At 53.8% G+C, this 203,842-nt stretch overlaps 1 long non-coding RNA gene across 1 annotated transcript; it reads left to right on the forward strand.

Moving 5' to 3' along the window:
• Nucleotides 1–11,673: 11,673 nt before the first annotated feature.
• Nucleotides 11,674–198,398, forward strand: LOC140406192 (uncharacterized). The gene is made up of 3 exons (XR_011939074.1): nt 11,674–11,796; nt 179,479–179,546; nt 198,304–198,398. It is a non-coding gene; the product is annotated as an uncharacterized lncRNA (long non-coding RNA).
• Nucleotides 198,399–203,842: the final 5,444 nt, after the last annotated feature.

Here is a 203,842-nt window from a genome sequence, read left to right on the forward strand (position 1 = left end):
CGTCTGCCCAGCCCCCCCTCGCCGTCTGCCCCCTCGCCCCCCTCGCCGTCTGCCCCGCCCCCCCTCGCCGTCTGCCCGCCCCCCTCGCCGTCTGCCCGCCCCCCTCGGCCGTCTGCCCGCCCCCCTCGCCGTCTGCCCGCCCCCCCTGGCCGTCTGCCCGCCCCCCTCGCCGTCTGCCCGCCCCCCTCGCCGTCTGCCCGCCCCCCTCGCCGTCTGCCCGCCCCCCTCGCCGTCTGCCCGCCCCCCTCGCCGTCTGCCCGCCCCCCTCGCCGTCTGCCCGCCCCCCTCGCCGTCTGCCCGCCCCCCTCGCCGTCTGCCCGCCCCCCTCGCCGTCTGCCCGCCCCCCTCGCCGTCTGCCCGCCCCCCTCGCCGTCTGCCCGCCCCCCTCGCCGTCTGCCCGCCCCCCTCGCCCGTCTGCCCGCCCCCCTCGCCGTCTGCCCGCCCCCCTCGCCGTCTGCCCGCCCCCCTCGCCGTCTGCCCGCCCCCCTCGCCGTCTGCCCGCCCCCCTCGCCGTCTGCCCGCCCCCCTCGCCGTCTGCCCGCCCCCTCGCCGTCTGCCCGCCCCCCTCGCCGTCTGCCCGCCCCCCCTCGCCGTCTGCCCGCCCCCCTCGCCGTCTGCCCGCCCCCCTCGCCGTCTGCCCGCCCCCCTCGCCGTCTGCCCGCCCCCCTCGCCGTCTGCCCGCCCCCCTCGCCGTCTGCCCGCCCCCCTCGCCGTCTGCCCGCCCCCCTCGCCGTCTGCCCGCCCCCTCGCCGTCTGCCCGCCCCCCTCGCCGTCTGCCCGCCCCCCTCGCCGTCTGCCCGCCCCCCTCGCCGTCTGCCCGCCCCCCTCGCCGTCTGCCCGCCCCCCTCGCCGTCTGCCCGCCCCCCTCGCCGTCTGCCCGCCCCCCTCGCCGTCTGCCCGCCCCCCTCGCCGTCTGCCCGCCCCCCTCGCCGTCTGCCCGCCCCCCTCGCCGTCTGCCCGCCCCCCTCGCCGTCTGCCCGCCCCCCTCGCCGTCTGCCCGCCCCCCTCGCCGTCTGCCCGCCCCCCCTCGCCGTCTGCCCGCCCCCCTCGCCGTCTGCCCGCCCCCCTCGCCGTCTGCCCGCCCCCTCGCCGTCTGCCCGCCCCCCTCGCCGTCTGCCCGCCCCCCTCGCCGTCTGCCCGCCCCCCTCGCCGTCTGCCCGCCCCCCTCGCCGTCTGCCCGCCCCCCTCGCCGTCTGCCCGCCCCCCTCGCCGTCTGCCCGCCCCCCTCGCCGTCTGCCCGCCCCCCTCGCCGTCTGCCCGCCCCCCTCGCCGTCTGCCCGCCCCCCTCGCCGTCTGCCCGCCCCCCTCGCCGTCTGCCCGCCCCCCTCGCCGTCTGCCCGCCCCCCTCGCCGTCTGCCCGCCCCCCTCGCCGTCTGCCCGCCCCCCTCGCCGTCTGCCCGCCCCCCTCGCCGTCTGCCCGCCCCCCTCGCCGTCTGCCCGCCCCCCTCGCCGTCTGCCCGCCCCCCTCGCCGTCTGCCCGCCCCCCTCGCCGTCTGCCCGCCCCCTCGCCGTCTGCCCGCCCCCCTCGCCGTCTGCCCGCCCCCCTCGCCGTCTGCCCGCCCCCCTCGCCGTCTGCCCGCCCCCTCGCCGTCTGCCCGCCCCCCTCGCCGTCTGCCCGCCCCCCTCGCCGTCTGCCCGCCCCCCTCGCCGTCTGCCCGCCCCCCTCGCCGTCTGCCCGCCCCCCTCGCCGTCTGCCCGCCCCCTCGCCGTCTGCCCGCCCCCCTCGCCGTCTGCCCGCCCCCCTCGCCGTCTGCCCGCCCCCTCGCCGTCTGCCCGCCCCCCTCGCCGTCTGCCCGCCCCCCTCGCCGTCTGCCCGCCCCCCTCGCCGTCTGCCCGCCCCCCTCGCCGTCTGCCCGCCCCCCTCGCCGTCTGCCCGCCCCCCCTCGCCGTCTGCCCGCCCCCCTCGCCGTCTGCCCGCCCCCCTCGCCGTCTGCCCGCCCCCCTCGCCGTCTGCCCGCCCCCCTCGCCGTCTGCCCGCCCCCCTCGCCGTCTGCCCGCCCCCCTCGCCGTCTGCCCGCCCCCCTCGCCGTCTGCCCGCCCCCCTCGCCGTCTGCCCGCCCCCCTCGCCGTCTGCCCGCCCCCCTCGCCGTCTGCCGCCCCCCCTCGCCGTCTGCCCGCCCCCCTCGCCGTCTGCCCGCCCCCCTCGCCGTCTGCCCGCCCCCCTCGCCGTCTGCCCGCCGGCCGCCCCTCGCCGTCTGCCCGCCCCCCTCGCCGTCTGCCCGCCCCCCTCGCCGTCTGCGCCTGCCGGCCCCCCTCGCCGTCTGCCCGCCCCCCTCGCCGTCTGCCCGCCCCCCTCGCCGTCTGCCCGCCCCCTCGCCGTCTGCCCGCCCCCTCGCCGTCTGCCCGCCCCCCTCGCCGTCTGCCCGCCCCCCTCGCCGTCTGCCCGCCCCCCTCGCCGTCTGCCCGCCCCCCTCGCCGTCTGCCCGCCCCCCTCGCCGTCTGCCCGCCCCCTCGCCGTCTGCCCGCCCCCCTCGCCGTCTGCCCGCCCCCCTCGCCGTCTGCCCGCCCCCCTCGCCGTCTGCCCGCCCCCCTCGCCGTCTGCCCGCCCCCCTCGCCGTCTGCCCGCCCCCCTCGCCGTCTGCCCGCCCCCCTCGCCGTCTGCCGCCCCCCTCGCCGTCTGCCCGCCCCCCTCGCCGTCTGCCCGCCCCCCTCGCCGTCTGCCCGCCCCCCTCGCCGTCTGCCCGCCCCCCTCGCCGTCTGCCCGCCCCCCTCGCCGTCTGCCCGCCCCCCTCGCCGTCTGCCCGCCCCCCTCGCCGTCTGCCCGCCCCCCTCGCCGTCTGCCCGCCCCCCTCGCCGTCTGCCCGCCCCCCTCGCCGTCTGCCCGGCCGCCCCCTCGCCGTCTGCCCGCCCCCCTCGCCGTCTGCCCGCCCCCCTCGCCGTCTGCCCGCCCCCCTCGCCGTCTGCCCGCCCCCCTCGCCGTCTGCCCGCCCCCCTCGCCGTCTGCCCGCCCCCCTCGCCGTCTGCCCGCCCCCCTCGCCGTCTGCCCGCCCCCCTCGCCGTCTGCCCGCCCCCCTCGCCGTCTGCCCGCCCCCCTCGCCGTCTGCCCGCCCCCTCGCCGTCTGCCCGCCCCCCTCGCCGTCTGCCCGCCCCCCTCGCCGTCTGCCCGCCCCCCTCGCCGTCTGCCCGCCCCCCTCGCCGTCTGCCCGCCCCCCTCGCCGTCTGCCCGCCCCCCTCGCCGTCTGCCCGCCCCCCTCGCCGTCTGCCCGCCCCCCTCGCCGTCTGCCCGCCCCCCTCGCCGTCTGCCCGCCCCCCTCGCCGTCTGCCCGCCCCCCTCGCCGTCTGCCCGCCCCCCTCGCCGTCTGCCCGCCCCCCTCGCCGTCTGCCCGCCCCCCTCGCCGTCTGCCCGCCCCCTCGCCGTCTGCCCGCCCCCCTCGCCGTCTGCCCGCCCCCCTCGCCGTCTGCCCGCCCCCCTCGCCGTCTGCCCGCCCCCTCGCCGTCTGCCCGCCCCCCTCGCCGTCTGCCCGCCCCCCTCGCCGTCTGCCCGCCCCCCTCGCCGTCTGCCCGCCCCCCTCGCCGTCTGCCCGCCCCCCTCGCCGTCTGCCCGCCCCCCTCGCCGTCTGCCCGCCCCCCTCGCCGTCTGCCCGCCCCCCTCGCCGTCTGCCCGCCCCCCTCGCCGTCTGCCCGCCCCCCTCGCCGTCTGCCCTCGCCCGCCCCCCTCGCCGTCTGCCCGCCCCCCTCGCCGTCTGCCCGCCCCCCTCGCCGTCTGCCCGCCCCCCTCGCCGTCTGCCCGCCCCCCTCGCCGTCTGCCCGCCCCCCTCGCCGTCTGCCCGCCCCCTCGCCGTCTGCCCGCCCCCCTCGCCGTCTGCCCGCCCCCCTCGCCGTCTGCCCGCCCCCCTCGCCGTCTGCCCGCCCCCCCTCGCCGTCTGCCCGCCCCCTCGCGTCTGCCGCCCCCTCGCCGTCTGCCCGCCCCCCTCGCCGTCTGCCGCCCCCCTCGCCGTCTGCCCCGCCCCCCTCGCCGTCTGCCCGCCCCCCTCGCCGTCTGCCCGCCCCCCTCGCCGTCTGCCCGCCCCCTCGCCGTCTGCCCGCCCCCCTCGCCGTCTGCCCGCCCCCCTCGCCGTCTGCCCGCCCCCCTCGCCGTCTGCCCGCCCCCCTCGCCGTCTGCCCGCCCCCCTCGCCGTCTGCCCGCCCCCCTCGCCGTCTGCCCGCCCCCCTCGCCGTCTGCCCGCCCCCCTCGCCGTCTGCCCGCCCCCCTCGCCGTCTGCCCGCCCCCTCGCCGTCTGCCCGCCCCCCTCGCCGTCTGCCCGCCCCCCTCGCCGTCTGCCCGCCCCCCCTCGCCGTCTGCCCGCCCCCTCGCCGTCTGCCCGCCCCCCTCGCCGTCTGCCCGCCCCCCTCGCCGTCTGCCCGCCCCCCTCGCCGTCTGCCCGCCCCCCTCGCCGTCTGCCCGCCCCCCTCGCCGTCTGCCCGCCCCCCTCGCCGTCTGCCCGCCCCCCTCGCCGTCTGCCCGCCCCCCTCGCCGTCTGCCCGCCCCCCTCGCCGTCTGCCCGCCCCCTCGCCGTCTGCCCGCCCCCCTCGCCGTCTGCCCGCCCCCCTCGCCGTCTGCCCGCCCCCCTCGCCGTCTGCCCGCCCCCCTCGCCGTCTGCCCGCCCCCCTCGCCGTCTGCCCGCCCCCCTCGCCGTCTGCCCGCCCCCCTCGCCGTCTGCCCGCCCCCCTCGCCGTCTGCCCGCCCCCCTCGCCGTCTGCCCGCCCCCCTCGCCGTCTGCCCGCCCCCCTCGCCGTCTGCCCGCCCCCCTCGCCGTCTGCCCGCCCCCCTCGCCGTCTGCCCGCCCCCCCTCGCCGTCTGCCCGCCCCCCTCGCCGTCTGCCCGCCCCCCTCGCCGTCTGCCCGCCCCCCTCGCCGTCTGCCCGCCCCCTCGCCGTCTGCCCGCCCCCCTCGCCGTCTGCCCGCCCCCCTCGCCGTCTGCCCGCCCCCCTCGCCGTCTGCCCGCCCCCCTCGCCGTCTGCCCGCCCCCCTCGCCGTCTGCCCGCCCCCCCTCGCCGTCTGCCCGCCCCCCTCGCCGTCTGCCCGCCCCCCTCGCCGTCTGCCCGCCCCCCTCAACGTCCCCCTCCGTCTGTCTGACTCCCTCAACGTCCCCCCTCCGTCTGTCTGACTCCCTCAACGTCCCCCCTCCGTCTGTCTGACTCCCTCGCCCTTTACCTGTCTGCCTGTCTCTTCGCTACCCCCCCTCCCCCGATTGACTTCTGCCAGATAAGGGTGTTACAGTTATGACCCATCTGCTTTCCTCGCTGTCTTGCTCACCAACCCTTTCTGCCCCTCCGCTCTCGATGTCTTGTAGAAGTGTGAACTTAGTCACTTGGGAATTTTCAACAGTGTTGCCTGGACATTTTGGGGTTGCATACGGATGATGTGATGTCGTTAACTTGGGGGCATGGGTCCAGACAGAGTGTCGACGAGCAGGCTGCTTTTACCAATGCTTTTGCACCGTTTAATGCAGGATGTAGGTACGACTGCATGGCAGTATGTGAGCGTGGTCATGAGTACTTTCTCAGCACCTGGTCAGGTTGAATGTGGCTACCCTAATGTGATGTGGGGCAGTGCGCAAAGTGATGTGCAGACATACTGGTATGGTCAACTATGCTGTTGGTTTCTGTCTGATGTAAGATAGGGTGGCACTATTTTAATGCTCAATTTTGGCTGTAATGTACTTGAATACACCACAGCAGAAAGTTACCAGAATAAGGCAGAAATCTCTATTCCAATCATGCAGCTCGCTTGAATATGGAGTCAATTCTATCGACCAATCAAAGCTGTTCTATTTCCTGCCAAGCTTTGGAACAGCCTTCACCCTCTGTATTTGTGGTTTGTCTTGATGCCCTGGCTGGATGGAGTAAGGGAGTGGCAGGTGGGTGGTGGTATGAGCTGGAATGCAAGGAACTGTGATGTGCCTGTGTCCGCCACTGGCTGTGTGGTGAAGTCCCGGACTTGTACTGGCAAATTCTGTTTTAATTTCCAGCTGCCACGCGGAGCAATGGATCCCTGGGTGTTTAAAAACATGCCAAATGTTTCAGATATGGGGGGGGGGGGGGGACAGATTGCGAATAAGATTGCATTTACGACGGCGACAATGAGAATTTTGTTCATCTGTGGAATTATCTTCGCCAAAGAGCAGTGGAGGCTGGGTCATTGGATTGGGATTGGTTCAAAGCGGAGTTAGATAGATTCTGATCGACAAGGGGGTCGTGGGTTATTGGGGTGACGGGGTCTGGGGCAGACAGGAAGGTGAAGTTGAGGTCACAATCCAAGCTGCCATGATTTTGTTGAAGGGTGGAGCAGGGTCAATGGGCTGAATGGCCTGCCCCTGCTCCGAAACCCATGTTCCAGTGGAGGAAACCTGCAGTGGCTTGTACGCACATCATCTTTAATCCGCCTATATACCTTCCTTCATGTTTCTTATTTGTTTATCCAAACCATCTCCTGTTGCAATCCGTAGAATCTGTACAGTGCAGAAGGCGGCCATTCAACCCATTGAGTCTGCAGCGACCCTACCGAGGCCCATAACCCCACCTAACCACATCTGTGGACTGCGGGAGGAAACCGGAGCACCCGGAGGAAACCCACGCAGTCACGGGGAGGATGTGCAAGCTCCACAGTCACCAGAGATATCGAACCCGGGTCCCTGGTGGTGAGGCAGCAGTGCTAAACACTGTGCCACCGTTACGCCCCTGTGGTCTGTGATCTTGTGATTAAAAAAAAAATAAAAAAATTATCAAAGCATTTACAATTTTATAACAACAAATACAAATTTAAACCTAATTCCGTAAATAACTCCCAACTAACAACCCCGAAGAAGTCGATTAACGGCTGCCACCTCCGGACGAACCCTAACATTGATCGCCTTGGGGCGAACCTGATTTTCTCAAGCCTGAGAAACCCGGCCATGTCGCTAACCCATACCCCCGATTTCGGGGGCTCCGAGGCCCTCCAGGTTAATAGGATCCATCTCCGGGCTACCAAGGAGGCAAAGGCCAAAACGTCAGCCTCTCTCGCCCCCTGGAGTCCCGGGTCTTCCGACACTCCAAAAATCGCCACCTCTGGACTCGGCGCCACCCTCGTTTTTAGAACCGCGGACATGACATCCGCAAATCCCTGCCAGAATCTCCTAAGTTTCAGACATGCCCAGAGCATGTGGACATGGTTTGCGGGCTCACCGCCCACACCTGTCCTCCACCCCAAAACTGCTCATCCGGGCCACCGTCATGTGTGCCCGATGGACCACCTTACATTGTATCAGGCCGAGCCTGGCACATGACGACGTGTTGACTCGACTCTATCCTCCCACAGTCCTGCCTCCAGTTCCTTACCCAACTCATATTCCCACTTGCGCTTCACCTTCCCTATCTGGGTTCCCTCCCACTCCATGAGCTCTTTATAAATTTCCGAGACCTTCCCTTCCCCCACTCCCGTTTTTGAAACTACCTTATCCTGTATCCCCTGGGGCGGTAGAAGGGTCGCAACCTGCCTTCGTACAAAGTCTCTCACCTGCAGATAGCGAAACCCATTCCCTCCTGGCAGTTCAAACTCCTCCTCCAGATCCTCCAAACACGGAAAGCTCCCATTGATAAACAGATCCCCCAGCCTCTCAATCCCTGCTCTCTGCCACCTCCGAAACCCCCCATCCAACCGCCCCGGCACAAACCGGCGATGCCACAGATTGGAGCCCACACCAATGCCCCCTCCACTCCCATATGCTTCCGCTACTGCCCCCAAACTCTCAGAGCCACCACCGGGCTTGTGCAGTACCAAGACGGCGAGCGCGGCAGAGGTGCCGTTACCAGTGCCTATAAGCTTGTGCCCCGACATGCCGCCTTCACCCGCTCCTACACCGACCCCTCCCCCACTACCCACTTCCTGATCTTGGCTATATTTGGCGGCCAGTAGTAATTCCTAAAGTTCGGTAGAAATCCCCCCCCCCCATCTCCGCCTCCACTCCAACAGCACCTTCCTTACCCGCAGGGTTTTGCCCGCCCATACAAACACAGAGATAACCGCATTAACATGCTTAAAAAAGGCCTTTGGGATAAAAGTAGAGAGACACTGAAAAACAAACCAAAATCTCAGGAGAACCGTCATCTTTACCGTCTGGAGGGCGGCACGTGCGCAGTGGTTAGCACTGAGACTACAGCGCCGAGGACCCGGGTTCGAATCCTGGCTCTGGGTCACTGTCCGTGTGGAGTTTGCACGTTCTCCCCGTGTCTGCGTGGGTTTCACCCCCACAACCCAAAGATGTGCAGGTTAGGTGGATTGACCACGCCAATAATTTGGTATACTAAAATTGAAAAAAAATCTTTATAGTCTACCCTCCCCGCCTGTGACAATGGGAGCATTTCCCACCTCTGAAAGTCCTCCTTCATTGCTCAACTAACCGGGCCAGATTTAATTTTGTATCTGCTCCCACCCCCGTGCCACCTGAATTCCCAAGTATCGAAAACTCTCTCCCACCACTTTAAACGGCAACTTCCCCACTCTCCTCTCCTGCCCCCTCGCCTGGATCACAAAGACCTCACCTTTACCCATGTTCAATTTATACCCCGAGAACTGGCCAATTTCCCCTAAGATCCGCATAATCTCTCCCATCCCCCGTAATGGGTCAGAAATGTACAGGAGTAGGTTTGTCCGCATATAACGAGACCCTGTATTCCACTCGCCCCCCGGACTAGCCCCTTCTAGTCCTTTGACGCGCTCAGTGCCATTGCCAATGGCTCTATAGCCAAGGCAAGTAACAGTGGGAGAGGGGACATCGCCGCCTTGTACCCCAGCTCAGTCTAAAATAATCCGAGCTCACTCGGTTCGTCCGCACTCTTGCCACCGGTGCCTGGTACAGCAACTGGACCCAGTCTACAAAGCCCTGCCCAAACGCAAACCGTCCCAGGACCTCCTACAAACACGTCCTCGCCACCCGGTCGAAGGCCTTCTCCGCATTCTTAGCGACCACTACCTCCACCTCCCTCCCCTTGGAGGGCATCATGATGTCATTCAAGAGCCTTCTGACGTTGGCCGTTAACTGCCTTCCTTTAAAAAATCCTGTGTGGTCCTCCCCTATTACCCCCGATGTGGCGATGCCGGCGTTGGACTGGGGTGAGCACAGTAAAAAGTCTTACAAACAGGTTTGTTTCGAAGCTCTAACTTTCGGAGCACTGCTCCTTCCTCAGGTGGATGTCTGCCTATTACCCCTGGAGCACAGTCCTCTATCCTCGAGGCCAAAACCTTGGCCAGCAACTTGGCGTCTACATTCAGTAAGATCTGTATGTTTTGCGTCCTTCTCCCGCTTCAGAATCAATTTGACATTGTTGGGGAAGAACACCCCGCTCCCGAGCCTCATTAAATGGCCTCGCCAGCAATGGACCCAGCACCCCAGAAAACATCTTATAAAATTCCATTGGGTATCCGTCCGGCCCCAGGGCCTTGCCCGACTGCATAGCCTCCAATCCCTCTACTACTTCAAGCCTGATCGGGGCTCCCAGCACCAACCCTTCTTCCACCTTCGGAAACTCCAAACCCTCCAAGAATTGCCTCATCCCCTCCGCCCCAGCTGGGGGCTCCGACTCATACAGCCGACTGTAAAATTCCATGAGCACTCAGTTCATCTCCACTGGGTCCAAGATCGTGTTTTCCCCCCTCTGCCCTTCACTCTTCCTATCTCCCTAGCTGTCTCCCATTTCCTGAGCTGGTGTGCTAACATCCTACTGGCCTTCTCCCCATATTCATACACCGTCCCTCTCTCCTTTCTCAACTGCCCTATCGCCTTCCCCGTGGATAGCAGACCAGACTCCATCTGCAGCTTTTGCTGCTCCTTCAACAATCCCGCCTCCGGCCCTTCCGAGTGCCTTCTATCCACCTGGAGAATCTCCCTAACCAGGCTGTCCACCTCTGCCGCTCCACCTTCTCCCGAGGAGCCCGTACCGAAATCACCCCCCCCCCCCGCCCCCGCCCCCCCCCCCCCCAACTACTGCCTGCAGTGCCTCCCATACCGTTGCCGCCGAAACCTCCCCGTGTCGTTTATCGCCGCATAGTTCTGCATGGCCTCCCTCAGTTGCGCACACACCTCCTCATCCGTTAACAGTCCCACAGGCACTGGCTCCCCTCCTTGCTCGCCCGTAAATCCACCCAGTGTGGGGCATGGTCCGATACAACAATCGCCGAATACTTTGTGTCTACCACCCCTGCCAGGAAAGCCCTATCCAAAATGTAAAAATCGATCCAGGAGTACATTTTGTGCAGATGGGAGAAAATAGAAAACTCCTTCGCTCTTAGTCGTCCAAGCTGGCACCCTCCCTGTCCTCGAACTCCACTGATCCAGCCTCGGATCTATGACCGTGTTAAAGTTGTGTGGTGTGTGTGTGGTGTGTACAACAGTGGGGAGAGGGGGCATCCGTGTGTGTGTGTGTCAACAACAGTGGGGAGTGGGGGCATCTTTGTCTCGTCCCCCGGTGCAGTCTAAAATAGTCCGACGTTGTCCTGTTCGTCTGCACACTTGCCACAGGAGCCTGATACAGCAACCTGACCCAGTCAATAAAGCCCCACCCGAATCCAAACCGTTCCAGTGCCTCCCACAGATAATCCCATTCTACCCGATCAAAAGCCTTTTCTGCATCCATTGCGACCACTACCTCCACCTCTCTACCTTCCGGGGGCATTATAATCACATTTAACAGCCGCCTTACATTGGCCACCAGCTGCCTGCCCTTAACAAACCCCGTCTGGTCCTCCCCAATAACGGCTGGAACACAGTCCTCAATCCTGGAGGCCAAGATTTTACCAGCAACTTCGCATCCACATTCAGCAGGGAGATCGGCCTGTAGGACCCACACAGCTCCAGGTTCTTGGCCTGCTTAAGCATCAGCAAAATCATTGCCTGTGACATCGTCGGGGGCACCACCCCTCTTTCCCTTGCCTCATTGAACATCCTCATCAACACCAGCCCCAATATCCCAGAGAACGTTTTATAAAACTCCACTGGGTACCCGTCCGGCCCCGGGGCTTTACCTGACTGCATGGCCTTCAAGCCCCTCCACTATCTCTTCCAACCCAATTGGGGCCCCCAGCCCTTCTACCCGCTCTCCTTCCACCTTTGGGAAATTCAGCCCCTCCAAGAAGTGCCTCATGCCCTCCGGCCCCGTAGGGGGTTCCGACCTGTACAGCCTGCTGTAAAAATCTCTAAACGCCTTATTCACCCCTGCTGAATCTCCGACCACGTTCCCATCTCCGTCATTTACTTTCCCTATCTCCCTAGCTGCCTCCCTCTTCCTAAGCTGCTGTGCAAGCAATCTGCTGGCCTTCTCCCCATGTTCATAAATCGCCCCCCCTTGCCTTTCTCAGCTGCTCCACTGCCCTCCCTGTGGTCAGCAAGCTAAACTCTGCCTGCAGCCTCCGACGTTCCCTCAGGAGCCCTTCCTCTGGGGCCTGCGCATGCCTCCTGTCGATCTGTAATATCTCCTTTACCAGTCGGTCCGTCTCTGCCCTGTCAACCTTCTCCCTATGAGCCCGGATCGAGATCAGCTCCCCCCTTACCACCGCCTTCAGTGCTTCCCAAACCACTGCTGCCAAAGTTTCCCTGTGTCATTGACCTGCAGGTAGCTCTGAATGCATTTCCTCAGCTGCTCGCACACCCCTTCATCCGCCAAAAGTCCCACATCCAACCTCCAGTGCAGGTGCTGATTACTGTCTTTACTAACCTGCAGGTCAACCCAGGGCGGAGCATGGTCTGAGATTGTTATCGCCGAGCGCCCTGTGTCCACACTCCAGCCAGCAAGGCCCTGCTCAAAATAAAGATATCAATCCGGGAGTACACTTTATGCACGTGTGAGTAGAAGGAGAACTCCTTCACCCTCGGCTACCCAAACCTCCACGGATATTTCCCCCCCCCCCCCCCCCCCAGCTCACACACACAAACTCCAACATCAAACAATCCTCACACAATTGCCCAATTGAAAAAGACCCAAGATCAAAACTAGCACACCTCCATCCCCCAACAATGCAAATGAAAACCTAAACTCACTCAGCTCTACTGCTGGTTCCAAGCAAAACGAGAAACTTTTTACAAAAACAGAGGAAACAGAAACACTAACGTTGCAGCCAAGTTCAAAAGTTCCCAGTCCTTCGTCAGCCCTTTCTTTATTGCAAAATCCAACGCTTCCTCAGGCGACTCAAAGTAAAAGTGCTGATCCTCATGCGTGACCCAGAGACGGGCTGGGTATAGCAGTCCAAACTTCACCTTTTTCTTGAAAAGGATCGCCCTGATCTGATTGAAGCCTGCTCTCCTCCAGGCCACCTCCACGCTCAGTCTTGGTAAACCCGCAGGATATTGTCCCACTTACAGCTCCGCGTCTGCTTGGCCCACTGCAGAATACGCTCCTTATCTGAGAACCTGTGGAATCTCACCACCATAGCCCTCGGGGGAGGGGCGGTGGGGTCTCCCATTCGCGGCTTGCTCGCGAGTGATCTGTGAGCCCTATCCACCTCCAAGGGCCGGGAGAACGCCCCATCCCCCAGCAGCTTCTCAAACATGCCTGCGATGTATGCCCCAGCGTCCGTTCCTTCGGACCCCTCCAGGAGAACAAGAACAAAGAAAAGTACAGCACAGGAACAGGCCCTTCGGCCCTCCAAGCGCGTGCCGACCATGCTGCCCGACTAAACTACAATTTTCTACACTTCCTGGGTCCGTATCCCTCTATTCCCATCCTATTCATGTATTTGTCAAGATGCCCCTTAAACGTCACTATCGTCCCTGCTTCCACCACCTCCTCTGGTAGCGAGTTCCAGGCACCCACTACCCTCTGTGTAAGAAACTTGCCTCGTACATCTACTCTAAACCTTGCCCCTCTCACCTTAAACCTATGCCCCCTAGTAATTGACCCCTCTACCCTGGGGAAAAGCCTCTGACTATCCACTCTGTCTATGCCCCTCATAATTTTGTAGACGTTTATCAGGTCGCCCCTCAACCTCCTTCGTTCCAGTGAGAACAAACCGAGTTTATTCAACCGCTCCTCATAGCTAATGCCCACCATACCAGGCAACATTCTGGTAAATCTGTTATGCATCCTCTAAAGCCTCCACATCCTTCTGGTAGTGTGGCAGCCAGAATTGAACACTATACTCCAAGTGTGGCCTAACTAAGGTTCTATACAGCTGCAACATGACTTGCCAATTCTTATACTCAATACCCCAGCCAATGAAGGCAAGCATGCCGTATGCCTTCTTGACTACCTTCTCCACCTGTGTTGCCCCTTTCAGTGACCTGTGGACCTGTACTCCTAGATCTCTCTGACTTTCAATACTCATGAGGGTTCTACCATTCACTGTATATTTCCTACCTGCATTAGACCTTCCAAAATGCATTATCTCACATTTGTCCGGATTAAACTCCAGCTACAATCTCTCCGCCCAAGTCTCCAAACAATCTAAATCCTGCTGTATCCTCTGACAGTCCTCATCACTATCCGCAATTCCACCAACCTTTGTGTCGTCTGCAAACTTACTAATCAGGCCAGTTACATTTTCCTCCAAATCATTTATATATACTACAAATAGCAAAGGTCCCAGCACTGATCCCTGCGGAACACCACTGGTCACAGCCCTCCAATTAGAAAAGCATCCTTCCATTGCTACTCTCTGCCTTCTATGACCTAGCCAGTTCTGTATCCACCTTGCCAGCTCACCCCTGATCCCGTGTGACTTCACCTTTTTCACGAGTCGACCATGAGGGACCTTGTCGAAGGCCTTACTGAAGTCCATATAGACAACATCCACTGCCCTACCTGCATCAATCATCTTAGGGACCTCCTCGAAAAACTCTATCAAGTTAGTGAGACACGACCTCCCCTTCACAAAACCATGCTGCCTCTCACAAATACGTCCATTTGCTTCCAAATAGGAGTAGATCCTGTCTCGAAGAATTCTCTCCAGTAATTTCCCTACCACTGACGTAAGGCTCACCGGCCTGTAGTTCCCTGGATTATTCTTGCTACCCTTCTTAAACAGAGGAACAACATTGGCTATTCTAGCAGCTCCTGCTCTTTATAAATCTCCGCTCCGACTCGGAGCTCCTGCTCTTTTTAAATCTCCGCTCCGACTCGCAGCACCCCCTCTTTTTAAATCTCCGCTCCGACTCTCAGCTCCCGCTCTTTTTAAATCTCCGCTCCGACTCTCCGCTCCCGCTCTTTTTAAATCTCCGCTCCGACTCGCAGCTCCTCTTTTTAAATCTCCGCTCCGACTCGCAGCTCCTGCGCTTTTTAAATCTCCGCTCCGACTCGCAGCTCCCACGCTTTTTAAATCTCCGCTCCGACTCGCAGCTCCCGCGCTTTTTAAATCTCCGCTCCGACTCGCAGCTCCCGCGCTTTTTAACTCCGCTCCGGCTCGCAGCTCACGCTCTTTTTAAATCTCCGCTCCGACTCACAGCTTCCGCTCTTTTTAAATCTCCGCTCCGACTCTCCGCTCCCGCTCTTTTAAAATCTCCGCTCCAACTCGCACCACCTGCGCTTTTTAAATCTCCGCTCCGACTCGCAGCTCCCGCTCTTTTTTTAATCTCTGCTCCCACTCGCAGCTCCCGCTCTTTTTAAATCTCCGCTCCGACTCTCAGCTCCCGATCTTTTTAAATCTCCGCTCCGACTCGCAGCTCCCTCTCTTTTTAAATCTCCGCTCCGACTCGCAGCTCCCGCGCTTTTTAAATCACTGCTCCGACTCGCAGCTCCCGCTCTTTATAAATCTCCGCTCCGACTCGCAGCTCCCGCGCTTTTTAAACCTCCGCTCCGACTCGCAGCTCCCGCTCTTTTTAAATCTGCGCTCCGATTCGCAGCTCCCGCTCTTTATAAATCTCCGCTCCGACTCTCTGCTCCCGCGCTTTTGAAATCTCCGCTCCGACTCGCAGCTCACGCTCTTTTTAAATCTCCGCACCGACTCTCTGCTACCGCGCTTTTTAAATCTCCGCTCCGACTCGCAGCTCCTGCGCTTTTTAAATCTCCGCTCCGACTCGCAGCTCCCACTCTTTTTAAATCTCCGCTCCGACTCTCAGCTCCCGCTCTTTTAAAATCTCCTACCCCGACTTGCAGCTCCCGCGCTTTTTAAATCTCCGCTCCGACTCGCCGCTCCCGCTCTTTTTAAATCTCCGCTCCGACTCTCCGCTCCCGCGCTTTTGAAATCTCCGCTCCGACTCGCAGCTCACGCTCTTTTTAAATCTCCGCTCCGACTCTCTGCTCCCGCGCTTTTTAAATCTCCGCTCCGACTCGCAGCTCCCGCGCTTTTTAAATCTGCGCTCCGACTCGCAGCTCCCGCTCTTTTTAAATCTCCGCTCCGACTCTCCACTCCTGCGCCTTTTAAATCTCTGCTCTGACTCGCAGCTCCTGCGCTTTTTAAATCTCAGCTCCGACTCTCAGCTCCCGCTCTTTTTAAATCTCCGCTCCGACTCGCAGCTCCTCCTCTTTTTAAATCTCCGCTCCGACTTGCAGCTCCTGATCTTTTTAAATCTCCGCTCCGACTCGCAGCTCCCGCTCTTTTTAAATCTCCGCTCCGACTCGCAGCTCCCGCGCTTTTTAAATCTCCGCTCCGACTCGCAGCTCCCACGTTTTTTAAATCTCCACTCCGACTCGCAGCTCCCGCTCTTTATAAATCTCCGCTCCGACTCTCAGCTCCCGCGCTTTTGAAATCTCCGCTCCGACTCGCAGCTCACGCTCTTTTTAAATCTCCGCTCCGACTCTCTGCTCCCGCGCTTTTTAAATCTCCGCTCCGACTCGCAGCTCCCGCTCTTTATAAATCTCCGCTCCGACTCGCAGCTCCCGCGCTTTTTAAACCTCCGCTCCGACTCGCAGCTGCCGCGCTTTTTAAATCTCCGCTCCGTCTCGCAGCTCCTGCTCTTTATAAATCTCCGCTCCGACTCGCAGCTCTCGCGCTTTTTAAATCTCCGCTCCGACTCGGAGCTCCCGCTCTTTTTAAATCTGCGCTCCGATTCGCAGCTCCCGCTCTTTATAAATCTCCGCTCCGACTCTCTGCTCCCGCGCTTTTGAAATCTCCGCTCCGACTCGCAGCTCACGCTCTTTTTAAATCTCCGCTCCGACTCTCTGCTACCGCGCTTTTTAAATCTCCGCTCCGACTCGCAGCTCCCGCGCTTTTTAAATCTGCGCTCCGACTCGCAGCTCCCGCTCTTTTTAAATCTCCGCTCCGACTCTCCACTCCTGCGCCTTTTAAATCTCTGCTCTGACTCGCAGCTCCTGCGCTTTTTAAATCTCAGCTCCGACTCTCAGCTCCCGCTCTTTTTAAATCTCCGCTCCGACTCGCAGCTCCTCCTCTTTTTAAATCTCCGCTCCGACTTGCAGCTCCTGATCTTTTTAAATCTCCGCTCCGACTCGCAGCTCCCGCTCTTTTTAAATCTCCGCTCCGACTCGCAGCTCCCGCGCTTTTTAAATCTCCGCTCCGACTCGCAGCTCCCACGCTTTTTAAATCTCCGTTCCGACTCGCAGCTCCCGCTCTTTATAAATCTCCGCTCCGACTCTCAGCTCCCGCGCTTTTGAAATCTCCGCTCCGACTCGCAGCTCACGCTCTTTTTAAATCTCCGCTCCGACTCGCAGCTCCCGCGCTTTTTAAATCTCCGCTCCGACTCGCAGCTCCCGCGCTTTTTAAACCTCCGCTCCGACTCGCAGCTGCCACGCTTTTTAAATCTCCGCTCCGTCTCGCAGCTCCCGCGCTTTTTAAATCTCTGCTCCGTCTCGCAGCTCCCGCTCTTTATAAATCTCCGCTCCGACTCGCAGCTCTCGCGCTTTTTAAATCTCCGCTCCGACTCGGAGCTCCCGCTCTTTTTAAATCACCGCTCCGACTGGCAGCTCCTGCGCTTTTTAAATCTCCGCTCCGATTGTCAGCTCCTGCATTTTTAAATCTCTGCTCCCACTCGCAGCACCTGCGCTTTTTAATTCTCCGCTCCGACTCGCAGCTCCCACTCTTTTTAAATCTCCGCTCCGACTCTCAGCTCCCGCTCTTTTAAAATCTCCTATCCCGACTTGCAGCTCCCGCGCTTTTTAAATCTCCGCTCCGACTCGCCGCTCCCGCTCTTTTTAAATCTCCGCTCCGACTCTCAGCTCCCGCGCTTTTGAAATCTCCGCTCCGACTCACAGCTCACGCTCTTTTTAAATCTCCGCTCCGACTCTCTGCTCCCGCGCTTTTTAAATCTCTGCTCTGACTCGCAGCTCCTGCGCTTTTTAAATCTCAGCTCCGACTCTCAGCTCCCGCTCTTTTTAAATCTCCGCTCCGACTCGCAGCTCCTCCTCTTTTTAAATCTCCGCTCCAACTTGCAGCTCCTGATCTTTTTAAATCTCCGCTCCGACTCGCAGCTCCCGCTCTTTTTAAATCTCCGCTCCGACTCGCAGCTCCCGCGCTTTTTAAATCTCCGCTCCGACTCGCAGCTCCCACGCTTTTTAAATCTCCACTCCGACTCGCAGCTCCCGCTCTTTATAAATCTCCGCTCCGACTCTCAGCTCCCGCGCTTTTGAAATCTCCGCTCCGACTCGCAGCTCACGCTCTTTTTAAATCTCCGCTCCGACTCTCTGCTCCCGCGCTTTTTAAATCTCCGCTCCGATTCTCAGCTCCCGCTCTTTTAAAATCTCCTATCCCGACTTGCAGCTCCCGCGCTTTTTAAATCTCCGCTCCGACTCGCCGCTCCCGCTCTTTTTAAATCTCCGCTCCGACTCTCAGCTCCCGCGCTTTTGAAATCTCCGCTCCGACTCACAGCTCACGCTCTTTTTAAATCTCCGCTCCGACTCTCTGCTCCCACGCTTTTTAAATCTCCACTCCGACTCGCAGCTCCCGCTCTTTATAAATCTCCGCTCCGACTCGCAGCTCCCGCGCTTTTTAAATCTCCGCTCCGACTCGCAGCTCACGCTCTTTTTTAATCTCCGCAACGACTCGCAGCTCCCGCTCTTTTTAAATCACAGCTCCGACTCGCAGCTCCCGCGCTTTTTAACTCCGCTCCGGCTCGCAGCTCCCGCTCTTTTTAAATCTCCGCTCCGACTCACAGCTTCCGCTCTTTTTAAATCTCCGCTCCGACTCTCCGCTCCCGCTCTTTTAAAATCTCCGCTCCAACTCGCACCACCTGCGCTTTTTAAATCTCCGCTCCGACTCGCAGCTCCCGCTCTTTTTTTAATCTCCGCTCCCACTCGCAGCTCCCGCTCTTTTTAAATCTCCGCTCCGACTCTCAGCTCCCGATCTTTTTAAATCTCCGCTCCGACTCGCAGCTCCCTCTCTTTTTAAATCTCCGCTCCGACTCGCAGCTCCCGCGCTTTTTAAATCACTGCTCCGACTCGCAGCTCCCGCTCTTTATAAATCTCCGCTCCGACTCGCAGCTCCCGCGCTTTTTAAACCTCCGCTCCGACTCGCAGCTCCCGCTCTTTTTAAATCTGCGCTCCGATTCGCAGCTCCCGCTCTTTATAAATCTCCGCTCCGACTCTCTGCTCCCGCGCTTTTGAAATCTCCGCTCCGACTCGCAGCTCACGCTCTTTTTAAATCTCCGCACCGACTCTCTGCTACCGCGCTTTTTAAATCTCCGCTCCGACTCGCAGCTCCTGCGCTTTTTAAATCTCCGCTCCGACTCGCAGCTCCCACTCTTTTTAAATCTCCGCTCCGACTCTCAGCTCCCGCTCTTTTAAAATCTCCTACCCCGACTTGCAGCTCCCGCGCTTTTTAAATCTCCGCTCCGACTCGCCGCTCCCGCTCTTTTTAAATCTCCGCTCCGACTCTCCGCTCCCGCGCTTTTGAAATCTCCGCTCCGACTCGCAGCTCACGCTCTTTTTAAATCTCCGCTCCGACTCTCTGCTCCCGCGCTTTTTAAATCTCCGCTCCGACTCGCAGCTCCCGCGCTTTTTAAATCTGCGCTCCGACTCGCAGCTCCCGCTCTTTTTAAATCTCCGCTCCGACTCTCCACTCCTGCGCCTTTTAAATCTCTGCTCTGACTCGCAGCTCCTGCGCTTTTTAAATCTCAGCTCCGACTCTCAGCTCCCGCTCTTTTTAAATCTCCGCTCCGACTCGCAGCTCCTCCTCTTTTTAAATCTCCGCTCCGACTTGTAGCTCCTGATCTTTTTAAATCTCCGCTCCGACTCGCAGCTCCCGCTCTTTTTAAATCTCCGCTCCGACTCGCAGCTCCCGCGCTTTTTAAATCTCCGCTCCGACTCGCAGCTCCCACGCTTTTTAAATCTCCACTCCGACTCGCAGCTCCCGCTCTTTATAAATCTCCGCTCCGACTCTCAGCTCCCGCGCTTTTGAAATCTCCGCTCCGACTCGCAGCTCACGCTCTTTTTAAATCTCCGCTCCGACTCTCTGCTCCCGCGCTTTTTAAATCTCCGCTCCGACTCGCAGCTCCCGCTCTTTATAAATCTCCGCTCCGACTCGCAGCTCCCGCGCTTTTTAAACCTCCGCTCCGACTCGCTGCTGCCGCGCTTTTTAAATCTCCGCTCCGTCTCGCAGCTCCTGCTCTTTATAAATCTCCGCTCCGACTCGCAGCTCTCGCGCTTTTTAAATCTCCGCTCCGACTCGGAGCTCCCGCTCTTTTTAAATCTGCGCTCCGATTCGCAGCTCCCGCTCTTTATAAATCTCCGCTCCGACTCTCTGCTCCCGCGCTTTTGAAATCTCCGTTCCGACTCGCAGCTCACGCTCTTTTTAAATCTCCGCACCGACTCTCTGCTACCGCGCTTTTTAAATCTCCGCTCCGACTCGCAGCTCCTGCGCTTTTTAAATCTCCGCTCCGACTGTCAGCTCCTGCATTTTTAAATCTCTGCTCCGACTTGCAGCACCTGCGCTTTTTAAATCTCCGCTCCGACTCTCAGCTCCCGCTCTTTTAAAATCTCCTATCCCGACTTGCAGCTCCCGCGCTTTTTAATTCTCCGCTCCGACTCGCCGCTCCCGCTCTTTTTAAATCTCCGCTCCGACTCTCAGCTCCCGCGCTTTTGAAATCTCCGCTCCGACTCGCAGCTCACGCTCTTTTTAAATCTCCGCTCCGACTCTCTGCTCCCGCGCTTTTTAAATCTCCGCTCCGACTCGCAGCTCCCGCGCTTTTTAAATCTGCGCTCCGACTCGCAGCTCCCGCTCTTTTTAAATCTCCGCTCCGACTCTCCACTCCTGCGCCTTTTAAATCTCTGCTCTGACTCGCAGCTCCTGCGCTTTTTAAATCTCAGCTCCGACTCTCAGCTCCCGCTCTTTTTAAATCTCCGCTCCGACTCGCAGCTCCTCCTCTTTTTAAATCTCCGCTCCGACTTGCAGCTCCTGATCTTTTTAAATCTCCGCTCCGACTCGCAGCTCCCGCTCTTTTTAAATCTCCGCTCCGACTCGCATCTCCCGCGCTTTTTAAATCTCCGCTCCGACTCGCAGCTCCCACGCTTTTTAAATCTCCGTTCCGACTCGCAGCTCCCGCTCTTTATAAATCTCCGCTCCGACTCTCAGCTCCCGCGCTTTTGAAATCTCCGCTCCGACTCGCAGCTCACGCTCTTTTTAAATCTCCGCTCCGACTCTCTGCTCCCGCGCTTTTTAAATCTCCGCTCCGACTCGCAGCTCCCGCGCTTTTTAAACCTCCGCTCCGACTCGCAGCTGCCACGCTTTTTAAATCTCCGCTCCGTCTCGCAGCTCCCGCGCTTTTTAAATCTCTGCTCCGTCTCGCAGCTCCCGCTCTTTATAAATCTCCGCTCCGACTCGCAGCTCTCGCGCTTTTTAAATCTCCGCTCCGACTCGGAGCTCCCGCTCTTTTTAAATCACCGCTCCGACTGGCAGCTCCTGCGCTTTTTAAATCTCCGCTCCGATTGTCAGCTCCTGCATTTTTAAATCTCTGCTCCCACTCGCAGCACCTGCGCTTTTTAATTCTCCGCTCCGACTCGCAGCTCCCACTCTTTTTAAATCTCCGCTCCGACTCTCAGCTCCCGCTCTTTTAAAATCTCCTATCTCGACTTGCAGCTCCCGCGCTTTTTAAATCTCCGCTCCGACTCGCAGCTCCCGCTCTCTTTAATATCTCCGCTCCTTTTAATATCTCCGCTCCGACTCGCAGCTCCCACTCTTTTTAAATCTCCGCTCCGACTCTCAGCTCCCGCTCTTTTAAAATCTCCTATCCCGACTTGCAGCTCCCGCGCTTTTTAAATCTCCGCTCCGACTCGCCGCTCCCGCTCTTTTTAAATCTCCGCTCCGACTCTCAGCTCCCGCGCTTTTGAAATCTCCGCTCCGACTCACAGCTCACGCTCTTTTTAAATCTCCGCTCCGACTCTCTGCTCCCGCGCTTTTTAAATCTCCGCTCCGACTCGCAGCTCCCGCGCTTTTTAAATCTGCGCTCCGACTCGCAGCTCCCGCTCTTTTTAAATCTCCGCTCCGACTCTCCACTCCTGCGCCTTTTAAATCTCTGCTCTGACTCGCAGCTCCTGCGCTTTTTAAATCTCAGCTCCGACTCTCAGCTCCCGCTCTTTTTAAATCTCCGCTCCGACTCGCAGCTCCTCCTCTTTTTAAATCTCCGCTCCGACTTGCAGCTCCTGATCTTTTTAAATCTCCGCTCCGACTCGCAGCTCCCGCTCTTTTTAAATCTCCGCTCCGACTCGCAGCTCCCGCGCTTTTTAAATCTCCGCTCCGACTCGCAGCTCCCACGCTTTTTAAATCTCCACTCCGACTCGCAGCTCCCGCTCTTTATAAATCTCCGCTCCGACTCTCAGCTCCCGCGCTTTTGAAATCTCCGCTCCGACTCGCAGCTCACGCTCTTTTTAAATCTCCGCTCCGACTCTCTGCTCCCGCGCTTTTTAAATCTCCGCTCCGACTCGCAGCTCCCGCTCTTTATAAATCTCCGCTCCGACTCGCAGCTCCCGCGCTTTTTAAACCTCCGCTCCGACTCGCAGCTGCCGCGCTTTTTAAATCTCCGCTCCGTCTCGCAGCTCCTGCTCTTTATAAATCTCCGCTCCGACTCGCAGCTCTCGCGCTTTTTAAATCTCCGCTCCGACTCGGAGCTCCCGCTCTTTTTAAATCTGCGCTCCGATTCGCAGCTCCCGCTCTTTATAAATCTCCGCTCCGACTCTCTGCTCCCGCGCTTTTGAAATCTCCGCTCCGACTCGCAGTTCACGCTCTTGTTAAATCTCCGCACCGACTCTGCTACCGCGCTTTTTAAATCTCCGCTCCGACTCGCAGCTCCTGCGCTTTTTAAATCTCCGCTCCGACTGTCAGCTCCTGCATTTTTAAATCTCTGCTCCGACTTGCAGCACCTGCGCTTTTTAAATCTCCGCTCTGACTCGCAGCTCCCGCTCTTTTTAAATCTCCGCACCGACTCTCAGCTCCCGCTCTTTTAAAATCTCCTATCCCGACTTGCAGCTCCCGCGCTTTTTAAATCTCCGCTCCGACTCGCCGCTCCCGCTCTTTTTAAATCTCCGCTCCGACTCTCAGCTCCCGCGCTTTTGAAATCTCCGCTCCGACTCGCAGCTCACGCTCTTTTTAAATCTCCGCTCCGACTCTCTGCTCCCGCGCTTTTTAAATCTCCGCTCCGACTCGCAGCTCCCGCGCTTTTTAAATCTGCGCTCCGACTCGCAGCTCCCGCTCTTTTTAAATCTCTGCTCTGACTCGCAGCTCCTGCGCTTTCAAAATCTCAGCTCCGACTCTCAGCTCCCGCTCTTTTTAAATCTCCGCTCCGACTCGCAGCTCCTCCTCTTTTTAAATCTCCGCTCCGACTTGCAGCTCCTGATCTTTTTAAATCTCCGCTCCGACTCGCAGCTCCCGCTCTTTTTAAATCTCCGCTCCGACTCGCAGCTCCCACGCTTTTTAAATCTCCACTCCGACTCGCAGCTCCCGCTCTTTATAAATCTCCGCTCCGACTCTCAGCTCCCGCGCTTTTGAAATCTCCGCTCCGACTCGCAGCTCACGCTCTTTTTAAATCTCCGCTCCGACTCTCTGCTCCCGCGCTTTTTAAATCTCCGCTCCGACTCGCAGCTCCCGCGCTTTTTAAACCTCCGCTCCGACTCGCAGCTCCCGCTCTTTATAAATCTCCGCTCCGACTCGCAGCTCTCGCGCTTTTTAAATCTCCGCTCCGACTCGGAGCTCCCGCTCTTTTTAAATCACCGCTCCGACTGGCAGCTCCTGCGCTTTTTAAATCTCCGCTCCGATTGTCAGCTCCTGCATTTTTAAATCTCTGCTCCCACTCGCAGCACCTGCGCTTTTTAATTCTCCGCTCCGACTCGCAGCTCCCACTCTTTTTAAATCTCCGCTCCGACTCTCAGCTCCCGCTCTTTTAAAATCTCCTATCTCGACTTGCAGCTCCCGCGCTTTTTAAATCTCCGCTCCGACTCGCAGCTCCCGCTCTCTTTAATATCTCCGCTCCTTTTAATATCTCCGCTCCGACTCGCAGCTCCCGCTCTTTATAAATCTCCGCTCCGACTCTCAGCTCCCGCGCTTTTGAAATCTCCGCTCCGACTCGCAGCTCCCGCGCTTCTTAAATCTCCGCTCCGACTCGCAGCTCCCGCTCTTTTTAAATCTCCGCTCCGACTCTCCACTCCTGCGCCTTTTAAATCTCCGCTCCGACTCGCAGCTCCTGCGCTTTTAAAATCTCAGCTCCGACTCTCAGTTCCCGCTCTTTTTAAATCTCTGCTCCGACTCTCAGCTCCCGCTCTTTTTAAATCTCCGCTCCGACTCGCAGCTCCTCCTCTTTTTAAATCTCCGCTCCGACTTGCAGCTCCTGCTCTTTTTAAATCTCCGCTCCGACTCGCAGCTCCCGCGCTTTTTAAATCTCCGCTCCGACTCGCAGCTCCCACGCTTTTTAAATCTCCCCTCCGACTCGCAGCTCACGCTCTTTATAAATCTCCCCTCCGACTCGCAGCTCCCGCGCTTTTTAAATCTCCGCTCCGACACGCAGCTCACGCTCTTTTTTAGTCTCCGCAACGAATCTCGCAGCTCCCGCTCTTTTTAAATCACAGCTCCGACTCGCACCTCCTGCGCTTTTTAAATCTCCGCTCCGACTCGCAGCTCCCGCTCTTTTTTTAATCTCCGCTCCCACTCGCAGCTCCCGCTCTTTTTAAATCTCCGCTCCGACTCTCAGCTCCCGCTCTTTTTAAATCTCCGCTCCGACTTGCAGCTCCTGCTCTTTTTAAATCTCCGCTCCGACTCGCAGCTCCCGCTCTTTTTCAATCTCCGCTCCGACTCGCAGCTCCCGCGCTTTTTAAATCTCCGCTCCGACTCGCAGCTCCCACGCTTTTTAAATCTCCGCTCCGACTCGCAGCTCCCACGCTTTTTAAATCTCCGTTCCGACTCGCAGCTCCCGCTCTTTATAAATCTCCGCTCCGACTCTCAGCTCCCGCGCTTTTGAAATCTCCGCTCCGACTCGCAGCTCACGCTCTTTTTAAATCTCCGCTCCGACTCTCTGCTCCCGCGCTTTTTAAATCTCCGCTCCGACTCGCAGCTCCCGCGCTTTTTAAACCTCCGCTCCGACTCGCAGCTGCCACGCTTTTTAAATCTCCGCTCCGTCTCGCAGCTCCCGCGCTTTTTAAATCTCTGCTCCGTCTCGCAGCTCCCGCTCTTTATAAATCTCCGCTCCGACTCGCAGCTCTCGCGCTTTTTAAATCTCCGCTCCGACTCGGAGCTCCCGCTCTTTTTAAATCACCGCTCCGACTGGCAGCTCCTGCGCTTTTTAAATCTCCGCTCCGATTGTCAGCTCCTGCATTTTTAAATCTCTGCTCCCACTCGCAGCACCTGCGCTTTTTAATTCTCCGCTCCGACTCGCAGCTCCCACTCTTTTTAAATCTCCGCTCCGACTCTCAGCTCCCGCTCTTTTAAAATCTCCTATCTCGACTTGCAGCTCCCGCGCTTTTTAAATCTCCGCTCCGACTCGCAGCTCCCGCTCTCTTTAATATCTCCGCTCCTTTTAATATCTCCGCTCCGACTCGCAGCTCCCACTCTTTTTAAATCTCCGCTCCGACTCTCAGCTCCCGCTCTTTTAAAATCTCCTATCCCGACTTGCAGCTCCCGCGCTTTTTAAATCTCCGCTCCGACTCGCCGCTCCCGCTCTTTTTAAATCTCCGCTCCGACTCTCAGCTCCCGCGCTTTTGAAATCTCCGCTCCGACTCACAGCTCACGCTCTTTTTAAATCTCCGCTCCGACTCTCTGCTCCCGCGCTTTTTAAATCTCCGCTCCGACTCGCAGCTCCCGCGCTTTTTAAATCTGCGCTCCGACTCGCAGCTCCCGCTCTTTTTAAATCTCCGCTCCGACTCTCCACTCCTGCGCCTTTTAAATCTCTGCTCTGACTCGCAGCTCCTGCGCTTTTTAAATCTCAGCTCCGACTCTCAGCTCCCGCTCTTTTTAAATCTCCGCTCCGACTCGCAGCTCCTCCTCTTTTTAAATCTCCGCTCCGACTTGCAGCTCCTGATCTTTTTAAATCTCCGCTCCGACTCGCAGCTCCCGCTCTTTTTAAATCTCCGCTCCGACTCGCAGCTCCCGCGCTTTTTAAATCTCCGCTCCGACTCGCAGCTCCCACGCTTTTTAAATCTCCACTCCGACTCGCAGCTCCCGCTCTTTATAAATCTCCGCTCCGACTCTCAGCTCCCGCGCTTTTGAAATCTCCGCTCCGACTCGCAGCTCACGCTCTTTTTAAATCTCCGCTCCGACTCTCTGCTCCCGCGCTTTTTAAATCTCCGCTCCGACTCGCAGCTCCCGCTCTTTATAAATCTCCGCTCCGACTCGCAGCTCCCGCGCTTTTTAAACCTCCGCTCCGACTCGCAGCTGCCGCGCTTTTTAAATCTCCGCTCCGTCTCGCAGCTCCTGCTCTTTATAAATCTCCGCTCCGACTCGCAGCTCTCGCGCTTTTTAAATCTCCGCTCCGACTCGGAGCTCCCGCTCTTTTTAAATCTGCGCTCCGATTCGCAGCTCCCGCTCTTTATAAATCTCCGCTCCGACTCTCTGCTCCCGCGCTTTTGAAATCTCCGCTCCGACTCGCAGTTCACGCTCTTGTTAAATCTCCGCACCGACTCTGCTACCGCGCTTTTTAAATCTCCGCTCCGACTCGCAGCTCCTGCGCTTTTTAAATCTCCGCTCCGACTGTCAGCTCCTGCATTTTTAAATCTCTGCTCCGACTTGCAGCACCTGCGCTTTTTAAATCTCCGCTCTGACTCGCAGCTCCCGCTCTTTTTAAATCTCCGCACCGACTCTCAGCTCCCGCTCTTTTAAAATCTCCTATCCCGACTTGCAGCTCCCGCGCTTTTTAAATCTCCGCTCCGACTCGCCGCTCCCGCTCTTTTTAAATCTCCGCTCCGACTCTCAGCTCCCGCGCTTTTGAAATCTCCGCTCCGACTCGCAGCTCACGCTCTTTTTAAATCTCCGCTCCGACTCTCTGCTCCCGCGCTTTTTAAATCTCCGCTCCGACTCGCAGCTCCCGCGCTTTTTAAATCTGCGCTCCGACTCGCAGCTCCCGCTCTTTTGAAATCTCCGCTCCGACTCGCAGCTCACGCTCTTTTTAAATCTCCGCTCCGACTCTCTGCTCCCGCGCTTTTTAAATCTCCGCTCCGACTCGCAGCTCCCGCTCTTTATAAATCTCCGCTCCGACTCGCAGCTCCCGCGCTTTTTAAACCTCCGCTCCGACTCGCTGCTGCCGCGCTTTTTAAATCTCCGCTCCGTCTCGCAGCTCCTGCTCTTTATAAATCTCCGCTCCGACTCGCAGCTCTCGCGCTTTTTAAATCTCCGCTCCGACTCGGAGCTCCCGCTCTTTTTAAATCTGCGCTCCGATTCGCAGCTCCCGCTCTTTATAAATCTCCGCTCCGACTCTCTGCTCCCGCGCTTTTGAAATCTCCGTTCCGACTCGCAGCTCACGCTCTTTTTAAATCTCCGCACCGACTCTCTGCTACCGCGCTTTTTAAATCTCCGCTCCGACTCGCAGCTCCTGCGCTTTTTAAATCTCCGCTCCGACTGTCAGCTCCTGCATTTTTAAATCTCTGCTCCGACTTGCAGCACCTGCGCTTTTTAAATCTCCGCTCCGACTCTCAGCTCCCGCTCTTTTAAAATCTCCTATCCCGACTTGCAGCTCCCGCGCTTTTTAATTCTCCGCTCCGACTCGCCGCTCCCGCTCTTTTTAAATCTCCGCTCCGACTCTCAGCTCCCGCGCTTTTGAAATCTCCGCTCCGACTCGCAGCTCACGCTCTTTTTAAATCTCCGCTCCGACTCTCTGCTCCCGCGCTTTTTAAATCTCCGCTCCGACTCGCAGCTCCCGCGCTTTTTAAATCTGCGCTCCGACTCGCAGCTCCCGCTCTTTTTAAATCTCCGCTCCGACTCTCCACTCCTGCGCCTTTTAAATCTCTGCTCTGACTCGCAGCTCCTGCGCTTTTTAAATCTCAGCTCCGACTCTCAGCTCCCGCTCTTTTTAAATCTCCGCTCCGACTTGCAGCTCCTGCTCTTTTTAAATCTCCGCTCCGACTCGCAGCTCCCGCTCTTTTTCAATCTCCGCTCCGACTCGCAGCTCCCGCGCTTTTTAAATCTCCGCTCCGACTCGCAGCTCCCACGCTTTTTAAATCTCCCCTCCGACTCGCAGCTCCCGCGCTTTTTAAATCTCCGCTCCGACTCGCAGCTCCCACGCTTTTTAAATCTCCGTTCCGACTCGCAGCTCCCGCTCTTTATAAATCTCCGCTCCGACTCTCAGCTCCCGCGCTTTTGAAATCTCCGCTCCGACTCGCAGCTCACGCTCTTTTTAAATCTCCGCTCCGACTCTCTGCTCCCGCGCTTTTTAAATCTCCGCTCCGACTCGCAGCTCCCGCGCTTTTTAAACCTCCGCTCCGACTCGCAGCTGCCACGCTTTTTAAATCTCCGCTCCGTCTCGCAGCTCCCGCGCTTTTTAAATCTCTGCTCCGTCTCGCAGCTCCCGCTCTTTATAAATCTCCGCTCCGACTCGCAGCTCTCGCGCTTTTTAAATCTCCGCTCCGACTCGGAGCTCCCGCTCTTTTTAAATCACCGCTCCGACTGGCAGCTCCTGCGCTTTTTAAATCTCCGCTCCGATTGTCAGCTCCTGCATTTTTAAATCTCTGCTCCCACTCGCAGCACCTGCGCTTTTTAATTCTCCGCTCCGACTCGCAGCTCCCACTCTTTTTAAATCTCCGCTCCGACTCTCAGCTCCCGCTCTTTTAAAATCTCCTATCTCGACTTGCAGCTCCCGCGCTTTTTAAATCTCCGCTCCGACTCGCAGCTCCCGCTCTCTTTAATATCTCCGCTCCTTTTAATATCTCCGCTCCGACTCGCAGCTCCCACTCTTTTTAAATCTCCGCTCCGACTCTCAGCTCCCGCTCTTTTAAAATCTCCTATCCCGACTTGCAGCTCCCGCGCTTTTTAAATCTCCGCTCCGACTCGCCGCTCCCGCTCTTTTTAAATCTCCGCTCCGACTCTCAGCTCCCGCGCTTTTGAAATCTCCGCTCCGACTCACAGCTCACGCTCTTTTTAAATCTCCGCTCCGACTCTCTGCTCCCGCGCTTTTTAAATCTCCGCTCCGACTCGCAGCTCCCGCGCTTTTTAAATCTGCGCTCCGACTCGCAGCTCCCGCTCTTTTTAAATCTCCGCTCCGACTCTCCACTCCTGCGCCTTTTAAATCTCTGCTCTGACTCGCAGCTCCTGCGCTTTTTAAATCTCAGCTCCGACTCTCAGCTCCCGCTCTTTTTAAATCTCCGCTCCGACTCGCAGCTCCTCCTCTTTTTAAATCTCCGCTCCGACTTGCAGCTCCTGATCTTTTTAAATCTCCGCTCCGACTCGCAGCTCCCGCTCTTTTTAAATCTCCGCTCCGACTCGCAGCTCCCGCGCTTTTTAAATCTCCGCTCCGACTCGCAGCTCCCACGCTTTTTAAATCTCCACTCCGACTCGCAGCTCCCGCTCTTTATAAATCTCCGCTCCGACTCTCAGCTCCCGCGCTTTTGAAATCTCCGCTCCGACTCGCAGCTCACGCTCTTTTTAAATCTCCGCTCCGACTCTCTGCTCCCGCGCTTTTTAAATCTCCGCTCCGACTCGCAGCTCCCGCTCTTTATAAATCTCCGCTCCGACTCGCAGCTCCCGCGCTTTTTAAACCTCCGCTCCGACTCGCAGCTGCCGCGCTTTTTAAATCTCCGCTCCGTCTCGCAGCTCCTGCTCTTTATAAATCTCCGCTCCGACTCGCAGCTCTCGCGCTTTTTAAATCTCCGCTCCGACTCGGAGCTCCCGCTCTTTTTAAATCTGCGCTCCGATTCGCAGCTCCCGCTCTTTATAAATCTCCGCTCCGACTCTCTGCTCCCGCGCTTTTGAAATCTCCGCTCCGACTCGCAGTTCACGCTCTTGTTAAATCTCCGCACCGACTCTGCTACCGCGCTTTTTAAATCTCCGCTCCGACTCGCAGCTCCTGCGCTTTTTAAATCTCCGCTCCGACTGTCAGCTCCTGCATTTTTAAATCTCTGCTCCGACTTGCAGCACCTGCGCTTTTTAAATCTCCGCTCTGACTCGCAGCTCCCGCTCTTTTTAAATCTCCGCACCGACTCTCAGCTCCCGCTCTTTTAAAATCTCCTATCCCGACTTGCAGCTCCCGCGCTTTTTAAATCTCCGCTCCGACTCGCCGCTCCCGCTCTTTTTAAATCTCCGCTCCGACTCTCAGCTCCCGCGCTTTTGAAATCTCCGCTCCGACTCGCAGCTCACGCTCTTTTTAAATCTCCGCTCCGACTCTCTGCTCCCGCGCTTTTTAAATCTCCGCTCCGACTCGCAGCTCCCGCGCTTTTTAAATCTGCGCTCCGACTCGCAGCTCCCGCTCTTTTTAAATCTCTGCTCTGACTCGCAGCTCCTGCGCTTTTAAAATCTCAGCTCCGACTCTCAGCTCCCGCTCTTTTTAAATCTCCGCTCCGACTCGCAGCTCCTCCTCTTTTTAAATCTCCGCTCCGACTTGCAGCTCCTGATCTTTTTAAATCTCCGCTCCGACTCGCAGCTCCCGCTCTTTTTAAATCTCCGCTCCGACTCGCAGCTCCCACGCTTTTTAAATCTCCACTCCGACTCGCAGCTCCCGCTCTTTATAAATCTCCGCTCCGACTCTCAGCTCCCGCCCTTTTGAAATCTCCGCTCCGACTCGCAGCTCACGCTCTTTTTAAATCTCCGCTCCGACTCTCTGCTCCCGCGCTTTTTAAATCTCCGCTCCGACTCGCAGCTCCCGCGCTTTTTCAATCTCCGCTCCGACTCGCAGCTCCCGCGCTTTTTAAATCTCCGCTCCGACTCGCAGCTCCCACGCTTTTTAAATCTCCCCTCCGACTCGCAGCTCCCGCTCTTTATAAATCTCCCCTCCGACTCGCAGCTCCCGCTCTTTATAATTCTCCCCTCCGACTCGCAGCTCCCGCGCTTTTAAATCTCCGCTCCGACTCGCAGCTCACGCTCTTTTTTAGTCTCCGCTCCCACTCGCAGCTCCCGCTCTTTTTAAATCTCCGCTCCGACTCTCAGCTCCCGCTCTTTTTAAATCTCCGCTCCGACTTGCAGCTCCCGCTCTTTTTAAATCTCCGCACCGACTTGCAGCTCCCGCTCTTTTTAAATCTCCGCTCCGACTTGCAGCTCCTCCTGTTTTTAAATCTCGGCTCCGACTCGCAGCTCCTGCTCTTCTTAAATCTCAGCTCCGACTCGCAGCTCCCTCTCTTTTTAAATCTCCGCTCCGACTCGCAGCTCCCGCTCATTTTAAATCTCCGCTCCCACTCGCAGCTCCCGCTCTTTTTAAATCTCCGCTCCGACTCGCAGCTCCTCTTTTTAAATCTCCGCTCCGACTGTCAGCTCCTGCGCTTTTTAAATCTCTGCTCCGACTCGCAGCTCCTGCGCTTTTTAAACCTCCGCTCCGACTCGCAGTTCCCACTCTTTTTAAATCTCCGTTCCGACTCTCAGCTCCCGCTCTTTTTAAATCTCCGCTCCGACTCGCAGCTCGCGCGCTTTTTAAATCTCCGCTCCGACTCGCAGCTCCCGTGCTTTTTAAATCTCAGCTCTGACTCTCCGCTCCCGCTCTTTTAAAATCTCCGCTCCAACTCGCACCTCCTGCGCTTTTTAAATCTCCGCTCCGACTCGCAGCTCCCGCTCTTTTTTTAATCTCCGCTCCCACTCGCAGCTCCCGCTCTTTTTAAATCTCCGCTCCGACTCTCAGCTCCCGCTCTTTTTAAATCTCCGCTCCGACTTGCAGCTCCTCCTCTTTTTAAATCTCGGCTCCGACTCGCAGCTCCTGCTCTTTTTAAACCTCAGCTCCGACTCGCAGCTCCCGCTCATTTTAAATCTCCGCTCCGACTCGCAGCTCCCGTGCTTTTTTAATTTCCGCTCCGACTCACAGCTCCCGCTCTTTTTAAATCTCCGCTCCGACTGTCAGCTCCTGCGCTTTTTAAATCTCTGCTCCGACTCGCAGCTCCTGCGCTTTTTAAATCTCCGCTCCGACTCGCAGCTCCCACTCTTTTTAAATCTCCGTTCCGACTCTCAGCTCCCGCTCTTTTTAAATCTCCGCTCCGACTCTCAGCTCCTCCTCGTTTTAAATCTCCGCTCCGACTCGCAGCTCCTGCACATTTTAAATCTCCGCTCCGACTCTCAGCTCCTCCTCTTTTTAAATCTCCGTTCCGACTTGCAGCTCCTGCTTTTTTTTAAATCTCCGCTCCGACTCGCAGCTCCCGCTCTTTTTAAATCTCCGCTCCGACTCGCAGCTCCTGCGCTTTTTAAATCTCCGCTGCGACTCGCAGCTCCCACGCTTTTTAAATCTCCGCTCCGACTCGTAGCTCCCGCTCTTTATAAATCTCCGCTCCGACTCGCAGCTCCCGCGCTTTTTAAATCTCCGCTCCGACTCGCAGCTCACGCTCTTTTTAAATCTCCGCTCCGACTCGCAGCTCCCGCTCTTTTTAAATCTCCGCTCCGACTCTCAGCTCCCGCTCTTTTTAAATCTCCGCTCCGACTCGCAGCTCCTCCTCTTTTCAAATCTCCGCTCCGACTCGCAGCTCCTGCTCTTTTTAAATCTACGCTCCGACTCGCAGCTCCTGCGCTTTTTAAATCTCCGCTCCAACTCGCAGCTCCCTCTCGTTTTAAATCTCCGCTCCGACTCGCAGCTCCCGCTCTTTTTAAATCTCCGCTCCGACTCGCAGCCAACGCTCTTTTTAAATCTCCGCTCCGACTCGCAGCTCCCGCGCTTTTTAAATCTCCGCTCCGTCTCGTAGCTCCCGCTCTTTTTAAATCTCCGCTCCGACTCTCAGCTCCTGCGCTTTTTAAATCTCTGCTCCGACTCGCAGCTCCGGCGCTTTTTAAATCTCCGCTCCGACTCGCAGCTCCCACGCTTTTTAAATCTCCGCTCTGACTCGCAGCTCCCGCTCTTTATAAATCTCCGCTCCGACTCGCAGCTCCCGCGCTTTTTAAATCTCCGCTCCGACTCGCAGCTCGCTCTTTTTAAATCTCCGCTCCGACTCGCAGCTCCCACTCTTTTTAAATCTCCGCTCCGACTCGCAGCTCCTGCTCTTTTTAAATCTACGCTCCGACTCGCAGCTCCTGCGCTTTTTAAATCTCCGCTCCAACTCGCAGCTCCCTCTCGTTTTAAATCTCCGCTCCGACTCGCAGCTCCCGCTCTTTTTAAATCTCCGCTCCGACTCGCAGCCAACGCTCTTTTTAAATCTCCGCTCCGACTCGCAGCTCCCGCGCTTTTTAAATCTCCGCTCCGTCTCGCAGCTCCCGCTCTTTTTAAATCTCCGCTCCGACTCTCAGCTCCTGCGCTTTTTAAATCTCTGCTCCGACTCGCAGCTCCGGCGCTTTTTAAATCTCCGCTCCGACTCGCAGCTCCCACGCTTTTTAAATCTCCGCTCTGACTCGCAGCTCCCGCTCTTTATAAATCTCCGCTCCGACTCGCAGCTCCCGCGCTTTTTAAATCTCTGCTCCGACTCGCAGCTCGCTCTTTTTAAATCTCCGCTCCGACTCGCAGCTCCCACTCTTTTTAAATCTCCGCTCCGACTCTCAGCTCCCGCTCTTTTTAAATCTCCGCTCCGACTCGCAGCTCCTGCGCTTTTTAAATCTCCGCTCCGAATCTCTGCTCCCGCGCTTTTTAATTCTCCGCTCCGACTCGCAGCTCCCGCTCTTTATAAATCTCCGCTCCGACTCTCAGCTCCTCCTCTTTTTAAATCTCCGCTCCGACTCGCAGCTCCTGCACATTTTAAATCTCCGCTCCGACTCGCAGGTCCTGCGCTTTTTAAATCTCCGCTCCAACTCGCAGCTCCCTCTCGTTTTAAATCTCCGCTCCGACTCGCAGCTCCTGCTCTTTTTAAATCTCCGCTCCGACTCGCAGCCAACGCTCTTTTTAAATCTCCGCTCCGACTCGCAGCTCCCGCGCTTTTTAACTCTCCGCTCCGACTCGCAGCCAACCCTCTTTTTAAATCTCCGCTCCGACTCGCAGCTCACGCGCTTTTGAAATCTCCGCTCCGACTCGCAGCTCACGCTCTTTTTAAATCTCCGCTCCGACTCTCTGCTCCCGCGCTTTTAAAATCTCCGCTCCGACTCGCAGCTCCCGCGCTTTTTAAACCTCCGCTCCGACTCGCAGCTGCCGCGCTTTTTAAATCTCCGCTCCGTCTCGCAGCTCCAGCTCTTTTTTTAATCTCCGCTCCCACTCGCAGCTCCCGCTCTTTTTAAATCTCCGCTCCGACTCTCAGCTCCCGCTCTTTTTAAATCTCCGCTCCGACTTGCAGCTCCTCCTCTTTTTAAATCTCGGCTCCGACTCGCAGCTCCTGCTCTTTTTAAACCTCAGCTCCGACTCGCAGCTCCCGCTCATTTTAAATCTCCGCTCCGACTCGCAGCTCCCGTGCTTTTTTAATTTCCGCTCCGACTCACAGCTCCCGCTCTTTTTAAATCTCCGCTCCGACTGTCAGCTCCTGCGCTTTTTAAATCTCTGCTCCGACTCGCAGCTCCTGCGCTTTTTAAATCTCCGCTCCGACTCGCAGCTCCCACTCTTTTTAAATCTCCATTCCGACTCTCAGCTCCCGCTCTTTTTAAATCTCCGCTCCGACTCTCAGCTCCTCCTCGTTTTAAATCTCCGCTCCGACTCGCAGCTCCTGCACATTTTAAATCTCCGCTCCGACTCTCAGCTCCTCCTCTTTTTAAATCTCCGTTCCGACTTGCAGCTCCTGCTTTTTTTAAATCTCCGCTCCGACTCGCAGCTCCCGCTCTTTTTAAATCTCCGCTCCGACTCGCAGCTCCTGCGCTTTTTAAATCTCCGCTGCGACTCGCAGCTCCCACGCTTTTTAAATCTCCGCTCCGACTCGTAGCTCCCGCTCTTTATAAATCTCCGCTCCGACTCGCAGCTCCCGCGCTTTTTAAATCTCCGCTCCGACTCGCAGCTCACGCTCTTTTTAAATCTCCACTCCGACTCGCAGCTCCCACTCTTTTTAAATCTCCGCTCCGACTCTCAGCTCCCGCTCTTTTTAAATCTCCGCTCCGACTCGCAGCTCCTCCTCTTTTAAAAATCTCCGCTCCGACTCGCAGCTCCTGCTCTTTTTAAATCTACGCTCCGACTCGCAGCTCCTGCGCTTTTTAAATCTCCGCTCCAACTCGCAGCTCCCTCTCGTTTTAAATCTCCGCTCCGACTCGCAGCTCCCGCTCTTTTTAAATCTCCGCTCCGACTCGCAGCCAACGCTCTTTTTAAATCTCCGCTCCGACTCGCAGCTCCCGCGCTTTTTAAATCTCCGCTCCGTCTCGCAGCTCCCGCTCTTTTTAAATCTCCGCTCCGACTCTCAGCTCCTGCGCTTTTTAAATCTCTGCTCCGACTTGCAGCTCCGGCGCTTTTTAATTCTCCGCTCCGACTCGCAGCTCCCACGCTTTTTAAATCTCCGCTCTGACTCGCAGCTCCCGCTCTTTATAAATCTCCGCTCCGACTCGCAGCTCCCGCGCTTTTTAAATCTCCGCTCCGACTCGCAGCTCGCTCTTTTTAAATCTCCGCTCCGACTCGCAGCTCCCACTCTTTTTAAATCTCCGCTCCGACTCTCAGCTCCCGCTCTTTTTAAATCTCCGCTCCGACTCGCAGCTCCTGCGCTTTTTAAATCTCCGCTCCGAATCTCTGCTCCCGCGCTTTTTAATTCTCCGCTCCGACTCGCAGCTCCCGCTCTTTATAAATCTCCGCTCCGACTCTCAGCTCCTCCTCTTTTTAAATCTCCGCTCCGACTCGCAGCTCCTGCACATTTTAAATCTCCGCTCCGACTCTCAGCTCCTCCTCTTTTTAAATCTCCGCTCCGACTCGCAGCTCCCGCTCTTTTTAAATCTCCGCTCCGACTCGCAGCTCCCGCTCTTTTTAAATCTCCGCTCCGACTCGCAGCTCACGCTCTTTTTAAATCTCCGCTCCGACTCGTAGCTCCCACTCTTTTTAAATCTCCGCTCCGACTCTCATCTCCCGCTCTTTTTAAATCTCCGCTCCGACTCGCAGCTCCTCCTCTTTTCAAATCTCCGCTCCGACTCGCAGCTCCTGCTCTTTTTAAATCTCCGCTCCGACTCGCAGGTCCTGCGCTTTTTAAATCTCCGCTCCAACTCGCAGCTCCCTCTCGTTTTAAATCTCCGCTCCGACTCGCAGCTCCTGCTCTTTTTAAATCTCCGCTCCGACTCGCAGCCAACGCTCTTTTTAAATCTCCGCTCCGACTCGCAGCTCACGCGCTTTTGAAATCTCCGCTGCGACTCGCAGCTCACGCTCTTTTTAAATCTCCGCTCCGACTCGCAGCTCCCGCGCTTTTTAAATCTCCGCTCCGACTCGCAGCTCCCGCGCTTTTTAAACCTCCGCTCCGACTCGCAGCTGCCGCGCTTTTTAAATCTCCGCTCCGTCTCGCAGCTCCAGCGCTTTTTAAATCTCCGCTCCGTCTCGCAGCTCCCGCTCTTTATAAATCTCCGCTCCGACTCGCAGCTCTCGCGCTTTTTAAATCTCCGCTCCGACTCGGAGCTCCCGCTCTTTTTAAATCACCGCTCCGACTGGCAGCTCCTGCGCTTTTTAAATCTCCGCTCCGATTGTCAGCTCCTGCATTTTTAAATCTCTGCTCCCACTCGCAGCACCTGCGCTTTTTAATTCTCCGCTCCGACTCGCAGCTCCCACTCTTTTTAAATCTCCGCTCCGACTCTCAGCTCCCGCTCTTTTAAAATCTCCTATCTCGACTTGCAGCTCCCGCGCTTTTTAAATCTCCGCTCCGACTCGCAGCTCCCGCTCTCTTTAATATCTCCGCTCCTTTTAATATCTCCGCTCCGACTCGCAGCTCCCGCTCTTTATAAATCTCCGCTCCGACTCTCAGCTCCCGCGCTTTTGAAATCTCCGCTCCGACTCGCAGCTCCCGCGCTTTTTAAATCTCCGCTCCGACTCGCAGCTCCCGCTCTTTTTAAATCTCCGCTCCGACTCTCCACTCCTGCGCCTTTTAAATCTCCGCTCCGACTCGCAGCTCCTGCGCTTTTTAAATCTCAGCTCCGACTCTCAGTTCCCGCTCTTTTTAAATCTCTGCTCCGACTCTCAGCTCCCGCTCTTTTTAAATCTCCGCTCCGACTCGCAGCTCCTCCTCTTTTTAAATCTCCGCTCCGACTTGCAGCTCCTGCTCTTTTTAAATCTCCGCTCCGACTCGCAGCTCCCGCTCTTTTTCAATCTCCGCTCCGACTCGCAGCTCCCGCGCTTTTTAAATCTCCGCTCCGACTCGCAGCTCCCACGCTTTTTAAATCTCCCCTCCGACTCGCAGCTCCCGCTCTTTATAAATCTCCCCTCCGACTCGCAGCTCCCGCGCTTTTTAAATCTCCGCTCCGACTCGCAGCTCACGCTCTTTTTTAGTCTCCGCAACGAATCTCGCAGCTCCCGCTCTTTTTAAATCACAGCTCCGACTCGCACCTCCTGCGCTTTTTAAATCTCCGCTCCGACTCGCAGCTCCCGCTCTTTTTTTAATCTCCGCTCCCACTCGCAGCTCCCGCTCTTTTTAAATCTCCGCTCCGACTCTCAGCTCCCGCTCTTTTTTAATCTCCGCTCCGACTTGCAGCTCCCACTCTTTTTAAATCTCCGCTCCGACTTGCAGCTCCCGCTCTTTTTAAATCTCCGCTCCGACTTGCAGCTCCTCCTGTTTTTAAATCTCGGCTCCGACTCGCAGCTCCTGCTCTTTTTAAATCTCCGCTCCGACTCGCAGCCAACCCTCTTTTTAAATCTCCGCTCCGACTCGCAGCTCACGCGCTTTTGAAATCTCCGCTGCGACTCGCAGCTCACGCTCTTTTGAAATCTCCGCTCCGACTCGCAGCCAACGCTCTTTTTAAATCTCCGCTCCGACTCGCAGCTCCCGCGCTTTTTAACTCTCCGCTCCGACTCGCAGCCAACCCTCTTTTTAAATCTCCGCTCCGACTCGCAGCTCACGCGCTTTTGAAATCTCCGCTGCGACTCGCAGCTCACGCTCTTTTTAAATCTCCGCTCCGACTCGCAGCTCCCGCGCTTTTTAAATCTCCGCTCCGACTCGCAGCTCCCGCGCTTTTTAAACCTCCGCTCCGACTCGCAGCTGCCGCGCTTTTTAAATCTCCGCTCCGTCTCGCAGCTCCCGCGCTTTTTAAATCTCTGCTCCGTCTCGCAGCTCCCTCTCTTTATAAATCTCCGCTCCGACTCGCAGCTCTCGCGCTTTTTAAATCTCCGCTCCGACTCGGAGCTCCCGCTCTTTTTAAATCACCGCTCCGACTGGCAGCTCCTGCGCTTTTTAAATCTCCGCTCCGATTGTCAGCTCCTGCATTTTTAAATCTCTGCTCCCACTCGCAGCACCTGCGCTTTTTAATTCTCCGCTCCGACTCGCAGCTCCCACTCTTTTTAAATCTCCGCTCCGACTCTCAGCTCCCGCTCTTTTAAAATCTCCTATCTCGACTTGCAGCTCCCGCGCTTTTTAAATCTCCGCTCCGACTCGCAGCTCCCGCTCTCTTTAATATCTCCGCTCCTTTTAATATCTCCGCTCCGACTCGCAGCTCCCGCTCTTTATAAATCTCCGCTCCGACTCTCAGCTCCCGCGCTTTTGAAATCTCCGCTCCGACTCGCAGCTCCCGCGCTTTTTAAATCTCCGCTCCGACTCGCAGCTCCCGCTCTTTTTAAATCTCCGCTCCGACTCTCCACTCCTGCGCCTTTTAAATCTCCGCTCCGACTCGCAGCTCCTGCGCTTTTGAAATCTCCGCTCCGACTCGCAGCTCCCGCGCTTTTTAAATCTCCGCTCCGACTCGCAGCTCCCGCTCTTTTTAAATCTCCGCTCCGACTCTCCACTCCTGCGCCTTTTAAATCTCCGCTCCGACTCGCAGCTCCTGCGCTTTTTAAATCTCAGCTCCGACTCTCAGTTCCCGCTCTTTTTAAATCTCTGCTCCGACTCTCAGCTCCCGCTCTTTTTAAATCTCCGCTCCGACTCGCAGCTCCTCCTCTTTTTAAATCTCCGCTCCGACTTGCAGCTCCTGCTCTTTTTAAATCTCCGCTCCGACTCGCAGCTCCCGCTCTTTTTCAATCTCCGCTCCGACTCGCAGCTCCCGCGCTTTTTAAATCTCCGCTCCGACTCGCAGCTCCCACGCTTTTTAAATCTCCCCTCCGACTCGCAGCTCCCGCTCTTTATAAATCTCCCCTCCGACTCGCAGCTCCCGCGCTTTTTAAATCTCCGCTCCGACTCGCAGCTCACGCTCTTTTTTAGTCTCCGCAACGAATCTCGCAGCTCCCGCTCTTTTTAAATCACAGCTCCGACTCGCACCTCCTGCGCTTTTTAAATCTCCGCTCCGACTCGCAGCTCCCGCTCTTTTTTTAATCTCCGCTCCCACTCGCAGCTCCCGCTCTTTTTAAATCTCCGCTCCGACTCTCAGCTCCCGCTCTTTTTTAATCTCCGCTCCGACTTGCAGCTCCCACTCTTTTTAAATCTCCGCTCCGACTTGCAGCTCCCGCTCTTTTTAAATCTCCGCTCCGACTTGCAGCTCCTCCTGTTTTTAAATCTCGGCTCCGACTCGCAGCTCCTGCTCTTTTTAAATCTCCGCTCCGACTCGCAGCCAACGCTCTTTTTAAATCTCCGCTCCGACTCGCAGCTCCCGCGCTTTTTAACTCTCCGCTCCGACTCGCAGCCAACCCTCTTTTTAAATCTCCGCTCCGACTCGCAGCTCACGCGCTTTTGAAATCTCCGCTGCGACTCGCAGCTCACGCTCTTTTTAAATCTCCGCTCCGACTCGCAGCTCCCGCGCTTTTTAAATCTCCGCTCCGACTCGCAGCTCCCGCGCTTTTTAAACCTCCGCTCCGACTCGCAGCTGCCGCGCTTTTTAAATCTCCGCTCCGTCTCGCAGCTCCCGCGCTTTTTAAATCTCTGCTCCGTCTCGCAGCTCCCTCTCTTTATAAATCTCCGCTCCGACTCGCAGCTCTCGCGCTTTTTAAATCTCCGCTCCGACTCGGAGCTCCCGCTCTTTTTAAATCACCGCTCCGACTGGCAGCTCCTGCGCTTTTTAAATCTCCGCTCCGATTGTCAGCTCCTGCATTTTTAAATCTCTGCTCCCACTCGCAGCACCTGCGCTTTTTAATTCTCCGCTCCGACTCGCAGCTCCCACTCTTTTTAAATCTCCGCTCCGACTCTCAGCTCCCGCTCTTTTAAAATCTCCTATCTCGACTTGCAGCTCCCGCGCTTTTTAAATCTCCGCTCCGACTCGCAGCTCCCGCTCTCTTTAATATCTCCGCTCCTTTTAATATCTCCGCTCCGACTCGCAGCTCCCGCTCTTTATAAATCTCCGCTCCGACTCTCAGCTCCCGCGCTTTTGAAATCTCCGCTCCGACTCGCAGCTCCCGCGCTTTTTAAATCTCCGCTCCGACTCGCAGCTCCCGCTCTTTTTAAATCTCCGCTCCGACTCTCCACTCCTGCGCCTTTTAAATCTCCGCTCCGACTCGCAGCTCCTGCGCTTTTTAAATCTCAGCTCCGACTCTCAGTTCCCGCTCTTTTTAAATCTCTGCTCCGACTCTCAGCTCCCGCTCTTTTTAAATCTCCGCTCCGACTCGCAGCTCCTCCTCTTTTTAAATCTCCGCTCCGACTTGCAGCTCCTGCTCTTTTTAAATCTCCGCTCCGACTCGCAGCTCCCGCTCTTTTTCAATCTCCGCTCCGACTCGCAGCTCCCGCGCTTTTTAAATCTCCGCTCCGACTCGCAGCTCCCACGCTTTTTAAATCTCCCCTCCGACTCGCAGCTCCCGCTCTTTATAAATCTCCCCTCCGACTCGCAGCTCCCGCGCTTTTTAAATCTCCGCTCCGACTCGCAGCTCACGCTCTTTTTTAGTCTCCGCAACGAATCTCGCAGCTCCCGCTCTTTTTAAATCACAGCTCCGACTCGCACCTCCTGCGCTTTTTAAATCTCCGCTCCGACTCGCAGCTCCCGCTCTTTTTTTAATCTCCGCTCCCGCTCTTTTTTAATCTCCGCTCCGACTCGCAGCTCCCACTCTTTTTAAATCTCCGCTCCGACTTGCAGCTCCCGCTCTTTTTAAATCTCCGCTCCGACTTGCAGCTCCTCCTGTTTTTAAATCTCGGCTCCGACTCGCAGCTCCTGCTCTTCTTAAATCTCAGCTCCGACTCGCAGCTCCCTCTCTTTTTAAATCTCCGCTCCGACTCGCAGCTCCCGCTCATTTTAAATCTCCGCTCCCACTCGCAGCTCCCGCTCTTTTTAAATCTCCGCTCCGACTCGCAGCTCCTCCTCTTTTTAAATCTCCGCTCCGACTGTCAGCTCCTGCGCTTTTTAAATCTCTGCTCCGACTCGCAGCTCCTGCGCTTTTTAAATCTCCGCTCCGACTCGCAGCTCCCACTCTTTTTAAATCTCCGTTCCGACTCTCAGCTCCCGCTCTTTTTAAATCTCCGCTCCGACTCGCAGCTCGCGCGCTTTTTAAATCTCCGCTCCGACTCGCAGCTCCCGTGCTTTTTAAATCTCAGCTCTGACTCTCCGCTCCCGCTCTTTTAAAATCTCCGCTCCAACTCGCACCTCCTGCGCTTTTTAAATCTCCGCTCCGACTCGCAGCTCCCGCTCTTTTTTTAATCTCCGCTCCCACTCGCAGCTCCCGCTCTTTTTAAATCTCCGCTCCGACTCTCAGCTCCCGCTCTTTTTAAATCTCCGCTCCGACTTGTAGCTCCTCCTCTTTTTAAATCTCGGCTCCGACTCGCAGCTCCTGCTCTTTTTAAACCTCAGCTCCGACTCGCAGCTCCCTCTCTTTTTAAATCTCCGCTCCGACTCGCAGCTCCCGCTCATTTTAAATCTCCGCTCCGACTCGCTGCTCCCGTGCTTTTTTAATTTCTGCTCCGACTGTCAGCTCCTGCGCTTTTTAAATCTCTGCTCCGACTCGCAGCTCCCACTCTTTTTAAATCTCCGTTCCGACTCTCAGCTCCCGCTCTTTTTAAATCTCCGCTCCGACTCTCAGCTCCTCCTCGTTTTGAATCTCCGCTCCGACTCGCAGCTCCTGCACATTTTAAATCTCCGCTCCGACTCTCAGCTCCTCCTCTTTTTAAATCTCCGTTCCGACTTGCAGCTCCTGCTTTTTTTAAATCTCCGCTCCGACTCGCAGCTCCCGCTCTTTTTAAATCTCCGCTCCGACTCGCAGCTCCTGCGCTTTTTAAATCTCCGCTGCGACTCGCAGCTCCCACGCTTTTTAAATCTCCGCTCCGACTCGTAGCTCCCGCTCTTTATAAATCTCCGCTCCGACTCGCAGCTCCCGCGCTTTTTAAATCTCCGCTCCGACTCGCAGCTCACGCTCTTTTTAAATCTCCGCTCCGACTCGCAGCTCCCACTCTTTTTAAATCTCCGCTCCGACTCTCAGCTCCCGCTCTTTTTAAATCTCCGCTCCGACTCGCAGCTCCTCCTCTTTTCAAATCTCCGCTCCGACTCGAAGCTCCTGCTCTTTTTAAATCTCCGCTCCGACTCGCAGCTCCTGCGCTTTTTAAATCTCCGCTCCAACTCGCAGCTCCCTCTCGTTTTAAATCTCCGCTCCGACTCGCAGCTCCCGCTCTTTTTAAATCTCCGCTCCGACTCGCAGCCAACGCTCTTTTTAAATCTCCGCTCCGACTCGCAGCTCCCGCGCTTTTTAAATCTCCGCTCCGTCTCGCAGCTCCCGCTCTTTTTAAATCTCCGCTCCGACTCTCAGCTCCTGCGCTTTTTAAATCTCTGCTCCGACTCGCAGCTCCGGCGCTTTTTAAATCTCCGCTCCGACTCGCAGCTCCCACGCTTTTTAAATCTCCGCTCTGACTCGCAGCTCCCTCTCTTTATAAATCTCCGCTCCGAGTCGCAGCTCCCGCGCTTTTTAAATCTCCGCTCCGACTCGCAGCTCGCTCTTTTTAAATCTCCGCTCCGACTCGCAGCTCCCACTCTTTTTAAATCTCCGCTCCGACTCTCAGCTCCCGCTCTTTTTAAATCTCCGCTCCGACTCGCAGCTCCTGCGCTTATTAAATCTCCGCTCCGAATCTCTGCTCCCGCGCTTTTTAATTCTCCGCTCCGACTCGCAGCTCCCGCTCTTTATAAATCTCCGCTCCGACTCTCAGCTCCTCCTCTTTTTAAATCTCCGCTCCGACTCGCAGCTCCTGCACATTTTAAATCTCCGCTCCGACTCTCAGCTCCTCTTCTTTTTATATCTCCGCTCCGACTCGCAGCTCCCGCGCTTTTTAAATCTCCGCTGCGACTCGCAGCTCCCACGCTTTTTAAATCTCCGCTCCGACTCGTAGCTCCTGCTCTTTATAAATCTCCGCTCCGACTCGCAGCTCCTGCTCTTTATAAATCTCCGCTCCGACTCGCAGCTCCCGCGCTTTTTAAATCTCTGCTCCGACTCGCAGCTCACGCACTTTTTAAATCTCCGCTCCGACTCGCAGCTCCCACTCTTTTTAAATCTCCGCTCCGACTCTCAGCTCCCGCTCTTTTTAAATCTCCGCTCCGACTTGCAGCTCCTCCTCTTTTCAAATCTCCGCTCCGACTCGCAGCTCCTGCTCTTTTTAAATCTCCGCTCCGACTCGCAGGTCCTGCGCTTTTTAAATCTCCGCTCCAACTCGCAGCTCCCTCTCGTTTTAAATCTCCGCTCCGACTCGCAGCTCCTGCTCTTTTTAAATCTCCGCTCCGACTCGCAGCCAACGCTCTTTTTAAATCTCCGCTCCGACTCGCAGCTCCCGCGCTTTTTAACTCTCCGCTCCGACTCGCAGCCAACCCTCTTTTTAAATCTCCGCTCCGACTCGCAGCTCCCGCGCTTTTTAAATCTCCGCTCCGACTCGCAGCTCCCGCTCTTTTTAAATCTCCGCTCCGACTCTCAGCTCCCGCTCTTTTTAAATCTCCGTTCCGACTCGCAGCTCCCGCGCTTTTTAAATCTCCGCTCCGACTCGCAGCTCCCGCTCTTTATAAATCTCCGCTCCGACTCGCAGCTCCTGCGCTTTTTAAATCTCCGTTCCGACTCGCAGCTCACGCTCTTTTTAAATCTCCGCTCCGACTCGCAGCTCCCGCTCTTTTTAAATCTCCGCTCCGAATCTCAGCTCCCGCTCTTTTTAAATCTCCGCTCCGACTCGCAGCTCGTCCTCTTTTTAAATCTCCGCTCCGACTCGCAGCTCCTGCTCTTTTTAAATCTCCGCTCCGACTCGCAGCTCCCGTGGTTTTTAAATTTCCGCTCCGACTCACAGCTCCCGCTCTTTCTAAATCTCCGCTCTGACTGTCAGCTCCTGCGTTTTTAAATCTCTGCTCCGACTCGCAGCTCCTGCGCTTTTTAAATCTCCGCTCCGACTCGCAGCTTCCACTCTTTTTAAATCTCCGCTCCGACTCTCAGCTCCCGCTCTTTTTAAATCTCCGCTCCGAATTGCAGCTCCCGCGCTTTTTAAATCTCCGCTCCGACTCGCAGCTCCCGCTCTTTTTAAATCTCCGCTCCGACTCGCAGCTCCCGCTCTTTATAAATCTCCGCTCCGACTCTCCGCTCCAGCGCTTTTTAAATCTCCGCTCCGACTCGCAGCTCCTGCTCGTTTTAAATCTCCGCTCCGACTCGCAGCTCCTGCGCCTTTTAAATCTCCGCTCCGACTCGCAGCTCCCGCGCTTTTTAAATCTCCGCTCCGACTCGCAGCTCCCACGCTTTTTAAATCCACGCTCCGACTCGTAGCTCCCGCGCTTTTTAAATCTCCTCTCCGACTCTCGGCTCCCGCGCTTTTTAAATCTCCGCTCCGACACACAGTTCCCGCTCTTTTTAAATCTCCGCTCCGTCTCTCAGCTCCTGCGCTTTTTAAATCTCCGCTCCGACTCTCAGCTCCCGCTGTTTTTCCGTCTCCGCTGCTCCTCACAGCTCCTCCTCTTTTTAAATCTCCGCTCCGACTCGCAGTCCTGCTCTTTTTAAATCTCAGCTCCGACTCGCAGCTCCCGCGCTTTTTAAATCTCTGCTCCGCCTCGCAGCTCCCACTCTTTTTAAATCTCCGCCCCGACTCGCAGCTCCTGCGCTTTTTAAATCTCCACTCCGACTCGCAGCTCCCACTCTTTTTAAATCTCCGCTCCGTCTCTCAGCTCCCGCTCTTGTTAAATCTCAGCTCCGACTCGCAGCTCCCGCGTTTTTAAATCTCCACTCCAACTCGCAGCTCCCCCGCTTTTTAAATCTCCGCTCCGACTCGCAGCTCCCGCGCTTTTTAAATCTCCGCTCCGACTCGCAGCTCCCGCCCTTTATAAATCTCCGATCCAACCCGCAGCTCCCGCGCTTTTTAAATCTCCGCTCCGACTCGCAGCCAACGCTCTTTTTAAATCTCCGCTCCGACTCTCAGCTCGCGCGCTTTTTAAATCTCCGCTCCGAATCTAAGCTCCCGCTCTTTTTAAATCTCCGCTCCGACTCGCAGCTCCCGCTGTTGTTAAATCTCCGCTCCGACTCGCAGCTCCCGCGCTTTTTAAATCTCTGCTCCGACTCGCAACTCCTGCTCTTTTTATATCTCCGCTCCGACTCGCAGCTCCTGCGCCTTTATAATCTCCGCTCCGACTCGCAGCTCCTGCGCTTTTTAAATCTCCGCTCCGACTCGCAGCTCCCACGCTTTTTAAATCTACGCTCCGACTCGTAGCTCCCGCTCTTTATAAATCTCCGCTCCATCTCGCAGCTCCCGCGCTTTTTAAATCTCCGTTCCGACTCGCAGCTCACGCTCTTTTTAAATCTCGGCTCTGACTCGCAGCTCCTGCTCTTTTTAAATCTCCACTCCAACTCGCAGCTCCCCCGCTTTTTAAATCTCCACTCCGACTCGCAGCTCCCGCGCTTTTTAAATCTCCGCTCCGACTCGCAGCTCCCGCCCTTTATATATCTCCGCTCCGACTCGCAGCTCCCGCCCTTTATAAATCTCCGCTCCGACTCGCAGCCAACGCTCTTTTTAAATCTCCGCTCCGACTCGCAGCTCCCGCGCTTTTTAAATCTCCGCTGCGACTCGCAGCTCCCACGCTTTTTAAATCTCCGCTCCGACTCGTAGCTCCCGCTCTTTATAAATCTCCGCTCCGACTCGCAGCTCCCGCGCTTTTTAAATCTCTGCTCCGACTCGCAGCTCACGCTCTTTTAAAATCTCCGCTCTGACTCGCAGCTCCCACTCTTTTTAAATCTCCGCTCCGACTCTCAGCTCCCGCTCTTTTTAAATCTCCGCTCCGACTCGCAGCTCCTCCTCTTTTCAAATCTCCGCTCCGACTCGCAGCTCCTGCTCTTTTTAAATCTCCGCTCCGACTCGCAGGTCCTGCGCTTTTTAAATCTCCGCTCCAACTCGCAGCTCCCTCTCGTTTTAAATCTCCGCTCCGACTCGCAGCTCCTGCTCTTTTTAAATCTCCGCTCCGACTCGCAGCCAACGCTCTTTTTAAATCTCCGCTCCGACTCGCAGCTCCCGCGCTTTTTAACTCTCCGCTCCGACTCGCAGCCAACCCTCTTTTTAAATCTCCGCTCCGACTCGCAGCTCACGCGCTTTTGAAATCTCCGCTCCGACTCGCAGCTCACGCTCTTTTTAAATCTCCGCTCCGACTCTCTGCTCCCGCGCTTTTTAAATCTCCGCTCCGACTCGCAGCTCCCGCGCTTTTTAAACCTCCGCTCCGACTCGCAGCTGCCGCGCTTTTTAAATCTCCGCTCCGTCTCGCAGCTCCCGCGCTTTTTAAATCTCTGCTCCGTCTCGCAGCTCCCGCTCTTTATAAATCTCCGCTCCGACTCGCAGCTCTCGCTCTTTTTAAATCTCCGCTCCGACTCGGAGCTCCCGCTCTTTTTAAATCACCGCTCCGACTGGCAGCTCCTGCGCTTTTTAAATCTCCGCTCCGATTGTCAGCGCCTGCATTTTTAAATCTCTGCTCCCACTCGCAGCACCTGCGCTTTTTAATTCTCCGCTCCGACTCGCAGCTCCCACTCTTTTTAAATCTCCGCTCCGACTCTCAGCTCCCGCTCTTTTAAAATCTCCTATTTCGACTTGCAGCTCCCGCGCTTTTTAAATCTCCGCTCCGACTCGCAGCTCCCGCTCTCTTTAATATCTCCGCTCCTTTTAATATCTCCGCTCCGACTCGCAGCTCCCGCGCTTTTGAAATCTCCGCTCCGACTCGCAGCTCCCGCGCTTTTTAAATCTCCGTTCCGACTCGCAGCTCCCGCTCTTTTTAAATCTCCGCTCCGACTCTCCACTCCTGCGCCTTTTAAATCTCCGCTCCGACTCGCAGCTCCTGCGCTTTTTAAATCTCAGCTCCGACTCTCAGTTCCCGCTCTTTTTAAATCTCTGCTCCGACTCTCAGCTCCCGCTCTTTTTAAATCTCCGCTCCGACTCGCAGCTCCTCCTCTTTTTAAATCTCCGCTCCGACTCGCAGCTCCCGCTCTTTTTCAATCTCCGCTCCGACTCGCAGCTCCCGCGCTTTTTAAATCTCCGCTCCGACTCGCAGCTCCCACGCTTTTTAAATCTCCCCTCCGACTCGCAGCTCCCGCTCTTTATAAATCTCCCCTCCGACTCGCAGCTCCCGCGCTTTTTAAATCTCCGCTCCGACTCGCAGCTCACGCTCTTTTTTAGTCTCCGCAACGAATCTCGCAGCTCCCGCTCTTTTTAAATCACAGCTCCGACTCGCACCTCCTGCGCTTTTTAAATCTCCGCTCCGACTCGCAGCTCCCGCTCTTTTTTTAATCTCCGCTCCCACTCGCAGCTCCCGCTCTTTTTAAATCTCCGCTCCGACTCTCAGCTCCCGCTCTTTTTAAATCTCCGCTCCGACTTGCAGCTCCCACTCTTTTTAAATCTCCGCTCCGACTTGCAGCTCCCGCTCTTTTTAAATCTCCGCTCCGACTTGCAGCTCCTCCTGTTTTTAAATCTCGGCTCCGACTCGCAGCTCCTGCTCTTCTTAAATCTCAGCTCCGACTCGCAGCTCCCTCTCTTTTTAAATCTCCGCTCCGACTCGCAGCTCCCGCTCATTTTAAATCTCCGCTCCCACTCGCAGCTCCCGCTCTTTTTAAATCTCCGCTCCGACTCGCAGCTCCTCCTCTTTTTAAATCTCCGCTCCGACTGTCAGCTCCTGCGCTTTTTAAATCTCTGCTCCGACTCGCAGCTCCTGCGCTTTTTAAATCTCCGCTCCGACTCGCAGCTCCCACTCTTTTTAAATCTCCGTTCCGACTCTCAGCTCCCGCTCTTTTTAAATCTCCGCTCCGACTCGCAGCTCGCGCGCTTTTTAAATCTCCGCTCCGACTCGCAGCTCCCGTGCTTTTTAAATCTCAGCTCTGACTCTCCGCTCCCGCTCTTTTAAAATCTCCGCTCCAACTCGCACCTCCTGCGCTTTTTAAATCTCCGCTCCGACTCGCAGCTCCCGCTCTTTTTTTAATCTCCGCTCCCACTCGCAGCTCCCGCTCTTTTTAAATCTCCGCTCCGACTCTCAGCTCCCGCTCTTTTTAAATCTCCGCTCCGACTTGCAGCTCCTCCTCTTTTTAAATCTCGGCTCCGACTCGCAGCTCCTGCTCTTTTTAAATCTTCGTTCCGACTCTCGGCTCCCGCTCTTTTTAAATCTCCGCTCCGACTCTCAGCTCCTCCTCGTTTTAAATCTCCGCTCCGACTCGCAGCTCCTGCACATTTTAAATCTCCGCTCCGACTCTCAGCTCCTCCTCTTTTTAAATCTCCGTTCCGACTTGCAGCTCCTGCTTTTTTTAAATCTCCGCTCCGACTCGCAGCTCCCGCTCTTTTTAAATCTCCGCTCCGACTCGCAGCTCCTGCGCTTTTTAAATCTCCGCTGCGACTCGCAGCTCCCACGCTTTTTAAATCTCCGCTCCGACTCGTAGCTCCCGCTCTTTATAAATCTCCGCTCCGACTCGCAGCTCCCGCGCTTTTTAAATCTCCGCTCCGACTCGCAGCTCACGCTCTTTTTAAATCTCCGCTCCGACTCGCAGCTCCCACTCTTTTTAAATCTCCGCTCCGACTCTCAGCTCCCGCTCTTTTTAAATCTCCGCTCCGACTCGCAGCTCCTCCTCTTTTCAAATCTCCGCTCCGACTCGAAGCTCCTGCTCTTTTTAAATCTCCGCTCCGACTCGCAGCTCCTGCGCTTTTTAAATCTCCGCTCCAACTCGCAGCTCCCTCTCTTTTTAAATCTTCGCTCCGACTCGCAGCTCCCGCTCTTTTTAAATCTCCGCTCCGACTCGCAGCCAACGCTCTTTTTAAATCTCCGCTCCGACTCGCAGCTCACGCTCTTTTTAAATCTCCGCTCCGACTCGCAGCTCCCGCTCTTTTCAAATCTCCACTCCAACTCGCAGCTTCCCCGCTTTTTAAATCTCCGCTCCGACTCGCAGCTCCCGCGCTTTTTAAATCTCCGCTCCGACTCGCAGCTCCCGCCCTTTATAAATCTCCGCTCCGACTCGCAGCTCCCGCCCTTTATAAATCTCCGCTCCGACTCGCAGCTCCCGCGCTTTTTAAATCTCCGCTCCGACTCGCAGCCAACGCTCTTTTTAAATCTCCGCTCCGACTCTCAGCTCCCGCGCTTTTTAAATCTCCGCTCCGAATCTAAGCTCCCGCTCTTTTTAAATCTCCGCTCCGACTCGCAGCTCCCGCTGTTGTTAAATCTCCGCTCCGACTCGCAGCTCCCGCGCTTTTTAAATCTCCGCTCCGACTCGCAGCTCCTGCTCTTTTTAAATCTCCGCTCCGACTCGCAGCTCCCACGCTTTTTAAATCTACACTCCGACTCGTAGTTCCCGCTCTTTATAAATCTCCGCTCCAACTCGCAGCTCCCGCGCTTTTTAAATCTCCGCTCCCACTCGCAGCTCACGCTCTTTTTAAATCTCTGCTCCGACTCACAGCTCCCGCGCTTTTTAAATCTCCGCTCCGACTCGCAGCTGCTCCTCTTTTTAAATCTCCGCTCTGACTCGCAGCTCCTGCTCTTTTTAAATCTCAGCTCCGACTCGCAGCTCCCGCGCTTTTTAAATCTCCGCTCCGACTCGCAACTCCCTCTTTTTAAATCTCCGCTCCGACTCTCAGCTCCCGCTCTTTTTAAATCTCCGCTCCGACTCGCAGCTCCTGCTCTTTTTAAATCTCCGCTCCGACTCGCAGCTCCCGCGCTTTATAAATCTCCGCTCCGACTGGCAGCTCACGCGCTTTTTAAATCTCCGCTCCGACTCGCAGCCAACGCTCTTTTTAAATCTCCGCTCCGACTCTCAGCTCCCGCGCTTTTTAAATCTCCATTCCGACTTGCAGCACCCGCTCTTTTTAAATCTCCGCTCCGACTCGCAGCTCCTGCGATTTTTAAATCTCCGCTCCAACTCTCAGCTCCTGCGCTTTTTAATTCTCCGCTCCGACTCTCAGCTCCTGCGCTTTTTAAATCTCCGCTCCGACTCGCAGCTCCCGCGCTTTTAAATCTCCGCTCCGACTCGCAGCACCCACTCTTTTTAAATCTCCGCTCCGACTCTCAGCTCCCGCTCTTTTTAAATCTCCGCTCCGACTCGCTGCTCCCGCGCTTTTTAAATCTCCGCTCCGACTCGCAACTCCCGCTCTTTTTAAATCTCCGCTCCGACTCGCAGCTCCCGCGCTTTTTCAATCTCCTCTCCGACTCGCAGCTCACGCTCTTTTTCAATCTCTGCTGCGACTCTCTGCTCCCGCTCTTTTTAAATCTCCGCTCCGACTCGCAGCTCCCGCGCTTTTTAAATCTCAGCTCCGACTCGCAGCTCCCGTGCTTTTTAAATCTCTGCTCCGACTCGCAGCCCCCGCGCTTTTTAAATCTCCGCTCCGACTCGCAGCTTCGCTCTTTTTAAATCTCCGCTCCGACTCGCAGCTCACGCGCTTTTTAAATCTCCGCTCCGACTCGCAGCTCCCGCTCTTTTTAAATCTCCGCTCCAACTCGCAGCTCCCGCGCTTTTTTAATCTCCGCTCCGACTCGCAGCTCCCACTCTTTTTAAATCTCCGCTCCGTCCCTCAGCTCCCGCTCTTTTTAAATCTCCGCTCCTCCTCGCAGCTCCTCCTCTTTTTAAATCTCCGCTCCGATTCGCAGCACCCTCTCTTTTCAAATCTCCGCTCCGACTCGCAGCTCCCGCTCTTTTTAAAGGTCCACTTCAACTCGCAGCTCCCCTGCTTTTTAAATCTCCGCTCCGACTCGCAGCTCCCGCGCTTTTTAAATCTCCGCTCCGACTCGCAGCTCCCGCCCTTTATAAATCTCCGCTCCGACTCGCAGCACCCGGGCTTTTTAAATCTCCGCTCCGACTCGCAGCTCCTGCTCTTTTTAAATCTCCGCTCCGACTCGCAGCTCCCGCTCTTTTTAAATCTCCACTCCAACTCGCAGCTCCCCCGCTTTTTAAATCTCCGCTCCGACTCGCAGCTCCCGCGCTTTTTAAATCTCCGCTCCGACTTGCAGCTCCCGCGCTTTTTAAATCTCCGCTCCGACTCGCAGCTCCCGCCCTTTATAAATCTCCGCTCCGACTCGCAGCTCCCGCCCTTTATAAATCTCCGCTCCGACTCGCAGCTCCCGCGCTTTTTAAATCTCCGCTCCGACTCGCAGCCAACGCTCTTTTTAAATCTCCGCTCCGACTCTCAGCTCCCGCGCTTTTTAAATCTCCACTCCGAATCTAAGCTCCCGCTCTTTTTAAATCTCCGCTCCGACTCGCAGCTCCCGCTGTTGTTAAATCTCCGCTCCGACTCGCAGCTCCCGCGCTTTTTAAATCTCCGCTCCGACTCGCAGCTCCTGCTCTTTTTAAATCTCCGCTCCGACTCGCAGCTCCTGCGCCTTTTAAATATCCGCTCCGACTCGCAGCTCCTGCGCTTTTTAAATCTCCGCTCCGACTCGCAGCTCCCACGCTTTTTAAATCTACACTCCGACTCGTAGTTCCCGCTCTTTATAAATCTCCGCTCCAACTCGCAGCTCCCGCTCTTTTTTAATCTCCGCTCCGACTCGCAGCTGCTCCTCTTTTTAAATCTCCGCTCTGACTCGCAGCCCCTGCTCTTTTTAAATCGCAGCTCCGACTCGCAGCTCCCGCGCTTTTTAAATCTCCGCTCCGACTCGCAGCTCCCTCTTTTTAAATCTCCGCTCCGACTCGCAGCTCCCGCTCTTTTTAAATCTCCGCTCCGACTCTCAGCTCCCGCTCTTTTTAAATCTCCGCTCCGACTCGCAGCTTCTCCTCCTTCTAAATCTCCGCTCCGACTCGCAGCTCCTGCTCTTTTTAAATCTCCGCTCCGACTCGCAGCTCCCGCGCTTTTTAAATCTCCGCTCCGACTCGCAGCTCCCGCGCTTTATAAATCTCCGCTCCGACTCGCAGCTCCCGCTCTTTATAAATCTCCGCTCCGACTGGCAGCTCACGCGTTTTTTAAATCTCCGCTCCGACTCGCAGCCAACGCTCTTTTTAAATCTCCGCTCCGACTCACAGCTCCTGCGCTTTTTAAATCTCCGCTCCGACTCGCAGCTCCTGCGCTTTTTAAATCTCCGCTCCGACTCTCAGCTCCCGCTCTTTTTAAATCTCCGCTCCGACTCGCAGCTCCTCCTCTTTTCAAACCTCCGCTCCGACTCGCAGCTCCTGCTCTTTTTAAATCTCCGCTCCGACTCGCAGCTCCTGCTCTTTTTAAATCTCCGCTCCGACTCGCAGCCCCCTCTCGTTTTAAATCTCCGCTCCGACTCGCAGCTCCCGCGCTTTTTAACTCTCCGCTCCGACTCGCAGCCAACCCTCTTTTTAAATCTCCGCTCCGACTCGCAGCTCCCGCGCTTTTTAAATCTCCGCTCCGACTCGCAGCTCCCGCTCTTTTTAAATCTCCGCTCCGACTCTCAGCTCCCGCTCTTTTTAAATCTCCGCTCCGACTCGCAGCTCCCGCGCTTTTTAAATCTCCGCTCCGACTCGCAGCTCCCGCTCTTTATAAATCCACGCTCCGACTCACAGCTCCTGCGCTTTTTAAATCTCCGTTCCGACTCACAGCTCACGCTCTTTTTAAATCTCCGCTCCGACTCGCAGCTCCCGCTCTTTTTAAATCTCCGCTCCGAATCTCAGCTCCCGCTCTTTTTAAATCTCCGCTCCGACTCGCAGCTCGTCCTCTTTTTAAATCTCCGCTCCGACTCGCAGCTCCTGCTCTTTTTAAATCTCCGCTCCGACTCGCAGCTCCCGTGGTTTTTAAATTTCCGCTCCGACTCACAGCTCCCGCTCTTTCTAAATCTCCGCTCTGACTGTCAGCTCCTGCGTTTTTAAATCTCTGCTCCGACTCGCAGCTCCTGCGCTTTTTAAATCTCCGCTCCGACTCGCAGCTCCCACTCTTTTTAAATCTCCGCTCCGACTCTCAGCTCCCGCTCTTTTTAAATCTCCGCTCCGACTTGAAGCTCCCGCGCTTTTTAAATCTCCGCTCCGACTCGCAGCTCCCGCTCTTATTAAATCTCCGCTCCGACTCGCAGCTCCCGTTCTTTATAAATCTCCGCTCCGACTCTCCGCTCCAGCGCTTTTTAAATCTCCGCTCCGACTCGCAGCTCCTGCTCGTTTTAAATCTCCGCTCCGACTCGCAGCTCCTGCGCCTTTTAAATCTCCGCTCCGACTCGCAGCTCCCGCGCTTTTTAAATCTCCGCTCCGACTCGCAGCTCCCACGCTTTTTAAATCTACGCTCCGACTCGTAGCTCCCGCGCTTTTTAAATCTCATCTCCGACTCTCGGCTCCCGCGCTTTTTAAATCTCCGCTCCGACACACAGTTCCCGCTCTTTTTAAATCTCCGCTCCGTCTCTCAGCTCCTGCGCTTTTTAAATCTCCGCTCCGACTCTCAGCTCCCGCTGTTTTTCCGTCTCCGCTGCTCCTCATAGCTCCTCCTCTTTTTAAATCTCCGCTCCGACTCTAGTCCTGCTCTTTTTAAATCTCAGCTCCGACTCGCAGCTCCCGCGCTTTTTAAATCTCTGCTCCGCCTCGCAGCTCCCACTCTTTTTAAATCTCCGCCCCGACTCGCAGCTCCTGCGCTTTTTAAATCTCCGCTCCGACTCGCAGCTCCCACTCTTTTTTAATCTCCGCTCCGTCTCTCAGCTCCCGCTCTTGTTAAATCTCAGCTCCAACTCGCAGCTCCCCCGCTTTTTAAATCTCCGCTCCGACTCGCAGCTCCCGCGCTTTTTAAATCTCCGCTCCGACTCGCAGCTCCCACGCTTTTTAAATCTCCGTTCCGACTCGCAGCTCACGCTCTTTTTAAATCTCTGCTCTGACTCGCAGCTCCTGCTCTTTTTAAATCTCCACTCCAACTCGCAGCTCCCCCGCTTTTTAAATCTCCACTCCGACTCGCAGCTCCCGCGCTTTTTAAATCTCCGCTCCGACTCGCAGCTCCCGCCCTTTATATATCTCCGCTCCGACTCGCAGCTCCCGCCCTTTATAAATCTCCGCTCCGACTCGCAGCCAACGCTCTTTTTAAATCTCGGCTCCGACTCTCAGCTCCCGCGCTTTTAAATCTCCGCTCCGAATCTAAGCTCCCGCTCTTTTTAAATCTCCGCTCCGACTCGCAGCTCCCGCTGTTGTTAAATCTCCGCTCCGACTCGCAGCTCCCGCGCTTTTTAAATCTCCGCTCCGACTCGCAGCTCCTGCTCTTTTTAAATCTCCGCTCCGACTCGCAGCTCCCACGATTTTTAAATCTACACTCCGACTCGTAGTTCCCGCTCTTTATAAATCTCTGCTCCAACTCGCAGCTCCCGCTCTTTTTAAATCTCCGCTCCCACTCGCAGCTCACGCTCTTTTTAAATCTCCGCTCCGACTCGCAGCTCCCGCTCTTTTTAAATCTCCACTCCAACTCGCAGCTCCCCCGCTTTTTAAATCTCCGCTCCGACTCGCAGCTCCCGCGCTTTTTAAATCTCCGCTCCGACTCGCAGCTCCCGCCCTTTATAAATCTCCGCTCCGACTCGCAGCTCCCGCCCTTTATAAATCTCCGCTCCGACTCGCAGCTCCCGCGCTTTTTAAATCTCCGCTCCGACTCGCAGCCAACGCTCTTTTTAAATCTCCGCTCCGACTCTCAGCTCCCGCGCTTTTTAAATCTCCGCTCCGAATCTAAGCTCCCGCTCTTTTTAAATCTCCGCTCCGACTCGCAGCTCCCGCTGTTGTTAAATCTCCGCTCCGACTCGCAGCTCCCGCGCTTTTTAAATCTCCGCTCCGACTCGCAGCTCCTGCTCTTTTTAAATCTCCGCTCCGACTCGCAGCTCCCACGCTTTTTAAATCTACACTCCGACTCGTAGTTCCCGCTCTTTATAAATCTCCGCTCCAACTCGCAGCTCCCGCGCTTTTTAAATCTCCGCTCCCACTCGCAGCTCACGCTCTTTTTAAATCTCTGCTCCGACTCACAGCTCCCGCGCTTTTTAAATCTCCGCTCCGACTCGCAGCTGCTCCTCTTTTTAAATCTCCGCTCCGAATCTAAGCTCCCGCTCTTTTTAAATCTCCGCTCCGACTCGCAGCTCCCGCTGTTGTTAAATCTCCGCTCCGACTCGCAGCTCCCGCGCTTTTTAAATCTCCGCTCCGACTCGCAGCTCCTGCTCTTTTTAAATCTCCGCTCCGACTCGCAGCCCCCACGCTTTTTAAATCTACACTCCGACTCGTAGTTCCCGCTCTTTATAAATCTCCGCTCCAACTCGCAGCTCCCGCGCTTTTTAAATCTCCGCTCCCACTCGCAGCTCACGCTCTTTTTAAATCTCTGCTCCGACTCACAGCTCCCGCGCTTTTTAAATCTCCGCTCCGACTCGCAGCTGCTCCTCTTTTTAAATCTCCGCTCTGACTCGCAGCTCCTGCTCTTTTTAAATCTCAGCTCCGACTCGCAGCTCCCGCGCTTTTTAAATCTCCGCTCCGGCTCGCAGCTCCCGCTCTTTATAAATCTCCGCTCCGACTGGCAGCTCACGCGCTTTTTAAATCTCCGCTCCGACTCGCAGCCAACGCTCTTTTTAAATCTCCGCTCCGACTCTCAGCTCCCGCGCTTTTTAAATCTCCATTCCGACTTGCAGCACCCGCTCTTTTTAAATCTCCGCTCCGACTCGCAGCTCCTGCGCTTTTTAAATCTCTGCTCCGACTCGCAGCCCCCGCGCTTTTTAAATCTCCGCTCCGACTCGCAGCTTCGCTCTTTTTAAATCTCCGCTCCGACTCGCAGCTCCCGCTCTTTTTTTTTTAAAATAATATTTTATTGAAAATTTTTGGTCAACCAACACAGTACATTGTGCATCCTTTACACAACATTGTAACAATACAGATAATAATGACCTTTTTTAAATTTAAACAAAAACAACAACAAATAAATAAATATTAAATAACAAAAAAAAAAAAACTCGCCCTAATTGGCAACTGCCTTGTCTCAGGCCACCCCCCCGCCCCCCCCCCCATCCCTCCCCCCCCCCCCCCCCCCCCCCCCAAGTCCTGGGCCGCTGCTGCTGCCTTCTTTGTTCTCCCCTATCTATCTTTCCGCAAGATATTCGACGAACGGTTGCCACCGCCTAGTAAACCCTTGAGCCGACCCCCTTAGGACGAACTTAATCCGCTCTAACTTTATGAACCCCGCCATATCATTTATCCAGGTCTCCACCCCCGGGGGCTTGGCTTCTTTCCGCATTAGCAATATTCTGCGCCGGGCTACTAGGGACGCAAAGGCCAAAACATCGGCCTCTTTCGCCTCCTGCACTCCCGGCTCTTGTGCAACCCCAAATATAGCCAACCCCCAGCTTGGTTCGACCCGGACTCCTACTACTTTCGAAAGCACCTTTGTCACCCCCATCCAAAACCCCTGTAGTGCCGGGCATGACCAAAACATATGGGTATGATTCGCTGGGCTTCTCGAGCACCTCGCACACCTATCCTCCACCCCAAAAAATTTACTGAGCCGTGTTCCAGTCATATGTGCCCTGTGTAATACCTTAAACTGAATCAGGCTTAGCCTGGCGCACGAGGACGACGAGTTTACCCTGTTTAGGGCATCTGCCCACATCCCCTCCTCAATCTCCTCCCCTAGCTCTTCTTCCCATTTCCCTTTTAGTTCGTCCATCATAGTCTCCCCTTCGTCTCTCATTTCCCTATATATATCCGACACCTTACCGTCCCCCACCCATTTCTTTGAGATGACTCTGTCCTGCACCTCTTGTGTCGGGAGCTGCGGGAATTCCCTCACCTGCTGCCTCGCAAAAGCCCTCAATTGCATGTACCTGAATGCATTCCCTTGGGGCAACCCATATTTCTCGGTCAGCGCTCCCAGACTCGCAAACTTCCCATCCACAAATAGATCTTTCAATTGCGTTATACCTGCTCTTTGCCACATTCCATATCCCCCATCCATTCCCCCCGGGTCGAACCTATGGTTGTTTCTTATCGGGGACCCCCCCCGTGCTCCGGTCTCTCCCCTATGTCGTCTCCACTGTCCCCAAATCTTCAGTGTAGCTACCACCACCGGACTCGTGGTATAGTTCCTTGGTGAGAACGGCAATGGGGCTGTCACCATAGCCTGCAGGCTGGTCCCCCTACAGGACGCCCTCTCTAATCTCTTCCACGCCGCTCCTTCCTCCTCTCCCATCCACTTACTCACCATTGAAATATTAGCGGCCCAATAATACTCACTTAGGCTCGGTAGTGCCAGCCCCCCCCTATCCCTACTACGCTGTAAGAATCCCTTCCTCACTCTCGGAGTCTTCCCGGCCCAAACAAAACCCATAATACTCTTTTCTATCCTTTTGAAAAAAGCCTTCGTGATCACCACCGGGAGACACTGAAACACAAAAAGGAATCTCGGGAGGACCACCATCTTAACTGCCTGCACCCTCCCTGCCATTGACAATGCTACCATGTCCCATCTCTTGAAATCTTCCTCCATCTGTTCCACCAACCGCGTCAAATTTAGCCTGTGCAATGTGCCCCAATTCTTAGCTATCTGGATCCCCAGGTAACGAAAGTCTCTTGTTACCTTCCTCAACGGTAGGTCTTCTATTTCTCTACTCTGCTCCCCTGGATGCACCACAAAGAGCTCACTCTTTCCCATATTCAATTTATACCCTGAAAAATCCCCAAACTCCCCAAGTATCCGCATTATTTCTGGCATCCCCTCCGCTGGATCCGCCACATATAGTAGCAGATCATCCGCATATAAAGATACCCGGTGTTCTTCTCCTCCCCTAAGTATTCCTCTCCATCCCTTGGAACCTCTCAGCGCTATCGCCAGGGCCTCAATCGCCAGTGCAAACAGTAATGGGGACAGAGGACATCCCTGCCTTGTCCCTCTATGGAGCCGAAAATATGCCGATCCCCGTCCATTCGTGACCACACTCGCCACTGGGGCCCTATACAACAGCTGCACCCATCTAACATACCCCTCTCCGAACCCAAATCTCCTCAACACCTCCCACAGATAATCCCACTCCACTCTATCAAATGCTTTCTCGGCGTCCATCGCCACTACTATCTCCGTTTCACCCTCTGGTGGGGCCATCATCATTACCCCTAACAACCTCCGTATGTTCGTGTTCAGCTGTCTCCCCTTCACAAACCCAGTTTGGTCCTCATGAACCACCCCCGGGACACATTCCTCTATTCTCATTGCCATTACCTTGGCCAAGACCTTGGCATCTACATTGAGGAGGGAGATTGGTCTGTAGGACCCGCATTGTAGCGGATCCTTTTCCTTCTTTAAAAGAAGCGATATCGTTGCTTCTGACATAGTCGGGGGCAGTTGTCCCCTTTCCTTTGCCTCGTTGAAGGTCCTCGTCAGTAGCGGGGCGAGCAAGTCCAAATATTTTCTGTAAAATTCAACTGGGAATCCGTCCGGTCCCGGGGCCTTTCCCGTCTGCATGTTTCTAATTCCTTTCACCACTTCTTCTACCGTGATCTGTGCTCCCAATCCCATCCTTTCCTGCTCTTCCACCTTGGGAATTTCCAGCCGATCCAAAAACTCCATCATTCTCTCCCTCCCATCCGGGGGTTGAGCTTCATACAATTTTTTATAAAATGTCTTAAACACTTCATTCACTCTCTCCGCTCCCCGCTCCGTCTCTCCATCTTCGTCTCTCACCCCCCCTATTTCCCTCGCTGCTCCCCTTTTCCTCAATTGGTGTGCCAGCAATCTGCTCACCTTCTCTCCATATTCATACTGTATACCCTGCGCCTTCCTCCATTGTGCCTCTGCAGTGCCTGTGGTCAGCAAGTCAAATTCCACATGCAGCCTTTGCCTTTCCCTATACAGTCCCTCCTCCGGTGCTTCCGCATACTGTCTGTCCACCCTCAAAAGTTCTTGCAACAACCGCTCCCGTTCCTTACTCTCCTGCTTCCCTTTATGTGTCCTTATTGATATCAGCTCCCCCCTAACCACCGCCTTCAACGCCTCCCAGACCACTCCCACCTGAACCTCCCCATTGTCATTGAGTTCCAAGTACTTTTCAATGCATCCCCTCACCCTTAAGCACACCCCCTCATCCGCCATTAGTCCCATATCCATTCTCCAGGGTGGACGCCCTCTTGTTTCCTCCCCTATCTCCAAGTCTACCCAGTGTGGGGCATGATCCGAAATGGCTATAGCCGTATATTCCGTTCCCCTCACCCTCGGGATCAATGCCCTACCCAACACAAAAAAGTCTATGCGTGAATAGACTTTATGGACATAGGAGAAAAACGAGAACTCCTTACTCCTAGGTCTACTGAATCTCCACGGGTCCACCCCTCCCATCTGCTCCATAAAATCCTTGAGCACCTTGGCTGCTGCCGGCCTCCTACCAGTCCTGGACTTCGACCTATCCAGCCTTGGTTCCAACACCGTGTTAAAGTCTCCCCCCATTATCAGCTTTCCGGTCTCTAGGTCTGGGATGCGTCCTAGCATTCGCCTCATAAAATTGGCATCGTCCCAATTCGGGGCATACACGTTTACCAACACCACCATCTCTCCCTGTAATTTGCCACTCACCATCACGTATCTGCCCCCGTTATCCGCCACTATAGTCTTTGCCTCGAACATTACCCGCTTCCCCACTAATATAGCCACCCCCCTGTTTTTCGCATCCAGCCCCGAATGGAACACCTGCCCTACCCATCCTTTGCGCAACCTAACCTGATCTATCAGTTTCAGGTGCGTTTCCTGTAACATGACCACATCTGCTTTAAGTTTCTTAAGGTGTGCGAGTACTCGTGCCCTCTTTATCGGCCCGTTAAGCCCCCTCACGTTCCACGTGATCAGCCGGGTTGGGGGGCTTCCCACCCCCCCCCCTTGCCGGCTAGCCATCATCTTTTTCCAGCTTCTCGCCCAGTTCCCACGCGGCTGTATTTCTCCCAGACGGTGCCCCCCCGCCCATCCTTTCCCGCACCCACTCCCCCCTTTCCCCAGCAGCAGCAACCCAGTAATTCCCCCCTCCCCCCCCCCCTCCCCCCCGCTAGACCCCCCGCTAGCGTAATTACTCCCCCCATGTTGCTCCCAGAAGTCAGCAAACTCTGGCTGACCTCGGCTTCCCCCCGTGATCACGGCTCGCCCCGTGCGGCGCCCCCTCCTTCCTGCTTCTCTATTCCCGCCATAATTATCATAGCGCGGGAACCAAGCCCGCGCCTCTCCCTCGGCCCCGCCTCCCATGGCCAACGCCCCATCTCCTCTCCCTCCCCACCTCCCCCCATCACCACCTGTGGGAGAAAGAAAAGTTACCATACCGCAGGATTAATCATACAATCCCTCTTCGCCCCCCCCCCCCCCCCCACTCGTCCCACCACTTTGTCCAAACGTTCATTTTCGTAGTCCAATCATTCCAATTTTTCTTCTACAATAAAAGTCCACGCTTCATCCGCCGTCTCAAAGTAGTGGTGCCTCCCTTGATATGTGACCCACAGTCTTGCCGGTTGCAGCATTCCAAACTTTATCTTTTTTTTGTGAAGTACCGCTTTGGCCCGATTAAAGCTCGCCCTCCTTCTCGCCACCTCCGCACTCCAATCTTGATAGACGCGGATCACCGCGTTCTCCCATTTACTACACCGAGTTTTCTTCGCCCATCTAAGGACCATTTCTCTATCCTTAAAACGGAGAAATCTCACCACTATGGCTCTGGGAGCTTCTCCTGCTCTCGGTCCTCGCACCATAACTCGGTATGTTCCCTCCACCTCCAACGGACCCGTCGGGGCCTCCACTCCCATTAACGAGTGCAGCATCGTGCTCACATATGCCCCGACGTCCGCCCCCTCCACACCTTCAGGAAGGCCAAGAATCCTCAAGTTGTTCCTCCTTGCGTTATTTTCCAGTGCCTCCAACCTCTCCACAGATCGTTTCTGGTGTGCCTCCTGTATCTCCGACTTCACCACCAGGCCCTGTATGTCGTTTTCATTCTCTGCTGCTTTCGCCTTCACGACCCGAAGCTCCTGCTCCTGGGTCTTTTGTTCCTCTTTCAGCCCTTCAATCGCCTGTAGTATCGGGGCCAACAACTCTTTCTTCATTTCCTTTTTTATCTCCTCCACGCAGCGTTTCAAAAACTCTTGTTGTTCAGGGCCCCATATGAAACTGCCACCTTCCGACGCCATCTTGGTTTCTGCTTGCCTTCCTTGCCGTTGTTCCAAAGGATCCGCTGCAATCCGGCCACTTTCCTCTCCTTTTTCCATCCGTGTCCAGGGGGAACACCCTTCTGGTTTACCGCACGGTGTTTTCAGCCGTTAAAATTGCCGTTGGGGCTCCTATCAAGAGCTCAAAAGTCCGTTTCACAGGGAGCTGCCGAAACGTGCGACTCAGCTGGTCATCGCCGCACCCGGAAGTCTGAGCTCCCGCTCTTTTTAAATCTCCGCTCCAACTCGCAGCTCCCGCGCTTTTTTAATATCCGCTCCGACTCGCAGCTCCCACTCTTTTTAAATCTCCGCTCCGTCCCTCAGCTCCCGCTCTTTTTAAATCTCCGCTCCTCCTCGCAGCTCCTCCTCTTTTTAAATCTCCGCTCCGACTCGCAGCTCCCGCTCTTTTTAAATGTCCACTTCAACTCGCAGCTCCCCTGCTTTTTAAATCTCCGCTCCGACTCGCAGCTCCCGCGCTTTTTAAATCTCCGCTCCGACTCGCAGCTCCCGCACTTTATAAATCTCCGCTCCGACTCGCAGCACCCGGGCTTTTTAAATCTCCGCTCCGACTCAAAGCTCCCGCTCTTTTTAAATCTCCGCTCCGACTCGCAGCTCCCGCTCTTTTTAAATCTCCGCTCCGACTCGCAGCTCCCGCGCTTTTTAAATCTCCGCTCCGACTCGCAGCTCCCGCTCTTTTTAAATCTCCGCTCCGACTCGCAGCTCCCGCTCTTTTTAAATCTCCGCTCCGACTCGCAGCTCCCGCGCTTTTTAAATCTCCGCTCCGACTCGCAGCTCCCGCGCTTTTTAAATCTCCGCTCCGACTCGCAGCTCCCGCGCTTTTTAAATCTCCGCTCCGACTCGCAGCTCCCGCCCTTTATAAATCTCCGCTCCGACTCGCAGCTCCCGCCCTTTATAAATCTCCGCTCCGACTCGCAGCTCCCGCGCTGTTTAAATCTCCGCTCCGACTCGCAGCCAACGCTCTTTTTAAATCTCCGCTCCGACTCTCAGCTCCCGCGCTTTTTAAATCTCCACTCCGACTCGCAGCTCCCGCTGTTGTTAAATCTCCGCTCCGACTCGCAGCTCCCGCGCTTTTAAAATCTCCGCTCCGACTCGCAGCTCCTGCGCCTTTTAAATATCCGCTCCGACTCGCAGCTCCCGCGCTTTTTAAATCTCCGCTCCGACTCGCAGCTCCCACGCTTTTTAAATCTACACTCCGACTCGTAGTTCCCGCTCTTTATAAATCTCCGCTCCAACTCGCAGCTCCCGCGCTTTTTAAATCTTCGCTCCCACTCGCAGCTCACGCTCTTTTTAAATCTCTGCTCCGACTCACAGCTCCCGCTCTTTTTAAATCTCCGCTCCGACTCTCTGCTCCCGCTCTTTTTTAATCTCCGCTCCGACTCGCAGCTGCTCCTCTTTTTAAATCTCCGCTCTGACTCGCAGCCCCTGCTCTTTTTAAATCGCAGCTCCGACTCGCAGCTCCCGCGCTTTTTAAATCTCCGCTCCGACTCGCAGCTCCCTCTTTTTAAATCTCCGCTCCGACTCGCAGCTCCCGCTCTTTTTAAATCTCCGCTCCGACTCTCAGCTCCCGCTCTTTTTAAATCTCCGCTCCGACTCGCAGCTCCCGCTCTTTGTAAATCTCCTCCCCGACTCTCAGCTCCTGCGCTTTTTAAATCTCCGCTCCGACTCGCAGCTCCCGCGCTTTTTAAATCTCCGCTCCGACTCGCAGCACCCACTCTTTTTAAATCTCCGCTCCGACTCGCAGCTCCCGCTCTTTTTAAATCTCCGCTCCGACTCTCAGCTCCCGCTCTTTTTAAATCTCCGCTCCGACTCGCTGCTCCCGCGCTTTTTAAATCTCCGCTCCGACTCGCAGCTCCCGCTCTTTTTAAATCTCCGCTCCGACTCGCAGCTCCCGCGCTTTTTCAATCTCCTCTCCGACTCGCAGCTCACGCTCTTTTTCAATCTCCGCTGCGACTCTCAGCTCCCGCGCTTTTTAAATCTCCGCTCCGACCCGCAGCTCCCGCTCTTTTTAAATCTCCGCTCCGACTCGCAGCTCCCGCGCTTTTTAAATCTCAGCTCCGACTCGCAGCTCCCGCGCTTTTTAAATCTCCGCTCCGACTCGCAGCTGACGCTCTTTTTAAATCTCCGCTGCGACTCTCAGCTCCCGCGCTTTTTAAATCTCCGCTCCGACTCGCAGCTCCCGCTCTTTTTAAATCTCCGCTCCGACTCGCAGCTCCCGCGCTTTTTAAATCTCCGCTCCGACTCGCAGCTCCCACTCTTTTTAAATCTCCGCTCCGTCCCTCAGCTCCCGCACTTTTTAAATCTCCGCTCCTCCTCGAAGCTCCTCTTTTTAAATCTCCGCTCCGACTCGCAGCTCCTGCTCTTTTTAAATCTCAGCGCCGACTCGCAGCTCCCGCGTTTTAAAATCTCCGCTCCGACTTGCAGCTCCCTCTCTTTTTAAATCTCCGCTCCGACTCGCAGCTCCCGCTCTTTTTAAATCTCCGCTTCGACTCGCAGCTCCCGGGCTTTTTAAATCTCCGCTCCGACTCGAAGCTCCCGCTCTTTTTAAATCTCCGCTCCGACTCGCAGCTGCCGCTCTTTTTAAATCTCCGCTCCGACTCGCAGCTCCCGCGCTTGTTAAATCTCCGCTCCGACTCGCAGCTCCTGCTCTTTTTAAATCTCCGCTCCGTCTCTCAGCTCCCGCTCTTTTTAAATCTCCGCTTCTCCTCGCAGCTCCTCTTTTTAAATCTCCGCTCCGACTCGCAGCTCCTGCTCTTTTTAAATCTCAGCTCCGACTCGCAGCTCCCGCGTTTTTAAATCTCCACTGCAACTCGCAGCTCCCCTGCTTTTTAAATCTACGCTCCGACTCGCAGCTCCTGCGCTTTTTAAATCTCCGCTCCGACTCGCAGCTCCCGCCCTTTATAACTCTCCGCTCCGACCCGCAGCTCCCGCGCTTTTTAAATCTCCGCTCCGAATCTAAGCTCCCGCTCTTTTTAAATCTCCGCTTCGACTCGCAGCTCCCGCTCTTTTTAAATCTCCGCTCCGACTCGCAGCTCCCGCTGTTGTTAAATCTCCGCTCCGACTCGCAGCTCGCGCCCTTTTTAAATCTCCGCTCCGACTCGCAGCTCCTGCTCTTTTTAAATCTCCGCTCCGACTCGCAGCTCCTGCGCCTTATAAATCTCCGCTCCGACTCGCAGCTCCCGCGCTTTTTAAATCTACGCTCCGACTCGTAGTTCCCGCTCTTTATAAATCTCCGCTCCAACTCGCAGCTCCCGCGCTTTTTAAATCTCCGCTCCCACTCGCAGCTCACGCTCTTTTTAAATCTCTGCTCCGACTCACAGCTCCCGCTCTTTTTAAATCTCCGCTCCGACTCTCAGCTCCCGCTCTTTTTTAATCTCCGCTCCGACTCGCAGCTGCTCCTGTTTTTAAATCTCCGCTCTGACTCGCAGCTCCTGCTCTTTTTAAATCTCAGCTCCGACTCGCAGCTCCCGTGCTTTTTAAATCTCCGCTCCGACTCTCAGCTCCCTCTTTTTAAATCTCCGCTCCGACTCGCAGCTCCCGCTCTTTTTAAATCTCCGCTCCGACTCGCAGCTCCCGCTCTTTTTAAATGTCCACTCCAACTCGCAGCTCCCCTGCTTTTTAAATCTCCGCTCCGACTCGCAGCTCCCGCGCTTTTTAAATCTCCGCTCCGACTCGCAGCTCCCGCCCTTTATAAATCTCCGCTCCGACTCGCAGCTCCCGGGCTTTTTAAATCTCCGCTCCGACTCAAAGCTCCCGCTCTTTTTAAATCTCCGCTCCGACTCGCAGCTCCCGCTCTTTTTAAATCTCCGCTCCGACTAGCAGCTCCCGCGCTTTTTAAATCTCCGCTCCGACTCGCAGCTCCTGCTCTTTTTAAATCTCCGCTCCGACTCGCAGCTCCTGCGCTTTTTAAATCTCCGCGCCGACTCCCAGCTCCCTCGCTTTTTAAATCTCCGCTCCGACGCGCAGCTCCTGCTCTTTTTAAATCTCAGCTCCGACTCGCAGCTCCCGCGCTTTTTAAATGTCCACTCAAACTCGCAGCTCCCCCGCTTTTTAAATCTCCGCTCCGACTCGCAGCTCCCGCGCTTTTTAAACCTCCGCTCCGAATCGCAGCTCCCGCTTTTTAAATCTCCACTCCGACTCGCAGCTCCCGCTCTTTTTACATCTCCTCTCCGACTCGCAGCTCCCGCGCTTTTTAAATCTCCGCTCCGACTCGCAGCTCCCGCGCTTTTTAAATCTCCGCTCCAACTCTCAGCTCCCGCTCTTTATAAATCTCCGCTCCGACTGGCAGCTCACGCGTTTTTTAAATCTCCGCTCCGACTCGCAGCCAACGCTCTTTTTAAATCTCCGCTCCGACTCTCAGCTCCCGCGCTTGTAAAATCTCCATTCCGACTTGCAGCACCCGCTCTTTTTAAATCTCCGCTCCGACTCACAGCTCCTGCGCTTTTTAAATCTCCGCTCCGACTCGCAGCTCCTGCGCTTTTTAAATCTCCGCTCCGACTCTCAGCTCCGGCGCTTTTTAAATCTCCGCTCCGACTCGCAGCTCCCGCTCTTTGTAAATCTCCTCCCCGACTCTCAGCTCCTGCGCTTTTTAAATCTCCGCTCCGACTCGCAGCTCCCGCTCTTTTTAAATCTCCGCTCCGACTCGCAGCTCCCGCTCTTTTTAAATCTCCGCTCCGACTCTCAGCTCCCGCTCTTTTTAAATCTCCGCTCCGACTCGCTGCTCCCGCGCTTTTTAAATCTCCGCTCCGACTCGCAGCTCCCGCTCTTTTTAAATCTCCGCTCCGACTCGCAGCTCCCGCGCTTTTTCAATCTCCTCTCCGACTCGCAGCTCACGCTCTTTTTCAATCTCCGCTGCGACTCTCAGCTCCCGCGCTTTTTAAATCTCCGCTCCGACCCGCAGCTCCCGCTCTTTTTAAATCTCCGCTCCGACTCGCAGCTCCCGCGCTTTTTAAATCTCAGCTCCGACTCGCAGCTCCCGCGCTTTTTAAATCTCCGCTCCGACTCGCAGCTGACGCTCTTTTTAAATCTCCGCTGCGACTCTCAGCTCCCGCGCTTTTTAAATCTCCGCTCCGACTCGCAGCTCCCGCTCTTTTTAAATCTCCGCTCCGACTCGCAGCTCCCGCGCTTTTTAAATCTCCGCTCCGACTCGCAGCTCCCACTCTTTTTAAATCTCCGCTCCGTCCCTCAGCTCCCGCACTTTTTAAATCTCCGCTCCTCCTCGAAGCTCCTCTTTTTAAATCTCCGCTCCGACTCGCAGCTCCTGCTCTTTTTAAATCTCAGCGCCGACTCGCAGCTCCCGCGTTTTAAAATCTCCGCTCCGACTTGCAGCTCCCTCTCTTTTTAAATCTCCGCTCCGACTCGCAGCTCCCGCTCTTTTTAAATCTCCGCTTCGACTCGCAGCTCCCGGGCTTTTTAAATCTCCGCTCCGACTCGAAGCTCCCGCTCTTTTTAAATCTCCGCTCCGACTCGCAGCTGCCGCTCTTTTTAAATCTCCGCTCCGACTCGCAGCTCCCGCGCTTGTTAAATCTCCGCTCCGACTCGCAGCTCCTGCTCTTTTTAAATCTCCGCTCCGTCTCTCAGCTCCCGCTCTTTTTAAATCTCCGCTTCTCCTCGCAGCTCCTCTTTTTAAATCTCCGCTCCGACTCGCAGCTCCTGCTCTTTTTAAATCTCAGCTCCGACTCGCAGCTCCCGCGTTTTTAAATCTCCACTGCAACTCGCAGCTCCCCTGCTTTTTAAATCTACGCTCCGACTCGCAGCTCCTGCGCTTTTTAAATCTCCGCTCCGACTCGCAGCTCCCGCCCTTTATAACTCTCCGCTCCGACCCGCAGCTCCCGCGCTTTTTAAATCTCCGCTCCGAATCTAAGCTCCCGCTCTTTTTAAATCTCCGCTTCGACTCGCAGCTCCCGCTCTTTTTAAATCTCCGCTCCGACTCGCAGCTCCCGCTGTTGTTAAATCTCCGCTCCGACTCGCAGCTCGCGCCCTTTTTAAATCTCCGCTCCGACTCGCAGCTCCTGCTCTTTTTAAATCTCCGCTCCGACTCGCAGCTCCTGCGCCTTATAAATCTCCGCTCCGACTCGCAGCTCCCGCGCTTTTTAAATCTACGCTCCGACTCGTAGTTCCCGCTCTTTATAAATCTCCGCTCCAACTCGCAGCTCCCGCGCTTTTTAAATCTCCGCTCCCACTCGCAGCTCACGCTCTTTTTAAATCTCTGCTCCGACTCACAGCTCCCGCTCTTTTTAAATCTCCGCTCCGACTCTCAGCTCCCGCTCTTTTTTAATCTCCGCTCCGACTCGCAGCTGCTCCTGTTTTTAAATCTCCGCTCTGACTCGCAGCTCCTGCTCTTTTTAAATCTCAGCTCCGACTCGCAGCTCCCGTGCTTTTTAAATCTCCGCTCCGACTCTCAGCTCCCTCTTTTTAAATCTCCGCTCCGACTCGCAGCTCCCGCTCTTTTTAAATCTCCGCTCCGACTCGCAGCTCCCGCTCTTTTTAAATGTCCACTCCAACTCGCAGCTCCCCTGCTTTTTAAATCTCCGCTCCGACTCGCAGCTCCCGCGCTTTTTAAATCTCCGCTCCGACTCGCAGCTCCCGCCCTTTATAAATCTCCGCTCCGACTCGCAGCTCCCGGGCTTTTTAAATCTCCGCTCCGACTCAAAGCTCCCGCTCTTTTTAAATCTCCGCTCCGACTCGCAGCTCCCGCTCTTTTTAAATCTCCGCTCCGACTAGCAGCTCCCGCGCTTTTTAAATCTCCGCTCCGACTCGCAGCTCCTGCTCTTTTTAAATCTCCGCTCCGACTCGCAGCTCCTGCGCTTTTTAAATCTCCGCGCCGACTCCCAGCTCCCTCGCTTTTTAAATCTCCGCTCCGACGCGCAGCTCCTGCTCTTTTTAAATCTCAGCTCCGACTCGCAGCTCCCGCGCTTTTTAAATGTCCACTCAAACTCGCAGCTCCCCCGCTTTTTAAATCTCCGCTCCGACTCGCAGCTCCCGCGCTTTTTAAACCTCCGCTCCGAATCGCAGCTCCCGCTTTTTAAATCTCCACTCCGACTCGCAGCTCCCGCTCTTTTTACATCTCCTCTCCGTCTCGCAGCTCCCGCTCTTTTTAAATCTCCGATCCGACTCGCAGCTCCTGCGCTTTTTAAATCTCTGCTCCGACTCGCTGCTCCCGCTCTTTTTAAATCTCGCTCCGACTCGCATTCCCGTGCTTTTTAAATCACCGCTCCGTCTTGCAGCTCCCGCTCTTTTTAAATCTCCGCTCTGACTCTCAGCTCCTGTGCTTTTTAAATCTCCGCTCCGACTTGCAGCTGCCACTCTTTTTAAATCTCCGCTCCGACTTGCAGCTCCCTCTCTATTTAAATCTCCGCTCCGATTCGCCGCTCCCGCTCTTTTTAAATGTCCACTCCAACTCGCAGCTCCCCTGCTTTTTAAATCTCCGCTCCGACTCGCAGCTCCCGCGCTTTTTAAATCTCCGCTCCGACTCGCAGCTCCGCGCTTTTTAAATCTCCGCTCCGACTCGCAGCTCCCGCCCTTTATAAATCTCCGCTCCGACTCGCAGCTCCCGCGCTTTTTAAATCTCCGCTCCGACTCTCATTCCCGCGCTTTTTAAATCTCCGCTCTGACTCTCAGCTCCTGTGCTTTTTAAATCTCCGCTCTGACTCGCAGCTCCCGCGCTTTTTAACTCTCCGCTCCGACTCGCAGCCAACCCTCTTTTTAAATCTCCGCTCCGACTCGCAGCTCCCGCGCTTTTTAAATCTCCGCTCCGACTCGCAGCTCCCGCTCTTTTTAAATCTCCGCTCCGACTCTCAGCTCCCGCTCTTTTTAAATCTCCGCTCCGACTCGCAGCTCCCGCGCTTTTTAAATCTCCGCTCCGGCTCGCAGCTCCCGTGCTTTTTAAATCTCCGCTCCGACTCGCAGCTCCCGCTCTTTATAAATCTCCGCTCCGACTCGCAGCTCCTGCGCTTTTTAAATCTCCGTTCCGACTCACAGCTCACGCTCTTTTTAAATCTCCGCTCCGACTCGCAGCTCCCGCTCTTTTTAAATCTCCGCTCCGAATCTCAGCTCCCGCTCTTTTTAAATCTCCGCTCCGACTCGCAGCTCGTCCTCTTTTTAAATCTCCGCTCCGACTCGCAGCTCCTGCTCTTTTTAAATCTCCGCTCCGACTCGCAGCTCCCGTGGTTTTTAAATTTCCACTCCGACTCACAGCTCCCGCTCTTTTTAAATCTCCGCTCTGACTGTCAGCTCCTGCGTTTTTAAATCTCTGCTCCGATTCGCAGCTCCTGCGCTTTTTAAATCTCCGCTCCGACTCGCAGCTCCCACTCTTTTTAAATCTCCGCTCCGACTCTCAGCTCCCGCTCTTTTTAAATCTCCGCTCCGACTTGCAGCTCCCGCGCTTTTTAAATCTCCGCTCCGACTCGCAGCTCCCGCTCTTTTTAAATCTCCGCTCCGACTCGCAGCTCCCGCTCTTTATAAATCTCCGCTCCGACTCTCCGCTCCAGCGCTTTTTAAATCTCCGCTCCGACTCGCAGCTCACGCTCTTTTTAAATCTCCGCTCCGAATCTCTGCTCCCGCGCTTTTTAATTCTCCGCTCCGACTCGCAGCTCCCGCTCTTTATAAATCTCCGCTCCGACTCTCCGCTCCAGCGCTTTTTAAATCACTGCTCCGACTCGCAGCTCTCGCTCTTTTTAAATCTCCGCTCCGACTCTCAGCTCCTCCTCGTTTTAAATCTCCGCTCCGACTCGCAGCTCCTGCACATTTTAAATCTCCGCTCCGACTCTCAGCTCCTCCTCTTTTTAAATCTCCGTTCCGACTTGCAGCTCCTGCTCTTTTTAAATCTCCGCTCCGACTCGCAGCTCCCGCTCTTTTTAAATCTCCGCTCCGACTCGCAGCTCCTGCGCTTTTTAAATCTCCGCTGCGACTCGCAGCTCCCACGCTTTTTAAATCTCCGCTCCGACTCGTAGCTCCCGCTCTTTATAAATCTCCGCTCCGACTCGCAGCTCCCGCGCTTTTTATATCTCCGCTCCGACTCGCAGCTCACGCTCTTTTTAAATCTCCGCTCCGACTCGCATCTCCCACTCTTTTTAAATCTCCGCTCCGACTCGCAGCTCCTCCTCTTTTCAAATCTCCGCTCCGACTCGCAGCTCCTGCTCTTTTTAAATCTCCGCTCCGACTCGCAGCTCCTGCTCTTTTTAAATCTCCGCTCCGACTCGCAGCTCCTGCGCTTTTTAAATCTCCGCTCCAACTCGCAGCTCCCTCTCGTTTTAAATCTCCGCTCCGACTCGCAGCTCCCGCTCTTTTTAAATTTCCGCTCCGACTCGCAGCCAACGCTCTTTTTAAATCTCCGCTCCGACTCGCAGCTCCCGTGCTTTTTAAATCTCCGCTCCGTCTCGCAGCTCCCGCTCTTTTTAAATCTCCGCTCCGACTCTCAGCTCCTGCGCTTTTTAAATCTCTGCTCCGACTCGCAGCTCCGCCGCTTTTTAAATCTCCGCTCCGACTCGCAGCTCCCACGCTTTTTAAATCTCCGCTCTGACTCGCAGCTCCCGCTCTTTATAAATCTCCGCTCCAACTCGCAGCTCCCGCGCTTTTTAAATCTCCGCTCCGACTCGCAGCTCGCTCTTTTTAAATCTCCGCTCCGACTCGCAGCTCCCACTCTTTTTAAATCTCCGCTCCGACTCTCAGCTCCCGCTCTTTTTAAATCTCCGCTCCGACTCGCAGCTCCTGCGCTTTTTAAATCTCCGCTCCGAATCTCTGCTCCCGCGCTTTTTAATTCTCCGCTCCGACTCGCAGCTCCCGCTCTTTATAAATCTCCGCTCCGACTCTCAGCTCCTCCTCTTTTTAAATCTCCGCTCCGACTCGCAGCTCCTGCACATTTTAAATCTCCGCTCCGACTCTCAGCTCCTCCTCTTTTTAAATCTCCGCTCCGACTCGCAGCTCCGGCTCTTTTTAAATCTCCGCTCCGACTCGCAGCTCCCGCGCTTTTTAAATCTCCGCTGCGACTCGCAGCTCCCACGCTTTTTAAATCTCCGCTCCGACTCGTAGCTCCCGCTCTTTATAAATCTCCGCTCCGACTCGCAGCTCCCGCGCTTTTTAAATCTCTGCTCCGACTCGCAGCTCACGCTCTTTTTAAATCTCCACTCCGACTCGCAGCTCCCACTCTTTTTAAATCTCCGCTCCGACTCGCAGCTCCTCCTCTTTTCAAATCTCCGCTCCGACTCGCAGCTCCTGCTCTTTTTAAATCTCCGCTCCGACTCGCAGGTCCTGCGCTTTTTAAATCTCCGCTCCAACTCGCAGCTCCCTCTCGTTTTAAATCTCCGCTCCGACTCGCAGCTCCTGCTCTTTTTAAATCTCCGCTCCGACTCGCAGCCAACGCTCTTTTTAAATCTCCGCTCCGACTCGCAGCTCCCGCGCTTTTTAACTCTCCGCTCCGACTCGCAGCTAACCCTCTTTTTAAATCTCCGCTCCGACTCGCAGCTCCCGCGCTTTTTAAATCTCCGCTCCGTCTCGCAGCTCCCGCTCTTTTTAAATCTCCGATCCGACTCGCAGCTCCCGCGCTTTTTAAATCTCCGCTCCGACTCTCAGCTCCCGATCTTTTTTAATCTCCGCTCCGACTCGCAGCTGCTCCTCTTTTTAAATCTCGGCTCTGACTCGCAGCTCCTGCTCTTTTTAAATCTCAGCTCCGACTCGCAGCTGCCGCGCTTTTTAAATCTTCGCTCCGACTCGCAGCACCCACTCTTTTTAAATCTCCGCTCTGACTGGCAGCTCCCGCGCTTTTTAAATTTCCGCTCCGACTCTCAGCTCCCGCGCTTTTTAAATCTCCGCTCCGACTTGCAGCGCCCGCTCTTTTTAAATCTCCGCTCCGACTCGCAGCTGCCGCGCTTTTTAAATCTTCGCTCCGACTCGCAGCACCCACTCTTTTTAAATCTCCGATCCGACTCTCAGCTCCCGCTCTTTTTAAATCTCCGCTCCGACTCTCAGCTCCTGCGCTTTTTAAATCTCCGCTCAGACTCGCAGCTGCAACTCGTTATAAATCTCCGCTCCGACTCGCAGCTCCCGCGCTTTTTAAATCTCCGCTCCGACTCGCAGCTCCCGCTCTTTTTAAATCTCCGCTCCGACTCTCGGCTCCTGCGCTTTTTAAATCTCCGCTCCGACTCGCAGCTCCTGTGCTTTTTAAATCTCCGCTCCGACTCGCAGCTCGCAATCTTTTTAAATCTCCGCTCCGACTCGCAGCTCCCGCTCTTTTTAAATCTCCGCTCCGACTCTCAGCTCCCGTTCTTTTTAAATCTCCGCTCCGACTCGCAGCTCCTCTTTTTAAATCTCAGCTCCGACTCGCAGCTCCCCTGCTTTTTAAATCTCCGCTCTGACTCGCAGCTCCTGCAGTTTTTAAATCTCCGCTCTGACTCTCAGCTCCCTCTCTGTTTAAATCTCCGCTCCGACTTGCATTTCCCGCTCTTTTTAAATCTCCACTCCGACTCTCAGCTCCCGCTCTTTTTAAATCTCCGCTCTGACTCTCAGCTCCCGCTCTTTTTAAATCTCCGCTCCGACTCGAAGCTCCTCCTCTTTTTAAATCTCAGCTCCGACTCGCAGCTCCCGCGCTTGTTAAATCTCCGCTCCGACTCGCAGCTCCCGCCCTTTTTAAATCTCCGCTCCGACTCGCAGCTCCCGCGCTATTTAAATCTTTGCTCCGACTCGCAGCTCCCGCTCTTTATAAATCTCAGCTCCGACTCGCAGCTCCTGCGATTTTTAAATCTCCGCTCCGACTCGCAGCTCCTGCGCTTTTTAAATCTCCGCTCCGGCTCTCAACTCCCGCGCTTTTTAAATCTCCGCTCCGACTCGCAGCTCCCGCTCTTTTTAAATCTCCGCTCCTACTCGCAGGTCCCGCTCTTTTTAAATCTCCGCTCCGACTTGCAGCTCCCGCGCTTTTTAAATCTCCTCTCCGACTCTCGGCTCCCACGCTTTTGAAATCTCCGCTCCGACTCACAGTTCCCCCTCTTTTTAAATCTCCGCTCCGTCTCTCAGCTCCTGCGCTTTTTAAATCTCTGCTCCGACTCGCAGCTCCCGCTCTTTTTAAATCTCCGCTCCGACTCGCAGCTCGTCCTCTTTTTAAATCTCCGCTCCGACTCGCAGCTCCTGCTCTTTTTAAATCTCCGCTCCGACTCGCAGCTCCCGTGGTTTTTAAATTTCCACTCCGACTCACAGCTCCCGCTCTTTTTAAATCTCCGCTCTGACTGTCAGCTCCTGCGTTTTTAAATCTCTGCTCCGATTCGCAGCTCCTGCGCTTTTTAAATCTCCGCTCCGACTCGCAGCTCCCACTCTTTTTAAATCTCCGCTCCGACTCTCAGCTCCCGCTCTTTTTAAATCTCCGCTCCGACTTGCAGCTCCCGCGCTTTTTAAATCTCCGCTCCGACTCGCAGCTCCCGCTCTTTTTAAATCTCCGCTCCGACTCGCAGCTCCCGCTCTTTATAAATCTCCGCTCCGACTCTCCGCTCCAGCGCTTTTTAAATCTCCGCTCCGACTCGCAGCTCACGCTCTTTTTAAATCTCCGCTCCGAATCTCTGCTCCCGCGCTTTTTAATTCTCCGCTCCGACTCGCAGCTCCCGCTCTTTATAAATCTCCGCTCCGACTCTCCGCTCCAGCGCTTTTTAAATCACTGCTCCGACTCGCAGCTCTCGCTCTTTTTAAATCTCCGCTCCTACTCTCAGCTCCTCCTCGTTTTAAATCTCCGCTCCGACTCGCAGCTCCTGCACATTTTAAATCTCCGCTCCGACTCTCAGCTCCTCCTCTTTTTAAATCTCCGTTCCGACTTGCAGCTCCTGCTCTTTTTAAATCTCCGCTGCGACTCGCAGCTCCCGCTCTTTTTAAATCTCCGCTCCGACTCGCAGCTCCTGCGCTTTTTAAATCTCCGCTGCGACTCGCAGCTCCCACGCTTTTTAAATCTCTGCTCCGACTCGTAGCTCCCGCTCTTTATAAATCTCCGCTCCGACTCGCAGCTCCCGCGCTTTTTAAATCTCCGCTCCGACTCGCAGCTCACGCTCTTTTTAAATCTCCGCTCCGACTCGCAGCTCCCACTCTTTTTAAATCTCCGCTCCGACTCTCAGCTCCCGCTCTTTTTAAATCTCCGCTCCGACTCGCAGCTCCCCCTCTTTTCAAATCTCCGCTCCGACTCGCAGCTCCTGCTCTTTTTAAATCTCCGCTCCGACTCGCAGCTCCTGCGCTTTTTAAATCTCCGCTCCAACTCGCAGCTCCCTCTCGTTTTAAATCTCCGCTCCGACTCGCAGCTCCCGCTCTTTTTAAATCTCCGCTCCGACTCGCAGCCAACGCTCTTTTTAAATCTCCGCTCCGACTCGCAGCTCCCGCGCTTTTTAAATTTCCGCTCCGTCTCGCAGCTCCCGCTCTTTTTAAATCTCCGCTCCGACTCTCAGCTGCTGCGCTTTTTAAATCTCTGCTCCGACTCGCAGCTCCGCCGCTTTTTAAATCTCCGCTCCGACTCGCAGCTCCCACGCTTTTTAAATCTCCGCTCTGACTCGCAGCTCCCGCTCTTTATAAATCTCCGCTCCGACTCGCAGCTCCCGTGCTTTTTAAATCTCCGCTCCGACTCGCAGCTCGCTCTTTTTAAATCTCCGCTCCGACTCGCCGCTCCCACTCTTTTTAAACCTCCGCTCCGACTCTCAGCTCCCGCTCTTTTTAAATCTCCGCTCCGACTCGCAGCTCCTGCGCTTTTTAAATCTCCGCTCTGAATCTCTGCTCCCGCGCTTTTTAATTCTCCGCTCCGACTCGCAGCTCCCGCTCTTCATAAATCTCCGCTCCGACTCTCAGCTCCTCCTCTTTTTAAATCTCCGCTCCGACTCGCAGCTCCTGCACATTTTAAATCTCCGCTCCGACTCTCAGCTCCTCCTCTTTTTAAATCTCCGCTCCGACTTGCAGCTCCTGCTCTTTTTAAATCTCCGCTCCGACTCGCAGCTCGCTCTTTTTAAATCTCCGCTCCGACTCGCAGCTCCCACTCTTTTTAAACCTCCGCTCCGACTCTCAGCTCCCGCTCTTTTTAAATCTCCGCTCCGACTCGCAGCTCCTGCGCTTTTTAAATCTCCGCTCTGAATCTCTGCTCCCGCGCTTTTTAATTCTCCGCTCCGACTCGCAGCTCCCGCTCTTCATAAATCTCCGCTCCGACTCTCAGCTCCTCCTCTTTTTAAATCTCCGCTCCGACTCGCAGCCAACGCTCTTTTTAAATCTCCGCTCCGACTCTCAGCTCCCGCGCTTGTAAAATCTCCATTCCGACTTGCAGCACCCGCTCTTTTTAAATCTCCGCTCCGACTCACAGCTCCTGCGCTTTTTAAATCTCCGCTCCGACTCGCAGCTCCTGCGCTTTTTAAATCTCCGCTCCGACTCTCAGCTCCGGCGCTTTTTAAATCTCCGCTCCGACTCGCAGCTCCCGCTCTTTGTAAATCTCCTCCCCGACTCTCAGCTCCTGCGCTTTTTAAATCTCCGCTCCGACTCGCAGCTCCCGCGCTTTTTAAATCTCCGCTCCGACTCGCAGCACCCACTCTTTTTAAATCTCCGCTCCGACTCGCAGCTCCCGCTCTTTTTAAATCTCCGCTCCGACTCTCAGCTCCCGCTCTTTTTAAATCTCCGCTCCGACTCGCTGCTCCCGCGCTTTTTAAATCTCCGCTCCGACTCGCAGCTCCCGCTCTTTTTAAATCTCCGCTCCGACTCGCAGCTCCCGCGCTTTTTCAATCTCCTCTCCGACTCGCAGCTCACGCTCTTTTTCAATCTCCGCTGCGACTCTCAGCTCCCGCGCTTTTTAAATCTCCGCTCCGACCCGCAGCTCCCGCTCTTTTTAAATCTCCGCTCCGACTCGCAGCTCCCGCGCTTTTTAAATCTCAGCTCCGACTCGCAGCTCCCGCGCTTTTTAAATCTCCGCTCCGACTCGCAGCTGACGCTCTTTTTAAATCTCCGCTGCGACTCTCAGCTCCCGCGCTTTTTAAATCTCCGCTCCGACTCGCAGCTCCCGCTCTTTTTAAATCTCCGCTCCGACTCGCAGCTCCCGCGCTTTTTAAATCTCTGCTCCGACTCGCAGCTCCCACTCTTTTTAAATCTCTGCTCCGTCCCTCAGCTCCCGCACTTTTTAAATCTCCGCTCCGACTCGCAGCTCCTGCTCTTTTTAAATCTCAGCGCCGACTCGCAGCTCCCGCGTTTTAAAATCTCCGCTCCGACTTGCAGCTCCCTCTCTTTTTAAATCTCCGCTCCGACTCGCAGCTCCCGCTCTTTTTAAATCTCCGCTTCGACTCGCAGCTCCCGGGCTTTTTAAATCTCCGCTCCGACTCGAAGCTCCCGCTCTTTTTAAATCTCCGCTCCGACTCGCAGCTGCCGCTCTTTTTAAATCTCCGCTCCGACTCGCAGCTCCCGCGCTTGTTAAATCTCCGCTCCGACTCGCAGCTCCTGCTCTTTTTAAATCTCCGCTCCGTCTCTCAGCTCCCGCTCTTTTTAAATCTCCGCTTCTCCTCGCAGCTCCTCTTTTTAAATCTCCGCTCCGACTCGCAGCTCCTGCTCTTTTTAAATCTCAGCTCCGACTCGCAGCTCCCGCGTTTTTAAATCTCCACTGCAACTCGCAGCTCCCCTGCTTTTTAAATCTACGCTCCGACTCGCAGCTCCCGCGCTTTTTAAATCTCCGCTCCGACTCGCAGCTCCCGCCCTTTATAACTCTCCGCTCCGACCCGCAGCTCCCGCGCTTTTTAAATCTCCGCTCCGAATCTAAGCTCCCGCTCTTTTTAAATCTCCGCTTCGACTCGCAGCTCCCGCTCTTTTTAAATCTCCGCTCCGACTCGCAGCTCCCGCTGTTGTTAAATCTCCGCTCCGACTCGCAGCTCGCGCCCTTTTTAAATCTCCGCTCTGACTCGCAGCTCCTGCTCTTTTTAAATCTCAGCTCCGACTCGCAGCTCCCGTGCTTTTTAAATCTCCGCTCCGACTCTCAGCTCCCTCTTTTTAAATCTCCGCTCCGACTCGCAGCTCCCGCTCTTTTTAAATCTCCGCTCCGACTCGCAGCTCCCGCGCTTTTTAAATCTCCGCTCCGACTCGCAGCTCCCGCCCTTTATAAATCTCCGCTCCGACTCGCAGCTCCCGGGCTTTTTAAATCTCCGCTCCGACTCAAAGCTCCCGCTCTTTTTAAATCTCCGCTCCGACTCGCAGCTCCCGCTCTTTTTAAATCTCCGCTCCGACTAGCAGCTCCCGCGCTTTTTAAATCTCCGCTCCGACTCGCAGCTCCTGCTCTTTTTAAATCTCCGCTCCGACTCGCAGCTGCTGCGCTTTTTAAATCTCCGCGCCGACTCCCAGCTCCCTCGCTTTTTAAATCTCCGCTCCGACGCGCAGCTCCTGCTCTTTTTAAATCTCAGCTCCGACTCGCAGCTCCCGCGCTTTTTAAATGTCCACTCCAACTCGCAGCTCCCCCGCTTTTTAAATCTCCGCTCCGACTCGCAGCTCCCGCGCTTTTTAAACCTCCGCTCCGAATCGCAGCTCCCGCTTTTTAAATCTCCACTCCGACTCGCAGCTCCCGCTCTTTTTACATCTCCTCTCCGTCTCGCAGCTCCCGCTCTTTTTAAATCTCCGATCCGACTCGCAGCTCCCGCGCTTTTTAAATCTCCGCTCCGACTCTCAGCTCCCGATCTTTTTTAATCTCCGCTCCGACTCGCAGCTGCTCCTCTTTTTAAATCTGCGCTCTGACTCGCAGCTCCGGCTCTTTTTAAATCTCAGCTCCGACTCGCAGCTGCCGCGCTTTTTAAATCTTCGCTCCGACTCGCAGCACCCACTCTTTTTAAATCTCCGCTCTGACTGGCAGCTCCCGCGCTTTTTAAATCTCCGCTCCGACTCTCAGCTCCCGCGCTTTTTAAATCTCCGCTCCGACTCGCAGGTCCTGCGCTTTTTAAATCTCTGCTCCGACTCGCAGCTCACGCTCTTTTTAAATCTCCACTCCGACTCGCAGCTCCCACTCTTTTTAAATCTCCGCTCCGACTCGCAGCTCCTCCTCTTTTCAAATCTCCGCTCCGACTCGCAGCTCCTGCTCTTTTTAAATCTCCGCTCCGACTCGCAGGTCCTGCGCTTTTTAAATCTCCGCTCCAATTCGCAGCTCCCTCTCGTTTTAAATCTCCGCTCCGACTTGCAGCTCCTGCTCTTTTTAAATCTCCGCTCCGACTCGCAGCCAACGCTCTTTTTAAATCTCCGCTCCGACTCGCAGCTCCCGCGCTTTTTAACTCTCCGCTCCGACTCGCAGCTCCTGCGCTTTTTAAATCTCCGCTCCGACTCGCAGCTCCCTCTTTTTAAATCTCCGCTCCGACTCGCAGCTCCCGCTCTTTTTAAATCTCCGCTCCGACTCTCAGCTCCCGCTCTTTTTAAATCTCCGCTCCGACTCGCAGCTCCTCCTCTTTTTAAATCTCCGCTCCGACTCGCAGCTCCTGCTCTTTTTAAATCTCCGCTCCGACTCGCAGCTCCCGCGCTTTTTAAATCTCCGCTCCGACTCGCAGCTCCCGCGCTTTTTAAATCTCCGCTCCAACTCTCAGCTCCCGCTCTTTATAAATCTCCGCTCCGACTGGCAGCTCACGCGTTTTTTAAATCTCCGCTCCGACTCGCAGCCAACGCTCTTTTTAAATCTCCGCTCCGACTCTCAGCTCCCGCGCTTGTAAAATCTCCATTCCGACTTGCAGCACCCGCTCTTTTTAAATCTCCGCTCCGACTCACAGCTCCTGCGCTTTTTAAATCTCCGCTCCGACTCGCAGCTCCTGCGCTTTTTAAATCTCCGCTCCGACTCTCAGCTCCGGCGCTTTTTAAATCTCCGCTCCGACTCGCAGCTCCCGCTCTTTGTAAATCTCCTCCCCGACTCTCAGCTCCTGCGCTTTTTAAATCTCCGCTCCGACTCGCAGCTCCCGCGCTTTTTAAATCTCCGCTCCGACTCGCAGCACCCACTCTTTTTAAATCTCCGCTCCGACTCGCAGCTCCCGCTCTTTTTAAATCTCCGCTCCGACTCTCAGCTCCCGCTCTTTTTAAATCTCCGCTCCGACTCGCTGCTCCCGCGCTTTTTAAATCTCCGCTCCGACTCGCAGCTCCCGCTCTTTTTAAATCTCCGCTCCGACTCGCAGCTCCCGCGCTTTTTCAATCTCCTCTCCGACTCGCAGCTCACGCTCTTTTTCAATCTCCGCTGCGACTCTCAGCTCCCGCGCTTTTTAAATCTCCGCTCCGACCCGCAGCTCCCGCTCTTTTTAAATCTCCGCTCCGACTCGCAGCTCCCGCGCTTTTTAAATCTCCGCTCCGACTCGCAGCTGACGCTCTTTTTAAATCTCCGCTGCGACTCTCAGCTCCCGCGCTTTTTAAATCTCCGCTCCGACTCGCAGCTCCCGCTCTTTTTAAATCTCCGCTCCGACTCGCAGCTCCCGCGCTTTTTAAATCTCCGCTCCGACTCGCAGCTCCCACTCTTTTTAAATCTCCGCTCCGTCCCTCAGCTCCCGCACTTTTTAAATCTCCGCTCCTCCTCGCAGCTCCTCTTTTTAAATCTCCGCTCCGACTCGCAGCTCCTGCTCTTTTTAAATCTCAGCGCCGACTCGCAGCTCCCGCGTTTTAAAATCTCCGCTCCGACTTGCAGCTCCCTCTCTTTTTAAATCTCCGCTCCGACTCGCAGCTCCCGCTCTTTTTAAATCTCCGCTTCGACTCGCAGCTCCCGGGCTTTTTAAATCTCCGCTCCGACTCGAAGCTCCCGCTCTTTTTAAATCTCCGCTCCGACTCGCAGCTGCCGCTCTTTTTAAATCTCCGCTCCGACTCGCAGCTCCCGCGCTTGTTAAATCTCCGCTCCGACTCGCAGCTCCTGCTCTTTTTAAATCTCCGCTCCGTCTCTCAGCTCCCGCTCTTTTTAAATCTCCGCTTCTCCTCGCAGCTCCTCTTTTTAAATCTCCGCTCCGACTCGCAGCTCCTGCTCTTTTTAAATCTCAGCTCCGACTCGCAGCTCCCGCGTTTTTAAATCTCCACTGCAACTCGCAGCTCCCCTGCTTTTTAAATCTACGCTCCGACTCGCAGCTCCCGCGCTTTTTAAATCTCCGCTCCGACTCGCAGCTCCCGCCCTTTATAACTCTCCGCTCCGACCCGCAGCTCCCGCGCTTTTTAAATCTCCGCTCCGAATCTAAGCTCCCGCTCTTTTTAAATCTCCGCTTCGACTCGCAGCTCCCGCTCTTTTTAAATCTCCGCTCCGACTCGCAGCTCCCGCTGTTGTTAAATCTCCGCTCCGACTCGCAGCTCGCGCCCTTTTTAAATCTCCGCTCCGACTCGCAGCTCCTGCTCTTTTTAAATCTCCGCTCCGACTCGCAGCTCCTGCGCCTTATAAATCTCCGCTCCGACTCGCAGCTCCCGCGCTTTTTAAATCTACGCTCCGACTCGTAGTTCCCGCTCTTTATAAATCTCCGCTCCAACTCGCAGCTCCCGCGCTTTTTAAATCTCCGCTCCCACTCGCAGCTCACGCTCTTTTTAAATCTCTGCTCCGACTCACAGCTCCCGCTCTTTTTAAATCTCCGCTCCGACTCTCAGCTCCCGCTCTTTTTTAATCTCCGCTCCGACTCGCAGCTGCTCCTGTTTTTAAATCTCCGCTCTGACTCGCAGCTCCTGCTCTTTTTAAATCTCAGCTCCGACTCGCAGCTCCCGTGCTTTTTAAATCTCCGCTCCGACTCTCAGCTCCCTCTTTTTAAATCTCCGCTCCGACTCGCAGCTCCCGCTCTTTTTAAATCTCCGCTCCGACTCGCAGCTCCCGCGCTTTTTAAATCTCCGCTCCGACTCGCAGCTCCCGCCCTTTATAAATCTCCGCTCCGACTCGCAGCTCCCGGGCTTTTTAAATCTCCGCTCCGACTCGAAGCTCCCGCTCTTTTTAAATCTCCGCTCCGACTCGCAGCTGCCGCTCTTTTTAAATCTCCGCTCCGACTCGCAGCTCCTGCTCTTTTTAAATCTCCGCTCCGACTCGCAGCTCCTGCTCTTTTTAAATCTCCGCTCCGACTCGCAGCTCCTGCGCTTTTTAAATCTCCGCGCCGACTCCCAGCTCCCTCGCTTTTTAAATCTCCGCTCCGACGCGCAGCTCCTGCTCTTTTTAAATCTCAGCTCCGACTCGCAGCTCCCGCGCTTTTTAAATGTCCACTCCAACTCGCAGCTCCCCCGCTTTTTAAATCTCCGCTCCGACTCGCAGCTCCCGCGCTTTTTAAACCTCCGCTCCGAATCGCAGCTCCCGCTTTTTAAATCTCCACTCCGACTCGCAGCTCCCGCTCTTTTTACATCTCCTCTCCGTCTCGCAGCTCCCGCTCTTTTTAAATCTCCGATCCGACTCGCAGCTCCTGCGCTTTTTAAATCTCTGCTCCGACTCGCTGCTCCCGCTCTTTTTAAATCTCGCTCCGACTCGCATTCCCGTGCTTTTTAAATCACCGCTCCGTCTTGCAGCTCCCGCTCTTTTTAAATCTCCGCTCTGACTCTCAGCTCCTGTGCTTTTTAAATCTCCGCTCCGACTTGCAGCTGCCACTCTTTTTAAATCTCCGCTCCGACTTTCAGCTCCCTCTCTATTTAAATCTCCGCTCCGATTCGCCGCTCCCGCTCTTTTTAAATGTCCACTCCAACTCGCAGCTCCCCTGCTTTTTAAATCTCCGCTCCGACTCGCAGCTCCCGCGCTTTTTAAATCTCCGCTCCGACTCGCATTCCCGTGCTTTTTAAATCTCCGCTCCGTCTTGCAGCTCCCGCTCTTTTTAAATCTCCGCTCTGACTCTCAGCTCCTGTGCTTTTTAAATCTCCGCTCCGACTCGCAGCTCCCCTGCTTTTTAAATCTCCGCTCCGACTCGCAGCTCCGTGCTTTTTAAATCTCCGCTCCGACTTGCAGCTCCGCGCTTTTTAAATCTCCGCTCCGACTCGCAGCTCCCGCCCTTTATAAATCTCCGCTCCGACTCTCAGCTCCCGCGCTTTTTAAATCTCCGCTCCGACTCTCAGCTCCCGCGCTTTTTAAATCTCCGCTCCGACTTGCAGCGCCCGCTCTTTTTAAATCTCCGCTCCGACTCGCAGCTGCCGCGCTTTTTAAATCTTCGCTCCGACTCGCAGCACCCACTCTTTTTAAATCTCCGATCCGACTCTCAGCTCCCGCTCTTTTTAAATCTCCGCTCCGACTCTCAGCTCCTGCGCTTTTTAAATCTCCGCTCAGACTCGCAGCTGCAACTCGTTATAAATCTCCGCTCCGACTCGCAGCTCCCGCGCTTTTTAAATCTCCGCTCCGACTCGCAGCTCCCGCTCTTTTTAAATCTCCGCTCCGACTCTTGGCTCCTGCGCTTTTTAAATCTCCGCTCCGACTCGCAGCTCCTGTGCTTTTTAAATCTCCGCTCCGACTCGCAGCTCGCAATCTTTTTAAATCTCCGCTCCGACTCGCAGCTCCCGCTCTTTTTAAATCTCCGCTCCGACTCTCAGCTCCCGTTCTTTTTAAATCTCCGCTCCGACTCGCAGCTCCTCTTTTTAAATCTCAGCTCCGACTCGCAGCTCCCCTGCTTTTTAAATCTCCGCTCTGACTCGCAGCTCCTGCAGTTTTTAAATCTCCGCTCTGACTCGCAGCTCCCTCTCTGTTTAAATCTCCGCTCCGACTTGCATTTCCCGCTCTTTTTAAATCTCCACTCCGACTCTCAGCTCCCGCTCTTTTTAAATCTCCGCTCCGACTCTCAGCTCCCGCTCTTTTTAAATCTCCGCTCCGACTCGAAGCTCCTCCTCTTTTTAAATCTCAGCTCCGACTCGCAGCTCCCGCGCTTGTTAAATCTCCGCTCCGACTCGCAGCTCCCGCCCTTTTTAAATCTCCGCTCCGACTCGCAGCTCCCGCGCTATTTAAATCTTTGCTCCGACTCGCAGCTCCCGCTCTTTATAAATCTCAGCTCCGACTCGCAGCTCCTGCGATTTTTAAATCTCCGCTCCGACTCGCAGCTCCTGCGCTTTTTAAATCTCCGCTCCGGCTCTCAACTCCCGCGCTTTTTAAATCTCCGCTCCGACTCGCAGCTCCCGCTCTTTTTAAATCTCCGCTCCTACTCGCAGGTCCCGCTCTTTTTAAATCTCCGCTCCGACTTGCAGCTCCCGCGCTTTTTAAATCTCTGCTCCGACTCGCAGCTCCCGCGCTTTTTAAATCTCCTCTCCGACTCTCGGCTCCCACGCTTTTGAAATCTCCGCTCCGACTCACAGTTCCCCCTCTTTTTAAATCTCCGCTCCGTCTCTCAGCTCCTGCGCTTTTTAAATCTCTGCTCCGACTCGCAGCTCCCGCTCTTTTTAAATCTCCGCTCCGACTCGCAGCTCGTCCTCTTTTTAAATCTCCGCTCCGACTCGCAGCTCCTGCTCTTTTTAAATCTCCGCTCCGACTCGCAGCTCCCGTGGTTTTTAAATTTCCACTCCGACTCACAGCTCCCGCTCTTTTTAAATCTCCGCTCTGACTGTCAGCTCCTGCGTTTTTAAATCTCTGCTCCGATTCGCAGCTCCTGCGCTTTTTAAATCTCCGCTCCGACTCGCAGCTCCCACTCTTTTTAAATCTCCGCTCCGACTCTCAGCTCCCGCTCTTTTTAAATCTCCGCTCCGACTTGCAGCTCCCGCGCTTTTTAAATCTCCGCTCCGACTCGCAGCTCCCGCTCTTTTTAAATCTCCGCTCCGACTCGCAGCTCCCGCTCTTTATAAATCTCCGCTCCGACTCTCCGCTCCAGCGCTTTTTAAATCTCCGCTCCGACTCGCAGCTCACGCTCTTTTTAAATCTCCGCTCCGAATCTCTGCTCCCGCGCTTTTTAATTCTCCGCTCCGACTCGCAGCTCCCGCTCTTTATAAATCTCCGCTCCGACTCTCCGCTCCAGCGCTTTTTAAATCACTGCTCCGACTCGCAGCTCTCGCTCTTTTTAAATCTCCGCTCCTACTCTCAGCTCCTCCTCGTTTTAAATTTCCGCTCCGACTCGCAGCTCCTGCACATTTTAAATCTCCGCTCCGACTCTCAGCTCCTCCTCTTTTTAAATCTCCGTTCCGACTTGCAGCTCCTGCTCTTTTTAAATCTCCGCTGCGACTCGCAGCTCCCGCTCTTTTTAAATCTCCGCTCCGACTCGCAGCTCCTGCGCTTTTTAAATCTCCGCTGCGACTCGCAGCTCCCACGCTTTTTAAATCTCCGCTCCGACTCGTAGCTCCCGCTCTTTATAAATCTCCGCTCCGACTCGCAGCTCCCGCGCTTTTTAAATCTCCGCTCCGACTCGCAGCTCACGCTCTTTTTAAATCTCCGCTCCGACTCGCAGCTCCCACTCTTTTTAAATCTCCGCTCCGACTCTCAGCTCCCGCTCTTTTTAAATCTCCGCTCCGACTCGCAGCTCCCCCTCTTTTCAAATCTCCGCTCCGACTCGCAGCTCCTGCTCTTTTTAAATCTCCGCTCCGACTCGCAGCTCCTGCGCTTTTTAAATCTCCGCTCCGACTCGCAGCTCCCTCTCGTTTTAAATCTCCGCTCCGACTCGCAGCTCCCGCTCTTTTTAAATCTCCGCTCCGACTCGCAGCCAACGCTCTTTTTAAATCTCCGCTCCGACTCGCAGCTCCCGCGCTTTTTAAATCTCCGCTCCGTCTCGCAGCTCCCGCTCTTTTTAAATCTCCGCTCCGACTCTCAGCTGCTGCGCTTTTTAAATCTCTGCTCCGACTCGCAGCTCCGCCGCTTTTTAAATCTCCGCTCCGACTCGCAGCTCCCACGCTTTTTAAATCTCCGCTCCGACTCGCAGCTCGCTCTTTTTAAATCTCCGCTCCGACTCGCAGCTCCCACTCTTTTTAAACCTCCGCTCCGACTCTCAGCTCCCGCTCTTTTTAAATCTCCGCTCCGACTCGCAGCTCCTGCGCTTTTTAAATCTCCGCTCTGAATCTCTGCTCCCGCGCTTTTTAATTCTCCGCTCCGACTCGCAGCTCCCGCTCTTCATAAATCTCCGCTCCGACTCTCAGCTCCTCCTCTTTTTAAATCTCCGCTCCGACTCGCAGCTCCTGCACATTTTAAATCTCCGCTCCGACTCTCAGCTCCTCCTCTTTTTAAATCTCCGCTCCGACTTGCAGCTCCTGCTCTTTTTAAATCTCCGCTCCGACTCGCAGCTCCCGCTCTTTTTAAATCTCCGCTCCGACTCGCAGCTCCCGCGCTTTTTAAATCTCCGCTGCGACTCGCAGCTCCCACGCTTTTTAAATCTCCGCTCCGACTCGTAGCTCCCGCTCTTTATAAATCTCCGCTCCGACTCGCAGCTCCCGCGCTTTTTAAATCTCTGCTCCGACTCGCAGCTCACGCTCTTTTTAAATCTCCGCTCCGACTCGCAGCTCCCACTCTTTTTAAATCTCCGCTCCGACTCTCAGCTCCCGCTCTTTTTAAATCTCCGCTCCGACTCGCAGCTCCTCCTCTTTTCAAATCTCCGCTCCGACTCGCAGCTCCTGCTCTTTTTAAATCTCCGCTCCAACTCGCAGCTCCCTCTCGTTTTAAATCTCCGCTCCGACTCGCAGCTCCTGCTCTTTTTAAATCTCCGCTCCGACTCGCAGCCAACGCTCTTTTTAAATCTCCGCTCCGACTCGCAGCTCCCGCGCTTTTTAAATCTCCGCTCCGTCTCGCAGCTCCCGCTCTTTTTAAATCTCCGATCCGACTCGCAGCTCCCGCGCTTTTTAAATCTCCGCTCCGACTCTCAGCTCCCGATCTTTTTTAATCTCCGCTCCGACTCGCAGCTGCTCCTCTTTTTAAATCTCCGCTCTGACTCGCAGCTCCTGCTCTTTTTAAATCTCAGCTCCGACTCGCAGCTGCCGCGCTTTTTAAATCTTCGCTCCGACTCGCAGCACCCACTCTTTTTAAATCTCCGCTCTGACTGGCAGCTCCCGCGCTTTTTAAATCTCCGCTCCGACTCTCAGCTCCCGCGCTTTTTAAATCTCCGCTCCGACTTGCAGCGCCCGCTCTTTTTAAATCTCCGCTGCGACTCGCAGCTCCTGCTCTTTTTAAATCTCCGCTCCGACTCGCAGCTCCTGCGCTTTTTAAATCTCCGCTCCGACTCGCAGCTCACGCTCTTGTTAAATCTCCGCTCCGACTCGCAGCTCCCACTCTTTTTAAATCTCCGCTCCGACTCTCAGCTCCCGCTCTTTTTAAATCTCCGCTCCGACTCGCAGCTCCTCCTCTTTTCAAATCTCCGCTCCGACTCGCAGCTCCTGCTCTTTTTAAATCTCCGCTCCGACTCGCAGGTCCTGCGCTTTTTAAATCTCCGCTCCAACTCGCAGCTCCCTCTCGTTTTAAATCTCCGCTCCGACTCGCAGCTCCTGCTCTTTTTAAATCTCCGCTCCGACTCGCAGCCAACGCTCTTTTTAAATCTCCGCTCCGACTCGCAGCTCCCGCGCTTTTTAACTCTCCGCTCCGACTCGCAGCCAACCCTCTTTTTAAATCTCCGCTCCGACTCGTAGCTCCCGCGCTTTTTAAATCTCCGCTCCGTCTCGCAGCTCCCGCTCTTTTTAAATCTCCGATCCGACTCGCAGCTCCCGCGCTTTTTAAATCTCCGCTCCGACTCTCAGCTCCCGATCTTTTTTAATCTCCGCTCCGACTCGCAGCTGCTCCTCTTTTTAAATCTGCGCTCTGACTCGCAGCTCCTGCTCTTTTTAAATCTCAGCTCCGACTCGCAGCTGCCGCGCTTTTTAAATCTTCGCTCCGACTCGCAGCACCCACTCTTTTTAAATCTCCGCTCTGACTGGCAGCTCCCGCGCTTTTTAAATCTCCGCTCCGACTCTCAGCTCCCGCGCTTTTTAAATCTCCGCTCCGACTCGCAGGTCCTGCGCTTTTTAAATCTCTGCTCCGACTCGCAGCTCACGCTCTTTTTAAATCTCCACTCCGACTCGCAGCTCCCACTCTTTTTAAATCTCCGCTCCGACTCGCAGCTCCTCCTCTTTTCAAATCTCCGCTCCGACTCGCAGCTCCTGCTCTTTTTAAATCTCCGCTCCGACTCGCAGGTCCTGCGCTTTTTAAATCTCCGCTCCAACTCGCAGCTCCCTCTCGTTTTAAATCTCCGCTCCGACTTGCAGCTCCTGCTCTTTTTAAATCTCCGCTCCGACTCGCAGCCAACGCTCTTTTTAAATCTCCGCTCCGACTCGCAGCTCCCGCGCTTTTTAACTCTCCGCTCCGACTCGCAGCCAACCCTCTTTTTAAATCTCCGCTCCGACTCGCAGCTCCCGCGCTTTTTAAATCTCCGCTCCGTCTCGCAGCTCCCGCTCTTTTTAAATCTCCGATCCGACTCGCAGCTCCCGCGCTTTTTAAATCTCCGCTCCGACTCTCAGCTCCCGATCTTTTTTAATCTCCGCTCCGACTCGCAGCTGCTCCTCTTTTTAAATCTCCGCTCTGACTCGCAGCTCCTGCTCTTTTTAAATCTCAGCTCCGACTCGCAGCTGCCGCGCTTTTTAAATCTTCGCTCCGACTCGCAGCACCCACTCTTTTTAAATCTCCGCTCTGACTGGCAGCTCCCGCGCTTTTTAAATCTCCGCTCCGACTCTCAGCTCCCGCGCTTTTTAAATCTCCGCTCCGACTTGCAGCGCCCGCTCTTTTTAAATCTCCGCTCCGACTCGCAGCTCCTGCTCTTTTTAAATCTCCGCTCCGACTCGCAGCTCCTGCGCTTTTTAAATCTCCGCTCCGACTCGCAGCTCCGGCGCTTTTTAAATCTCCGCTCCGACTCGCAGCTCCTGCTCTTTTTAAATCTCCGCTCCGACTCGCAGCTGCCGCGCTTTTTAAATCTTCGCTCCGACTCGCAGCACCCACTCTTTTTAAATCTCCGCTCCGACTCGCAGCTCCCTCTCTTTTTAAATCTACGATCCGACTCTCAGCTCCCGCTCTTTTTAAATCTCCGCTCCGACTCTCAGCTCCTGCGCTTTTTAAATCTCCGCTCAGACTCGCAGCTGCAACTCTTTATAAATCTCCGCTCCGACTCGCAGCTCCCGCTCTTTTTAAATCTCCGCTCCGACTCTCGGCTCCTGCGCTTTTTAAATCTCCGCTCCGACTCGCAGCTCCTGTGCTTGTTAAATCTCCGCTCCGACTCGCAGCTCGCGATCTTTTTAAATCTCCGCTCCGACTCGCAGCTCCCGCTCTTTTTAAATCTCCGCTCCGACTCTCAGCTCCCGTTCTTTTTAAATCTCCGCTCCGACTCGCAGCTCCTCTTTTTAAATCTCAGCTCCGACTCGCAGCTCCCCCGCTTTTTAAATCTCCGCTCTGACTCGCAGCTCCTGCAGTTTTTAAATCTCCGCTCTGACTCGCAGCTCCCTCTCTGTTTAAATCTCCGCTCCGACTCGCAGCTCACGCTCTTTTTAAATCTCCGCTCCGACTTGCATTTCCCGCTCTTTTTAAATCTCCACTCCGACTCTCAGCTCCCGCTCTTTTTAAATCTCCACTCCGACTCTCAGCTCCCGCTCTTTTTAAATCTCCGCTCCGACTCGAAGCTCCTCCTCTTTTTAAATCTCAGCTCCGACTCGCAGCTCCCGCGCTTGTTAAATCTCCGCTCCGACTCGCAGCTCCCGCCCTTTTTAAATCTCCGCTCCGACTCGCAGCTCCCGCGCTATTTAAATCTTTGCTCCGACTCGCAGCTCCCGCTCTTTATAAATCTCAGCTCCGACTCGCAGCTCCTGCGATTTTTAAATCTCCGCTCCGACTCGCAGCTCCTGCGCTTTTTAAATCTCCGCTCCGGCTCTCAACTCCCGCGCTTTTTAAATCTCCGCTCCGACTCGCAGCTCCCGCTCTTTTTAAATCTCCGCTCCTACTCGCAGGTCCCGCTCTTTTTAAATCTCCGCTCCGACTTGCAGCTCCCGCGCTTTTTAAATCTCCGCTCCGACTCGCAGCTCCCGCGCTTTTTAAATCTCCTCTCCGACTCTCGGCTCCCACGCTTTTGAAATCTCCGCTCCGACTCACAGTTCCCCCTCTTTTTAAATCTCCGCTCCGTCTCTCAGCTCCTGCGCTTTTTAAATCTCTGCTCCGACTCGCAGCTCCCGCTCTTTATAAATCTCCGCTCCGACTCGCAGCTCGTCCTCTTTTTAAATCTCCGCTCCGACTCGCAGCTCCTGCTCTTTTTAAATCTCCGCTCCGACTCGCAGCTCCCGTGGTTTTTAAATTTCCACTCCGACTCACAGCTCCCGCTCTTTTTAAATCTCCGCTCTGACTGTCAGCTCCTGCGTTTTTAAATCTCTGCTCCGATTCGCAGCTCCTGCGCTTTTTAAATCTCCGCTCCGACTCGCAGCTCCCACTCTTTTTAAATCTCCGCTCCGACTCTCAGCTCCCGCTCTTTTTAAATCTCCGCTCCGACTTGCAGCTCCCGCGCTTTTTAAATCTCCGCTCCGACTCGCAGCTCCCGCTCTTTTTAAATCTCCGCTCCGACTCGCAGCTCCCGCTCTTTATAAATCTCCGCTCCGACTCTCCGCTCCAGCGCTTTTTAAATCTCCGCTCCGACTCGCAGCTCACGCTCTTTTTAAATCTCCGCTCCGAATCTCTGCTCCCGCGCTTTTTAATTCTCCGCTCCGACTCGCAGCTCCCGCTCTTTATAAATCTCCGCTCCGACTCTCCGCTCCAGCGCTTTTTAAATCACTGCTCCGACTCGCAGCTCTCGCTCTTTTTAAATCTCCGCTCCTACTCTCAGCTCCTCCTCGTTTTAAATCTCCGCTCCGACTCGCAGCTCCTGCACATTTTAAATCTCCGCTCCGACTCTCAGCTCCTCCTCTTTTTAAATCTCCGTTCCGACTTGCAGCTCCTGCTCTTTTTAAATCTCCGCTGCGACTCGCAGCTCCCGCTCTTTTTAAATCTCCGCTCCGACTCGCAGCTCCTGCGCTTTTTAAATCTCCGCTGCGACTCGCAGCTCCCACGCTTTTTAAATCTCCGCTCCGACTCGTAGCTCCCGCTCTTTATAAATCTCCGCTCCGACTCGCAGCTCCCGCGCTTTTTAAATCTCCGCTCCGACTCGCAGCTCACGCTCTTTTTAAATCTCCGCTCCGACTCGCAGCTCCCACTCTTTTTAAATCTCCGCTCCGACTCTCAGCTCCCGCTCTTTTTAAATCTCCGCTCCGATTCGCAGCTCCTCCTCTTTTCAAATCTCCGCTCCGACTCGCAGCTCCTGCTCTTTTTAAATCTCCGCTCCGACTCGCAGCTCCTGCGCTTTTTAAATCTCCGCTCCAACTCGCAGCTCCCTCTCGTTTTAAGTCTCCGCTCCGACTCGCAGCTCCCGCTCTTTTTAAATCTCCGCTCCGACTAGCAGCCAACGCTCTTTTTAAATCTCCGCTCCGACTCGCAGCTCCCGCGCTTTTTAAATCTCCGCTCCGTCTCGCAGCTCCCGCTCTTTTTAAATCTCCGCTCCGACTCTCAGCTGCTGCGCTTTTTAAATCTCCGCTCTGACTCGCAGCTCCCGCTCTTTATAAATCTCCGCTCCAACTCGCAGCTCCCGCGCTTTTTAAATCTCCGCTCCGACTCGCAGCTCGCTCTTTTTAAATCTCCGCTCCGACTCGCAGCTCCCACTCTTTTTAAATCTCCGCTCCGACTCTCAGCTCCCGCTCTTTTTAAATCTCCGCTCCGACTCGCAGCTCCTGCGCTTTTTAAATCTCCGCTCCGAATCTCTGCTCCCGCGCTTTTTAATTCTCCGCTCCGACTCGCAGCTCCCGGTCTTCATAAATATCCGCTCCGACTCTCAGCTCCTCCTCTTTTTAAATCTCCGCTCCGACTCGCAGCTCCTGCACATTTTAAATCTCCGCTCCGACTCTCAGCTCCTCCTCTTTTTAAATCTCCGCTCCGACTTGCAGCTCCTGCTCTTTTTAAATCTCCGCTCCGACTCGCAGCTCCCGCTCTTTTTAAATCTCCGCTCCGACTCGCAGCTCCCGCGCTTTTTAAATCTCCGCTGCGACTCGCAGCTCCCACGCTTTTTAAATCTCCGCTCCGACTCGTAGCTCCCGCTCTTTATAAATCTCCGCTCCGACTCGCAGCTCCCGCGCTTTTTAAATCTCTGCTCCGACTCGCAGCTCACGCTCTTTTTAAATCTCCGCTCCGACTCGCAGCTCCCACTCTTTTTAAATCTCCGCTCCGACTCGCAGCTCCTCCTCTTTTCAAATCTCAGCTCCGACTCGCAGCTCCTGCTCTTTTTAAATCTCCGCTCCGACTCGCAGGTCCTGCGCTTTTTAAATCTCCGCTCCAACTCGCAGCCAACCCTCTTTTTAAATCTCCGCTCCGACTCGCAGCTCCCGCGCTTTTTAAATCTCCGCTCCGTCTCGCAGCTCCCGCGCTTTTTAAATCTCCGCTCCGACTCTCAGCTCCCGCGCTTTTTAAATCTCCGCTCCGACTTGCAGCGCCCGCTCTTTTAAAATCTCCGCTGCGACTCGCAGCTCCTGCTCTTTTTAAATCTCCGCTCCGACTCGCAGCTCCTGCGCTTTTTAAATCTCCGCTCCGACTCGCAGCTCACGCTCTTGTTAAATCTCCGCTCCGACTCGCAGCTCCCACTCTTTTTAAATCTCCGCTCCGACTCTCAGCTCCCGCTCTTTTTAAATCTCCGCTCCGACTCGCAGCTCCTCCTCTTTTCAAATCTCCGCTCCGACTCGCAGCTCCTGCTCTTTTTAAATCTCCGCTCCGACTCGCAGGTCCTGCGCTTTTTAAATCTCCGCTCCAACTCGCAGCTCCCTCTCGTTTTAAATCTCCGCTCCGACTCGCAGCTCCTGCTCTTTTTAAATCGCCGCTCCGACTCGCAGCCAACGCTCTTTTTAAATCTCCGCTCCGACTCGCAGCTCCCGCGCTTTTTAAATCTCCGCTCCGTCTCGCAGCTCCCGCTCTTTTTAAATCTCCGATCCGACTCGCAGCTCCCGCGCTTTTTAAATCTCCGCTCCGACTCTCAGCTCCCGATCTTTTTTAATCTCCGCTCCGACTCGCAGCTGCTCTTTTTAAATCTCCGCTCTGACTCGCAGCTCCTGCTCTTTTTAAATCTCAGCTCCGACTCGCAGCTGCCGCGCTTTTTAAATCTTCGCTCCGACTCGCAGCACCCACTCTTTTTAAATCTCCGCTCTGACTGGCAGCTCCCGCGCTTTTTAAATCTCCGCTCCGACTCTCAGCTCCCGCGCTTTTTAAATCTCCGCTCCGACTTGCAGCGCCCGCTCTTTTTAAATCTCCGCTGCGACTCGCAGCTCCTGCTCTTTTTAAATCTCCGCTCCGACTCGCAGCTCCTGCGCTTTTTAAATCTCCGCTCCGACTCGCAGCTCCGGCGCTTTTTAAATCTCCGCTCCGACTCGCAGCTCCTGCTCTTTTTAAATCTCCGCTCCGACTCGCAGCTGCCGCGCTTTTTAAATCTTCGCTCCGACTCGCAGCACCCACTCTTTTTAAATCTCCGCTCCGACTCGCAGCTCCCTCTCTTTTTAAATCTCCGATCCGACTCTCAGCTCCCGCTCTTTTTAAATCTCCGCTCCGACTCTCAGCTCCTGCGCTTTTTAAATCTCCGCTCCGACTCGCAGCTGCAACTCTTTATAAATCTCCGCTCCGACTCGCAGCTCCCGCGCTTTTTAAATCTCCGCTCCGACTCGCAGCTCCCGCTCTTTTTAAATCTCCGCTCCGACTCTCGGCTCCTGCGCTTTTTAAATCTCCGCTCCGACTCGCAGCTCCTGCGCTTTTTAAATCTCCGCTCCGACTCGCAGCTCCCGTTCTTTTTAAATCTCCGCTCCGACTCGCAGCTCCTCTTTTTAAATCTCCACTCCGACTCGCAGCTCCTGCTCTTTTTAGATCTCAGCTCCGACTCGCAGCTCCCCGCTTTTTAAATCTCAGCTCCGACTCGCAGCTCCCCCGCTTTTTAAATCTCCGCTCTGACTAGCAGCTCCTGCAGTTTTTAAATCTCCGCTCTGACTCGCAGCTCCCTCTCTGTTTAAATCTCCGCTCCGACTCGCAGCTCCCGCGCTTGTTAAATCTCTGCTCCGACTCGCAGCTCACGCTCTTTTTAAATCTCCGCTCCGACTTGCATTTCCCGCTCTTTTTAAATCTCCACTCCGACTCTCAGCTCCCGCTCTTTTTAAATCTCCACTCCGACTCTCAGCTCCCGCTCTTTTTAAATCTCCGCTCCGACTCGAAGCTCCTCCTCTTTTTAAATCTCAGCTCCGACTCGCAGCTCCCGTGCTTGTTAAATCTCCGCTCCGACTCGCAGCTCCCGCCCTTTTTAAATCTCCGCTCCGACTCGCAGCTCCCGCGCTATTTAAATCTTTGCACCGACTCGCAGCTCCCGCTCTTTATAAATCTCAGCTCCGACTCGTAGCTCCTGCGCTTTTTAAATCTCCGCTCCGACTCGCAGCTCCTGCGCTTTTTAAATCTCCGCTCCGACTCGCAGCTCCCGTTCTTTTTAAATCTCCGCTCCGACTCGCAGCTCCTCTTTTTAAATCTCCACTCCGACTCGCAGCTCCTGCTCTTTTTAGATCTCAGCTCCGACTCGCAGCTCCCCGCTTTTTAAATCTCAGATCCGACTCGCAGCTCCCCCGCTTTTTAAATCTCCGCTCTGACTAGAAGCTCCTGCAGTTTTTAAATCTCCGCTCTGACTCGCAGCTCCCTCTCTGTTTAAATCTCTGCTCCGACTCGCAGCTCACGCTCTTTTTAAATCTCCACTCCGACTCTCAGCTCCCGCTCTTTTTAAATCTCCACTCCGACTCTCAGCTCCCGCTCTTTTTAAATCTCCGCTCCGACTCGAAGCTCCTCCTCTTTTTAAATCTCAGCTCCGACTCGCAGCTCCCGCGCTTGTTAAATCTCCGCTCCGACTCGCAGCTCCCGCCCTTTTTAAATCTCCGCTCCGACTCGCAGCTCCCGCGCTATTTAAATCTTTGCTCCGACTCGCAGCTCCCGCTCTTTATAAATCTCAGCTCCGACTCGCAGCTCCTGCGATTTATAAATCTCCGCTCCGACTCGCAGCTCCTGCGCTTTTTAAATCTCCGCTCCGGCTCTCAACTCCCGCGCTTTTTAAATCTCCGCTCCGACTCGCAGCTCCCGCTCTTTTTAAATCTCCGCTCCTACTCGCAGGTCCCGCTCTTTTTAAATCTCCGCTCCTACTCGCAGGTCCCGCTCTTTTTAAATCTCCGCTCCGACTTGCAGCTCCCGCGCTTTTTAAATCTCCGCTCCGACTCGCAGCTCCCGTGCTTTTTAAATCTCCTCTCCGACTCTCGGCTCCCACGCTTTTGAAATCTCCGCTCCGACTCACAGTTCCCCCTCTTTTTAAATCTCCGCTCCGTCTCTCGGCTCCTGCGCTTTTTAAATCTCTGCTCCGACTTGCAGCTCCCGCTCTTTTTAAATCTCCGCTCCGACTCGCTGCTCCCGCGCTTTTTAAATCTCCGCTTCGACTCGCAGCTCCCACTCTTTTTAAATCTCCGCTCCGACTCGCAGCTCCCGCTCTTTTTAAATCTCCGCTCCGACTCTCAGCTCCTGCTCTTTTTACGTCTCCGCTGCTCCTCACAGATCCTCCTCTTTTTAAATCTCCGCTCCGACTCGCAGCTCCTGCTCTTTTTAAATCTCAGCTCCGACTCGCAGCTCCCGCGCTTTTTAAATCTCCGCTCCGTCTCTCGGCTGCCGCTCTTTTTAAATCTCCGCTTCTCCTCGCAGCTCCTGCTCTTTTTAAATCTCCGCTCCGACTCGCAGCTCCCGCTCTTTTTAAATCTCCACTCCAACTCGCAGCTCCCCCGCTTTTTAAATCTCCGCTCCGACTCGCAGCTCCCGCGCTTGTTAAATCTCTGCTCCGACTCGCAGCTCACGCTCTTTTTAAATCTCCGCTCCGACTTGCATTTCCCGCTCTTTTTAAATCTCCACTCCGACTCTCAGCTCCCGCTCTTTTTAAATCTCCACTCCGACTCTCAGCTCCCGCACTTTTTAAATCTCCGCTCCGACTCGAAGCTCCTCCCCTTTTTAAATCTCAGCTCCGACTCGCAGCTCCCGCGCTTGTTAAATCTCCGCTCCGACTCGCAGCTCCCGCCCTTTTACATCTCCGCTCCGACTCGCAGCTCCCGCGCTATTTAAATCTTTGCTCCGACTCGCAGCTCCCGCTCTTTATAAATCTCAGCTCCGACTCGCAGCTCCTGCGATATTTAAATCTCCGCTCCGACTCGCAGCTCCTGCGCTTTTTAAATCTCCGCTCCGGCTCTCAACTCCCGCGCTTTTTAAATCTCCGCTCCGACTCGCAGCTCCCGCTCTTTTTAAATCTCCGCTCCTACTCGCAGGTCCCGCTCTTTTTAAATCTCCGCTCCGACTTGCAGCTCCCGCGCTTTTTAAATCTCCGCTCCGACTCGCAGCTCCCGCGCTTTTTAAATCTCCTCTCCGACTCTCTGCTCCGACGCTTTTGAAATCTCCGCTCCGACTCACAGTTCCCCCTCTTTTTAAATCTCCGCTCCGTCTCTCAGCTCCTGCGCTTTTTAAATCTCTGCTCCGACTCGCAGCTCCCGCTCTTTTTAAATCTCCGCTCCGACTCGCTGCTCCCGCGCTTTTTAAATCTCCGCTTCGACTCGCAGCTCCCTCTCTTTTTAAATCTCCGCTCCGACTCGCAGCTCCCGCTCTTTTTAAATCTCCGCTCCGACTCTCAGCTCCCGCTCTTTTTACGTCTCCGCTGCTCCTCACAGATCCTCCTCTTTTTAAATCTCCGCTCCGACTCGCAGCTCCTGCTCTTTTTAAATCTCAGCTCCGACTCGCAGCTCCCGCGCTTTTTAAATCTCCGCTCCGCCTCGCAGCTCCCACTCTTTTTAAATCTCCGCCCCGACTTGCAGCTCCTGCGCTTTTTAAATCTCCGCTCCGACTCGCAGCTCCCGCTCTTTTTAAATCTCCGCTCCGTCTCTCGGCTGCCGCTCTTTTTAAATCTCCGCTTCTCCTCGCAGCTCCTTTTTAAATCTCCGCTCCGACTCGCAGCTCCTGCTCTTTTTAAATCTCAGCTCCGACTCGCAGCTCCTGCGTTTTTAAATCTCCGCTCCGTCTTGCAGCTCCCTCTCTTTTTAAATCTCCGCTCCGACTCGCAGCTCCCGCTCTTTTTAAATCTCCACTCCAACTCGCAGCTCCCCCGCTTTTTAAATCTCCGCTCCGACTCGCAGCTCCCGCGCTTGTTAAATCTCTGCTCCGACTCGCAGCTCACGCTCTTTTTAAATCTCCGCTCCGACTTGCATTTCCCGCTCTTTTTAAATCTCCACTCCGACTCTCAGCTCCCGCTCTTTTTAAATCTCCACTCCGACTCTCAGCTCCCGCTCTTTTTAAATCTCCGCTCCGACTCGAAGCTCCTCCTCTTTTTAAATCTCAGCTCCGACTCGCAGCTCCCGCGCTTGTTAAATCTCCGCTCCGACTCGCAGCGCCCGCCCTTTTACATCTCCGCTCCGACTCGCAGCTCCCGCGCTATTTAAATCTTTGCTCCGACTCGCAGCTCCCGCTCTTTATAAATCTCAGCTCCGACTCGCAGCTCCTGCGATTTTTAAATCTCCGCTCCGACTCGCAGCGCCTGCGCTTTTTAAATCTCCGCTCCGGCTCTCAACTCCCGCGCTTTTTAAATCTCCGCTCCGACTCGCAGCTCCCGCTCTTTTTAAATCTCCGCTCCTACTCGCAGGTCCCGCTCTTTTTAAATCTCCGCTCCGACTTGCAGCTCCCGCGCTTTTTAAATTTCCTCTCCGACTCTCGGCTCCCACGCTTTTGAAATCTCCGCTCCGACTCACAGTTCCCCCTCTTTTTAAATCTCCGCTCCGTCTCTCAGCTCCTGCGCTTTTTAAATCTCTGCTCCGACTCGCAGCTCCCGCTCTTTTTAAATCTCCGCTCCGACTCGCTGCTCCCGCGCTTTTTAAATCTCCGCTTCGACTCGCAGCTCCCACTCTTGTTAAATCTCCGCTCCGACTCGCAGCTCCCGCTCTTTTTAAATCTCCGCTCCGACTCTCAGCTCCCGCTCTTTTTACGTCTCCGCTGCTCCTCACAGATCCTCCTCTTTTTAAATCTCCGCTCCGACTCGCAGCTCCCGCGCTTTTTAAATCTCCGCTCCGCCTCGCAGCTCCCACTCTTTTTAAATCTCCGCCCCGACTCGCAGCTCCCGCTCTTTTTAAATCTCCGCTCCGTCTCTCGGCTGCCGCTCTTTTTAAATCTCCGCTTCTCCTCGCAGCTCCTTTTTAAATCTCCGCTCCGACTCGCAGCTCCTGCTCTTTTTAAATCTCAGCTCCGACTCGCAGCTCCTGCGTTTTTAAATCTCCGCTCCGTCTTGCAGCTCCCTCTCTTTTTAAATCTCCGCTCCGACTCGCAGCTCCCGCTCTTTTTAAATCTCCACTCCAACTCGCAGCTCCCCCGCTTTTTAAATCTCCGCTCCGACTCGCAGCTCCCGCGCTTTTTAAATCTCCGCTCCGACTCGCAGCTCCCGCCCTTCATAAATCTCCGCTCCGACTCGCAGCTCCCGCTCTTTTTAAATCTCCGCTCCTACTCGCAGGTCCCGCTCTTTTTAAATCTCCGCTCCGACTTTCAGCTCCCGCGCTTTTTAAATCTCCGCTCCGACTCGCAGCTCCCGTGCTTTTTAAATCTCCTCTCCGACTCTCGGCTCCCACGCTTTTGAAATCTCCGCTCCGACTCACAGTTCCCCCTCTTTTTAAATCTCCGCTCCGTCTCTCAGCTCCTGCGCTTTTTAAATCTCTGCTCCGACTCGCAGCTCCCGCTCTTTTTAAATCTCCGCTCCGACTCGCTGCTCCCGCGCTTTTTAAATCTCCGCTTCGACTCGTAGCTCCCACTCTTTTTAAATCTCCGCTCCGACTCGCAGCTCCCGCTCTTTTTAAATCTCCGCTCCGACTCTCAGCTCCCGCTCTTTTTACGTCTCCGCTGCTCCTCACAGATCCTCCTCTTTTTAAATCTCCGCTCCGACTCGCAGCTCCTGCTCTTTTTAAATCTCAGCTCCGACTCGCAGCTCCCGCGCTTTTTAAATCTCTGCTCCGCCTCGCAGCTCCCACTCTTTTTAAATCTCCGCCCCGACTTGCAGCTCCTGCGCTTTTTAAATCTCCGCTCCGACTCGCAGCTCCCGCTCTTTTTAAATCTCCGCTCCGTCTCTCGGCTGCCGCTCTTTTTAAATCTCCGCTTCTCCTCGCAGCTCCTTTTTAAATCTCCGCTCCGACTCACAGCTCCTGCTCTTTTTAAATCTCAGCTCCGACTCGCAGCTCCTGCGTTTTTAAATCTCCGCTCCGTCTTGCAGCTCCCTCTCTTTTTAAATCTCCGCTCCGACTCGCAGCTCCCGCTCTTATTAAATCTCCACTCCAACTCGCAGCTCCCCCGCTTTTTAAATCTCCACTCCGACTCTCAGCTCCCGCTCTTTTTAAATCTCCACTCCGACTCTCAGCTCCCGCTCTTTTTAAATCTCCGCTCCGACTCGAAGCTCCTCCTCTTTTTAAATCTCAGCTCCGACTCGCAGCTCCCGCGCTTGTTAAATCTCCGCTCCGACTCGCAGCTCCCGCCCTTTTACATCTCCGCTCCGACTCGCAGCTCCCGCGCTATTTAAATCTTTGCTCCGACTCGCAGCTCCCGCTCTTTATAAATCTCAGCTCCGACTCGCAGCTCCTGCGATTTTTAAATCTCCGCTCCGACTCGCAGCTCCTGCGCTTTTTAAATCTCCGCTCCAACTCGCAGCTCCCGCTCTTTTTAAATCTCCGCTCCTACTCACAGGTCCCGCTCTTTTTAAAACTCCGCTCCGACTTGCAGCTCCCGCGCTTTTTAAATCTCCGCTCCGACTCGCAGCTCCCGCGCTTTTTAAATCTCCGCTCCGACTCGCTGCTCCCGCGCTTTTTAAATCTCCGCTTCGACTCGCAGCTCCCACTCTTTTTAAATCTCCGCTCCGACTCGCAGCTCCCGCTCTTTTTAAATCTCCGCTCCGACTCTCAGCTCCCGCTCTTTTTACGTCTCCGCTGCTCCTCACAGATCCTCCTCTTTTTAATTCTCAGCTCCGACTCGCAGCTCCCGCGCTTTTTAAATCTCCGCTCCGCCTCGCAGCTCCCACTCTTTTTAAATCTGCGCCCCGACTTGCAGCTTCTGCGCTTTTTAAATCTCCGCTCCGACTCGCAGCTCCCGCTCTTTTTAAATCTCCGCTCCGTCTCTCGGCTGCCGCTCTTTTTAAATCTCCGCTTCTCCTCGCAGCTCCTTTTTAAATCTCCGCTCCGACTCGCAGCTCCTGCTCTTTTTAAATCTCAGCTCCGACTCGCAGCTCCTGCGTTTTTAAATCTCCGCTCCGTCTTGCAGCTCCCTCTCTTTTTAAATCTCCGCTCCGACTCGCAGCTCCCGCTCTTTTTAAATCTCCACTCCAACTCGCAGCTCCCCCGCTTTTTAAATCTCCGCTCCGACTCGCAGCTCCCGCGCTTTTTAAATCTCCGCTCCGACTCGCAGCTCCCGCCCTTCATAAATCTCCGCTCCGACTCGCAGCTCCCGCGCTTTTTAAATCTCCGCTCAGACTCGCAGCCAACGCTCTTTTTAAATCTCCGCTCCGACTCTCAGCTCCCGCGCTTTTTAAATCTCCGCTCCGAATCTAAGCTCCCGCTCTTTTTACATCTCCGCTCCGACTCGCAGCTCCCGCTGTTGTTAAATCTCCGCTCCGACTCGCAGCTCCCGCGCTTTTTAAATCTCCGCTCCGACTCGCAGCTCCTGCTCGTTTTAAATCTCTGCTCCGACTCGCAGCTCCTGCGCCTTTTAAATCTCCGCTCCGACTCGCAGCTCCCGCGCTTTTTAAATCTCCGCTCCGACTCGCAGCTCCCACGCTTTTTAAATCTACGCTCCGACTCGTAGCTCCCGCGCTTTTTAAATCTCCTCTCCGACTCTCGGCTCCCGCGCTTTTTAAATCTCCGCTCCGTCTCTCAGCTCCTGCGCTTTTTAAATCTCCGCTCCGACTCTCAGCTCCCGCTGTTTTTCCGTCTCCGCTGCTCCTCACAGCTCCTCCTCTTTTTAAATCTCCGCTCCGACTCGCAGCTCCTGCTCTTTTTAAATCTCAGCTCCGACTCGCAGCTCCCGCGCTTTTTAAATCTCCGCTCCGTCTCTCGGCTGCCGCTCTTTTTAAATCTCCGCTTCTCCTCGCAGCTCCTGCTCTTTTTAAATCTCAGCTCCGACTCGCAGCTCCTGCGTTTTTAAATCTCCGCTCCGTCTTGCAGCTCCCTCTCTTTTTAAATCTCCGCTCCGACTCGCAGCTCCCGCTCTTTTTAAATCTCCACTCCAACTCGCAGCTCCCCCGCTTTTTAAATCTCCGCTCCGACTCGCAGCTCCCGCGCTTGTTAAATCTCTGCTCCGACTCGCAGCTCACGCTCTTTTTAAATCTCCGCTCCGACTTGCATTTCCCGCTCTTTTTAAATCTCCACTCCGACTCTCAGCTCCCGCTCTTTTTAAATCTCCACTCCGACTCTCAGCTCCCGCACTTTTTAAATCTCCGCTCCGACTCGAAGCTCCTCCTCTTTTTAAATCTCAGCTCCGACTCGCAGCTCCCGCGCTTGTTAAATCTCCGCTCCGACTCGCAGCTCCCGCCCTTTTACATCTCCGCTCCGACTCGCAGCTCCCGCGCTATTTAAATCTTTGCTCCGACTCGCAGCTCCCGCTCTTTATAAATCTCAGCTCCGACTCGCAGCTCCTGCGATATTTAAATCTCCGCTCCGACTCGCAGCTCCTGCGCTTTTTAAATCTCCGCTCCGCCTCGCAGCTCCCGCTCTTTTTAAATCTCCGCTCCTACTCGCAGGTCCCGCTCTTTTTAAATCTCCGCTCCGACTTGCAGCTCCCGCGCTTTTTAAATCTCCGCTCCGACTCGCAGCTCCCGCGCTTTTAAAATCTCCTCTCCGACTCTCTGCTCCGACGCTTTTGAAATCTCCGCTCCGACTCACAGTTCCCCCTCTTTTTAAATCTCCGCTCCGTCTCTCAGCTCCTGCGCTTTTTAAATCTCTGCTCCGACTCGCAGCTCCCGCTCTTTTTAAATCTCCGCTCCGACTCGCTGCTCCCGCGCTTTTTAAATCTCCGCTTCGACTCGCAGCTCCCACTCTTTTTAAATCTCCGCTCCGACTCGCAGCTCCCGCTCTTTTTAAATCTCCGCTCCGACTCTCAGCTCCCGCTCTTTTTACGTCTCCGCTGCTCCTCACAGATCCTCCTCTTTTTAAATCTCCGCTCCGACTCGCAGCTCCTGCTCTTTTTAAATCTCAGCTCCGACTCGCAGCTCCCGCGCTTTTTAAATCTCCGCTCCGCCTCGCAGCTCCCACTCTTTTTAAATCTCCGCTCCGACTCGCAGCTCCCGCTCTTTTTAAATCTCCGCTCCGTCTCTCGGCTGCCGCTCTTTTTAAATCTCCGCTTCTCCTCGCAGCTCCTTTTTAAATCTCCGCTCCGACTCGCAGCTCCTGCTCTTTTTAAATCTCAGCTCCGACTCGCAGCTCCTGCGTTTTTAAATCTCCGCTCCGTCTTGCAGCTCCCTCTCTTTTTAAATCTCCGCTCCGACTCGCAGCTCCCGCTCTTTTTAAATCTCCACTCCAACTCGCAGCTCCCCCGCTTTTTAAATCTCCGCTCCGACTCGCAGCTCCCGCGCTTGTTAAATCTCTGCTCCGACTCGCAGCTCACGCTCTTTTTAAATCTCCGCTCCGACTTGCATTTCCCGCTCTTTTTAAATCTCCACTCCGACTCTCAGCTCCCGCTCTTTTTAAATCTCCACTCCGACTCTCAGCTCCCGCTCTTTTTAAATCTCCGCTCCGACTCGAAGCTCCTCCTCTTTTTAAATCTCAGCTCCGACTCGCAGCTCCCGCGCTTGTTAAATCTCCGCTCCGACTCGCAGCGCCCGCCCTTTTACATCTCCGCTCCGACTCGCAGCTCCCGCGCTATTTAAATCTTTGCTCCGACTCGCAGCTCCCGCTCTTTATAAATCTCAGCTCCGACTCGCAGCTCCTGCGATTTTTAAATCTCCGCTCCGACTCGCAGCTCCTGCGCTTTTTAAATCTCCGCTCCGGCTCTCAACTCCCGCGCTTTTTAAATCTCCGCTCCGACTCGCAGCTCCCGCTCTTTTTAAATCTCCGCTCCTACTCGCAGGTCCCGCTCTTTTTAAATCTCCGCTCCGACTTGCAGCTCCCGCGCTTTTTAAATCTCCTCTCCGACTCTCGGCTCCCACGCTTTTGAAATCTCCGCTCCGACTCACAGTTCCCCCTCTTTTTAAATCTCCGCTCCGTCTCTCAGCTCCTGCGCTTTTTAAATCTCTGCTCCGACTCGCAGCTCCCGCTCTTTTTAAATCTCCGCTCCGACTCGCTGCTCCCGCGCTTTTTAAATCTCCGCTTCGACTCGCAGCTCCCAGTCTTGTTAAATCTCCGCTCCGACTCGCAGCTCCCGCTCTTTTTAAATCTCCGCTCCGACTCTCAGCTCCCGCTCTTTTTACGTCTCCGCTGCTCCTCACAGATCCTCCTCTTTTTAAATCTCCGCTCCGACTCGCAGCTCCTGCTCTTTTTAAATCTCAGCTCCGACTCGCAGCTCCCGCGCTTTTTAAATCTCCGCTCCGCCTCGCAGCTCCCACTCTTTTTAAATCTCCGCCCCGACTCGCAGCTCCCGCTCTTTTTAAATCTCCGCTCCGTCTCTCGGCTGCCGCTCTTTTTAAATCTCCGCTTCTCCTCGCAGCTCCTTTTTAAATCTCCGCTCCGACTCGCAGCTCCTGCTCTTTTTAAATCTCAGCTCCGACTCGCAGCTCCTGCGTTTTTAAATCTCCGCTCCGTCTTGCAGCTCCCTCTCTTTTTAAATCTCCGCTCCGACTCGCAGCTCCCGCTCTTTTTAAATCTCCACTCCAACTCGCAGCTCCCCCGCTTTTTAAATCTCCGCTCCGACTCGCAGCTCCCGCGCTTTTTAAATCTCCGCTCCGACTCGCAGCTCCCGCCCTTCATAAATCTCCGCTCCGACTCGCAGCTCCCGCTCTTTTTAAATCTCCGCTCCTACTCGCAGGTCCCGCTCTTTTTAAATCTCCGCTCCGACTTGCAGCTCCCGCGCTTTTTAAATCTCCGCTCCGACTCGCAGCTCCCGTGCTTTTTAAATCTCCTCTCCGACTCTCGGCTCCCCCTCTTTTGAAATCTCCGCTCCGACTCTCAGCTCCCGCTCTTTTTACATCTCCGCTGCTCCTCACAGATCCTCCTCTTTTTAAATCTCCGCTCCGACTCGCAGCTCCTGCTCTTTTTAAATCTCAGCTCCGACTCGCAGCTCCCGCGCTTTTTAAATCTCTGCTCCGCCTCGCAGCTCCCACTCTTTTTAAATCTCCGCCCCGACTTGCAGCTCCTGCGCTTTTTAAATCTCCGCTCCGACTCGCAGCTCCTTTTTAAATCTCCGCTCCGACTCGCAGCTCCTGCTCTTTTTAAATCTCAGCTCCGACTCGCAGCTCCTGCGTTTTTAAATCTCCGCTCCGTCTTGCAGCTCCCTCTCTTTTTAAATCTCCGCTCCGACTCGCAGCTCCCGCTCTTATTAAATCTCCACTCCAACTCGCAGCTCCCCCGCTTTTTAAATCTCCGCTCCGACTCGCAGCTCCCGCGCTTGTTAAATCTCTGCTCCGACTCGCAGCTCACGCTCTTTTTAAATCTCCGCTCCGACTTGCATTTCCCGCTCTTTTTAAATCTCCACTCCGACTCTCAGCTCCCGCTCTTTTTAAATCTCCACTCCGACTCTCAGCTCCCGCTCTTTTTAAATCTCCGCTCCGACTCTCAGCTCCCGCTCTTTTTAAATCTCCGCTCCAACTCGAAGCTCCTCCTCTTTTTAAATCTCAGCTCCGACTCGCAGCTCCCGCGCTTGTTAAATCTCCGCTCCGACTCGCAGCTCCCGCCCTTTTACATCTCCGCTCCGACTCGCAGCTCCCGCGCTATTTAAATCTTTGCTCCGACTCGCAGCTCCCGCTCTTTATAAATCTCAGCTCCGACTCGCAGCTCCTGCGATTTTTAAATCTCCGCTCCGACTCGCAGCTCCTGCGCTTTTTAAATCTCCGCTCCGACTCTCAGCTCCCGCTCTTTTTACGTCTCCGCTGCTCCTCACAGATCCTCCTCTTTTTAATTCTCAGCTCCGACTCGCAGCTCCCGCGCTTTTTAAATCTCCGCTCCGCCTCGCAGCTCCCACTCTTTTTAAATCTCCGCCCCGACTTGCAGCTTCTGCGCTTTTTAAATCTCCGCTCCGACTCGCAGCTCCCGCTCTTTTTAAATCTCCGCTCCGTCTCTCGGCTGCCGCTCTTTTTAAATCTCCGCTTCTCCTCGCAGCTCCTTTTTAAATCTCCGCTCCGACTCGCAGCTCCTGCTCTTTTTAAATCTCCGCTCCGACTCGCAGCTCCTGCGTTTTTAAATCTCCGCTCCGTCTTGCAGCTCCCTCTCTTTTTAAATCTCCGCTCCGACTCGCAGCTCCCGCTCTTTTTAAATCTCCACTCCAACTCGCAGCTCCCCCGCTTTTTAAATCTCCGCTCCGACTCGCAGCTCCCGCCCTTCATAAATCTCCGCTCCGACTCGCAGCTCCCGCGCTTTTTAAATCTCCGCTCAGACTCGCAGCCAACGCTCTTTTTAAATCTCCGCTCCGACTCTCAGCTCCCGCGCTTTTTAAATCTCCGCTCCGAATCTAAGCTCCCGCTCTTTTTACATCTCCGCTCCGACTCGCAGCTCCCGCTGTTGTTAAATCTCCGCTCCGACTCGCAGGTCCCGCGCTTTTTAAATCTCCGCTCCGACTCGCAGCTCCTGCTCGTTTTAAATCTCTGCTCCGACTCGCAGCTCCTGCGCCTTTTAAATCTCCGCTCCGACTCGCAGCTCCCGCGCTTTTTAAATCTCCGCTCCGACTCGCAGCTCCCACGCTTTTTAAATCTACGCTCCGACTCGTAGCTCCCGCGCTTTTTAAATCTCCTCTCCGACTCTCGGCTCCCGCGCTTTTTAAATCTCCGCTCCGACACACAGTTCCCGCTCTTTTTAAATCTCCGCTCCGTCTCTCAGCTCCTGCGCTTTTTAAATCTCCGCTCCGACTCTCAGCTCCCGCTGTTTTTCCGTCTCCGCTGCTCCTCACAGCTCCTCCTCTTTTTAAATCTCCGCTCCGACTCGCAGTCCTGCTCTTTTTAAATCTCAGCTCCGACTCGCAGCTCCCGCGCTTTTTAAATCTCTGCTCCGCCTCGCAGCTCCCACTCTTTTTAAATCTCCGCCCCGACTCGCAGCTCCTGCGCTTTTTAAATCTCCGCTCCGACTCGCAGCTCCCACTCTTTTTAAATCTCCGCTCCGTCTCTCAGCTCCCGCTCTTGTTAAATCTCAGCTCCGACTCGCAGCTCCCGCTTTTTAAATCTCCGCTCCGACTCGCAGCTCCCGCGCTTTTTAAATCTCCGCTCCGACTCGCAGCTCCCGCCCTTTATAAATCTCCGCTCCAACCCGCAGCTCCCGCGCTTTTCAAATCTCCGCTCCGACTCGCAGCCAACGCTCTTTTTAAATCTCCTCTCCGACTCTCAGCTCGCGCGCTTTTTAAATCTCCGCTCCGAATCTAAGCTCCCGCTCTTTTTAAATCTCCGCTCCGACTCGCAGCTCCCGCTGTTGTTAAATCTCCGCTCCGACTCGCAGCTCCCGCCCTTCATAAATCTCCGCTCCGACTCGCAGCTCCCGCTCTTTTTAAATCTCCGCTCCTACTCGCAGGTCCCGCTCTTTTTAAATCTCCGCTCCGACTTGCAGCTCCCGCGCTTTTTAAATCTCCGCTCCGACTCGCAGCTCCCGTGCTTTTTAAATCTCCTCTCCGACTCTCGGCTCCCACGCTTTTGAAATCTCCGCTCCGACTCACAGTTCCCCCTCTTTTTAAATCTCCGCTCCGACTCTCAGCTCCCGCTCTTTTTACATCTCCGCTGCTCCTCACAGATCCTCCTCTTTTTAAATCTCCGCTCCGACTCGCAGCTCCTGCTCTTTTTAAATCTCAGCTCCGACTCGCAGCTCCCGCGCTTTTTAAATCTCTGCTCCGCCTCGCAGCTCCCACTCTTTTTAAATCTCCGCCCCGACTTGCAGCTCCTGCGCTTTTTAAATCTCCGCTCCGACTCGCAGCTCCTGCTCTTTTTAAATCTCAGCTCCGACTCGCAGCTCCTGCGTTTTTAAATCTCCGCTCCGTCTTGCAGCTCCCTCTCTTTTTAAATCTCCGCTCCGACTCGCAGCTCCCGCTCTTATTAAATCTCCACTCCAACTCGCAGCTCCCCCGCTTTTTAAATCTCCGCTCCGACTCGCAGCTCCCGCGCTTGTTAAATCTCTGCTCCGACTCGCAGCTCACGCTCTTTTTAAATCTCCGCTCCGACTTGCATTTCCCGCTCTTTTTAAATCTCCACTCCGACTCTCAGCTCCCGCTCTTTTTAAATCTCCACTCCGACTCTCAGCTCCCGCTCTTTTTAAATCTCCGCTCCAACTCGAAGCTCCTCCTCTTTTTAAATCTCAGCTCCGACTCGCAGCTCCCGCGCTTGTTAAATCTCCGCTCCGACTCGCAGCTCCCGCCCTTTTACATCTCCGCTCCGACTCGCAGCTCCCGCGCTATTTAAATCTTTGCTCCGACTCGCAGCTCCCGCTCTTTATAAATCTCAGCTCCGACTCGCAGCTCCTGCGATTTTTAAATCTCCGCTCCGACTCGCAGCTCCTGCGCTTTTTAAATCTCCGCTCCGACTCGCAGCTCCCGCTCTTTTTAAATCTCCGCTCCTACTCGCAGGTCCCGCTCTTTTTAAATCTCCGCTCCGACTTGCAGCTCCCGCGCTTTTTAAATCTCTGCTCCGACTCGCAGCTCCCGCGCTTTTTAAATCTCCGCTTCGACTCGCAGCTCCCACTCTTTTTAAATCTCCGCTCCGACTCGCAGCTCCCGCTCTTTTTAAATCTCCGCTCCGACTCTCAGCTCCCGCTCTTTTTACGTCTCCGCTGCTCCTCACAGATCCTCCTCTTTTTAATTCTCAGCTCCGACTCGCAGCTCCCGCGCTTTTTAAATCTCCGCTCCGCCTCGCAGCTCCCACTCTTTTTAAATCTCCGCCCCGACTTGCAGCTTCTGCGCTTTTTAAATCTCCGCTCCGACTCGCAGCTCCCGCTCTTTTTAAATCTCCGCTCCGTCTCTCGGCTGCCGCTCTTTTTAAATCTCCGCTTCTCCTCGCAGCTCCTTTTTAAATCTCCGCTCCGACTCGCAGCTCCTGCTCTTTTTAAATCTCCGCTCCGACTCGCAGCTCCTGCGTTTTTAAATCTCCGCTCCGTCTTGCAGCTCCCCCGCTTTTTAAATCTCCGCTCCGACTCGCAGCTCCCGCGCTTTTTAAATCTCCGCTCCGACTCGCAGCTCCCGCCCTTCATAAATCTCCGCTCCGACTCGCAGCTCCCGCGCTTTTTAAATCTCCGCTCAGACTCGCAGCCAACGCTCTTTTTAAATCTCCGCTCCGACTCTCAGCTCCCGCGCTTTTTAAATCTCCGCTCCGAATCTAAGCTCCCGCTCTTTTTACATCTCCGCTCCGACTCGCAGCTCCCGCTGTTGTTAAATCTCCGCTCCGACTCGCAGCTCCCGCGCTTTTTAAATCTCCGCTCCGACTCGCAGCTCCTGCTTGTTTTAAATCTCTGCTCCGACTCGCAGCTCCTGCGCCTTTTAAATCTCCGCTCCGACTCGCAGCTCCCGCGCTTTTTAAATCTCCGCTCCGACTCGCAGCTCCCACGCTTTTTAAATCTACGCTCCGACTCGTAGCTCCCGCGCTTTTTAAATCTCCTCTCCGACTCTCGGCTCCCGCGCTTTTTAAATCTCCGCTCCGACACACAGTTCCCGCTCTTTTTAAATCTCCGCTCCGTCTCTCAGCTCCTGCGCTTTTTAAATCTCCGCTCCGACTCTCAGCTCCCGCTGTTTTTCCGTCTCCGCTGCTCCTCACAGCTCCTCCTCTTTTTAAATCTCCGCTCCGACTCGCAGTCCTGCTCTTTTTAAATCTCAGCTCCGACTCGCAGCTCCCGCGCTTTTTAAATCTCTGCTCCGCCTCGCAGCTCCCACTCTTTTTAAATCTCCGCCCCGACTCGCAGCTCCTGCGCTTTTTAAATCTCCGCTCCGTCTCTCAGCTCCCGCTCTTGTTAAATCTCAGCTCCGACTCGCAGCTCCCGCGTTTTTAAATCTCCACTCCAACTCGCAGCTCCCCCGCTTTTTAAATCTCCGCTCCGACTCGCAGCTCCCGCGCTTTTTAAATCTCCGCTCCGACTCGCAGCTCCCGCCCTTTATAAATCTCCGCTCCAACCCGCAGCTCCCGCGCTTTTCAAATCTCCGCTCCGACTCGCAGCCAACGCTCTTTTTAAATCTCCTCTCCGACTCTCAGCTCGCGCGCTTTTTAAATCTCCGCTCCGAATCTAAGCTCCCGCTCTTTTTATATCTCCGCTCCGACTCGCAGCTCCCGCTGTTGTTAAATCTCCGCTCCGACTCGCAGCTCCCGCGCTTTTTAAATCTCCGCTCCGACTCGCAGCTCCTGCGCCTTTATAATCTCCGCTCCGACTCGCAGCTCCTGCGCTTTTTAAATCTCCGCTCCGACTCGCAGCTCCCACGCTTTTTAAATCTACGCTCCGACTCGTAGATCCCGCTCTTTATAAATCTCCGCTCCAACTCGCAGCTCCCGCGCTTTTTAAATCTCCGTTCCGACTCGCAGCTCACGCTCTTTTTAAATCTCTGCTCTGACTCGCAGCTCCTGCTCTTTTTAAATCTCCACTCCAACTCGCAGCTCCCCCGCTTTTTAAATCTCCGCTCCGACTCGCAGCTCCCGCGCTTTTTAAATCTCCGCTCCGACTCGCAGCTCCCGCCCTTTATAAATCTCCGCTCCAACCCGCAGCTCCCGCGCTTTTCAAATCTCCGCTCCGACTCGCAGCCAACGCTCTTTTTAAATCTCCTCTCCGACTCTCAGCTCGCGCGCTTTTTAAATCTCCGCTCCGAATCTAAGCTCCCGCTCTTTTTAAATCTCCGCTCCGACTCGCAGCTCCCGCTGTTGTTAAATCTCCGCTCCGACTCGCAGCTCCCGCGCTTTTTAAATCTCCGCTCCGACTCGCAGCTCCCGCCCTTTTACATCTCCGCTCCGACTCGCAGCTCCCGCGCTATTTAAATCTTTGCTCCGACTCGCAGCTCCCGCTCTTTATAAATCTCAGCTCCGACTCGCAGCTCCTGCGATTTTTAAATCTCCGCTCCGACTCGCAGCTCCTGCGCTTTTTAAATCTCCGCTCCGGCTCTCAACTCCCGCGCTTTTTAAATCTCCGCTCCGACTCTCAGCTCCCGCTCTTTTTAAATCTCCGCTTCTCCTCGCAGCTCCTTTTTAAATCTCCGCTCCGACTCGCAGCTCCTGCTCTTTTTAAATCTCAGCTCCGACTCGCAGCTCCTGCGTTTTTAAATCTCCGCTCCGTCTTGCAGCTCCCTCTCTTTTTAAATCTCCGCTCCGACTCGCAGCTCCCGCTCTTTTTAAATCTCCACTCCAACTCGCAGCTCCCCCGCTTTTTAAATCTCCGCTCCGACTCGCAGCTCCCGCGCTTGTTAAATCTCTGCTCCGACTCGCAGCTCCCGCTCTTTATAAATCTCAGCTCCGACTCGCAGCTCCTGCGATTTTTAAATCTCCGCTCCGACTCGCAGCTCCTGCGCTTTTTAAATCTCCGCTCCGGCTCTCAACTCCCGCGCTTTTTAAATCTCCGCTCCGACTCGCAGCTCCCGCTCTTTTTAAATCTCCGCTCCTACTCGCAGGTCCCGCTCTTTTTAAATCTCCGCTCCGACTTGCAGCTCCCGCGCTTTTTAAATCTCCGCTCCGACTCGCAGCTCCTGCGCTTTTTAAATCTCCGCTCCGACTCACAGTTCCCCCTCTTTTTAAATCTCCGCTCCGTCTCTCAGCTCCTGCGCTTTTTAAATCTCTGCTCCGACTCGCAGCTCCCGCTCTTTTTAAATCTCCGCTCCGACTCGCTGCTCCCGCGCTTTTTAAATCTCCGCTTCGACTCGCAGCTCCCACTCTTTTTAAATCTCCGCTCCGACTCGCAGCTCCCGCTCTTTTTAAATCTCCGCTCCGACTCTCAGCTCCCACTCTTTTTACGTCTCCGCTGCTCCTCACAGATCCTCCTCTTTTTAAATCTCCACTCCGACTCGCAGCTCCTGCTCTTTTTAAATCTCAGCTCCGACTCGCAGCTCCCGCGCTTTTTAAATCTCCGCTCCGCCTCGCAGCTCCCACTCTTTTTAAATCTCCGCCCCGACTTGCAGCTCCTGCGCTTTTTAAATCTCCGCTCCGACTCGCAGCTCCCGCTCTTTTTAAATCTCCGCTCCGTCTCTCGGCTGCCGCTCTTTTTAAATCTCCGCTTCTCCTCGCAGCTCCTTTTTAAATCTCCGCTACGACTCGCAGCTCCTGCTCTTTTTAAATCTCAGCTCCGACTCGCAGCTCCTGCGTTTTTAAATCTCCGCTCCGTCTTGCAGCTCCCTCTCTTTTTAAATCTCCGCTCCGACTCGCAGCTCCCGCTCTTTTTAAATCTCCACTCCAACTCGCAGCTCCCCCGCTTTTTAAATCTCCGCTCCGACTCGCAGCTCCCGCGCTTGTTAAATCTCTGCTCCGACTCGCAGCTCACGCTCTTTTTAAATCTCCGCTCCGACTTGCATTTCCCGCTCTTTTTAAATCTCCACTCCGACTCTCAGCTCCCGCTCTTTTTAAATCTCCACTCCGACTCTCAGCTCCCGCTCTTTTTAAATCTCCGCTCCGACTCGAAGCTCCTCCTCTTTTTAAATCTCAGCTCCGACTCGCAGCTCCCGCGCTTGTTAAATCTCCGCTCCGACTCGCAGCTCCCGCCCTTTTACATCTCCGCTCCGACTCGCAGCTCCCGCGCTATTTAAATCTTTGCTCCGACTCGCAGCTCCCGCTCTTTATAAATCTCAGCTCCGACTCGCAGCTCCTGCGATTTTTAAATCTCCGCTCCGACTCGCAGCTCCTGCGCTTTTTAAATCTTCGCTCCGGCTCTCAACTCCCGCGCTTTTTAAATCTCCGCTCCGACTCGCAGCTCCCGCTCTTTTTAAATCTCCGCTCCTACTCGCAGGTCCCGCTCTTTTTAAATCTCCGCTCCGACTTGCAGCTCCCGCGCTTTTTAAATCTCCTCTCCGACTCTCGGCTCCCACGCTTTTGAAATCTCCGCTCCGACTCACAGTTCCCCCTCTTTTTAAATCTCCGCTCCGTCTCTCAGCTCCTGCGCTTTTTAAATCTCTGCTCCGACTCGCAGCTCCCGCTCTTTTTAAATCTCCGCTCCGACTCGCTGCTCCCGCGCTTTTTAAATCTCCGCTTCGACTCGCAGCTCCCACTCTTTTTAAATCTCCGCTCCGACTCGCAGCTCCCGCTCTTTTTAAATCTCCGCTCCGACTCTCAGCTCCCGCTCTTTTCACGTCTCCGCTGCTCCTCACAGATCCTCTTTTTAAATCTCCGCTCCGACTCGCAGCTCCTGCTCTTTTTAAATCTCCGCTCCGACTCGCAGCCAACGCTCTTTTTAAATCTCCGCTCCGACTCGCAGCTCCCGCGCTATTTAAATCTTTGCTCCGACTCGCAGCTCCCGCTCTTTATAAATCTCAGCTCCGACTCGCAGCTCCTGCGATTTTTAAATCTCCGCTCCGACTCGCAGCTCCTGCGCTTTTTAAATCTCCGCTCCGGGTCTCAACTCCCGCGCTTTTTAAATCTCCGCTCCGACTCGCAGCTCCCGCTCTTTTTAAATCTCCGCTCCTACTCGCAGGTCCCGCTCTTTTTAAATCTCCGCTCCGACTTGCAGCTCCCGCGCTTTTTAAATCTCGGCTCCGACTCGCAGCTCCTGCGCTTTTTAAATCTCCGCTCCGACTCGCAGCTCCCGCGCTTTTTAAATCTCCTCTCCGACTCTCGGCTCCCACGCTTTTGAAATCTCCGCTCCGACTCACAGTTTCCCCCTCTTTTTAAATCTCCGCTCCGTCTTGCAGCTCCCTCTCTTTTTAAATCTCCGCTCCGACTCGCAGCTCCCGCTCTTTTTAAATCTCCACTCCAACTCGCAGCTCCCCCGCTTTTTAAATCTCCGCTCCGACTCGCAGCTCCCGCGCTTGTTAAATCTCTGCTCCGACTCGCAGCTCACGCTCTTTTTAAATCTCCGCTCCGACTTGCATTTCCCGCTCTTTTTAAATCTCCACTCCGACTCTCAGCTCCCGCTCTTTATAAATCTCAGCTCCGACTCGCAGCTCCTGCGATTTTTAAATCTCCGCTCCGACTCGCAGCTCCTGCGCTTTTTAAATCTCCGCTCCGGCTCTCAACTCCCGCGCTTTTTAAATCTCCGCTCCGACTCGCAGCTCCCGCTCTTTTTAAATCTCCGCTCCTACTCGCAGTTCCCCCTCTTTTTAAATCTCCGCTCCGTCTCTCAGCTCCTGCGCTTTTTAAATCTCTGCTCCGACTCGCAGCTCCCGCTCTTTTTAAATCTCCGCTCCGACTCGCTGCTCCCGCGCTTTTTAAATCTCCGCTTCGACTCGCAGCTCCCACTCTTTTTAAATCTCCGCTCCGACTCGCAGCTCCCGCTCTTTTTAAATCTCCGCTCCGACTCTCAGCTCCCGCTCTTTTTACGTCTCCGCTGCTCCTCACAGATCCTCCTCTTTTTAAATCTCCGCTCCGCCTCGCAGCTCCCACTCTTTTTAAATCTCCGCTCCGTCTCTCAGCTCCTGCGCTTTTTAAATCTCTGCTCCGACTCGCAGCTCCCGCTCTTTTTAAATCTCCGCTCCGACTCGCTGCTCCCGCGCTTTTTAAATCTCCGCTCCGACTCTCAGCTCCCGCTCTTTTTACGTCTCCGCTGCTCCTCACAGATCCTCCTCTTTTTAAATCTCCGCTCCGCCTCGCAGCTCCCACTCTTTTTAAATTTCCGCCCCGACTCGCAGCTCCCGCTCTTTTTAAATCTCCGCTCCGTCTCTCGGCTGCCGCTCTTTTTAAATCTCCGCTTCTCCTCGCAGCTCCTTTTTAAATCTCCGCTCCGACTCGCAGCTCCTGCTCTTTTTAAATCTCAGCTCCGACTCGCAGCTCCTGCGTTTTTAAATCTCCGCTCCGTCTTGCAGCTCCCTCTCTTTTTAAATCTCCGCTCCGACTCGCAGCTCCCGCTCTTTTTAAATCTCCACTCCAACTCGCAGCTCCCCCGCTTTTTAAATCTCCGCTCCGACTCGCAGCTCCCGCGCTTTTTAAATCTCCGCTCCGACTCGCAGCTCCCGCCCTTCATAAATCTCCGCTCCGACTCGCAGCTCCCGCTCTTTTTAAATCTCCGCTCCTACTCGCAGGTCCCGCTCTTTTTAAATCTCCGCTCCGACTTGCAGCTCCCGCGCTTTTTAAATCTCCGCTCCGACTCGCAGCTCCCGTGCTTTTTAAATCTCCTCTCCGACTCTCGGCTCCCACGCTTTTGAAATCTCCGCTCCGACTCACAGTTCCCCCTCTTTTTAAATCTCCGCTCCGTCTCTCAGCTCCCGCGCTTTTTAAATCTCTGCTCCGACTCGCAGCTCCCGCTCTTTTTAAATCTCCGCTCCGACTCGCTGCTCCCGCGCTTTTTAAATCTCCGCTTCGACTCGCAGCTCCCACTCTTTTTAAATCTCCGCTCCGACTCGCAGCTCCCGCTCTTTTTAAATCTCCGCTCCGACTCTCAGCTCCCGCTCTTTTTACGTCTCCGCTGCTCCTCACAGATCCTCCTCTTTTTAAATCTCCGCTCCGACTCGCAGCTCCTGCTCTTTTTAAATCTCAGCTCCGACTCGCAGCTCCTGCGTTTTTAAATCTCCGCTCCGTCTTGCAGCTCCCTCTCTTTTTAAATCTCCGCTCCGACTCGCAGCTCCCGCTCTTATTAAATCTCCACTCCAACTCGCAGCTCCCCCGCTTTTTAAATCTCCGCTCCGACTCGCAGCTCCCGCGCTTGTTAAATCTCTGCTCCGACTCACAGCTCACGCTCTTTTTAAATCTCCGCTCCGACTTGCATTTCCCGCTCTTTTTAAATCTCCACTGCGACTCTCAGCTCCCGCTCTTTTTACATCTCCACTCCAACTCTCAGCTCCCGCTCTTTTTAAATCTCCGCTCCGACTCGAGGCTCCTCCTCTTTTTAAATCTCAGCTCCGACTCGCAGCTCCCGCACTTGTTAAATCTCCGCTCCGACTCGCAGCTCCCGCCCTTTTACATCTCCGCTCCGACTCGCAGCTCCCGCGCTATTTAAATCTTTGCTCCGACTCGCAGCTCCCGCTCTTTATAAATCTCAGCTCCGACTCGCAGCTCCTGCGATTTTTAAATCTCCGCTCCGACTCGCAGCTCCTGCGCTTTTTAAATCTCCGCTCCGGCTCTCAACTCCCGCGCTTTTTAAATCTCCGCTCCGACTCGCAGCTCCCGCTCTTTTTAAATCTCCGCTCCTACTCGCAGGTCCCGCTCTTTTTAAATCTCCGCTCCGACTCGCAGCTCCCGCGCTTTTTAAATCTCCTCTCCGACTCTCGGCTCCCACGCTTTTGAAATCTCCGCTCCGACTCACAGTTCCCCCTCTTTTTAAATCTCCGCTCCGTCTCTCAGCACCTGCGCTTTTTAAATCTCTGCTCCGACTCGCAGCTCCCGCTCTTTTTAAATCTCCGCTCCGACTCGCTGCTCCCGCGCTTTTTAAATCTCCGCTTCGACTCGCAGCTCCCACTCTTTTTAAATCTCCGCTCCGACTCGCAGCTCCCGCTCTTTTTAAATCTCCGCTCCGACTCTCAGCTCCCGCTCTTTTTACGTCTCCGCTGCTCCTCACAGATCCTTTTTAAATCTCCGCTCCGACTCGCAGCTCCTGCTCTTTTTAAATCTCAGCTCCGACTTGCAGCTCCTGCGTTTTTAAATCTCCGCTCCGTCTTGCAGCTCCCTCTCTTTTTAAATCTCCGCTCCGACTCGCAGCTCCCGCTCTTTTTAAATCTCCACTCCAACTCGTAGCTCCCGCGCTTTTTAAATCTCCGCTCCGACTCGCAGCTCCCGCCCTTCATAAATCTCCGCTCCGACTCGCAGCTCCCGCGCTTTTTAAATCTCCGCTCCGACTCGCAGCTCCCGGTGTTGTTAAATCTCCGCTCCGACTCGCAGCTCCCGCGCTTTTTAAATCTCCGCTCCGACTCGCAGCTCCTGCTCGTTTTAAATCTCTGCTCCGACTCGCAGCTCCTGCGCCTTTTAAATCTCCGCTCCGACTCGCAGCTCCCGCGCTTTTTAAATCTCCGCTCCGACTCGCAGCTCCCACGCTTTTTAAATCTACGCTCCGACTCGTAGCTCCCGCGCTTTTTAAATCTCCGCTCCGACTCTCAGCTCCCGCTGTTTTTCCGTCTCCGCTGCTCCTCACAGCTCCTCCTCTTTTTAAATCTCCGCTCCGACTCGCAGTCCTGCTCTTTTTATATCTCAGCTCCGACTCGCAGCTCCCGCGCTTTTTAAATCTCTGCTCCGCCTCGCAGCTCCCACTCTTTTTAAATCTCCGCCCCGACTCGCAGCTCCTGCGCTTTTTAAATCTCCGCTCCGTCTCTCAGCTCCCGCTCTTGTTAAATCTCAGCTCCGACTCGCAGCTCCCGCGTTTTTAAATCTCCACTCCAACTCGCAGCTCCCCCGCTTTTTAAATCTCCGCTCCGACTCGCAGCTCCCGCGCTTTTTAAATCTCCGCTCCGACTCGCAGCTCCCGCCCTTTATAAATCTCCGCTCCAACCCGCAGCTCCCGCGCTTTTCAAATCTCCGCTCCGACTCGCAGCCAACGCTCTTTTTAAATCTCCTCTCCGACTCTCAGCTCGCGCGCTTTTTAAATCTCCGCTCCGAATCTAAGCTCCCGCTCTTTTTAAATCTCCGCTCCGACTCGCAGCTCCCGCTGTTGTTAAATCTCCGCTCCGACTCGCAGCTCCCGCGCTTTTTAAATCTCCGCTCCGACTCGCAGCTCCTGCGCCTTTATAATCTCCGCTCCGACTCGCAGCTCCTGCACTTTTTAAATCTCCGCTCCGACTCGCAGCTCCCACGCTTTTTAAATCTACGCTCCGACTCGTAGATCCCGCTCTTTATAAATCTCCGCTCCAACTCGCAGCTCCCGCGCTTTTTAAATCTCCGTTCCGACTCGCAGCTCACGCTCTTTTTAAATCTCTGCTCTGACTCGCAGCTCCTGCTCTTTTTAAATCTCCACTCCAACTCGCAGCTCCCCCGCTTTTTAAATCTCCACTCCGACTCGCAGCTCCCGCGCTTTTTAAATCTCCGCTCCGACTCGCAGCTCCCGCCCTTTATATATCTCCGCTCCGACTCGCAGCTCCCGCCCTTTATAAATCTCCGCTCCGACTCGCAGCCAACGCTCTTTTTAAATCTCCGCTCCGACTCTCAGCTCCCGCGCTTTTAAATCTCCGCTCCGAATCTAAGCTCCCCCTCTTTTTAAATCTCCGCTCCGACTCGCAGCTCCCGCTCTTTTTAAATCTCCGCTCCGACTCTCGGCTCCTGCGCTTTTTAAATCTCCGCTCCGACTCGCAGCTCCTGCTCTTTTTAAATCTCCGCTCCGACTCGCCGCTCCCGCGCTTTTTAAATCTCCGCTCCGACTCGCAGCTCCCACGCTTTTTAAATCTCCGCTCCGACTCGCAGCTCCCGCGCTTTTTAAATCTCCACTCCGACTCGCAGCTCACGCTCTTTTTAAATCTCTGCTCCCACTCACAGCTCCCCCTCTTTTTAAATCTCCGCTCCGACTCTCAGCTCCCGCTCTTTTTAAATCTCCGCTCCGACTCGCAGCTCCTCCTCTTTTTAAATCTCCACTCCGACTCGCAGCTCCTGCTCTTATTAAATCTCAGCGCCGACTCGCAGCTCCCGCGTTTTTAAATCTCCGCTCCGACTCGAAGCTCCCGCTCTTTTTAAATCTCCGCTCCGACTCGCAGCTCCCGCTCTTTTTAAATCTCCGCTCCGACTCTCAGCTCCTGCGCTTTTTAAATCTCCGCTCCGACTCGCAGCTCCTGCTCTTTTTAAATCTCAGCTCCGACTCGCAGCTCCTCTTTTTAAATCAACGCTCCGACTCGCAGCACCTGCTTTTTTAAATCTCAGCTCCGACTCGCAGTTCCCGCGCTTTTTAAATCTCCGCTCCGATTCTCCGTTCCCGCGCTTTTTAAGTCTCCGCTACGACTCGCAGCTCGCCCTCTTTTTAAATCTCTGCTCCGACTCTCAGCTCCTGCGCTTTTTAAATCTCTGCTCCGACTCGCAGCTCCCGCGCTTTTTGAATCTCCGCTCCGACTCTCAGCTCCCGCTCTTTTTAAATCTCCGCTCTGACTCGCAGCTCCTCCTCTTTTTAAATCTCCGCTCCGACTCGCACCTCCTGCTCTTTTTAAATCTCAGCTCCGACTCGCAGCTCCCGCGCTTTTTAAATCTCCGCTCCGAGTCGCAGCTCCCTCTCTTTTTAAATTCCTGCTCCGACTCGCAGCTCCCGCTCTTTTTAAATCTCCGCTCCGACTCGCAGCTCCCGCGATTTTTAAATCTCCGCTCCGACTCGCAGCTCCCGCTCTTTTTAATTATCCGCTCCGACTCTCAGCTCCTGTGCTTTTTAAATCTCCGCTCCGAGTCGCAGCTCCTGCTCTTTTTAAATCTCCGCTCCGAGTCGCAGCTCCTGCTCTTTTTAAATCTCCGCTCCGACTCTCAGCTCCTGCGCTTTTTAAATCTCCGCTCCGACTCGCAGCTCCTCCTCTTTTTAAATCTCCACTCCGACTCGCAGCTCCTGCTCTTATTAAATCTCAGCGCCGACTCGCAGCTCCCGCGTTTTTAAATCTCCGCTCCGACTCGAAGCTCCCGCTCTTTTTAAATCTCCGCTCCGACTCGCAGCTCCCGCTCTTTTTAAATCTCCGCTCCGACTCTCAGCTCCTGCGCTTTTTAAATCTCCGCTCCGACTCGCAGCTCCTGCTCTTTTTAAATCTCAGCTCCGACTCGCAGCTCCTCTTTTTAAATCAACGCTCCGACTCGCAGCACCTGCTTTTTTAAATCTCAGCTCCGACTCGCAGTTCCCGCGCTTTTTAAATCTCCGCTCCGATTCTCCGTTCCCGCGCTTTTTAAGTCTCCGCTACGACTCGCAGCTCGCCCTCTTTTTAAATCTCTGCTCCGACTCTCAGCTCCTGCGCTTTTTAAATCTCTGCTCCGACTCGCAGCTCCTGCGCTTTTTAAATCTCCGCTCCGACTCTCATCTCCCGCTCTTTTTAAATCTCCGCTCCGACTCTCAGCTCCCGCTCTTTTTAAATCTCCGCTCTGACTCGCAGCTCCTCCTCTTTTTAAATCTCCGCTCCGACTCGCACCTCCTGCTCTTTTTAAATCTCAGCTCCGACTCGCAGCTCCCGCGCTTTTTAAATCTCCGCTCCGAGTCGCAGCTCCCTCTCTTTTTAAATTCCCGCTCCGACTCGCAGCTCCCGCTCTTTTTAAATCTCCGCTCCGACTCGCAGCTCCCGCGATTTTTAAATCTCCGCTCCGACTCGCAGCTCCCGCTCTTTTTAATTATCCGCTCCGACTCTCAGCTCCTGTGCTTTTTAAATCTCCGCTCCGAGTCGCAGCTCCTGCTCTTTTTAAATCTCCGCTCCGAGTCGCAGCTCCTGCTCTTTTTAAATCTCCGCTCCGATTCTCAGCTCCCGCTCATTTTAAATCTCCGCTCCGACTCGCAGTTCCTCTTTTTAAATCAACGCTCCGACTCGCAGCACCTGTTTTTTTAAATCTCAGCTCCGACTCGCAGTTCCCGCGCTTTTTAAATCTCCGCTCCGACTCTCCGTTCCCGCGCTTTTTAAGTCTCCGCTCCGACTCGCAGCTCGCCCTCTTTTTCAATCTCTGCTCCGACTCTCAGCTCCTGCGCTTTTTAAATCTCTGCTCCGACTCGCAGCTCCTGCGCTTTTTAAATCTCCGCTCCGACTCGCAGCTCCCGCTCTTTTTAAATCTCCGCTCCGACTTTCATCTCCCGCTCTTTTTAAATCTCCGCTCCGACTCTCAGCTCCCGCTCTTTTTAAATCTCCGCTCTGACTCGCAGCTCCTCTTTTTAAATCTCCGCTCCGACTCTCAGCTCCTGCGCTTTTTAAATCTCCGCTCCGAGTCGCAGCTCCCGCTCTTTTTAAATCTCCGCTCCGACTCGGAGCTCCTGCTCTGTTTAAATCTCCGCTCCGACTCGCAGCTCCCGCTCTTTTTAAATCTCCGCTCCGACTTGCAGCTCCTGCTCTTTTTAAATCTCCGCTCCGACTCGCAGCTCCCTCTCTTTTTAAATCTCCGCTCCGACTCGCAGCTCCCGCTCTTTTTAATTCTCCGCTCTGACTCGCAGCTCCCGCGCTTTTTAAATGTCCGCTCCGACTCGCAGCTCCCGCGCTTTTTTAATCTCCGCTCCGACTCGCAGCTCCTGCGCTTTTTAAATGTCCGCTCCGACTAGCAGCTCACGCGCTTTTTTAATCTCCGCTCTGACTCGCAGCTCCCGCTCTTTATAAATCTCCGCTCCGACTCGCAGCTCCCGCTCTTTTTAAATCTCCGCTCCGACTCGCAGCTCCCGCACTTTTTAAATCTCCGCTCCGACTCGCAGCTCCTGCGCTTCTTAAATCTCCGCTCCGACTCGCAATTCCCGTGCTTTTTAAATCTCCGCTCCGACTCTCAGTTCCCGCGCTTTTTAAGTCTCCGCTCTGACACGCAGCTCCCGCGCTTTTTGAATCTCTGCTCCGACTCGCAGCTCCCACTCTTGTTAAATCTCCGCTCCGACTCGCAGCTCCTGCTCTTTTTAAATCTCCGCTCCGATTCGCAGCTCCTGCGCTTTGTAAATCTCCGCTCCGACTCGCAGCTCCTGCTCTTTTTAAATCTCCGCTCCGACTCGCAGCTCCCGCTCTTTTTAAATCTCCGCTTCGACTCTCAACTCCCGCTCTTTTTAAATCACCGCTCCGACTTGCAGTTCCTCTTTTTAAATCTTCGCTCCGACTCGCAGCACCTGCTTTTTAAAAATCTCAGCTCCGACTCGCAGCTCCCGCGCTTTTTAAATCTCCGCTCCGACTCTCCGTTCCCGCGCTTTTTAAGTCTCTGCTGCGACTCTCAGCTCCCGCTCATTTTAAATCTCCGCTCCGACTCTCCGTTCCCGCGCTTTTTAAGTCTCCGCTCCGACTCGCAGCTCGCCCTCTTTTTCAATCTCTGCTCCGACTCTCAGCTCCTGCGCTTTTTAAATCTCTGCTCCGACTCGCAGCTCCTGCGCTTTTTAAATCTCCGCTCCCACTCGCAGCTCCCGCTCTTTTTAAATCTCCGCTCCGACTTTCATCTCCCGCTCTTTTTAAATCTCCGCTCCGACTCTCAGCTCCCGCTCTTTTTAAATCTCCGCTCTGACTCGCAGCTCCTCTTTTTAAATCTCCGCTCCGACTCTCAGCTCCTGCGCTTTTTAAATCTCCGCTCCGAGTCGCAGCTCCCGCTCTTTTTAAATCTCCGCTCCGACTCGGAGCTCCTGCTCTGTTTAAATCTCCGCTCCGACTCGCAGCTCCCGCTCTTTTTAAATCTCCGCTCCGACTTGCAGCTCCTGCTCTTTTTAAATCTCCGCTCCGACTTTCAGCTCCTGCGCTTCTTAAATCTCCGCTCCGACTCGCAGCTCCCTCTCTTTTTAAATCTCCGCTCCGACTCGCAGCTCCTGCGCTTTTTAAATGTCCGCTCCGACTAGCAGCTCACGCGCTTTTTTAATCTCCGCTCTGACTCGCAGCTCCCGCTCTTTATAAATCTCCGCTCCGACTCGCAGCTCCCGCTGTTTTTAAATCTCCGCTCCGACTCGCAGCTCCCGCACTTTTTAAATCTCCGCTCGACTCGCAGCTCCTGCGCTTCTTAAATCTCCGCTCCGACTCGCAATTCCCGTGCTTTTTAAATCTCCGCTCCGACTCTCAGTTCCCGCGCTTTTTAAGTCTCCGCTCTGACACGCAGCTCCCGCGCTTTTTGAATCTCTGCTCCGACTCGCAGCTCCCACTCTTGTTAAATCTCCGCTCCGACTCGCAGCTCCTGCTCTTTTTAAATCTCCGCTCCGATTCGCAGCTCCTGCGCTTTGTAAATCTCCGCTCCGACTCGCAGCTCCTGCTCTTTTTAAATCTCCGCTCCGACTCGCAGCTCCCGCTCTTTTTAAATCTCCGCTTCGACTCTCCGCTCCCGCTCTTTTTAAATCACCGCTCCGACTTGCAGTTCCTCTTTTTAAATCTCCGCTCCGACTCGCAGCACCTGCTTTTTTAAAATCTCAGCTCCGACTCGCAGCTCCCGCGCTTTTTAAATCTCCGCTCCGACTCTCCGTTCCCGCGCTTTTTAAGTCTCTGCTGCGACTCTCAGCTCCCGCTCATTTTAAATCTCCGCTCCGACTCGCAGCTCCTCTTTTTAAATCTCCGCTCCGACTCGCAGCACCTGCTTTTGTTAAATCTCAGATCCGACTCGCAGCTCCCGAGCTTTTTAAATCTCCGCTCCGACTCGCAGCTTCCTCTCTTTTTAAATCTCCGCTCCGACTCCCAGCTCCCGCTCTTTTTAAATTTCCGCTGCGACTCGCAGCTCCCACTCTTTTTAAATCTCCGCTCCGACTCGCAGCTCCCGCTCTTTTTAAATCTCCGCTCCGACTCGCAGTTCCTCTTTTTCCATCAACGCTCCGACTCGCAGCACCTGCTTTTTTAAATCTCAGCTCCGACTCGCAGTTCCCGCGCTTTTTAAATCTCCGCTCCGACTCTCCGTTCCCGCGCTTCTTAAGTCTCCGCTACGACTCGCAGCTCGCCCTCTTTTTAAATCTCTGCTCCGACTCTCAGCTCCTGCGCTTTTTAAATCTCTGCTCCGACTAGCAGCTCCTGCGCTTTTTAAATCTCCGCTCCGACACGCAGCTCCCGCTCTTTTTAAATCTCCGCTCCGACTCTCATCTCCCGCTCTTTTTAAATCTCCGCTCCGACTCTCAACTCCCGCTCTTTTTAAATCTCCGCTCTGACTCGCAGCTCCTCCTCTTTTTAAATCTCCGCTCCGACTCGCACCTCCTGCTCTTTTTAAATCTCAGCTCCGACTCGCAGCTCCCGCGCTTTTTAAATCTCCGCTCCGAGTCGCAGCTTCCTCTCTTTTTAAATTCCCGCTCCGACTCGCAGCTCCCGCTCTTTTTAAATCTCCGCTCCGACTCGCAGCTCCCGCGATTTTTAAATCTCCGCTCCGACTCGCAGCTCCCGCTCTTTTTAATTATCCGCTCCGACTCTCAGCTCCTGCGCTTTCTAAATCTCCGCTCCGAGTCGCAGCTCCTGCTCTTTTTAAATCTCTGCTCCGACTCGCAGCTCCCGCTCTTTTTAATTCTCCACTCCGACTCTCAGCTCCTGCGCTTTTTAAATCTCCGCTCCGATTCGCAGCTCCCGCTCTTTTTAAATCTCCGCTCCGACTCGGAGCTCCTGCTCTGTTTAAATCTCCGCTCTGACTCGCAGCTCCCGCTCTTTTTAAATCTCCGCTCCGACTTGCAGCTCCTGCTTTTTTTAAATCTCCGCTCCGACTCTCAGCTCCCGCTCTTTTTAAATCTCCGCTCCGACTCGCAGTTCCTCTTTTTAAATCAACGCTCCGACTCGCAGCACCTGTTTTTTTAAATCTCAGCTCCGACTCGCAGTTCCCGCGCTTTTTAAATCTCCGCTCCGACTTTCCGTTCCCGCGCTTTTTAAGTCTCCGCTACGACTCGCAGCTCGCCCTCTTTTTAAATCTCTGCTCCGACTCTCAGCTCCTGCGCTTTTTAAATCTCTGCTCCGACTAGCAGCTCCTGCGCTTTTTAAATCTCCGCTCCGACTCGCAGCTCCCGCTCTTTTTAAATCTCCGCTCCGACTCTCATCTCCCGCTCTTTTTAAATCTCCGCTCCGACTCTCAACTCCCGCTGTTTTTAAATCTCCGCTCTGACTCGCAGCTCCTCCTCTTTTTAAATCTCCGCTCCGACTCGCACCTCCTGCTCTTTTTAAATCTCAGCTCCGACTCGCAGCTCCCGCGCTTTTTAAATCTCCGCTCCGAGTCGCAGCTTCCTCTCTTTTTAAATTCCCGCTCCGACTCGCAGCACCCGCTCTTTTTAAATCTCCGCTCCGACTCGCAGCTCCCGCGATTTTTAAATCTCCGCTCCGACTCGCAGCTCCCGCTCTTTTTAATTATCCGCTCCGACTCTCAGCTCCTGCGCTTTCTAAATCTCCGCTCCGAGTCGCAGCTCCTGCTCTTTTTAAATCTCTGCTCCGACTCGCAGCTCCCGCTCTTTTTAATTCTCCACTCCGACTCTCAGCTCCTGCGCTTTTTAAATCTCCGCTCCGATTCTCAGCTCCCGCTCTTTTTAAATCTCCGCTCCGACTCCGAGCTCCTGCTCTTTTTAAATCTCCGCTCCGACTTGCAGCTCCTGCTCTTTTTAAATCTCCGCTCCGACTCTCAGCTCCCGCTCTTTTTAAATCTCCGCTCCGACTCGCAGTTCCTCTTTTTAAATCAACGCTCCGACTCGCAGCACCTGTTTTTTTAAATCTCAGCTCCGACTCGCAGTTCCTGCGCTTTTTAAATCTCCGCTCCGACTCTCCGTTCCCGCGCTTTTTAAGTCTCCGCTCCGACTCGCAGCTCGCCCTCTTTTTAAATCTCTGCTCCGACTCTCAGCTCCTGCGCTTTTTAAATCTCTGCTCCGACTCGCAGCTCCTGCGCTTTTTAAATCTCCGCTCCGACTCGCAGCTCCAGCTCTTTTTAAATCTCCGCTCCGACTCTCATCTCCCGCTCTTTTTAAATCTCCGCTCCGACTCTCATCTCCCGCTCTTTTTAAATCTCCGCTCCGACTCTCAGCTCCCGCTCTTTTAAAATCTCCGCTCTGACTCGCAGCTCCTCCTCTTTTTAAATCTCCCCTGCGACTCGCAGCTCCTGCTCTTTTTAAATCTCAGCTCCGACTCGCAGCTCCCGCGCTTTTTAAATCTCCGCTCCGAGTCGCAGCTCCCGCTCTTTTTAAATCTCCGCTCCGACTCGCAGCTCCCGCTCTTTTTAAATCTCCGCTCCGACTCGCAGCTCCCGCAATTTTTAAATCTCCGCTCCGACTCGCAGCTCCCGCTCTTTTTAATTATCGGCTCCGACTCTCCGCTCCTGCGCTTTTTAAATCTCCGCTCCGAGTCGCAGCTCCTGCTCTTTTAAAATCTCCGCTCCGACTCGCAGCTCCCGCTCTTTTTAATTCTCCACTCCGACTCTCAGCTCCTGCGCTTTTTAAATCTCCGCTCCGACTTGCAGCTCCTGCTCTTTTTAAATCTCCGCTCCGACTCTCAGCTCCTGCGCTTTTTAAATCTCCGCTCCGACTCGCAGCTCCCTCTCTTTTTAAATCTCCGCTCCGACTCGCAGCTCCCGCTCTTTTTAATTCTCCACTCTGACTCGCAGCTCCCGCGCTTTTTAAATGTCCGCTCCGACTCGCAGCTCCCGCGCTTTTTTAATCTCCGCTCCGACTCGCAGCTCCTGCGCTTTTTAAATGTCCGCTCCGACTCGCAGCTCCCGCACTTTTTAAATCTCCGCTCCGACTCGCAGCTCCTGCGCTTCTTAAATCTCCGCTCCGACTCGCAATTCCTGTGCTTTTTAAATCTCCGCTCCGACTCTCAGTTCCCGCGCTTTTTAAGTCTCCGCTCTGACACGCAGCTCCCGCGCTTTTTGAATCTCTGCTCCGACTCGCAGCTCCCACTCTTTTTAAATCTCCGCTCCGACTCGCAGCTCCTGCTCTTTTTAAATCTCCGCTCCGATTCGCAGCTCCTGCGCTTTGTAAATCTCCGCTCCGACTCGCAGCTCCTGCTCTTTTTAAATCTCTGCTCCGACTCGCAGCTCCTGCTCTTTTTAAATCTCCGCTCAGACTCGCAGCTCCTGCTCTTCATAAATCTCCGCTCCGACTCGCAGCTCCTACGCTTTTTAAATCTCCGCTCCGACTCGCAGCTCCCGCTCTTTTTAAATCTCCGCTCCGACTCGCAGCACCTGCTTTTTTAAAATCTCAGCTCCGACTCGCAGCTCCCGCGCTTTTTAAATCTCCGCTCCGACTCTCCGTTCCCGCGCTTTTTAAGTCTCTGCTCCGACTCTCAGCTCCCGCTCATTTTAAATCTCCGCTCCGACTCGCAGCTCCTCTTTTTAAATCTCCGCTCCGACTCGCAGCACCTGCTTTTTTTAAATCTCAGCTCCGACTCGCAGCTCCCGAGCTTTTTAAATCTCCGCTCCGACTCGCAGCTTCCTCTCTTTTTAAATCTCCGCTCCGACTCCCAGCTCCCGCTCTTTTTAAATCTCCGCTCTGACTCGCAGCTCCCGCGCTTTTTAAATGTCCGCTCCGACTCGCAGCTCCTGCGCTTTTTTAATCTCCGCTCCGACTCTGAGCTCCTGCTCTTTTTAAATCTCCGCTCCGACTCGCAGCCCTCTCGCTTTTTAAATCTCCGCTCCGACACGCAGCTCCTGCGCTTTTTAAATCTCCGCTCCGACTCACAGCTCCTGCGCTTCTTAAATCTCCGCTCCGACTCGCAGCTCCTGCGCTTTGTAAATCTCCGCTCCGACTCGCAGTTCCCGCGCTTTTTAAATGTCTGGTCTGACTCGCAGCTCCCGCTCTTTTTAAATCTCCGCTCCGACTCGCAGCTCCTCTTTTTAAATCTCCGCTCCGACTCGCAGCACCTGCTTTTTTTAAATCTCAGCTCCGACTCGCAGCTCCCGAGCTTTTTAAATCTCCGCTCCGACTCGCAGCTTCCTCTCTTTTTAAATCTCCGCTCCGACTCTCAGCTCCCGCGCTTTTTAAATCTCCGCTCCGACTCGCAACTCCTGCGCTTTGTAAATCTCCGCTCCGACTCGCAGCTCCTGCTCTTCTTAAATCTCCGCCCCGACTCGCAGCTCCTGCTCTTTTTAAATCTCCGCTCCGACTCGCAGCTCCTGCTCTTCAGAAATCTCCGCTCCGACTCGCAGCTCCTACGCTTTTTAAATCTCCTCTCCGACTCGCAGCTCCCGCTCTTTTTAAATCTCCGCTTCGACTCTCAGCTCCCGCTCTTTTTAAATCTCCACTCCGACTCGCAGCACCTGCTTTTTTAAAATCTCAGCTCCGACTCGCAGCTCCCGCGCTTTTTAAATCTCCGCTCCGACTCTCCGTTCCCGCGCTTTTTAAGTCTCCGCTCCGACTCTCAGCTCCCGCTCATTTTAAATCTCCGCTCCGACTCGCAGCTCCGCTTTTTAAATTTCCGCTCCGACTCGCAGCTCCTGCGCTTTGTAAATCTCCGCTCCGACTCGCAGCTCCTGCGCTTTTTAAATCTCCGCTCCGACTCGCAATTCCCGTGCTTTTTAAATCTCCGCTCCGACTCTCAGTTCCCGCGCTTTTTAAGTCTCCGCTCTGACACGCAGCTCCCGCGCTTTTTGAATCTCTGCTCCGACTCGCAGCTCCCGCTCTTTTTAAATCTCCGCTCCGACTCGCAGCTCCTGCTCTTTTTAAATCTCCGCTCCGACTCGCAGCTCCCGCGCTCCGTAAATCTCCTCTCCGACTCGCAGCTCCTGCTCTTTTTAAATCTCCGCTCCGACTTGCAGCTCCTGCTCTTTTTAAATCTCCGCTCCGACTCGCAGGTACTGCGCTTTGTAAATCTCCGCTCCGACTCGCAGCTCCTGCTCTTTTTAAATCTCCGCTCCGACTCGCAGCTCCTGCTCTTCATAAATCTCCGCTCCGACTCGCAGCTCCCACGCTTTTTAAATCTCCGCTCCGACTCGCAGCTCCTGCGCTTTGTAAATCTCCGCTCCGACTCGCAGTTTCCGCGCTTTTTAAATGTCCGCTCCGACTCGCAGCTCCCGCTCTTTTTAAATCTCAGCTCCGACTCGCAGCTGCAACTCTTTATAAATCTCCGCTCCGACTCGCAGCTCCCGCGCTTATTAAATCTCCGCTCCGACTCGCAGCTCCCGCTCTTTTTAAATCTCCGCTCCGACTCTCAGCTCCTGCGCTTTCTAAATCTCCGCTCCGACTCGCAGCTCCTGCGCTTTTTAAATCTCCGCTCCGACTCGCAGCTCCCGATCTTTTTAAATCTCCGCTCCGACTCGCAGCTCCCGCTCTTTTTAAATCTCCGCTTCGACTCTCAGCTCCCGCTCTTTTTAAATCACCGCTCCGACTTGCAGTTCCTCTTTTTAAATCTCCGCTCCGACTCGCAGCACCTGCTTTTTTAAAATCTCAGCTCCGACTCGCAGCTCCCGCGCTTTTTAAATCTCCGCTCCGACTCTCCGTTCCCGCGCTTTTTAAGTCTCTGCTCCGACTCTCAGCTCCCGCTCATTTTAAATCTCCGCTCCGACTCGCAGCTCCTCTTTTTAAATCTCCGCTCCGACTCGCAGCACCTGCTTTTTTTAAATCTCAGCTCCGACTCGCAGCTCCCGAGCTTTTTAAATCTCCGCTCCGACTCGCAGCTTCCTCTCTTTTTAAATCTCCGCTCCGACTCCCAGCTCCCGCTCTTTTTAAATCTCCGCTCTGACTCGCAGCTCCCGCGCTTTTTAAATGTCCGCTCCGACTCGCAGCTCCTGCGCTTTTTTAATCTCCGCTCCGACTCTGAGCTCCTGCTCTTTTTAAATCTCCGCTCCGACTCGCAGCCCTCTCGCTTTTTAAATCTCCGCTCCGACACGCAGCTCCTGCGCTTTTTAAATCTCCGCTCCGACTCACAGCTCCTGCGCTTCTTAAATCTCCGCTCCGACTCGCAGCTCCTGCGCTTTTTAAATCTCAGCTCCGACTCGCAGCTGCAACTCTTTATAAATCTCCGCTCCGACTCGCAGCTCCCGCGCTTATTAAATCTCCGCTCCGACTCGCAGCTCCCGCTCTTTTTAAATCTCCGCTCCGACTCTCAGCTCCTGCGCTTTCTAAATCTCCGCTCCGACTCGCAGCTCCTGCGCTTTTTAAATCTCCGCTCCGACTCGCAGCTCCCGATCTTTTTAAATCTCCGCTCCGACTCGCAGCTCCCGCTCTTTTTAAATCTCCGCTCCGACTCGCAGCTCCTGCTCTTCCTAAATCTCCACTCCGACTCGCAGCTCCCGCTCTTTTAAAATCTCCGCTCCGACTCGCAGCTCCTGCTCTTTTTAAATCTCCGCTCTGACTCGCAGCTCCTGCGCTTTGTAAATCTCCGCTCCGACTCGCAGTTCCCGCGCTTTTTAAATGTCCGCTCCGACTCGCAGCTCCCGCTCTTTTTAAATCTCCGCTCCGACTCGCAGCTCCTCTTTTTAAATCTCCGCTCCGACTCGCAGCACCTGCTCTTTTTAAATCTCCGCTCTGACTCGCAGCTCCTGCGCTTTGTAAATCTCCGCTCCGACTCGCAGTTCCCGCGCTTTTTAAATGTCCGCTCCGACTCGCAGCTCCCGCTCTTTTTAAATCTCCGCTCCGACTCGCAGCTCCTCTTTTTAAATCTCCGCTCCGACTCGCAGCACCTGCTTTTTTAAAATCTCAGCTCCGACTCGCAGCTCCCGCGCTTTTTATATCTCCGCTCCGACTCTCAGTTCCCGCGCTTTTTAAGTTTCCGCTCTGACACGCAGCTCCCGCGCTTTTTAAATCTCCGCTCCGACTCGCAGCTCCTGCGCTTTGTAAATCTCCGCTGCGACTCGCAGCTCCTGCTCTTTTTAAATCTCCGTTCCGACTCGCAGCTCCTGCTCTTCATAAATCTCCGCTCCGACTCGCAGCTCCCACGCTTTTTAAATCTCCGCTCCGACTCGCAGCTCCCACGCTTTTTAAATCTCCGCTCCGACTCGCAGCTCCTGCGCTTTGTAAATCTCCGCTGCGACTCGCAGTTCCCGCGCTTTTTAAATGTCCGCTCCGACTCGCAGCTCCCGCGCTTTTTAAATCTCAGCTCCGACTCGCAGCTCCCGCGCTTTTTAAATCTCCGCGCCGACTCTCCGTTCCCGCGCTTTTTAAGTCTCCGCTCCGACTCGCAGCTCCTCTTTTTAAAAATCCGCTCCGACTCGCAGCACCTGCTTTTTTTAAATCTCAGCTCCCGAGCTTTTTAAATCTCCGCTCCGACTCGCAGCTCCCTCTCTTTTTAAATCTCCGCTCTGACTCGCAGCTCCCGCTCTTTTTAAATCTCCGCTCTGACTCGCAGCTCCCGCGCTTTTTAAATGTCCGCTCCGACTCTCAGTTCCCGCGCTTTTTAAATCTCCATTCCGACGTGCAGCACCCGCTCTTTTTAAATCTCCGCTCCGACTCGCAGCTCCTGCTCTTTTTAAATCTCAACTCCGAGTCGCAGCTCCTGCGCTTTTTAAATCTCCGCTCCGACTCGCAGCACCTGCTTTTTTTAAATCTCAGCTCCGACTCGCAGCTCCCTCTCTTTTTAAATCTCCGCTCTGACTCGCAGCTCCCGCGCTTTTTTAATCTCCGCTCCGACTCGCAGCTCCTCCTCTTTTTAAATCTCCACTCCGACTCGCAGCTCCTGCTCTTTTTAAATCTCAGCTCTGACTCGCAGCTCCCGCGCTTGTTAAATCTCCGCTCCGACTTGCAGCTCCCGCCCTTTTTAAATCTCCGCTCCGACTCTCAGCTCCCGCGCTTTTTAAATCTCTGCTCCGACTCGCAACTCCCGCTCTTTATAAATCTCAGACCCGACTCGCAGCTCCCGCTCTTCTTAAATCTGCGCTCCTACTCGCAGCTCACGCTCTTTTTAAATCTCCGCTCCGACTCTCCGCTCCCGCGCTTTTTAAATCTCCGCTCCGACTTGCAGCTCCCGCGTTTTTAACTCTCCGCTCCGACTCGCAGATCCCGCGCTTTTTAAATCTCCGCTCCGACTCACAGTTCCCGCTCTTTTTAAAACTCCGCTCCGTCTCTCAGCTCCTGCGCTTTTTAAATCTCCGCTCCGACTCGCAGCTCCCGCTCTTTTTAAATCTCCGCTCCGACTCGCTGCTCCCGCGCTTTTAAAATCTCCGCTCCGACTCGCAGCTCCTGCGCTTTTTAAATCTCCGCTCCGACTCGCAATTCCCGTGCTTTTTAAATCTCCGCTCCGACTCTCAGTTCCTGCGCTTTTTAAGTCTCCGCTCTGACACGCAGCTCCCGCGCTTTTTGAATCTCTGCTCCGGCTCGCGGCTCCCGCTCTTTTTAAATCTCCGCTCCGACTCTCATCTCCCGCTCTTTTTAAATCTCCGCTCCGACTCTCAACTCCCGCTCTTTTTAAATCTCCGCTCTGACTCGCAGCTCCTCCTCTTTTTAAATCTCCGCTCCGACTCGCACCTCCTGCTCTTTTTAAATCTCAGCTCCGACTCGCAGCTCCCGCGCTTTTTAAATCTCCGCTCCGAGTCGCAGCTTCCTCTCTTTTTAAATTCCCGCTCCGACTCGCAGCTCCCGCTCTTTTTAAATCTCCGCTCCGACTCGAAGCTCCCGCGATTTTTAAATCTCCGCTCCGACTCGCAGCTCCCGCTCTTTTTAATTATCCGCTCCGACTCTCAGCTCCTGCGCTTTCTAAATCTCCACTCCGACTCGCAGCTCCCGCTCTTTTTAATTCTCCACTCCGACTCTCAGCTCCTGCGCTTTTTAAATCTCCGCTCCGATTCGCAGCTCCCGCTCTTTTTAAATCTCCGCTCCGACTCGGAGCTCCTGCTCTGTTTAAATCTCCGCTCTGACTCGCAGCTCCCGCTCTTTTTAAATCTCCGCTCCGACTTGCAGCTCCTGCTCTTTTTAAATCTCCGCTCCGACTCTCAGCTCCCGCTCTTTTTAAATCTCCGCTCCGACTCGCAGTTCCTCTTTTTAAATCAACGCTCCGACTCGCAGCACCTGTTTTTTTAAATCTCAGCTCCGACTCGCAGTTCCTGCGCTTTTTAAATCTCCGCTCCGACTCTCCGTTCCCGCGCTTTTTAAGTCTCCGCTCCGACTCGCAGCTCGCCCTCTTTTTAAATCTCTGCTCCGACTCTCAGCTCCTGCGCTTTTTAAATCTCTGCTCCGACTCGCAGCTCCTGCGCTTTTTAAATCTCCGCTCCGACTCGCAGCTCCAGCTCTTTTTAAATCTCCGCTCCGACTCTCATCTCCCGCTCTTTTTAAATCTCCTCTCCGACTCTCATCTCCCGCTCTTTTTAAATCTCCGCTCCGACTCTCAGCTCCCGCTCTTTTAAAATCTCCGCTCTGACTCGCAGCTCCTCCTCTTTTTAAATCTCAGCTCCGACTCGCAGCTCCCGCGCTTTTTAAATCTCCGCTCCGAGTCGCAGCTCCCTCTCTTTTTAAATCTCCGCTCCGACTCGCAGCTCCCGCTCTTTTTAAATCTCCGCTCCGACTCGCAGCTCCCGCAATTTTTAAATCTCCGCTCCGACTCGCAGCTCCCGCTCTTTTTAATTATCGGCTCCGACTCTCAGCTCCTGCGCTTTTTAAATCTCCGCTCCGAGTCGCAGCTCCTGCTCTTTTAAAATCTCCGCTCCGACTCGCAGCTCCCGCTCTTTTTAATTCTCCACTCCGACTCTCAGCTCCTGCGCTTTTTAAATCTCCGCTCCGACTTGCAGCTCCTGCTCTTTTTAAATCTCCGCTCCGACTCTCAGCTCCTGCGCTTTTTAAATCTCCGCTCCGACTCGCAGCTCCCTCTCTTTTTAAATCTCCGCTCCGACTCGCAGCTCCCGCTCTTTTTAATTCTCCACTCTGACTCGCAGCTCCCGCGCTTTTTAAATGTCCGCTCCGACTCGCAGCTCCCGCGCTTTTTTAATCTCCGCTCCGACTCGCAGCTCCTGCGCTTTTTAAATGTCCGCTCCGACTCGCAGCTCCCGCACTTTTTAAATCTCCGCTCCGACTCGCAGCTCCTGCGCTTCTTAAATCTCCGCTCCGACTCGCAATTCCTGTGCTTTTTAAATCTCCGCTCCGACTCTCAGTTCCCGCGCTTTTTAAGTCTCCGCTTTGACACGCAGCTCCCGCGCTTTTTGAATCTCTGCTCCGACTCGCAGCTCCCACTCTTTTTAAATCTCCGCTCCGACTCGCAGCTCCTGCTCTTTTTAAATCTCCGCTCCGATTCGCAGCTCCTGCGCTTTGTAAATCTCCGCTCCGACTCGCAGCTCCTGCTCTTTTTAAATCTCTGCTCCGACTCGCAGCTCCTGCTCTTTTTAAATCTCCGCTCAGACTCGCAGCTCCTGCTCTTCATAAATCTCCGCTCCGACTCGCAGCTCCTACGCTTTTTAAATCTCCGCTCCGACTCGCAGCTCCCGCTCTTTTTAAATCTCCGCTTCGACTCTCAGCTCCCGCTCTTTTTAAATCACCGCTCCGACTTGCAGTTCCTCTTTTTAAATCTCCGCTCCGACTCGCAGCACCTGCTTTTTTAAAATCTCAGCTCCGACTCGCAGCTCCCGCGCTTTTTAAATCTCCGCTCCGACTCTCCGTTCCCGCGCTTTTTAAGTCTCTGCTCCGACTCTCAGCTCCCGCTCATTTTAAATCTCCGCTCCGACTCGCAGCTCCTCTTTTTAAATCTCCGCTCCGACTCGCAGCTCCCGAGCTTTTTAAATCTCCGCTCCGACTCGCAGCTTCCTCTCTTTTTAAATCTCCGCTCCGACTCCCAGCTCCCGCTCTTTTTAAATCTCCGCTCTGACTCGCAGCTCCCGCGCTTTTTAAATGTCCGCTCCGACTCGCAGCTCCTGCGCTTTTTTAATCTCCGCTCCGACTCTGAGCTCCTGCTCTTTTTAAATCTCCGCTCCGACTCGCAGCCCTCTCGCTTTTTAAATCTCCGCTCCGACACGCAGCTCCTGCGCTTTTTAAATCTCCGCTCCGACTCACAGCTCCTGCGCTTCTTAAATCTCCGCTCCGACTCGCAGCTCCTGCGCTTTGTAAATCTCCGATCCGACTCGCAGTTCCCGCGCTTTTTAAATGTCCGGTCCGACTCGCAGCTCCCGCTCTTTTTAAATCTCCGCTCCGACTCGCAGCTCCTCTTTTTAAATCTCCGCTCCGACTCGCAGCACCTGCTTTTTTTAAATCTCAGCTCCGACTCGCAGCTCCCGAGCTTTTTAAATCTCCGCTCCGACTCGCAGCTTCCTCTCTTTTTAAATCTCCGCTCCGACTCTCAGCTCCCGCGCTTTTTAAATCTCCGCTCCGACTCGCAACTCCTGCGCTTTGTAAATCTCCGCTCCGACTCGCAGCTCCTGCTCTTCTTAAATCTCCGCCCCGACTCGCAGCTCCTGCTCTTTTTAAATCTTCGCTCCGACTCGCAGCTCCTGCTCTTCAGAAATCTCCGCTCCGACTCGCAGCTCCTACGCTTTTTAAATCTCCTCTCCGACTCGCAGCTCCCGCTCTTTTTAAATCTCCGCTTCGACTCTCAGCTCCCGCTCTTTTTAAATCTCCACTCCGACTCGCAGCACCTGCTTTTTTAAAATCTCAGCTCCGACTCGCAGCTCCCGCGCTTTTTAAATCTCCGCTCCGACTCTCCGTTCCCGCGCTTTTTAAGTCTCCGCTCCGACTCTCAGCTCCCGCTCATTTTAAATCTCCGCTCCGACTCGCAGCTCCGCTTTTTAAATTTCCGCTCCGACTCGCAGCTCCTGCGCTTTGTAAATCTCCGCTCCGACTCGCAGCTCCTGCGCTTTTTAAATCTCCGCTCCGACTCGCAATTCCCGTGCTTTTTAAGTCTCCGCTCTGACACGCAGCTCCCGCGCTTTTTGAATCTCTGCTCCGACTCGCAGCTCCCGCTCTTTTTAAATCTCCGCTCCGACTCGCAGCTCCTGCTCTTTTTAAATCTCCGCTCCGACTCGCAGCTCCCGCGCTACGTAAATCTCCTCTCCGACTCGCAGCTCCTGCTCTTTTTAAATCTCCGCTCCGACTTGCAGCTCCTGCTCTTTTTAAATCTCCGCTCCGACTCGCAGGTACTGCGCTTTGTAAATCTCCGCTCCGACTCGCAGCTCCTGCTCTTTTTAAATCTCCGCTCCGACTCGCAGCTCCTGCTCTTCATAAATCTCCGCTCCGACTCGCAGCTCCCACGCTTTTTAAATCTCCGCTCCGACTCGCAGCTCCTGCGCTTTGTAAATCTCCGCTCCGACTCGCAGTTTCCGCGCTTTTTAAATGTCCGCTCCGACTCGCAGCTCCCGCTCTTTTTAAATCTCCGCTCCGACTCGCAGCTCCTGCTCTTCCTAAATCTCCACTCCGACTCGCAGCTCCCGCTCTTTTAAAATCTCCGCTCCGACTCGCAGCTCCTGCTCTTTTTAAATCTCCGCTCTGACTCGCAGCTCCTGCGCTTTGTAAATCTCCGCTCCGACTCGCAGTTCCCGCGCTTTTTAAATGTCCGCTCCGACTCGCAGCTCCCGCTCTTTTTAAATCTCCGCTCCGACTCGCAGCTCCTCTTTTTAAATCTCCGCTCCGACTCGCAGCACCTGCTCTTTTTAAATCTCCGCTCTGACTCGCAGCTCCTGCGCTTTGTAAATCTCCGCTCCGACTCGCAGTTCCCGCGCTTTTTAAATGTCCGCTCCGACTCGCAGCTCCCGCTCTTTTTAAATCTCCGCTCCGACTCGCAGCTCCTCTTTTTAAATCTCCGCTCCGACTCGCAGCACCTGCTTTTTTAAAATCTCAGCTCCGACTCGCAGCTCCCGCGCTTTTTATATCTCCGTTCCGACTCGCAATTCCCGTGCTTTTTAAATCACCGCTCCGACTCTCAGTTCCCGCGCTTTTTAAGTTTCCGCTCTGACACGCAGCTCCCGCGCTTTTTGAATCTCTGCTCCGACTCGCAGCTCCCGCTCTTTTTAAATCTCCGCTCCGACTCGCAGCTCCTGCTCTTTTTAAATCTCCGCTCCGACTCGCAGCTCCTGCTCTTCATAAATCTCCGCTCCGACTCGCAGCTCCCACGCTTTTTAAATCTCCGCTCCGACTCGCAGCTCCTGCGCTTTGTAAATCTCCGCTCCGACTCGCAGTTTCCGCGCTTTTTAAATGTCCGCTCCGACTCGCAGCTCCCGCTCTTTTTAAATCTCAGCTCCGACTCGTAGCTGCAACTCTTTATAAATCTCCGCTCCGACTCGCAGCTCCCGCGCTTATTAAATCTCCGCTCCGACTCGCAGCTCCCGCTCTTTTTAAATCTCCGCTCCGACTCGCAGCTCCCGATCTTTTTAAATCTCCGCTCCGACTCGCAGCTCCCGCTCTTTTTAAATCTCCGCTCCGACTCGCAGCTCCTGCTCTTCCTAAATCTCCACTCCGACTCGCAGCTCCCGCTCTTTTAAAATCTCCGCTCCGACTCGCAGCTCCTGCTCTTTTTAAATCTCCGCTCTGACTCGCAGCTCCTGCGCTTTGTAAATCTCCGCTCCGACTCGCAGTTCCCGCGCTTTTTAAATGTCCGCTCCGACTCGCAGCTCCCGCTCTTTTTAAATCTCCGCTCCGACTCGCAGCTCCTCTTTTTAAATCTCCGCTCCGACTCGCAGCACCTGCTCTTTTTAAATCTCCGCTCTGACTCGCAGCTCCTGCGCTTTGTAAATCTCCGCTCCGACTCGCAGTTCCCGCGCTTTTTAAATGTCCGCTCCGACTCGCAGCTCCCGCTCTTTTTAAATCTCCGCTCCGACTCGCAGCTCCTCTTTTTAAATCTCCGCTCCGACTCGCAGCACCTGCTTTTTTAAAATCTCAGCTCCGACTCGCAGCTCCCGCGCTTTTTATATCTCCGTTCCGACTCGCAATTCCCGTGCTTTTTAAATCACCGCTCCGACTCTCAGTTCCCGCGCTTTTTAAGTTTCCGCTCTGACACGCAGCTCCCGCGCTTTTTGAATCTCTGCTCCGACTCGCAGCTCCCGCTCTTATTAAATCTCCGCTCCGACTCGCAGCTCCTGCTCTTTTTAAATCTCCGCTCCGACTCGCAGCTCCTGCGCTTTGTAAATCTCCGCTCCGACTCGCAGCTCCTGCTCTTGTTAAATCTCCGCTCCGACTCGCAGGTCCTGCGCTTTGTAAATCTCCGCTCCGATTCGCAGCTCCTGCTCTTTTTAAATCTCCGTTCCGACTCGCAGCTCCTGCTCTTCATAAATCTCCGCTCCGACTCGCAGCTCCCACGCTTTTTAAATCTCCGCTCCGACTCGCAGCTCCCACGCTTTTTAAATCTCCGCTCCGACTCGCAGCTCCTGCGCTTTGTAAATCTCCGCTGCGACTCGCAGTTCCCGCGCTTTTTAAATGTCCGCTCCGACTCGCAGCTCCCGCGCTTTTTAAATCTCAGCTCCGACTCGCAGCTCCCGCGCTTTTTAAATCTCCGCTCCGACTCTCCGTTCCCGCGCTTTTTAAGTCTCCGCTCCGACTCGCAGCTCCTCTTTTTAAAAATCCGCTCCGACTCGCAGCACCTGCTTTTTTTAAATCTCAGCTCCCGAGCTTTTTAAATCTCCGCTCCGACTCGCAGCTCCCTCTCTTTTTAAATCTCCGCTCTGACTCGCAGCTCCCGCTCTTTTTAAATCTCCGCTCTGACTCGCAGCTCCCGCGCTTTTTAAATGTCCGCTCCAACTCTCAGTTCCCGCGCTTTTTAAATCTCCATTCCGACGTGCAGCACCCGCTCTTTTTAAATCTCCGCTCCGACTCGCAGCTCCTGCTCTTTTTAAATCTCCGCTCCGAGTCGCAGCTCCTGCGCTTTTTAAATCTCCGCTCCGACTCGCAGCACCTGCTTTTTTTAAATCTCAGCTCCGACTCGCAGCTCCCTCTCTTTTTAAATCTCCGCTCTGACTCGCAGCTCCCGCGCTTTTTTTAATCTCCGCTCCGACTCGCAGCTCCTCCTCTTTTTAAATCTCCACTCCGACTCGCAGCTCCTGCTCTTTTTAAATCTCAGCTCCGACTCGCAGCTCCCGCGCTTGTTAAATCTCCGCTCCGACTAGCAGCTCCCGCCCTTTTTAAATCTCCGCTCCGACTCTCAGCTCCCGCGCTTTTTAAATCTCTGCTCCGACTCGCAGCTCCCGCTCTTTATAAATCTCAGACCCGACTCGCAGCTCCCGCTCTTCTTAAATCTGCGCTCCTACTCGCAGCTCACGCTCTTTTTAAATCTCCGCTCCGACTCTCAGCTCCCGCGCTTTTTAAATCTCCGCTCCGACTTGCAGCTCCCGCGTTTTTAACTCTCCGCTCCGACTCGCAGATCCCGCGCTTTTTAAATCTCCGCTCCGACTCACAGTTCCCGCTCTTTTTAAAACTCCGCTCCGTCTCTCAGCTCCTGCGCTTTTTAAATCTCCGCTCCGACTCGCTGCTCCCGCGCTTTTAAAATCTCCGCTCCGACTCGCAGCTCCTGCGCTTTTTAAATCTCCGCTCCGACTCGCAATTCCCGTGCTTTTTAAATCTCCGCTCCGACTCTCAGTTCCTGCGCTTTTTAAGTCTCCGCTCTGACACGCAGCTCCCGCGCTTTTTGAATCTCTGCTCCGGCTCGCGGCTCCCGCTCTTTTTAAATCTCCGCTCCGACTCGCAGCTCCTGCTCTTTTTAAATCTCCGCTCCGACTCGCAGCTCCTGCGCTTTGTAAATCTCCGCTCCGACTCGCAGCTCCTCTTTTTAAATCTCCGCTCCGACTCGCTGCTCCCGCGCTTTTAAAATCTCCGCTCCAACTCGCAGCTCCCGCTCTTTTTAAATCTCCGCTCCGACTAGCAGCTCCTGCGCTTTTTAAATCTCCGCTCCGACTCGCAGCTCCCGCTCTTTTTAAATCTCTGCTCCGACTCTCAGCTCCTGCGCTTTTAAAATCTCCGCTCCGACTCGCAGCTCGCGCTCTTTTTAAATCTCTGCTCCGACTCTCAGCTCCTGCGCTTTTTAAATCTCCGCTCCGACTCGCAGCTCCCGCTCTTTTTAAATCTCTGCTCCGACTCTCAGCTCCTGCGCTTTTAAAATCTCCGCTCCGACTCGCAGCTCGCGCTCTTTTTCAATCTCTGCTCCGACTCTCAGCTCCTGCGCTTTTTAAATCTCCGCTCCGACTTTCAGCTCCCGCTCTTTGTAAATCTCCGCTCTGACTCGCAGCTCCTCCTCTTTTTAAATCTCCGCTCCGACTCGCAGCTCCTGCTCTTTTTAAGTCTCCGCTCCGACTCTCCGTTCCCGCGCTTTTTAAGTCTCCGCTCCGACTCTCAGCTCCCGCACATTTTAAATCTCCGCTCCGACTCGCAGCTCCTCTTTTTAAATCTCCGCTCCGACTCGCAGCACCTGCTTTTTTAAAATCTCAGCTCCGACTCGCAGCTCCTACGCTTTTTAAATCTCCGCTCCGACTCGCAGCTCCCGCTCTTTTTAAATCTCCGCTTCGACTCTCAGCTCCCGCTCTTTTTAAGTCTCCGCTCCGACTTGCAGTTCCTCTTTTTAAATCTCCGCTCCGACTCGCAGCACCTGCTTTTTTAAAATCTCAGCTCCGACTCGCAGCTCCCGCGCTTTTTAAATCTCCGCTCCGACTCTCCGTTCCCGCGCTTTTTAAGTCTCCGCTCCGACTCGCAATTCCCGTGCTTTTTAAATCTCCGCTCCGACTCTCAGTTCCCGCGCTTTTTTAATCTCCGCTCCGACTCGCAGCTCCCGCTCTTTTTAAATCTCTGCTCCGACTCTCAGCTCCTGCGCTTTTAAAATCTCCGCTCCGACTCGCAGCTCGCGCTCTTTTTCAATCTCTGCTCCGACTCTCAGCTCCTGCGCTTTTTAAATCTCCGCTCCGACTTTCAGCTCCCGCTCTTTGTAAATCTCCGCTCTGACTCGCAGCTCCTCCTCTTTTTAAATCTCCGCTCCGACTCGCAGCTCCTGCTCTTTTTAAGTCTCCGCTCCGACTCTCCGTTCCCGCGCTTTTTAAGTCTCCGCTCCGACTCTCAGCTCCCGCACATTTTAAATCTCCGCTCCGACTCGCAGCTCCTCTTTTTAAATCTCCGCTCCGACTCGCAGCACCTGCTTTTTTTAAATCTCAGCTCCGACTCGCAGCTCCTACGCTTTTTAAATCTCCGCTCCGACTCGCAGCTCCCGCTCTTTTTAAATCTCCGCTTCGACTCTCAGCTCCCGCTCTTTTTAAGTCTCCGCTCCGACTTGCAGTTCCTCTTTTTAAATCTCCGCTCCGACTCGCAGCACCTGCTTTTTTAAAAGCTCAGCTCCGACTCGCAGCTCCCGCGCTTTTTAAATCTCCGCTCCGACTCTCCGTTCCGCGCTTTTTAAGTCTCCGCTCCGACTCGCAATTCCCGTGCTTTTTAAATCTCCGCTCCGACTCTCAGTTCCCGCGCTTTTTTAATCTCCGCTCCGACTCGCAGCTCCTGCGCTTTGTAAATCTCCGCTCCGACACGCAGTTCCCGCGCTTTTTAAATGTCCGCTCCGACTCGCAGCTCCCGCTCTTTTTAAATCTCAGCTCCGACTCGCAGCTCCCGCGCTTTTTAAATCTCCGCTTCGACTCGCAGCTCCCACTCTTTTTAAATCTCCGCTCCGACTCGCAGCTCCCGCTCTTTTTAAATCTCCGCTCCGACTCTCAGCTCCCGCTCTTTTTACGTCTCCGCTGCTCCTCACAGCTCCTCCTCTTTTTAAATCTCCGCTCCGACTCGCAGCTCCCGCTCTTTTAAAATCTCAGCTCCGACTCGCAGCTCCTGCGCTTTTGAAATCTCCGCTCCGACTCGCAGCTCCTGCGCTTTTTAAATCTCCGCTCCGACTCGCAGCTCCCACTCTTTTAAAATCTCCGCTCCGACTCGCAGCTCCCGCTCTTTTTAAATCTCCGCTCCGTCTCTCAGCTCCCGCTCTTTTTAAATCTCCGCTTCTCCTCGCAGCTCCTGCGCTTTTTAAATCTCCGCTCCGACTCGCTGCTCCCGCGCTTTTAAAATCTCCGCTCCAACTCGCAGCTCCCGCTCTTTTTAAATCTCCGCTCCGACTAGCAGCTCCTGCGCTTTTTAAATCTCCGCTCCGACTCGCAGCTCCCGCTCTTTTTAAATCTCTGCTCCGACTCTCAGCTCCTGCGCTTTTAAAATCTCCGCTCCGACTCGCAGCTCGCGCTCTTTTTAAATCTCTGCTCCGACTCTCAGCTCCTGCGCTTTTTAAATCTCCGCTCCGACTCGCAGCTCCCGCTCTTTTTAAATCTCTGCTCCGACTCTCAGCTCCTGCGCTTTTAAAATCTCCGCTCCGACTCGCAGCTCGCGCTCTTTTTAAATCTCTGCTCCGACTCTCAGCTCCTGCGGTTTTTAAATCTCCGCTCCGACTTTCAGCTCCCGCTCTTTGTAAATCTCCGCTCTGACTCGCAGCTCCTCCTCTTTTTAAATCTCCGCTCCGACTCGCAGCTCCTGCTCTTTTTAAATCTCAGCTCCGACTCGCTGCTCCCGCTCTTTTTAAATCTTCGCTTCGACTCTCAGCTCCTGCTCTTTTTAAATCTCCGCTCCGACTCGCAGTTCCTCTTTTTAAATCTCCGCGCCGACTCGCAGCACCTGCTTTTTTAAAATCTCAGCTCCGACTCGCATCTCCCGCGCTTTTTAAATCTCCGCTCCGACTCTCCGTTCCCGCGCTTTTTAAGTCTCCGCTCCGACTCTCAGCTCCCGCACATTTTAAATCTCCGCTCCGACTCGCAGCTCTTCTTTTTAAATATCCGCTCCGACTCGCAGCACCTGCTTTTTTTAAATCTCAGCTCCGACTCGCAGCTCCCGCGCTTTTTAAACCTCCGCTCCGACTCGCAGCTCCCTCTCTTTTTAAATCTCCGCTCCGACTCGCAGCTCCTGCTCTTTTTAAATCTCCGCTCTGACTCGCAGCTCCCGCGCTTTTTTAATCTCCGCTCTGACTCTCCGTTCCCGCGCTTTTTAAGTCTCCGCTCCGACTCTCAGCTCCCGCACATTTTAAATCTCCGCTCCGACTCGCAGCTCCTCTTTTTAAATCTCCGCTCCGACTCGCAGCACCTGCTTTTTTAAAATCTCAGCTCCGACTCGCAGCTCCCGAGCTTTTTAAATCTCCGCTCCGACTCGCAGCTCCCTCTCTTTTTAAATCTCCGCTCCGACTCGCAGCTCCTGCTCTTTTGAAATCTCCGCTCTGACTCGCAGCTCCCGCGCTTTTTAAATGTCCGCTCCGACTCGCAGCTCCCGCGCTTTTTTAATCTCCGCTCCGACTCGCAGCTCCCGCTCTTTTTAAATCTCTGCTCTGACTCGCAGCTCCCGCGCTTTTTAAATGTCCGCGCCGACTCGCTGCTCCCGCTCTTTTTAAATTGCCGCTCCGACTCGCAGCTCCCACGCTTTTTAAATCTCCACTCCGACTCGCCGCTCCTGCGCTTTTTAAATCTCCGCTCCGACTCGCAATTCCCGTGCGTTTTAAATCTCCGCTCCGACTCTCAGTTCCCGCGCTTTTTTAGTCTCCGCTCTGACACGCAGCTCCCGCGCTTTTTAAATTTCTGCTCTGACTCGCAGCTCCCGCTCTTTTAAATCTCTGCTCCGACTTGCAGCTCCTGCTATTTTTAAATCTCCGCTCCGACTCGCAGCTCCTGCGCTTTTTTAATCTCCGCTCCGACACGCAGCTCCGGCGCTTTTTAAATCTCCGCTCCGACTCGCAGCTCCCGCTCTTTTTAAATCTCCGCTCCGACTAGCAGCTCCTGCTCATTTTAAATCTCCGCTCCGACTCGCAGTTCCCGCGCTTTTTAAATGTCCGCTCCGACTCGCAGCTCCCGCTCTTTTTAAATCTCCGCTCCGACTCGCAGCTCCTCTTTTTAAATCTCCGCTCCGACTCGCAGCACCTGCTTTTTTTAAATCTCAGCTGCCGCTCTTTATAAATCTCCGCTCCGACTCGCAGCTCCCGCTCTTTTTAAATCTCCGCTCCGACTCGCAGCTCCCGCGCTTTTTAAATCTCCGCTCCGACTCGCAGCTCCTGCTCTTTTTAAATCTCCGCTCCGACTCGCAGCTCCTGCTCTTTTTAAATCTCCGCTCCGACTCGCAGGTCCTGCGCTTTGTAAATCTCCGCTCCGACTCGCAGCTCCTGCTCTTTTTAAATCTCCGCTCCGACTCGCAGCTCCTGCTCTTCATAAATCTCCGCTCCGACTCGCAGCTCCTAAGCTTTTTAAATCTCCGCTCCGACTCGCAGCTCCCGCTCTTTTTAAATCTCCGCTTCGACTCTCAGCTCCCGCTCTTTTTAAGTCTCCGCTCCGACTCGCAGCTCCTCTTTTTAAATCTCCGCTCCGACTCGCAGCACCTGCTTTTTTAAAATCTCAGCTCCGACTCGCAGCTCCCGCGCTTTTTAAATCTCCGCTCCGACTCTCCGTTCCCGCGCTTTTTAAGTCTCCGCTCCGACTCGCAATTCCCGTGCTTTTTAAATCTCCGCTCCGACTCTCAGTTCCCGTGCTTTTTTAGTCTCCGCTCTGACACGCAGCTCCCGCGCTTTTTAAATCTCTGCTCCGACTCGCAGCTCCTGCGCTTTTTTAATCTCCGCTCCGACACGCAGCTCCGGCGCTTTTTAAATCTCCGCTCCGACTCGCAGCTCCCGCGCTTTTTAAATCTCCGCTCCGACTCGCAGCTCCTGCTCTTTTTAAATCTCCGCTCCGACTCGCAGCTCCTGCTCTTTTTAAATCTCCGCTCCGACTCGCAGGTCCTGCGCTTTGTAAATCTCCGCTCCGACTCGCAGCTCCTGCTCTTTTTAAATCTCCGCTCCGACTCGCAGCTCCTGCTCTTCATAAATCTCCGCTCCGACTCGCAGCTCCTAAGCTTTTTAAATCTCCGCTCCGACTCGCAGCTCCCGCTCTTTTTAAATCTCCGCTTCGACTCTCAGCTCCCGCTCTTTTTAAGTCTCCGCTCCGACTCGCAGCTCCTCTTTTTAAATCTCCGCTCCGACTCGCAGCACCTGCTTTTTTAAAATCTCAGCTCCGACTCGCAGCTCCCGCGCTTTTTAAATCTCCGCTCCGACTCTCCGTTCCCGCGCTTTTTAAGTCTCCGCTCCGACTCGCAATTCCCGTGCTTTTTAAATCTCCGCTCCGACTCTCAGTTCCCGTGCTTTTTTAGTCTCCGCTCTGACACGCAGCTCCCGCGCTTTTTAAATCTCTGCTCTGACTCGCAGCTCCCGCTCTTTTTAAATCTCTGCTCCGACTCGCAGCTCCTGCGCTTTTTTAATCTCCGCTCCGACACGCAGCTCCGGCGCTTTTTAAATCTCCGCTCCGACTCGCAGCTCCCGCTCTTTTTAAATCTCCGCTCCGACTAGCAGCTCCTGCTCTTTTTAAATCTCCGCTCCGACTCGCAGTTCCCGCGCTTTTTAAATGTCCGCTCCGACTCGCAGCTCCCGCTCTTTTTAAATCTCCGCTCCGACTCGCAGCTCCTCTTTTTAAATCTCCGCTCCGACTCGCAGCACCTGCTTTTTTAAAATCTCAGCTCCCGCTCTTTATAAATCTCCGCTCCGACTCGCAGCTCCCGCTCTTTTTAAATCTCCGCTCCGACTCGCAGCTGCCGCGCTTTTTAAATCCCCGCTCCGACTCGCAGCTCCTGCGCTTTGTAAATCTCCGCTCCGACTCGCAGCTCCTGCTCTTTTTAAATCTCCGCTCCGACTCGCAGCTCCTGCTCTTTTTAAATCTCCGCTCCGACTCGCAGCTCCTGCTCTTTTTAAATCTCCGCTCCGACTGGCAGCTCCTGCTCTTCATAAATCTCCGCTCCGACTCGCAGCTCCTACGCTTTTTAAATCTCCGCTCCGACTCGCAGCTCCCGCTCTTTTTAAATCTCCGCTTCGACTCTCAGCTCCCGCTCTTTTTAAGTCTCCGCTCCGACTTGCAGTTCCTCTTTTTAAATCTCCGCTCCGACTCGCAGCACCTGCTTTTTTAAAATCTCAGCTCCGACTCGCAGCTCCCGCGCTTTTTAAATCTCCGCTCCGACTCCGTTCCCGCGCTTTTTAAGTCTCCGCTCCGACTCTCAGCTCTCGCTCATTTTAAATCTCCGCTCCGACTCGCAGCTCCTCTTTTTAAATTTCCGCTCCGACTCGCAGCACCTGCTTTTTTTAAATCTCAGCTCCGACTCGCAGCTCACGAGCTTTTTAAATCTCCGCTCCGACTCGCAGCTCCCTCTCTTTTTAAATCTCCGCTCCGACTCGCAGCTCCCGCTCTTTTTAAATCTCCGCTCTGACTCGCAGCTCCCGCTCTTTATAAATCTCCGCTCAGACTCGCAGCTCCCGCGCTTTTTAAATCTCTGCTCCGACTCGCAGCTCCTGCTCTTTTTAAATCTCCGTTCCGACTCGCAGCTCCTGCTCTTTTTAAATCTCCGCTCCGACTCGCTGCTCCCGCTCTTTTTAAATCTCCGCTCCGACTCGCAGCTCCTGCGCTTTTTAAATCTCCGCTCCAACTTGCAATTCCCGTGCTTTTTAAATCTCCGCTCCGACTCGCAGCTGCTCCTCTTTTTAAATCTCCGCTCCGACTCGCAGCTCCCTCTCTTTTTAAATCTCCGCTCCGACTCGCAGCTCCTGCTCTTTTTAAATCTCCGCTCCGACTCTCAGCTCCTGCGCTTTTTAAATCTCCGCTCCGACTCTCAGCTCCTGTGCTTTTTAAATCTCCACTCCGACTAGCAGCTCCTGCGCTTTTTAAATCTCTGCTCCGACTCACAGCTCCCGCTCTTTTTAAATCTCCGCTCCGACTCGCAGCTCCCGCTCTTTTTAAATCTCAGCTCCTGCGCTTTTTAAATCTCCGCTCCGACTCGCAGCTCCCGCTCTTTTTAAATCTCCGCTCCGACTCGCAGCTTCCGCGCTTTTTAAATCTCCGCTCCGAATCGCTGGTCCCGCTCTTTTTAAATCCCCGCTCCGACTCGCAGCTCCCGCTCTTTTTAAATCTCCGCTCCGACTCTCAGCACCCGCTCTTTTTAAACCTCCGCTCCGACTCGCAGCTCCTGCTGTTTTAAATCTGTGCTCCGACTCGCAGCTCCTGCTCTTCTTAAATCTCCGCTCCGACTCGCAGCTCCCGCTCTTTATAAATCTCCGCTCCGCCTAGCAGCTCCCGCTCTTTTTAAATCACCGCTCCGACTCGCAGATCCCGCTCTTTTTAAATCTCCGCTCCGACTCTCAGCTCACGCTCTTTTTAAATCTCCGCTCCGACTCGCAGCTCCTGCTGTTTTAAATCTCTGCTCCGACTCGCAGCTCCTGCTCTTCTTAAATCTCCGCTCCGACTCGCAGCTCCCGCTCTTTATAAATCTCCGCTCCGCCTTGCAGCTCCCGCTCTTTTTAAATCTCCGCTCCGACTCGCAGCTCCCGCTCTTTTTAAATCTCCGCTGCGACTCGCAGCTCCCTCTCTTTATAAATCTCCGCTCCGCCTCGCAGCTCCCTCTCTTTAGAAATCTCCGCTCCGACTCGCAGCTCCCGCTCTTTTTAAATCTCCGCTCCGACTCGCAGCTCCCGCTCTTTTTAAATCTCCGCTCCGACTCGCAGCTTCCGCGCTTTTTATTTTATTTTATTTATTTATTTATTTTCTCATCCCCTCACAACCCCCCTCATCCCCTCACACACCCTCATCCCCTCACACCCCCCCTCATCCCCTCTCATCCCCTCTCATCCCCTCTCATCCCCTCTCATCCCCCCTCACATCCCCCCCTCACATCCCCCCCTCACATCCCCCCCTCACATCCCCCCCTCACATCCCCCCCTCACATCCCCCCCTCACATCCCCCCCTCACATCCCCCCCTCACATCCCCCCCTCACATCCCCCCCTCACATCCCCCCCTCACATCCCCCCCTCACATCCCCCCTCACATCCCCCCTCACATCCCCCCTCACATCCCCCCTCACATCCCCCCTCACATCCCCCCTCACATCCCCCCCTCACATCCCCCCCTCACATCCCCCCCTCACATCCCCCCCTCACATCCCCCCCTCACATCCCCCCCTCACATCCCCCCCTCACATCCCCCCCTCACATCCCCCCCTCACATCCCCCCCTCACATCCCCCCCTCACATCCCCCCCTCACATCCCCCCCTCACATCCCCCCCTCACATCCCCCCCTCACATCCCCCCTAATCCCCTCACATCCCCCCCTCATCCCCTCACATCCCCCCTCATCCCCTCACATCCCGTCACATCCCCCCCTCATCCCGTCACATCCCCCCCTCATCCCCTCACATCCCCCCCTCATCCCCTCACATCCCCCCCTCATCCCCTCACATCCCCCCCTCATCCCCTCCCCCCCCTCATCCCCCCATTCCCTCATCCCCCCACTCATCGACCCCCTCATCCCCTCATCTCATCGACCCCCCTCACCCCCCCTCATCCCCTCATCTCATCGACCCCCTCACCCCCCCTCATCCCCTCATCTCATCGACCCCCTCACCCCCCCTCATCTCCCCCCCTCATCCCCCCCCCTCATCCCCCCCCCCAATCCCCCCCCCCACCCCCCTCATCCCCCCCACCCCGCTCATCCCCCCCACCCGCTCATCCCCCCCACCCCCCTCATCCCCCCCCACCCCCCTCATCCCCCCCCACCCCCCTCATCCCCCCCCCCCACCCCCCTCATCCCCCCCCCACCCCCCTCATCCCCCCCCCACCCCCCTCATCCCCCCCCCACCCCCCTCATCCCCCCCCCACCCCCCTCATCCCCCCCCCCCACCCCCCTCATCCCCCCCCACCCCCCTCATCCCCCCACCCCCCCCTCATCCCCCCACCCCCCCCTCATCCCCCCCAACCCCCACATATCCCCGCAACCCCTCCTCATCCCCCCCAACCTCCCCTCATCCCCCAACCCCCCCTCATCCCCCACCTCCCCCATCCCCCATCCCCCCCATCCCCCACCCCCCTCATCCCCCCACCCCCCTCATCCCCCCACCCCCCTCATCCCCCCACCCCCCTCATCCCCCCACCCCCCTCATCCCCCCACCCCCCTCATCCCCCCACCCCCCTCATCCCCCCACCCCCCTCATCCCCCCACCCCCCTCATCCCCCCACCCCCCCTCATCCCCCCACCCCCCTCATCCCCCCACCCCCCTCATCCCCCCCACCCCCCTCATCCCCCCACCCCCCTCATCCCCCCACCCCCCTCATCCCCCCACCCCCCTCATCCCCCCACCCCCCTCATCCCCCCCCACCCCCCCTCATCACCCCCCCCCCTCATCTCCCCCATCCCCCCTCGTGCCCTCACCCCCCCTCATCTCCCCCATCCCCCCCTCGTGCCCTCACCCCCCTCGTGCCCTCACCCCCCTCGTGCCCTCACCCCCCTCGTGCCCTCACCCCCTCGTGCCCTCACCCCCCTCGTGCCCTCACCCCCCCTCGTGCCCTCACCCCCTCTCGTGCCCTCACCCCCCCTCGTGCCCTCACCCCCCCTCGTGCCCTTACCCCCCCTCGTGCCCTCACCCCCCTCGTGCCCTCACCCCCCCTCGTGCCCTCACCCCCCCTCGTGCCCTCACCCCCCCTCGTGCCCTCACCCCCCCTCGTGCCCTCACCCCCCCTCGTGCCCTCACCCCCCCTCGTGCCCTCACCCCCCCTCGTGCCCTCACCCCCCCTCGTGCCCTCACCCCCCCTCGTGCCCTCACCCCCCCTCGTGCCCTCACCCCCCCTCGTGCCCTCGTGCCCTCACCCCCCCTCGTGCCCTCACCCCCCCTCGTGCCCTCACCCCCACTCGTGCCCTCACCCCCCCTCGTGCCCTCACCCCCCCTCGTGCCCTCACCCCCCCTCGTGCCCTCACCCCCACTCGTGCCCTCACCCCCCCTCGTGCCCTCACCCCCCCTCGTGCCCTCACCCCCCCTCGTGCCCTCACCCCCCCTCGTGCCCTCACCCCCCCTCGTGCCCTCACCCCCCCTCGTGCCCTCACCCCCCCTCGTGCCCTCACCCCCCCTCGTGCCCTCACCCCCCCTCGTGCCCTCACCCCCCCTCGTGCCCTCACCCCCCCTCGTGCCCTCACCCCCCCTCGTGCCCTCACCCCCCCTCGTGCCCTCACCCCCCCTCGTGCCCTCACCCCCCCTCGTGCCCTCACCCCCCCTCGTGCCCTCACCCCCCCTCGTGCCCTCACCCCCCCTCGTGCCCTCACCCCCCCTCGTGCCCTCACCCCCCCTCGTGCCCTCACCCCCCCTCGTGCCCTCACCCCCCCTCCTGCCCTCACCCCCCCTCCTGCCCTCACCCCCCCTCCTGCCCTCACCCCCCCTCCTGCCCTCACCCCCCCTCCTGCCCTCACCCCCCCTCCTGCCCTCACCCCCCCTCCTGCCCTCACCCCCCCTCCTGCCCTCACCCCCCCTCCTGCCCTCACCCCCCCTCGTGCCCTCACCCCCCCTCGTGCCCTCACCCCCCCTCGTGCCCTCACCCCCCTCGTGCCCTCACCCCCCTCGTGCCCTCACCCCCCTCGTGCCCTCACCCCCCCTCGTGCCCTCACCCCCCCTCGTGCCCTCACCCCCCCTCGTGCCCTCACCCCCCCTCGTGCCCTCACCCCCCCTCGTGCCCTCACCCCCCCTCGTGCCCTCACCCCCCCTCGTGCCCTCACCCCCCCTCGTGCCCTCACCCCCCCTCGTGCCCTCACCCCCCCTCGTGCCCTCACCCCCCCTCGTGCCCTCACCCCCCTCGTGCCCTCACCCCCCTCGTGCCCTCACCCCCCCTCGTGCCCTCACCCCCCCTCGTGCCCTCACCCCCTCGTGCCCTCACCCCCTCGTGCCCTCACCCCCCTCGTGCCCTCACCCCCCTCGTGCCCTCACCCCCCTCGTGCCCTCACCCCCCTCGTGCCCTCACCCCCCTCGTGCCCTCACCCCCCCTCGTGCCCTCACCCCCCCTCGTGCCCTCACCCCCCTCGTGCCCTCACCCCCCTCGTGCCCTCACCCCCCTCGTGCCCTCACCCCCCTCGTGCCCTCACCCCCCCTCGTGCCCTCACCCCCCCTCGTGCCCTCACCCCCCCTCGTGCCCTCACCCCCCTCGTGCCCTCACCCCCTCGTGCCCTCACCCCCCCGTGCCCTCACCCCCCCGTGCCCTCACCCCCCCCGTGCCCTCGCCCCCCCCGTGCCCTCGCCCCCCCTCGTGCCCTCGCCCCCCCTCGTGCCCTCGCCCCCCCCTCGTGCCCTCGCCCCCCCCTCGTGCCCTCGCCCCCCCTCGTGCCCTCGCCCCCCCTCGTGCCCTCGCCCCCCCTCGTGCCCTCGCCCCCCCTCGTGCCCTCGACCCCCCTCGTCCCCTCGACCCCCCTCGTCCCCTCGACCCCCCTCGTCCCCTCGACCCCCCTCGTCCCCTCGACCCCCCTCGTCCCCTCGACCCCCCTCGTCCCCTCTCTGTCCCCCTCCCCTCGTCCCCTCTCTGTCCCCCTCCCCTCGTCCCCTCTCTGTCCCCCTCCCCTCGTCCCCTCTCTGTCCCCCTCCCCTCGTCCCCTCTCTGTCCCCCTCCCCTCGTCCCCTCTCTGTCCCCCTCCCCTCGTCCCCTCTCTGTCCCCCTCCCCTCGTCCCCTCTCTGTCCCCCTCCCCTCGTCCCCTCTCTGTCCCCCTCCCCTCGTCCCCTCTCTGTCCCCCTCCCCTCGTCCCCTCTCTGTCCCCCTCCCCTCGTCCCCTCTCTGTCCCCCTCCCCTCGTCCCCTCTCTGTCCCCCTCCCCTCGTCCCCTCTCTGTCCCCCTCCCCTCGTCCCCTCTCTGTCCCCCTCCCCTCGTCCCCTCTCTGTCCCCCTCCCCTCGTCCCCTCTCTGTCCCCCTCCCCTCGTCCCCTCTCTGTCCCCCTCCCCTCGTCCCCTCTCTGTCCCCCTCCCCTCGTCCCCTCTCTGTCCCCCTCCCCTCGTCCCCTCTCTGTCCCCCTCCCCTCGTCCCCTCTCTGTCCCCCTCCCCTCGTCCCCTCTCTGTCCCCCTCCCCTCGTCCCCTCTCTGTCCCCCTCCCCTCGTCCCCTCTCTGTCCCCCTCCCCTCGTCCCCTCTCTGTCCCCCTCCCCTCGTCCCCTCTCTGTCCCCCTCCCCTCGTCCCCTCTCTGTCCCCCTCCCCTCGTCCCCTCTCTGTCCCCCTCCCCTCGTCCCCTCTCTGTCCCCCTCCCCTCGTCCCCTCTCTGTCCCCCTCCCCTCGTCCCCTCTCTGTCCCCCTCCCCTCGTCCCCTCTCTGTCCCCCTCCCCTCGTCCCCTCTCTGTCCCCCTCCCCTCGTCCCCTCTCTGTCCCCCTCCCCTCCTCCCCTCTCTGTCCCCCTCCCCTCCTCCCCTCTCTGTCCCCCTCCCCTCCTCCCCTCTCTGTCCCCCTCCCCTCCTCCCCTCTCTGTCCCCCTCCCCTCGTCCCCTCTCTGTCCCCCTCCCCTCGTCCCCTCTCTGTCCCCCTCCCCTCGTCCCCTCTCTGTCCCCCTCCCCTCGTCCCCTCTCTGTCCCCTCTCTGTCCCCCTCCCCTCATCCCCTCTCTGTCCCCCTCCCCTCATCCCCTCTCTGTCCCCCTCCCCTCATCCCCTCTCTGTCCCCCTCCCCTCATCCCCTCTCTGTCCCCCTCCCCTCATCCCCTCTCTGTCCCCCTCCCCTCATCCCCTCTCTGTCCCCCTCCCCTCATCCCCTCTCTGTCCCCTTCCCCTCATCCCCTCTCTGTCCCCTCTCCCCTCATCCCCTCTCCCCTCATCCCCTCACACCCCCCCTCATCCCCTCACACCCCACTCATCCCCTCATCACCACCCTCATCCCCTCACAACCCCTCATCCCCTCACACCCCCCTCATCCCCTCACACCCCCCTCATCCCCTCATCACCACCCTCATCCCCTCACACCCCCCTCATCCCCTCATCACCACCCTCATCCCCTCACAACCCCTCATCCCCTCATCACCACCCTCATCCCCTCACAACCCCTCATCCCCTCACACCCCCCCTCATCCCCTCACACCCCCCCTCATCCCCTCACACCCCCCCACATACCACCACTCATTCCCTCATACCACCACTCGTCCCCTCACCCCCCTCGTCCCCCTCTCTCTCACTCCCTCACTCCTCCCTCTCTCTCCCTCACCCGTCCCTCTCTCTCCCTCACCCCCCTCCCCCTCCCTCTCTCTCCCTCACCCCACCCTCTCTTTCCCTCACCCCTCCCTCTCTCTCCCCCTCCCCTCATCCCCTCTCTCCCACTCCCCTCATCCCCCCTCTCCCCCTCTCTCCCCCTCCCCTCCCCTCATCCCCTCTCTGTCCCCCTCCCCTCATCCCCTCTCTGTCCCCCTCCCCTCATCCCCTCTCTGTCCCCCTCCCCTCATCCCCTCTCTGTCCCCCTCCCCTCATCCCCTCTCTGTCCCCCTCCCCTCATCCCCTCTCTGTCCCCCTCCCCTCATCCCCTCTCTGTCCTCCTCCCCTCATCCCCTCTCTGTCCCCCTCCCCTCATCCCCTCTCTGTCCCCCTCCCCTCATCCCCTCTCTGTCCCCCTCCCCTCATCCCCTCTCTGTCCCCCTCCCCTCATCCCCTCTCTGTCCCCCTCCCCTCATCCCCTCTCTGTCCCCCTCCCCTCATCCCCTCTCTGTCCCCCTCCCCTCATCCCCTCTCTGTCCCCCTCCCCTCATCCCCTCTCTGTCCCCCTCCCCTCATCCCCTCTCTGTCCCCCTCCCCTCATCCCCTCTCTGTCCCTCTCCCCTCATCCCCTCTCTGTCCCTCTCCCCTCATCCCCTCTCTGTCCCTCTCCCCTCATCCCCTCTCTGTCTCTCTCCCCTCATCCCCTCTCTGTCTCTCTCCCCTCATCCCCTCTCTGTCCCTCTCCCCTCATCCCCTCTCTGTCCCCCTCCCCTCATCCCCTCTCTGTCCCCCTCCCCTCATCCCCTCTCTGTCCCCCTCCCCTCATCCCCTCTCTGTCCTCCTCCCCATATCCCTCTCTGTCCCCTTCCCCTCATCCCCTCTGTCCCCCTCCCCTCATCCCCTCATCCCCTCTCCCCTCATCCCCTCTCCCCTCTCTGTCCCTCTCCCCTCATCCCCTCTCTGTCCCTCTCCCCTCATCCCCTCTCTGTCCCTCTCCCCTCATCCCCTCTCTGTCCCTCTCCCCTCATGCCCTCTCTGTCCCTCTCCCCTCTCTCTCTCTCAGTCCCCTCTCTGTCCCTCACCCCTCTCTCTCTCTCTCTCTCTCTCCGTCCCCTCTCTGTCCCTCACCCCTCTCTCTCTCTCTCAGTCCCCTCTCTGTCCCTCACCCCTCTCTCTCTCTCTCTCTCTCTCTCTCTGTCCCCTCTCTGTCCCTCACCCCTCTCTCTCTCTCTCAGTCCCCTCTCTGTCCCTCACCCCTCTCTCTCTCTCTCTGTCCCCTCTCTGTCCTTCAACCTTTCTCTCTCTCTCTCTCAGTCCCCTCTCTGTCCCTCACCCCTCTCTCTCTCAGTCCCCTCTCTGTCCCTCACCCCTCTCTCTCTCTCTCTCAGTCCCCTCTCTGTCCCTCACCCCTCTCTCTCTCTCTCTCTCTCTCTCTCTCTCTCCCTCTCTCTCTCTCTCAGTCCCCTCTCTGTCCCTCACCCCTCTCGCTCTCTCTCTCTCTCTCTCTCTCTCAGTCCCCTCTCTGTCCCTCACCACTCTCTCTCTGTCTCCTCTCTGTCCCTCACCCCTCTCTCTCTCTCAGTCCCCTCTCTGTCCCTCACCCCTCTCTCTCTCAGTCCCCTCTCTGTCCCTCACCCCCCCTCTCTCTCTCAGTCCCCTCTGTCCCTCACCCCTCTCTCTCTCTCAGTCTCCTCTCTGTCCCTCACCACTCTCTCAGTAGCTTCCGCGCTTTTTAAATCTCCGCTCCGACTCTCAGCTCCTGCGCTTTTTTAATCTCCGCTCCGACTCGCAGCTCCGACACGCAGCTCCGGCGCTTATTAAATCTCCGCTCCGACTCGCAGCTCCTGCGCTTTTTAAATCTCCGCTCCGACTCGCAGCTCCTGCGCTTAAATCTCCGCTCCGACTCGCAGCTCCCGCGCTTTTTAAATCGCCGCTCCGACTCGCAGCTCCCGCTCTTTTTAAATCTCCGCTCCGACTCTCAGCTCCTGCGCTTTTTTAATCTCCGCTCCGCCTCGCAGCTCCCGCGCTTATTAAATCTCCGCTCCGACTCGCAGCTCCTGCGCTTTTTAAATCTCCGCTCCGACTCGCAGCTCCTGCGCTTTTTAAATCTCCGCTCCGACTCGCAGCTCCCGCTCTTTTTAAATCTCCGCTTCGACTCGGAGCTCCTGCTCTTTTTAAATCTCCGCTCCGACTCTCAGCTCCCGCTCTCTTTAAATCTCCGCTCCGACTCGCAGCTCCTCCTCTTTTTAAATCTCCGCTCCGACTCGCAGCTCCCGCGCTTTTTAAATCTCCGCTCCGACTCGCAGCTCCCGCTCTTTTTAAATCTCCGCTCCGACTCGCAGCTGCCGCTCTTTTTAAATCTCCGCTCCGACTCTCAGCTCCTGTGCTTTTTAAATCTCCGCTCCGCCTCGCAGCTCCCACTTTTTTTAAATCTCCGCTCCGACTCGCAGCTCCCGCTCTTTTTAAATCTCCGCTCCGACTATCAGCTCCCGCTCTTTTTAAATCTCCGCTCCGACTCGCAGCTCCTGCTCTTTTTAAATCTCAGCTCCGACTCGCAGCTCCCTCTCTTTTTAAATCTCTGCTCTTGCTCGCAGCTCCCGCTCTTTTAAAATCTCCACTCCGACTCTCAGCTCCTGCTCTTTTTAAATCTCCGCTCCGACTCGCAGCTCCCGCTCTTTTTAAATCTCCGCTCCGACTCGCAGCTCCTGCGCTTTTTAAATCTCCGCTCCGACTCGCAGCTCCCGCGCTTTTTAGATCTCTGCTCCGACAGTTCTTAAGTTCTACCGGCGGCATCTATTCTCTAGATCCTCCACCTTCTCCAGAAGCTTCTTTTGCTGGTCCCTCAGCATCCCCACCTCCAGCTCCACCGCTGTCTGATGCTCCTCCTGCTCCGCCAGCTCCTTCTCCACATTCTGGATCGCCCATTCCTGGGCGTCCAACCTGAGCTCCAGCCGCTCAATCGATGCTTTTATCGGGTCCAAGCAGTCCCATTTCTGAGTAGCAAAGCCTTCCTGGATAACTTGCATCAGCTGCTCCATTGACTGCTGGGTCGACGAGCCCGAGGCTCGCCCCTCCGCCATGCAACTGCAGCCCAAGTCTTCTCTGTCTTCTTGTTTCTACCCTTACGAACAATTCTAGTCCTTTTCTCCAGGCACTGAAGTGGGAATTCAGTAGAGAATTGCTATTAGCATCCGTTCTGCACTTCAAGTCCGTTAAAAACATCGGGGGAAAAGGTCCAAAAGTCCCACCCGAGCGGGAGCCACCAAATGTGCGACTTACTCCTTCATAGCTGCCACCGGAAGTCAACACCCACTTAGTGATCAAAATGGCTACCCCCCCCCCCCTGTTTTAGAGTCTAGCCGCGAATGAAATACCTGCCCGACCCTCCTCAGCCTAGTCTGATCTACCACCCTCTGGTGTGTCTCCTGTAGCAATGTTATGTGTCCGTCGTTTTCCCCCCCCCCCCCAACTGCCAATCAACCACCACTCTTCTTAGGCCAGCCTCCAGCCTGCATCCGGTGCCTCTTCATGCCCGTCCTCTGGCACCCACCGTCATCGACCCCCAATCCGTCTCAATGCGCCAGTCCCTCCCAGTCAGCAGATCAATGCCCCCCCCCCCCCCACCAAATAACAATCCCAACCCCCCCCCCCCCCATCAACAAACTCATCACCTCGCCCCCACTGTGCTTCCGTGAGCTAGCCCGGCCAGCTTTGCCTGGTAAACCCCGCCCATGACGCCAATCATCCTACCCCACCACTGATCTCCCTCCCACCCCCGCTCGAACATACATATCCCCAACAAACACAAAGAAGAAAATTCCACCCACCATCCCCCATTAAGAACAAAGCTAACTGTATACACAACTGAGCAACGGCCCCAAACATACAAAACCCAAAGGTCTGCGCGATCTGTTCTCCAGATCCTCCACTTTATCTTGCAGCCTCTTCTGGTGGTCCATCATCAGCCCCATCTCCACCCCCATCTCCACCGCCATCTCGGCTAGCTGGTCCTCGTGCTCAGCCACTGCCTCTTCCACCTTCTGGATCGCCTGGCCCTGGGTTTCCAGTCTCTGCTCCACACGATCAATCTCCGTCTTAATCGGTTCCATATATTCCTTTCTTTGCTCAGCAAATGTCTCCTGGAGAAAGTCCACCAGCTGCTCCGTCAACCACTGGGCTGGCAGCTTCTTTCCCCGACCTTCCACCATATTCCTCTGTGCCACAGACTCCACTCCCGTCTTCGACCAACGTTCTCTCCTTTTCAGACCACTTCTGGTCCACGAATCCATACACTGGTGGGGAATCTTTCTCTACTTCACCAGTCTCTGTATTGTCAATCAAATCCACCGTAAATTGGAGAGAAAGGTCCAACAAGGTCCACCATGAGCAGGAGCTACCAAATATTCGACCACTCACTCCATGGCCACCAGCGGAAAGTCGTGAGTGATCTTCTGTCATGAGGACTGCAAACAGTTTGATATTGGTGGAGGTTGGGTTTCTGCTGAGATCTAATTAACACGCTTTCAGGTTCTTCTGGGTGTGGATGTTGCTGGTGTGGATCTTGTGATCACAAGATGGGAAATAATTCGGCCCCTCAAGGCCGCTTCATTCAATGAAATCATGGCTGATCTGATTTTGTCCATGACTAACCTCCGGTCTGCCCCCTCCTAACCATCAGCTCCCTTGTCAATCAAAAACCAGTCAGTCTTGGAGACTAATGTCCCTCAGAGCAGAAATTCCTCCTAATCTGTCTTAAATCGGTGTTTTTCAACTGTGTCCCCTAGTTCTCGGTTCACCCACAAGGGGAAACCGTCCTCTGTCAAGCCTCCTCAGAATCTTACATGCTTCAATAAAATGGCAATGAGTCCAGGCCCAACCTTTCCTCATGAGCCAGCCTCTTCATGCCGGGAATCGAACATTGAATCTTCTCTGAACTACTTCCAAAGCAAGATCATTCTTTCTGAAGTGAGGAACCAAAACTATGCACCATACTCTGTGTGTGCCGTGTACAATTGAAGTAAGATTTCCTGCAGCTATGCCTCAAGGCGCCAGGGCCCCGCGTTTGATTCTGGCCTTGGGTGACTGTCTGTTTGGAGTCTGCACGTTCTCCCCGTGTGTGCGTGGGTTTCCTCCGGGTGCTCCGGTTTCCTCTCGCAGTCCAAAGATGTGCAGGTTAGGTAGATTGGCCATGATAAAATGGCTTCTTAGTGTCCAGTTGTTAAGTGGAGTTACAGGGTGACTGGGATAGAGTGGCAGAGTGGACCTCGGTGGGGTGCTCTTTCAGAGGGTCAGTGCAGACCCTATGGGCTAAACGGCCACCTCCTGCACTTTGGGATTCTATGGATACTCCATCTTCCTTATAATAAAGGCTGACATTCCATTTGCCATCCTAATTACTTGCTGTACCTGCATGCTAACATTGTGTGATTCATGTACCTGTACACCCAGATTCCTCTGTACCACAGCTTTTTGCATTCTCTCTCCATTTAAATAATAATCTGCTTCCCTATCCTTCCTGCCAAAATGGACAACCTCGCATTTCTTTTAGCCCATCTGCCAAATCTTGCCCACTCGCTTAAACCTATCTATAGCTCTTTGCAGACTCTCTGCGTCCTCCTCACAACAACTTTCCCATCTATTTTTGTATTATCAGCAAATTTGGCTACAGTACTGTCTGCCCCTTCACCTGAGTCATTGAGGTAGATTGTAAATAGTTGAGACTTCTGCACTGAATCCTGAGACGCTCCAGTTTACCAACCTGAGTATGATCCATGGGTTTGTAAGATGCTGCGCATCTTGTAGATGGTGCACATGGCTGCCATTGTGTAACAGTGGTTGGGAAGTGGATTGAGAAGGTGGTGGAAGGGGTGCCAATCAAGCGGGCTGCTTTTTCCTGGATGATGTCGAGCTTCTTGTGTTGTTGGAGCTGCACTCATCCAGACAAGTGGAGAGTATTCCATCACACTCCTGATTTGTGCCTTGTAGCTGGTGGGTAGGTTTGGGGGAGCCAAGTAGTGAGGCACACGCCGCAGAATGCCCAGCCTCTGGCCTGCTGTGGGTAGGCTGCCTATTGCCCCAGTTGCGTAGAGAGCTGTTTGCAAATTGTTTAACCCTGGAGGATCTCAAAGATGAGGGTGATAGTCCAAAAATGTGGCACAGTGTTAGCACTGCTGCCTCAGCTCCAGGGACCCGGGCTCAATTCCGCCCTCTGGTGACTGTCTGTGTGGAGCTTGCACTTTTCCCCCGTATCTGCGTGGGTTTCCTCCGGATACTCCGGTTTCCTCCCACAGTCCAAAGATGTACAGGTTACGTGGATTGGCCATGATAAATTGCCCTCTTTGTCCAAAAGGTTAGGTGGGGTTACTAGATTACTGAGATAGGGTGGAGGCGTGTGCTTAAGTAGGCAGTTTCCAAGGCCAGGTGCAGACTCGATGGGCCGAATGGCCTCCTGCACTGTAAATTCATTTTTAAAACTAAATTTAGAGTATGCAATTTATTTTTCCAATTGAGGGGCAATTTGTGGGGGTGAGACCCACGCAGACACGGGAGAATGTGAGCACCAAGTTATATGATTCCTTTCGCATCCTGACTTTTCCATTGATGCGCAGTCCTTTCACAATTTAACTCACCTGGTACGTTGTCCTGTTTAGTTTTGACTGTCCCTAAACCCTGTCTCATTACCCTGCTGCCTTGTTTAGCATCTTTGGGGAAGGAATCCTTCTTTATCTGTTTTTACTGAGTTCAAGGTCTGTCCCTTGGTTGTAACTTTGTGGTTTAATTTGAGGCGCAATTCTGGATTGACCTTGGCAAGTATTTTTTGACCTTGAGAGTTATGTCTCTTCCTCCCTGCCTCCTACGCTGGGGAGCTGAAACATCTCCAACATATACCCCCTTCACAGTTGGAATGTGCTTTGTTGCCGTTCCACATCCCGGACGAGGATTGGATGAGTTGGTTACCACAACCGTGGACACTATCCGGTGTACGTCAGATCCTTAAATCCTTATAATCCACTTTTCAGCCAATATTTTAAACAATTTTTCTTGAGGGGCAATTTAGCGTGGCCAATCCACCGACCCTGCACATCTTTGGGTTGTGGGGGTGACACCCATGCAGACACAGGGAGAATGTGCAAACTCCTCACGGACAGTGACCCGGGGCCGGGATCGAACCTGAGCCCACGGCGCCGTGAGGCAGCAGTGCTAACCCACCGCCACCGTGCCGCCTCTTTTCTGCCAACATGAGCCAGCATTGACATTGCTCCTATTTCAGTTGTCATGCATCCATGGCCACAACTTCTGTCGCACCCCTTGTGTGGGGAGAGACCATTCTAAATTCAAATGTTGAAGTCCGAAGATGTGTGCAGGCTAGGTGGATTGGCCGTGCTAAATTGCCCCTTAGTGTGCAGGGAACTGCGGGGTAGGTTACGGGGATAGAGCAAGGGAGTGGACCTAGGTGGTTGGTGCAGGCTCGATGGGCCGAATGACTTCCTTCTGCACCATGGGGATTCTATGATAATTTGCTCATGTTGAACAGTGATGCTGAATTACCCCTTTATGAAATCTCCCTTTTAAAATTTAATTCCACTTGTTGAACCCCTGTGTTCACATTTCAATAGGTTGTTTTTCAGTGTTGAATTTTATTTGTCTACTTAATCCTGTCAAATGCTGCGTTCTTCCCTCTTATCTTTTTTTTTCTTAAATTTAGAGTACCCATTTTATTTTTTCCAATTAAGGGGCAATTTAGCGTGGCCAATCCACCCAGCTTAAACAGTTTTGGGTTGTGGGGGCAAAACCCACACAAACACGGGGAGAATGTGCAAACTCCACACGGACAGTGATCCAGAGCCGGGTTCGAACCTGGGACCTCGGCGCCGTGAGGCTGCAGTGCTAACCCACTGCACCACCGTACTGCCCTCTTCTCTCTTATCTTAATTAATTTCTTCTGTAGTTGATGGAAGGCTGCTGCTCGGCCTGCTCTGGTAGGTTGTCACTGGCAGGTAGGCTGATGCTGAGCCTCCTCCTCTTTAACTCTGGGGCTAATTCTAATTCCAGTTGCCATTCTGGCAAGATTAGCTTGCAGTACCGATGGAGTCAATCCCATATTGGCATCCTATTTCTGCTCCTGCTCCTATTTCTTGCGTTCAACCCCATTCTGCCGCATGCCACAGTTACCATGGTAAATTATTTCCCCTCCCCTTTCGAGACGTGACTGAGGCCTTTGCAGATAATTGATCATATCCCCCTTCTCCAGCCCCTCTTCTCCAGTGTCCAGCTGAGTGGGGCTACTGTTTACATCCCGATTTCTCCAGTTGCTATAATTGATCTTCTGCAATGCGTTCTCTTCCGGCTTCCACGCAGCTACCTTTGGAGTCTCCCGGGTCCCCTTCTATTTCTCATCTAATGCCTCCTTTTGACAACGTCATCCGAAACGCCAAGTCAGATTCCACATGTGCCCTGGTGACCTGCGGGCCCACCTCACGATCACCTTTGTCGGCCCATCCACTGTCTCCAGAATTGTCCGACTGGTTACTCGACATCAGGTACTGGCTGAGCAGAGGGTCTCTTCATTTGGATAGCGGGAAACCCAAAGCCATCACCCTTGCCTTGTGAGTCACATGTAGGCCAGACCGGGTAAGGACGGCAGATTTCCTCCCCTAAAGGGGACATGAGTGAACCAGATGGGTTTTTACGGCAATCAACGATAGTTTTGCGGTCGCCATCACTGAGATTCGCTTTCAATTCCAGATTTTATTTGTTGAATTTAAATTCCACCAGCTGCCGTGGTGAGGTTTGAACTTGTGCCTCTGGTCCGATGACATTACTACACGTCACCATCTCCCCAGAGCAGGTGGATCAGCATTCACCTGCTATGGATTTGACTAAAATAGTTCCAGAAAATAAGGCTGTATCAGCAAAACCTCACACAAGGATGAAAAGACGTGCAGTGTGTGTGTCGTGAAGATAGTGCTGACATTGGGTTGTTAGTTTCTTTCATGTCTTTGTAGACTTGACTATTTGAATGACAATCTTCAACAATCTGTTCTCCGTAAGCTTGAAGTCGCCCACCGCCTGTGCCCGAATTCCTCCGTGGCTTTTCTCCTCTGTCACTCCCGTCTTCTCCAGCCCACAACTTTCTGATTAATTTGTGCTCCTCCAATTCCTGACCTTCCGCAGCTCTGATTTAAAATCACTCCTCCATTGGGGTTATTATGCTTGTTGCTGCTGCGGTCTGTGGCTCTGGAATACCCTCCTTGTACCTCTCTCCACCCCTCTATCTCTCTTTCCTCCGCTACGACATTCCTTAAAACCGTTACGTATGTCTGACCACGCTTTTGGTCATCTCTAATATCTCCATATATGGTGAAACATCCCAATTTGTTTGATAATGTTCTCGTCTTGGGACATGTTATGTTAACTGTTTTCTGGAAATACAAGTTGTTCAGCATAAAAGACGAGCACGTGCTTGGTGGTCAAGGATTGGGGTGGCACAGTGAGTTAGCACTGCTGCATGACAGCGCCAGGGATCAGGGTTCAATTCCAACCTTGGGGGACTGTCTGTGCGGAGTCTGCACGTTCTCCCCATGTCTGTGTGGGGTTCCTCCGGGTGCTCCGGTTTCCTCCCACAGTCCAAAGATGTGCAGATTAGGTGGATTAGCCACGCTAAATTGACCCTTCGTGTCCAAAGATGTGCAGGTTAGATGGGGTTACGGGGATAGGGCGGGGAAATGGGCCTAGGTAGGGTGCTATTTCAGAGGTTGGATGCAGGTTCAATGGGCCAAATCGCCCCCCTGCACTGTAGGGATTCTATGATATTCGATCGATATTGGTTGGTGCAGGAGTGACATTTAGTCACCACCCTTGTCTGTACTTTCAGTTGACGGGTTGGGATAAAGAGCAAATACCTGTAGCAAACTGTTCTTGTGTTGTCCGTTTAGAAATCTCAGGACGAGTATAAACACTGACCTTCTGATGGATGAATTCAAGGCAAGGGCTGGAGTTCTGTCGTCTTCTCTAACCCCCAAAACCCTCCCGTTCCTCTCATTCTGGCCCCTTGTGCGTCCCCAATTTTAATTGCTCCACAAAAAACAAGTGCTGGAAAAACTCAGCGGATCGAGCTGCGCGGGTGGCGGAAGAAACGGTCAATGTTTCGAACGTGAGTCCTCTTCGGAACTGAGTTTCCATGAATGAGTTCACATCCAACTCGAAGCGTTAACCCTGTTGCTCTCTCCACAGCTGCTGCTGGGTCACCTGAGGTTTTCCAGCTTTCGTGTTCTTATTTCAAATTTCCTGCAGCTGCAAGATTTTGATTTTATTTTAGTTGCTCCACCATTGGTGGCTGTGTGTTCAGTTGCCCGGGTCCTAAGCTCTGGAAACTCCCTCTTTGCACTTGTCCACCTCTCTCTCTCCTCTAAGACCCCCATAAAGCTTGCCCCTTCAACCAAGCTTTTGGTCACCTGACCAAGTATTTCCTTAATGTGGCTCGGTGTCACTCTGGGTTATAATGTCCCCTCTGAAGCACCTTGGGATAAAACCATAGAATTCCTATAGCGCAGAAGGAGACCATTTGCCCCCAGGGCGGGAGCTTGTACTCTGTAAGGACCACACGGAAGATGATCATTCCCACCCTGTAGGTCCCGTGCGGGATATTACATTCCCCTCCCCCCAAAAGGTCTGAATGCCCCCATACCGACCGATGAGGCAGTGAAGGGAGAGCAAGTGGAGGATGTTAGACTCGCTTCGGTTCCGGCAAAAGAGCACCTCCTGGCCCACTCCCCCACCCTATCCCAGCAACCCCGCCTAACCTACACATCTTTGGACACTAAGGGACAATTTAGCACGGCCAATCCACCTATCCTGCATATCTTGATTGTGGGAGGAAACCGGAGCACCCCGGAGGAAACCCACGCAGACACTGTGAAAGCGTGCAAACTCCACACGGACAGTCACCCGAGGTCGGAATTGAACCCGGGTCCCAGGTGCTGTGAGGGGCAGCGGTGCTAACCACTGTTTTATGATAAATATACGTTGTTCAGAGGCTGTAATACTGGCTCCAGTTGGAAAGGGATGATAGTGCACTGGCCTATTTGAGGAGAGCCTGGTTAAAGCTGGATATTTTGATCAAAAGCTCTTCCACCAGTGATGCAGGAGTTTGTTTAGTTTGTTGGGAGTCTGGTAGTTGGTCCCAGGCTACCAGGTTTATCACAAAAACGCACATCTTCAAAAACACCACCTGATCCCGTGACCTCCACCTTTCCAAAGCACGTTACAAGGTAGATTATACTTCAAAAAAAGTGATAATGCAGAAAATGTGGGCAGCAGCAATGCTGCACCATCCGTTCCCACAAACACGATGACCAGATGAGGTTTTTTTTAAAGACTTCCTTTTAAATTCTTTCGCAGGCAAGGCCAGCATTTGTTGCCCATCCTTAATTGCCCACTGCCTCCAATCACTGCAGTCCATGTGCTGTCGGTACACCACACTGCGGGTAGTTTGATACAATCCGGTGACTTGCTAAGCCATTTCGGGAGTCAGTTAGGTCTGGAGTCACAGGTAGGCCACACCAGGTACAGGTGACCGATTTCCTTCCCTAAAAGACATTGGTGAACGAGATGGATTTTTACAACAATCTGGTTTATCTTCACTGAGACGAGCTTTCTTTTCCAGGTTTGATTAACTGAACCTGAATTCTCCAGCTGCTGTGGTGGGATTTGAACTTGTGTCTCCAGATCATTACGAGTTTGGCAACTTTACCACTGCGCTACGCTACTGATCCCCTTGTTGGTCAACGGATAACTATTGACCAGGACAACGCCTTGTCCCCATAACCCCATACCCCCACCTAACCTGCACATCTTTGTGACCCTAAGGGGGCAATTTTATCATGGCCAGTCCACCCAACCTGCTCATTTTTGGGACTGTGGGAGGAAACCGGAGCACCCGGAGGAAACCCACGCAGACACGGGGAGAAAGTGCAAACTCCACACACTCACCCAAGGCCAGAACCGGGGTCCCTGGCACTGTAAGGCAGCAGTGCTAACCACGGCCATGCGCAGTACATTTAGTACTGTCAGCCCATAGAGACTATCCATGTTCGTTTCTACACTGTTTTGGAATATACATTTCCACCTTCGAGACCATCATTGAAACCTGGAGTCAAGCTTTGTCTGCGCTTTCCAAACATGTTAATGACTTAGACATGGGCGTATGGGGAACGATTGCAAAATTTACCGGTGACACAAAACTTGGGAAAGTATGTGTGTGAGAATGTGATGGCCTTTCCGAGGACACCAGTTGGTTGAATGGGTGGATGGCAGGGGGGGGAATGTAATTGAGAGAAGTGTGGAATGATGCATTTTAAGGTAGATGAAGGTTGTGATTCTAAAATTGCTGCAGGAACTGAAAGGTTAGGGGTATCTGTTGTTAAAGGTGATGGGGCAGGTTGAGAACGTGATTGAAAAGGCGTACCGGATCTTCAGTTTTGCAATTGAGGCATAGTGTACAAAAGCATGGAAATTATAGTCATAGAATTTTACAGCACTGAGAGAGATCCTTTCACCGCCATAGAATCCCTACAGGGCAGAATAAGGCTATTTGGCCCATTGGGTCTGCACCAACCCTCTGAAAGCACCCCACTTAGAAGCACTCCCCCCTCCTTATCCCCATAACACTACCTAATCTGCTCGGGGGCAATTTAGCACGGCCAATCCACCCGCACATCTTTGGACTGTGGGAGGAAACCGGAGCACCCGGAGGAAACCCACGCAGACAAGTGGAAAAATCAGGCCCCACTCAGCCTGCCCTGCTCTAAGGAGAACACCTCTAGCCTAACCAGCCTATCTTCAGAGCTGAAACGCTCCAGCCCAGGCAACATCCTGGTAAATTTCCTCTGCACCCTCGCTAATGCAATCACTTCCTTCCTATAGTGTGGCGACCAGAACTGCACACAGACAGTTACCCAAGGTGGGAATTGATTGAACCTGTCCCGCTGTTCCCTCAGGGAATCTTTAGACCTGCACACCAAGATCCCCTCTGCTCCTCTGCGATTCCTAGTGTCCTACAAAATTCTGGTTGGTCCCCAGCTGGAGTATTGTGTCCGATTCTGGGTTTTAGGAATGAAGGGAAGCCAAGGAGAGAATGCCAAAATGATGGCGAGAATGGTTTCATGAATGAGAGGCTTCAGTTACGTGGGTAATTGGAGTCACTGGGGTTATTCTCCTTAGTGAAGAGAAGATTGAAAGACGATTTGACAAGTATTGAAAATCAGAAACATAGAAAATAGAAGCAGGAGGAGACCATTCGGCCCTTCGAGCCTGCTCCACCATTCATTATGATCATGGCTGATCATCAAGTTCAATACCCCGATAGAGGACAGATAAGGTGCAATTTTCCCTTTCGTAGGGCCCAAAACCTAAGGATGCAGATTTAAGGTGATTGGCAATAGTTCCACGAGGTGTGGAAGAGGTTTCTTGTGTAGCCATCCGGCAAGCACACTGTCAGAAAGTGTGGTGGAGACTGATTCAATTGTGGCTTTAAAAAGGATTTGGGTTAAGAGCCAGGAGATTAAAAGAAAATTGCTGAGCAGTGGGGGGAGTGGGAATGGCAAAATTGCTCTTGCAGAGAGCCAGCACGACCCGATAGGCCGAGTTGTTTCCTTCAATGCTCTACTTTATAAATTGTCGAACGGCAGGGCCAGGCTCCAGATAGTTGCTGGAGAACATCGTGCTGCTTTGCTGGAATATGTTCTTTACTCCGGGGATTATGTGCGGTTCTTTGGTTGTCCAGTCTCCAGTGGATAGTTGGAAATGAAGTGCAGTAATCGCCACGTTTGTCTTGGTGATCCAACAATGGCTTGTTGTCCGTTCCCAACCTTGTTCCTGTAACTCCTTGTATTTTAACACAGCTGTTTGACTAACTTGAAGGCACGCAAAGAGCGAACGTTTTACAGCGCTGCCCGTGTATAGGAAAATGTGTTTTTTTTAACAATAGGGGAAAAGTAGATGCTGAACAGAATTGCGGGGGGGGGGGGGATAGAGGAATCGGGCCTGAAAAGATGATGTGCAGAGGTGGAAGAAAGCAGCCTTTGTAAGAAGGAGCGTGTGTGGTAGCTGCGTTTGGGTTTGAGATCAATGCAAAGATTTTGTAACACCTGGCGAGGTTGATCGCATCTAAGCTAGATAGATGTCGACAGGGCCAGATTACAGTCAACCTCTTGTTCTCAATCTTGACTGATCAGTTAGGATTTATGGCAAGAACGTGATATTCTGCTTGGATTGCTGTTTTCTTTTACCCAACAGGCGCAGGCCTGTAATTACAGTTACTCTGTAATTGTGACTTCAGTCGCTGCCTTGTCAGAATACCTGTGGAACCGATCTGTTGCAGGTAGGCTGTGTAAACTTGAGTTGAGAGAATATTTGGGCACTTGGAATAGTGACGCAGTCTTGAAAGTTTGGTGCAGCAATCGCTCCATGATCCTACTTCATGGAATTCTTTTCATTTTTGGAAAGACACAACTTTTCGGGTGATCCAGTTGAAGTTTTCAGGGCTATGAAGGACTGATCCAGTTGAATTATTCCTTGGTATAGGGTTCATAGACTAGGGCGGCGAGAGAAGGAATTTTAAAAAAATAAAAATTTCAGAGTGTGAAGGGAAATAAGGTTAATTTCTTCACCAAAGGGTTATAAGAACTAGGAGCAGGAGTAGGCCACCTGGCCCCTCGAGCCTGCTCCACCATTCAATGAGATCATGGCTGATCTGATTGTGGACTCAACTCCACTTACCTGCCTGCTCACTGTAACCCTTAATTCCTTAAAAATATCCAACGAGGTAGCCTCAACTGCTTCACTGGGCAGGGAATTCCACAGATTTACAACCCTTTGGGTGAAGAAGTTCCTCTTCAACTCAGTCCAAAATCTGCTCCCCCTTATTTTGAGGCTCTGCCCCCTAGTTCTTGTTTCACCCTCCAGTGCCAGTGTCGGGGCGCCCTTCCTCAAGTAAGGAGACCAAAATTGTACGCAGTACTCCAGGTGTGGCCTCACCAGCACCCTATACAACTGCAGCATCACCTCCCTGCTTTTAAACTACATCCCTCTAGCAATGAACTGCAAAATTCCATTTGCCTTCTTAATTACCTGCTGCATCTGCAAACCAATTTTATGGAATATGTCACCAAGTTACAAGTGTTGCTCTGGATTGAAGTAAGATTGAGGGATCTGATGGATAGATGGAGTGATCTCTGAAAAAAAACTATTGTACTTAATGGCTTTTCCTGTTTTAACAAAGCCTCGTGTTACTGCATGATATTCTCTAACAATGTATGGGTGGTAATGATGGTATTGTTGAATATTAAGGAGGTGGTGTTGTGGTATTGTCATGGAACTGGTAACCCGAAGGGCCAGGCGAATCCTCTGAAGTCGCAGCTTCAAATCCTACCATGGCATCTGATGGCATTTAAATTAAATTTTTCGCAATTGAAAGCTAAAAGTAATAGTGGCTGTCGGTTGTTGTAAAAACCCATCCGATGCACTAATGGAAATCTGCCGTCCTTACCTGCTGTGGCCTATATGCGACTCCAGATCTGCAGCAATGTGATTGACTCTTGGCTGTCTCTGAAAAAACTGCCATGAATAATATTATTGGCTTATTGTCACGATTAGGCTTCAATGAAGCTACTGTGGAAAAACTCCCAGTCGCCACATTCCAGCGCCTGTTCAGGGAGGCTGATACGGGAATTGAACCGTGCTGCTGGCCTTGTTCTGCATTACAAGCCAGCTGTTTAGCCCACTGTGTTAAACCAGCCCCTGAAACGGCCCTGGCAAGCCACTGTGTTTTTTTCAAATTTAAATTAAAGTATATTTTCAGTTAAGGGGCAATTTAGTGTGGCCAACCCACCGACCTTGCACATCTTTGGGTTGTGGGGGTGACACCCACGCAGACACGGGGAGAAAGTGCAAAAGCCACACGGACAGTGACCCGGGGCTGGGATCGAATCCCGGCTCTCAGCGCTGTGAGGCAGCAGTGTCAATCACTGTGCCAACCTGCCGCCCAAGCCGTTCTGTTTAAGGGCAATAGGGGATGGGCAACAAATACTGGCTGAGCCAACGATACCCACATCTAATGAATGAAAGAAAGATAAAAAATGACATTGTGCCTTCGGCATGGACAGACTCATGGGCACTGCCCATTGTTGCGCAGTGGATGCTCCTTGCTCTGAGATGCACTGGTACCCAAACCAGCATACTTATCATCTTTATCCCATAGCGGAGCAGTCCGTTTGGAGGATGTTTTTATTATTTTGAAGGTGCTATGATGTAAATCAGAATTGGTGTTTTGTACAGCTGTAATCGGATTGTGAAGATCTTGCCTTTCACATCCTCAATTATCCCACGGTATTTCCCAGCCAATAGATTGCCTTTTGAATTATGTTCACCAATGTGCAGAATGAAGTCTCAAGTGGCAATAGCCAGTTAGGCAGCTTTTGTGATGGTGACAGAGAACAAAGAACAAAGAAATGTACAGCACAGGAACAGGCCCTCCAAGCCCGTGCCGACCATGCTGCCCGACTAAACTACAATCTTCTACACTTCCTGGGTCCGTATCCCTCTATTCCCATCCTATTCATGTATTTGTCACGATGCCCCTTAAATGCCACTATCGTCTCTGCTTCCACCACCTCCTCCGGTAGCGAGTTCCAGGCACCCACTACCCTCTGCGTAAAAAACTTGCCTCGTACATCTACTCTAAACCTTGCCCCTCTCACCTTAAACCTATGCCCCCTAGTAATTGACCCCTCTACCCTGGGGAAAAGCCTCTGACTATCCACTCTGTCTATCCCCCTCATAATTTTATATACCTCTATCAGGTCGCCCCTCAACCTTCTTCGTTCCAGTGAGAACAAACCGAGTTTATTCAACCTCTACTCATGGCTAATGCCCTCCATACCAGGCAACATCCTGGTAAATCTCTTCTGCCCCCTCACTAAAGCCTCCACATCCTTCTGGTAGTGTGGCAACCAGAATTGAATACTATACTCCAAGTGTGGCCTAACTAAGGTTCTATACAGCTGCAACATGACTTGCCAATTCTTATACTCAATGCCCCGGCCAATGAAGGCAAGCATGCCGTATGCCTTCTTGACTACCTTCTCCACCTGTGTTGCCCCTTTCAGTGACCTATGGACCTGTACACCTAGATCTATCTGAATGTTAAACCCTTGAGGGTTCTACCATTCACTGTATATTCCCTACCTGCATTCGACCTTCCAAAATGCATTACCTCACATTTGTCCGGATTAAACTCCATCTGCCATCTCTCCGCCCAAGTCTCCAAACGATCTAAATCCTGCTGTACCCTCTGACAGTCCCCATCGCTATCCGCAATTCCACCAATCTTTGTGTCGCCTGCAAACTTACTAATCAGACCAGTTACATTTTTCCTCCAAATCATTTATATATACTATGAACAGCAAAGGTCCCAGCACTGATCCCTGCGGAACACCACTGGTCACAGCCCTCCAATTAGAAAAGCATCCTTCCATTGCTACTCTCTGCCTTCTCTGACCTAGCCAGTTCTGTATCCACCTTGCCAGCTCACCCCTGATCCCGTGTGACTTCACCTTTTGTACCAGTCTACCATGAGGGACCTTGTCAAAGGTCTTACTGAAGTCCATATAGACAACATCCACTGCCCTACCTGCATCAATCATCTTTGTGACCTCCTCGAAAAACTCTATCAAGTTAGTGAGACACGACCTCCCCTTCACAAAACCGTGCTTCCTCTAGCTAATACGTCCATTTGCTTCCAAATGGGAGTAGATCCTGTCTCGAAGAGTTCTCTCCAGTAATTCCCCTACCACTGACGTAAGGCTCACCGGCCTGTAGTTCCCTGGATTATCCTTGCTACCCTTCTTAAACAAAGGAACAACATTGGCTATTCTCCAGTCCTCCGCGGAGGACATCACCTGAAGACAGTGAGGATCCAAAGATTACTGTCAAGGCCTTTGAACTATTTGAAAATATGGATGAGAAGCCGAAGTTAACCTTTGTGTTGAAAACCGACATGGCAATAATGAGCAACAGTTGTTATTCTGTCTGGAATTTGCAATAGGTTACAATCATTGCTGTCTTCAAGAACTTGCGTTTGTATCGAACTGTTCGTGATCTCAGGAATCCATGCTCTTTGCAGCCAATTAAGTACTTTTTGAAGGAGAGTCACTAAGGGGGCCCTCAGTTTAACACATCATCTGTGACTGAGCTGTGTTCCTTCAGAGCAGCCTGAACTTTGTGCTCACGTCTCTGTATTGAGGCCTGAATCCACAACCCTCTGACTCGGTGAGAAGAGTGCCACTTCATCGATATTGCAGGGGTGGGAGTCATGGGTGTGAGGTGCATGTGCTGTACCCACATGAGTTACGAAAGGTAGTTCTCGGCGCATTCCTTCCAAATGTGGCCTGTCTAGGCGTGGATTTATATACAGGGTAATGCTGACAAACTGGACAATTAATTTACCCTGTCAGCACGGTTTGGCTCATTATGCCTCTGCTGGCTGTATCTTTGGGAGAGATAGTTACTGAAGACATTGACCCTGGAAATGGATGACTTTTCTTTCCTTCAAATGATCTTGGTTTTATGGTTCAATTGCAATTTTTTGTTTTGAAATCGTTCACGGGGCAGAGGCAAGGTCAGCATTTGTAGCCTGTCCCTAATTGGGTGGTGGTGAGCTGCTCCAATCCATGTGGTGTAGGTACACCCACTAATATTAGGGAGGGAGTTCCGGGACCCAGCGACCGTGAAGGAACGGCGATATTGTTCCTCGTCAGAATAGTGTATGATTTGGAGGGGGGTTTGCAGATGGTGGTGTTCTCATGCTGTCCTTGTCGGTGGCAAGAGGTTGCAGGTTTTTGTTAATATATTTAAGAGTACTCAATTCATTTTTTCCAATTAAGGGGCAATTTAGTGTGGCCAATCCACCTACCCTGCACATCTTTGGGTTGTGGGGGTGAAACCCACGCAGACACCGGGAGAATGTGCAAACTCCACACGGACAGTGACCCAGAGCCGGGATCGAACCTGGGACTTCGGCGCCGTGAGGCAGCCGTGCTAACCACTGCGCCACCCTGTTGCCGGTTTTAAAGGTTCAGTAGAAGGAGCCTCGGTGGGTTTCTGCACTCCATCTTACTGACTGCTGTTAGTGTACTGGTGGTGGATGGGGGTTCCAAACAAATGGGGGTGCTTTGTCCAGGATGGTGGCGAGCTTCTCTAGTGTTGTTGGAGCTGCACTTATCCAAGCAAGTCGAGAGTATTCCGTTACACTCCTGACTTGTGCTTTGGGGAGTCTGAAGGCAAATTACGCGCTAACCCAGCCTCTGACCTCTTGTAGCCGCATTGTTTATATGGCTGCTCCAGTTCAGATTCTAGCAGGATATCGATGGTAGGGATTCAGAGTTTGTTAGATTCCCGCTGCTGGAGATGGTCATTGCTTGGTAATTAATGTGGGACAAGCGTTACTTGCTACTGAATCGTGTCCAGGGCTTATTGCATTCGTGCATGGACTGCTTCATTATCTGGGATGATACGAATGAGGTAAACACTGCAATTAGCAGTGTACATCCCCACTTCAAACCGGGTGTTGGAGGAAAGGTCAGTGAGGCAGCTGAAGCTGTTTGGGCCAAGATAATACCCTGAGGACTTTCTGTAGTCATGTCTTGGGGCTGCGTTGGCCTCCAATAACTACAACCATCTTCCCTTTTAACCATAAATTGATTTGTCATTAACTGCTGTTGAGGAGTGTCCGTTAATAGCTGGAAAACCTTAAGAAGCCGTAAGTATCTACCTTGTTAATTAAGAGATGAAAGCTGAAGGGAAGAAATAAGCTGGTGAATCCACTTTTATTTTTAAGAATAATAATACTTATTGTATTGCTGAAGTTTAAATTAGGTATTGCAAGTGGTGTACAGGAGAGGCATTAATTTAAAAATTAAAAAACAAATTAATTAATCATTCCGTATAGCAGGGAAGGTGTAGCAGCTGAAGTATGTAGGATCTCATGGACCCCAATGTGATCCACAGCAACCAACTAAGTACTCATTTTGACATGACCTCAGCTCTCAGGGGCGCGATTCTCCGACCCCCCCACCGAGCCGGAGAATCGCCGGGGGCCGGCGTGAATCCCGCCCCTGCCGTGTCCCGAATTCTCCGCCACCAGAAATTCGGCAGTAAGCATCTGCAGACAGAGGAACTTCTGCCCAGCGTTAGTGAGCTGGAGTCTGAGCTTCAGACAGCTTTACCGTACATCGGGGACAGGGAAAGTTACCTGGACACTTTATTCGAGGCGGCAGGCGCACCCCTTAGGATAGGGTTGTTTGATTTGGTCAGGGGCTGTGCCTGCGAACGAGGCAGGTAAGGGGAGCGAGAAGGTACATGTGGTGGAGCCTCAACCCTTGCAATTGTCCAACATATTTGTTGTTCCTGCAGCTTGTGTGAATGAGAACTGGGACTGCAAGGTGGATGAACAACCTGATTGTGGTACAGGAAGCCATTCCAGTTCCGGGCCGGTGTGGGTGCTTGGGGAGTAAATAGGACTGTGTGCTAGTAGGAAGAGTATAGTCGGGGGATAGGCGCAGTTCTCTGCATAGGAGAGCAAGAGTCCAGGAGACTGTGTTGCCTGTCCAGTGCCAGAGTTTGAGATGTCTGTTGTGCTCTGTTCTTAGAGGAACATGCAATGGGATGGGGAGGATTCAGTTGTCATGGTCCTTGTGGGTACCAACAACATAGATAGGACTAGGAAAGAGGTTTTGCTTGGGGATTATGAAAGCTGGGGGCTAAATTAGAATGCAGAATCTCCAACGGTAGTAATCTCTTGGATGAGCCATGAGCAAATTTACGTTTGATAAAGAAGGCTAGCGAGATGACTGCATGGCTCAAAGATTGCTGTGGGAGAACTGGATTTTGATTCATGTGGCACTGGAATCGATGGGCACTGTACCGTTGGGATGGTCTTCGCTGGGACCAGTGTTCTGGCGATTCGTGTAACTAGTACCATAGAGGGAGCTTCAAATTAAATAGTGGGGAGAAGGGATCGTGTGAGGGAAGAAGTACTAAATTTAAGGGAAACAACAATAAATAGGCGAGGGAGTGCTTTGGGTACCAGTCAGTACATGGCAGCTGAGGGCACAAATGTGAGAGTGCATCAGCAGGTAAGGGCAGAGATGGCAAAAATTGTAAAAAAGGCTCTATCTGAACGTGTGCAGCATTTGTAACAAAATGGATGACTCGTCAGCACAGAAAGAAAGAAAGACTTGCAAGCCGTTAGAGCAACAGGTTGCAAAGAGACCAAGGCTGGGAGCTGAATGTTGACGGGTATTTGACATTTCAAAAAGATGTAAAGGTGGGTGGGCTAGCTCTTGTTAATTTAGGATAGCCTCAGTGAGAGGTGACTTTAGCTCGAAAGAGCAAGAGGTAGGATGAGTTTTGGTGGCGGTTTAAAAAAAAAAGAGCAAAGATGAAATAATCATCAAGGAAAAGGTACTGGGAAAACTTTTGAACCGAAAGGCTGACCGGTCTCCAGGACCGGATGGCCGACATCATCGGGTTGTAAAGAAATGTGGCTGCAGAGATAGCAGATGCATAAGTTATAATCTTCTAAAATGCCTTAGCTTCTGGAGAGGAATTTTGGCGGATCGGAAAATAACACATATAATGCCTTTATTCAAAGAACCGAGGGAAAAAGAAGAAAAGTATCGGCTAGTTAGTCTCCCACCGGTCACTGGGAAATTGCTAGCATCCATGATTTAAGGCGATTATAGCGGGACATTTATAACATCATAACACAATCAGACAGGTTTTATGAATGGGAATTTGTGTTTAACTAATTTATTGGAGTTATTTGAGGAACAGGCAAGGTGGATAAAGGGGAATCTGTGGATGTGCTGTCCATAGATTTCCAGAAGGCATTTGATAAGGTGTCACACCAAAGGTTATTACACAAGATAAGAGCACGGGTGATAATATATTAACACGGATAAATGCTTGGTCAGCTAACAAGAAGCAGAGAGCAAGCTGTAAATAGTGGGGTGCCACAACGATCAGTGCAGGACCTCAATTATTTGCCATCTGCGTCAATGACTTTGAAGGGACAGATTATACGGCAGCTAAATTTGTAAATCACCGTAAAGATGGATAGGAGAGTAAGTTAAGGAATTTACAAAGGAATGTAGACCGGGTTAAGTGAGTGGGCAGGAGATTGGTGGCAGATGGAGCGTAGAGTGGGAAAATGTGAATTTTGGCAGGAAGGATAGAAAAGCAGCGTACTATTTAAATAGAGATTGCAGAACTTGGAAGTACAGAGGAATCTGGGTGTCCTGGTACAGAAATGGCATCAAGTTAGTATGCAGCTGCAGCAAGTGATTGGGAAAGCAAATGGATTGTTGGTGTTTGATGCAATAATGGATTATAGAAGGAGGATAGTTTTACTACAGACTATGTACAAGGTGAGATCACATCTGGAATATGGTGTACTGTTTTGGTTTCCTTATTTGGAAAAAGATATAATTGCTTCAGAAACAGTTCAGTGAAGGTTCCCGTGACTCCGGGATGAAGGGCGTGTCCTCTGAAGAAAGATTGAACAGGCTGGGTCTGTACCCATTAGAGTTCAGAAGAAGGAAGTGATCTTATTGAAACATGTTGCCTTGTGTTTTGCACCGTGGTGCTGAGCACCCCCATCATTGAGAATTGAGTTTGTGGTGCTACCTCCTCCTGCTAATTGTTTCATTGTCCATCAGCATTCCCAACTGGACTGCAGAGATTTGATCGGATTTGTTGATTATGGGATCGCTGGCTCTGCCTGTGGCATGCTCAACTGCTGTTTGGCATGTCTATAGTTTGTAGCTGCACCTGGTAGATACTTCCATTTGAAATGAAAATCGCTTATTGTCACAAGTAGGCTTCAAATGAAGTTACCGTGAAAAGCCCCTAGTCGCCACATTCCTGCGCCTGTTTGGGGAGGCGGGTACGGGTTCCATTTTTAAGTATATCCGATGCTGCTCCTGGCCCGCATGAATCCTCATTGAACCCGGATCGGTCCCGTGATAGAATTTGAGGGGTGTACTGGACCATAAGGTTACAGACTGCGATGGCATGCCATTCTGTGGGTGCTGAAGGCCCACAGCGCTCGGTGGACATCCAACTTCGAGCTAGATCTGTTCTGAATCTATCCCAGTGAGCATGGGAATAAGTGTCGCACAACACAAGCGAGGCTGTTCGTATTGTGAAGACAGGACTTCTTCTCCACGGGAACTGTGTAGCAGTCACTCCTACCAGGACTGTCATGGGCAGATCATGTACAAGTATCTCAAGTGAGAATGGGAACAAGTGTACTTTTCCCCCTCTTGCTCCCTCCCCATCTGCCGCAGATCCAGACTAGCAGCTATGTTCTTCGGTACTTGACCTACTCAGTCAGTCGTGGTACTACTGAGCCATTCATGGTGGTGGATTTTGAAGTCCCCCGCCCCGAGTATTTTCGGTGCCCTAGCCACCCTCAGTACTTTGTCCAATTGGTGTTCAACATGGAGAAGAACTGACTTAGCGGCTGGGGTGGATTGTGATCAGCCGAGTGTTTCTTTACCCACGTTTGACTTGATGCCACAGGACTTCATCGGGTCTCGAGTCAATGCTGAGGACTCTCCGAGCAAGTCCCTCCTGACTGTATAGCACAGTGCCATCTAAGGTGGGTCTGTCCTGCCAATGGACAGGATAAGCCCAGGCATGGTTATGGAGGAATCTGGGGGACTGACTGTGAGGTATGATTCGTGAGTGCTATGTGAGGATGTTATTGAACTAGTCTGTGGGACAACTCTCCTAGTTTTGATGCAAGTCCCCAGATCTTGGTGCGGAGGACATTGTAAAGTTAACAGGGTTGGTGTGCCTTTGTTTTATCTGATTTCCGAGTCAACGCTGGGTGGTCCGTCCAGATTTATTCCTTTTCGCATTTCCTGTAGCTGTTTGAAATGGCCCAGCAAAACACTCAGCTGTATCAGAGGTCAGTTAAGAGTCAAGCACATCACTATGGGTCTGGAGTCACATGTAGGCCAGACCAGGTATGCACAGCAGATTTCCTTCCCTACAGCGGCATTAGTGAACCAGATGGGTTTTTAGACAATCCAGTTGTTTCTTTGTCAGCATTACTGAAACTAGCTGAAATGAAAGTGCCCTCTTGCCCCAGCTGACGTGCTGGAACTTACCAATGCAACATTACCACCCCATTACGACACCCTCTGGGTATCTGGATTCAAGGGGATTCTACAGGGTTTATTTGTTGAACCTGGTTAGCTGTTGGCAGATGTGGTGTTGGGTCAGATGTCCGGTCTGGTCATGCTGTTGCGTCTGTATCCTGACTCTCAAATTCTCCATGTCCTGATGAATATGGCAGGTTATTGGGGAGACGCACTGTGGTTGGGTCTCGGGTGGCATGAACCACCCATCAGGATTTGTGCTTTATATTAGTCACACGAGCCTTGGGATTAAATAACCTTGTGGTTCCTGGGTGTATCTGCATTTTCTAGACATACAATTTGAATTTTTAATAAAATGCTGTAAATATTTCCAGCGCCAGTTAGAGGCAAGCATTGCGTTAGTGCAAACCGGGTTACCGTGGACTGTGCCGCCTGCAGCAAAGGCTCAAGGCCACACCCAAGCCCATCGTGCTAGTGCGATTTGCTGTATTTGATCTCCTTATCTGTAAGCCCCCTCCAACCCTCTAAGATCTTTGCGCTGCTCCAATTCTCTCGCCTCTTGCACATCCCTGTTGCATTATTCCACTGCTGACGGCCAGATTTTCAAGTGCCGTAGTCTCGAATTCTTAAAAAAATTTTTTTTTAGAGTACCCAATTGTTTTTTTTCTCAATTAAGGGGCAATTTGGCGTGGCCAATCCACCTACTCTGCACATCTTTTTGTGTTGTGGGGGTGAGACCCATGTAGTGTTGCTAACTTTTCGGTTGGTTCAATTGCTCTGTTTTATCACCTTTGCTCTCGAGTCGCCAGGTATCTTTATGATACCGCCACGAGGTTCAAGTCCGAGTAATGATCAATAACTCAATACACCGATTAGTAAGATTCAAATCAAAGCACATTTATTATACACAGTAAACACTACTCATGCACAAATTCTACGTCTAAGCTACTTCTACAACTAATAGGCCTATACTTAACTTTGGACTGGCCCACCAGGTCAGGGGAACAAATGGCCTTGCGTTCGGGTTCTGAGTCTGCGGGATTTGTAGTTGGTACGGATTGGTAGCTAGGAGCACCTATCTCGTAGCAAGTGTTGAATTTAGACTTGCGGTCTTTCGGTGGTCACTGCACCGGTCACGGTCAAGGTTGGTTCGCGTTGCTGGGTGACCCGGGCAGGAAGAAGAGAGCAAGTTGAACTTTGGGGCTTAACTTTATAGTCCCCAGGGGCTTCCCGGCTTTCGGGGAGAACCCTGTACCTGGTTCTAGGTGATTGGACTTTGTTCCAATCGCTTGGTTCGATTTCTCCAATACTGGAGCGGTTTCCTGATCAATGGGCGGTCTTGAGGCGTTTGTTAACCTCTTTTGCGTTGGCTCCTGCTGGCGCCGGGGAGTCTGGCTTTGCTTTGTTTGTCCCAAATGTTTCAATTGCACCCGGGGATTGCACATTAGTATGTAGATGGCTGCTACATTATTATGCTCATGGTCGCTGGTATCGATGCTGTCTGGGCTTTTGCAGAGTTTTAATACACAGCGAACCTGCACCTGCTGGTTTCTGCCTGTGTTGGCTGAATTTCCCTTCAGCCTTTGCCGTTCACCATTTTAAATCGGGAGTTGGCCAACTACAGTAGACAGGGAGAATGTGCAAACTCCACACACAGAATGACCCAGAGCCGGGATCGAACCCGGGTCCTCGGCGCCGGGAGGCAGCAGCGCTAACCACTCCGCCACCCTGGTCTCAAATTCTAGAATTCCATCCCTGAACCGCTCTGCGATTGCACCTGTCTTTTTCCTGCCTTTATGATGATTAGTTAAAACATCCCTCTGACCAAGATTTTGCTCGTGTGTAGTGTCAGATTTTGTTGGATCATGTTGCTGTGAAGCGTTTCCTTGTGTTCAAGAAGCTGTGTGCAAGTCGTTATAGATTCTCAGGCAGCCTCCCGTAAAGTGTGTTTTGCTGTGTTGCGGGCCGGCCATGGATCAGAGCTGGGGTTGGGTTCCTGACCTCATTTAGCGAAGGTCTCCGGCAGCGAGCAGGAGGCATGACTCATCCTCGTCGTCTCTGGCTCAAAATGTGGACCTCGGTTGCCAGGGTGAAAGGTCATCAGCTAATTCAGTATGCCATTCCGTTCTCTGTGGGATGTTCTAGCTTTCGAACTGTCACGAGGTCCCGCACTCTTGTCCATTGCATGTTGGTTCAGGAGCCTGGCAACCGGAAGTGCTGTGTGCAGTTTGTAATAGAAGATTGTACTTGTCGTGAGGGAAAAGGGACATTTGGAGTTTGGAAACTGTTGGAAACTGTGACATGTTGGCACCCTCCACGATCCTCCCGCATCAGTTTGCCCAGTTCCCTCTGATGTTTGTCCCCCTCACCGCCATGATTGACACAGGGCAGGAGTTCACTGCATCTTGTGAATCCCCGATTTTACTCTATTGGCAACCAATGCCTTCTGCTGCCTGAGCCATAACCGCTGGAATTTCCGCCTTCAATCTACCTCCCTGCCTCGCTCCCTCTCTCCTCCCCCTCCAGCCACTACTTAAAACCTGCCTCCTTGACTGATGTCTTGGTAATGTATCCTACTACCTCGTAATGTTTCAGTGTCCAAAATGTTTTCATTCCTGTTCTGCATCTTTGGTCGTAGAATGCGTACAGTGCAAAAGGAGGCCATTCGGCCCATCGCATCTGCGCTGACCCTCTGAAAGAGCACTCTACCCAGGCCCACTCCCCCGTATCCCCGCATAACCGTTGGACATGAAGGGGCAATTTAGCATGACCAATCCAACTAACCTGCACATGTCATCCTAACTGGTGTTGTGTGTAGGCTTACATTAACATTGCAATGAAGTTACTGTGAAAACCCCCTACTCCACATTCTGGCGCCTGTTCGGGTACACAGAGGGAGAATTCAGAATGTCCAATTCACTTAACAAGCACGTCTTTGGACTGTGGGAGGAAACCGGAGCACCCGGAGGAAACCCATGCAGACACTGGGAGAACGTGCAGACTCCGCACAGACAGTGACCCAGCGGGGAATCGAACCTGGGACACTGGAGCTGTGAAGCCACAGTGCTAACCACTGTGCCACCGTGCAGGCCCGCTTGCTCTTGTTTTTTCCAGGAATGTAGAAGTATCTCGGCATAGTAGAATTTTTTTACTATCCTTTTTGTGCTGTTGGCACTGGAAAAGCTTGCCTGTAGAGCCCGCCCCGACTGATTCGGTAGGCCACTTCACAGGACAATTTAAAAAGCCAACTATGTTGGTGTTGGGCTGGAGATGTGTATGGACCAGACCCAGGTTAGGAAGGGAAGTTTCCAGCCCTATAGGACATTGGTGAGCCAGTTGGGTTTTGATGACAATCTGACTCATTCAGTGCAGCATTCACTGACTGCCTTTTATTTCTGATTTAACTACCAAGTCTTTAACTGGAGCTAGTGCAGGAGCTTACATTTTGTGTCTGGCCTTGGAGGACCTTGACCCTGAGCACCAGAAATTCAAACACCATCTCCGCCTCCTGTCCTCTTTCTCCCTCCCTCATTGGTGCATCATTGGCAAGGGTCAGAAATCATTGCCCCTTGAGCAGGTGGTGGTGAGCCGCCGCCTTGAACCGCTGCAGTCCCTGAGGTATAGGTACACCCATAGTGCTGTTAGGGAGTGAGTTCCAGGATTTTGACCCAGCGACAGTGAAGGAACGGTGATGTAGTTTGAAGTTGGGAAGGTGGGGAGATTTCCTGGTGATGGTGTTCCCATGTGTCTGCCCTTGTGGTAAGAGCACACCGGTTTGGAGGCTGCTGGCATCGCCCTGGGTGATTTTCATATTGCAGTTGTGGCGCTACGTTGTGTCCTATTTGCATTGGCCCCCAGCCATGTACAATGGGTAGGGCCAGACTGTTTCTTGATGGGCTTTTGTCCTTGACCTCGGTTAATTACTGGTACAAGTTCAATAGAGCAAGTGTTCACCAGGAAAATAGATGTTGGAGGTGAGTCATCCTGTGCTGTCGTCCATCAAAGACACATCTTTGCCATCATTTTACCGTCTCTACTATATTTGCTCAACCTGCGAATGAGTTCTTCCAGACCTCAGTCCTGCCAGCTGAAGCCTCATTGCTGAAAGTAGCACCGCCCCCCCCCCCCCCCCCCCCCCCCTCTCTCTCTTTCTCCTCCTCTGCCCCTGAATCCCAGTTGTCCCGAATACTTCACCCTCTTGGTACGAGAGGGATCAGTTTCATGATTCTTATCTCTGCCCGTCTGACATGTATTGATGTAATTCATAGAACATACATGCAGTGCAGAAGGAGGCCATTCGGCACATCGAGTCTGCACTGACCCACTTAAGCCCTCACTTCCACACTATTCCCGTAACCCAATAACCCCTCCTACCCTTTTTGGTCACTAAGGGCAATTTATCATGGCCAATCCACTTAACCTGCACGTCTTTGGACTGCGGGAGGAAACCGGAGCACCCGGAGGAAACCCACGCAGACACTGGGAGAACGTGCAGACTCCACACAGACAGTGACCCAGCGGGGAATCGAACCTGGGACCCTGGCGATGTGAAGCCACAGTGCTATCCACTTGTGCTACCGTTCGGCCCTGGGTGTGATGTAACCGTGTCTTTGTGAAATCTGTGTCCACTTGAGCTGTTTTGTACCATTCAGTGTAATTATAGATTTCATCTTTACTTGGTGCTCAGTGTGGAAAGTGCATTCTGAGCAGTGTAAAATGAGGATGAAATGCTGCTGATTACACGTCTGCTCGTGAAAGTGGGAGCAATTTGTTGTAATTAACTTCTGAGGCTGTCACACAATATATGTAACTGCCACACTGACGCTTCTTTGTACTGTCCTTCCCAAAGTGTCTTGCTGTCTGATGCTGCGCTGTGGTAACCTGCCCGACCCTGGCTCTTTGTCAGCTGATTCCTGTGACATTGCATTAAGGACATAAAGGATGGAGAGATTGAAGAGTTTGGTGTGTTCTGTCAATAATACAAGTTTGTTTCATTTCCAGATTACGTCTACTTTGAGAATTCATCAAGCAACCCTTTCTTAATCCGAAGAATTGAGGAACTAAACAAGGTATGCAAATGTACAAATCCACCATTTTAAATGAAGGAGCACCAATAGAATCCCTACAGTGTAGAAGGAGGCCATTTGGTCCATCAAGTCAGCACCGGCCCTCCGAAAGAGCACCCTACCTCGGCCTACTCTCCCACCCTATCTCCGTAACCCCATCTAACCTGCACGTCTTTGGGCACTAAGGGGCAATTTAGCATGGCCAATCCACCTAACATCTGTGGACTGTGGGAGGAAACTGGAGCACCTGGAAGAAACCCACGCACACACAGGGAGAACGTGCAGACTCCGCACTGACAGTGACCCAAGGCTGGAATTGAACCGGGTCCCTGGCGCTGTGAGGCAGCAGTGCTGACCACTGTGCCACCCAATGATTGAACTGCCAGTGTGACTGAGCCTGCCGGTGGGGTATGCTTCATGCTTTGAGCCTGCCAAATTGGTCCTAGATTTTGCTGTCTTTGCCACATACCCACCTAGTGCCTCATCACAGGTGGAACTTCCCATTGGCCTGAGAAATGCAATGAATATTTTAGTGGAATTATGATATCTCTTAAATCAAGGTGCATGTGTGGGAGAGCTTTTGTTGCACGGGTACTGTGGTGTGTATTTAACTTTGGGGTTTGCTGGCACTGGGATTCAAGCTCTCTTGCTGGTGTGACAGGTGACTGTGGCTTGGAGACCCACACGTTCCGCAGAATGTGACAGATTTAGATTCCCAGTTAACTGACCTGGGGCCGACAACAGGTTACGTGCTACGCTATCGTCAGGTTTCCGGCCCCTTTTCCTGATTCCTACCTAGTGCGTGCGCACATTAGCTCGGAACAAGCTTCGGCGTGGCGTGGCTTGTGGATACAAACTCGCAAATGACCATTTGGATGAGGTATCAAAGAGGATGCTCATTGGCAACATCCTGGCAGGAGAGTGGTTTTTGTAACCCCAAACTGGTGGCTGGGCCTGTCTCCATTTTTACTCTGGGAGAATCTGAACTTTCTGTTTGACAGTCAGTATCTTGAGTTCTTTGGAAAACATTCCCGTGGAAGCAAGTTCCTGAGTTGAAACCACCCTTGCCATTCCAGCTTATTCTTGTTCTTGTTTTCTGGTCAGTCCTGGGGAGTCTGATTGGTGCCTGTAGTATCTGGGAACCTAGAGCGGACTCTTATGGTTGCACTCTGATGATTTGACTGCGTTAAAGCAGCTGTAAGTTTTCATGATAGGTTTTCACTGCTGATTGAAGTGCTCGATAATCCCCTGGTTAACGGCTGCAACAGATGGAATCCCGGAGCTGTGCGTCTCTGCCACGTCCGCCACACAGTCGAGCAGCAGCCAGCATCATTGCCGAATGACCCCCTTTGTTTTTCGTGGGGGTGACGCTGCTGCAAAGGAAATTGCACGGATTGTTGTGTGGAACGTTGGTGCACATTTTGCACCCTCCCTCCTCCCTCTCTCTCTCTCTCTTCCCCCCCCCTCCCACCCCCAAAGACGAAAAAACTCTTGTACTTTGAAGGTTTCTTTATAGATTGGGAGAGAAACGAGAGTCCGAATAGCTGCTAGCACGTGGCCCATTCTGCGTTGTACATTACTCCCCCTTTGGTGTTTGTAGATAATTCGCATTTCTAACCGTGACTCCAGTTGGAGTTGTTGGTTGTTTGGATACACTCGACTGCTGTGTAAAATGGGACTGTTATACTGGCTGCATTGTCAATCCTCCTATGGCATCTGTATAAAGGAGCTGACTTGTGTAGCTGCAGGATTCAGGATGTGAGTTGTCGTGGGTCTCCTGCTGAAGGCAGTCCGGCTGGTGTTCCTGTTGAATCGGAAGAGAAGTGGCGCCCTCCTGTTACAGGCCGCAGCACTCTTATCGAAAGCAGCATCGAAGCACCTTTAGGGTCCTTCACAGTGTTTGCATCTGGGTTCAGTTAAACAGCTTAAAATGAGTTTGAGAGCCTGATAATTGAAGGAAATGCCTGGCCTCCGCTTGGCAACTGTCCACAGTGGCAAGCTTGAAATCAGGAGCTCATTGTGTGGAATTGCAAACACAGACCCAGGGCCCACCAGCACATTGCAGCATTAACCCCGCTTCCCTTGGGAGTTAGTAATCCATCCCTTGTTCTTGTGTAGCTTGTCTCCGTTCTGACCATAACATGTGGCTAATGTCGGATTCACCAGCAGACCCATGGCAGAATCTCTGTGAATGTCAGGGAGCTGGCATTGTGCCTTACAAAAAACAGGAAAATTATTGTACATAGTATTGGCTCTATTGGTATTTGGCTTTGATACAAAATCTGCTTTTACAGGCTTTAGATGAGATCCTGTAGACGGAACTTGTACCCCCAGGTTTGGAAGATGTGCTTTCTATATTTCACGGTCACAGATCTGCGAGACGACCCATTAACTCAATCACTGTTGTTCGAGAATCCATAAAAACTTGCAGCACACAAAGAGGCCATTTGGCCTTGTGCACCTGTGCTGAACTTTGAGAAGCAGCTGTGTAAATTGGTCATGTTCTAACTTTGAGAACTGGTACCAAATGCTGCCTTTAGAATTCTAAAGTGACGGGGGGGGCGGGGGGGATGCTGGAAACTTATTATTCACTCATGATGAAGGAGCTATGCTCTGAAAGCTAGTGATTCCACATAAACCTGTTGGACTTTAACCTGGTGTTGTAAGACTTCGTAATGCCCACCCCAGTCCAACGCCGGCATCGCCACATCAGTTGTAAATAAGGTCAGTTACTTTCAGAAAAGAACATATATGAGTAGTTTGTAGCAGGCTCCCTAACAATACACGGGCTGCAGCAGTTCAGGAATGTGGCTCCCCACCACTTTCCTCTCGAGGGCAATTAGGGATAGGCAATAAATGTTGGGCCTAGCCAGCGACGCCCGCAACCCTTGAATGAATATCTTTTTAAAAAAAAAAAGAGGTGCCTTTGGTTCCCAAAGCTCTCCAAGGGGGTTCTCTCATTGTCTGTTGTAGATCAATTGATTGACTGTGATTTAGTTAACAACACCAATATCATTGCAACACCTGACTACCAGGAATGGTAGGTGAACAAGATGTGCTTTGATCTTTCTTCATCGAGCAGTTCTTGCATAGTTAAAAAGTAGCCAACATGAGCGAGAGGAAGAGCAATGGCTTAAAAGAAAAACAGGAGGTGGTTAAATGGGTGGTAATTTTTAACAAGACCCCACATTGTACCTGCTCCCACCACCTCCCCAGCACATTCCACATATTTACCACTCTGTATAAAAAAAAACTTGCCTCGCACATCTGTTCTAAACTTTTCCCCACGCAGTTTATACCTATGTCCCGTAGTACTTGATTCTCCTACCCTAGGAAAGAGCATCTGACTATCCACTCTGTCCATGCCACTCATAATCTTGTAGACCTCTATCAGGTCGCCTCTTAACCTCTGTCGTTCCAGTGAGAACAGACCAAGTTTATCTAACACCTCCTCATAGCTAATGCCCACCATACCAGGCAACATCCCAGTAAACCGCTTCTGTACCCTCTCCAAAGCATCATTATAGATGTAGCGAATGTATGAACAGCTAAGGTAGGAGGTGTGATGCATCAGAGGCAGATCTGACATACCTGGCGAAATAAAACCGGATCTGAGATAAGAAAGGACCAGATGTTGGTGGTGTAACTGGGTGAAGGTAAAGAAAGATCCCTTATCATGGCTGTCAGTGGGAGTATGGTGAGAGCAGAAATTTGTGAAGTGATAATGAGCTGACGTGACCAAGAGAATTTGAAATAGCTGGCTCTGGAAGTCCACACTAGCCAGTATTTGTTAGTAAGGGTGTGGATGATGGGTGAGGAGAGTTGGTTTGGGATAGGATGCAGGGAGCAGAGTTTCAGATGGGCTGAAATTTACAGGTCAGCCAGGAGAACATTGGAATAGTCAAGTCGGGAGATGACCGTGTCACAGATTTGACTTTCAAGGGGAAGGTGGGCGAGTGGGTTACATTGGATTACGTAGGGCACAGAGCACTGAAGGAGGCCATTCAGCCCAACCACTCCATGCCAGTGATTATGTTCCTGTCTTTTGTCATCTAAATCTACCGTTGTAATTCTCGAACACCTTCTCCCTCATCTGCATGCCTAGTTACCTCTTCAATACATTCCCCCACAGTGCTGTTAGGGAGGGAGTTTCACCCAGTGACAGGGAAGGAACAGCCTATATATTTCCAAGTGAGGATGGTGAGTGACTTGCAGGAGAACTATCAGGTGGCGGGGTTCCCAGGTATCTGCTGCTCTTGTTCTTCGAGATGGTAGTGTCTGTCAGTTTGTAAGGTGTTGCCTAAGGAGCCTTGGTGAGTTGCTGCAGTCCATTTTGTAGATGGTACACACGGCTGCCACTGTGCGTCGGTGGTGGAGGGAGTGAATGTTGAAGCTGGTGGATGGGGTGCTGATCAAGCGGGGCTGCTTTGTCCTGGATGATGTTAAGCTTCTTGAGTGTTGTTGGAGCTGCACTCATCCGGGCAAGTGGAGAGTATTCCATCACACTCCTGACTTGTGCCTTGTAGATGGTGGACAGGCTTTGGGGTCAGGAGGATTCGCTGCAGGATTCCTCGCCTCTGACCTGCTCTTGGTAGCCACAGTATTTATATGGCTGTGTCCAGTTCAGTTTCTGGTCAATGGTAACCCCCCTGGATGTTGCTGGTGGGGGATTCAGCGATGGTAATGCCACTGAATGTCAAGGGAGGATGGTTTGATTCTCTCTTATTGGGGATGGTCATTGCCTGGCATTTGTGCGGTGTGAATGTTCCAACAATCAACTATACAGTTTCTACAGATTTTTCTCCTTTTTCTAGGGAACCCCTTCTAGACCTTTTGTGCAAAGTCCCTAACCTGTAGATACCTGAACTCACTACCCCTCGGCAGCTCTACCCTCTCCCTGAGCTCCTCCAGACTGGCGAACCCTTCCTCCAAATACAAATCCCTCACCTTGACCAGCCCTACTTCCCTTCACCTCCGGTATACACTATCCATCACCCCCCCCCCCTTCCCCCCCCGCGCGGCTCAAACCCATGATTCTCGCACAGCAGCGTTAGCACTTACATCCCTTCCACCCTAAAATGCCTCCTCAGCTGATTCCATATCTTCACCGTGGACTGCACCACTGGGCTCCCTGAATACCTTCTCGGAGCCATTGGCCGTCACCATAGCCCTCAAACTAGACCCCTCACAAGATTCCTCCTCCATCCTAACCCAGTCTACCCCTTCTCCTTCCCACCACCGCCGCACCTTGTCCACATTCACCGCTCAATAATAATGAAGCAAGTTTGGCAACGCCAACCCCCTGCTGCCTCTGCCTCTGTAGCAGGGTCCTCCCCACCCTCGGCACCTTCCCCGCCCATACAAAGTCAGAGATGATTGTGTCCACTTTCCGAAAAAAGGCCTTTGGTATAAAGATCGGGAGAGCCTAAAAGATAAACAAGAACCTCGGCAGAATATTCATTTTCACCACTTGGACCCTCCCCGCAGTGTAAGTACAGTGTATCCCACTTCTTAAGATCCTCCCTGGCCTCCTCCACCAGCTTTGTTAAGTTCCACTTATTGAGCCCCGTCCATTCCCTCGCTACCTGAATCCCCAAGTACCTAAACCTATCCCTCACTGCCGTAAATGGCATCCCCCCTAAATTAGCCTGCTGTGCCAGCTCATTCACCGGGAATACCTCGCTTTTCCCTACATTCAGCTTGTATGCCGAGAACCCTCCAAACCTCACCATCAGGCCCATAACCCTTCCCATACTCCAACGGATCCGAAACATACAGCAAGAGGTCATCGGCACAGAGCGCCACCCAATGCTTCCTCTGTCCCCTCATTATCCCTATGCCACTCTGCCGACCCCCTGAGAGCCATCGCCAATGGCTCTGTCGCCAGCGCAAACCGCAGCGGCGACAGCGGGCACCCCTGCCTGTACCCCTGTGTGAGTCAAAGCTTTGTGAGCTCGTTTCGGAGGTCTTTTATAGAATTTACAGTGCAGAAGGAGGCCATTCGGCCCATTGAAGCTGCACCGGTCTTGGAAAGAGCACCCCACCCAAGCCCACACCCCCACCCTATCCCCATAACCCAGTAACCCCACCCAACACTAAGGGAAATTAAGGGGAATTTAGCACGGCCAATCCACCTAAACCTGCACATCTTTGGACTGTGGGAGGAAACCGGAGCACCCGGAAGAAACCCACGCAGATACGGGGGGAATGCACATTGCTGTGGATCTGAACTCCCATGTAGGCCAAACTGGGTAAGGGCGGCAGATTTCCTTCCCTACAGTGAACCAGATGGATTTTTACGACAATCGACAATGGTTTCAGGGTCATCATTAGACTTTTAATTCCAGATATGTTTGGGGATTCAATTTCCACCATTTGGCAGGATTCGAACCCGGGACCCCAGAGTATTACCCTGGGTCTCTGGATCACCAGTCCAGTGACAATGCCACTATGCTACCGCCTCCCTGTATTGACTATTCAGCTCAATCTGATGTCATCTGCAAACTTAGAAATTGTTTCTGTTTCCAATGTCCAAGTGTAAACTGCGACTGGCAGTGATCCCAGCCCATACCCTTGTGAAGTGCAACTTCCCACCATCTGCCATTCTGAATAATGATACTTTACTCTCACTCTCTGCTGTCTGTCCTGAAGCCAGCTAACAAGGCGACACGGTGGCACAATGTTGCCTCACATGGCCAGGGACCCGGGTTCAATTCCAGCCTTGGGTCAGTGTCAGTGCGGAGTCTGCACGTTCTCCTCGTGTCTGCGTGGGTTTCCTCCGAGTGCTCCGGTTTCCTCCCACAGTCCAAAGTTGTGCATGGATTGGCCATGATAAATTGCCTCTTCGTGTTGAAAAGATGTGCAGGTTAAATTAAGGGGTTAATGGGATAGGGCAGGGGAAGGAGCTTGGGTGAAGTGCTCTTTCAGGGGATAAAAAGAACGATCCATTCTCGCACGTGTACCCTGACTGCACATTGTCTCACCATATTCATCTGTCTATTCTGGAGCATCCTATCGAAGGCCTTTTGAAAATCTAGATAAATTACGAATGCATTACTGCTGTTTACTTTCCCGATTTGTCACAAAGAATTCAATAAGGTTGGTCAAGTAAGAATTTGAAGTCCATGCTGACTATTTATATTGCTAAATGTTCTCTCCTTTAGTAAGGATTCCATTATTTTTCCCACCCCCGAGGTTTGGCTGGCTGGTCTATAATTTGCTGGATGTGTTCCCCTTCTTAAATATAGAAATTACATGACCTCCCTGCCAGTCCTTGAGCCTTTTACTCATCAGTTATTAAATGAGTGGTAGTGCTGCCTCTGCCATCTCTTCTCTAGATTCTTTTGAAATACGCGGGTGCAATCCATGTGGACGATGGGCTTTATTCTTGAGTTTTCTTAGTTCATTCAACGTATTGCACTATCTAATATTAAATGCACTTATTGCTCATCTCATCTTTCGTTGTCATGTCTGTCTCCCTGGTAAATGTTAAAGTGAAATAATTATTTAGTATTTCCTTTTTAAAAATAAATTTAGAGTACCCAATTCATTTTTTCCAATTAAGGGGCAATTTAGCGTGGCCAATCCACCTAACCTGCACATCTTTGGATTGTGGGGGCGAAACCCACTCAACACAGGGAGAATGTGCAAACTCCACACAGACAGTGACCCAGAGCCGGGATCGAACCTGGGACCTCGGCGCCATGAGGCAGCAGTGCTAACCCACTGCACCACCGTGCTGCCCCATTATTTAGTATTTCTGATATCTTTCTATCGTTACCTGTGGTATTAGCCCATCTCTCCCTTAATGGTCCGAGTCCCATCACAACTTTAAATAAAAATGATGTACCCATAAAATATTTTTTCCTTTCCTTGATATGTTTTTATTGGGGCTAAAGGGATATGGGGGAGGGGGGGAGGCTGGATCAGGGTATTGAACTTGATGATCAGCTGTGATCATAATGAATGGCGGCGCAGGCTTGAAGGGCTGAATGGCCTCCTGCTTCTATTTTCTATGTGTTTCTATAATTTACTTCCAAGGTCACTGCTGCATCACGGTGCCGAGGTCCCAGGTTCGATCCCGGCTTTGAGTCACTGTCCGTGTGGAGTTTGCACATTCTCCCCGTGTCTGCGTGGGTTTCACCCCCACAGATGTGCAGGGTAGGTAGATTGGCCACGCTAAATTGCCCCTTAATTGGAAAAAATAAATTGGGCACGCTAAATTTATTTTAAAAAAGAGAAAAAGAATTTACTTCCAAAGTTCCTCTGTAACTTCAATCCTGCCCTCCTTTTATTGTTGTGTATTCATCGTCTTTTTAGTGTTTCCTCAGTCAGCTTTGTAGCTGAAGAAGGGCACTTAAAGTGAACGATTGCTTGAGGTCGCCAGAGATTACGTCATTGGCCGTTTGCGCGGGCGGACGGGCAGTCTAACACCGAAGCCTGTAGTCTTAACATCTAAACAAAGCTCTGTGCTGTGATTGAGCCCCCACGGCAAGCAGACTCGATCCTGAATCCGCCACATGAAAACTGGCGACGAGGTAGTCGAACAGCATTTGTACGTCCCCTAAAAAAAGGCCGAACAGCGTTTGTCGGCACCCGAAGAAATGATAAATAAGTTGTCGTGACATGAAAGCTGGCGACGGGGGAGCCAAACAAGGGTTGTAGCCACCGGAGGAACTGAAAAATCCGAAGGAAACAATCTTGTACAGGTGCCCGCTCTGCCTGAAATGAACTTGGTAGCAATGAGCAGCAAGTACCCTGCAGCAACCGATTTAGAGCTGGGCGTGTTACAAATCGCAAAAGGGAAACTGGCTGAGCTCGGGTTGTTTTGAACAGAAAGGAAGCAGGTTTTGGGATAAAGGAAGCAAGGTAGTGTTAAAAATTTGTGGCACATTGTAAACACGCATGTCCTTCACTTGTGAATAATGGTGGGAGTATTTGGCACATAGCGGGCAGCATAATCAAAGACCCCTCCCACCCGGCTTACTCACTCGCCCAACTTCTTCCATCGGGCAGGAGATACAAAAGTCTGAGAACACGCACAAACAGACTCAAAAACAGCTTCTTCCCCACTGTCACCGGACTCCTAAATGACCCTCTTATGGACTGATTTCATTAACACTACACCCCTGTATGCTTCACCCGATGCCGGTGTCTAGGTATTTACATTGTGTACATTGTGTTGCTCTATTATGTATTTTCTTTTTCTTTCATTTTATTTTCATGTACTAAATGATCTGTTGAGCTGCTCACAGAAAAATACTTTTCACTGTACCTCGGTACACGTGACTATAAACAAATCCAATCCAATGGAACCATTTGATGAGCATACAGAGCGATGGAGCTCTGATACAGAATGATTTGACTATTTTGTTCAAGCGAACAAGATAGAAGCAGATATAATAGTCCCAACATTCCTGAGCATACAAGGGTTGGGGGGTGGGGGGGATGGCGAAGGTGGAGAGAGCCTTTAGCCTCCTCCGGAGTCTGGTACAGCTGGAAAGGCCAGGCACAAAATCATACAAAGAAATAGTGGAAATTTTATAGGCCACTGTTCACCAAAGCTTTTAGTCATCGCCAAAAGGTTTAGGTTTCAGAAACTCAACCTAGAAGATGGTGAATTGATAACATAGTTTGTAGCTACCCCTGAATAGACTGGCTGAACACTGCGAATTCGGGGATGTGTTAATGATACCATCAGAGATAGATTAGTCTCGGGTTTAAGGAGCAAAAGCTATTCAAAAGCGGTTGTTAACTGAAAGCAACCTGACCGTAAAACTTCTGAAGTTGCTGTCCCCGTGGAATTAGCAGCCAAAGAAGCTCGATGGTTGAGTTCCAGCTCAAGAATTCGCAAAATGTCGGCTGAAACTCCGATGCAAACACAGACTCACACTTGCCATAGATGTGCCGGAACCGGGCACTTAGCAGCAGATTGTTGGTGCAGAGACATCATGTGCAAAGATTGTGGCAGAAAGGGCCACATTGCATGCCCTTGTTGGAAAAATAAACATGCAAAAGTTGCCAGAGGCAAGAACCAAAAAAACAAATGGCAAGCTGAATCAAGGAAAAAGTGTCCAGCTGTACACCAAGGACGTGGGAAGGAACTCTATTCACAGTCCGAAGACGAACGGTCATTAAATGACAGATATTGCTGGTGCAACAGACCGATATTGGGTAGCTCCATTAGTGGATAGTCTGCTGGTGAAGATGACGGTGGACACTGGGGGCAACCATCTTGCTGGTGGCAGAATCTGTTTGTCAGGAAAAGCTCTGACACATTACTCTGCAACCCTCGAAGGTTGTGCCAAAAACACACGCTGAAGTGATTCCGTTGAGGGGCTGGGAAGCATGAAGGATATCCCAGTAAAGCTGAAGATTAAGGAATAAAGTCGGGCGAGATGCTTAAAGGCTAGCTTAGTGCCATATGCAATCAGACCCAAGGCAGAGGCAGAATTCGAATTGCTGGTCAGAACGGCAATCACTGAACCCGTTAGCGTGAGTGATTGGGCTACTGATGCACGATCAATTACACAAAGACGAGAGTAGGATGTAATCGAAGCTTTATTACACTGAAATGTGTGGCCTCCTTCAGCAGCTGAAGAAATGGCTGCTGTACTGGGAGCACGCATATTTATACTCCGCCTACTGGGCGGAGCCAGCAGGCAGGGATCTACGCCCGTACCTGTAGTACAGGGGCCTTACCGTAAACCACTATATCAACATCCTATATATACAATACATACCTCAGTGGTGACTACCACATTCACCCCCTGTTAAAAAAATGAGTCCGGCGGGGGTGGTGGAGAACTATATACAGAAAGTTGTGTTTTAAAAGTACAGATAATATTACAAATTCAGGCGGTCCGGTACCTTGATCTGTCGTTGAGAGCGCTGCAGTGCTGGTGGCGACTCAGGTGTCGGCTTGGTCTCCGGTGACTCCGGGAGCATGTTGAAATCCTCTCCATCCCCGGGTGTGAGCAAGGGGAGGACGGATTGTCCCGGAGTGGGGGCTGCGGTGGGGTGCGCCGGGGGAGGGGAGAGTGGCGCTGGGGTGGGGGGGGGGGGGGGGGAACCAGCTGGTGCCAGGTCCCTGAGGAAGACCGTGTCTTGGCGGTCGTCGGGGTACACTAGGTAGGCGTGTACTGCTGGTTGGCGCGAAGTAGCTGTACCCTCTCAACCAACGGGTCTGCCTTGTGGAGTCGAACGTGTCTACGGAGGAGAACGGGTCCTGGGGCTGCCAGCCATGTCGTGAGCGAAACCCCGGAGGTGGACTTCCTGGGGAAGGCAAAGAGACGTTCATGGGGGGTTTCATTAGTCGCGGTGCACAGGAGCGACCGAATGGAGTGAAGTGCATCGGGGAGGACCTCCTGCCATTTCTGGACCGTAGGGCCAGCTGGACGGCCCTCCAGACCGTCCCATTCTCCCTCTCCACCTGCTCGTTTCCCCTGGAGATGTAGCTGGTTGTCCTGCTCGGGAAAATGCCCCTGTTGAGCAGGTACTGGCGCGGCTCATCGCTCATGAATCAGGATCCCCGGTCGCTGTGGACGTGGGCGGGGAAGCCGAACAGAGGGAAGATGGGGTTGAGGGCTTTGATGACGGTGGCAGACGGCATGTCGGGGCATGGGACGGCAAAGGCGAATCGGGAATATTCATCGACCACACTGAGAAAGTACGTGTTGCGGTCGGTGGAGGGGAGGGGCTGAAGGCGTTCAAAGTGGCAGGAGGCCTTCACCAGGTACCCCGTACCTGTAGTACAGGGGCCTTACCGTAAAGCACTATATCAACATCCCTACCTCAGTGGTGACTACCACAGCTACACTGTACCGTGATGACGAAAGACAAATCTGTACGCATTTGTGGTGATTTTGAAGTCACTATTAATCCTGCAGTGTTGGCAGAGCAGTGCCCTTTGCCCTGGGTAATGCCCTATTTGCTGGGTTGGCTGCAGGCCAGCACCTCAGTAAAGTTGACCTCAGTCAAGCATATCTTCAAATCAGGATTCGCAACAGTTACTGACAATTGTGACACACACAGGGTTATTTCGAGATAAAAGAGTATCGTTTGGTGCAACGCCAACGTAGCTCGAACATGGACCAAATCTTAAGCGGATTAGACGGAGTCCGGTGTTACTTGGATGACACCTTAGTTACTGAGAAGAATGCGGAAGAACATCTCTGCAACCTAAATACCATACTCCAGAGATTATGAATTCAGAGTCCGAAAAGACAAATGTGAATTTTTCCAATCTTCAATTGAATATCTGGGTCATGTCATCGATGCCAAAGGACTGCACAAGCCGCCGAAAATCATAGCCACTACTGAGGCACCCGCACCTCAAAATTGTCAACCAACTTCGATCTATCTTGGACTACTAACCTATTGACTATATTCTAAAGCCGTTGAAATCTTCTAAAACCGTTGCACAGTCTACTGTCAAAATAAAAAAAAATCAGGTTTAAGTCCAACAGGTTTGTTTCGAATCACTAGCTTTCGGAGGTGAATCAGGTGAAGCTGAGGAAGGAGCAGCGCTCCGAAAGCTAGTTATTCCAAACAAGCCTGTTGGACTTTAGCCTGGTGTTGTGAGACTTCTTGCTGTGCCCACCCCAGTCCAACGCCGGCCTCTCCACATCAAAATAAAAAATGGGTGGGGATGAATGTGAAAGGGCATTTGTGCAAGTCAAACAGGCGCCACTCAAGTCGGAAGATCTGACGCATTTTGATCCAAATTTACCCCTGTAACTGCATGTGGCACACCACCTTATGGGGTTGGGGCAGTGGTTTCCTCACTTAATGCTCACAGGTGAAGAGAAGGCGATGGCCTTTTCATCGAGGATCTTTTATGAAGCCTAAAGCAATTATGTGCAGATAAAGGAGCCCCAGGAATAATTTTTGGAATTAAACCTTTCAGTTCTATGGGAGGAAATTCACCTTGGACCGTCGTCCACTAACAGCGATTTTGGACCTCCTACCAGGATTCCATTAATGGCTGAATGTAGAGGTGGTCATTGTGTCAGAACACACACATACACGATCTGGTACCGTCAGACAAACCTTTCCGGGACGCAGGTGGACTCTCCTAACTGCCCGTACCAAATAGTTCGATAAGCAGTTAGTGTGGAGACATTTTCGACGTCGAGCAACTTCGATAACCCCTGGAACCGCAGTACAGGTGAAGAGGTATACCAGAGGGGGATCCAGCACTGTCCAAGGTTATGGATATAGTGCTTAGAGGCAAGACTTCAGGAGCAAACCCTAGGTTAAAGCCATATTCCACTCAAAGACTTTGAGTTATCTGTACAGGAAGGTTGCCTCCTCTGGGGAATTCCACCATTATTAAGAAAATGTGTATTAAACCAATTTGAGGCCACTGCTATTGTACGGATGACGGAGATAGCCAGCAGCTATTTTGGTGGCCAGGGCTAGATGTCAAAATCGAGGAGAAGGCGGGAATGTGTCCGTCTTGTGCAAAAGTGCCGCCATTACTCCTGTTGCACCCGTGGGAATGGATACAAGAGGCCTGGCAATGGTACATGTTGATTACGCTGACCGTTTGAGGGGAGCATGTTTCTCATTCTACTCGCTGCTCGCTCGAAATGGCCTGAGGTCAACATGAAGTCGGCATCTTCGGAGAAAACAATTATCAGATTGAATGAATGAAACCTTCAGATTCGGTTACCCTGAACAACTGGTGAGCGATAATGGACCGATGTAGATATCTCATTCAACACATCCGGTCCACTGCTCATCACCCTGCCACAAATGGGCTGGCAGAACATTCTTTTGTCCAGACGAGGCGATGGAACAGTTGTTAAAGGTAACCAGAGAAAAAGGCTCATTGTCTAAACGTTGAGTCATAGAGTCATAGAATTTACAGTGCAGAAGGAGGCCATTCGCCCATCAAGTCTACACCGGCCACTGAAAGCACCCTTTATAAGCCCACACCTCCACCCTATCCCCGTAACCCATCAACCCCACCTAACCGTTGGTCACTAAGGAGCAGTTTAGCACGGCCAATCCACCTAACCTATACATCTTTGGACTGTGGAAGGAAACCGGAGCACCCGGAGGAAACCCACGCAGACACGGGGAGAACGTGCAGACTTCGCACAGACAGTGACCCAAGCCGGGAATCGAATCTAATCCCTGGCGCTGTGAAGCAACAATGGGTCGCGTGGTAGCACAGTGGTTAGCACAGTTGCTTCACAGCCCCAGGGTCCCAGGTTCGATTCCCGGCAGGGTCACTGTCTGCGGAGTCTGCACGTTCTCCCCGTGTCTGCGTGGGTTTCCTCCGGGCGCTCCGGTTTCCTCCCACAGTCCAAAGATGTGCAGGTTACATAGAACATACAGTGCAGAAGGAGGCCATTCGGCCCATCGAGTCTGCACCGACCCACTTAAGTCCTCGCTTCCACCCTATCCCTGTAACCCAATAACCCCTCCCAACCTTTTTGGACACTAAGGACAATTTAGCATGGCCAGTCCACCTAACCTGCACGTCTTTGGACTGTGGGAGGAAACCGGAGCACCCGGAGGAAACCCACGCAGACACTGGGAGAACGTGCATACTCCACACAGGCAGTGACCCAGCAGGGAATCGAACCTGGGACCCTGGCGCTGTGAAGCCACAGTGCTAGCCACTTGTGCTGCCCACCCGTTAGGTGGATTGGCCATGTTAAATTGCCCTTAGTGTCCAAAAACTGTTAAGTAGGGGTTACTGGGTTACGGGGATGGGGTAGATACGTGGGCTTCAGTGGGGTGCTCTTTGTAAGGGCCAGTGCAGACTCGATGGGCCGAGTGGCCTCCTTCTGCACTGTAAATTCTATGATGATTCTAACCATTGTGCCACCGTGCCGCATCAATTCCTGCTCAGGTACAGGAACTCGACAACACAAGTTTCTGATGGTTAAACATCAACTACGCACAGCTTTCGATTTGGTAAAACCACCCAAGACAAAAGAAATGGTTGAGGAAAAGGCAGCAGGATCAGGTCATGTGGGAGAGCAAGGCAAAATGTTGTGTTTCTCGCCAGGGTCAAGGAAGTTCTGGCAAGAAATTACACCACACAAGTGAAAAGTGGATTCCTGCCACCAGCGTGGCACAGGCGGGATCGTCTCCTACACCGTACGAGGACCAATCCGCCAGAGGCAGAACTGTCCAAATCCAGCAGTGCCAAGAGGCGACCTGGACCTTCCCGGGAGCCTGGCTGGCAACAATCCAACCAATTGGGGAAAACAGCACCTCGATTGGCAATCAAACACTGAGTCAACCTATGTCGACTCTTGGCCATACTTGGAGTATAGTGTTCAATTCTGGTCGCCACACTACCAGAAGGATGTGGAGGCTTTAGAGAGGGTGCAGAAGAGATTTACCAGAATGTTGCCTGGTATGGAGGGCATTAGCTATAAGGAGAGGTTGGATAAACTCGGTTTGTTCTCACTGGAACGAAGGAGGTTGAGGGGAGACCTGATAGAGGTATACAAAATTATGAGGGGCATAGACAGAGTGGATAGTCAGAGGCTTTTCCCCAGGGTAGAGGGGTCAATTACTAGGGGGCATAGGTTTAAGGTGAGAGGGGCAAGGTTTAGAGTAGATGTACGAGGCAAGTTTTTTACGCAGAGGGTAGTGGGTACCTGGAACTCGCTACCGGAGGAGGTAGTGGAAGCAGGGACGATAGGGACATTTAAGGGGCACCTTGACAAATATATGAATAGGATGGGAATAGAAGGATACGGACCCAGGAAGTGTAGAAGATTGTAGTTTAGTCGGGCAGTATGGTCGGCACGGGCTTGGAGGGCCGAAGGGCCTGTTCCTGTGCTGTACATTTCTTTGTTCTTTGTTCTTTGACTTCGGTCAAGATGACCACTGACAATGCTCACACCAAGCCGAAGACACCAGAGCTTACAGGAAGTACTGTAAAGCAGAAGCTGAGATTCGCTGGCAAGCACATCGCGAATGACAACCTCCGGAATGTCTGACGTATTGACTATTGTTGATTAATGGCTTACGTTGCTGTACTGTTTATTGTGTCAGGGAGCTTTGATTTAAACGCAGAGGAATGCAGTGAATTCTTAGTTAATCCTCAAAAGCCGTCTCGGAGCTGAACAGGAGCACTTTAAGAGAACGATTGCACAACATGATCAGCCGTTTGCGCGGACAGACGGGCAGTCAAACATCGCGGCCTGGAGTGTTAGCACCTTCCAAATAAAGCTCTACGTTCTGGTTTAATCTCCCAAAGCCTGCAGACTGAACCTTGAATCCACCATACTTACCATGCATTCCCCTGCTGTTACTGTCTATGGAATTGATCTATGCCTCTTTCATAACCCACAGACCATGTCTTTATTTATCCCTGATGTCTCACTAGTGTTCACTTTCCTTTTGGTGGAGTACATTTGATGGTCTATGGACCACACCAATTAATGTGATTGATCCGTTTATCTTTATATCTATCCATCTCAATTCTGTTATTGCTTTGCTGATAGCTGCAGCCCCCCCCCCCCCATTACCCCCGAGATGTGAAGCTCGCCGTTTTTCTAAATAAGTTGCACCCTGCAATGTTTAATTTCTGGTGCTTATTTTTCTGTGGCCATGTCTCAGTAATCCCCGTTATGTCTGGTTCATCCCATAAAGACACCGTGGGCAGACATTTTATATTACAAATTTAGAGTACCCAATTATTTTTTTTCCAAATTAAGGGGCAATTTAGTGTGGCCAATCCACCTACTCTGCAGATCTTTTTGGGTTGAGGGGGTGAGACCCACGCAGACATGGGGAGAATGTGTAACCTCCACACGGACAGTGACCCAGGGCCGGGATTTGAACCCGGGGCCTCAGCGCTGTAGGCAGCAGTGCTAACCAGTGCGTCACCGTGCTGCCCAAACAGACATTTTCACTTAATACGGTTTCCTCTCTCAATGTCTAACTTTTTTTAGATTCCTGCTTTATAGATCTATTTATTCCCTTGTCACCAATGTCCTTCAATCTCTTCAGTGTTCTCCTGTCCTTTTTACATTTAGGCTCCTGAAGTTTCTTGGTGTAGTAATTTAAATCCTTTTCCCACTTCACTATTTACCCGTTGCTAGTATTCTGGGCCCCATCCTGGTTCAGGTGGACCCGGTCCTATTGGCATAGCTACATCCTGTCCCAGAACTGGTCCCAAGGGCGCCCCCCCCCTCTTTCCCATGCCAGTCCTTTAACCTCACCTTAATTCCACTGATCTTAACTGCTTTTGTGCCAATTTACACTTGGTTCAGGCAGAAATCCAGAGATTTTTGAGGTTCTGCTTTTAAAGTTGGAAGTTAACTTATGATGCTCTTTCAACAAGACCTCCTTCCTGTTCCAGGTATGTTGTTTGTTTCAACACGGACCACTCTCCCTTTCCAACTTCCTCTCCAGCCGTCGTGAGAGTTCCCTTAGTCTGTCACTGAGTAGACTGCCTTTGGGATTTTCGTTCTTGGCTGCAGAGGACACTTATCTCCCTAATTATCGAGTCCCCCATTATTACCACACTTCTATTCTGCTCCTCCCCACCATGGACAGTCTTCTAGGCCATGGTGCCTTGGTCTGCGTTGTGACTGCCCTCCTAGGGCCAATTTATCACGGCCAATCCACCTAACCTGCACACTTTGCACTATGGGAGGAAACCGGACCACCCGGAGGAAACCCACGCAGACACTGGGAGGGCGTGCAAACTCCACACAGACAGCCACCCAAGGTTGGAATCGAACCCGGATCCCGGGAGCTGTGAGACAGCAGTGCTAACCACCATGGGAGGCATCTTCTGCATACAATTTTTTTCAGGAAGGTCTCACCACAGCGCCCAAATTCTGCAGTCCAGATACTGTGGCGGTGGTGGTGGGTGATGTTATGGAGATGGACATTGGCAGCCTTTGTGCTAGAATTTGGAGCAGGGGATTGGCTCGCATTCAAACAGGATACCACAGTTGTCACTGGTTTATTTAGCATGTTGGCACTGATGTGCAAGAAATTGAACCATTCTTGGCCCAAATGTTAGCAATTTATCTCTTCAAATCTCTGCCACCAATGCCACACTGTGCTTTGCAGCTGGTTCATATTTTCTGATCCATTTGGGTATTGTCATTCTGGTGGGATTTGCAGTCTATCCTTGATGCTGATGGAGGTGGACCCGTGTTCCCAGAACCTTGAGCCGTGTTATTGGATTTCTGATATTGAGGATTTGAGTCTGCTCTTTCCCGAATATTCAGTGCTCTCCTCGAATATCTCAACTTTTCACTCATTCAATTGTTGAAGAGTAATTTAGTGGTCCTGTCACTTCCCTCCTCCCTGGTGTCAGTGATATTTCAATGACCGGGTAGCGCTGACTGTGTTTTCTTCAACCGGGAGCAACGCCATGCCTGTCTGACCACCCGGACTGGACTGTCATTGGAGCTGTACAGCAGAGTGTGGCACCGGTGGGTACAGGTCTGGCATTGGTGGCAGAGTTGAAGCGATAAGTTGCTCACATTCGGGCGAAGAATAATGCCACCTCGTGGTGCCAACATGCTAAATAATCCAGTGACAAAGATAGACTTAGCTTTTTCAAATTGAGGTGGTAAGAGAAGTTGATAAGTCAGTGGGGATAAATGCCGGGGACTTGTGAGAGAGAGAGAGAATTATTGCCATTGAGGCCCGACGTGGTCTGCTCTCTTTCGTACAGGTTGGTGTCCACATGCTCTCTGCTAGTTTTGAGTGGAGTAGGTACGCTGTGACTAACAGACGTCTCGTATGTTTTCACCAATTACAGACTGCAAATGGCAATGTCGAAGCGAAAGTGGTTTGCTTCTACAGAAGGCGAGATATACCAAGCACCCTTATCGGACTGGCAGACAAGCATGCAAGTAAGTCTTTTTGTTGTTATTGCTGACTTGCTCAATCCTTGAGCGTGTACTGTCTTTATTCAAACTAAGAAAAGGGGCAATGATTTTTGTCCCAAACAAACTGTTTGTTTTCCCCTCTGCGTTTTTATTTAATATCCAGCGCACTGGACCACAGATAGAAGTGGTGACCCGAGTAAATGTTGGAGTGAGTGCTACAATTTGTTGAAACAAATCATGTAAAATCAGATTGGGGTGTTTTTGAGAGTTTAAACTTGAAATCTGTCAGTTTTGTGGTGCAATTAGTATACTGGTGTTTGGCGATGTGTAATGGTGAGGTAGGCTAGAGTGTTACCGTGCAACTCCATGTCCAACCTCACCAGTTAGTCACTGTGCATATATATTAAGAAAATGATTATTCTACTTCCGAGAGGAAGAATGGCAGAGGCACCTGAGCTGCACAATGGACAAGGATGATGGAGGAGAACTTTGTTTTCCAGACAGTGAAAAGCTGCGGTTTTGCCATTGCTGCGTGCAATTACTTTATATCGTTCAGGGGATGTGGATGTCGCTGGCAGGGCCATCCCGAATTGCCCGTAAAGGGTGGCATGCTCTGCCATTTCAGCGGGCGGCTGGGAATAAACTGTGCTCGCCGCTGCCCCCCCCCCCGTGCTTTTTTCCCTTCCCCCCCCCCCCCGCGCTCTCTTCCCTTCCCCCCCCCGCGCTCTCTTCCCTTTTCCCCTCCCCGCGCTCTCTTCCCTTTTCCCCCCGCGCGCTCTCTTCTCTTCCCTTTTCCCCCCGCGCTCTCTTCTCTTCCCTTTTCCCCCCGCGCTCTCTTCTCTTCCCTTTCCCCCCGCGCTCTCTTCTCTTCCCTTTTCCCCCCGCGCTCTCTTCTCTTCCCTTTTCCCCCCGCGCTCTCTTCTCTTCCCTTTTCCCCCCGCGCTCTCTTCTCTTCCCTTTTCCCCCCGCGCTCTCTTCTCTTCCCTTTTCCCCCCGCGCTCTCTTCTCTTCCCTTTTCCCCCCGCGCTCTCTTCTCTTCCCTTTCCCCCCCCGCGCTCTCTTCTCTTCCCTTCCCCCCCCGCGCTCTCTTCCCTTTACCCCACCCCCCCCCATCTCTTTGAACTCTTTCTCCCCCCCCCCCCCCGCAGTAATACTTGGTTTTAGCTGACCATGGAATGATCAGATACAGAAATGAGTTTTTAGTTGTCGTCATTGCGGTAACACTAAAATGAAGCAGTGAGTTTATATACTGTATAGATCCCACAAATTACCATGTTTTATGACCAGTTAAACTTTTACATGATGTATGTAAAGGAAAAATACTACGAATGCTTGAAATCTGAAACAAGAGCTGAAAATGCTGGATAAACAGCCGTATCAACTCAATGTTAACTGTTTCCCTCTCCTCGGATGCTACCAGACCGGCTGAGCTTTTCCAGCCTTTTTGACGTTATTCCAAAGTACTGCAACCTTGTTAATGTATTTCCTGCGTTGAGTGTATGATAAAGTTCCTTAAAATCATTCCCAAGGGACTGGAATCAAGCTTTAACAATGAATTGATTTAACAATCTGGGGGGTGGGGTGTTGGGAAGCGTTAACAAGTGATTCCCTGCAGCTGAGTTGAAGTAAATTCCTGAGGGTTTTTTTTGTGTACAGTAATGATCTAGAGAGGTGAAACGTTTAATGCAGTGAGCAGTCATCAGGAATCCACTGTCTGAAAGGAGGGTGGAAGCACGTTGGTTTTCAACACTGAATAGGGCAGCACGGTGGCGCGGTGGTTAGCATTGCAACGTACGGCATTGAGGACCCGGGTTTGATCCCGGCCCCAGGTCACTGTCTGTGTGGAGTTTGCACATTCTCCTGCGTGGGTCTCACCCCACAACCCAAAGATGTTTAGGTTAGGTGGATTGACCACACAAAATTGCCCCTTCATTGGAAAAATAAGAATTGGATACTCGAAATTTAAAAAAAAAGCAGAATTGAGTAAATACCTAACGGGAAACAATTCGCAAGGCTGTTGTGACGGCGCAAAGTGGGGATGGAACTAACTGAGTAGCTTTTCTATAGCGGCACGGAAGCACAGTGGTTAGCGCTGTTGCTTCACAGCGCCAGGGTCCCGGGTTTGATTCCCCGCTGGGTCACTGTCTGTGCGGAGTCTGCACGTTCTCCCCATGTCTGCGTGGATTTCCTCCGGGTGCTCCGGTTTCCTCCCACAAGTCCCGAAAGACGTGCTGTTAGGTGCATTGGGCATTCTGCATTCTCCCTCTGTGTACCCGAACAGGTGCCGGAGTGTGGCAACTAGGGGCTTTTCACAGTGTTAATGTAAGCCTACTTGTGACAAGATTATTATTAGAATCCCTAAAGTGCAGGAGGCCATTCGGCCCATCGGTTCTGCCCTCAGAAACAGCACCCTACCTAGGTCCATTCCCCTGCACTATTCCTGTAACCCTGCGCATTTTATCACGGCCAATCCACCTAACCTGCACATCTTCGGACAGTGGGAGAAAACTGGAGAACCCGGAGGAAACACTAGCAGACACTGGGAAAACGTGCAGAGTCCACACCGCCAAGGCCAGATTCGAACCTGGGTTCCTGGCACTGTGAGGCAGCAGTGCTAACCACTGTGCCGCCGTGCTTCCTTTGCAAAGAGCCAGCACAGACGCAATGGACCGAATGGCCTGTTACTGTGCTGTATCCGTCTATGATTCAAATTACCCCATTGTCTCGAGAATGCAATCCTAGTTTGTGAAATTAACCTTTGGAAGTCCCGACTACATATATACGGCTATGGACCAAGTGCTGGGAAATGGGATTAGAATAGGTGGCTGCTATTAACTGCGGTACTTTGGCTGCAGTAAACCTGTGGGTCTCTCTCTCTCTTTTTACCCCCCCCCCCCCCAAAACCACCACCCCAGTTTGTTCTGGCTGCTAGTGGCCTGTGCTTCTCTTACCAACCAAGCCGAGCGCAACGTGGACCTGGCAGAGGAACTGGGATGATGCGAGCCGGTTCTCAAATTGCCTGTTTCCAGGGTTGATGTGAGGAGCTCCTGAAAGTGGGACCAGTTGTTTGGGGATGGATGCGCTGAGTGCTGAATTTGGTGCATTTGAGTGTGATAGTGAGAGTTTGGTGACCGAGGGAGTATAAGGCTTCATTTTTATCTAAAGTTTAGTCTTTCTTTTATTTAGTTAATTAACTTAAAAGCTGCTGTTTGGTTTAGAAGAAGGTGAATTTTCAATCAGCTTTAAACAGGCTTCTACTTGTAGGCACTTGCAGCTGGAGCTTGTTAATTAGATTAGGCCAGTTTTCAGAGGCTAGATTCACAGTATAAAAGTGATCCCCTACAGTGCAGACTTTGTTTGCACTGAGTGCTGAATTTGGTGCATTTGGGTGCGATAGTGAGAGTTTGGTGACTGAGGGAGTGCTGAATTTGGTGCATTTGAATGCTATAGTGAGAGTTTGGTGACCGAGGGAGTTAGGTGAGGAGGGAGTAAGGTGCTCCTTTCATTTTGTTTCCGACATTTCCGCAAAGAGTGCGAAGAGAGCCAGCAATTTACAGAAAGTGTAGCTGACTGGGAGCAGGGTCGGAGGGTGGAGATCTAGTTAGTCCACAGGGCAGCTATATTCTGTCAGGTAAGAGGGGATGGAGGCTAGGCCAGTTACATGCTCCTCCTGTAGGATGTGGGTGGTGAGGGATACCACCGGTGTCCCCACTGACTATACCTGCGGGAAGTGCACCCAACTTCAGCTCCTCAAAGACCGTGTTAGGGAACTGGAGCTGAAGCTGGATGAACTTCGGATCATCCAGGAGGCAGAGGGGGTGATTGAGAAGAGTTACAAGGAGGTAACCACACCCAAGGTACAGGACAAGAATAGCTGGGTTACAGTCAGGGGAAAGAAAACAAACAGGCAGACAGTGCAGGGATCCCTCGTAGCCGTTCCCCTTCAAAACAAGTATACCGTTTTGGATGCTGTTGGGGGGATGACCTACCGGGGGAAGGCCCGAGCGGCCAGGTCTCTGGCACTGAGTCTGGCTCTGGGGCTCAGAAGGGAAGGGGGGAGAATAGAAAAGCAATAGTTGTAGGAGATTCAATGGTTAGGGGAATAGATAGGAGATTCTGTGGTCGCGAGCGAGATTCCCGGAAGGTATGTTGCCGTCCCGGGTGCAGGGCCAGGGATGTCTCGGATCGTGTCTTCAGGATCCTTAAGGGGGGAGGGGGAGCAGCCAGAAGTCGTGGTGCACATTGGTACCAACGACATAGGTAGGAAAAGGGGTGTGGAGGTAATAAACAAGTTTAGGGAGTTAGGCTGGAAGTTAAAGCCAGGACAGACAGAGTTGTCATCTCTGGTTTGTTGACGGGTGCCGACGTGATAGCGAGGCTAGGAATAGGGAGCGAGTGCCGTTGAACACGTGGCTGCAGGAATGGTGTAGGAGGGAGGGCTTAAGGTATTTGGATAATTGGAGCGCATTCTGGGGAAGGTGGGACCTGTACAAGCAGGACGGGTTGCATCTGAACCAGAGGGGCACCAATATCCTGGGAGGGAGGTTTTCTAGTACTCTTCGGGAGGGTTTAAAACTAATTTGGCAGGGGAATGGGAACCGGATTTGTAGTCCAGCAACTAAGGTAGCCGATATTCAGGACGCCAAAGCGTGTAATGAGGCAGTGGGGAAGGGAACACTGACAAAGGAGAGTACTTGCAGGCATGGAGATGGGTTGAAGTGTGTATACTTCAACGCAAGAAGCATCAGGAATAAGGTGGGTGAACTTAAGGCATGGATCGGTACTTGGGACTACGATGTGGTGGCCATCACGGAAACTTGGATAGAAGAGGGGCAGAAATGGTTGTTGGAGGTCCCTGGTTATAGATGTTTCAATAAGATTAGGGAGGGTGGTAAAAGAGGTGGGGGGGTGGCATTATTAATTAGAGATAGTATAACAGCTGCAGAAAGACAGTTCGAGGAGTATCACCCTATTGAGTTAGTATGGGTTGAAGTCAGAAATAGGAAAGGAGCAGTCACCTTGTTAGGAGTTTTCTATAGGCCCCCCAATAGTAGCAGAGATGTGGAGGAACAGATTTTGGAAAGGTGCAGAAGTCATAGGGTAGTAGTCATGGCCGACTTTAACTTCCCAAATATTGAGTGGAAACTCTTTGGATCAAATAGTTTGGATGGGGCGGTGTTTGTGCAGTGTGTCCAGGAAGCTTTTCTAACACAGTATGTAGATTGTCCGACCAGAGGAGGGGCAATATTGGATTTAGTACTGGGTAATGAACCAGGGCAAGTGATAGATTTGTTAGTGGGGGAGCATTTTGGAGATAGTGACACAATTCTGTGACTTTCACTTTAGCAATGGAGAGGGATAGGTACGTGCAACAGGGCAAGGTTTACAATTGGGGGAAGGGTAAAATACGATGTTGTCAGACAAGAATTGAAGTGCATAAGTTGGGAACATAGGCTGTCAGGGAAGGAC

The sequence above is a fragment of the Scyliorhinus torazame genome, unplaced genomic scaffold (genome assembly GCF_047496885.1).
Source record: "Scyliorhinus torazame isolate Kashiwa2021f unplaced genomic scaffold, sScyTor2.1 scaffold_358, whole genome shotgun sequence".
NCBI lineage: Eukaryota > Metazoa > Chordata > Chondrichthyes > Carcharhiniformes > Scyliorhinidae > Scyliorhinus > Scyliorhinus torazame.